At 40.8% G+C, this 288,358-nt stretch overlaps 4 protein-coding genes across 13 annotated transcripts; 2 read left to right on the top strand and 2 right to left on the bottom strand.

Annotated features, from left to right (window-relative positions):
* Nucleotides 1-25,614: 25,614 nt before the first annotated feature.
* On the bottom strand, nucleotides 25,615-43,000 carry ube2j2 (ubiquitin-conjugating enzyme E2, J2 (UBC6 homolog, yeast)). The gene is made up of 7 exons (XM_088616857.1): nucleotides 42,829-43,000; nucleotides 37,878-38,017; nucleotides 37,081-37,121; nucleotides 31,931-32,033; nucleotides 31,033-31,171; nucleotides 30,600-30,680; nucleotides 25,615-29,424 (listed from the first exon to the last, which is right to left on the bottom strand). The coding sequence occupies exons 2-7, from the start codon at nucleotides 38,015-38,017 to the stop codon at nucleotides 29,140-29,142; spliced, it is 789 nt and encodes a 262-aa protein (XP_088472983.1). The 5' UTR covers nucleotides 42,829-43,000; the 3' UTR covers nucleotides 25,615-29,139.
* A 5,177-nt stretch (nucleotides 43,001-48,177) lies between these two features.
* LOC148641970 (arf-GAP with coiled-coil, ANK repeat and PH domain-containing protein 3-like) lies at nucleotides 48,178-225,525 on the bottom strand. Of its 8 annotated transcripts, none has more exons than XM_088616932.1 (26): nucleotides 225,299-225,525; nucleotides 161,267-161,324; nucleotides 153,057-153,176; nucleotides 150,639-150,692; nucleotides 131,579-131,637; nucleotides 127,305-127,488; nucleotides 115,006-115,050; nucleotides 114,795-114,890; nucleotides 111,614-111,688; nucleotides 104,545-104,556; nucleotides 80,585-80,697; nucleotides 79,053-79,104; nucleotides 77,649-77,749; nucleotides 77,288-77,399; nucleotides 75,929-76,137; nucleotides 73,225-73,294; nucleotides 72,583-72,677; nucleotides 71,936-72,153; nucleotides 69,922-70,023; nucleotides 67,774-67,866; nucleotides 66,972-67,192; nucleotides 65,577-65,686; nucleotides 64,417-64,527; nucleotides 63,491-63,552; nucleotides 54,366-54,421; nucleotides 48,178-51,650 (listed from the first exon to the last, which is right to left on the bottom strand). In XM_088616932.1, the coding sequence occupies exons 1-26, from the start codon at nucleotides 225,343-225,345 to the stop codon at nucleotides 51,582-51,584; spliced, it is 2,544 nt and encodes an 847-aa protein (XP_088473058.1). In that variant the 5' UTR covers nucleotides 225,346-225,525; the 3' UTR covers nucleotides 48,178-51,581. The 8 variants fall into 8 exon arrangements, with proteins under 8 accessions (XP_088473058.1, XP_088473057.1, XP_088473059.1 ...); XM_088616931.1 differs by having other exon boundaries at nucleotides 67,774-67,875; nucleotides 69,922-70,020; XM_088616933.1 differs by having other exon boundaries at nucleotides 69,922-70,020.
* On the top strand, nucleotides 223,210-279,765 carry pusl1 (pseudouridine synthase like 1). Of its 3 annotated transcripts, none has more exons than XM_088616947.1 (8): nucleotides 223,210-223,306; nucleotides 229,497-229,554; nucleotides 242,535-242,722; nucleotides 257,656-257,805; nucleotides 261,931-262,104; nucleotides 275,890-275,944; nucleotides 278,819-278,981; nucleotides 279,522-279,765. In XM_088616947.1, the coding sequence occupies exons 2-8, from the start codon at nucleotides 229,504-229,506 to the stop codon at nucleotides 279,560-279,562; spliced, it is 822 nt and encodes a 273-aa protein (XP_088473073.1). In that variant the 5' UTR covers nucleotides 223,210-223,306; nucleotides 229,497-229,503; the 3' UTR covers nucleotides 279,563-279,765. The 3 variants fall into 3 exon arrangements, with proteins under 3 accessions (XP_088473073.1, XP_088473072.1, XP_088473070.1); XM_088616946.1 differs by lacking the exon at nucleotides 223,210-223,306 and adding an exon at nucleotides 227,319-227,518 and having other exon boundaries at nucleotides 261,931-262,071; XM_088616944.1 differs by lacking the exon at nucleotides 223,210-223,306 and adding an exon at nucleotides 227,320-227,518.
* Nucleotides 279,766-280,957: 1,192 nt separating this feature from the next.
* On the top strand, nucleotides 280,958-286,976 carry LOC148641968 (lysophosphatidic acid receptor 6). Its single transcript, XM_088616943.1, has 2 exons — nucleotides 280,958-283,328; nucleotides 285,266-286,976. Exon 2 carries the CDS (start codon nucleotides 285,426-285,428, stop codon nucleotides 286,374-286,376), a length of 951 nt encoding a protein of 316 aa, XP_088473069.1. The 5' UTR covers nucleotides 280,958-283,328; nucleotides 285,266-285,425; the 3' UTR covers nucleotides 286,377-286,976.
* Nucleotides 286,977-288,358: the final 1,382 nt, after the last annotated feature.

The raw sequence follows: 288,358 nt of genomic DNA, 5'->3' as shown, positions 1-288,358 counted from the left end.
AAATAGGTTGAGAGTCAGGAATACCCAATAAATCTTAGCTGTTTCTATTAAAATGCCTGTCCGTGCATTGCAACATGCAAGAGCTAGAACATATAACCAGTTTCTATCAACATCTTGCTTTTGGGGCAATTTAGACAACATTCCCCTTTAGGGCAATACAGTGCATTCAGCCATACAGTATATGCAAGAAAAAAAAATGTGAAGATAAAATTGAAATACCACCTCTCCTAAATTTCATTTCTGTCTTAAATCACAGCCATGCCATCAAACATCCTCTATGTTTTCTAATTATCCTAACCCTAACCCTAGCTAAGGGTTTGGGGAGGTTAGGGTTAGGGTCCAGATTTTCGTCACAGAATTAAATACAACCTTCCACTCATTTAAGCGGAAAATATAATTAAGAGAATCAAAAGATATGTCTGAAAAGACTAAGCAACCTTGCCAAACCAAAGAAAATGTATCAACTATGGTACAATTGTATTTTTTGACAACTGTCCTGTGTTTGGAAATTCAGTGCTGAATGGTGTTCTCAATGAGCACAATTTCAAGGTTAAATAGGTTGAGAGTCAGGAATACCCAATAAATCTTAGCTGTTTCTATGAAAATGCCTGTCCGTGCATTGCAACATGCAAGAGCTAGAACATATAACCAGTTTCTATCAACGTTTTGCTTTTGGGGCAATATAGACAACATTCCCTTTTAGGGCAATACAGTGCATACAGCCATACAGTATATGCAAGAAAAAAAATGTGAAGATAACATTGAAATACCACCTCTCCTAAATTTCATTTCTGTCCTTAATCACAGCCATGCCATCAAACATGCTCTATGTTTTCTAATTATCCTAACCCTAACCCTAGCTAAGGGTTTGGAGAGGTTAGGGTTAGGGTTCAGATTTTCTTCATAGAACTAAATACAACCTTCCACTCATTTAAGCGGAAAATATAATTCAGAGAATAAAAAGATATGTCTGAAAAGACTAAGCAACCTTGCCAAACCAAAGAAAATGTATCAACTATGGTACAATTGTATTTCTTGACAACTGTCCTGTATTTGGAAATGCAGTGCTGAATGGTGTTCTCAAAGAGTAAAATTTCAAGGTTAAATAGGTTGAGAGTCAGGAATACCCAATAAATCTTAGCTGTTTCTATTAAAATGCCTGTCCGTGCATTGCAACATGCAAGAGCTAGAACATATAACCAGTTTCTATCAACATCTTGCTTTTGGGGCAATTTAGACAACATTCCCCTTTAGGGCAATACAGTGCATTCAGCCATACAGTATATGCAAGAAAAAAAATGTGAAGATAAAATTGAAATACCACCTCTCCTAAATTTCATTTCTGTCTTAAATCACAGCCATGCCATCAAACATCCTCTATGTTTTCTAGTTATCCTAACCCTAACCCTAGCTAAGGGTTTGGGGAGGTTAGGGTTAGGGTTCAGATTATCTTAACAGAACTAAATACGACCTTCCACTCATTTAAGCGGAAAATATAATTAAGAGAATCAAAAGATATGTCTGAAAAGGCTAAGCAACCTTGCCAAACCAAAGAAAATGTATCAACTATGGTACAATTGTATTTTTTGACAACTGTCCTGTGTTTGGAAATTCAGTGCTGAATGGTGTTCTCAATGAGCACAATTTCAAGGTTTAATAGCTTGAGAGTCAGGAATACCCAATAAATCTTAGCTGTATCTATTAAAATGCCTGTCCGTGCATTGCAACATGCAAGAGCTAGAACATATAACCAGTTTCTATCAACGTCTTGCTTTTGGGGCAATTTAGACAACATTCCCTTTTAGGGCAATGCAGTGCATTCAGCCATACAGTATATGCAAGAAAAAAAAATGTGAAGATAACATTGAAATACCACCTCTCCTAAATTTCATTTCTGTCCTAAATCACAGCCATGCCATCAAACATCCTCTATGTTTTCTACTTATCCTAACCCTAACCCTAGCTAAGGGTTTGGAGAGGTTAGGGTTAGGGTTCAGATTTTCTTCACAGAATTAAATACAACCTTCCACTCATTTGAGCAGAAAATATAAGTCAGAGTATCAAAATATATGTCTAAAAAGACTAAGCAACCTTGCCAAACCAAACAAAATGTATGAACTATAGTACAATTGTATTTTTTTCAACTCTCCTGTGTTTGGAAATTCAGTGCTGAATGGTGTTCTCAAAGAGCACAATTTCAAGGTTAAATAGGTTGAGAGTCAGGAATACCCAATAAATCTTAGCTGTATCTATTAAAATGCCTGTCCGTGCATTGCAACATGCAAGAGCTAGAACATATAACCAGTTTCTATCAACGTCTTGCTTTTGGGGCAATTTAGACAACATTCCCTTTTAGGGCAATGCAGTCCATACAGCCATACAGTATATGCAAGAAAAAAATGTGAACATAAAATTGAAATACCACCTCTCCTAAATTTCATTTCTGTCCTAAATCACAGCCATGCCATCAAACATCCTCTATGTTTTCTAATTATCCTAACCCTAACCCTAGCTAAGGGTTTGGAGAGGTTAGGGTTAGGGTTCAGATTTTCTTCATAGAACTAAATACAACCTTCCACTCATTTGAGCAGAAAATATAAGTCAGAGTATCAAAATATATGTCTAAAAAGACTAAGCAACCTTGCCAAACCAAACAAATTGTATGAACTATAGTACAATTGTATTTTTTTCAACTCTCCTGTGTTTGGAAATTCAGTGCTGAATGGTGTTCTCAAAGAGCACAATTTTAAGGTTAAATAGGTTGAGAGTCAGGAATACCCAATAAATCTTAGCTGTTTCTATTAAAATGCCTGTCCGTGCATTGCAACATGCAAGAGCTAGAACATATAACCAGTTTCTATCAACATCTTGCTTTTGGGGCAATTTAGACAACATTCCCCTTTAGGGCAATACAGTGCATTCAGCCATACAGTATATGCAAGAAAAAAAAATGTGAAGATAAAATTGAAATACCACCTCTCCTAAATTTCATTTCTGTCTTAAATCACAGCCATGCCATCAAACATCCTCTATGTTTTCTAATTATCCTAACCCTAACCCTAGCTAAGGGTTTGGGGAGGTTAGGGTTAGGGTCCAGATTTTCGTCACAGAATTAAATACAACCTTCCACTCATTTAAGCGGAAAATATAATTAAGAGAATCAAAAGATATGTCTGAAAAGACTAAGCAACCTTGCCAAACCAAAGAAAATGTATCAACTATGGTACAATTGTATTTTTTGACAACTGTCCTGTGTTTGGAAATTCAGTGCTGAATGGTGTTCTCAATGAGCACAATTTCAAGGTTAAATAGGTTGAGAGTCAGGAATACCCAATAAATCTTAGCTGTTTCTATGAAAATGCCTGTCCGTGCATTGCAACATGCAAGAGCTAGAACATATAACCAGTTTCTATCAACGTTTTGCTTTTGGGGCAATATAGACAACATTCCCTTTTAGGGCAATACAGTGCATACAGCCATACAGTATATGCAAGAAAAAAAATGTGAAGATAACATTGAAATACCACCTCTCCTAAATTTCATTTCTGTCCTTAATCACAGCCATGCCATCAAACATGCTCTATGTTTTCTAATTATCCTAACCCTAACCCTAGCTAAGGGTTTGGAGAGGTTAGGGTTAGGGTTCAGATTTTCTTCATAGAACTAAATACAACCTTCCACTCATTTAAGCGGAAAATATAATTCAGAGAATAAAAAGATATGTCTGAAAAGACTAAGCAACCTTGCCAAACCAAAGAAAATGTATCAACTATGGTACAATTGTATTTCTTGACAACTGTCCTGTATTTGGAAATGCAGTGCTGAATGGTGTTCTCAAAGAGTAAAATTTCAAGGTTAAATAGGTTGAGAGTCAGGAATACCCAATAAATCTTAGCTGTTTCTATTAAAATGCCTGTCCGTGCATTGCAACATGCAAGAGCTAGAACATATAACCAGTTTCTATCAACATCTTGCTTTTGGGGCAATTTAGACAACATTCCCCTTTAGGGCAATACAGTGCATTCAGCCATACAGTATATGCAAGAAAAAAAATGTGAAGATAAAATTGAAATACCACCTCTCCTAAATTTCATTTCTGTCTTAAATCACAGCCATGCCATCAAACATCCTCTATGTTTTCTAGTTATCCTAACCCTAACCCTAGCTAAGGGTTTGGGGAGGTTAGGGTTAGGGTTCAGATTATCTTAACAGAACTAAATACGACCTTCCACTCATTTAAGCGGAAAATATAATTAAGAGAATCAAAAGATATGTCTGAAAAGGCTAAGCAACCTTGCCAAACCAAAGAAAATGTATCAACTATGGTACAATTGTATTTTTTGACAACTGTCCTGTGTTTGGAAATTCAGTGCTGAATGGTGTTCTCAATGAGCACAATTTCAAGGTTTAATAGCTTGAGAGTCAGGAATACCCAATAAATCTTAGCTGTATCTATTAAAATGCCTGTCCGTGCATTGCAACATGCAAGAGCTAGAACATATAACCAGTTTCTATCAACGTCTTGCTTTTGGGGCAATTTAGACAACATTCCCTTTTAGGGCAATGCAGTGCATTCAGCCATACAGTATATGCAAGAAAAAAAAATGTGAAGATAACATTGAAATACCACCTCTCCTAAATTTCATTTCTGTCCTAAATCACAGCCATGCCATCAAACATCCTCTATGTTTTCTACTTATCCTAACCCTAACCCTAGCTAAGGGTTTGGAGAGGTTAGGGTTAGGGTTCAGATTTTCTTCACAGAATTAAATACAACCTTCCACTCATTTGAGCAGAAAATATAAGTCAGAGTATCAAAATATATGTCTAAAAAGACTAAGCAACCTTGCCAAACCAAACAAAATGTATGAACTATAGTACAATTGTATTTTTTTCAACTCTCCTGTGTTTGGAAATTCAGTGCTGAATGGTGTTCTCAAAGAGCACAATTTCAAGGTTAAATAGGTTGAGAGTCAGGAATACCCAATAAATCTTAGCTGTATCTATTAAAATGCCTGTCCGTGCATTGCAACATGCAAGAGCTAGAACATATAACCAGTTTCTATCAACGTCTTGCTTTTGGGGCAATTTAGACAACATTCCCTTTTAGGGCAATGCAGTCCATACAGCCATACAGTATATGCAAGAAAAAAATGTGAACATAAAATTGAAATACCACCTCTCCTAAATTTCATTTCTGTCCTAAATCACAGCCATGCCATCAAACATCCTCTATGTTTTCTAATTATCCTAACCCTAACCCTAGCTAAGGGTTTGGGGAGGTTAGGGTTAGGGTCCAGATTTTCTTCACAGAACAAAATACAACCTTCCACTCATTTAAGCGGAAAATATAATTCAGAGAATCAAAAGATATGTCTGAAAAGACTAAGCAACCTTGCCAAACCAAAGAAAATGTATCAACTATGGTACACTTGTATTTTTTGACAACTGTCCTATATTTGGAAATTCAGTGCTGAATGGTGTTCTCAAGAACAAAATTTCAAGGTTAAATAGGTTGAGAGTCAGGAATACCCAATAATTCTTAGCTGTATCTATTAAAATGCCTGTCCGTGCATTGCAACATGCAAGAGCTAGAACATATAACCAGTTTCTATCAACATCTTGCTTTTGGGGCAATTTAGACAACATTCCCCTTTAAGGCAATACAGTGCATTCAGCCATACAGTATATGCAAGAAAAAAAAATGTGAAGATAAAATTGAAATACCACCTCTCCTAAATTTCATTTCTGTCTTAAATCACAGCCATGCCATCAAACATCCTCTATGTTTTCTAGTTATCCTAACCCTAACCCTAGCTAAGGGTTTGGGGAGGTTAGGGTTAGGGTCCAGATTTTCTTCACAGAACTAAATACAACCTTCCACTCATTTAAGCGGAAAATATAATTAAGAGAATCAAAAGATATGTCTGAAAAGGCTAAGCAACCTTGCCAAACCAAAGAAAATGTATCAACTATGGTACAATTGTATTTTTTGACAACTGTCCTGTGTTTGGAAATTCAGTGCTGAATGGTGTTCTCAATGAGCACAATTTCAAGGTTAAATAGGTTGAGAGTCAGGAATACCCAATAAATCTTAGCTGTATCTATTAAAATGCCTGTCCGTGCATTGCAGAATGCAAGAGCTAGAACATATAACCAGTTTCTATCAACGTCTTGCTTTTGGGGCAATTTAGACAACATTCCCTTTTAGGGCAATGCAGTCCATACAGCCATACAGTATATGCAAGAAAAAAATGTGAAGATAACATTGAAATACCACCTCTCCTAAATTTCATTTCTGTCCTAAATCACAGCCATGCCATCAGACATCCTCTATGTTTTCTAATTATCCTAACCCTAACCCTAGCTAAGGGTTTGGGGAGGTTAGGGTTAGGGTCCAGATTTTCTTCACAGAACTAAATACAACCTTCCACTCATTTAAGCGGAAAATATAATTCAGAGAATCAAAAGATATGTCTGAAAAGACTAAGCAACCTTGCCAAACCAAAGAAAATGTATCAACTATGGTACAATTGTATTTTTTGACAACTCTCCTGTGTTTGGAAATTCAGTGCTGAATGCTGTTCTCAAAGAGCACAATTTCAAGGTTAAATAGGTTGAGAGTCAGGAAAACCCAATAAATCTTAGCTGTATCTATTAAAATGCCTGTCCGTGCATTGCAACAAGCAAGAGCCAGAAAATATAACCAGTTTCTATCAACGTTTTGCTTTTGGGGCAATATAGACAACATTCCCTTTTAGGGCAATGCAGTGCATACAGCCATACAGTATATGCAAGAAAAAAAATGTGAAGATAACATTGAAATACCACCTCTCCTAAATTTCATTTCTGTCCTAAATCACAGCCATGCCATCAAACAACCTCTATGTTTTCTAATTATCCTAACCCTAACCCTAGCTAAGGGTTTGGAGAGGTTAGGGTTAGGGTTCAGATTTTCATCACAGAATTAAATACAACCTTCCACTCATTTGAGCAGAAAATATAAGTCAGAGTATCAAAATATATGTCTAAAAAGACTAAGCAACCTTGCCAAACCAAAGAAAATGTATCAACTATGGTACAATTGTATTTTTTGACAACTGTCCTGTATTTGGATATGCAGTGCTGAATGATGTTCTCAAGAACAAAATTTCAAGGTTAAATAGGTTGAGAGTGAGGAATACCCAATAATTCTTATCTGTATCTATTAAAATACCTGTCCGTGCATTGCAACATGCAAGAGCTAGAACATATAACCAGTTTCTATTAACGTTTTGCTTTTAGGGCAATGCAGAGCATACAGCCATACAGTATATGGAAGAAAAAAAATGTGAAGATAACATTGAAATACCACCTCTCCTAAATTTCATTTCTGTCCTAAATCACAGCCATGCAATCAGACATCCTCTATTTTTTCTAATTATCCTAACCCTAACCCTAGCTAAGGGTTTGGGGAGGTTAGGGTTAGGGTCCAGATTTTCTTCACAGAACTAAATACAACCTTCCACTCATTTAAGCGGAAAATATAAGTCAGAGAATCAAAAGATATGTCTGAAAAGACTAAACAACCCTGCCAAACCAAAGAAAATGTATCAACTATGGTACAATTGTATTTTTTGACAACTCTCCTGTGTTTGGAAATTCAGTGCTGAATGGTGTTCTCAAAGAGCACAATTTCAAGGTTAAATAGGTTGAGAGTCAGGAATACCCAATAAATCATAGCTGTATCTATTAAAATGCCTGTCCGTGCATTGCAACAAGCAAGAGCCAGAAAATATAACCAGTTTCTATCATCGTTTTGATTTTGGGGCAATATAGACAACATTCCCTTTTAGGGCAATGCAGTGCATACAGCCATACAGTATATGCAAGAAAAAAAATGTGAAGATAACATTGAAATACCACCTCTCCTAAATTTCATTTCTGTCCTAAATCACAGCCATGCCATCAAACAACCTCTATGTTTTCTAATTATCCTAACCCTAACCCTAGCTAAGGGTTTGGAGAGGTTAGGGTTAGGGTTCAGATTTTCATCACAGAATTAAATACAACCTTCCACTCATTTGAGCAGAAAATATAAGTCAGAGTATCAAAATATATGTCTAAAAAGACTAAGCAACCTTGCCAAACCAAAGAAAATGTATCAACTATGGTACAATTGTATTTTTTGACAACTGTCCTGTATTTGGATATGCAGTGCTGAATGATGTTCTCAAGAACAAAATTTCAAGGTTAAATAGGTTGAGAGTGAGGAATACCCAATAATTCTTATCTGTATCTATTAAAATACCTGTCCGTGCATTGCAACATGCAAGAGCTAGAACATATAACCAGTTTCTATCAACGTTTTGCTTTTAGGGCAATGCAGAGCATACAGCCATACAGTATATGGAAGAAAAAAAATGTGAAGATAACATTGAAATACCACCTCTCCTAAATTTCATTTCTGTCCTAAATCACAGCCATGCAATCAGACATCCTCTATTTTTTCTAATTATCCTAACCCTAACCCTAGCTAAGGGTTTGGGGAGGTTAGGGTTAGGGTCCAGATTTTCTTCACAGAACTAAATACAACCTTCCACTCATTTAAGCGGAAAATATAAGTCAGAGAATCAAAAGATATGTCTGAAAAGACTAAACAACCCTGCCAAACCAAAGAAAATGTATCAACTATGGTACAATTGTATTTTTTGACAACTCTCCTGTGTTTGGAAATTCAGTGCTGAATGGTGTTCTCAAAGAGCACAATTTCAAGGTTAAATAGGTTGAGAGTCAGGAATACCCAATAAATCATAGCTGTATCTATTAAAATGCCTGTCCGTGCATTGCAACAAGCAAGAGCCAGAAAATATAACCAGTTTCTATCATCGTTTTGATTTTGGGGCAATATAGACAACATTCCCTTTTAGGGCAATGCAGTGCATACAGCCATACAGTATATGCAAGAAAAAAAATGTGAAGATAACATTGAAATACCACCTCTCCTAAATTTCATTTCTGTCCTAAATCACAGCCATGCCATCAAACATCCTCTATGTTTTCTAATTATCCTAACCCTAACCCTAGCTAAGGGTTTGGAGAGGTTAGGGTTAGGGTTCAGATTTTCTTCACAGAATTAAATACAACCTTCCACTCATTTGAGCAGAAAATATAAGTCAGAGTATCAAAATATATGTCTAAAAAGACTAAGCAACCTTGCCAAACCAAAGAAAATGTATCAACTATGGTACAATTGTATTTTTTGACAACTGTCCTGTATTTGGATATGCAGTGCTGAATGATGTTCTCAAGAACAAAATTTCAAGGTTAAATAGGTTGAGAGTGAGGAATACCCAATAATTCTTATCTGTATCTATTAAAATACCTGTCCGTGCATTGCAACATGCAAGAGCTAGAACATATAACCAGTTTCTATCAACGTTTTGCTTTTAGGGCAATGCAGAGCATACAGCCATACAGTATATGGAAGAAAAAAAATGTGAAGATAACATTGAAATACCACCTCTCCTAAATTTCATTTCTGTCCTAAATCACAGCCATGCAATCAGACATCCTCTATTTTTTCTAATTATCCTAACCCTAACCCTAGCTAAGGGTTTGGGGAGGTTAGGGTTAGGGTCCAGATTTTCTTCACAGAACTAAATACAACCTTCCACTCATTTAAGCGGAAAATATAAGTCAGAGAATCAAAAGATATGTCTGAAAAGACTAAACAACCCTGCCAAACCAAAGAAAATGTATCAACTATGGTACAATTGTATTTTTTGACAACTCTCCTGTGTTTGGAAATTCAGTGCTGAATGGTGTTCTCAAAGAGCACAATTTCAAGGTTAAATAGGTTGAGAGTCAGGAATACCCAATAAATCATAGCTGTATCTATTAAAATGCCTGTCCGTGCATTGCAACAAGCAAGAGCCAGAAAATATAACCAGTTTCTATCATCGTTTTGATTTTGGGGCAATATAGACAACATTCCCTTTTAGGGCAATGCAGTGCATACAGCCATACAGTATATGCAAGAAAAAAAATGTGAAGATAACATTGAAATACCACCTCTCCTAAATTTCATTTCTGTCCTAAATCACAGCCATGCCATCAAACATCCTCTATGTTTTCTAATTATCCTAACCCTAACCCTAGCTAAGGGTTTGGAGAGGTTAGGGTTAGGGTTCAGATTTTCTTCACAGAATTAAATACAACCTTCCACTCATTTGAGCAGAAAATATAAGTCAGAGTATCAAAATATATGTCTAAAAAGACTAAGCAACCTTGCCAAACCAAACAAAATGTATGAACTATAGTACAATTGTATTTTTTTCAACTCTCCTGTGTTTGGAAATTCAGTGCTGAATGGTGTTCTCAAAGAGCACAATTTCAAGGTTAAATAGGTTGAGAGTCAGGAATACCCAATAAATCTTAGCTGTATCTATTAAAATGCCTGTCCGTGCATTGCAACATGCAAGAGCTAGAACATATAACCAGTTTCTATCAACGTCTTGCTTTTGGGGCAATTTAGACAACATTCCCTTTTAGGGCAATGCAGTCCATACAGCCATACAGTATATGCAAGAAAAAAATGTGAAGATAAAATTGAAATACCACCTCTCCTAAATTTCATTTCTGTCCTAAATCACAGCCATGCCGTCAAACATCCTCTATGTTTTCTAATTATCCTAGCCCTAACCCTAGCTAAGGGTTTGGGGAGGTTAGGGTTAGGGTCCAGATTTTCTTCACAGAACTAAATACAACCTTCCACTCATTTAAGCGGAAAATATAATTCAGAGAATCAAAAGATATGTCTGAAAAGACTAAGCAACCTTGCCAAACCAAAGAAAATATATCAACTATGGTACAATTGTATTTTTTGACAACTGTCCTGTATTTGGAAATGCAGTGCTGAATGGTGTTCTCAAAGAGCAATATTTCAAGGTTAAATAGGTTGAGAGTCAGGAATACCCAATAAATCTTAGCTGTTTCTATTAAAACGCCTGTCCGTGCATTGCAACATGCAAGAGCTAGAACATATAACCAGTTTCCATCAACGTTTTGCTTTTAGGGCAATGCAGAGCATACAGCCATACAGTATATGGAAGAAAAAAAATGTGAAGATAACATTGAAATACCACCTCTCCTAAATTTCATTTCTGTCCTATATCACAGCCATGCCATCAAACATCCTCTATGTTTTCTAATTATCCTAACCCTAACCCTAGCTAAGGGTTTGGGGAGGTTAGGGTTAGGGTCCAGATTTTCTTCACAGAACTAAATACAACCTTCCACTCATTTGAGCAGAAAATATAAGTCAGAGTATCAAAATATATGTCTAAAAAGACTAAGCAACCTTGCCAAACCAAACAAAATGTATGAACTATAGTACAATTGTATTTTTTTCAACTCTCCTGTGTTTGGAAATTCAGTGCTGAATGGTGTTCTCAAAGAGCACAATTTCAAGGTTAAATAGGTTGAGAGTCAGGAATACCCAATAAATCTTAGCTGTATCTATTAAAATGCCTGTCCGTGCATTGCAACATGCAAGAGCTAGAACATATAACCAGTTTCTATCAACGTCTTGCTTTTGGGGCAATTTAGACAACATTCCCTTTTAGGGCAATGCAGTCCATACAGCCATACAGTATATGCAAGAAAAAAATGTGAAGATAACATTGAAATACCACCTCTCCTAAATTTCATTTCTGTCCTAAATCACAGCCATGCCGTCAAACATCCTCTATGTTTTCTAATTATCCTAGCCCTAACCCTAGCTAAGGGTTTGGGGAGGTTAGGGTTAGGGTTCAGATTTTCTTCACAGAACTAAATACAACCTTCCACTCATTTAAGCGGAAAATATAATTCAGAGAATCAAAAGATATGTCTGAAAAGACTAAGCAACCTTGCCAAACCAAAGAAAATATATCAACTATGGTACAATTGTATTTTTTGACAACTGTCCTGTATTTGGAAATGCAGTGCTGAATGGTGTTCTCAAAGAGCAATATTTCAAGGTTAAATAGGTTGAGAGTCAGGAATACCCAATAAATCTTAGCTGTTTCTATTAAAACGCCTGTCCGTCCATTGCAACATGCAAGAGCTAGAACATATAACCAGTTTCCATCAACGTTTTGCTTTTAGGGCAATGCAGAGCATACAGCCATACAGTATATGGAAGAAAAAAAATGTGAAGATAACATTGAAATACCACCTCTCCTAAATTTCATTTCTGTCCTATATCACAGCCATGCCATCAAACATCCTCTATGTTTTCTAATTATCCTAACCCTAACCCTAGCTAAGGGTTTGGGGAGGTTAGGGTTAGGGTCCAGATTTTCTTCACAGAACTAAATACAACCTTCCACTCATTTAAGCGGAAAATATAATTCAGAGAATCAAAAGATATGTCAGAAAAGACTAAGCAACCAAGCCAAACCAAAGAAAAAGTATCAACTATGGTACAATTGTATTTTTTTCAACTCTCCTGTGTTTGGAAATTCAGTGTTGAATGGTGTTATCAAAGAGCAAAATTTCAAGGTTAAATAGGTTGAGAGTCAGGAATACCCAATAATTCTTAGCTGTATCTATTAAAATGCCTGTCCGTGCATTACAACATGCAAGAGCTAGAACATATAACCAGTTTCTATCAACGTCTTGCTTTTGGGGCAATTTAGACAACATTCCCTTTTAGGGCAATGCAGTGCATACAGCCATACAGTATATGCAAGAAAAAAAAATGTGAAGATAACATTGAAATACCACCTCTCCTAAATTTCATTTCTGTCCTAAATCACAGCCATGCCATCAAACATCCTCTATGTTTTCTAATTATCCTAACCCTAACCCTAGCTAAGGGTTTGGGGAGGTTAGGGTTAGGGTCCAGATTCTCTTCACAGAACTTAATACAACCTTCCACTCATTTAAGCGGAAAATATAATTCAGAGAATCAAAAGATATGTCTGAAAAGACTAAGCAACCTTGCCAAACCAAAGAAAATGTATCAACTATGGTACAATTGTATTTTTTGACAACTGTCCTGTATTTGGAAATGCTGTTCTGAATGGTGTTCTCAAGAACAAAATTTCAAGGTTAAATAGGTTGAGAGTCAGGAATACCCAATAATTCTTAGCTGTATCTATTAAAATGCCTGTCCGTGCATTGCAACATGCAATAGCTAGAACATATAACCAGTTTCTATCAACGTCTTGCTTTTGGGGCAATTTAGACAACATTCCCTTTTAGGGCAATGCAGTGCATACAGCCATACAGTATATGCAAGAAAAAAATGTGAAGATAACATTGAAATACCACCTCTCCTAAATTTCATTTCTGTCCTAAAACATAGCCATGCCATCAAACATCCTCTATGTTTTCTAATTATCCTAACTCTAACCCTAGCTAAGGGATTGGGGAGGTTAGGGTTAGGGTCCAGATTTTCTTCACAGAACTAAAAACAACCTTACACTCATTTAAGCGGAAAATATAATTCAGAGAATCAAAAGATATGTCTGAAAAGACTAAGCAACCTTGCCAAACCAAAGAAAATGTATCAACTATGGTACAATTGTATTTTTTTCAACTCTCCTGTGTTTGGAAATTCAGTGCTGAATGGTGTTCTCAAAGAGCACAATTTCAAGGTTAAATAGGTTTAGAGTCAGGAATACCCAATAAATCTTAGCTGTATCTATTAAAATGCCTGTCCGTGCATTGCAACATGCAAGAGCTGGAACATATAACCAGTTTCTATCAACGTCTTGCTTTTCGGGCAATTTTGACAACATTCCCTTTTAGGGCAATGCAGTGCATACAGTTATACAGTATATGCAAGAAAAAAAAATGTGAAGATAACGTTGAAATACCACCTCTCCTAAATTTCATTTCTGTCCTAAATCACAGCCATGCCATCAAACATCCTCTATGTTTTCTAATTATCCTAACCCTAACCCTAGCTAAGGGTTTGGGGAGGTTAGGGTTAGGGTCCAGATTTTCTTCACAGAACTAAATACAACCTTCCACTCATTTAAGCGGAAAATATAATTCAGAGAATCAAAAGATATGTCTGAAAAGACTAAGCAACCTTGCCAAACCAAAGAAAATGTATCAACCATAGTACAATTGTATTTTTGACAACTGTCCTGTATTTGGAATTTCAGTGCTGAATGGTGTTCTCAATGAGCACAATTTCAAGGTTAAATAGGTTGAGAGTCAGGAATACCCAATACATCTTAGCTGTATCTATTAAAATGCCTGTCCGTGCATTGCAACATGCAAGAGCAAGAAAATATAACCAGTTTCTATCAACGTTTTGCTTTTGGGGCAATTTAGAAAACATTCCCTTTTAGGGCAATGCAGTGCTTACAGCCATACAGTATATGCAAGAAAAAAAAATGTGTAGATAACATTGACATACCACCTCTCCTAAATTTCATTTCTGTCCTAAAACACAGCCATGCCATCAAATATCCTCTATATTTTCTAATTATCCTAACCCTTACCCTAGCTAAGGGTTTGGGGAGGTTAGGGTTAGGGTCCAGATTTTCTTCACAGAACTAAATACAACCTTCCACTCATTTGAGCAGAAAATATAGGACAGAGTATCAAAATATATGTCTAAAACGACTAAGCAACCTTGCCAAACCAAAGAAAATGTATCAACTATGGTACAATTGTATTTTTTTCAACTGTCCTGTATTTGGAAATTAAGTGCTGAATGGTGTTCTCAATGAGCACAATTTCAAGGTTAAATAGGTTGAGAGTCAGGAATACCCAATAAATCTTAGCTGTATCTATTAAAATGCCTGTCTGTGCATTGCAACATGCAAGAGCAAGAAAATATAACCAGTTTCTATCAACGTTTTGCTTTTGGGGCAATTTAGAAAACATTCCCTTTTAGGGCAATGCAGTGCTTACAGCCAAACAGTATATGAAAGAAAAAAAAAATGTGAAGATAACATTGAAATACCACCTCTCCTAAATTTCATTTCTGTCCTAAATCACAGCCAAGCCATCAAACATCCTCTATGTTTTATAATTATCCTAACCCTAACCCTAGCTAAGGGTTTGGGGAGGTTAGGGTTAGGGTCCAGATTTTCTTCACAGAACTAAATACAACCTTCCACTCATTTAATGGGAAAATATAATTCAGAGAATCAAAAGATGAGTCTGAAAAGACTAAGCAACCTTGCTAAACCAAAGAAAATGTATCAACTATAGTACAATTGTATTTTTTGACAACTGTCCTGTATTTGGAAATTCAGTGCTGAATGGTGTTCTCAATGAGCACAACTTCAAGGTTAAATAAGTTGAGAGTCAGGAATACCCAATACATCTTAGCTGTATCTGTTAAAATGCCTGTCCATGCATTGCAACATGCAAGAGCTAGAAAATATAACCAGTTTCTATCAACGTTTTGCTTTTGGGGCAATTAAGAAAACATTCCCTTTTAGGGCAATGCAGTGCTTACAGCCATACAGTATATGCAAGAAAAAAATGTGAAGATAACATTGAAATACCACCTCTCCTAAATTTCATTTCTGTCCTAAATCACAGCCATGCCATCAAACATCCTCTATGTTTTCTAATTATCCTAACCCTAACCCTAGCTAAGGGTTTGGGGAGGTTAGGGTTAGGTTCCAGATTTTCTTCACAGAACTAAATACAACCTTCCACTCATTTAAGCGGAAAATATAATTCAGAGAATCAAAAGATATGTCTGAAAAGACTAAGCAACCTTGCCAAACAAAAGAAAATGTATCAACTATGGTACAATTGTATTTTTTTCAACTCTCCTGTGTTTGGAAATTCAGTGCTGAATGGTGTTCTCAAAGAGCACAATTTCAAGGTTAAATAGGTTGGGAGTCAGGAATACCCAATAAATCTTAGCTGTATCTATTAAAATGCCTGTCCGTGCATTGCAACATGCAAGAGCTAGAACATATAACCAGTTTCTATCAACATTTTGCTTTTGGGGCTATTTAGACAACATTCCCTTTTAGGGCAATGCAGTGCATACAGCCATACAGTATATGGAAGAAAAAAAATGTGAAGATAACATTGAAATACCACCTCTCCTAAATTTCATTTCTGTCCTAAATCACAGCCATGCCATCAAACATCCTCTATGTTTTCTAGTTATCCTAACCCTAACCCTAGCTAAGGGTTTGGGGAGGTTAGGGTTAGGGTCCAGATTTTCTTCACAGAACTAAGTACAACCTTCCACTCATTTAAGCGGAAAATATAATTCAGAGAATCAAAAGATATGTCTGAAAAGACTAAGCAACCTTGCCAAACCAAAGAAAATGTATCAACTATGGTACAATTGTATTTTTTGACAACTCTCCTGTGTTTGGAAATTCAGTGCTGAATGGAGTTCTCAAAGAGCACAATTTCAAGGTTAAATAGGTTGGGAGTCAGGAATACCCAATAAATCTTAGCTGTATCTATTAAAATGCCTGTCCGTGCATTGCAACATGCAAGAGCTAGAACATAAAACCAGTTTCTATCAACGTCTTGCTTTTGGGGCAATATAGACAACATTCCCTTTTAGGGCAATGCAGTGCATACAGACATACAGTATATGCAAGAAAAAAAATGTGAAGATAACATTGAAATACCACCTCTCCTAAATTTCATTTCTGTCCTAAATCACAGCCATGCCATCAAACATCCTCTATGTTTTCTAATTATCCTAACCCTAACCCTAGCTAAGGGTTTGGAGAGGTTAGGGTTAGGGTTCAGATTTTCTTCACAGAACTAAATACAACCTTCCACTCATTTGAGCAGAAAATATAAGTCAGAGTATCAAAATATATATCTAAAAAGACTAAGCAACCTTGCCAAACCAAAGAAAATGTATCAACTATAGTACAATTGTATTTTTTTCAACTGTCCTGTATTTGGAAATACAGTGCTGAATGGTGTTCTCAATGAGCCCAATTTCAAGGTTAAATAGGTTGAGAGTCAGGAATACCCAATAAATCTTAGCTGTATCTATTAAAATGCCTGTCCGTGCATTGGAAAATGCAAGAGCTAGAACATATAACCAGTTTCTATCAACGTTTTGCTTTTAGGGCAATGCAGAGCATACAGCCATACAGCATATGGAAGAAAAAAAATGTGAAGATAACATTGAAATACCACCTCTCCTAAATTTCATTTCTGTCCTAAATCACAGCCATGCCATCAAACATCCTCTATGTTTTCTAATTATCCTAACCCTAACCCTAGCTAAGGGTTTGGAGAGGTTAGGGTTAGGGTTCAGATTTTCTTCACAGAATTAAATACAACCTTCCACTCATTTGAGCAGAAAATATAAGTCAGAGTATCAAAATATATGTCTAAAAAGACTAAGCAACCTTGCCAAACCAAACAAAATGTATGAACTATAGTACAATTGTATTTTTTTCAACTCTCCTGTGTTTGGAAATTCAGTGCTGAATGGTGTTCTCAAAGAGCACAATTTCAAGGTTAAATAGGTTGAGAGTCAGGAATACCCAATAAATCTTAGCTGTTTCTATTAAAATGCCTGTCCGTGCATTGCAACATGCAAGAGCTAGAACATATAACCAGTTTCTATCAACGTCTTGCTTTTGGGGCAATTTAGACAACATTCCCTTTTAGGGCAATGCAGTGCATTCAGCCATACAGTATATGCAAGAAAAAAAAATGTGAAAATAACATTGAAATACCACCTCTCCTAAATTTCATTTCTGTCCTAAATCACAGCCATGCCATCAAACATCCTCTATGTTTTCAAATTATCCTAACCCTAACCCTAGCTAAGGGTTTGGGGAGGTTAGGGTTAGGGTCCAGATTTTCTTCACAGAACTAAATACAACCTTCCACTCATTTAAGCGGAAAATATAATTAAGAGAATCAAAAGATATGTCTGAAAAGGCTAAGCAACCTTGCCAAACCAAAGAAAATGTATCAACTATGGTACAATTGTATTTTTTGACAACTGTCCTGTGTTTGGAAATTCAGTGCTGAATGGTGTTCTCAATGAGCACAATTTCAAGGTTAAATAGGTTGAGAGTCAGGAATACCCAATAAATCTTAGCTGTATCTATTAAAATGCCTGTCCGTGCATTGCAACATGCAAGAGCTAGAACATATAACCAGTTTCTATCAACGTCTTGCTTTTGGGGCAATTTAGACAACATTCCCTTTTAGGGCAATGCAGTGCATTCAGCCATACAGTATATGCAAGAAAAAAAAATGTGAAGATAACATTGAAATACCACCTCTCCTAAATTTCATTTCTGTCCTAAATCACAGACATGCCATCAAACATCCTCTATGTTTTCTAATTATCCTAACCCTAACCCTAGCTAAGGGTTTGGAGAGGTTAGGGTTAGGGTTCAGATTTTCTTCACAGAATTAAATACAACCTTCCACTCATTTGAGCAGAAAATATAAGTCAGAGTATCAAAATATATGTCTAAAAAGACTAAGCAACCTTGCCAAACCAAAGAAAATGTATCAACTATGGTACAATTGTATTTTTTTCAACTCTCCTGTGTTTGGAAATTCAGTGCTGAATGCTGTTCTCAAAGAGCACAATTTCAAGGTTAAATAGGTTGAGAGTCAGGAATACCCAATAAATCTTAGCTGTATCTATTAAAATGCCTGTCCGTGCATTGGAAAATGCAAGAGCTAGAACATATAACCAGTTTCTATCAACGTCTTGCTTTTGGGGCAATTTAGACAACATTTCCTTTTAGGGCAATGCAGTGCATTCAGCCATACAGTATATGCAAGAAAAAAAAATGTGAAGATAACATTGAAATACCACCTCTCCTAAATTTCATTTCTGTCCTAAATCACAGCCATGCCATCAAACATCCTCTATGTTTTCTAATTATCCTAACCCTAACCCTAGCTAAGGGTTTGGGGAGGTTAGGGTTAGGGTCCAGATTTTCTTCACAGAACTAAATACAACCTTCCACTCATTTAAGCGGAAAATATAATTAAGAGAATCAAAAGATATGTCTGAAAAGACTAAGCAACCTTGCCAAACCAAAGAAAATGTATCAACTATGGTACAATTGTATTTTTTGACAACTGTCCTGTATTTGGAAATGCAGTGCTGAATGGTGTTCTCAAGAACAAAATTTCAAGGTTAAATAGGTTGAGAGTCAGGAATACCCAATAATTCTTAGCTGTATCTATTAAAATGCCTGTCCGTGCATTGCAACATGCAAGAACTAGAACATATAACCAGTTTCTATCAACGTCTTGCTTTTGGGGCAATTTAGACGACATTCCCTTTTAGGGCAATGCAGTGCATACAGCCATACAGTATATGCAAGAAAAAAAATGTGAAGATAACATTGAAATACCAACTCTCCTAAATTTCATTTCTGTCCTAAATCACAGCCATGCCATCAAACATCCTCTATGTTTTCTAATTATCCTAACCCTAACCCTAGCTAAGGGTTTGGGGAGGTTAGGGTTAGGGTTCAGATTTTCTTCACAGAATTAAATACAACCTTACACTCATTTGAGCAGAAAATATAAGTCAGAGTATCAAAATATATGTCTAAAAAGACTAAGCAACCTTGCCAAACCAAACAAAATGTATGAACTATAGTACAATTGTATTTTTTTCAACTCTCCTGTGTTTGGAAATTCAGTGCTGAATGGTGTTCTCAAAGAGCACAATTTCAAGGTTAAATAGGTTGAGAGTCAGGAATACCCAATAAATCTTAGCTGTATCTATTAAAATGCCTGTCCGTGCATTGCAACATGCAAGAGCTAGAACATATAACCAGTTTCTATCAACGTCTTGCTTTTGGGGCAATTTAGACAACATTCCCTTTTAGGGCAATGCAGTGCATACAGCCATACAGTATATGCAAGAAAAAAAATGTGAAGATAACATTGAAATACCACCTCTCCTAAATTTCATTTCTGTCCTAAATCACAGCCATGCCATCAAACATCCTCTATGTTTTCTAATTATCCTAACCCTAACCCTAGCTAAGGGTTTGGGGAGGTTAGGGTTAGGGTCCAGATTTTCTTCACAGAACTAAATACAACCTTCCACTCATTTAAGCGGAAAATATAATTAAGAGAATCAAAAGATATGTCTGAAAAGGCTAAGCAACCTTGCCAAACCAAAGAAAATGTATCAACTATGGTACAATTGTATTTTTTGACAACTGTCCTGTGTTTGGAAATTCAGTGCTGAATGGTGTTCTCAATGAGCACAATTTCAAGGTTAAATAGGTTGAGAGTCAGGAATACCCAATAAATCTTAGCTGTATCTATTAAAATGCCTGTCCGTGCATTGCAACATGCAAGAGCTAGAACATATAACCAGTTTCTATCAACGTCTTGCTTTTGGGGCAATTTAGACAACATTCCCTTTTAGGGCAATGCAGTGCATTCAGCCATACAGTATATGCAAGAAAAAAAAATGTGAAGATAACATTGAAATACCACCTCTCCTAAATTTCATTTCTGTCCTAAATCACAGACATGCCATCAAACATCCTCTATGTTTTCTAATTATCCTAACCCTAACCCTAGCTAAGGGTTTGGAGAGGTTAGGGTTAGGGTTCAGATTTTCTTCACAGAATTAAATACAACCTTCCACTCATTTGAGCAGAAAATATAAGTCAGAGTATCAAAATATATGTCTAAAAAGACTAAGCAACCTTGCCAAACCAAAGAAAATGTATCAACTATGGTACAATTGTATTTTTTTCAACTCTCCTGTGTTTGGAAATTCAGTGCTGAATGCTGTTCTCAAAGAGCACAATTTCAAGGTTAAATAGGTTGAGAGTCAGGAATACCCAATAAATCTTAGCTGTATCTATTAAAATGCCTGTCCGTGCATTGGAAAATGCAAGAGCTAGAACATATAACCAGTTTCTATCAACGTTTTGCTTTTAGGGCAATGCAGAGCATACAGCCATACAGTATATGGAAGAAAAAAAATGTGAAGATAACATTGAAATACCACCACTCCTAAATTTCATTTCTGTCCTAAATCACAGCCATGCCATCAGACATCCTCTATGTTTTCTAATTATCCTAACCCTAACCCTAGCTAAGGGTTTGGAGAGGTTAGGGTTAGGGTTCAGATTTTCTTCACAGAATTAAATACAACCTTCCACTCATTTGAGCAGAAAATATAAGTCAGAGTATCAAAATATATGTCTAAAAAGACTAAGCAACCTTGCCAAACCAAACAAAATGTATGAACTATAGTACAATTGTATTTTTTTCAACTCTCCTGTGTTTGGAAATTCAGTGCTGAATGGTGTTCTCAAAGAGCACAATTTCAAGGTTAAATAGGTTGAGAGTCAGGAATACCCAATAAATCTTAGCTGTATCTATTAAAATGCCTGTCCGTGCATTGCAACATGCAAGAGCTAGAACATATAACCAGTTTCTATCAACGTCTTGCTTTTGGGGCAATTTAGACAACATTCCCTTTTAGGGCAATGCAGTCCATACAGCCATACAGTATATGCAAGAAAAAAATGTGAAGATAACATTGAAATACCACCTCTCCTAAATTTCATTTCTGTCCTAAATCACAGCCATGCCATCAAACATCCTCTATGTTTTCTAGTTATCCTAACCCTAACCCTAGCTAAGGGTTTGGGGAGGTTAGGGTTAGGGTCCAGATTTTCTTCACAGAACTAAATACAACCTTCCACTCATTTAAGCGGAAAATATAATTCAGAGAATCAAAAGATATGTCTGAAAAGACTAAGCAACCTTGCCAAACCAAAGAAAATGTATCAACTATGGTACAATTGTATTTTTTGACAACTGTCCTGTATTTGGAAATTCAGTGCTGAATGGTGTTCTCAAGAACAAAATTTCAAGGTTAAATAGGTTGAGAGTCAGGAATACCCAATAATTCTTAGCTGTATCTATTAAAATGCCTGTCCGTGCATTGCAACATGCAATAGCTAGAACATATAACCAGTTTCTATCAACGTCTTGCTTTTGGGGCAATTTAGACAACATTCCCTTTTAGGGCAATGCAGTCCATACAGCCATACAGTATATGCAAGAAAAAAATGTGAAGATAACATTGAAATACCACCTCTCCTAAATTTCATTTCTGTCCTAAATCACAGCCATGCCATCAAACATCCTCTATGTTTTCTAATTATCCTAACCCTAGCTAAGGGTTTGGGGAGGTTAGGGTTAGGGTCCAGATTTTCTTCACAGAACTAAATACAACCTTCCACTCATTTAAGCGGAAAATATAATTCAGAGAATCAAAAGATATGTCTGAAAAGACCAAGCAACCTTGCCAAACCAAAGAAAATGTATCAACTATGGTACAATTGTATTTTTTTCAACTCTCCTGTGTTTGGAAATTCAGTGCTGAATGCTGTTCTCAAAGAGCACAATTTCAAGGTTAAATAGGTTGAGAGTCAGGAATACCCAATAAATCTTAGCTGTATCTATTAAAATGCCTGTCCGTGCATTGCAACATGCAAGAGCTAGAACATATAACCAGTTTCTATCAACGTTTTGCTTTTAGGGCAATGCAGAGCATACAGCCATACAGTATATGGAAGAAAAAAAATGTGAAGATAACATTGAAATACCACCTCTCCTAAATTTCATTTCTGTCCTAAATCACAGCCATGCCATCAAACATCCTCTATGTTTTCTAATTATCCTAACCCTAACCCTAGCTAAGGGTTTGGGGAGGTTAGGGTTAGGGTCCAGATTTTCTTCACAGAACTAAATACAACCTTCCACTCATTTAAGCGGAAAATATAATTCAGAGAATCAAAAGATATGTCTGAAAAGACCAAGCAACCTTGCCAAACCAAAGAAAATGTATCAAGTATGGTACAATTGTATTTTTTTCAACTCTCCTGTGTTTGGAAATTCAGTGCTGAATGCTGTTCTCAAAGAGCACAATTTCAAGGTTAAATAGGTTGAGAGTCAGGAATACCCAATAAATCTTAGCTGTATCTATTAAAATGCCTGTCCGTGCATTGCAACATGCAAGAGCTAGAACATATAACCAGTTTCTATCAACGTCTTGCTTTAGGGGCAATTTAGACAACATTCCCTTTTAGGGCAATGCAGTGCATACAGCCATACAGTATATACAAGAAAAAAAATGTGAAGATAACATTGAAATACCACCTCTCCTAAATTTCATTTCTGTCCTAAATCACAGCCATGCCATCAGACATCCTCTATGTTTTCTAATTATCCTAACCCTAACCCTAGCTAAGGGTTTGGGGACGTTAGGGTTTAGGGTCCAGATTTTCTTCACAGAACTAAATACAACCTTCCACTCATTTAAGCGGAAAATATAATTCAGAGAATCAAAATAATCCTCTATGTTTTCTAATATTCCTACCCCTTTTGTTTTTAGATTTTATTTGTCTTTTCAGACACCTCTCATCTACAAGCTACAAGACCACTGCCGGAATACAGCATTTAGTCTTTGTGTTTGTACTAAATCTATTTTTCCCTGGAGTCCTGGATAGTGTCTTTTTGCTTTGGTTTCCCTATTTTATATCTACACCACTTCTGCATCAGGACTGTTGAAAGACCTGACAACTATATAAAACTACAAACTACTATCTACCATGGAAAAACACTGCCACACTTTGGTCATTTTAGTCACTGCTAGACTGTTATTTTGCTGAGATAATGCAGGCAGCCCCCAAGTGTTTCTTGAAGATAACTGGCTGAGTATGCTACAAGGAAGGATGTATAGATATACAGAAAGGCACAACTGATCGGATTAGTTCTCTATCTTCCTGTATTGAAACACAGAAACAGAAACGGCAATTAGAGAATATTATTTTTAAAACCTCAAAGATTGTATTGTAAAGCTAATTAATCCCGACAACCAAATAAAGATAATATTGGAGAGCACCTCATCCATCCTATAGTCCAGTGAACTAGTAACAGACAAAACATTACTGTGACCTAATATGACAAATATAAATTAAACACACTGATAGAATATTTTGCTTTCTGCATGTTACAGTTCAGAGTATCTTGGAAGTCTTCCTCACATTCTAAAGGTGGAATGGAATAATTCCATTGCGATTCAATTAAACGGCTGGTTTGTAAAATTAAGCAATATCCAGATCATTTAAAATAAAATTTAAAAACTCTTCAGCCCACTCTGGTTAGAATTCTCTTCTGAACTCGCCTTATTTGGACATGAAGGTGGGGAACAGATTAAAGTCCAGTCCCTGGCTCTTCTGCAAACTGGGTCAAGCTTATCTACAGAAGCCAAACAGTTAATAAATTATTCAATCTAGTTGAATTTGCGGTTGCCGTAGCTATCGAAACCATCTGAAACCATTTTGCAACCAAAAAGTCGTTCTAAATTAGTTCCAACGAGTCTATTTGCAGTCTATTAAAATTGAGGTATTAAGCTCATTTTTGTTCATGCTTATTAAAAAGTTGAACTAAAGAAAAAAACTCTACTTGCTCTCTTCCAAAAGTTTCTTAAATCAATGCTTACAGTAAGATGTGGAGAGCTTTGCTTCTCTAAACATATCTAGGACTGTCAGATTCACACACAAAAAAATCAGACAATTGCTGCTTATTTTTTTTTTAAATTGGACTGATTTTTCTAAGTACTTTTCAATCTTGGCAACTTAATAAGAGTTTGTTCTCAGTTGACTGACAGATGTCCAGTCCCAGGTCCTGGTTAGTCACTGTCACTATAGGTTTTCATTCCAACTCATCCCTAAATAACTTACATCAGTTACTGGCTTACTGGTACCAAGGTAACTACAGCAGCTTGAGCTTTTCAAGTGCTGCTGATTTAAAGAGAAAACCTGGAGACAGACCATCCACCAGGTCCAGGACTGGATAGCCTTGACTTGTCTAGCTAAACAAGACTAAATAATAAAAATAGAACCGTGCATTAGTCGACTGTAATACTTTGTCATTTCATAACCATATCAGGGTGCAATTCACTGAATACCTGCTTTACAAGAGACAAGCTTTGCAAAATCGCTTTCCTGAAGTCATCTACAGCAGTGCTGCCCATCCCTGGCTCAGAGGAAATGCTTTCTTTTGCCTTCTGCTCCAGCTGAGGTTTCAGTTTCATTTCAGCTCTTCAGATGACGAATTTGATTTGCGACACCAAGTTTCAGAACTCTACTGATTCAGATGTGCTGCTCCAAGTGTAACTAACTGAACCCTGCAGAGGGGACGAAGAGACTCACGAGATTGGCTAAATGTCTAATCTGATACACTCTCATTCCTACCTGTCTGTTCACCATAAACTGATCACCGACTAATTGCAGATGAAAAATGAAGAGAAAGCCAGCTGAAGAGACAGGGCTTTAAGTTCTGGATGCTGGAAATCATATGCTGAAGCAGGTTACTTTTGAACCTTGGGGATGAGGGTAGAAAAAAAGTAAGGGGATCAATTAAAAAACGTAATTAGCTCACAAATCCACACTGGCGATTCAGAGCTCCGTTGGGATGGAAAACAGCAGAATCTGTGATACGAATGGACCAGGAGGACCCTACTAGTCAGTAAACCGTTTGCTTGTGGTGTGAAAGCACCTTCAAAAACCTTTACTTTAGCCAGAATCCTGTCTTGACCTTCTCAATGCTTTTGTGTAGTGGTGTTGCTTGAATAACACAAAAAATAAGTTGTTGGGTTTTTTTTTAAAGAAAAGACTTTACAGTACAACAGCATATTTTCGGCATATACAAGACATGGCAAATTAGGAGCAATTATAAATAAAATTGAGAGCAAATCTCAAAATTAAACAAAAAAGGAAAAAGAAAAATTATAAATACAATTAATGTTATTCTCCAAATGTTGCCTTTTTAAAACCTATGAAGTACAGAGATATACTGGTTAGTCAGGCTAATCCATATTAATTGGAGATACAATTGGTCACCATTTTCCTACTTGAGAGGAATTTTGCTTCACAGCTTGGCTCATGGGTACAGCAAAAAGGCTCTTTAAAACAGTCTGAACAACTAAACAACAATACACAAACAATTGCATATTAAATGTCCATTGCGCAGTTGTTTTCGAAGTACACTCACCTTACCTTGGGCCAGGAAGAAATCAGAACTTTGACCCTCTAGCTGAATGTCAATGTCACACCTCTGCTGGTAACAGCTTTCCATTGGATAGTTGCAAGATGACACGGGGAAATTATTTAAGTGACACGTCTGGAATTTGGGTTTGCTGGGTCAATGTTTTGATCACATTATGAGCCCTGTGTAATCCAGTCATCCACATGTTAAACACATGGAAGTATAAAACGTACTTCACCGAACTAACAATCAGTCAGAGCATTTCAGCAGAGCAATCCAGAAATTAAAATGATTTTTATACCAAGGTTTTTAAAAGGGGTAAAAAATAGAATATGCAATTTCAATTGGCTTTTAAAGCAGGGACAGAAATGTTAAAATAACCATTTTGCTTCCAGTGTCTGGAGTACACTCACTTGCGCAGACTATGGTCTTACACTCATTTATAGATTGCGTTCAGTCTAGCTACTAAAGCAGAAAGGTGTTCATGCAACCCCTAACTGCAGCGCACAGAGCCAGATTATATCAAAGGATTTAGGCTGAAGCTTTAGTGAGGCAAAATACATTTAACTTATGAAATACTTTTGACTGCAATTGACACAAATATTGCTCTTTTTAGGCAAACGCATTGTGTAAAATTCTCAATGCACAGATCCTGAAAACATCATGTGGGATAATCTGCTTTCCTATATCCCCAATATTGTAACTATTCAAAGCTCCATAATGCTAAATGTGATGGAACCCATTCACTTATTCATTTATAAAGGTCTTACCTGCCAAGTGGATGACGTACTGTGTCACATTTTGAAACCCACTGCAAAATTTACTGCCATCACTCAAAATGGTTCAAGATCACTAAATACCACAGTGCAGGACTTTTAGCACTCATAATCACCAATTTCCACTGTATTTGCCTTTTGTACCCTGGGTTAAAGACTCGGTGGCAATTTCAGTGTCTCTCTGGCCTGAACCTGGGAAAACTGCAGCCTCCAGAAACCAGTGCTGGCAGGTCAGCTGATTTTTGGATCCCGCATCTGGAAAAGAAACCAAGGTATCATCCCTGTGCCCAAAACCTTGTGCTCCCCTGAGTACTGCCCAGTTTTGGTCCAGGTCACCATCTGGACCTTTAAAAATGTTCCCTCTCGAGGATCTGTGAAGCCGGGAGGATTTAAGAAGCTGCTGTCACTCAGCTGGAAAGGAGAGAAACCCCACTCCCACAAACCTAGTGATGCCACTGGGCCCTACTGACTGGTTGCAGAGGATCCTAATTCGGTTATGTCCTTCCTACACTCTTTCATTAGGCAGATGCCGTAAATTGAAATATTTGCTTGACCTGGCCTTTTTAAAAATTGATTTGAGGCTCTTAAACAGCAGAACAGGTCCAAATGTAATTAAACCTGTACAAATACGAAAGGCTGCGTTTGTTAACTTTCCTGACCGTTACATAAGAAAATTAACAATGTTTCAGATTAGAGGCTTCTGGAACTAGACAATCAGGATCTATGCTCAACTAGGAATACTCTGATAAGGAGTGTTGATACTGTGCATCAGTCGTTGATCATTTAAAGTCTATTATATACGAGCAAGAATGTGATCAAGAGAAAAGGACAGGATGATTAGTTCCATCTGCTTTCGTGCCAACAAACCTAAAACAATAGAACTGAGTGTACAGACAGACACTGTGCCAGTAACGTACACTGACTAGTTTTCTGCTATTGTGGCACACCCTTGATTCAAATGTACCAATTCCAGGGTTATACGACTCTAAGGTGGGGGAGAACATTTTAACGGATGACAATTTCTCAGTCCACAAAAAACACACATTTCTTTCCATGTTTATTTGAAACTGCTGTGGAATATTGCACAGAACCTTTCATTTAAAAAAATGAAACTTAAAAAAATGTGTACCTAAATATGAAGAGATGTGATGTTTTAAACAAAATGGAAAAAAAAATCATTGAAGAATCACTCAATGCATCTAGAATTATCCCTTTCCGTTATGTTATGTAAATTATTATGATATGCAATTTAAGTGGCATCGTCTGTCCATATTTTCTCACAATTAATAGGAGCAGCAGTGACACTGCGTTTTCACAACCTGGAAGAGCCTTTAAGATGTGCTTGTACATAGGTCTTTCAAAATATTATATAACTATTTTTCTGAAGCTTTTATCTTGTACAGAAGTTACTCTAGTACATATCCTACCAGACACAATACACATGAAAAACAGCAAACTGCTTTAAGGGAACAAAAAACACTCACAGCTCACACTACATTACAGTACAAAGGGTCTTTTTTAACATTTAGGGTGGCCCCAAAATGGCTGAAATAACAATTAAACGTTGCAACCACTACCACTGGTAGTTTGTCACATTAAACACGAAAGAAAACCTGTATGGTAAGTTCTATATATAGTGCTGTACAGGGGAAAGAGCACAGGAATGAATTCCTTTGTCTTCAACCTGCTCATGACTTATTAAAGAGCTGATTCGCCCTCGTAAACAGACGCAGAATTTAAACCCTGGGCCTTTTCAGACGCAAGGTAAATGAGTTCTAAACAGAAAGGGGGAATACTTAAGTGTGGGGGGAAAAGAAAAAAGGAAAACCCTGGAAAAAAACCTTTCCTCAAATTATTCATATTCAATTGGTCCAATCATCTTTCCTGTCACATAAAACTGTAGGTCTCTGGGTCGCCCTGTAATGCACTGAAGTCAGGGACACAGCAGTAAAAGAAAAGCCACCTTCCTGTGCGACTAAAAGCAAATCTGCGGTTCTCTCCAAAAAGAGCACATCGCACAACCCAACATGTTTCGCTCACTTATTTAATAGTTTAGCGCTCGAATGCATTTGAGCTGTGGCATTACAAAACACGTGACCGTTTCACCCGCAGTTTTCTATAGGAAACGTCTGCTGGATTGCTTCCACCAACACATTATTAGGCCTTGCTAAAACCCATGAGCCAATCTGCTGCTGTTTCACATCACTGCAGCACTTAAAGTCACAAAAGTACCCCCCTCCCTCGTTTCAAACGCACATCCCCTCCAGTCCTGGGCTCTTCCTTCTCCTCCTTTGCTTTTTTGCAACCAGACCCTCTGGATTGGGTCTTGAACGCCCACTGTTTTTTCTCCTCATTCTTGCGCTATGCTTCTCAGTACGTACTTCACTGTGTAGGCAAAGGCTGCAAATCCGACTATAACGAACAAGTTTGCCAAGGCTCCTCCCAGAAGTCCATGGTTGCGATTGGCCTGCTGGAGGCCGGGCGGGTTTGCGCCAGCCAGCGCCACGTGGCCGTTCAGGAGCGGGAGGCCGTTGTGGGCGTTGTGAGCCTCCCCGTCAGGCACCACATCGGGCAAAGGCAGCACCTGGGGTCTGTTGCTCAACTCCTCCTGCACCTTCTGCTTCTGCTTGATTTCCTACAGCGAGACAGAGGAACAGGAACATGACATGACCACGGCCCTGCAACTGCTTGAGGACACTTTCCATTTGAACAGCTGTGGAGGACTCCTTTAGTTTCTTTCATTTTATAATAGGTGCCTGTTAACTGATCTGACTCTCTGCAACAAACCTTGGAGGAGATAAATACAATGTGTGTGTGTGTGTCCACTGTAGGGCGGTCAGACAAAAAAAAACCCTGTTGCAGTCTTGCAGAAGATTATCATATCGCGCAGAAAAACAATGATAAATATTACTCCCCTTATTACTTTATCAAAGAAGCAATGTAATTTTTTACAACTTTTACTGACCATGAGTTAAAACTGCAGCACACATTTTATTACTGCAATAAGTGCACTGACAAACTGCGGTAAAACTGCCAGGAATAAAATCTACAACTGTCTACAATCAAATCTACAATCTTAGGACTGTCAAGTCACATCACTTGGCAATAATTTCAGTCTGATCAAGTCAAATTTGTGATATGAGTAAAGACGATGATTCATAAAAGATACCCAAATCTGAAGTTTAGTGGAATTAACCAAATGTTTTAAACAGATTCAACAAAGAAAAGAGTGTTTCTTGGCATTCCTAACTACATTATTTTGTAATACTAAGCTGGATACGCTGCTTTGATTTATCTCTGGGCCTGCCCTAGCAAACAGAGCCCTCGTTTCTGATTGAGGAGAATGAACTGCAGTAGCAGTGACTTTATTACCCCTGTGGGATGCCCAGAATAACAAAACACTGATGCTGTAACCACAGAAAACAACACACATTGTGGTTCACCAGACAGATGTAAACCCTGTAGCACATTGATAAATGAAAGCCATGTGAGACAACACCTCAAGTGGTATGCAAGCTTTAACCTTAACTTCAGGTTAGCCATCTGGATACAACTTACACCTGGACTCTCTAAGGAGGCAAAACTACTGTGGTGCTAAAGTAGTGCAGCTTTCAGAGTGGAGAGGAGAGCTGCCCAGTAACACTTCCAGAAGAATCTGATAAGCAACAAAACCTGTTCAGAGTTTAATCGAATTCACTCTGAACATTGTCATGTTCACCTCAGATGGACCCGAGAAAAAAACACAGGGTACAAACAACTTTCTACCTACCAAAGGAGATTTTTAAAGAGTCACATGAAGTTTGTACTTACATCTACAACGTCTGGAAACAGCTCACAGAAAACTTTATCCTTTAGGTTGAACGTCAAGCTCTGAGCAGCAAGTTGTCTTTTCTTGAAAGGAAAATATATTACCGACTTAATTTTGCAATATGTTTTCCGAACTTCAACCAAAAAAGGTGCGATACTATTTGCATACTTGCACTTATTAACATACAGTGCTCAGCATCAGTGCAAACTCTATGAAAGCTTGATGCAAAATTCTTTTCACGGCTTGAATGGCCTTTATGTGTAATGAAACGTTTCACAAAATGATACTTCCTTTTAAAAATTCAATTAAAAGTAAAACCAACCGTCATTCACTTGCTAAGTAACAGACTACAAATATCCAACAAGCGCACTGGTGTGCATGCAATCAGAGAATAAAGAACACGGTATTTTTTAAAGAGAATATGAAGACACTCACAGTGAAGTCTGAGGTTTCAATACTACCCAGCGTGGGGCCTTTTTCTACCATGAAGCTCAAGAGACCAGTCAGGATGGTCGAAACTGACCAAGCTGGGTTCCACGTATCAGGGTGGAAGTCGGTAATTGACAGACACAACCTGTAAAGGAAAACCCATGAAAGTACAAAGACTTTAACGTTTTGCTCCCTGTATAATACTAGAGGGGAGATTAAACCCAACACGTTCTGTGCATGCTCTGGGTTCAATTCCAGACCTGGGGTGCTGTCTGTGTGGAGTTTGTATGTTCTCCCCGTATCTGTGTGGGTGCTCTGGTTTCCTTTCCCAGTCCAAAGACATGCTGGCAGGTTAACTGGCCCTGACGTGAGTGTATCTGTCTGTGCGCGTGCCCTCTGTTGGACTGGCATCAGGTCCAGGATATGTCCTGCCTTGCACTGTTCCTTGCTGGGATAGGCCCAGTCTTGTGGCCTGGCAGAGCTATCTACTGTCTAAGACACAATGTGGTGCTCAGCTCAGGAGCGACAGGGATTAAATCCTGTTAGGGGCTGGGAAAGCCAGGCTTGTGCGACTATTTGGTGCAAGTTAAAAAACGCAATGTACAAGGCAAACCAATAAGCTGTCTTTTAGCCTGGAATATATCAGAATGGCCCGCATGTTTTTCCTTTATAAAAACAGCGACAGTAGTTTCTCATTGTTTAGTTTCTTCCGAGTGGAACAACTTGTGAGAAAGCCAGTTATTCCTGCTAAGGGTCATAGTAATCGAGAACTGGATTTGAGCCTCTTATCAAAATGTATTCATACAAATCGTTATCACACAAAATTCTTTCCCTGCATATTGAAGAGGGCTTGAAATATCACTGTTCATTCTCTTTGGAGGAGAGCAGAAAATTCTGTTCTTACCTTGTGTTGCATTTAAATCTGCCGTTAGGGGTTATCATATAGATGCTAGGAGGTTTGAAAGGAAATTCGCGAGGGAAGATCAGTTTACCGTGATAATAGCCACCTAAGAAAGACAAGGAATAAAAATATCAGCACATACAGTATAAACAGGAAGGTCAACTCTACATACATAAGATAAGATAAAAACAAGCCTCACCAAATCCCTCTACTATTTAATTCCACCTTTTTTAATACAATAATGCACAAAACACTTAAAACACTTTTAAGAATAAATTCACTTTGGAGCTTACAAAGTGTCTTTCTTGAGCATTACCATTCATACCAGTAAACCCCAGCTGCCATCCTATTCATCCTATTCAATGCAGGACCTGCTGCTACCCAAGCGTGCAAAACGTCTGAAGATATAAAGAAATATATCTTTATAACACAGCAGCAAGACTGGCCATCTTGAGGACTTGGCGGCTGTTGGCCTGTGGATCCAAGAACCTCACCCAGTCCTGACTTTGAGGATCTCGGGGAGACAGTTTCAAATGGCTGGTCTTTGTGTTGCAGGTCCCTGTAATACAAGTCCCAGATGTTATCTATCCTAAAACTGAGCTATGCTCAACTTCATCTTGTGTCATCTGGTCACGGTTTCACTATTTCAGCCTAAATACACCTATAAGCTGTCAACACCTTTGAGGACACTGAATTTTGACTTACATTTCCATGACTAAAGAGTTGCATTTTCTATTTACGACACCTAAATAGCAGGAATTAATGGCTGATCATCTTGGAACCCTTTTTACTAAACCAATATCCATTTTGCAATGTTATAGCCAAAAGAACAAAAGGTGGAGCTAGCTGCAACACAAGGACAAAATATGCAATGAACACTTGGAGTGACTCACCTGAGGGAATGGCAGTCTAAAGATCCCCCTGAAATTGTATCGACTATTACCTATAGGATATTACTCTTTTTTTACATAAAAATAACTTCTTTACAAAAGATCACCCCAGAAAGGAAATATCTACTGATAAAACATAAAATACACTTTAAACCGCAACCTCATACACACATTAATGAAACTACTCCAGACTACACCTGCTTAAACGCAATAGTCTAAAAGCTGTCTTTAAATTCCACTGTAATGTCCTAATGTCACTTCATGTCATTAAGAATATTGTGTACATATTGCTGCACAGGAATCAGTTCAGAGAAAAGCTACCAGACACAGTCCAGGGCTTAGGGGACTGTCCTACACTGACAGGCTGGAGAAACTGAACCTATTTAGTCTCAGGGAAAACTACAACATGACTGAACACAAGAATTCAAAATCCTGGAAGGCACTGAAAGCTCACCTGGTGGATTATTACATAATGAAGAGTGAAACTCAACTTAGAGGACAGGTGGGAACTAACTGGAAGTGCTTTTAAAACCAAGAACATCTTTATCCAAAGAGTGTGGAACAAGCTACCCAGCCGTTTTGTTGAGGCCAGTACACTTTCAATTAATGGATAAATAATTAAGATAAGATCAGATCCTTGGAACAATTAGCTACTAAATACTAAATGAGCAAAACATGCCAAATGATCTTCTCTTGTTTATAACCATTTTGATGCAATAATGGACTTATGAGCAAGTCACTCACTAATAAATTAATCCTTTCACCCTAAGTTTACAACAGATTCCCTGCTGTACAATACCAATTAACTCCGATTATTGTGGTTCACCAAGTAACAAAAAGTAACAAAACACTGGCAGCTTAGATCGCCTCTGCCCCTTACTGCACATCCACAACACAAAACACACAGTCAGGAAGATATACGTAAGAACATAATGGTTACAATAGAGAGGAGGCCATCAAGACCTAATTACAAAATTACTCATAATATTTCCGCCCTTATTACAGACACCCTGAAAATGCAAAGACTTTAAAAACTCAGAGACATAGCTTCTCTTTGGCATTCTTTTCATTTTTTTTCTGAACTTTTCACATAGGACATTTTCCAGATAATAACCAGAACGTGGAACAATGTCAAGCACAGTCATCTTTAGCTTTGCCTCTCAGTAACAGCGCTTTAATCAACTGGTGTGATATACAATATCTTTTTAACTCGAGCATTCGACACTGATCGGAGCATTCCTGTTAACAGCCTGTGCTTTACTCTGAGCACTGCAATTTGTTTTTCACATACCGAAAGCACTGCAACCTACTGAGGGCTTTGCACACAGGGGATGTGGCTCTGGGAAGCATGTGTACCCTCTGCCACATTCCCGTCCCACCCTCATGGAGGCCTCCAGAAACGTTTGGCACAAACCATCTCTCTCGAGAAGACCTGCTGACCAAGTCTGCAAGTTCATAATATCTTACGGAGTTCTTTCAACAGGTTTAAACAGAGCAAAATAACTTTTCAGTGGGGCAATAATTCAAGTGCATAAGTGCCTGGGACTTTTTTTTTTAATTCAATTTCGAGCACGGGGACAAACAGCTCATGTGGTAGAGTAACTGGACAGATTAGTCTTTCAGCGCAGACGTTGCCAATTTACAAAAAAGCCGTCAAAAGCACACGGCTGAAAACTTCTGGGCACAGGATGGGGGGGTATGAGAATTACTTCCTCAAATGCTCGTCTTATGCAAACATTTTCATTCGGCCTTCAGGCACCATTGCATGTTACATCTGAGACTTTTAACACTTGAGTCACATTCTCTGTACAAAACACAGCATTAATCTTTAGACTTATTTCACATGCACGTCTGCACAACTTAAGGAAAGAATTATCTGTGTATTTAAAATGAATCATTCTCTTCATCATAAAATGGGGAGAACCTTATACAAGACTCTTAAACCTAAAAAAAGAAACCTCAGTGCTCCAATTCTATTCAAAACAGGAGACACACAAAGCCCTGTTTTCAGCTCTGCAATTTTAGACAGAAACACAGAAAAAGCCACAGGGAGAGTGAATACTGCCAGATATTATTGCCAGATCCCTACAAAAGTGTTCACAGTGATGTAACGATTTCCTGTCATCTGTGTTTGCCAACAAGATAAGTTGACCTTTGGCATAGTAAATGTAATACGCACAGATACAGTACGACAACACTCAGCACCCGCCTTGTTGCAGCACTCTTTGAAATTTCAAGAAGTTCACTGACTTGATTAACATTGCCTAAGGTCCTGTGATTGCTAACTTCCTAAAACATCCCTCCTTTATAAACAGTCACAACAGCTGTGATACCTGTCATCTGAATCAATTTTACGCAGTAATCCATTCAACATACATTAAACTATTTATATGTGGTATCCTTACAAAATGTACATTCGTAAATCTAATGTAAATGAAAGCTGCTGGCATTCTTGCTATATGTATGTATTTTAACTGGGCACACCAGCATACTCACTGGGTACAATCCAGTGCAGATCTTCAAAGAAAAGCCCATGATCTTGTAAAGAAATACTATAATGTTAAGCGTATTATCTTTCTTTATTTTTTCTACTTATCTGTATTTACCTTATGCTTTTTATCTGCATTTAGAAGTACTGTTTTAGATTGTTTAAGCCAAATCTACTCCACAAAACTGACTTGCAATTCTCTTCAGTACAAAAGCATATTACACAGAACATTCACAGACCAAAACTTAACTAATCACATGTGCTTAAATCTAAGCTAGCAATGGACTTGAGATGTGAAACTATTCTGATACAGTTTGAGTGAGGAGCTGTGTCAGGCTGCCTTGGCTGAAAAGGAGTAATTCCACACTGAGAAGCAGAAAAGAAACACTTTTGTTCAGAGGCAAAGCTCTTCCTACGTCTGCAACTTAATAAACGGCATTATCAAAGCAAGTAACTCTGTAAAAACAAAACAAAACAAAACAAAACAAAACAAAACAAAACTACTCTTCCATGCATCCATTTTCTAACAGCTTTACCCAGTAAAGGGTCATGGGGTAGCTGGAGCCTATCACAGCAAGCAACACGTGTAAGGCAGGGTACACCCTGGATGGGACACCAGTCTGTCTCAGGGCAGACACAGTCACAAACACGCACACATTGTCCCAGAAGCCAACTGAACTACCAGTATGTGTGTGGACTGTGGGAGGAAACTGTAGCAGCCGGAGGAAACCCATAGAACATGGGAAGAACATACAGACGCCACACAGATAGTATCCCAGATGCAGAACTGTACCCAGAGCTCCAGTGCTGTGAGGCAGCAGCGCAAACCACTGTGCCAACCCCCTTCTGGTTTCTTGTTCAATGCAATCAAGTCGTAACAAAACCTGCAGCCTTCTGAAAACTGCATCCCTGATGTCTTCTACTTTACAATTGTGAATTATTTCAAGAAAAGGAGAGTGGTTCAAACAGTGAAGGCTTCTGGCTGGCCAGAAAGATTGTACTGCTGCAGGCGAGACCCGCATGGCTTCTCCTAACACCCTAAACTCTGCAGCTATGTGTGGGATTGCAAACTAAAGACGAACACTGCAAGACCGCATGTTTCACTCTAGTTCAAGGGATGTTGCACAGAGCCAGACAAAGTGCTAGGAAGGGGGTATGGAACCAAACACTTAGGAACCAAGTAATAAGTTATGTATTTGAATTGATACAGCATTTTAGACTTCAGAGGATCCCAATGTGCTTTACATATCAAGGGGGAACCCCTTTATTCACTCCTAAAGTTCTGTACCTATTTGGGTGAAACTACGTGACCATTGTGTCCAGCAGCCACCCTAAACAGCTGATCAGGTGTGGAAAGTTACTGAGCTAAAGTACAAATTTACAGATGCCAGATGACACAAGAGCAAAGTAGAATTGATCGAGGACACCAAGCTTTTGACCCATACTCTTACAAACAATGTCATAGGATGTTTAATGACCCAGTTTCAGGTCCTCTGTTTAATGTCCTATCTGAAGAACAGCATCTCCAACAACAAGTGTCCCCAGTCACCCTACTGGGTGACTGGACTGAAGATGTTGTTGGTCCACAGACACCACTTAAAGCAGACAACTAGTTTGCCTCAGAGGCTGACCATTTCTGTAGTGACCACATCCAGCCATGCTTAACTTCCCACATCTGGGAGGATCAGGCTAAAAAGAAGTAACTGTGCTCAGAGTTGAATGAAGTAAAAGAAACAACTTTTAAAAAGGCATGTTAGTTGCATAAATTAACTCACCTTCATAAGGGGTTTTCTCAGGTCCTCGTACAACATAATGCCTGAAATACAACAAAAAGAAAAATGTTTCTTCAACAAGATAATGAAAGTTACAAATAGCTGTAAGGTGGATCTGTGCAATGTTTTAACCTGTTATTTGAAACTTTCCCATTTTAATGGAAAAACCTTCACAACGGATTTTTTAAAACACCAAAGAAAACTTTCACAAATATGCATCTTCTCAATCCTTTTTGATTAGTTCTACAGTTGCCCTTCATTTAAACAAGACCTCTCCATTTTACTTCCAACCTCAAATTCTGCTGCTTGCTTCGCTACAATATGTATAGCAAAAACAGACTGAGCAACAATACACTTGTAAGCCAAGGAGCTGCACAATCAGTATTCAGTATGACCTATTACCTGCCAATTAACCATTGAAAGAAATTACTTTGGTTTTAATTTCACTTGAATTAACTTCACAGTTACTATTCAAGTCAAATCAAATTCATTATTGGTGGTTTAACTCAAGTTATAAACTTTTTTCCATTTTTAAGTACTACAGACTTAACTTTTCTATTCCTTTCTGGGGACTTTATTCGGGCATTTAATAGTAGTTGGTCTACTTTTGCAGCACCTTCATGGTCATCACATCTATGATCCTTAGAGCTTTTCCCAGGATCTCAGGTTACACAATCTTGATGATGTCAATTTAATCTCGTTACCGCAATCTTTTTGTAATAACACAATAGGAAGATGAGTTGTATATAAAATTGGTTGACTTGGGACTGACTTGGAAGTACTGACCACTCGGAACTCACCATTCAAGAATGTTAGATGGAAGAGGTTCTGCACAAATGTAAGGCACAGGATCTTTCTTAATTCGAAGATAGTCTTGTTTTAATCGCTGTGTCGCTGTAGTTGGTGCCCTGTTGGTGCCCCTATTACTGTTGCTACTCATCTGCAATTGTAACAAAAGATTATGCCATTAATTCCAACTGTATGATTGCCATTATCCTGATGCTCAAATAAAAACATTGCTTGTGGTTAATAACGGAGCAATATAATGCAGATCACATTTCAAAATCCAAAAAGGTTTCCAAGGAACACCTGATTCTTCTTTGACTTGGTCAAAACCCTTTAGGAAAAGGAAAAATCAAAATCTACATTACAGAGGAAAACAGGCTTTGTATAGCAACTTCTACATGTCCTAAATAATGAAATTATACACAAAATGTTTTGTACATTTTTAAACATACTTGGACAGTATATGTACCGAATCACGCAATGTTCCTTTTAAAAAAAGTAAACATTCATCTACAGGAAGGTCTCTGCAGTCACTGCAGATGAAACAATAAGATTAATTTGCTCTTCATTCACAAAATCAAACTGTTAATGTGTAACACCTAATTCGGTGATCATTAAAACATTTTTTAACAGGAGCTCCTTAATACCAGTGATAACAAGTGGGTTGTGGGTTCAAGTGTCTGCCGCAGAGACTGCTTTGAATGAGGTACTCCAGTCCACCCAGTTGTATAAGTGGGGTCCAGCACTGCAGGGGTATAACCCTGCGATAACCCAGGATCCCATCCTGGAAGGGATTAACCTGCCCTCAGTCTGCCTGCTGCTACAGCAAATGGGGTGGGCTCTTGCCCGATGAACCACTATGCTCTGGTATGGACCTTACTGCTTGAATTGTTTTTTATTTTTCATTTTCAAAAAGGAACTACAATGAGAACAACATTCTCCCAGTGCTGTTAATTTTACCCCTTCATGTTCTTACTCAAAGGATGCCCACACTCACACCTAGTATGAGGTTATATTTCCATGCAGACTGATTAAAGGGACAGAACCCCAGTTTCTCACATTCTGCTTTCAGTTTTGTGATCTTCTGATGCCAAGAGTTTCCTAAAGGAGGCAGGAACAAGCCCAGCCATGTCAAGACTATGTATTCAGGGCATATTTCACTTGAGCACAAACCAATAACTGAATTCACAGAATACAATCACCACATCTTTTCAGATTTCACAGAAACATTAAAAGGTTTAATACCTAAAGACACCAAAATCTACTTACAACTACGTTTAATTTAAGTGCCTAATTTTGCACACCTGTGCACTGATTTACCAACTAAGACCTTTAGACAGATTAATAAATAGTAAAAACCCATACACTGCAAATAAATCACAATGTACACCGAACACTGACTTTAAAGTGCCTCATGAGTCTGATGGTTATTGAGATCATGGAGGGCAACAGTACCTTCTACGCCACCCTGAAAGCACACGGAATTAAATTTTCCTAATGAACTGAAACGGTTTAATGGTGGCTATATCCTGAATCATTTCAAAAGAACCACATTGAAAGACCTTGTAAGAAAACTTCCAATACCCCTTGCAATAACCTATTTGGGCTGCCAAAATTTGTAGCAGTTAATTGAAAATGAAAAAAATGAATACAACAAACAATGCCATTTTCTTGGACGTTAACATAATCCAACGAGGTCCTATACGCTCCATTCTGAAACATTTCAATAGCTTGACAATTACGAGTCGCAACCATCATCTCTTCATCGTGGAAGGATGTAAACTTCACTGCACGTGAATGCAGCACACTTCAAGAGAAGAGAGAAGATGTGCCTTTCAGCTGCTGTCATACACTTGGTCTCGCACACAGCCTTCACTGGAAGAAAACCAGATGGTCATGCACACTCCGGCAGCTGGGTCTGACACTTCTGCCTTCTAGCCTATTCTGAATCATGCTCATCCACCCATTTTCTGACAGCCTCAACTGAAGCACCCAGAGAAAACCCCACACATACACAGGGACAACAAAGCATACTAGGAACTGAACTCAGGGTACCAGTGCTATGAGGCAGTAATACTAGCAACAGTGCTACCGTGCCACCCTGAATCACGCTCATACTTTACAAAATCAAATACTTAAAACCTGAATATGATCTATAGATCAAATAGATTGAATTCATTACAAGTCAGAATAGGAACAGCAAGATCATAATCTTTGAATCTGACCCTCTGCTCTAACCTATAGAACATAAGAGAATCAAAACAGACCACACTGACTCATTCTGTACTATTTTACATTCAAATAGGACACTGGGGACTAAAACACCATAAAGGTTCTTAAGGCTGAAATTCTGTCTGCTACATCCTGCAGTACAAAGTGGAACAATGGGGAAGCCTGGTACACAATGGGTTCTGACTTTGTTACCTTGTATGCTTTTGCAGCATATCAGATATAATTTATCACGTAGATTGCAATTAAGAACAGTAATAGTTCCTGTTATACACACGCTCCTTTTTGCAGTAATGCACTTCATCGTGATTCAAATTTCCACAATGCATATGTAAAAATGTTTTTAAAGTTTTTACACGTAGAGGACAGCAGAAAACATCAAAACAATTCTTGAAATTCAGGGGAGCTGGAGCCTATCCTGGCAAGCAAGGTAAGGAACATCAAAACAGCTTTGCTAAATTTGATTGAAATTAATCATTAGCCTTCACCTGACTTCAGTACAGTAAGTCTGGCAAAAATGCAAGTTCTTGTTTTCATTTAGTTTATAAATGTAACAGACAAGTGCGTATAATCAGATTTTGTTTGTATGATAAAGTATCAGTGTTAATCTTTGTTTTAAAGAAATGTCTGCCTTATGAGAGAGAAAAAAACAGTTCCAACATAAAATTCAGAGCCCATATTACACACACCCGAACAAAACCAGAGATTCAATACAAGGGGCTTGCAGAATACTATATTCAAACTATTATAGTCACATCTCAATTTTGTTGGTGTGAAAAGACAAAAAATTGTTTAATATCTAATTACTGCAGGGGACTATCATAATAATGAACAAATGCACCTTCCACAACCATGTTGGATCCTATTACATTGACTATTTGCAAAACTGTGCTTCACAACTGGCTCAGACAAGGAAAGGCAGTAACAGGTTTAACTACTCTTATGAACATGCAGAGACTACAAATACTCTACTAGTGAAAAGTATTTACCCAAGATACTAGCAGTACGTAGTACCTATAGTGTCTTATTATTACAAATTTATTCTGCTGATATTATGAAGACAGCTTACCATAAATGCAATGGAAAGTATTAATAATGCAGGACTGCATAGTGTAAAGTGGTATTAACAAACTAGTGAAGGCGCTAATATCACATAAAACACTGATCAACGTGATAATATATGGAATTATGAAGTGATAATATGACATGTTGGTAAAATTCAACTTATATCCACTCTCTTTCCTGCACAGGAAATGAGGTGTAAGGTGCATTAGGCACTCAAAATCTGGGGGAATAACCAAATTTGTCAAACCAATTCACTTTTTTTTACATACTGCAATACTCTTTCAGTCTGAAGTTTTACTAGAAACAATTCACAATTAATAACGACTGATTTAACTTTTACCATTGGCCTTTACCAGTCATGGCCTCCTAATAATCCCCATCTCTACACTGGCTTCATCACTCTGCTCTCCTCTCCTCTCCACTGAGAGCAGGTGTGTGGCGAGTGTACTGCCATCGCATCATCCAGGTGGGGCTGCACACTGGTGGTGGTGGGATTCCCCATTACCTGTAAAGCGCTTTGAGTGGAGTGTCCAGAAAAGCGCTATATAAGTGTAAGCAATTATTATTATCATCTGTTGTGTGGACTTGCATCGTACTCATGTCTTGACAATGTTGACATCTTCCTAAAAGGGACCTTGTTAAGGTTTGTGCAAAATACACCTTACTCAACCAAAATGTGCAATATGAGCTCTGTACCAAGAAAAAACCCAGTTGAATTTTCTTCAGCATAATCTAGATAAACATTTCAAACAGCATGCCTTGGGCTACAATGTGGAGGATATTTATTATAGCACAATCCCTTACAGGAACTTACACAAAGTAGAGGAACTGTAATTTTCTTTACTCGAACATTTAGTTGTACCAGTGGGTGAAATAGATACAATATGACATGCCTTTACACACGATGTTTTATTTTAATTATACCAAAAACAAACAAGCTCATGCAGGTGTAAAATAAATCGTCCCATTACACTGTCTTTTCTGCCCCCATTGTAGAAGAGAAATAGTCACCAATGACCACAATTTCTGACGACCAGTATCCTCAGCCTAAAGTTAGTATTTGACCTGTGAAAACTTGCATAATTATCAAGAAAGGCGGGGCTAATGAAAGAACGCGTTAATATGATTACTTCTTCCAACATACTAATTAATATTCAAAGTCAACATCAAATAAGATAATTTACTTTGGAAATCTCGCTGTACGTCAGTGTACAGTCATTATTTACATTCTCAACTGCACAAACGGCAACTCGGTGCTTTTCGGAAACCTAGCGAAAAAAAACCAAACAAAAACTAATGCTTGACAAAAGAAGCAGAAGGAATGGTTTTATTACATATCCTCAATCGCCTGTTTCCTAACACGAGTGTCTACTGACCTCGGCAAGTGCGTAAAACCCCGCTTGTACTTAAATTAAGGAAATACGCACGAAAACATCACAAGGCCTCGAAAACTGAATATATTTTGTGTCACACGAGAAGTACGTTTCCGATTTAACAAGACAACTGTACAAGAGACGTAGGTCATTTCGGTCTTCTGTTGACACGGAAAACTATGAACTACAGTCAGGCCTGGACTTTAAAATCGCAGTAGGCCACCGACAACAACTCCCCCATTTGATCAGAAACACAGCCACATCGCAAACACAGGGAACCAGGAATAAACGCCCATACCTCTTTAGAAAGCCCGAGTGAAAAGACTGGTTTGGCAGTTTTACAACGCGCTGGTGTACCCTCTGTAATGTGGGAGTCGTATACGTACGCTAGTTAATTTCACAACAGTAGGATAGCACATCAAAGCCTGTCTATCCCCCTTTACAGTTTCAATATGGCTGCCCTGGAGCTGGGAGGAGTTTGCGGCCTTAACCATTTCCCGTTTACGATTCGGGTGGCGGTGGGCTGGAACTCCTTCACTTCATTTTCACCAACTTCGGGGTTGGTTTCACAGACCAAGATCAGCGATACTAACAGCCTTATTTATATGAAATAGCATTAGGTAGTTCAAGATCAATTCTAATCTGGGTCTGCGAAACCACCTGTTAGTCCGCGTTTCTGTGAACGGCTTTATTATTTACCCGCTTTTTCTGCATTTCGCAGACATTTTTGGGGCGTTTCTGGGTGATGTGGCTTAAGTATATAGCCGCAACGAGAAAGTTTTTTTAGAAAATAAACACGTTTGACTGTTATGATATCGGCTTTTACACGTCATGACGGCTCAGGACACGAAGCAAGATAGCGAGGGAGTCCTTCTCTCAGACTGGGATGTGATAAATGCTTGTTTTACTATAAAGTAACTTACTATGATAGCGATGATCAGATATCAAATATACATACTGTACCAGCAAGTGTTTAAATTACTCTATGCGCCTTCATGTCCTATTTCAATGGCTATGATTCAATGATGTATAAAGTTGGGCAGGTACTGTAAATGTTTATGTTCACATTGTGGTATAGCTCATGCCTGCATAATAATGACTTGTATTTCACGTTGATTTAATGTTGGTGCTGTTGTCTCCTTGTTGTCCTATAAGGAATTCTCTTCACCTACTCTGAGCTTTGGAGAAATGCCAAACCTGATGAGCTATACTGTATATACAGTAAGCAGATCAAGTATGAGTTTCACAATGTACAAGGTCTTCAAGAAAACACCATTTTACAACACAATATTGCAACCAGGTGGTTTTTTTCAGTGTGACAATGGATGTTTTATTTTTCCGATTTTGCAGGTTCACAATGCAATGGACTTGATCCAGAGAATAACGAGGCAGCAAAGACCTCCTGTGACCAGGAGCAATAATGTCAAATCATCCAATCCCGAAAACTCAAAATTGACAGTGAAGAAGGGGGAGGAGTGGTCAGAGCCCTGGGTTCAGTTCCAGACCTGGACTGCTATCTGTGTGGAGTTTGCATGTTCTCCACATGTTCACATGGTTTTCCTCCCCTGTTCCAAAGACATACTGGTAGGGTAATTGGCTTCTGCGAAAATTGGCTCTGGTGTGAGTGTGTGCCCTGTGATGGACTGGCATCATGTGAAGGATGTACCCTGGCTTGTGCCCGTTGTTTGCTGTCATAGGCTCTGGCTCCCTCATGACCCTCATTACTGAAGTAAGTAGTGGTTAGAAAATGGGTGGATTGATGGATGTGTGAAGAAAAACACAGGTTTACCCATCCAGTGGAAGAACTCCAAACTTATCGGAGATATTCTGTGAATACCATAAAGCGGGTGTGTCCATTTGCCCTTCGCAAGGGCTCCTGTCCAGCATTTTTATAGATCTGTCTAAATCTTTTATTAAGTTTATGAAGAACAAGGGAATGCTTCAACAGGTCCAATTAGGCAAATAATAGATAGATAAGATTTTATTGTCCCCTGAGGGAAATTTTTCCCTCAAATTGAAATGACTTCAATTACGTAGTTAAGGGCTAAGGGAACCCAACTTCCTGTGAAACCCAACTGACCTGTGTTTCCAGGAGTGGAAGCAGGGTGGGAGACACTGTTGTGGATATCTTACTCTGGAACAGTTAGTAGAAAAAACCTGAAGGGAGATGGCAAGGAAGCATAAGGTGCAAGCTACTCGAGTTTCACAAAATTGAAACGATCAGAATTAATTAAGGCATAATACTTTTAACCAAGATTCAGATACAAACGTGTCCTGTAACCCTGTATTGGATAAAGTGGTTAGAAAATTAAACGATGAATGATATGCTTACTGTAGATATCTTAATTAGGCAGGATGTTATGCAATAAAGCAAAAACAAAATTGCAAGATGATAGATATTATGTATATTATACATGTAATATATTATACATAGAGATTATTAATTAGAAAATACTGTGAGTTTATCATGTCAATGCGTTGTGTATTGATCGAGACAGAAACACATTTAGGAGATTGCAATATTAAGAGAAGTAACTAGATGGCAATGTTGTCCTTGTTCAATCACTGTGCTCATTTTGTAGAATAAATCTTTGGACAACTTTAGAAAATGGTCTATTGTGTGAGAATGAATACTGTCTTCTACTGTAGCATAAGAAACACCAGGGTAGTTTAAGCATCCAGGATGTGTTTAATTTAGTGACTGTGTTAGGAATGTTATGGGCGTTAGCAATATTCAATATTAAGGTCAATATTGGACCTCAGTGTAATACATGTATGAAAGGAAATCTGTACAAACCAAGGGATAGATTTCCTTATCCCAGACCAAGACCAAGCACCTAACTAAAGTATATACTGTATTAATAAATACTTTCCACTAGGTGTGACTTAAAATCAACAGCTTTACTGACATCAAAAGTTTCAATGTATTCTGAATCGTGTAGGAAAGATTTTGCAAATGCTTTTGTTACATAAAATGTCCAAGTATGTTTACACTTCATCTTTAATAATTATCATCATCATACAATACTTTACATTTGGGTAAACGCAGGGCTTATGTTACTCAAATCATCAGAAAAGTGAATTTCATCTTCTTCTCCTCATCCTTTTTCCAGGCCAATACAGTAATTCACATAATCAATCCAGACCACGAGAATGTGTGTTAATGAAGCCATTTCTCCTTAACAAGCATTTCCCAAAAAATTAGACAATAACGAACCTCAGACAGCTGGAAATGGTATGATTCTATGATTTGGTTTATTACTTTTCATAACAGGAAAGGAAAGAATGTAAAATATCACAACAAAACTGTACAGAGTGCAACTCTGTCCTATTGAATATTACTCCCTCCTAATCTTCTATTGAAGAAAAAGGAGCAGGCTGAGAGTGGGCGTAGGAGTGGGCCAGGAGCTGTTACTCAGCATCCTGCCACATAAACCTTAAAGGCAGGGATACCATCACTCTCCAAAACTTAAAAGTTCCAACATCTTGTTTGGAACTACATTCAGAAACCAGTTTGGCCGAACAAGATGGTTCTGGCTGTTGCAGAATTGCATTTCCTAAAAGAAAAGGAACCATTCAAATTCCCCAGCATCAAGGTGGTGTTTTCTAGTGATTTGGTACACAGAAGCCATTGTTAGCCGTGATTATAACTCTTAATAAAATAGCCCATTTAATAAGGTTTTGATACTGTCTATTCACCACCTCATGAAGGCATGCATCAGAGAACCAATTTCCAATACCTTTACAACCTGATATATTTATTTATGAAGCTGTTTTACATTCATATTCTGAATATGCATTTAACACGTTAATTCAAAGTCAGCAATAGCACCTAATTGTAATCCTATGAATATAGTCAAGACCATCACCATTAATGGGGTTTATGGAAATCTGTATTATTGCATCCATCCATTTTCTATCTGCTTCTTCTAACTCAGGGTCGCTGGCAGCATCTCTGCTCTCAGGACACAACCTGGATGGGACGCTGACCCATCCCATTACACATACTGTAGACACAGACGCATACCCTCACACCAGAGCCAATTTTCCCAGAAGGCTATTAACCTACCGGTATTTGTTTGGTTTGTGGGACAAAACCAAAGCCCCCAGAGGAAACCCACACAGACAGCACCCCAGGTCCGGAATTGAACCCAGGGCCCCAGCGCTTTGAGGCGCCAATGCTAACCACTGCACCACCATGTCTCACTTATCTGTATTCTTTTCTTACAATGTTTAATAAGCCTGGAGGATCTAGTGGCTGATGGAAGAATAAAACAATTCTTTCGAAACTTCTAAAATGGTGGAGGGAAAAGTGTGGCAGTACAAAGGTATCATGCCTGTGCCTTCACAGGATGGGGCAGAAACAGCTGGAACAGGAGCTACAGTAATAGGCCAGCCTTTCTTGACTGATTCAATCCGCTGAAGCCATGCAGTTCAATCACAGTTTTGGGCCCAATTAAATAAACCATTAATTGGCTTTAGTATGAACTTAAATGGAAAAGCACTGCTAACTTAACTGTTTCTAAAATTACAGTTTTCTAAATAATGTTATTTGCTGACTGTTGTGCTTAACTGTCTTCAAGTGGTCTGTCGGCAATGGTAACTCAGTCAAGACCCACTTCCTCTGCTCCTAGGTGAGGTCCACAGTGGGTTTGTGCTCTGCCTACATTATGACAGCTGTCCTAGGGCTTCTATCCATTGTTCCTGTGTGCACTAAGGGCAGCATCCAGGTTAGGTGTGAAAAGGAAATTTTCCTCAGGGACTGAATAAACAATGAACAACACTGTGAAACCTGGGCAATGCCATTCCCAATCCAAAAACCCAGAGGGATTTCCAATTTTAAGGCTTTTGAATCAACCCCTCCAATGATATGGAGGGATGTACTGTAAATGTAACTTTAGAGTTCATTATCACCAGCCAGATCGACACATGGGCTGAAACGATAGTTTAGAAAGAAGGGAATACAAAGGAACTAACAGGTCGGTTGTGCATACCATCAGTGAAAAGGGAGCTCTTTGTTCGGCATTGTAAAGAAGTTGAAACCCCAGAGTAGAAGGTGCAGTGAAACAAAAGTACTAGTAAAAAAATATAAAAGGGAGAGAGAAGAATATTTCACCGAGAGCTGGTTTTCTTTTGCTCTGAAAGACGAACATTGATCTTGGGCATTTCAGATTCCTCTCTGTGCTGTAAAAAATAGCCTTGAGGTGGCATCTAAATATAGAGTCCGGGGAGCAAGAGGGAAACAGAAATTGTGCTTTTCATTAGATGAGCCTTTCCATGCCTGTTCTGTGAGCTCTAGTTATGATAGTAGTTGGTGCAGCACGGCCTTTGGCTTTTATTCAGTGCATTTTAAACTTAAACCATAAATTCTATTCAGTACAGCTTGAGCCTAAATCTTTTACCGCTAATGAGCAACAAATCTGCAAACTCATCACATTCATGTGTAAAGAGTTCCCTGTGTTTCTTTCACACTAGTACTTTTAAACAGTAATAAACATTGTAGCACTCTGAATCACGGTTTCAGCTGTAACAGTCAGTTTCCGGTACCAGTGGCCCAGGAATAGTAACCTTGATATCTTGAAAGTATCAATAAGGGAAAAGTGGTCTGTAGGAAAATAACACAGCATGTACTGTATAACTCATGAGCCATGATAAAAGTTGTTTTATTTCAACATCAGTTTACAAAATCAAAGGTCTTCACATTTGTATTACAAAATACCATTAAATTTGTGATATATTAGCATTTTGTGTCTAAATAACTGATTCTTATTTAATTTCATAATATAAAATGATAACATATAAATGCGTGAGACTACTCCAGCATAGTCCATCATATTTTTTCTCTCTTACATGATTAGAAGATTAACATTCAACAAAACATGCAAATAACACACATGCCTGCGCACCCTGGGAGACCTGTCTTTATCTACTTCAAGTCCAACATTTAAAAAATGGTTTAGATGAGAAAGTAGGTGTCCAAAATTCCAATTGTCCAAGAGCTGGACCCACCGATCCATTTCAATGAATGTGAAATAAGGCAGATGACGTCATCGTGTCGAGGACTGAATCTAAACTGTGACCCACTCACTCAAGTAAACCCAAAACTTGTTGCTTTCCATAGGGTCGAAGGAAGACCACTTACTGTACAAACACAAAGACTGCATTAAATGACATCCTGAAATTGTTTTGATTGGAGTCACCCAAGGCTCTTAACTCAATATACTGCTATCAATAAATCACATAAACAAAGCTGAAGCTCCTGGAATGCGGTTCGTTTTCGATTCTGGGTTGGATTACAGAGAAAAAGCTGACAATGTTATGTGTGTAAGATACTCTACAAAAAATTAAAGTCAAGGCTATACACTCTGAATGATATTCTGTTGGGCTGATACACATTGGTGTGGTGGCTATGTCTTTTGCCTCACAACTCCTGGGTTCAGATCCAGCTAACCCCTGTCTGAGTTGTAATGCATTGGATCACACTAGGTGCTCTGTGCTTCCTGTACTGTGCAGTCCTGATGCCTGAAACATTGCTTCTTATCTTCCACAAAAAAGATGGTAAGTGCTTTTTAATGAACTAGTGGTTAGAAATTAAATGTTAATTACTACGCTCTCCCAAGTAGTTTGCTTTCTGGTTTGTGTGCTACCTGAACACTACGTTACATAATTCATCTTTTTATCCAATGAATAAAACAAATATAACCTTTCTCCCCAGGAATGTTTTTCAGATAGCCTGCATAAGTCACAGATCAACATGACTTGCCTGCAACTCAATCCCCTATTGGCACCAGACAGGGGGAACTTTAACGTGTGGATCTCATGTCACTGTTTCGTCAGAGTTAATGTAAACATAGCTGCTAAATAAATATGTGCTGAAAACCGTTTTGTCTGTTGAGCGTTTAAGTGAGTTTGCTGTACTGTACTCCAGCTTTTCCATGTAATGCATCAGTTGTAGGACAGCTGTTATCTATTCATAAGAGTAGATTTGGATGGACAAAGTTCTGGACCAAGATTGTAAAAAGCAAGACTGAAATTGCTCTAATTCAATGAAACATTTAATTTCTGCAAGAGCCTGGTACTTGACCTCAAATCAAATACTCTTTCAAAGTCATTAACAGTAAAACCGTTGAGAAAAGCTTAAATATTTCAGATTGAACAAAATGAGCAAAATAACGGAAAACACGAGGACAAAATCTCACGAGAATCAAAAATATAGCACTAAAAAGACGTTTAGGAGCAAGATTGGAGGAAAAGTCCTGCAAATCCTCACATAACCTGCACTAATACATATCCATACTGTAAAAGAAATCCACAATGAAGAAAAACATAAAAAATGCTAATTAAGATAATAAATGTGTTGTCCATAATAACTGCAGCATTTTCAGCAAGATATTCAACTGGAACATGAGTAACATGAGAGGTTGCATATTTCCATTATTCTTTTGATTTAGAATTGCAAATTGCTTTAATTTTATATCACCTCAGCCTGGAATTTACCACTATGATCTCTGTATGGTCCTTAACCGTCTGCTGTTTGAAATGCAGTAAGTCCCACACTAGGCAGTGTTGACTGGAGGGGAGATACGGCGCTTACTATCAACGCTACAGGCTCACACGTGTCTGGCAAGTCTGCAGGGTTACAGCACTGTGGCCATCTGAGGGTGTCCTGAGCAGCCAGTGTTAAACCCGGCCAGTTGCATGTCTTCACTTTGGGACCTCTGGTTACGGCTGGCAGATGACTCCAACCAGCAATGTCTAGAGTGTACTGTACACTGAACAGCTGAACCACTAAAGCTCCATTAATCAGGTCATTTTGCATTGGATTAAAACTGCTACACAAATCACTTTAATGCATTAATTTTTGTAACGCTGAATGTCAACTTGACCTTGATCGCATTTAATCAAACACAATTATTTAGTAGGAATATCCTGCAATTCCAAACCACTCGAATGGTAATCTAGTAGTTCCCCATCCTGGTCTAAAAAGGGTTACACACCTGCTAGTCTTTGTTCCAGCTCTTTAAAGCCCTTCATTGACTTGATGGTAGGGTTCATATTTGACTGTTTTCAGCTATTGGACATGGTGGGGTTCGCCTTATAACGAATGCATTTCATAAGCAAAATCCCCAACTTTCAAGAAAAAAAACATTGCAAGAATTCCAATCAAGCCATTTGTTAGTTTGGTGAAGGCTGTGAATTAGGTAAGTAAGCACAGCTGGAGTGAAACCAGCAGCTGTAGACTCCTTCAGCACCAAGACTCAGAACCCCTGTTCTGATGCACTGGAAGAAGTCAGATGAGCTGATGAATCGCAGGAACATCATCTGTCAGTGGTCAAATAACAATACAGACCTGAAGAACAACAGCTTTATGTGCCCCTTGCTTGAATTTTACAAGTGTACTTACAAAGACCAGAAATGTTTTCCATCTTTAATCTCAAAGAAAGTCTGAATATTGGCCTTATCCGATAAATACTAAATAGGATTATTTTTCAAATCCTCCCTCCAAAACGATAAGGCTACAATAAGAATGGATATTTTTGTTAATCTCTCTACATACAGGTATGTACCTCAACGTTTTACCTAAAAACCTTTGTAAGGAATTGTTACTAGGGTTTTCTTTTGAACCTAATCAGATTTCGGCCTGAAACAAAAACTGTTGAACAATCCTGGCAGTGGCATTTGTATCATATGTAAAAATGAACATAAAATTGAAACAAAGTAACTATCAATTAAGAATCGCCGGGTATCTATTTACATTAAAGGATAAGCTCCAATCTTCCAATTTCTTTAAGCCTGTTATCATTATTTGTTGGTTCTTAGTAGTTTACTGAGATTTGGAAATCATCATTAGCAACCCCTGTGTTATCAACAACAACAACAAAGAAATCAATAATAATAATCAATCACAAACTGCAAGATGTAAACAGAAAACAAATTTCCACATTAGCAAGGTGACAGCTGGACTCTTGACACTCAGAGGCTCACTGGCAGGACTGAGGCGCCTCAGTCAGAGCTACCTGAAGGAGTGCTGAAAGAGCACACTTCTGCGATTCAACTTCTCGGGGTTGTGTGACGCCATGTGAGAAAACTCCCTAAAGATGTCAAGGTATGTGGCATCACCTGGAACACAAAGAACAAGGCACGTTAGAGACCCCGGCATGGCGAAAGAGGAGTGGAATCAGGTTAGAACGGCTCAGCGTTGTTCGGCAAGCCAGTGAGGGGATGCTGGGTATTTTCAGTCACCTGAATACAGTAAGCAAAAAAGTTACGATCTCTAACTTGCTAAAGACTGGAAACGAAAAAAAAAAAGTTTAATTTAATAGATTATTAGTTTGATTAAGGTTTTAATGAAGCAATTAAGAGCTCAGATGAACCCAAAGCAAGAAGACAATGTGTCTCAAACACTGAGTTTGTGAAACATTGATTTATATTGACTAAGGTCCGATTTCTGTAGCGTTTGATAAAGGGCACTGCATGGCGTGCTTCAGTTTTATTCTTTTGAGAATCAGACAGATACAGGTACATCTGTTTCAGGTGATCAAGGAAGTTCAGACAGCCTGGGGGCATTGCTATGTAGCCTTTTCGCAATGCAGTGCTGCTCCTTATGAGAGATGAGACAAGATGCATCATTTGTAGATGCAGGGAAAAACGGAGGGTTTTATCTGAACACCGTTTGCCATTACAAAACACGACTCCCTGGAAAGTCTGGTACTGAAAGTCAGTGAATACATTCCCAGATCTGAATTTAATTGTGAGGAGTCTATGAGCAGACTGTCCTATACACTGCCTTGAGGTGAAAAAAAGATCCCTATTCACTCTGTATTGGAATAAATCAGGACATGTCATATTCTGCTTTTCCAACCCTTTCTAAGGAATTGTTCTGTATTAATATATTGGAGATATCAATGCATCTGGACTTAACAAGTACCAGTCTATGGCAATATTATAACTACTGCATTTACCAGATGGCTTCATCCAAAGTGACCTATTGTATAGTTAGTACAGTGGTATTTACTGTATAACACATAGTCAATAGTACATGTTGTATAATACAGAAAACACTCCACAAAAACAGAAGAACAACAAGGTTAATATAATGAATTTTGAAATATCTGAAGTACAGCACAAGATGCAGCACTAGTTCCAGGTGGTTTGCTTGCTAAAAATGCTCACTTTATGAGTGCAAGTTACGTCCTGTATCTGACTGTGCTGGCACACAGTTAACTGATTGCTGCTATGATTGGCTCATCTTCTTTGATCCACCACAGCTTCATCAGTGATTCTCAGTGTTCACTCCCCTGCAAAGCACTGAGGAACTCATAATGTATCAAACGACGAACAGGTGTAACAGCCAGGCATGTGAGAGGTCTGTGATCTCCAGCCTTTATTCTTACTGTGCAGTTGCTGAAGTGAAAAAAACAACAACTGGTTATTCAAAATTGAGTGTAAAATTGAAAATAATTTACTCAAGTCGAGCTTTTTGCCCAGGCTGTTGCTAGTCTGAGTATTAGTGTACAATGTGACCTGCATTGCTCTAACAGTGGAAGATAATGGTCTTGAAATTTGCCAATCATCAATAAGAACTATAACTCCTCCTCCACAGAAACTAATATTCGTGCTTGTCCAATCAGAAGCCAACAGTCCTGCTCCTTCTCCCTCCCTACAGTCCTCTAAGTCCTCTGAATGGACTAGGAGTCTTCTAAAGCACTTACTGAAATGGCAGACATTTGTACAAAATTTTGATGTTAAAATTTGTTTTGCATATTCAAGTTTGATGCATCATTTGAAAATTACGGGGGTTTGTTAGCAAAATTATTAACAGGCAAATGTTAATCTACTAATGCCTCACAGTGCTGGGACCCCAGGTGCAATTCTGGACCTGAGGTGTTGTCTGTGTGGAGTTTGTATGTTCTCCCCGTGTTTGTGGGGGTTTCTTCTCACTGTCCAAAGACATACTGGTGCGTTAACTGGCTTTTGGGAAAAGTGACAATAGTGTGCCCCTGCAATGGACTGGCATCCCATCCAGGGTGTATCCTGCCTTGCACCCCTTGTTTGCCAGTATAGGCTCCAGCAACTCTGAAGTGGACAAGGTGGTCAGGAAATGCACGGATCTACTCGGCAATGGTGAACATGAGAACATCAATAATAATAATAATAATATATGGTCTATTTAAAAAAGGTTAATCCATCCAGAAAAGAGTGGTATGTGAATTAATTTCCAACAAAAATAATGTCTTTTAAGTTACCTTGAATAAAGATATCTGCCGAAAAGAAATATTTTTTTCATTGCTAACTGCTAACTCATTTACACCACGACAATAAACCAAGTGAGTTGTGTATCCCTGCACCCGATAACATTTTAAAAGCGTCATTCAGGTTACAGAGGGGGGAGCACCAGACAGAGCCCTTGGAATAGCAAATCACAAACCAGAAGAGACGCTCCCTGATGATTCATCCATGTGGTCTACAGCAGCCTCATGTCACAAACTCCGTGCAAACAGAGAGTCCTGTAGACAGGCAAACTCACAAACTGAGGAAGGTGACGGAGTGGAATGAGATCTAGTCTGGATCTCTTAACTCCACAGGCAGACTTTGGAAGTTAACTTCAGCATAATGAAAGTGCTCGTCACATTTCATTCATATGATCAATGGGAAATGGAAATGCTGTAATCAAGTCACAATACAATATTTATTTTTTTGTCTATGTGTACTTTCCTACTGTAGAGGGAGGACTGACCATCAGGGAAATTTGTGTGAGAAAAGAAAAACACCTCCTCAGATGAAAACATCAAACCAACAGAACCCCTCCAAAATGCACCATGAAGCTTCACTCACTCTATCCCACAATTCCTTCTGCCTTATCCTCCTGGTGGCCATGGCAACCCCCGTATCTAGGGAGGCAATAAGAGTTAGTTCAATTCCAGATTTGCCACTGTGAATGTCTTTTTTTAACTTCAATACCCCCAAATAATTCATTTGGCTGTAGAAATTTCCTCAGTGGGAAGAGCACTGAAGAGCTGTGTGATATGGTCTGAAATGATTACAAAGTTTTCAAGCCTTCATCCACATTCAGCAATAGCTACCAGCAGCATCACTCTCTGAAGGTAACAAAAAACATTGAATATTGACAAAACCTTGAGAGAAAATCTGAGAAGCTTAATTGCTTTTTGCTGTTTTGTTTGTCATACAACACTTAGTTTCTTTTCACACAACAGAGCACAATTTCCACACTTAAGAACACAGCCTGAAAATGTAATACATTCAACTTAAAGTAAATGAAGAAACTTTGTTAGCCCACACATAGGATGCTGTGTAGAAGGCTGGAAAGGGAGAGAAACATTATTTTTTTCTCACCTCCTCACTGTTAACAATTTAAATGATACAGTTTCTTTACAGAAACCAGTTTCACCTCCCACTTGTTCTCTTTTTTTCCAAATTCACTCACTTCCACGAACTGTGTGGGGGCGCACAATGATAAATACAGTAAATACCCCGTTAGCCCTTTTGTTGCGCCTTTTTTGTCTTTAAACCATTTCCCCGTACAGCCACCATCTTCACAATGTCGGGACCAGATCTCGTCAAATGTCAGAATCCGGGCTGGCTGGGCCGGGTCTGAATTAAAATAAGAAACATCAAAAGAAAACCAGGCTGCTGCTGGAGATGGTGGTAATGAAACCTCAGCTAGGACTGTCCTTTCTGAATCAAAACTGGAAACGTTTCAGTACGGTGCATACTTGTTTCGGAATACATATGATCAATACTGATACCATAGGAAACAAGTCTGCAAACAAGAGGAGGCCGATACACCTATTTTGCTTGTTCCAGATGAAATTTTAAGCACAGACTTTGGCTGCCAGACTAACAGCTCGTTGAGCAGACAAGCAGTTTCATCAGGCTCCATTATCTGTCCCACATGAATTTCCTTTTCAGTTCTTCTGTTGTGCCCCTGTGATCTTGTTTTGTTCGTTTTTGTCAACTAGACCCGTGTCTTGACCCCAATTACAGTATAACCTGTCAGACTTCCCTGATCAATGTTCTTTGTTCTTTAAGACCTCTCAGACCAGGAATCGTTCTAGTGGCTCTTTGAACTTTTTCTAAGCTTAAACTCCTTTTGTGTTACAGTGATCAAACCCGCGCACAATACCGTCAATGAGGTATTGCAAACACATTGAAAATTGTGAGCGTCATTTCCATTTATTTAAATTATGTGTAGCATTTAGTTTACTTTTTTATTGCTCTTCCACATTGCCATTAATAGGAAATAGAGGACTCTATGTGTACACCCAGATCTCTACATCACTCCTGCAGCTTAGAATTACTCACTTATAGTATTATGTATAGTGCAGGTTCCTTCCTGATTGTATAGATCCATTTGTGAACGTGAATTTGAATTTGCCAAACATGTGCCCCAACTGCAGCATCTTGGCAAAGTGGGTAGCATTACTGTCTCACAGCTCAGGTGCCCTGGGTACAATTCCAGGTGACCTGTCTGCGTGGAGTTTGTATGTTCTCCCTGTGTTCTCCTGGGTTTCCTACAGATGCTCTGGTATTCTCCCACAGTCCAAAGACACGCTGGTATGTTAATTGGCTTCTGGAAAAACTGACCCTGGGGTGAGTGGGTGTCTGAGAGACCCTGGGTATCCTCCCTTGTGACGCTGAATTGGATGAAGTGGTTAGAAAAGTGATTTAAGATACACCAGCAGTACTGGAGGATTTTAGCATAAAACAAATCTTTAGCACTTGATATTATTTTTCCTCCTAGGTCTGAGCCCAAAGTGGCAGTTCTAACTACTGCGCCACTGTGCCACCAGCTCTCATAAAAATGTGACGTTAGCAGCAGTTTCATGTTTCAATCTGATATTATATTGTAAACTTTAGCTTTTACAGTATTCTTTCTGCTGGTGGACTGAAAAAAACTCTGACGCTTTGCATCACTTTTCTATATTCTTTTAAGCCTTTAGGGAATCCTCATATCTTTTTCCTGCTGTGCCTCTAGCTCTTTGCTGGTCTTTAAATCCTAAGCTCTTCTCCACCAGTCAGCACCATTCCTTCCATTTATTCCCAATTTCTCCTTTTCCTAATTTCCAAAGGTTACACTTAAAACATGTTTTACGGATTGAAATGTCAGCATTATGCTTTAGAAGTGTAACTTTGCTTCTTCAATCGACGATCGGTTTCCAGTTCACTGTCTTATTATTTCTTTGTCTGCTGTTGGAATGATATGAAACCTTTGGAGGTTTCAATTCAACGCCAAATGGATAAACGACTCCAGTGATTTTACCTCATCTATTCTCTCTATCAAGATGCTTTTATCAACTCTAAGAAGGTAATCATTCATCCAGCAATAACCCGAGGGCCTGTCTGCAGTGTGGAGATTAAAATCCCACGGTATTTTTGGAAAGTGAACAGGTGTTAACTTCAGTGTTGTAGCAAAATGCAAAAACAATTCTATTAGACATTGTTACACCCTAGATGCTTCATTTTGGATGGTGATCAAAACAGTGTTTTCTGCTTTAAGCAAGATTACAATCAATAAACATCTTATCATCCGTGTATTGTACTCCAGTGCTACTGTATTTTCAAAGCTACATCAGCTGTCAACAGTTTCATCCAGAACATGTGGAAAGGTATCAGAAGCACAGGCGGTCTCATTACTTTAACAAAATTATCATGCTGTCATCTGCTTTAGTTCCAGAGTGGCTTCGCATCTGTTAAAAATAGATAAGTGCTTAATGTCCTGCTGAAACTAATCAGCAGAATGAAAACTGTGGAGTATGAAGTGACAAAAGTTGCACAGCTATACAGGTAGAATTTGACAAATGCAGTTTATTCCTACATTTTCCATTACACTTGAGCTTTGACAATTCAAAACAATCTTCAGCTGTAAGATAGTTGAGATGGTTGTCTGTTCAATACCGGAAAACCAACGTGGTAAGGCACTACTCTCTGAAAACCATGGCAAAGACATGCAGCTGGTGTTCAAATTTTTGAGCTATGCAAACTTCATCCCAGAAGTCCATCTGGACAGCTCCATGTATCCAAACAGATCTAAACACTACTATTTTAACCATATTCTAGAAACACAAGTACAGTATTTCGGCTCTTTCAAAGGAAAGAACCCAGGATCAGGCCTTGAAAAGTCTGGAAAGTACTGTACACATACACACACACACGTCATGCCAATGCACTTCTTTCACAGAGGAGAATGATTGTTGCAGGGAAGACATGATTGGGGAAAACAGTTGAGAAATCTGCTGCTGTTACAAAACAAATGAACATTTCCTGAGTACAGTACAGTACTTCACCACAGAGGTGCATGGCTAAGGCCTGTCTACTGAATAGGCCCTTATATTAACAAATCCTTTTTGTTGAGAGGCACTGATACTCCTTAGCACCGTGTAATGTCCTAGCACTTAATTAATTAATGATTAATTAATGCCGTTTCCTAGTTTGCTTTATGCGACTGTTATTATTTGCATGCTTTCACCTGACCAGGTGAAGTTTAAATCAACAGAAATGCAGCGGTCTTGAAACAGCTCACGTATGTTGAGAACTGTGCCCAGATGAGGCTCTCTTGTGCATTTGACATGTTACTCTACAGACGGGGTGGGCTGCAAAGATTAAGATGGTGAGGCATGTGGGCCAGCGTCACGCTATGCCCCTCATTTCTGTTGTGAGTATGACTGTGCCACTCACTGCTGCCACATCTCCATGGTTTTAAAAATAACTTCTGTGTGGTGCATCTGAAAACACTGCTGTATAAACTGGTGGAAAAATGAAAAGTTTCAGGGAGGATTCTGGGAAATTACTGAATGACAATATATGGGATAATTGTTGATATCCAATTACATTTCTCCTTTTCCTTTAACTGGTGTGGATCTGCCTAACCTTGAAGATAGAATCATTCTAATAAACGATATAACGTATGTGGAAATTATATACTAGTAGAATTCAAAACGGGGAAACGACATTTACCGAAACTAGAAAACACTCGGGATTTGGCACCAACATCCTACACTGTGATGATCTGGATGGCTTTATATCTTTTGCAACCTCCCTCATTTTATGTAAACCACACCAACCTGTCATTATTTTACCTGGATTATAAATAGACTTTTGCCAGGAAAAAATGGCAACAATAAAGATACAGACCCTGACCAATTCACACTGAGAACAGCAGCTGCTGTAAACAAGAGAACTGTGGTCCATCCGTGGTGAAGAGCCCTCACTGCACAGTCTCATCCCAAAAAGCCAGGTCCTTCAGAAGTGCTTGAGTGCTGTTCTTGCCCACCACCACCTCCACAGTACACCACCACCATTGAGAGATTAATGATGTTAGGCTCACTGACAGCAGAAATGTTAACCCACAAAGGTGTTACGGACACAGATTATCAGGGAGGAAAAAAGAACAAGCGAAAGGGTGTTAAGTTCATCCACATTTTTTCTTTTATTATTGTTCAGTGTTTCAAAGACAACGGGAAAAGAAAGAAACCAAACCCAAGACAGAGCAGCTGTGTAAATTATACAAGGATATTCCAAGACAGACCACAGAGTTCTCCAACAATACTCCAAGATACTGTACAGATCGTATAGCGAAAAGGAATAAAAAACAAACAGGAAAAGCTCACAGATGTATGTCAAAAGCAGGCAAAGAGTTAAATGCTTTAAGCTTATTTACAGCACAGTTGTTTAAAGAAGTGTCTTCTACACCCACATTAAAACACACACCCAAAGATACAACACTAAACACTTCTGCTTGTGTGGTACACCTTACAGTTTTGGTCACTTTTTTATTTTAGTTTTTTTTTTTAAGTTTACCTCGATATATTTTACGGTCCTTCCATCTGTACTGCGGGAAAGATACACTGTCATCTCACTTGCTAAAAAGTACGTCTTAAAAAAAAAGCAAAAACGACAACTTTCACCTCTTTCTCTTTCATGACATTCATATGAATTGTTGGGAGTCAAGTGAAAAGTGCATTTATTGGTTGCTGTCGGGGGGGGTGGGACAGCAGTAAAAGGACATGATCTTGTATCCTCACAAGTGTCTGCAAAAGAACAATGTGTTGTAATTTAAGCTAATAATGAATGGTTCTTGCCCTGTATTTACATTAAATACATGCTGTCCAAAGATGGTTTTCATGGTAAAATAGTGTCTTTAAACAAACACACAAAGTGAAACGTAAGATTCAAGCTTCGACCTTCCCAAGAAAGGTGTTTTTATTACAATAATTTACTTCAGGTTTTACGTTTCATACTTTAATTGATCAATTCTTCCCTCCCCCCACACAACTGAGTCACCCTCATCGTATTTGTAGGCCTTTGTCCTAACTTTTTAAATAAGTCAAAACATTGAAACATGTTGTTACTTCACCAAGGGCTGTACAGTACTTCACATGCTGCAGTACAGCTGGAGCACTTGGATATTGTATCATATTTTAATGTCTATCCATTAGTAGGATACATGTGAGGCCTGAGCAGGGGAGGGGGGTTGCAGACACCATATTTGTGTCATCTGGTTAATCCAAGAAATCTCACATATAACTGGGCATCTCCTCACCTCCTAAGGATGTGCTGCCACTTTTCTAAGACCTAAAAACCGGTGATTTATTAGTGAAATAAAACAATTCAGATTGAAGGTGAAACCCCAGGGCCACCCTGGAATGTCAGGAACGGATTGTCCAACCCCAAAGAAAAACAAAAATCCTACATAAGTCCTGTAGGACTCTTGTATTTAGGAAAAAATCACAGATGAAAGATGTGGAAGAGTTTAAATTGCTCCACAGTTACTTTACTCTGTACTGCTAATCTGGGCAGGACTGTTCCTGATGGGGAACACAGGATAGATTCTTTTGTCCATCTGGAAATCATTTTTCTGGGCCCACATTATGTTAGCATCTTATTCTGCTGGGGGTGAAATTTGGACTTTTCTTCTTTTGAATTACAGTAGAACCCCAGCAGAAGATGTCTAAGGAAGTACCTTAACTCTCCAACTGGCAGAACCAACTCAACAGCACTGTGGGTTCTTTTGGACCAAAGACGATGTCACTTAGCCTCTGATGCTTAATGCTATGCACAGTTTTCAAACTCAACATTTGGTATCACATGATCAATTTAAAAAAAGAAAAAAATAAGCTGGCATTAGTGCTTCTATAATATAGGGACAAAGTTAACCTATGCAATAAATGCTTTGATAATGGTCAACATGATAACATCTCATATTACTGGAAAGCACTTTAATTTTTTTAAAAGTGGACCAAAAAATTTGTAAACGGTAAGTATCAAGTCTTGTTTTCAAAAATCTATAGTTTTGTAGTAATGTTTTTTTTATAAAACCCAGTAGCTTCGTGTTGTTAAATACTTTCGCCCTACAATATTTTCTATGAACTGTAGAATTTGAAGAACCAGTTTGTACTCGTAACCCAAAAATGTCTGTAAAAGAGACATTGCGAGTGGGTCCCCATTAAAAAAGGACAAATATTACCTCCAGTTTAAAAAAATACCATCTATGGTGTTTAAAGAAAAGTTCAAGAAATACAGTTTTCCTGTATTAAAATAAGACATTGCACTAGTCCTCTGGGTATATCAACATAAATAAGAAACACGCAAAAAAAACACTACTATTCATTAAAATACCCCACGCAGTAAAAATAAAACATTAAAATATCAAAACAAAAAATACTGTAGGTTGGAAAAGTGCACAAAGTTGATTTATACATAAAATCTAAATAATGTACTAATACTTTGTTTTAAATAAATAGTCTTGTCCAAGACTTAATATCAGAATATATACACACTTTTAAAAGAATGACCCTCAGATGCTTCAGGACGTCTTTAAATCTTCTACATCTCGCTCAGTGGCCTAGCTCACCTTGTTGGCTGATTCTATTTCCTTTTAGTCTTCCAAACAATGTTCATGATGTATATCATTTTTGTTAAACACAAAATAAATCACCTCATGCCACTACAACACAGTTTTGAACATATGCAGGATTTAAAACGTTGCATGTATATATGTAATTTAAGCAATAAGATGTTAAAGAGTCATTTCAAGTGGATTTATCGCACACACATTTTTCCCCAAAAAGCTGCTCTGCAAAAGTCTTAGAGATCTGAGACATGATTAGGAGTACCATTATATGTACTGTGTCAACAACTTATTCCACTTGCGTTTCAACGATTACAGCAAAATGCACTGTTTTTACTACAGCGAAACACTGGATGAGAAGAAACTAAGCTGGTCATTTAGCAATCTTCAAAAACCTGATCATGTCCACTCTGTCATCTATACAGGACAAGTATGAGCCGAAGTAGCTGCGAGGTCACATTTACCAATCAGATCTAACTGACTCGCTGTCAGGTTTTCCTTTTCATTAACATTTTTGTTCCCCTCTATATACTGTACATTCATAAAAGCTGAAAGGCTCGGTTTTGTACATGCAGATAATACAGATCTATGTGTATTAACTACTAGCTGAAACAAATGACTACCATTCCAGTAGAAGATCGCCATAGGATCGTATTTTTCGCTAAAAAATAAAAAAAAAACAAAGACAACAGATACAACAGTCAAAAATGTGTAAGACTTTTGCACAGCAGCGTAACTGAAGTGAGATTCCCATCTAAAATAAGACGTCTGAAGTCAGCAGCATATTACAGTGCACATATTCCTTTTGAAACCACAGTTTGCTGATTTAAGGGGGCAGAATACTTGCTGTCTTTTGTCTGCTCAGCAGTGACAGGAAAGGGGAACTACTGTGGCCACAGTACAGCTGTGGCCACATCACTAAACTGCTCGTTTGCAAAGCAGCAGTGATTCAGATAAATGATCGATAGCAGGCTTTGAGACCACAAAGTCTTGCATTTGCCATCCTCAAAAATGAATTTGCCATGATGGTGTAAAACATGGCCACAAACCTGGGTGCTTAAACAGATGAGCTGAAAGTGAAGTATTTGGAATATTGGTCCCTTTTGAGTTTACAGAACAGGTGTCCTATAGGCTCCACACTCAGGTAGTTTAAAATGCGTTTTACACATGGCCACAATAAAAAATCCTCTGTTTGGCAGTTATTTGGCCATAAAGAAAGACCGGGTGATCTTCAACACTAGTTTGGAGGACAGGTACTGTATGTCATCCTAAAAGGCTGTAGGCAGACGTGATGGCAATATAATTTTTCGCACAGTGGATCCTCCTTACACAGCGTGTAAGAATGTATCATTGACCCATGTGTTTACACCACAGAAGAAGAAGGAAGAATGACTTGGTAGAACTAAATTGTTTTTCTTAATTCAGATATTTCCTTGTTATATCTGGACATAGAATTAGCGGTTGTTGATCAGCTCTCCTCACACCACTACAACCTTCATAGAGAAGAAAGTAGCATAGTGCAAGTTTAAGAGGATTCACGTGAAATATACCGCCACTGCTTAGCTCAGTACAATCCCACAGTACCAGCAGCAGAGTTAAAGGACATTGGTACAGTACTTATGGATGTCATTGTAGGCCTACAGTTATCTGGCCAGCCCTAGGGACAGCAGCGGTGTGATGAAGACTCTTTATGTTGGGTTTTTTTTTGTGTTCTTGTCCCCATCTTTGTAGTCTCAAAGCCTGGTTTCGGGGGGGGGGTCAGTTTCAACAAAGTGGTGTCCTAATACGGAATTGGAGAAGGAATATTGCAAAGAATAAGCCTTTAAAAGAAACAAAACAATGTCGGCGAAGTCTTCCTAGACTCCTATCAGGAACACCATCTGCTAGAAGTTAGAACGGGGTCGGCTGTCTAGCAGGAGTGAAGTTTGTCACTAGATCCCAGACAGCACCGGCAAGTTTCTCAGCTATCTGCTCCCCCACTCCAGTGTGGACAGGGCTCAGGCTGTCTAACACTCATCTATGTTGAGGCAGATAAACTCCTGAATGCACTTCCTATACTGCTGCTCAGTGGGGCTGCTGCTGGGGTATTGACCTGGCTGTCCGAAGGGACCCTCCGACTCCCGCATCTCCTCGTTCATCCGAGCCAGACGCAGCCTGCAGAGGAAGGCAGGAGAGGGAGAGGGAGAATCGGCACTTAGTTCAGGCACTGAGCATAACGCGGGCACTAAAATACTTCTCCAAGGTTATCTTTTTTGATTTCTTAATGCCAAAACAAGTACTTGTGTACACACGTTTGGTCGTGTTCACACTTTACACACATTTATCCTGAAAGCCAAACAGCAAATGTGTAGAATTCAGATGGAAATGGTGACAACGGACAGACAGACTACATGTGTAAGCAACAAATGGATAAATAGCATCTTTACGATAATCATAACACTTCTGATCCATTTGTTCACATATTAAATTAAGGAAAATAATATCCATAGAGGAGACATACACATGCAGATGCATAAAAAAGCAGGGATTAGTTGGTAAACCTCTATAGCCCTAGCTAGAAGGTGTGTGTTTCAGATTCCAAGAAGAAATGCTGCTGTAGCCTTGTATGCAAGGCACTAAACTCTGATTGTTTGAGTAAAACACCAGCTGTGGCCAGGAAATGGGTACAATTGTAAGTCGTTCTGGATAAAAGTGTCAGCCAAAAGAGCCATAGCTTGAGGTAATCCAGGGACGTCTTGAACACTGCAAACAACTGACTAAGACCGCTCTCAAAACCTTGGCTGCACATACTGTACCTAGGTATGTTTCCCTGGTGACTTGCATGTGACAATGACCAGAAACAGCTCTGCACCACGTCATTTTAAAACATGTGGCATGGTGTCAACAATAACAGCTCTTGTGCTTGCTCTTTAAAGTGCTAGAATGTGCGAAATTGGACACTACTGTATAAAAACGATTAATTATAGGGACTAAGAAGAGGACATCTCGGAGCACAGCCAGACGATCTAGCCTACTCACAAGGTGACGATGTCTGCGTTGGCAGCTTGCACAGCAATGCTCAGTGGGTCCTGGCCATCTTCATCACCGTCGTTCTGAGTGGCTCCCCTTTTCAAGAACAAGCACACCTGTCTGCAAACCGATGGAGACCAAATGAGTTAAATCTGCTCTATCACAGCACTGCTCTATCACGCCACTGTTGGAGAGGCAGAACTGATTAAAGATCAAACATTGGCTTTACAATCTTCAGAAACTCATGAATACAATGCAGAAGAGGTGACTTATTCCTGCACGGAAGTAAACACCAAGTCAGTATGATGAAAACACACTTACTGTATGCATCATCTGAAAGTTACCAGTTATAACACAAGATTCCAAATGTGAGAAGGCTCTTCAGGCTGCCTACAGTAGATCACTGGGTTGCCAGCAACTAACTGATCCCATGATCTCGTCCTGCTGTCTCTTGAAAGAGGCCAGAGCATCAGCTTTAACACACGGCTGGGAAGGCTGTTCCAAGCTTCCACAAGCCATTGGGAAAATTGTTTTATTGACCAAAACAATTCTCTTTTTTCTCAGGGCTTTGGTGAAACTACAGCAGCAGCCATATCACCCTGCAACTCACAACTGGCAGCCCCACTGAAGCTCAGCAGGTGTGGGGGACCTCCAGGGAAAAACGAAGGTTGCTGCTGGAAGAGGTGTTAGCGGGGCCAGTAGGGGGTGCTCACCCTGCGGTCTATATGGGTCCTAATGCCCCTGTCCAAACTTCCCATTGGCCTTTACCAATCATGGCCTCATAATAATCCCCATCTCTGAACTGGCTTCATCACTCTGTTCTCCTCCCCACTGAGAGGTACTGTGTGGTGAGTGCACTGGTGCACTATGGCTGCCGTCGCATCATCCAGGTGAGGCTGCACACTGGTAGTGGTGGAGGGGATCCCCATTACCTGTGCTTTGAGTGGGGTGACCAGAAAAGCGCTATATAAGTGTAAGCAACCATTATTATTATAGCACTTTGTCCCCAGGTGATAAAATGAAGAGAGGAGACGGACTTCTGGTATAGCCTTTTTTACAGAATGTGCTGCATTTGGCTTGTCCTGGGCTGAGACAGATGCTAGCTTGCACTGAGCCCGTGAGGTCAGGATTAGACAGGCTCAGCAGTCTGGGCACCTGGCATCACTCACCCTGTGTGCCCCAGGTACGTGGCGTGGTGCAGAGGGCCCCTGCCTCGCAGGTCTCTTTGGTTGACGTCTGCGCTGTTTTGAAGCAGAAACTCGCAGGCTATCAAGGAGCCCTGGAGGAAAAGCAAAATAAAAGAGCATTAATCCCCACTCGCCAAAGCTTCACTCGAACGGCTTGGAAGCCCTGCAGAGTTAATTTCAACCACATACGCCCGCCTGACGCAAGACAGAGATTTTCTACTCTATTTTAACGCAGACGCTTTTGTAACCACAGCTCTCTCCTATCAGGTTTGTTACTTAATCCTGTAAATGTAGACGGCGTCTTTACTCCGAAAGACAATCTGCCCCAAATGCTTCTTCTTTATAACTCCCAGAAAGCTGTGATAAAAATCACATTATCATACAGGAAGCTACCACATTAAACAAATGTGCCTGATGTTACAACTTTAAAACCCGCTTTATAATTTCTCATTTTTCACCAACTATGTGTACGGTGCAGTATATTGTTGAATCCCAGCCCTTAAAGGACAAAGGACTTTATCTCTTTCTTCCTTATGTTTACATAAATCTAAGAACATAAAGGTTACAAATGAGAGGGCATTTGGCCCATTTAGCCTGATGGGTGAATATATTTGATTCAGAGGAAGGCATTAGAAGCCTAAAAGAAATCTCTTCATGTTAAAGGACAAAAACTCCATTCGCCAACAACAGCTGGACTGGACTGATGCTGTTGAGCTGCAGAGAAATATTGATATCCAGGTTAGCAATATAGTCATTATTTAGTACACATTTGGAATTGCAAATTCGCTTTCCATCCATCTTCTCAACGTTTAATCTAATTCAGGGTCACGGAGAGCCTATCCCAACAATGCAAGATACATCCTGGATTGGACAATAGTCCTTTGCAGGGCAGAGATACCAATACACACACATGGACCAATTTTCCTAGAACACAATTAACCTACCAGCATGTCTTTGGACTGTGGGAAAACGTGAGGACCTGGAGGAAAACGTGAGGAGAACACACAAACTCCACACAGACAGCACTCCAGGTCTGGGGGTCAATGCTGACCACTGCACCACAGTGCCGCCCAAATTCTCTTTCCTTTTTTTCCTCAATTTAAGTTTTGAAATATCACATTTCTAGACCCGGGGTGCTGTCTGTGCAGAGTTTGTATGTTCTCCCCATGTTTGCATGGGTTTCCTCCCACAGTGCTAAGACATACCAGTAGGTTAACCGGCTCATTGGAAAGTCGTCTCTGATGCGTGTGTCTGTGTGTGCCCTACAATGGACGGGCGTCCCCTCCAGTGTGTAGCCTGCCTTGTGCCCGCTGCTTGCTAGGATAAGCCCCAGCTCTCCAGAAGCGGTGAGAAAACGAGTTGCCAGGGGGCACTCACCCCGATGACAGCCTGTATCAGTGGGCTCTTCCCCTCGTCTTCTTCGTTGACCCAGTTGACGTCGGCACCGTGCGCCAGGGCCTCCGCCATAACAGGCAGGTTCCGAGCCCGAGCCGCCTTGTAAATCAGCGCCCCGGGGTGCAGGTCCCGCGGGTCCTCGGGGTCCGACGCCTCCTGCTCGATCTCCGCCTCCCCGCTGGACTCCTCTGAGACCTCGCACTCTGTACGGAACAGTGGGTGGGCCGGGCGTCAGGAATGCAGCACCGGGGAGAAAATACCTGTTCCCAGCTTGGGAGGTCCGGGCGGGACCAGAATCCATTGGCGAAATGGAACTGTACCTTTAATGGGGTTTGGGTTCTGCCCCACATGAGGGGTACATTGAAATTTCATTTTGTTTTTATAACCTCCAATCTGGGATTGCCAATGGCCCACTGCTACAACTCCTGGACTGGGACCAGAGCCAAGAAGTGGACATACAATCATCCTGTGTGCTTGCACCCTCAGACCCATCGACTGTACTTGAGCTGCAGCCCCACAGCACTGCGTTTTCCACAGGTAGCCTGGCCATCCACAAGGGGGTGCTGTTGTGCACGGGGAAAAACTGGCCAACATCAACCTAGCCTGCGTGACAGGCCTCTGGCTCTTGGGTGCTCCAAGCCGCAGTCCGGACTAAAACACTAAATCTCTGGACCAAACTGCAACCCGTGTCTTCAATGACTTCCGAGACAAAGCAGCGCAAGTGGGCGGCCCACAAACCAAAGCATTTCTCTCTCTCTCTCTCTCTCAGCGCAAGCAAACCTACCTTCCTCGGTGACGCTATCCACCACTGATCCAAACACCAGGATGTCCGTGCTGCCGTCTGTGCTGCCTCCCAGCCCACTGTCACTGCTCAGACCTGCAGGGCCAACAAGCGCCAAGCCAAGGTGACGTTAATGGTCATCCAGCCAATCGGAACAGGACTTGGGGGCTCATCAGTGTGGCCACGGGGGCCTGGATGAAACCTATCTGAAAAATTATGTCCTTGGTTCACCTGGACTAAACAAATCGAAACCTTTACACTGACAATGTACTGTAAGAGTGCACGTTCCTGTAATGATTTAACTATCTTCTTGGCACCTTGGAAGATAGCTTTGCTTACACACTTTCTTTGGCCCAACTGTCAGCGTGTACTGGGAGAAACCATGCAGGCCGAGTGGACAGACACAAATAGAAAGACACAAGCTTCGGTTTTACCAAGTCAGTTTAAGTTCATTTTCCAAGGAAGAAAATGAATGGATGCAATGGTGCTGTAATAAAAACGATGCTCGTTTTGTTGCTCAGTTGCGGTCTTACGTACACTAGTGTCAACTTGTCTGAACTAAGGTTTCTCCCACCCCCAATATCAGACATCACAGATCTAACAAAATGTTTGCAAGAGCAAAAGCACAGGATCACTACAGTACATACTGTAGACACCCAGTGAACATCCTGCAGGCAGCCACAGAAAAAAGTCAGCAATGATATGGAGTTTGGGCTGGAGGGGAGGTGAGAGGGCAGTGAGCCCAGACAAGATGGCACATTGACCAATTGTCAGCTGGGATTCTGGGGAACGTGGTCCAGACCAGAGGCGGTCTGCACCATGTTTGGAGATCAGAAAGTATTGTAGAATGTGCTCTTCAAAATGGTTGGGAACTAGGGATTTGTGAGAGGTGGCTGTTGGAGCTAATTGAATCTTCTCAGACTAGCTTTGCTCTGCTACCAGCCACATTACGACATCCTCCAGGGCCAAGGAAAGACTGACTTCAATTAACCATCAGGCCGACATACAGTACAGCTCGATTATTGAAGTAACATTAAATCACACTACATTGTGCTATTATGATTCCACAATCTGGAATGGCTTCAGGAGGTAGGATACATTAAATTGAGATGTGAAAGATTTCAACGCTAAGCAAATGTTAAAATATCCGTCGGGGGAAGTTTGTTTTAGCACACAGAAAGCCAAACCAAACAGTTCTTCCACAGGAATCTGTAGAGGTGAGGAACGCTCTTCTGTTCCTCAGTGATAGACCCGTGTAGCTCCTGGTTTATTCACAGACACTGACCAATACACAACACCGGTTTCCCTAAGTATGCACCACGTTTTCCTGGGCTAACCATAAAAAATCTGCTTATTTAACAGAATTTAAGGAGAACTTCTTCAAACATGAGACGCTGTTCTACAACCAGACTTGGTCTTAAACTTAAATTTGTAATTATCCGACTTCATATGGCCGCATCTTCTAAACTGAGCGCCTTTAGAGGATTAACCCCTTCACCAATAGTAATTCCTTACACTTATATAGCTCTTTCCTGGACGCTCCACTCAAAGGGCTTTACAGGTAATGGGGACTCCCCTCCACCACCACCAATGTGTAGCCCCACCTGGATGATGCGACGGCAGCCATAGTGCGCCAGAACGCTCACCACACACCATCTAGTAGTGGGGGGGAGAACAGAGTGATGAAGCCAATTCATAGATGGGGATTATTAGGAGGCCATGATTGGTAAAGGCCAATGGGAAGTTTGGCCAGGACGCCGGGGTTACACCCCTACTCTTTTCGGGAAACGCCCCGGGATTTTTAATGACCACAGAGAGTCAGGACTTCAGTTTTACGTCTCACCCGAAGGATGGCACCTTTTTACAGTCTAGTGTCCCCGTCACTATACTGGGGCTTTAGGACCCATACAGACCGCAGGGTGAGCACCCCCTACTGGCCTCACTAACACCTCTTCCAGCAGCAACCTTCCTTCCCAGGAGGTCTCCCATCCAGGTACTGACCAGGCTCACACCTGCTGAGCTGCAGTGGGGCTGCCAGCTGTGAGCTGCAGGGTGATACAGCTGCTAGTGCTTGTGAAAACAGTGTCACAGAGAGGACAAGGGTCACGCAGAGCAGAAGGCGGAGACAGTGATGGGGCAGAGAGCACTTACTGCGAGGCCCAGAGCCGGTGTCGAAGTAGGAGAAGAGAGAGTCCAGTTCGTCAGGACAGAACAGCGAGTCCCTGCGGAACTTCCTCTCCAGAGCAGCGGCTGCTGAGAGGCACAAGTGCAGACGAGTAAAAAACCATCAGCGGTTTGCCAATATTGAGACCAGGGGAAAATAAAAAAAGGTTTCTTGTAGAAAAGGATAACCGTGCAATAAGAAATTAAAGTAAGCGGTGCAGGACACGACAAAACAAATATCAATCCACACTGCATGTTGATGCATGAGGGTGCTTCTGGAAGTTTCCTTTCCTGGAGAGTTTTAGACCAAGCCTTGTAATGAGTAACAGGGAGAAGCAGTGGTTAGTGCCCCTGACCCTTGTGCAGGTGGTCACGGGTTCGAATTTACACTTATTGTAGGTAACTGCTAGGACACTCAGTACTTCAGTCCTCACAAGTGGCATCACTGTGTGGTACAGCAGTACTACCACGCCTGACAGAGACGCACTACAAAGGGTTGTGGCAACAGCTCAGAGGATCATAGGATGTGATTCACCATCAATTGGTGAGATCCACACCCTCTGCTGTCGCAATAAAGCCCAATCAATCATTCAGGATCTCAGCCATCCTGCCCACAAACTGTTCACCCCCTTACGCTCTGGCAAACTATATCGTTCTATTAAAGCACAGACCACTAGACTCAAGAACAGCTTCTATCCCACTGCAGTGCGCATCCTCAACAGCTCACTGCAGGGCCTCAGACTCAACACACATCTGCACTCCACACTTTTTACATAGTTACCCTTTTCTCTCTCAGTCTCACTACTACATATTTCTTTATTTTTCCACAATATATTGATTGTTCCTGTCGTCCACATTCTGTGGTGTTGTCCGTTGTACTGTGTGTGTCCCGAGTGATCAGCGCAATTAAGAATTCCAATGCAAGTGTAGATATGGCAATGAACTCCTCTACTCTTTACAGACTGCTCAAACCCTGCTGTGCCTTGAAAATGCTCTGCACTGAAAGCCGCTATGGGAGACTAGAAGAGATTGATTCCCGATACCCCTGCAGGTAAAAACAAAGGGAACTGGAATGTCAGTAAGTTGCTTTGGATAACAGCATCAGCAAAACAAACCAATAGAAGACGCCAGCAAATGCATGCCCACGATGGGCTGGAGGGTCTAATACAACAGGAGAATCAAGTAAGCTTAAGTAATGACTTATCACAAACAACACTGTAGCTTTTGGGTGGTGATCACAATAAGTACCCATTGTGCATCCTCTGGAGCTGCCAGCGTGGCTGGTGGGAATCTGAGAAATTAATGAAGCATGGCTTCCCAATTAGAAGACATAAAAGTCGGAATTTCTTAGCACAGCCTTTGGGCTCCCCTCAGAGGAACCACTTATAGAAGTGGGACTGAAGGCTGTTAACCCAGTGCTGCTTTATTTCCGCTCTCGTAGGCACCATTAATAAGGCTTTGCTCTACCCAATTCAAGCCGATACAACACTGCTGGAAACGGTAAGGAAACAAAACCACTTATTAGTTTTGTTATGAGGGAGCCAGATCCTATCCCTGTCCATCGCAGGGGATCAAACACAAACAGGCACACACTCACACCAGGGCCAATTAACCAGGCTGTCTTTGGATTGTGGGGGAGGGACCCCATGCAAACGTGGGGGGAGGGGGGGACATGCAAACCCCACCCAGCCAGGACCCCAGATCTGGAACTGGACCCAGGAGGCAGTAATGTTGACCACTGTACCACAGAGCTGCCCACCTTCCACCCAACCCAAATTAGAGTTTAGAGTTTTAAAGAGCATTATTATTTTATGTCACATATTTCAACAAAGAACAAGCTCTTGCATTTTGAATGAAGTTGCTTGCTCGAAGGCATGGCGGCTGTGTCTCGCCCAGGATTTGAACCCGCGACCCTTGGGCTGGGCGTCCGGGGTCCTAACCACTACGCTCCACACGCCGGTGCCGCAGTCATTCCGCGGCCCGCGCTGGGAAAAGGCCGTACCTGAAGACAAGGTGGCCGGGGAAGCGCTTCCCGCGTCCTGGCGGTATTTCCGCCGGGTCTTCGGCGCCTTCGTGGAGCTGTTGCGCCTCTGGCACTTCTTCGCGTGCCACTGGCGCCCCTTGCGCTCGCCGTCCGCCAGGGCCTCCCCGCCGCTCGCCAGCTTCTTCAGGAACTTCTTCTCCACGTACTTGGCCTTGATCCAGGCCTCCTTCTCCTGCCTGGGAACCCAAATCGGGGAAAAAAGGAAGAGCGAATGAGGACCGATTCGGGTCAGCCGGGCCCTGTTCTGCCACCAGCACGCCGATCCATACTTGACAGACGGGAAACAGATCGCGAAAAAAGGTGGTTATGAAAGGAGGCAAAAACACTTGTCATAGGAACACCTTAAAAAGCTGTAGAACTTCAAGGACCGCCTGGCGATGTGAAACCAAGAACCTGAAACAGATTTGACCTCTACCGGGATAGAATACTTACAGCCAGATCCTCCCCAGGGATATACAGTACATTTTTTTTTACACCTTTTAGACACCAGGTCAAAATGAACAACCTTTCACTACTCCTGTTCCCTGTTTTCCCAGCTGCCAACGAACTCGTTTCATCGGTTAGCAGAGCCGCGTCCGAACCCCTGTCCTGCTGTTCAAGCTCACCTTGAGCTTGAGGGTCCAGGCTTTTTCACGCCAAGCTCTTCACACGCGCCTTCGTAGATCTGGTTGACGGTGCTGTTGCCCAGCTCACACATTAACTGCAAGGGGGGAGAAAGATCGACTTCAAAACAGAAGGCCAGCCAGTTCTACACCAAAAGCCTTTCCCCTCCTGTGCATATTCAAGAGTCACTGTAGCCGGAAACTCCACAGTCTAAAAGATGCATTTACCAAAAAAAGCTCAGTTTTGTCCTATAGTAAATAATTTCAACACACCCAGTGTGGATTATATCTGCAGCTGTTACTATGGATGACAATTTACTTTTAATACTGTTTACTTTATTGACAGCATTCATTGCTGCTTCCACTGAGACATCAGTACAAACAAAAACTAACCATCCACTAAATTTCCTCAACATGTTTTAGTGGTTAAAGGTTACCTATTCTTGGCACGAATAACCACAGAGAAGATTATCAGTTCACCACAAAGTACTGCAGAAACCTAAACACACTGCCCATTGCAGAAAGGAACTGCTCAGTCCAGATTGGAATAAGAGTGGACAGAGAGGAAGAGTTGGAAGCAAATGCAAAGTCTGTTCAGCCATCTGAGAACAGAAAATGAAACCAGAAATTAGGGGGAACACCTACCTTCAATAACTCCGGTTCCCAGGAGTCCAGAGTCAGAGACCGGACCTTGGAGCAATGAACCCCCAAACTCCTGAATAACAAGACAGAAGAAGATAGAATAGAGACAGAAGTGTCACAGAAATGATTCTTAAATAGGCACCTTTGTCAGACTCAGAATGTAAAGCAGATTTCAGATGTGGTAGGCTAACTGTATAAACTGGATTAATGAAGTATTAACAAAAGTACATGGAGATCCAATTAATTCCACCTCTCTTTACGGAAAGGTGTTGAGATAAGGTAGGGAGCACGAAAGGTCCTGCACCTGGTGCCATCTGATACACAAGAGCCCGTGGCTTAGAAAACACCCAATGAGTCAAACATCTATGAAATTAGAACTATAATACCCAATCCCGAGACACAAGCATAGCAGCACACAACAAAGTGCTTGGGCACTGTCAGCATTAGCTGTCACATAAGGAGGAGGAGGAACAAAACCACAAAGATGTTTCATTTGCTTGAGTGTGAAGGAACGTAAAGATCTAAAAAATGCAATCAACTACCGAGTCACATTTTGGAACCTCTGCCAAAATAATAGAATCCCGTAGCCTACAGAGAAATAGCATAATATCTGCTTCTTTCAACAGCTTAGTCATAAAACTGTACCTTAAACTACTTTAAATATTTTTAAGGAAAAAAATCAATTAGACTCTTACACACCAAAGGTCTCAGTCTTTTGAATTGGACTGATTGGTGCCACCGTCATGTAAATTGAAATATTATGCATGAAACCCATGTCCATGTTCAATATCCTGACAATGACAGAACCCGCCCCCCAAAAATATGCAACCATCAAAATATATTCTTTCTGAAAACCCATTCTGAAACCCAGTGTGAGAAGGCTGTGGTGAGGGAAGTCATGAATATTCATCAGGCTGTTTAGGCTGCTAAAGTTGTGATTACATAAGCGATGATAATTGCTTAGTGCAGATGATGCATGCTTCTCTGAGAGCTCTAACTGGGACTACTTTTAAATAGCTACCCTTCCAATAACAAAGTGTGCATCTGAATTATAGCCCACAGTATGTTAGCATAGGTTAAATGGATGGGTTTGCTGCTTCTGCCAGTCAATTATCTTGTTCCTCTGATCTTTAAGCCCACAAAGTATTTTTAATCCTTTCAAAACACTGCTGAAGTCTCAAACAGTCTCTGCCTCTCTCGGATGTCACTATCCCATAGACTTGTAACCCCTGGGCTGATGAGTAAGTGATGGCATCTCTCTCCCTTTGAAGAACTGCATTGAATGTGACCCAATCTGACTAAATGTCTTTCAGAGTTTAATCAGAACACAGATGAGCAGCCTTTAAAAAATATTCTCGGACATCTATCGGCCACACTATAATGGGCACTGAAATATACTACTTCCTTTTAGAAAACCAAATCTTTTCAAGGGTTCCCCAGGTGACGGGCAGGAAAGACACTGAATGCAGATTGAAACCTGCTGTGCCAATCCCAGAAGTCACTGGTGTGATGTTGGGATTGGTCAAACTGCCCCACTGGCAGCAGCTGCTAGGGTATACTCAGCTTCACACAGAGCAGTTACCCCTGCAACTTCCTGAGCATCTGTTAATGTTATCGGTGAGAGAAACGTTACTACTCAAAACCAATGAAATGGCAGTAGGCACCTTGGGACTCCAAATTCAAAATTCCTTCCAAACGTTCAGATAGCTCCGACAAGCATGCACCTCACAGAGCAAAGTATTTGAGCCCCTTTCCACTCCACAACTCACTAAAGCTTTCCTGACTATTTCAGCACTAGGGGATGACGTATAAAACAAGACGTTCGATTCTAAACATCTCCTACAAAAATGAATCATTACGCGCAAGCAGCAATCTTCAACAAATGTAAGGAATCACTTAAATGTTTTGGGGTTTTCCGGGGTCTGTTCTTCAATCTGGTGTGGACTTTGTTCAAACATTCCTAACAAAACTAAATAAAGCACCAATAACAAACGATTCTGGTACTGACTGTGCACATGGGAGACTGCTGTACTGGAAGAAAAGCCAGAACGACAACTGAGTAAAAGGTAAATCACACTCAGATTCTAAAATAACCATTTCTTGCACGGAGGACAGGTACCTCTGTTAATTTCCTGGAATTGATCTACATGACCCAAAGGGCTAGTCTTGTTTCTTTGCATAAAACAGGGAGGGAATTCTTTACACAATCAGCTGTAGGTGATTGAGCCAAACCACCCGGCAATGTTGTGTGAGCTGATTCACTGGGTTATGAAGCATTTCAATAAGACTCCTGGAGCAATAAACTACTAACCAACAGACAAAGAAGATGGACCTCCTCTTCCCTGAAGCGTCTTGCATTTTTAATAACCTAAGAAATAACAGCCCTCTGCAACAATGGCTAAATAATTAAACACTCAGACCACTAAAACCTCCAGAGGTGCTTTTGGCATGACAAGACAATTTAAGAGCAAGCTCCATTATCCTGAGTCAGCGCAAGCTTGAAAGGGCTGGAGGGAGGGCTACGCACTTGAGCGGGGGGGCTACCTTTCAATCGGAGAACTGCCTGGCAGGATTTCACCGTTCCTAACGGACCGCGGGCGATGATTCAGCTGCACGCGCTGGAGCTGGACAGGCAGCTATTTAACAGGGGCTCCAGCTGGCGCGCTCAGAGCAGCGGGTGATCAGCACGAGCCGGGGTGCAGCCTACCTGTGGATGCCCGAGCACTCGATGCACAGCAGGATGCCGAGGTTGATGCTGGCCCAGCGGGGGTCCGCCTGGCCGCAGTCACAGCACAGCTCGTTGCCGGGGATGGTCTGCACGCGCTGGAGGATGCTCTCCCCCTTGACGCTGCGCTCCCGCGACTCGCTGGCCGAGTCTATGCTGCTGGTAGAGGGGGAGGCAGTGCGGTCCAGCCTCTGAGGACAAGAGCAGGGTCACAGGGGGTGCGGTTAAGCGGCTATAGGAGCTCTGGGAAAGCGTCTACGAACTGGCTCCATCACTCTCTGCACGGAGAGCTGATGTGTGTGGAGCGTACTGGCGCACTTTGACTGCCGTCGCATCATCTAGGTGAGGGCTGCACACTGGTGGTGGTGGAGAGTCCCCAGTACCCGCAAACCTGATACTGACAATTTCCCCCTGGCCTTTACCAATCATGGCCTCCTAATAATCCCCATCTCTGGCTTCATCACTCTGCTCTCCTCCCCACTGAGAGTTGTGTGGCGAGTGTACTGGTGCACTCTGGCTGCCATTGCATCATCTAGGTGGTGCTGCACACTGGTGGTGGTGGAGGAGAGTCCCCATTACCTGCAAAGCGCTTTGAGTGGAGTGTCCAGAAAACTGCTATATAAGTAAGTGTGAGGAATTATGTTGTTGTTGTTGGTGGTGGTGGTGGTGTTGGTGTTAAGACAGCTCAGGATATAGATGGCACCTAGATATGCTGCCACAAGGTATTGGGCATTTTTTCCTGGTCCTGTTGAACAGTTGTCCCGTGATACTATCTAGCAGGTGATAGTACCTAACACTAGCCTTTCTACCCTTCAGTTCAACAAGCTGATTAATTCCACTGTTGGTCTAAATGTTGAAATGTTTACAGTCATACTGGTAAAATGAGGCCAGTCTGAGACAACCATAGAGTTCACAACAGCGTGAGTGTTTTAGGCCAAAGGAATAACCACACAAGGTGATGACAATGCTTTAAAACAATCTGCATGCCAAGTGGACAATTTCACACTTCTCCAGACTGATATTTCCAAGGGTACGTGCAGTGACAAAGTGCAGATTCGAGTCTCATAACTGACTTTCTAACAGCTCAGTGTTGCTCCTGTTTTTCTCAGGGCCTATACAAGCCTTAACCCACATCTGCAGATTATGTAGATAATTGAAGGACAGTGTCCATGGTCATGTTAAACTATTTGACCTCTCCACAGTATGACTCCCTTTCAGCAGGAAAAACATTTAAAGCATAAGATCTTATCTTAAAGTAGAAGCTGAATTTTTCGCCATTGGTGTGCATGAAATGACAGTGTAGTGGTCTAAAGTACCGCGAGTGCCTTCACAGTAAATCACCTCCACATAGTAGTTATCTGGGCTCTCTCTGTAGGCGGACGCGATGCTGGCCTGCACCGCCTGAATCCAAGCTTGGCGCAGCTTCTCGGACTCCGCTTGAAGAACGCAGCTCCTGTGTGTGAACAGCAATCAAGAGCAATTAGATTTTGCATAGCAGTAGCTATGTTATCCTTAACAGAAAAGCTTTGCTCAATAGAAAAAGTGTAAACATGACTATCTGCATGACAATTTTCATGTCCTGCATGAGAACAAATGTCTCTGCCTTACAATCAACAGTCTATTTCCTTATGTCCTAAAGGTTTTCTGATAGACCATTTTATGGAAGCTTCTTCCACATTGTGTCTGAAGGATCTGGCCTTACTTTGTTGGGGAGACGACCTCGAAGCAGAACCTCCTCTCGATATCCTCACAAGGCTTGACTGAGCACAGTCTCAAGTCTTCAACCACCACTGTAAGGGCATCCTGTTCCAAACAAATCACAGGGTCGTCACTCCAACAGGCAGCCAGAACAGTCGCAGAGCTCAAGATACATGAATATTTGGCATGAGTGACCTCATATAGGATCCCCAAGTCCAGCCCTGAAAAGCCACAAAATATGCTGGATTTTGTTTCCACTCACTTCCCAGTTGCTGAACTTCATTCTCTATTGACAAATCCCAGCTTTTTTTAATAAACGATTTTCAGATCTCATATGTTTATTAAGATCAATTGCAGACCCCAGTTGTGAGAGCTCGTAACAACTTTCTAGCAGCTAGAAACGTATGGCATAAAATAATTAGCCTACTTATACACGAGATATACGCAATAGAGGGTTAATTGGAAAGATGAAAAACTTAAAAAACAACCCAAGGCAGCCTGTAGATAAGATCAGGAGCAAAGGTCATCATCTTTGCAACAAAAGCTTTGTCTTTTTACTGGCACTTAACTGTGATTGTTTGGAATTTCTAGCCTTCACAAAAATCACCAATTTAGATTTCAGCTCATGATGTGAAAAGAGGAAACATTAAATCATTCCAGACAAAAGACCCATTAACTTGCATGGGAGAGGCTGCAGTCAGCTCTCCAGCTGGCTGCCACTGGCTGGTGGACCACTGACAATCCCCGTTTCCACATAGGTCATCAGGAGACCTACCCAGATTCAACAACAAGCCAGTTCTTCTCTCCTTAAGGTTGGAGCCACAATTCCAACTGGATACGTCTTCAGCTGCAGTTATCTAAAATGTCCTAATAACCAAATTTAGGAACTATGGTTTACGAAGTTCTGACAACCATTTGGAATGGATGTGAATTCCACATTGTTCACACCTAGACAAGTTCAGAAACCAATACGTTTTAAACTTGGGAGCAGTAACTTTCAGAACAACCTACAAGAGTGTGTGTTCCTGAGGCTGCTGTCTAATGTCACTCACAGGGTCAGATTAACTTTGATGCAGTGCGGTCTCCAGCAGCTCCTGTTGATTTTCTCCAGGAGCTGTGAGCATTGTCAGATGAAGAACATTCCTGATGGAACTCTATCTGTCACTATACATCTGTCTGTGCAATCCATGAGCTTGAAAGTGAGTGCGGTGAACTTGTAATTTATGATTTTAAGAAACAAAATGTCAAAATTGAAAAAATATGGGATGCTAATGCTCAATTTGAAAAGCTCCAACATGTGCTTTAAAGATCAAGCTCCTTTCAAGATCCTGTAGAAGAAGAGTCTACTGGACCAATACTTATAAACTGCCTGGAAATGTATAGCAGAACACAATAACAATGCACTTGCCTTCAGCTTCTTCTGGTATACCAGTTGACTGTTTTGTATTGAGAACCACCTCCTACAAAAGAAAAAAAGGACCAGATATCATTTTCAAGACAGAGGTGTGCCCCATGCCCATGTGGCACTCTCAAGGGAAGGCAGCTCTAAAATTCTTTTCTGTGGAGACATTTCTGATGATTCATTTAACACAAGAAGGGTTCACATCCATCACTGTCAAGGTTTCTTTCACTAGGAATGGAAGATAGGCAATAATGATGTTCAGATCTGATCTTTGACAGCCCAAATCAATGCTGCAGACACACACTTTCCACTAGTAGCTGAAAAAAGCCACTTACGTGATAATGAATCATATTCAGACTCAAAAACAATATCCAAGGCGTAAATGGGCCACAAAAAACACAATCTGCACACTGGTTCATCAACTAAAATACTGCAATGCAGTTCTAGAACAAAACAAAAGTGTTTTTGTTTGCTTTTTCCCCCTGAAACATTCTTCCAGAACTATATACCAAATGCTTGGGCACCTAGTTTTTAAGAGCCCAATTGATCAATTCAGTTCAACTAATAGAGCTAAGGCACAAATCAAAGCCAATAAGCTGTGTTTAGGAGAATCAGAGGTACTCATCCTTGTAAAGCACTTCGACCCATTTTACCCAACAGAAGCAACTGAATTATAAACAAATAAATAAGGAGTTCCTGACTAACTAAACATGTGAAGGCACAGAGCCCTATTTGTTCATACAGTATAGTCTACATACTGCCCATAGATCACTGGTTTGTGAGTAGCCACCCTAGGATCCCAACCTGTGTGTTTGCTCTTTTATTTACCGAGATCTGGGTTGGGTTAAAAAACGGTATACCCAGTCAGCTGAAAAATCTTTCTTTTACTATTTCATGGTCAGGCCACACCTTGCTAGGCAATTCCTTAAATGCAGATGGCCAGTGGAATCATATTTCCAAACAATCCCAAGAAAGAAAACTCCTATGACCTTCTAGTTTTGTTTTACTTAAATGTAGCTCATTCTATATTGCTGCAAAAGCCAACATACTGTATGCACTCCTACATTTCAACATAATTGTGCAATTAGCACCCTGGGTTTGCAATGTGAAGAGAAGCACTGCCTAGCAGTGGATGGGCAAGTCAGAAGACTCCTGTATGTTGTTCTGCATGTGATTTGGAGCAGTGAGCCAAGCTGACTACAAATGGAATTTCAGAAAATCTGGGGGCAGAAAAAAAAACAATCACAGAGTGGTCACGCTGTAAAATTGTCATCATCTGATAAAATCCAATTGAAAATGAGCAGGTATCTTTATAATTGGGCATTTGCACACTGTGCAAAGCACAACATTGGAAAATGTTTACAGCCATCAGGCTGATGCTAAACATCTAGAATCACATTTTGACATTTAAAAAATACCTTATTTCCTATTGGGGCACATCAGGACAATGAGCACAAGACCCGTCTTCTATAAAATACTCGGAGTGAGCATTTCAGAGAAATCAGCTCTCAGCAGGACAAAGGAGCAAGACTAATTACCTGTTCCATGTCTTGAAGGCATTGCTGGCCCTCTTAAAGAGATACCCTTCCATGACTACACCATTCGGGGCATCCACATTGAACTCCACTTTAGAGTCATCATAGGAGAAGTCCTGCAAAACATGACAAACACAAATTGGTCATATGAAGCAGTATAGCTACTGTATACTATAACTTAATCAAGAAAGTTCTGAGCTCAAGCATTTGAAGACGGAGATGTGAATTCATAAAAATGCCAAGTGCACAGTGTTTGGTATTCGGGTTAAAAGTGCCAAAAAGAATTGAGTAAGAGTACGTATAAACCTATTTGAAAAGTAGTATTTTAACTGATGCAAGAACAAAGATGGATATGACTCAGAGTAACGAGGATCGTTCTGTGACAGGTCCATCAGTGAGAGAAATTCCCTGGAGAATGAGACATGTGGTTTTAACAATCGGATCAGTCCAAAGAAACTAGCAAACTGTCTTGATGTGGAACAGGTCACATTATAGAAGGCAGATCATCAGGTACCCTGGCTCTTCCATCATCATCATCACTGCCATCACCTTCCTGAGATCCATCTGTGAAATCGTTTTCAGATGGCAGTAGCTACTGTACAGTACAAAACATCGCAGGCAGAAAGATTCAGCACAGCATTAGAACGCTTGGAGCTCTGCATCTGCATGGAGCAGGGGGCTCCTTGAGTCTTTTTTCACAGCGATTACGTTGATGTCCTTCACATCCAGACGATGTGGAGAAACAGTGAAAATGGCGAACAATGTTAAGATCTGAAGATTACATTTGAAGCAAGCGATGTTACTGGATGTTAAAAACGTACAATGTGCTAGTAAGGTTTCGTTTACAATATTGTGTTCAATTTTGGTCACCATGTTTTAAAGAATTCTATACATCCCAGGGCTTATGGAATGCCCTACACTTAGCAGGATGAAGGACCTGAATCTTTTTAAGCTTGAATAAAGAAAACTATGAGGGGACCCGATACAAGCCCTCAAGTCGTTAAGAGGCACTGACGTCAACCCAGAAGATTTGTTTTTCAATGAACAATGAAATGGAGTTCAAAGGGCACAAGTGGAGACTACTGTATGTGGAAGTGCTTTTAAAACCCAGCGCAGGAGGCACTTCTTTACTAAAAGGGTTGTGGGAGCAGGGAACAAGCTATCCCAGCCATGCTGTTGAAAATAATACCCTAGTTCCTGTTGAGAAATGGATGAATGAGGTCGTTGGGTCAATTTAACCAACTAGAAAATGAGAGGAGACCATTGGACCCATCTCACCCATTTGGAACCTGATGATCTTCATGCTTGGGTGTTGTTCATGGGTACAGTGACACTGCTAACTGCTGAAAGAGGAGACTGCTATCTTCTGTGACCTGTGGGATACTCCACCACTCCGCCTGTCTGGAAGCTGATCAGGTTCATACTGTACATCAATGCTACGGGATTGTTACTGATCAGTAATGCTCCTCATGCCAACTCTGTGATGTTTTTAAGTTGATAGTGTGTCAAGTTCATACTGATTCTTCAAAATGAATGTGCACATTTTCTGTGATTTAGTTTTGTAGCTCTGATTTCACTAAATCCACTGGGTCTGAATGCTCTGTTAGCGAATTAGATGTTAAATATGCAAACTGATTTTACTATTGTACAGAAATGCATACTTCTGGGATTATTTAAAAACCCAAGGTAATGTAAGAAATAGCAATGTTTCTTTATAAATACGAACAGTACATAGTATTTCACCAATTACCCTAATACTTTTTTTTTACATTTTATCACAATGCTACCTCCTGATAGTCCTCATTTGACAAGACATCATGAACCATCCATTAGGCTTGTTCACTTATGCAATGTTGGCTATCTGTGGGGTTTTTTCATTGGGAAGCGTCATCCCCTTTCACAAGCCTTTCAGACAGATCTTGGTGGAAAGCTTGGTGTTTGCCTGTCATTTCCCCATGCCAAGACTGTAGAGGCAATGTGATTCATGGATTCAAACAGTACACTAAAACTGTACTCCTAAACAAGACACATAAGCCTAGAAAATTTGGTCAATTCTTGATTACCATCCAGTTTTTATTCAAAGGAAGCTTGTTCAAGTTTGAAAGCAGTTTCGAAGAAGAAATTTAGCAGAAGAGATGCATGTTTTTGCAGAAAAACCAACTTTTGGATGTACTCACAAAGCATATTTAATCATAGAGGATGTGTGGGAGGGTGGCTTCTGTTCATGCCTTCTGTTAAATTGCTAGGGCTGAGAAGCGAAAACAGGCATTCAGCTGGGACACAGTGACACTGCCTCTTTACAAAACCTGCCCACACACTTCACATTGTGTCTCTGGGTGGAGGAAAAAACAATGATGCTGCGAATGCAGTGTCTGCAGCCATGTTTTTAACTAACGATTAGGGGGAAAAAAGTTTTTTGGAATAGGATATGAATTTGAGGTAGAATCTCCATTTTAAAATTCAAAACTAAGTGTTTAACAGGAGGCTAATGAGTAGAATGTTTTGTGCACTAACAGTATTTGTACACTGTCTTCTATACCCCTATGTATAAACCAGGCAGAGTATCATAATAAAGTAAGAAAGCTTACAGGCAGGAAATACGTTTAAAAAATGGAATGAAATTAATGTTTACAAGAACAGTGGCCAATTTGATCTCGCCACATCATATGAATAGTCCCGAGTACATTAATACTCAAAGCAATAATATATATAGAGGCCAGCATGTTTTAGCACATTACAGTAGGATGCAATGAAGAATTCACTTGCACAGACGCACTGAAAGAAGACTTACTCCATACACGTTTGTTTTGTGGCATTTGAGACAGCTGCAGTACTTTCTCTACCATAGCTGTAAGGTAAAAGCTGTTCTATGCACTACAGATCAAGTGAAATTGTGTCATATGCAGTAGCATACACTTAAGATCAGATCACTTTATTGGCCATATACAATTTCTTGCATTAGGAACTTGTCTTTTCACATACCCCAACTGGCTCTCCATGAGACACACAGACAGGGAGAGAAGCTTGGAGTCAGAACACAGGGTCAGCCACTTATACGGCGCCCCTGGAGCAGCTGGGGTTAGGGGCCTTGCTCAGGGGCCCAACAGAGTAGGATTCCTCTGCCGGCCACAGGATACGAACCGGCAACCTTCCAGCCACAGGCACAAATCCTGAGCCACAGAGCCACCGTATCACCCTGAAGCAGTGGAAGATCACTGGAAAGGTTAAATTTGAGAGGAGGTCATCTGGCCGATTTTGTTTGTTCGTTTGCTAGTAATTTACTGATGTGGGGTTCACTTCCAGACTTTTTGCTGGAGAGTCTCTGGGAACCTTTGGCACTGAGGGTGGGTGTGCGACTCCAGAGAAGTTTAAAGAGTACCCTCAAAGTGGCTTGAAGAAACAAGGCATCAACAAGGAACAAGATAGTCACTACACCCAAATAAATAACTGATCGTTTATGGCAAATGGTCTAATTTAGTTTATTAATGCGGCAAGCTCACATTAACAGTGTAGCTATAACATTCTTACAAGAATTTTGCCTAAATTAAGAAACCTCTATGTTTTTTTAGCAAGTGAAAGCTGATCTTTACCTATAATGCGCTGAAAATGGGAAAAACCTATTCTAACGACTAAGCAAAATTACACATCTTGCCTAGGAAGATAAGGCCAAAATGCAAAACTGAATCTCTCCCCCAAAAAACAAGGACACCTACTGTGCCATCTAGCTTTTAAAGACTTGCAGCTGGGTTCCATTATAAGCACTAGTGTGTCAAATGTATTCAAAAGACACTTTCTGCGTGATTCATCCAAGCAACCTTTTAGACGTCCCAGCAGACACGTCTGCTTGTCTGACGCAGGCTGTTGCATAACCAGCCCTCAGCAGAAACCGTGGCATCAGCTCCTGCACAAAAAACGCCAACACTACAGCTGCGTGGGCTCACTGTGGCCAGAATTTTCCATACTTCCCTTCCTAGATCAATACCAGACACGAAGAACCATTCACCAGGGATATGCACAGCAATTTTAACAAGGGACATAAAATTTCAAAATATACAGAACAGACACTAATTTCAAGGTAAATATATTTTAGGTACAAACTGAAATCTCTTCAAAATATGTCAGCACATCAATTTAGACATACACGGTGAAAATGCATATCATCCTATATTTGATCACCAAAAATATAGTGTCTGGTCAATTTGTATAGCAGTAATACATCATTTGCTTTATAAATACTATATTTATTTTTTGTTTTACACATCTAAATAAACATGTGAAATCCAGTTTAAAAGCACAAGCATGACAACACCATCAATGTAGGGGTTATGCACACTTTTGTGGGGAAAAGATTCCTGTTTTAGTGGGGTCTCATAGCTGTCCGCCGAAAGCAACACACTCCAGATATTAGCCAATATAAATGGAACGGAATAAAACTGAAATATTCTGTCCTGAAGAGCCCACATTACACAACGCACGTTCTTAGATTGACATCAATTTGCTTTGGACCTTGACTTTGTGTGGATATGTGGATTTTAGAATTCTCTAATGGGATGCTCAGGTTTTAGATGATCATACTAACCATTTTAATGAAATACACAAAATGAACTACAGAAATGACAGACTCCCATAGCATCACTAACAAAAAAAAGAACGAAAACTCCATGTATAATAACCACAAATGTATATCTCCCACTGAAAGGCATTGTATTTAAGTGGTAGGAAAATCTGCACAGATGAAGTATTTACTGTATTCCCATATGCCTAAAGTTAAACATGATCAACCATTATATTTTAAACAAAGTGCACCACCTCACAGAATATCTGAAGGCTTGGGTTCGATGTAACATCCGTACTGTACATATCCAAAATACTGCCAGGCAGTACCAAAGCAGTTAGGCCTCATAATCTTGACACCAGCTGGACAACTTTAAACCTTAATGAGAGCCTGCAAGGCCAGGAGAATGTGGTTTTATAAATTACAAATGAGAACATGTTTGATGTAATAGGACAGGAATAGGTCAGACGTTGTGAGAGGATGCCCCATATCGCTTATGACAGTGCTCTGTTTCAGCCAGAACACCTCGTGGCATCACAAACAGCTGAACACATGTTAAAATGCCCAGGGAAAGAAGGGGTGACTAAGTTACAGTATCCTAATAAGAGCTTGTGGGAACAGCACTGAAAAACAGGCCATGGAATAGGGGATACAAGATCCTTATGCATCGGTTTCATGTCTCTTTTACAACCTGGCCAAAAGAGAATCATGTTACATCTATCGTTTTGATGCAGCTTCCTGAATTTTCATTTGAACTCAAGCAGAATTCAGAATGCTTCTCCAACATGTTAGTGATTAAGATTAAGTTTCTTTTAGGATCATGCTTTGAAAAACATCCCACATAATGCACATGCTATTGTGTATTATACTTATTTAAATAGTGTCGGATGTCTATTGCACTCTTAGTAATACTTTTTCATAAATTACATGGATGCCCTTGTTCCACTGGCGGACAACAGCAATGTGTGCCTATATATTTTATTACGATGTTCGCTTAAGCTATTCCATAAATTAAATGGATTAAATTGTGCCATTCTGAGAAATGTCAGATGACATCAAATGACAGTAAGACAGCTTTGGAGCCCTCAAGACTTAGCAGAGCTTTCTAGTTAAACTGTCAAATGATACTTCATCCATTTAATGATGGGATGTTCAGTACTTTGCCAGTTTTGGATTTTTTAAGTTTCTTTAAAGCAAACTGATAATTGTATATACAATAATTATATTTATAAACTGGCTCAACACATTCTGATAAAACCAGCTTTTTTGTTGATAAACAAACTAGCACCGTACAAAACATTTATAAATGTTGATGGCTATTTAAATAATGAAACACAGATACTCATACCCTGCTTTTTTTCCAGTAAATATCCACATGAGCTCATCTTATCAAATAACTACCAGCCAAACAATTATAACCTTTTCTTATGTTTTTGTGGCTAGATCCCACAAAAGCACAAACTAAAATGGATCTGTTATTAAAGGTACAAATGTCACAATTAGTAACAGACTCGACCTGAAACAATCATTAGTTTACCTGCAACATGCTCCATGACATGAAAGGAAATATATACAAAACTGTGGGCTTCCATCACAAAAACACATCATATCCATGGAACCAGGAACAAAACATAAGTGTTAGTATTGTCCCCATTTTAAAATTCACATGTAACTCTTTAGCCTCAGCACATTCTAACAACGATCTGGCGCTATCCATGGTGCTTAAATATTTTCCTCTCTGCCCTTCACTATACAGCCAAATAGGAACAGGGGAAAAAAAAGCACATCGGGTCAGTCATGCATTCAACATCATGAAGATGAAAATCACCTGGAACTTAAAATTTATCGTCTCTCCTCATTTACAACAGATAATGAAAAATGTTAAATCGGCAATGCTTTTACTTGTTTTACTTGTCCTAGCTTGCAGCAGCAGTTCTCCTGGTTAACAGTGGAGTTGCAGACATGTGTACTGGCTCACCCTGTATGAAGTTAGTTCATTCATCTGCAAATGATGGCCACTGCGAGCTTAAATAAATTATTTAAATTAAAAAAACTGATTCAAATGATGAGGCACAGCAGGGATGGCAGCTATTACTGGTGCTTCATACTGTAGCTCTGAGGTCTTGGGTTAGGGTAGATTCTGAATTGGTCCGAGTCTCTCCCTGGGCTCATGTGGATTTCTTAATTGGTGTCCTTTTCTGTCCGTGTGTGGGCGCTCTACAGTTGCGGGGAAAACGTCCAGGATGCCACAATCCTTACCAGGAATATCCATCCATTCAGCCATTTTCAAAGCCCTTCATACAAAACAGGGTTGTGAGGGGAGCTGAGCCTATCCCAGCCACAGGCACAATGCACAATTGAAAGGATGCCAGCCCATCACAGAGCACACACAGACACAGGCGTGTACACCAACATGTCTTTGGACTGTGGGAGGAAACCAGAGAACCCAGGGAGAACATACAAACTCCACAGAGACAGCCCACCAACAATTAAATCCAGGGCCTCAGTGTTGACCACAACAACAAGGCTGACCACTGTGCCACGAAGGAATATACAGCACACATACATGTCAAATGAAAGGTTCTACCATTTCAGTGTCTGGACACCCAGAAGACTGAAGAGTAGAGCAGAAAATGACAATCACCAAATCTTACGCATGTGCATACAGTTCCATGACAGCAGTATTTGCTCCCATTCAGAATTTCTGAATTTTTGCCTGTTTACACTACTGAGAGTCATGTATGTCCTAGTGATATACAGTACTGTATAAAGGCAGCTGTGTGTTTTGCTTACTTCATAACCCATATCCAGCGTCCCTGTGTGAACATGCTAGCGTCTCCCTGGACTCAGTAACTGGTTGCACCAGATTTAGCTGCAATAACTGCAGCCAAACATTTCCCTTCAATGCTGATCAGTGTCTCATATCGCCGTGTAGGATTCCGGCACATTCCTCTATGACAAACTGCATCAACTCGATAACATTTGAGGGTTTTCCAGCATGAACGGCTCACTTCAGCCTCTGCCACCACATTATCCCGGGGTTTAATTCTACACTTCGAACTGGGAATTCCAAAACACTCAATCTCTGTTTCTTCATCCACTCTCTTGTACACATGCTTGTATGGTTCCGGTCCAAGTGTGCTCCAGCCTCAACTGAGAATGACCCGATATTCTCCTCTAGAATTCTCCGATACAAGACATAATGCCATTCCTTCAACGATGGCAGGTCATCCGGGTCCTGAGGCAGCAAAGCATCCCCAGACCATGACACTACCACCACCATGCTTGACGCTGGTATGAGGTTCTTACTGTGGGATGCAGTGTTTGGTTTTCTGCCAGGTATAACAGCTCCTACTGTATGTAGCCTGGAAAGTGACACTTTTGACCCCCTGTTTCCACATAACATTCCCCAAGAGGACTGGGGAATCATCAAGGAGCCTTTTGGCAAAATTCAGGTGAGCAAAGTTCTTCTTCGTGAGCCATGCTTTCTGCTCCCATGAATCCCATTCTCTACCCAGTGCTTTTCTGCTGGTGGGGTCATGAACACTGACTTGAACCAAGGACAGAGAGAGACATGCAGGTCCCTGGATGTTGCTCTGGGATACTCCGTGACCTCTTGGATGGTTTTATGGTGTGACCCTAGAGTGATTTTGGCAGGATGGCCACTCTTAGGAAGATCTGTTATGGTCCAAAATCTTTGTCATTTCAAGACTCTGACTGTGCACTGGTGGAGCCCCAGATCTTAAGAAATGTTTCTGTAGCCTGTTCTAGACTAATAGACATCAATGAATTTTTCAACGGTCTTCAGGTAGATCTCTTCAGTGGGACATGACATTCGATGCTGAATGTCAAGTGAAACAAGCACCAAAAACCCCTATTTTATTCACTCGGGCTCTTTCTACATCGATAGAAACCACATGAAGCTCTGTTGAACTTCGGTGGCGCAAACATACAAATCTGAAAGGGGTAAAATACTTTTTCACCGAACTGTGTAGAGCATGCAGTATCAACAGACTAAACACACACAAAAATCTGTACAGTACCTTACGTTACAAAGGAATAGGGAAAAAACATCCAATACGCGAGTACGCAAAAGAACTTCCAACTAGTTTGTAAAAGAATGAAGTAATAATTAGGTGGATACTAGCGCTGCACGGATGGTCTGTAAAACTATTAATTGGGGGCACACGATCTCAAGGTTTTAATGTGAAAACAGTACAGTATAGTTTAACGTATTATTATAAACCTCAAAACGCTTCCTAAGTCATGCAAATGTACAAGAAGCAGTCGAAAACCTCGCAACGGACAACAAAACTAAATTTGATTAGACTACTAGCTGCTTAATGAAAATGCATTCACCTTCTGAATACTTACGGAACCTAACATTTTGTTTCTTCTACATGTTGCTTTGAAAGCAGCAGCGACAAAGTCCATCTATCCACGCAAACTCGTTTGTATTTTGGAATCAAACGGGAAAAACAATCCAATACGAAAAAACAAACACACAACGGCAGACACACCAACAAAGCAGTGGGAAAACATTTAACTCACCAGCGTGTAATCCAACCTGCCGAAAATCTTCATCTTCCCTATATTTGTACAATCCAAAAACATGGGACGCTAAACCACGAAAGAAGAGCGAGAAGAGGCGAAACAAAAAATAAAAACCTAGTTCTTTTCAGAAGCGCATCGTTCCCCGTGTTACAAGCGCTGCCTGCTCTCGGAAACACTGACCAAACAAACCCACGCGAGTCGCGCCGCGCACGGAGTGACACGGTTCGCCGCAGCTCTGTAATGCCTGAGCCGAAAAGCCACCTGTCGCCTCCTTGCGCCTCGACGCGTGTTCAGAGCGGCTTAGAATGAAGCTAATTATCATACAGCTGTCACTTTTTACGTGCGGCGCTCACAAACAATAAGCCCCCAGCCCCCACTGTCACTCCCCTGACCTCTGCGAGTCAGCAGACTGCAGGAATTTCGCAGACACCGCCAGACCGCGGCTGGGTTGATGGTGCACCACCCTCCGCGCACTGTGGAGCTCCTCTCAGCGGGGGTATATCACTTTTAGGAATTACGAGGCTCCATCTGGTTCGCACCAGCCCGTAACGCCGTCCTTGCTTCATCGAGCAAACATCGCCGCTGCCTGCCAGCCTCTGCGCAGGACCGTACATCTTTGACGCAAATGGTTGCGTTTACATTTAGAGAACCAACATCGGGGATTAAAATTAAAAACTTGAAAGCTCCACCATGGAAACTGCGCGCAAGATTATTATTTTAAAAGCCCCGTTTCAAGTACGAGATGCGCAAAACATGTAGTCCCTAGCAAACGAATTTGCTAATCGCTGAACAAGACGAAAGAATAAGTTGAAGACACTCTTATCGGTGATTCGTGTATTAAAAGCTAGGTTATGGTTTCCAACTCAGTGAAAGCATGAAAAGCCTTATGTTTTTCAAGAACAGCAGGCATATGGAAGCACAAGACTCGGAAAATAAAGGGCAATGCGATTTTTTTTCCTTCTCGGAACAGGAGCCTGAGAAACCGAGACTCCAGAATGCAACTTTGATCAGAACAGATAGTTGAAGAACTGTTGAAGTAAACTTGACTTCGTAAAACGAAAAAAAAAACAGGTTTATCTGTCAATGACTTAAAAGTGTACATGAATATATATGACACCTTTTATTCTTCTTTAAATGGGAAAAAAACATTTAGTTTTTGCAAGTGCACTTGAAAAACCTCGTCAACATGAAACAAGACACGGCTTAGACGTGTATAGAGGGATAATGTACTCTACACAAAAGCATGGGAAATATAGCAGATGTTGCCCCCAGAGAATAGATTAAGGCTTCCTTAGATCAGGCAGGAGAAAGTTTCAGTGATAAAAAGAGAAAGACGGCAGAAATATTTTAGAGAACTCTGGTAGGAGTCACAATGTTAAGATTGCTGATGCACTCATCCAGTCGTCATTTAACCGGTACAATTGAATTAGAGACGGTAAAGACGCATCTGAAGCTATCAGGCTTTAAAAGGAGGAATACACATTACGATGCAAACATAATAATTGAATAAAACGCTCAGTTTTCTGTACATTTTGACAGCATTTGTATTAAATAATGCCCTCCTTGCCATTTCGTTTTTCATTTGCCCAGTGCCAAACTGCACAACAAACTACATAAAAAACCTTACCAACTTTTACCGAAAACGCATTATGAACGACCGCAGCAGAATTATGTAAAAGAATTTCAAGGCAATGAACTTCAAGAGCGACAGTTTTATTGCATGTCAGTGCGGATAAAATCAAGCCTGGCTAATGTGTCAGTTCAGACAGCCTCAAGGCTGGAAACACAATTTAGGCTTCTGGAAACTTCTGAATCAGTGTTGTCCTCATCCATGCAAGCCTGTATCATTTCTGACCGAGTAGTTTCATATTTCCATGGACCTCTGTGGGTATTTCCTGGAATACTGTAATGTTTTGCTCTGTAATTGTTACTGGAAGCAGATCAGCCTACAAAATGGGGTATTATCTCTATACGTTTTATCAAAATATAACTAAAAATCTAATTTCGCGTCAGCCAGCTCTTTCGGATCAAGATCACCTCTTAAAGAAAATGCTCCCCAACCTAAACTCTACAGATTGTATTTAAAACAGAAGCTTCTAAGTTTTTATAATAGTCCTTGAAGATAAGAAATACTATGCTATTAAATTATAAAGGACACCATCAAAAACAACAAAACGAGAACGTTCTACTTCTCAGAAAGAGATAAGAGTGATGCAGAAAAGGAGATTATATAATCTGCTCCTCTGAGTGATGAAAATATCTGGTCTTGCATCTATAAAATGAAAGGTCTGTCAGCAGGTAATCAATGTGATGTAGGGTATCGATTTTCTTTTTCTTCTATCAGGATGGCACGTGTACATTTTTCTTTTCATTAGGGTTGAAGATGTTAGCGAGAGCAAAAATCCCCTTTTCTACAAGGTACGGTACGGTTCAATAGGAACACTGACCTTAAAGGCCACAGACAACATTGGAGTTTGCAATATTCAGACCAATGTGCGCTTTAGAAGTGCGCAGAGCGAAGGGAGCTCACATTCAAGCAGTCTGACATATTGCACTGGGCCAAGTTCATTAATCATTTATCCAGATGTTCCCTTCACCAACTTCAACAGCACTGAAAGCACAGGGGCTTTACTTAAAATGGCGGAATGGAAATCTGTAGAGATCCATGGGGGAGATGAAGTCTATTTTACCCCTCTCCTCAAAACACTCCTGGCATGGGGCACAAAAAATGAGTCAGTTCCAACAAACACATTGGCACTGTATCTCTCAGGTCGGGAGTTTGTGCTTTTTTACATACAGTATGAGCCATGGGAAAAAATACATAATGCCACAGTTGGAAGATCATAAAATCATAATTGTCTTAAAAAATGAAAATTTCTGATAAATGACATACATGTAAAGACCTTCCATCACACCCACTATGGTAACAAAAAGCAAATGTATCATAAAAAATTAAAACATCTAAAAAACAAACATACCATAATGTATCCCCAGGAAATGATTAACTACAGTGGCCAGCAGCACCCTGTAACTCACAACTGGCAACCCACTGAAGCTCAGCAGGTGTGAGCCTGGTCAGTACCTGGATGGGAGACCTCCTGGGGAAAACTAAGGTTGCTGCTGGAAGAGGTGTCAGTGGGGCCAGTAGGGGGTGCTCACCCTGTGGTCCATGTGGGTCCTAATGCCCCAGTATAGTGACGGGGACACTATACTGTAAACAGGTCCCGTCCTTCGGATGAGATGCAAAACCGAGGTCCTGACTCTCTGTGGTCATTAAAAATCCCAGGGTGTTTCTCAAAAAGAGTAGGGTTATAACCCCGGCGTCCTGGACAAATTTCCCATTGGCCCTTACCAATCATGGCCTCCTAATAATCCCCCCATCTATGAATTGGCTTCATTACTCTGCTCTCCTCCCCACTGATACCTGATGTGTGGTGAGCGTTCTGGTGCACTATGGCATCCAGGTGAGGCTGCACACTGGTGGTGGTGGAGGGGAGTCCCCATTACCTGTGAAGTGCTTTGAGTGGAGTGTCCAGAAAAGTGCTATATAAGTGTAAGCAATTATTATTACAGCATGTGATGATTTGGACCACATTAAGACCTTATTATTATTATTAAGACTGAAGACCTTATTTGTACAGCATGGGGCTTCTATGGATGGTTTTAAGGCAAATCAAAGCTAATGAATTGATTAAGGACTACTTTCCTAGTGTAATACACCACCACACAGACATGGTTACTAAGCTGTAGCATGGGTTAACAACATTAGATTCTGCATCTCTTGAGTACAGGAGAATTGTTATTCTTCCTTTAAGTTATCTGATCTTGCTATGCTGTTTTTATTCTTACAGAAAACTCCAGTACTGGTATGCCAACAAGTAATTTTTACTTTTTCAAACTCCACTTACTATCCATTGTCTTTTAGCACCCCCCAAACACCTTGCTGGGAAGATCCCTTCAGTTAAGGACTCTATAAACCAAAATTAAAATTAAAATTAAATACATTCTTGAGAAGAAACGCGTCACCTGCAGACTGTCATACTGTACATCCACACTCTCCTTAGTGCTGTTAAGCCATAAAAATGGATTTCTTTCTGTCTCCAGCATCAATTATTCATATGGATGGGCTATTATTGCTCTTGTCTCAGTCAAACACAGGAGATTGCAAATGGTGGTGATCATTAGAGACAGAGAGCCTCACTGCCATCCAGTAACTTTCAGACAGCGTGTGTTTGATGCCATGTGACCAGCAAAGGTGTCTTGGTCTCTGGAAAGAGAAACAATATGTGTCACTGAACCCCAATACATGTAAAAACGTAGGTTCCAGGGCCTCAGAACACTAATGAAACCACGTGGAAGCCATTCCACAGCTGAACAGATCAGCCGAGCTGATTCCAGAGCCCTGTCAGAATTAGATGGAGAGCATGTATTGAACAGTCTCTAAAATGCAGGTTCAGACAGCGTGCGAGTACTTCAGCTTGTTCCTCAAAGCATTATGGCCGATGGATACAAGACTGAAAAGCAATGTGAAATGTTTGTTTCAGTATTAAGGGGTTTCTAACCCCCGAAATAATCAAAGAATTCATCAGAACCAGCTGCACTGAAGTCCTAACACACACCTATCCAACAGAAACCTTTCCATATTGCTTTCAAGACATTATGCTCCCTATCTGCAGGGGTTACCTCGGATACTACTTGCAAAATAGCATTAAAACAGTGCTGTCCTAGCAAGGCTTCTTAATGTGAAACAATGTTTTTTTTTTGCATTACATTTATCAAACATTAAGTATTGGTATATCCTGCTTGGTGCTCTATAAGAAGAATACAAGAGTGGCGTTTTCAAGTTCAAATAAAAATAAACCACTGAACTCTCATACTGTTTCTAACTTTTGAGAGTCTTGAGACCTTCTTCATAGTTATTACAGTGTTTGTGAATGTTTTCAAATTTGCCGTGTGATTAAACTGAGGGGCACGGTTGCATAGTGGTCACAGCATGACTGGCTCGCAGCGCTGAAGTTCCAGACCTGGGGTGCTGTCTGTGTGGAGTTTGTATGTTCCCCCTGGGTTTCCTTCAGGTGCTCTGGTTTCCTCCCACAATTCAAAGACCTTCTGGTAGGTTAAATGGTTTCTGTCCCTGTTATGGACTGGTGTCCTGTCCGGGGTGTACCCTGCCTTGTGCCTGCTGCTTGCTGGGATAGACTCTGGCCTCCCTGCTACCCTGACTGGGATGAAGTGGTGAGAAAACGGGTGTACAGATGTGAATAAACCTGATTTGAATTGCATATACATTGGTGAGTGAATATATTGAAAAACACAGCTCAAAATATGATTCTAATTTATACAGTATGAACAATCTCACCTATGTGATTCTCACTGCATGGGGCGGAGCGGTGGCTCTGTGGCTCAGGATCTGCGCCTGTGGCTGGAAGGTTGCTGGTTCAATTCCTGCGGCCAGCAGAGGAATCCTACTCTGTTGGGCCCCTGAGCAAGGACCTTAACCCCAACTGCTCCAGGGGTGCCGTATAAATGGCCAACCCCAAGCTTCTCTCTCCCTGTCTGTGTGTCTCATGGAGAGCAAGCTGGGGTGTGTGAAAGGACAAATTCCTAACACAAAAAAATTGTATATGGCCAATAAAGTGATCTCATCTTATGAAAAACACTTAGGAGCACACATTGACACTACATTTTCTACATGTTGGAAAAAAATATAAAAGTTAAGGGAAGCTGTGTTAAAATAGTGCACTGGTTTAGTATGACCTAATTTAGAATAAAATGTATAATTTTGATCACCACCTAATAAAAACAAGATACTGCTGCTGCTCTGGAATCCGTCCAAAGAACAACAATTTTTTAGGCTTACAAAAATCTCCTGGTCTTACAGGCTAAAAAAAAAACGAACCCTTTTAGCCTCGAAACAGACAAGACTATGGAGGGTCCTGATCTAGGCATTCACATTGTGAACAACAGTAGCTGATTCCAAAGAAGGACATGAGTGAAAACTACAGAGAAAAACATTTTAACTTCTGAACAAGTGACTATTCCGTCTGGAACAACCCAGCCATGTTGTTGAAGAGCAGAACAATAAAGATGTTGAGCACTTTTACCCAGCAGTGTACACTCTCACATCTGTATGACCTCTCAGCTAAATACTGTACATTTGTTTAGTCTATGTTTGTAACAGGTTCCTACATACAGTACATTATTAAACGGAAATCACTACGTAAGGAGCTATTAATAAAAAAAAGAATGAGAAAGACAGAAAAGGTTGATTTAGTTCAGTTTAAAAACTCCTCAAAAACCTGCCATCAGTTTAGAATGTTTGAGAGAGGAGTTAAATAGGAGCAGGTATAGGTTAATTCCATGCTGAAAAACTAGAAAGAAGCAACAATGTTTCAGCTGTTGAGCATTCTTCAGGTAATTCTGTCATCCAACAATGATATTTTTTAAATGGTAACTTTTTGATGTACATTTTCCTAATGTGGTCGGTACAGGCCTGCTCCCCCATCCTGACAGAATCAAAACATCCCCGAAACATCAGCCCTCACAGACTTCATAAGGGAATAATGAAAGGCTCAGCCACATTAATCTGGGTTCTGAGGGAAAAAAAATGCAAAAAGAAGATTAATCCATTCACTGAAAATCAAAACGCTGGTTTCCTACAGCGATCGCACAGACAGAGGGGGTCATGGTACTGTATATCCGCTTAAGTCAAGGGCAAATAGCAGAGGCATTACTCTACATGACCTGAGCTTTGGGTCCCTGGTAATCTGTCGAAATGCACCATTAAATCAATGCAATTAATCTGAAAAATAATGTTAGAAGTACAAAGTCGGTGCTCTGCTCTGGGCACTTCAATGAGAAAGGGAAATAAATGAGTGTTAATGAGCTGGTTTTGGTTTTGTGCTCCAACACATGTGCTGTCTGCAGGGTGTTTGATCATGGAGGAAAGGCTGAAACAGCACTGTCTTCACTAAAGATTTTAAGCGGTCCCCTGATTGGGGTAAAGGCCTGATTATTAAAACACTGCTGACTCAATTCCTGCCTCTAACTTTTAATTGCTAAAAAGTACTCTAAACATGCAAACCTTTAGGTTCTCTGTCTCTTGGATGAGAGAAAAATACTGCCCAAGTCCTTGCTGATACACAGTGCATGTCAAAAAATGTTTTGTTTTCTGGGGGGTAGGGTCTAATATACTGTAATACAGACTGTTCGAGAACCAATTTATTTTCATACAGATGGTGAGCTACAGAGCACATTTTACTGACATCGGAATGTCTTGCACTGATTACTCTGATGGCTTGGATGGATGCTATGGATTTGAACTCTGTCTTCCAGGATGCGGAATGTGTCATAGACTCTTTTTTTCTGTTTTTTTTTTCTGCTGAGCGACAGAAACAGAACACTCGTTCTCTGTGCAAGACATTTCGAACGCCAATTTATAGAGATTCTTTATCAACTCGGTTCGTATCCCGTGGCCGGCAGAGGACTCCTACTCCGATGGGCCCCTGAGCAAGGCCCTTAACCTTGCTTTTGAGAAGTTGGTCCACCCATTTGACTGGGATTTGAATTTGAGGCAAACCCGCATGCTACCGATGAAATCTACTGAAAAATGTATTTGTAATTTTATGTTTAATTTACATATGTTTTGCCTGGGGGCCACATCATGTCTCCCTGGGGACATCCAAAATAAACAATCCCTTTCCTAATGTTAGAGATGTTCTTCAAAAAGGTTACCCGTTAAAATATGCTTCAATGCCTTAAGAATGTCAGTGTTTCTGCAATTTCTTGTTATCTCTGTGCTTGGGGGTGTGCTGAGGTCTTTGAGATTGCCTGAATGCTGTGAACATCTTGAACTTTCAATGCACAAGAAAGATCTTCATAAGAATTCCATACACTTTAGATTATTAAAACATTTGCCCGCAGTCATTTCACCCTGAATTTTATAACTGGAAGCTCACTGAAGCCCAGCAGGTGTGAGCCTGGTCAGTACCTGGATGGGAGACCTCCTGGGAAAAGCTAAGGTTGCTGCTGGAAGAGGTGTTAGTGGGGCCAGCAGGGGGTGCTCACCCTGCTGTCTGTGTGGGTCCTAATGTCCCAGTATAGTGACATTGACACTATACCGTACAAAGGCGGTGTCTTTCGGATGAGACGTAAAACCGAGGTCTCATCATTAAAAATCCCAGGGCATTTCTTGAAAAGATTTTGGCGTCCTGGCCAAATTCCCCATTGGTCCTTACCAATCATGGCCTCCTAATAATCCCCATCTCTGAACTGGCTTCATCACTCTGTTCTCCTCCCCACTGATGTGTGGAGAATGTACTGGATATTTCATCCAGGTGGGGCTGCATAATGGTGGGGGTGGAGGGGAGTCCCCATTACCTGTAAAGCGCTTTTAATGGAGTGTCAAGAAAAGTGCTATGTTAGGGCAAGGAATTATTATTACTGTATTTATTCTGCATCAAATGGTAAGAAAATAAAACAATTACCCTCAGTATAGCCTCAAGCATGTTCTCAGAATGTATTCCTTCCTTAGGAAACACTCTGTACATCTGCTCAGAAAGAGGATAAGAATACGCTGACTTGCAACTTTAATACAGAATGTCAGGACCAGTTACAGCTACATGTCTTAACTATGGTTTGCTTTTCTGTTGGTCCCTCACTCCTTCGGTGATCTGCCATCTGGTGGCTTTTCTAAGACTTAGTAAGCTTGGCTCAACCCCTGCACAAACCCCCTCATCACCCTCTACTAATCCAATGTTCACCTGGACCATATAGAGCTCAATAATTAGCCAACTTCAATGCGCCGGAGTTCATGTTATTTTTTTTTTTCATCTGAAATATTGAACATTTTATATTATACTGTACACCCACCTGATTCAGAATTAAAATGGAAAATTTGGAACATTTCTGCTGCACAACCAGTACTTAAGGGATCAGGGATTTGCAACAACACGCCGAGTACTTTCACAAAGTTCAGGATTTTGTGCTTAATTCAAAATGTGTCAAAGTTTTCTATACTGTTAATTAATTTATTTTGTTACCGAGATTTATGAACCAGTCGGAGAAATTGGGACTGCAGTTCCCCCTATAACTGGAGGACTGATGCACCCCTTCTTGACAGTACTGCTGGCTCACATACTGTACACATGGCAGATCTCCATGGGTCACTGTTACACAACCTGGAGGCTAGCTGTGCACCACGACCAGGGGGAATCCTGATCAAGGTCAGTGCTGGAGTTCAAACCATGTTCTAGGGGATGCAATTTGGCTTTCGGCCCAGCTCAAACATGTTGGATGTCCATTCCTGGCCCACTGACGCACAGTTCCGGCACCTTGTGGACATCCGTAGAGTCTGCTGGTAACATTCTGTCCAATGCCAAAACCATTAGGAACTTCAATGTGCTCTCTTCCTGTCTCTAGTCAGGCAACATTCTCCCATCTGTAAGACATCCTCATTGATCTTTGGCAATCAAATGGCATCCTGAATGCTCCAAACTCTTCTGACAGGCATGCACAGCCCCTTGCCAGTTGGGAGCATTCAAATTAAGAGTAATGACACCACTTCTTAAGTTCAGGTGCTGACCCCTCATTGACTTCTTGTGAGCGCAGAATAAGACATTGATCCAACTATCAGCTATCCACATTGACAGCTGCACAGTCTGTTAGGTAATAAGTCAATTTGTGCACCACATACGCCGTTCCACAAATGTTTCATAACCAAGCATTCCTAACCTTTTCTGAGTAGGGCATTGTCCTTCTATGCAACAATGTTTTAAAAAAGAGTCTATTTTTGCAAAGGAAGAGAGTAACTTCAGTTGAGCCATTTATCCAGCTCAACCCTATTTGATCAGATGCTTTGAGTCACGGGTTGATTCCAAGAATCTGAGGTGGAGAAACATTCAATTTAGGAAGGATTGGCTGCAGGTTTTCTATCTGACCAAAACATTGCCACCCCCTGCTGAACAATCACACTGCTGCAGCAGATAAGGCCAAACAAAAGATTTCCATCACTGTCACCTTTTATCTGGCATTTCTTTCTTGGTATTACTGTTCTGCCAGCTTCCCAGCCTACATCGCTGTACTAAACCTCACCCACATTCCCTATCTAACACAGCAATGTGCTTTAAGAACAAAAGACTGTATATTCTTGGCATTTAGCGTTAACAAGATCCCCGTTTCTCTTTGTGTACCAGCCCAGCTGTTAGATAAACCAGAGAATTTATGTGGACATCCTGTGGTTAATCAAGAAATACAAATTAACAACACAAAAATTTAAAAATGGATATCTGGTCATGTTTAGGTAAAAAATCAACTAGCGTTGTCTGAAACTGGTATATACTCTCACAATTCAGATTTAAAATGCATTTTGTTTCTTATGCATTATACAAGTACCATCACTAATAAAACTAATAATTTCTCAAAAACAACTGAGCTCCAGCTTGACTAACAGCTTCCTCTTTTGAGTTATAAACTGCACTCTCAAAAAACACATAAAGCACCGTTAAAATGAAAGATCTTACACTGTAGCTGAAGTCATTTTCCAGGAAAGATTTCATAGAAAAAATATCAAGTTTCTGAAGGATCGATGTACAACTGTACTGTATGGAAGTACTTCCCATATGAGTGTGTAAAGACATACTGTATAAGCTCAAAGTGTAGGCCTTCAAATCCAAAACGTTGCAGAATTCTGCTCCAGTGATGTTTACTGGAGCATTGGACTTCACGACAAACTTTTTGTGAGGAATTCATGAACTTACAGATACGTTCAGGTATATTTATTCAGAAATAAAGTGAACATCTATTATCTTTTACTGCATACAGAGGTACAGTAACTCAACTTATTATGTGGCTCTTTAAGTTAATTTTGTATACCCATATTAATTTACATTTGCTACAGCAAATGGTGTGAATACTATAGGGTTTGAATGTAATCAAGTTATCTATTCTATTTACTTCTTTATTTGTTTTTTTCTTGCTTTGAATGTGTGGTGTACATCGTGTTTATAACAAAAACAAATTGCGACTAAAGAAAAATAAATGTGAGCGCAGGTTTGTTTCGTTACAATATTGTGCTCAAAACTACCTGTTTATACCCCAGTGCCTCACAAAAGTTAGAAAAACACTGCAACTCTCAATTTACATTGTGTTACTTAGAAATACTGTATTAAGACTGCCGGTTTGAAAGAAAATTAACTTCAGATTTTTTTTTTAGCCTTCAACTTCATTTTGCAAGCTGTGTTCAGTCCTGAACGTGAGATGTTATGCCTCCACTGAAATAGGTGGGGTGTTGAAAGAGACTGCACGGCCTGTCATGTCATACTGTAAAGGGCTCCAAAGAAAAGTAAGGTTCTCATTGGATTATTAACGCTAAAAAGCTTCCCAGAAGAGAAGATGTGAGTTCTGAAACATTAGCCAAAGTTGACGCATTTTTCCCTCCTTTCAGATGTTTGAATGTTATAATCCAGTGAGTTTTTAAAGCCTTAGGCAAGTTATAGAAGAGGCACAGTCTTGCGAGACACTGATTTGCAAGTGACAGACCGTTTCTGAACTGGTGTTGTCAACTCAGCACATTTCTGTATAGAATAATGTATGGAAATGAATGAGTTTCAGTAAAGAAAGTTATATTTGATAGGTTATACTGTAATTTAAAAAGTGTTGCTATACCAAGCCAATGCATAGATTTGCCCAGGCATGATGTTTAAAGAGACTGCATAATGATGTTTAGGTGTTAGACAGCAATACCTTACAGGATGCCCTTTTCTGTTGTGTACATTTATAGCTCAGATTTATTCTGTATCATATCTAAACTAGAGAAAAGTGATAGGTCTAAGCACCAAAGACTTCACTATGACTGGAACATGGATTCCAGATGGATCTGTGCTCTTGGTATTTAAAAGCATGCCTTATTATCAATGCTGATCTTAATATGGACTTTTTAATTTAGTGCTTTGGCATTTATGTCAATCCACTTTTTTTTGCATTCAAATAGATGGCAAAGAATTATTCTGCTTTGATAACTTTGATTTGGACTCAATATTATGGTATGATTTTTAGAATTGACAGTTCTCTTCCATATGATGCTGAATCAAAACTCTACAAAGTTGTGGTACATTAAATGGACTGTAATCTGTTTGTGAAGTCAGCTGTGCTGCTTTAATGTTCGAGACAAACTCAAAGCCAGCAACTAAAGTTATGCTGTCAGATAGAGCGAGTGAGGTACTTTTGAAGTGACTCAGAGAGACCAAAGGGTGGACTGAAACTTGGATACTATTGGGTAATGAATCTATGCTACTGATGACTTTCGGTCTGTTTTCCTCTCTTCTAAAAGCCACACATTGTGCAATGCAATGACTGACCTTCTATTAATGGGAATTCTGCACTTGACTGTGACCAGGCTTCAATTCCCCTGCGGGTGCTCAGAACTAATCAGGCAGTTAAAATCATTGAGTGCCTGTTTTGAACACAGAGGAGATCTGTTTTGTTTATCCAGTCCACAACAGATCAGCACTTTCCAGGCTGTAACACAGCCGAATCTGTGACATTTAGTAAAAAGAAGTGCTGCTTGCATAGGTCTGTGCCAAAGGAGCACAGATATGGGTGCGACCTCTAAAGACGTACTGGTACTGAAACAATCTAGAAAGGGAAACATCAGAGGTGCAACCACTTTTACAACATCTACAATCACATTGATATCTGTCTTTTAGAGTGGCATCTACACTGTTAAAATAGGTACATAATCTCATTTTCATAGCAGCTGCTCTGTGCACTAGAAACATACAAAAAGAGGATTATGAGTTGGAAACAATGGTCTTCAACAGACCAGCTACTAGATCTGCTTTTTCAGCAACTCAACTGCCTCCTCGTTTACATTATACAGCAGGTTAGGCAAGCAAACAATGGCACGTATTGCTATATGTAACATATCTATGTGCTTAAAGAGTATTTAGATATTCACATATTTTCAAAATTTTAAAATTTAAATAATTTTAAACTTTGTTATCTGTACCTCGAACACATCTTGATTATTTCACTACAGGAAAGAGTTAGCAGGGCCAGACAAAACATTGAGCATGTTAGTCCAGAATACAGTTCCTATCATACTGGTGTAGTTCATAACCAATCAGACACACAGACACATTTCAACACAGAATTTAAGACTCGTTATTTTAGTTTGCATGCAATCAGACAGACGGACACATTTACACAGCCACTTTTGATCAGGATTAAAATGCTTCAGTAGCATTTAATCCTGCTCCAAAATGGCAGAGTAAACTCTACACGATTGGATCACATGCTCCTCTCCAGGAGGTGGTGTTAACGATCAGGATAAAAAAAAAAAACACCACTGCCTCTGATCCTGGCATGTATACACAGATAGGACACCTGACATATGTTGTGACACACTGATGTCTTTTGACTGGCGGCAAAAATTAAAAACATTCCAGACAGCAGCACCATCACAGCAAGTACTTTACATGTTTTGGTATTTACCCTTGATACTGTAGCTGAAAAATATATTTGCAACTTCTAACAAAAAAACGCTATGTACTACCTCCTTGATGTTGAATTCTGCAATCGCGTGCCATTGTACATAAACCGCATGAGATTCTGTCTTTCTGAGGCAATGTTGATCTAGCTTGAAGGGCATATAAATGCTACACCTCACTCCAGGATCACATGTTCTGGATCACATGTCATGTGACTCTACAGACAGGATGGAGGGGCTAGGAGCGGTGTAACATCCATACTGCACTTCCGTTCAATTTGCAACAATGAAAAAATGTCTCAAACTAGGCTGAGTGGTGTCCTCCGACTTTGTAATGTTATGTAGGAAAGCCCTGAAGCAAACATTTCTCAAGTTGCTGAAACCACAGAAGCAGGAAGAAAATCATGTCACATTCCTATACTGACATTAACAGCAGGATGCTGCCATTTTAACATTCTTGCTATATTTTGTGCGGTTAATTTAACACTCAGCCTCTTCAAAGGACTAAACTATACGATTTCCTTTTTTGTTCTGCAGCACTTGTTATCATCAATACTGATGAACAGAGCCAAACAGACAGGAAAATAAGCAGCATGATTCAGAATCTAGAATCTCTTCTTATTGATTAATAGGCCTATGTCCAGCAGCAATGTTTGCCATCTGTTATATAACTGAGGTTAAAGCTTGACGCTGTTTGAATGAGGCTAAAATCAATCACTTTGAAACTGTAAACAAACTGTTTTCATTTGACTAGGTCACAGTTTAATAAAACAAGATTTATGTAGTTGTTACTGAAATACGTTGCACACTGAAATAAGCTCTACTGTAAAATTCATTCAAGAAAAAGCTGTTAAGGATTGTCAGTTCCACTAGTAGTGTCAAGAAAGGGATTACAAGAGACAATCTTTTGCAATAGCGAGATTGTGTTTCATGTTGATTGACAGAAATTAAGCCTCTGTGTCCTACTCATTACTTAATTATGTCACTCCTAACTATCATTAAAGAACAGGTAAACATAAAGATCAGATTCAGAACTGAATTGCTACTGAAGGAACATTACATAACTTCAAGACAGAAACTAATTTGAGTTGACCAAACTTCTGACCCTATTTTACAAGTCTGTAGCTCAACAATCCAAGACCAAATGATCTTCATTGGGAATATGAAACGCAGCAGGCGGACCCAATATGGTCCCACTCCTAACCGACCATCTCTACTTTTACAATGCGTGCAGAATTAGAAAGAATAAGTCACAGAATGTGATTTCAAGAAGCAACTTACACAAAACCCAGAAAAAAACACCAGAAAAGCCTCTTTGTGTAAATCTGTGTTAAAATATACAAAGCAAAAATCTTTAAAATGACTCACCTGCATGAGAGTCTGAAGGGGATTCAGAGCAGCAGACCATATGAGGGAAGAAAGAGAAAAGCAACAGGATTAATAATAATAATAATAATAATAATAATAATAATAATAATAATAATAATAGTGTAGTACAGTTCATGAAACTTAAAAAAAATAATTAATATTAATAACATGTATGTAAAAAAATCAAGTACAGACAATGAAAAGATAATCACTTTCCAAGGAATAATTAAAGGCTTCTGCTGCGGTTCAAAATGTGTTTTGAATTTTTGTACTCCAAATAAACTCCAGCCAATTTCTAAGAGGAAAAGCAACCAACCCGACATTTTCACCTTGCAGTGTTTCCTGCTGGATCTGTCCCCTTGAAAGTTTACAATTGGAAACTTCAGAACCTTTCTGAAAAACCACGGAAGACGCGACTGAACCTTTTGCAAAATCACAAAACTGTACATTGAGAACAGACCCAGGCCTGACAAAAAACCTACTCACATCAGAAAGCAATGGGTTTGGAAGTCCACACCGAGTGGAAACTGTTCCGCTTCAGGAACCTTGCTAGAATTCCTGGGGATCACTGGGATCAGATTTGAGCCTGTGGGTCGATCTTTGTGGGTTCTATCCCTGTTCACCCCCATGTGCCCAGAAGTCAGCTGGGTGAGACACTTCAGTAACCCCCTGAGATCCAAAGGACAATGATGATACAACACATATGGACTGTTCTCTGGCCCAAAGAAAGGAACTGAACTAAAGGAATTGAATTGTCTGAACCTCAGCCCCCAGTCATTTACCATTTAATTAAATTAAGGCCAAAGGCAATTTATCTTAAGATCATAAGAAAAGGTTACGAACAAGAGGAGACTGTGTAGTCTGGATATTGACTTTCTTATCGCTATGAAGATAAGAAACTGAAAAGATTTTGAGAGAAGTACCACCCTCATAAACAAGAAGAGCAAGGGACCAGATTGCAACTGACTGTGCAGAGAACACAGAATTACAGGCATTTGAAATAATAACAGAATAGTTACTGTACTGTATTTCTGAACGTCTTTTTGCTTTCTTTGTATTACAGAAAAGCTGTTTTGCACAGCATCGTGAATTGATTATGAAAAAAGGTGTAGTGTGCATTTCTTTGTGGGACAATAATGATGACTCATACAAGATCAGGCATCCAAATTTAATTTAAAGGCCATGATGGTAAGTAATGCTGTAGGTCTGGGTGGTGATTTTTAATGCTGTAATGATCCTGAAGAAGGATAAAAATAGGCACATTAATTCAAAGGCTAGTAGAGTAGATCTTTCTTGACTGATCGTCTGCTTTTGCTATTTTTGTTTCGTCGTAACAAACAAGTGCAAAACTCGTTAAATATATTGGTTCAGTAAAATAAATCATTTACCCATCTTTTATAACCACTTCATGCTGTCATTTACTTTCCCTAGATCTCAATTATCAAAGAAGACCAGATGCAAAGGGATTCATTGCCCACAAATACAGAGGTAAAAAAACCTGAACGTTCTATTCTAGGAGAGCCTTTGAATAATGAAATGCTTCAGTACAGCAGAAACAGTTGTCTAAAGAAAGAGGTAATTGCACTGATGCAAAACCCTGATGCTCATCCCAGTAGGATATATTTGTGCTGACAACTGAAGATTTAAATACTATAGTCTGTCAAGAGCTGGCATATAGTGAAAATAAAGTTTCAGTATTGTCTTATTATACAGTAAATGGGCCAGACCTGCACTGAGCTGATAAAGTTAGAAGAGAGAAACTGAAACTGCTGAAACTCTGATTTGCAATTTAGTTCTAAAATGAACTGACAATGACCCTGAGGCACAGACTTGAGAAGAAAATATTTCATCTCGGTTCTGGTTCAAGGTGGCATTTCAGTGTTTCCCTGTTGTTAACTGTTGTTAAAGTTTTCTCTTTAGATTTTTTGCCGATCGGACACATTCCCTTTTCACTTTTTCACCGTTAATGTTTTTTGTCTTTCCCGAAGAAAGCTGCTGCCAAATGCAGAGGGGGAAAAAAAAATTGTTAACAAGGCTTAAGCATGTACTGTACATGCAAGGCTCTCTACTGCATATGCATTTCTGAAAATAAATGTTACTTCTCTTTAATTAAATCAACGGACATAATGAAATCCATCCACTTGAATTTAACCTAACCTTTCTAACTGGACCACTCTTCTAAAAATACTGGAGTAGCACGGTCCTACTCCAGCATTTTAGAAAATTTTTTATTTTTATTTTTAGATGATTTTATTTCAACAAATAAAGTCACCCACAAGGGGGGATAATGCAGTCACTGCAGGGCGTGCCAGTCAGGAGAAGTGGTTTTGGGGATGGAGATATCGTCCTCTTTAATGATAGTTGATCACCTTGATGCAATACTGCCTGGTCATAAGGTGATGTGCATTACCGGATTAGGGACACCAGACTGCATTCTCTGCACAGAGATGGCTTGCAAACCAGGAGCAATTTGGAGCAAACCTTCAGACTACTGAGAGAGAACAAGCTAGGTAACTATTGGCCGTGACTATCCTTGTGACACTGGAGCATCACCATTGTGGTGTCCAGTGAGCAGAACTGTAGCAAGAGGCCATTCTAGACGTTGACAAGTCACAGTGAAATCACTCACAGCTCCAGACATAACCAGTCCTGTACTCCCCAGTGACGTTGAAAGGAAATCAGAATTGATGGAGGATTCAGAAATAATAATAATACTAAAAACTTTATTTAATATAGCGCCTTTAAAGGTGGCTTCTCAAAGCACTTTATGGAATGACAACAACAATAAATAAAAAGAGTACACAACAGAAAACACAATTAAATTATACAGAGGAGACCGTGGATGGTGGTACTGTAGGATGAAAAGCAGAGGGGTGAAAAATGGAACTCGTTAAGTAAAGGCTCTTCTAAAGAAGGTTTTGAGTCTGGAAATCACAGCAGCTGACACTTCCCAGGACACAAGGAGCAGCGATTTATTGCCTGTCCAGTGTTCCAGGTTGGAAACCACTCTGGGTGACTGGGCACAACTGGAAGAGCATGCAAGAAGACCCAGTTGTCATTGTTCGGAACCGGTCACAAACTATAGGTCAGGGCAGGTTTCCAGGCTCGGCAGGACAAATGAAAAGATCCAGCAAAGATGTTTGGAAGCAGATATTCTACACAGATGCATGGACTTTCTCCAAAATCCACTGGCAAGTCCAGAGAAGGGATCTGATCTAATCTGAGGATGTGGGGAAGGAAGAGGGGCTTTAAATGTATAAGGCAACAGGAATTCTTTTGGATGCAGGAATGTGCACTTGAACCAGAGAGGATACATAAGATAGATGCAGACACATGCCTAGATGAGTGGAGCAGTAATTAAACTATGGAAACAGTGGCAGAGGAATATTAATAGAGCTGTAGAAATTAAACAAAAGCAGAGTAGTAATTAAAAGCTAGGACTAACGCACAAAAATGGCTATAAAGCAATAGCTCCCATATAAGAACAAGAACAACAGGAAACTTAAAAATCAAAAATAAGTCTTGATGTGCCGTGCTTAAATGCCAGATTGCCATAACTGCAGGCTTATTTAAATGCTGAAGGTCACAGTATCATCAGTATTAAAAAAGTGCTAATTCCAAACTACGGCTGCATAGAACACATTTCAGAGACAATTTGTGGAGAGTGGAAAGCTGAAACATATAAAATTCATCTCGAGTGGGCAGCTGCATCAGTGCCAAGGCACAGTTCAATCCAGGCTGAAAAGCAGAAAGGAGGAAGGCAGCAATTCGGCTGTGGAGCTGATCGAGATGACAGCCCCTCTCACGCCTAACTTAGGCCTCAACAGCAAAATCCCTGCGTTTCCTCTTTCTGCTTCCCAGCAAGGACTCAAGCTTGACTTCAGCTTACTGTGTTGAAAGAATCACTTGGTGTGCAGGAATATGGTGAGCTCCTATCTAGGATTATCTGTTTCCCGAATTGTTCTTTTTCCAGTTTAAACTCTGCTGACTCTATGACTGAACACCAGGGTGCTGGCCATGAGCTGTAGCTGAGAGCGTCTCAGAGGGGGTAAGACGTGGAATTGTAATGCACAGCACATTACATGAGAATCACACTGTCAATGCCTTGAAAAACAAACTCAACAATTACAAATTCCCAGATCCCTTGTTTTAAAATCTGCTTAATCTCAACGGTGGTGAAATGTCCCAGTCTGCTCCTCATGGACAAAGTTAATTGCAGAAGTGAGCAAGGTGCCTATGACTGCCTATTTTCCAACAGATGGTCACCAATCCCCCCCTTTAAACTACTCAGGCCCTAGTTAAATGCAAAGGCCATTTCTTTTGATCAGCAGAACCTATTCATATGGAGATGGGCCTGACTGGATCAGGGCTCAGAACAATGAGGTGTGATCCTAAAGATTCATTTGACAAAAGCTGTAATTACAGCATAAATTGGCACAAACTGGCACCTCATTCTTTTCTCAGTAATCCTCATATCTTTGCGAATTTTCAGTTGTTATGACTAATATTATATCGGTGCTGAGTCACTGATACAAAAACATTATCATAAGAAAATCTACAGTATGAATCAACTATCTTTAACAAGCTCAGAAAGGATTCATTAATAGAAAATGCCTCCTTGTGGTCAAAAACAGTATATAATTCAGGATTTGAAATACAAAAAATAAAAATAATCTATTATATACATCTGAAACTAAAACAATTAAAAACAAACAATTAGTATACTTAGGATTTGCATTGAAAAATTAAACATGTAGGGGAACTTCTACAAAAACATTGTAAAAATACAAGTTTAAAGACATTTTCACATATACAATATATTAACAAACAGTTTCCTCTCAAATATTTGTCATCATGTGTTAAGTCTTGTTGACCTGTTGTGAATACATGATAGGGAGTAGGTGCTGCCTTTAAACTCTTTCTCAGTGTGATATATTAATTTTGATCTGGGAGATAGTGCTCAGTAAAACGTGAACAAAGCCTAGTGCTTTTCTATGTATCTGACAGCCATCGTGCTAATTTCCAGGAACCTTGTCATCTCCAAGCGTTAGCAGAGATGACGGAGTCATTTGAATCAAAAGTCCTCTGTATCCCGTCTACAGTATATTCGGTCACTTCTATTTTTTCTTCCTCTGTAGTTAAAATGAATATCCTGTCAGCCAGAATTATCATGCCAAATGGCACTGTGAGTAATGTTACTGCAGAAACAGCTTGTCTTTATACTGTATACCCATTATTGTGAGATAGTGTCAGAAATAAAATAATACATTGAATAAGCACACTGATATACTGTACTGTATATGCATGTCTCACTATTTAATACCTTAAATTATATAGGCTATTTCAATAAGACATTGTCTTTATTTTCTCATATTCCACTGGTTATTCTATAAAATAACCATATTTATGTAGAAATTCCAATTTTTCTTTGTAATGATTGGAAGCATTAATGAATGCTAAACAGTTTTCTATAGCTCATCTGTAAGAACAATAGCTTTAAAAGGGTTCTATGGCTTACTAGATAGTATGACTGGAGAATACAGTATGTTCATTGATTACATATTTTAAGGCTATACTTGAATGGAGTTTAGCTTTCTTTAAGCACTTGGAAAGATAGAAAATGCATTAGATGCTAGACACATATCTTGGAAGTTGGAAAGTGCATCTCAGGTTTTTTGATTGGAACAACTGCTCTGCTCATATTCAATCCTTAATTTCTACCAATTATACCATTTAGTTCAACACCAAGGATGCTTTTAGTTTATTTGAGAATAAAATGGAAAAATGAAAAAATAAAATTGCTCTTTATTTTCAATCCAAGTCATCCGAGTTAAAAAAATAGACAGTCTGGGACCTTAACCTAGTGCAACACTATATTTTAAAATAGAAAGCTGGAGGTTTATCCTGAATCCCTAGTTTCTGCCATGCAAAATTACTTTTCTGTAACTGAAAATAAAACTTTTAGTTGATATCCCCCATCCCCCCAAATGTAGCTTTACTATTAATAATTTCAAACCTATTTCATTTAAGCCAGCTTTTAAATAAAGTCACTTCCTCTTCTCATATATTATTTAGAATTAGACCACCACAGGCAGCAAAATATTTTGAGCAGAGCATTTGAGTGTATAATCTGTATCAGCAGGCATGGGATAAAATTTCTAAGTATAGCAAATAAAAAAATAATTTGACATGTTCATGACGTTAAATATTTCAGGAGAAGTGGCATTTGATTAATCGTGAGATTGAAATTATGTCGCATTGATGTGAAAAAGAGAACTTTAAAAATTAATGGAAATACCTGAAAAAGTATCTAAGTCTGTGTCATGGCTTTGCTTAGCACTGTACTGCTTCTTTCATCTCCTTCCTCTTTTTCAGATGGTTTGTCCTAACAGGACAGGACTTTTAACTGAAAAGTATTTATCATCTGAACTAGTTTATTAAATAATTACCATTATTCAATGAAAATTACATGTACAATATTAAAATATTTGTATTCCTGCTGAGGTACTGAATTCTTTCAAGAAGAGCTATAGAGAAAAGGTACGTGAAATACTTAAATACAAGAAGTACCAAATCATTTCAAATGTCTGATACAGAAGGCGTTAGAAATTTCGGAGCTCAAGAAGGTAAATGTTTTCAGCAATAAAACAAGATGAATGACTTCTGAAAACATTACAGACCTTTAGTGCACTTCTGTCTATAGAGATATCTATTGTCAATTTATCTTTTGATAAAACAGTTTCTTCCTTCTGATTTTTTACTCTTTTCCGAAAATTTGGATGTTAACCAGTCATCAGGAGAACGTAAAATGTAACTAGACAAAACCTGGCGATACTGGGTAGAGTTCACACATGCAGTTTTTCACCTGAAAGTCTGAATTATCACTATTATTAGGTTTGCTAGAGAAGAACCACAGAACAGCAGTCTCAGTGAATCACACTGGGCCTCAGTGCTTTTCACAGAGATTGGATTCTGTGTGCTGTCCCAAAGTTAAGGTATCAGAGCTGATCCGTCACCGCTAACCCACCCCTGAGCAGAAGAAGGAAGAAAGAGCAAGGTCCGATCTTACCCTCTGCTGGATGATGGCGTGTTTGTGCTCCATGTCTCTCTTCTCCACGGCTGAATCTATCACCAGCTGATCCAGCTACACAGGAGATTAGAAACATGACAGAATGTATGACTGAAAAGGCTGCAGTGCAGAAAAATGCTAAAAAAAAACAGACAAAGGCTTTATTTCAAGTGGTTTGTGCATACCCTGAGCTCTCCGTTTGTGGCTGTTGTGAAAGACGTTATTAAGCCTCACGATTTAAACTCGCAAGCAATTAAAATTTAGCAGCTACAGTGAGAATTGGGGCTGGCGGGTGACCTAGGACTTCTTGGCATCAGTGAACATTTTCCCTAGCTAAAGTACCCTTCTGTTTATTTTCTGGTCATGTATATTGAATGCCGCACGAGTGATCATTCCAAAAATCTTGGGTTCCCTTTGTATCAGCGCCACATTTCGGTATATCATGCAGCCTTTTTTTAAATGACTCTCTGTTTGATTCTATCTATTTTGCACCAATCAAATGTAAATGCTAAAGATGTCACCTTCCAAGTAAGACTTTTTTTTTTGCAAAAAAACAAAGCCCAGGACAGCAATGGGAAAGGTTGTGGAGAGAATATTACGGACCACACATTATACATTATCGTGACTGTATGAGGAAGAGCTTGAACACGTCATTGTACTAGCCTTGTAGGTTACGATAATATGTGATCCCGAGTCTTTCGATATCATGAATCATAAGTTGCCTAGGCTACTAGTTATGCTGTGCAATTCAGCTCCCTTTCATGAAGCCAGTCCAGACAGATCTTAGATTTACAGTAGCTACAAGGCTAATGATTTCAAACAAACAGATCTCTGATTATACAGTAACTGTTAAACATTTCTGCATTTGTTTTTCATTTGCGATACCATTTGTTGACCTTGAAGTACCTTGAAGATAACTGTATGTATATCCTTGATATCGTACAAAGCTTTGAGGATATTGATTACATGAATTAACCCTGCTCGTAGTGTTCAGTGGACAAGATGAGGGAAATTCATTTAGACTAGTAATTTATTTAATTCCAGGAATTATTCTTTTTTTTTTTTTACTGTGAACGCTAAAGAGCAGTATTCCTTTATGCTATGTTCTGACCAGGGATCTTATTAATGTATTGTGTAATTGTAACCTTACTTCCCTTAATTACTTCATTTTCCAGAATATTTCACTTTGTCAAATTGTTTAGCTGCGGACATCTATCTAAATATCGAATCTTGTTTTACAAGTTGGTTTATAAGGCTCACCGAGTTTGCATTTACAGCATCTTGCTTTGTGTTTTCCATCATACAGACATGGTACATTGTCACTCTTGAATAGTTCAATAGACTCAAAGTCAATTGTACCCATCAGAGTAGCCAGAAACTCCAGTTAAATCAAACACTGATCAATATAATGCATCGTAAACAAAAGAAACAGAACCATTCATCCCTTATTGATAGTTAAAAAAATAATTCCAAACATGGCCTCTTCCATACAAACACATTTCTGATCAAAGATGCAGAGTACTTTTCAAACAATTACATCTGAGCAAATTCAATATCCTCAAGACAACTCTTACCAAAAACCAAAAAAAGATAATTAGTGCAACAATTAGATCAAAATTGGAAGATTTCAAATGTGACTATTCCTTCTCGGAAACAGCCCCTTGGCCATCTCATGTTCCCCTTAATCAATAATGAATTAACTTGTTTAATGAAGCATCAATCCCATATGACTCCATAATTCTTCCAACAGAATGTTGCCAGTTGATCTACTTGGACAATGTATTTGAAAAGTTTCTCAAATGTTCTCACATGGAGAAGAGAACAAATGATGTGGTAGCTGTGTTACTCTGAGTACTGTTCTTGGCCAGTTGGTTTTCATTTTTTGCCTACAAGATAAGTTTTAAGTCCTGCCCTGTTGAATCATTTAATACCAAAGACAAAATCCTGATGAGCCTGGAAAACACTTTACTCTGTGATTAGTTCGGTCATAATCCATTCTCCGTGTTTTGCTAGGGTTCCTTAAGGTCAGGAAACTCCAGGAGGCAAATTTTCACAAGCATTAAGCCTTAAGCCTTAACAAGGGAGAGGACTGGGTTATTACTTTGAGAAGTATTCCCCAAAAAATAAAAACAGACAAGGGGAAAAACAAATAAAAACCCATACACTGTAACTATTAACATGAAGAGAGAACACCAATGTTAAATCTGGGTATTGACAAAATTCGAGGGTAGTAACTTGTGCCAAACACACTCCTGGAAAAGTGGTTTTAGAGAAGAAAATGACATATCAAGTACAGTAGGTGACCAGAAAGAGCACTAGACAGGCAGGCCTGTACCAGTGGACAGAGGAGGTAGCATGAGGCAATGATACAGATCTGCCAGTAAGTTTCTCTTCAATCACACATCGCCTCCACTGTGTCCTGTATGATAAACTGAATGTAGGAATTAGCATCACAGTAAAAATGCTGGGGGGAAGCACAGAGAACAGTCAGACCTGAGCCTTATGGTCCCCTCAGTGTTGGCTTTTCCTATTGTCCTAATGAATCAGATCTCAGTGCCCTAGCAGGGACACAGGACCTGACAGTGGTCTGGAGGTATGCTGGTGCTGTACTCTTCAGACCCGGTAGGCCAGGGCCAAGGTGCATTTGGTAGTGATGGTTCATTATCTGCACCATCATTCTTGGAGGCACCTACTACCTACTAACATTTCTCAGGATCTGATTGTGGAGAGTCCGATAGTACGACTTTTCCCTCAGATGCACTGTACCAACACCATAATATCCATATTACAACATCCATATGTGTTTGTGGAGTTCTAATCTTGTCTAGCCAATGGAAAGCATTAGTGTTGCCACAACCCATTAGTGAGAGAGCAGTACACAGACTGCCAGGCACTGATGCACACCTGCATAGCTTATTTCTCATACCACACTTTGATTGTCCAAGTGTCAAAACCTCTGAGTGAAGTACTCCAAGTGACTGATTTTCTAGGTGTCTTTGTTAAAACTGATTAGCTTCCTCACAGAACATCCATATACTACACTGCCTTGATCGTGTGTGACTTCCAAGATGGATATGAGGCCAACTTACAAGGAAGATTCTAAGGACATTCATTCTAATGGGCTCTGCTGCTTAAGTTATTCTGCTAATCAAAGTGAGAAGCAGCTCTGCAATTCTCTTACCTCTGCAGCCAACTTTTTCATGTAGGGGTCAATTTCATCAAGGAGATGGTAGCCCTGCTGGAACAAAGTGTACTGGGCGTTCATGTAGGACAGCATCTGTAAGGACACGACAGGCAGCCCACAGTTTAAAAGGCAGCACCATTTCAGGAGAGCTGCAAACAAAAAAAAAAAGCAGTCGCACACACACTGAGATGATACAGAAGCCACTTACCGCATCCAAAATTTCAAATTTTTTCTTTGCCTGGAGAACATTGATCTAAAACAAAGAAACAAAACATATTCAGAATGCCAACTAGCTCCATTACACCATTTCATATTTTGCTCCTTAAGAATTCTCTGGTTTCACTTCATTTTACAGAAATGAGGTCATTACTTTTTCAATTATTTGCACTGGTGTGATGCTTCTCCCATATCTTGTTGTAAAATAGGCTATAACCCCTGACCTATAACCTTGGAGAAAAAGAGAGAAAAAGAACCTGAGTAGAAAGGTGATTTAATTTGGGTTCATTGTGTAAAATCAAGTTAGAGGACCATACTAATGAAACCAAATTTCATTTCTGTGACCAAGCTAAATTCATCAGTCATTAAAAACAGGAAGTACTTCATCATTGTAAAAGGTGTGCCAACCCAACCCAATAAGATGGAAAATGACCAAGGAGGATCCTACCCCCACGCACCCAGAAAGAGGAAAATGAGAGGGAAGTGTCTAACAGATCATCTAACAAAAGGTGCATGGGACCCCTGTTCTCTCACTCAGCAAACCAACCAGGCACCGAAGTCAGGCTACAGTTTACATTGCAACCTATAGCCATCTAGTGGATATTTGTTATACTGCATCATGATGGGCTCTGATGATGGGTGTCTTAGATACCCATTTCATATCTGACTTGCAATGCGGGGAAAAAAGCATTTTACCACCTTAACTGAGATCCTAGTAATTTCTGGTAAAATGAAGTACCCCCGACAATACGCTCTGACCTTGGCATTTTTGACCGGGAAGTTGATTATAAGGTTAATTAGAAGGTTCAGCTTGGTTTTGAAGACATTTTGGGTTGAGATCATTATGGAGGTACCAAAGAATGTCACATTTTACTTTCCCATTTATTGTTATAGCTACTTCAATAATAAGTGAAAAGTTAATTTCTTTTGGTCATTTGTTTAATATTCCATATCTGGAATATACCATATACCGACCTATTGTGGAACTGTTAAACAAGTGAACAAGAGATCCAGACTCCTCTGACACACACACTGGCAACAGTCATTTGTCAGTTGACATGCTATGAGATCGATGATTAATAATAATAATAATAATAATAATAATAATAATAATAATAATAATAATAATAATAATATGGCAGCACCAGCACACTACATGTCAGCTATCAGTGGGGAGGAGAACAGAATAATGAAGCCAATTCATAGATAGGGATCATTAGGAGGTCATGTCTCCTTAGAGAGACACCACTGCACAGCAATCATGTCACGAATCGCACACGGGCGTGTAAGCGCTCCCACATTTCCACGAGCTCTTCTCTCCCTTAATGTCCACGCACCAATCTTCTCAGCACTATTTAAACCCTCACTAGTCTTCCCTTCCTCGCTCACGATTGAGGTCTCCTCCCTGAGCTGTGTATTTGTATGTTTCCTACCCTGCTTTTCTTGTTGTTAGACCACCGGTATTCCGACTCAACGCCTCCCTTTGACTACGTCTTCGCCTCCCGATTTGGTACTTACGAACTCTCGATTCCTTCCCGGATTTTGGTCTAGTACTTGACCACGCCTTCGCCTACCGACTCAACGCCCAACCTTTGCCATCGGAAGCGCCTCGCATAGGATCCCTATCTACCGAAGCCCTGACAAATCAGTGAAGATCTTGACCAGCTCAACCTCTCCTGACTCTACATGTAGTCAGACTCAGCCTTCTGCCTCCAAGCCCTGAGGAATTCTCCACTTGAAGAGTCCTGGTCACAGTCAGCTAGTAACCTGGCTCTGGCTTGAAAGGCTCAATCTGTTTGTGTTGATCAACCACCTGTTGTTTCTTTTTCTTTGACGTTTACAGTCATTTCCACGAGGGCAGCTTTCTCAGTTCCAGTCAGGCACATGGGCAAGTCCACAAGGCTGCTGTCTGAGAACACAAACAGCAGCAGCTCCATGCCAGATGGCGTAAGAACTTAAAAAAGTAAGGTAGACGAGAAGGGGGCTTTCAGCCCGTCGAGCCTGTTTGGTAGTTTCCATTTAGTTGGTACGAGGATAAAAAAAAAAGACCAAACAATCACTTTTTATAAGAAATGACTGTATTCATTTCTAAAACATGGCTCAGTAAGGAAGTAGATTTCCATACTTCCACAATCTTTTGGGTTAAGAACTGTGTAAAGAAAGAGGTCACTTTCACAGGGCTTCCATTGGCAATTTTGTAAAATTGGGATGAGCACACAGTTATTATGCAATGTCATGGTATGTTGGAAACTGCAGTTTTAGTTGGTCTATGTTTAATGTTTGGACACAATTTGCCGTTTAAAGTTTAAGTATAACAGAACTTTATAAAGCTCTTAACTTACAGATAGGGCATAGCAGAACTGAATGTTTTCATTTGTATAAGGACATACTGTACAAAGCTTTCTTTCGGCCTAAGACTTTTGTTGATGTCTTTTTGATAAGCTAAGAAATAATAAAATAAAAAAAAAAAACTAAGAAGTTTGTTGCACTGAATTATAGAGGTCATGCGCATGCGCTACTCAAAGTGCTTACGATCTTTCTTGCCTGAAGACACTCTTAATATAAAAAAAGGAAGCAAACTAATTATGATTACTGCCAACAGGCATAATGAATTATGTACAGAGATGAGCAATCAGACTGAATTTGTCACACTCTTTCCAAAGGCTAAATATTATACCGTATGTAGGCTAAGTGCAACACATTTCTTAGTTACAACAAAAAATACACAACAGAAAGGCAGGCACTTTTGGGCTTGAAAATTACATTAGAAATGTGTGTCATACCTAAAGCACTTTGTGATGGAAAATGATTGCTGTGGCTTTTCTACAAGCTCTGAGTTTGTGATGATTTACAGTGAGGATAATGATAGCAGCCTAGCATTATGCTATGCAATGTTGAAAAGGACAGATGAGACACTGGATTATGTCCTAGTCCTTTCCGACGTATTCTGCTAATTTAATTTAATTTGATCTATTTTTATTTTTGACGTCAAAGTACACGGACACAATCTGTCAGTGTCAGATTTTGCACAGGGAACAAAAAAAAAACAACGGAAACTTTTAACCTGTAGTTCTAAAGATGTATTTGATTGCCTTAAAACAACTACATTCACATGTTAAAAATATGTTTAGAATAAACAGATAAACCATTTTAATGTTCCAGAATTAATCTCAAATGATTTATTTTCTGGAGAGTACACAAATTCTGGGCGTCTAGTGTTGGTTGTTGCCTAAATGTATGTTTTGCTTGCTACTTTCATAAAATATACAATCATTTTCAAACGTTTCACGAACAGGTCTAGAGAGTGCGTCTTGAAACGCAGTGCGCTGACACCCGGAGGCTGTGGCAGGGATTACAGTCAATCACAGGCTACAAGGGCTGCAGCCAGGAGATTGACACGAACAACGCATCCCTGCCTGACGAGCTGAACCACTTCTATGCCCGCTTTGATGCTCTGAACACGGGCAATGCTGAGAAGACCCCAAGTGTGCAGGGCGAGTTTGTTCTGAAACTCTCAGAGCAGGACGTGCAGAAGACTCTGAGTAGGGCGAATATCCATAAAGCTGCATGGCCTGATGAGATACCACCCCGCGTCCTCAGGATATGAACGATTACCGCCCAGTAGCATTAACATCTGTGGTGACGAAATGCCTGGAGAAGCTGGTGTTGTCACACATCAACTCCTCCATCACAGAGTCCCTGGACCCCTTGCAGTTCGCCTACCAGAACAACAGATCAGTGGATGATGTTGTCTCCCTGGCTCTACATACAGCCTTGGAACACCTGGACACTAAGGACTCATATGTGAGAATGCTCTTTGTGGAATACAGTTCAGCATTCAATTCCATCATACCCAGTCAACTGGTGACAAAGCTCAGGGGATTAGGACTGTGCAACTCTGTCTGCAACTGGATGCTGGACTTCCTAATCGAGAGACCACAGGTGGTGTGGATAGGTAATAAAACATCAACACCACTCACCCTGAGGACTGGCACCCCACAAGGCTGCTGTCTGAGACCAAGGTTGTACTCCCTATTCACTCACAACTGTACAGCAAGACACAGCAACAACCGCATCAGTAAATTTGTGGATGAGATAGTAGGCCTTATCAGCGATGATGACAAGTCCACTTACAGGGATGAAGGCCGCACACTCACAGCCCACTCAGTATTGATGGAACAGAAGTGGAAACAGTCACCAGCTTTAGGTTTTGGGGAATTCACATTTCTAATGACCTAACCTGGACATTATCTTGAAGAAGGCTCAGCAGCGCCTCTATTTCCTGAGGTGCCTCAAGCAATGGGGGATGCCAGTACCTGTGTTGCTGAACTTCTACCGCTGCACCATCGAGAGCGTCCTCACCAACGGGATCACCGTGCGGTACGGCAACACCTCTTCTCGAGAGAGAGAAAGGCACTACGGAGTATGGTGAATATGGCCCAGAAGATCATCAGCTGTGGTCTCACAGAGATTAAACAGCTCTATGTGGACCACTGCCATGGTAGATTTCTGGCCATCACAGAGGACAGTCACCACCCCGGGCATCACCCCACTGCCCTCAGGCAAGAGATACAAGAGCACACAGACACTTACCACTAGATTCTTCAATAGCTTCTACCCACAAGAAGTGCGATTGACAAACACATTTGGCCATGCCCCTTGGACCACATCTACACCATCTACGTCATTGTAATTTGATTTATTGTACATCTGCAGTCATTGTTTACATGTCTGCATTGTTTACATTCGAACTGTTTACTTGTACATTGTCTACTGTTTGTTTGTATATTGCCTTGATGCACTGTCTGTGTTTTAACAATCGAGAGACTTTTGAAAGTAAGAATTCCATTGTACCAGTACATGTACCAGTTACACATGGCAATAAAGTTCAAGTTCAAGATGGGATTGTGGGACTGAATTTCAGAACGTTGTACATCACACAATAACTGCAGACTGCACTGATTCACTGATCAGCATACCCCTTTATCTCTTCCCTGGACAAAACTAGTACTGTAGCAATAAAGGGATTCCTGCATCTTACTCCAGCACGATTGTCTAGTCCAAAAAAAGTATACCAAATGTTCTTAATGGGTGTTTTTGTGTAAAAGTAATTTAAACAGTGTGCAAAGAAAAAAATCTAATAAAGTGTACAGCTATGTGTATAGTTTTTACCACAGCAGATGGTAAGAATGCAATATGAACTACTATAACTACTCTTGATCATCCCGGTGGATGCTGCACACTGGTGGTGGTGGAGGGGAGTCCCCATTACCTGTAAAGCGCTTTGAGTGGAGTGTCCAGAAAAGCGCTATATAAGCGTAAGCAATTATTATTATAATTATAAATTATTATTGATGCTGCTGTATGTATTTGAATATTTCTTATAGTTAATTATATGTCACTCCATGGTAAACACCACACTAGTATGGTGCTTTTCATTCTTGTTTTTTCCTGGGAGAAAGAGCAGTTCCCTTCAGGCCACAGGGCTGACGAGTGCTGGCAAACAGTGAGAACAGAAGGTCAGAAGCAGACAGGTATTGCGTACGTACAGTATGCCTGCCGTTTGCACAGCCAGAGAAAATCATTTTCCAGCACTCTCTGACCTTCAGAAAGTCTGAAAAAATGGAATCCCATTATTGAAAACTGTATCTTAAGGGATTCTTGATGTTAGCAAATTATTCTCTTCCATTACCACCCAGCACCACGATCCCTGAAGTTTTTTTCATAACCAGTCACCGAATCCTGCAGCAAACCACTTTATTTATTAATTTATAAGTGAACCTGATTGCAGTTTACTGCTCGAGCTTTTCTCTGTGCTGCCAGACCCACTAAAACGCAGACCAGTCCAATCATGTCATGATCTGAAGTGCGGAGGAGAGTGTGAGTTTGGGATGAGTATGAATTAAGACGAATTAATTCCACAAGAAAGATAATACGCGCCATTTCACAGCAAGGTGATATTTTGATGGGTGGTACATTAGTCAGCATTGCTGCTTTGCAGTTCTCGGGCGCTGGTTCAATTCTAGACCTGGGGTGCTGTCTGTGTGGAGCTTGTATGTTCTCCTCAGGTTTGTGTGGGTTTTGGCCATGTGCTCTGGTTTCCTCCCACAGTCCAACGACTAACTGGAAGGTTAATTGGCTTCTGAGAAAATTAGTCACTATGCGTGTGTCTGTCTGCCCTGCGATGGACTGGTAATCTCTTCTAGGGTGTATTCTGCCTTGCGTCTGTTGCTGGCTGCGATCCTGTACTGGATAAAGCTGTTAGAAAAAGGAAGGGTGGAGATATTTTGGAACAAATGTCTTTGTATTGAAGAGTATCCAGCCATTATCAGAAAGCTGTGGCAACACAAAGCCTTATTTGGAAGCAGACGTGGAACATGCTACATAAAGAACGACAGTTTAGACACATCAATTAACCCAGACAGCATGTCTTCAGGACGTGGGGAAAAAAAAGGGGCGCACCCAGTGAAAAGAAACTACAGGTAATAAAGGTAACAATAGGTAATAAGAGGACCATGCAAACTCCACAATGAAGGTTCCCCACTCTCAGCCCAGGACTGGACATCATCCTCCTTGCTATCTGTCGGTCCATGTATTCAGGACTAAATTTTTAATACTTTATAAAAAACTGCCTGCAGTTACAGTAAGTAACTATCAATGCCAAGTTAATTGTTCATTCTGTTCATTTCCTTCCACTTAGTACATGCTTCAAGCCAGCCATTATGCAGTATAGTTCAGATTGACAAGTCGGCGCTCTATAATTTCAACCAAAACAGGGCTAAATTTAAGTGTCATTCACATTTCCAGTACTGATGTTGCACTGGAGGTACAGTATACTGTACACCAAGGGGCCTCTTCCAAGGCTCAGCCTGTTGCCTCTTTGTTTCCAAATTCATCCTGTTGTACCACTGTGCCTTCTGGTTTCTTCTCTGGTGGAGTGCTGCATCACGGGCTAACTGATTTCCATTTCATTTTTGAGATGTTTTTTGAAATCGCTTTGAGCTCCCCAAGTGGATTGTGACTTGTCACTATGGAAACCTGGTGTCAATTCCTGAGGTCAGGAAAAACCTCATTTACTGTAGGTATGTGGCCTGACATGTAACTAACCTCCCGGTTCATCATATACAGATCACCTCTTAACCTGTTTACCTCTTCATAGAGAAATAAATGACCAATAATTATTCTTACATCACTTACGGAAACATGCATTAAAAAGATGTGCTTTACCACTTGCTGTTCCCTACGTATTTTTAGTCTAACAGAAAATTCATCCCAGATTTTTTGCCTGTTTATTTAAGTCTGTCAAGTTATAAAACCATGTCAAGCCCTTGGATACGACCAATTTTTTTGGCTACTAAAATAAATTGCATGACGGTCAAAGCTCAGGTTTTCCAATTCATCTTCTCAGTTTTTGTCCTATTTAATCCTCTAGATTTAGCCTAGATTTAGCTTTAGTGAAAATCCCTCTGTTAAATAACTGTAATATTTTAGAAGCACACAAAATGGAAATCTCCATACCAGCATGTTGTAACAACATCTTCAATTATAATGTTTTATTTTACGCAACAGTGTAATTCACAGAAATGCAAATACACTTGCCCCATCTACCCCACTAATACCTTCACAGCAGAGCAAAAGTCTGCAGACCCCATTGATCTTGATGCCTAACATGGACTGACTTGTGATCCACACTGTATATCAGAAACAAAGCTCTACAGGAAAAAAAAAACATACAGGAGACACTATCTTACAAAGCTAAACAAGAGCAAGAGATGCTTACTGCTCATATTTGTCGAGGGAATGTCTCCTCATCATCCATGCTCAATAGCCAAAATATCAGGAATCAGCCAAATTAAAAGACTCTGTGTCAGGCAGTGCCTGGTCAGTCTAAGAAACATGATTATAATAATGTTTCTTTATTAGCCCTATACAATTTCTTGCATTAGGAATTCATCTTTTCGCATACCCCAGCTTTTCTCCAAGGAGACACAGACAAGGAGAGAAGCTTGGGGTCAGAGCGCAGGGTCAGCCATTGTACAGCACCCCTGGAGCAGCTGGGGTTAAGGGCCTTGCTCAGGGGCCCAACGGAGTAGGATTCCTCTACCGGCCGCGGGATTTGAACCAGCAACCTTCCAGTCACAGACGCAGATCCTTAGCCACAGAGCCACCGCTAGAGATATCAGTCACTGTTCCTGGCCAGAGGAAAGCTCAGATCTCAGTCCTACTGAAAACTGGTGGAACTGGAAGAAAGTGCAGTTCGAACCCTCATCACAGTTGCTGCTTTAGGTGATTCTGGGAGAATTAGGAATATAGACTAAGCTGCGAATTTCTTAAACTCAAGTGGAATACATGTCACACTATTCAAACATATTATTCAATTCAATTTATTTTTATAGTGCCTTTCACAACAAGGTTGCCCCAAGGCACTTAAATTACGAGGTGAAGTGGGACATTTTAGCTCCCGAGTGTACTTTTCACACAAATATTGACAACATTCTTTTGCCACAATGTAGTTTTTGAAGTGTGCCCATGTTTTTAACCTGATGCTTTTTGACAGTACAATGAGCGAATAACAAAAAAAAAACACAAATGTTTTGTCATTTATTGTGGTTCATATTTAGCTAGGGAAAATAAAACACCTGCCAATCAACCCTTAACTACAAGGGGAAGGAACCATCATGTTTTTTCTTGGTCAACCTTTGCCCAACTTTGCACTGCCGGATCAATAGAGGCATCATTTAATCAAATTTCTCAGTTCCAAAAAGTGATGTAATCCCACAGCTCAGCTTCAGACTGCTGAAAAGTTTGAAAGAGTGCACTTTAAAATGACATTATGAAACATTATTACAAACTGGGGTAATGATAATCAACTGAATAATAAACTGAACAATAAAACTGAGGTCCTGACTCTCATCATTAAAAATCCCAGGGCGTTTCTCGAAAAGAGTAGGGGTGTTACCCCGGCATCCTGGCCAAATTTCCCATTAGCCCTTACCAATCATGGCCTCCTAATAATCCCCATCTATGAACTGGCTTCATTACTCTGCTCTCCTCCCCACTGATAGCTGATGTGTGGTGAGTGTTCTGGCGCACCATGGCTGCATTTGCATCATCCAGGTGGGGCTGCACACTGGTGGTGGTGGAGGGGATCCCCATTACCTGTAAAGTGCTTTGAGTGGAGTGTCCAGAAAAGTGCTATTTAAGTGTAAGCAATTATTATTATTAATAATAATAATAATAATAATAATAATAATAATTATTATTATTATTATTATTACAATATATAAAGGATGGCATACTGAACATACAGTATAACACACACCCATCTGGGGTAGAATCAAAATTGTGCTCATTATGCCCTCACTCTGTGGGTGACACAGTAACAGTGGTTAGCATTGCAGCCTCAAAGCACTGGGTTCAATTTCTGGGGTGCTACAGTATTCGGGTGAGTTTCCTCTGGGTGCTCCAGTTTCCTCCCACAGTCCGAAGACATGCTGGTACTGTACGTTAGGTGGCTTCTAGGAAAATTGGCAATGTGGTACAGTAAGTGTGTGTCTGTGTTTGTGTCTGTCTGCCCTGCACAAGAAAGACAACTGATGGATGGATGAAGAGGATCCCACCATTATCATGCTAGTATTAACACACTATTGGAGGACTCATGGTCCTTTTCAGACACAGTCAGAGCATGTTTGTCAATTTTGTCTTTTACTGTCCAACGCATGGTTTTATAAAGAGAGCTAAGAGGGCTTATACGTCACTTACTCTCAAGGATTTGGAGTACCTGCAGTATCCGCAGTTGGTTAGGCAAATTTTAATATTGCAGCATTTCACAGAGCTGGATTTGAAACAATGCCCGTGGCAATACTGTTGCCATGGCAAGACATTGATGTGTTTAATCTCTCACTATTTACTAATGCAAAACAGGGAACATTTTGCTTGCTGCCCTGAGCTCTGCTGCTGTGGTATACAAGAAAGGTGAACATTTTGGAAGAAACTTGGTTTATTCTGGGGCGGAACCTCTCCCACCGCTTCGGGGAGAAAGACACTGAAAAAATAATGTGAGTGGGACCTTAAAGCAGGCGGCAGGAGAGATTATACATTGTATGACCAGTGTCATCTGGTCTGCGCTATTGGGGAGCTTTCCTGGGTAATGTGCATGAGAGTGCCTGAAAAAAGCAGCGACTGACACATAAGCTCATACCAGTTCAGGCCACGGGCAGTGAAAATCTGTGACTGCCTCTTGTGAGTGTGCCAGACCAGCAACCAAGCAGCAAAACACCGCACTGAGAATTGCCGAGCCCTGAAACAATGATTACATTTTTATAATTTTCCCAACCGTCAGCGCTCCTGTAACATTTCATTGACCTTCAGCCAGCACGGAAATTTGAACATTTCAGAATTCCATTCATGCAAAATATTCTGGTAGCTATTTCCGAACAGAGCAGAGAAGAAATGACACTATTTATTAGGATCAGAGACAGAAGAAGAGAGATACAGACCGCTGAGCTCCTTAGAGGAAGTACAATGTGCCAAACAGCCACCCACACAAATGGTTTAGACCCTGGAACACACTGACCCAGGGGAACTTAGCTAGAGGAATATTCCACAGCATAACATGAGGTGGCGTCAGTAGATATGAAGTAAAAGAGAACTGCGCGTGAAGTCTTTATGATTTGAAATTGCTGTAATGTCAAAATCCAAGCACATGTACAGTATGCTGTATTAATTCCCTCCAAATCATAAAACATCTAACCGAGGGTCTTGGGTTATCTGACAGATAATTGGGTTTTGCGTCACAAGCACCATCACAAAGGAGTGAAGAATAAAACAGCATTCACTGAATAGGCAGGGAACCTTTAAGCAATAAGAAAGTCAAAATCCATTTCTGAGAAAATCTTGTGTGCTTTTGAGAGAACGGTCTCAACACTGTGAACCCAGAAAAAGAATGGCTTATACTATATCGTCATCAAAAAACAAACTACAGCTTAAAATGTTTAGTGCTTTTATGCATTATCCATTATAGTGTGTTTTCGTGCATTACCAGCTTTGATTTTCCTGATTATTGATCACTCTTCACATAGTGAGAGCACAGTTCTCATTCTCATATCTTCATGATCTTGCATACTCCTTTCCCTACAATTATCAAGAATTTCATAACCTGCGTATTTATCATCAGATTCTCTGCCCTCCCACAGGTCACTTTGAACTTTCTCTTCTCTTAGAGGTGAGGTCTGGGTCACTATTTCACCAATGAGGCTCCTTCCTGAGTAAACTACTGTACAATCACATTAGTCAAGTCAAGAGGAACAAAACACAGGGAACTAAGGCACCTCTGGAACAAACCCAGGCTTCATCAAACTTGTGAACAGTGCGGGCTGATGGTAAATATGAAAAAAAAACAGCCAGCTTTCTCACACCTTACACACAGCAGCGCGAGCCTAACTGTTAAAGCACCGAGTCCTCACGGAGTTTAAAACACAGGACACAGTGTTGAGAGTTCTTCAATGTCAACATCCTCCTCCTTGGTTCAACTGGATCCTTAAGAAAGAAATATGAACTGGAGCCAGTGATGTAGTTTTACTGTGCTTTTGCTCGAACTACTGTTTGTGTATGAACTAGAGGGTTTACAGTCCTCTTGGTATGAACTCAGTGGAAACAACCAGTCAGTGATGAAAGGGTAATCTTACCCCCACCTGGACAAAACTGCTGCTGCAGCTAATGGCTGAGGTTGGAGGGATAGGAAGAGAGGAATGCTGGGAAAAAGAATTAAACCCAAATGTATGTACAGTACAGCGGATATCAAAAGTCTACACACCCTTGATGAAGTTTCAGCTTTTTTCACCTTGAACAAGATCTTGTAATCCATGATATTTAAGTGAAAAACAAACGGATCATTTTTAGGAAAAATAGTGGCAAATAAAATCACACGAAGCATTAGTTAAAGGGTGTGAACACTTATGCAAACAGGGCAAGGAAAGTTTTTTCCCAGGCATTTTATTTCCTATAAATGATCCACGTGTTTTTCACTTCAAAATTGTTGGCTTCAAGATCTGATTTCAAGGTGAAAAAAGGTCTGACACGCTGTCTCGATTTCAGCTTTTACGTCAACAGAAGCTGAAAGTTCAGTAAGGGTGTGTAGACTTTTGATATCCGCTGTACGGAGGGGTTGGAAATGACACCAGCACACTGAGTTTGGAGCAGTCTTCACTCCAGAGGTCTCATTTCTCAGGCCCTTCTAACACATTGCCTTTTGCGCCTCAGCCAGTTCCAGAGTAGCGGACGGAGGCTCACCTGAAGCACGTAGTCCAGGGCCAGCTGGCGGAAGCACCTACGGGTGATGTTGAGGGTGCCGCTGGCCTCCTCCACCTCGTGGGGCTTGTTCCGGGGGGCCTGGGCGTGTTTCACCTGCGCGATCTCCATGTCCTCGCGCACCTTGTCAAACTGCTTCTTGGTCTCCTTGAACTTCCTCACGTCCCTGAGAACACAAGGGATCAGCCGCGTCACCTTCGTCTCACCCGCTGTTCGGAAATCACAACGCAACTAGAAAGAAACGGCCTTAAGCCTGAAAGCACCTTTAAGCAAGTTAACTCTACTAAAGGCAATTCCACCTTTCTACTGGGACTTTCCCACTCCATTCTAGCCCAATTTATCCTGTTTTTAACTCGTTTTCCAGTCTCACCACTGAGGTTTTTCAGACGCTGCTCAGCAATAGACAATCTGAACTTGTTTAATTAATTTTTAACAGCAGGGTAGGCTAGGTTTAATGAAGAATGATAATGGGACCTGTTTAATCATCTTGTTCTAAGGTGGTTTCACGGGAATATGAATGTAATTGTTACTCCACAGGCTGCTCTGCATTCATTTTAGGAAAGGAAACCCAAGATAAGCTATAAATGGAAGTGAATAAATAAATTGCTTTAACTCTCATAGCATGTATATGTTATATAATTGTCACATTGCAAGGCAGTGATCAGTAGCCTGAGGGAAGCAGACACTTATTTCTCTGTATAGGAATGGATCTTTGCAAGAATCCAAACACCTATCCTGCAAAATCACAAAAACACAGATTTCATGTTGGCCTACAATGGCAATAGATAAGTGGAAACATGGGATTTTCCAACATTTGCCTCTCGGATACAAGAAACATTTGCAATGAATTCTTTAGCCTTCCTAGCTGTGTGCTCTACACTGCCTGATCAGGGCACAGATTCCTCAAACAATAGACAATAATGATACAAAGCTGTTAATCAATTTGATCCAATATTACAACCACTGTACCAGCTGGGGAGAAAGGAGCAGTGCAAATCCAATTCATTTTGACCGGTACAGTACGCTGGCAGGTTATTTTGATACATTGCTAGCAGACAACACTAAACAGCTGAGCAGAAGTGTTAAATGGAAGCCTGACACAGGTCTGAGTGATGGTACAGTACAATTGCAGCACTGCTGTCTGGACAAGTTTAGAAAAGCTTGACTGGGCTAGTGCAACTTAACTAACTGTGCTCCATCCCTTAATTTGAATCAGGCATTTCAAGGCTACAGGGCTATGCTGTGCTGCAGAGGCAATATTTGTCACTATGTTACAAAATATACTTATTATAGCCCTGCCTTAAGGAATGTACTGACAGGCTAAAAGAACAGAGTCTTCTTAATTTTGAACATAAGGGAGTACATGTACAGTACGAGGGAACCAGACTCAATATCCTCAGAGGCACTGAGAAAGTCAAAGCGATGGGACAGAATCGACTACAGGGAAACGTTGGGGAAGTACATTTAAAACTAAGAACAGGAGGTGCTTTCGGTTGTGGTAGTGTGGAACAAGCTGCCCAGGTTTGGCTGCTGATGTTCTCAAAACCTGGCCTCTTTCAAGAGACATCTGGATGAGACCAGTGAGGTTCGTTACTAGCAATGAAATGATCTCAATTTGAGTTGACTGGTCTCGCCTTGTTTGTAACCTTTCTCATGCTTTTGTCTTTCAAAGCAACTGAGACCGTGTCGGACATCATAAAGTTTCAGACATCCAACCAGCTCACTGTAAAATAATTATACAGTTGCGTTTGTTTTTTTCATATGCTGGGAAATAAGTACAAATTTTCATTTTGGCATTTTCACTCAACTTACAGCTCCCGACCCCTGCAGAATGCAGGCCACTCTGAGGCCATGCCATAACCAAAGGACTGAGTAATTCAATGCCTCAAACAGTGAAGTAATTCTAGCCCATATGTTACATACTATGAATTGTCCAGCTGAGTGAAAAGAAGGCATGAATGAAAATCACAATCTCTTGGGATGCTCCCCCCACACAGAAGGTCAGATTTAATGGACGGTGCCTAAAAATTGGATGCTTCGTTCCTACATTATTCATTCTTCTCCATTCGGATAAGAAAACTCCCCCCATCTGAGAGGCACTCGCAGAAGGAAAACCTTTTTATTCTGTGTAAAGGCACATTGCTAGACATCCCCACTGACTCCTTGTTTGTCTTTTTAAAGAGCAATCAAGCACCGTAGCAATCTGTCATAACCGGGCAAAGCTCAATGGCTCACAGGAGAGGGGCAAGGCTGCTATTGGTTTTCTGCGTTGTCGGGTTCATATCGTATGAATGAACCCATTCAAATCTTTTTTTTTCATAACAGAAAGGAAACAGTGGAGTTCAAGTGCCCACTTTTGTTCAATCATCCTTCTTCATCCTCTCATGCCTTATATAGCACCATCACTTCTTCTAAAACAATGTCAGCCCATTATCTTCAGCTCATCCTGTTGACTGCTGTTTTATCACAGTGGATTGGTAATATAAGGCTACAGAATGCAACAGTCTCAGTTTTACCTCCATAGCTCACCGAGTACTTACTGAATAAACCCATTTGTCTAACGTTGCCTTTAAACAAAAGCCCTCTAATTTCCACAGTGACGCATTTCCACTTTGTAATAAAAAGGGAGGCAGGGTGGTCGATGAGGATTAATGTTTTATTTTCTTCATTCAGTGACTACGAAAGGAAAAGTGGATGGGGGGCTGTTGCTCTTAGTGTTCATCTGCGTTTCCCTCATGTAGCCAGACAGCACTTTTCCAGATTAAAAGGTGTTCATCTGACGGGACTTTATCAGGAAGGGAGGACTCAAAGGGGTCAGCAGCTCCTCCCCCTCCAGCTGCTGACAGATCTGAACTCAATTCTGGTCTCTATAGCAACACGTTCTTTCTGTGAGAAGCGGGCTTCACTGACCCTTTCAGCTCGGTCCCCTAAGTGATGCTGGCTTTATTTTAAATATCACCCTCACTGCTTAGGGCATTATGCTGCTCAGACTCACTCTTTAAAAAGGCGTCTGTTCACAGTAGCAAAAGACAAGGAACCTTCTATGGTGACTCCTCAGTTAATACCAAGCATCCACAACTCCAGGTAAGATATACTGTCTGAAGCACAACTCATAAGTACTTTTCATTCAGGTCTTTCATTTAATTTGAAATACAACAGCAGATAACGTAGGAAAACTGAATAACAACAGCAGATACTGTATGCACCTTAAGATACACACAGGCCTCAGTCACCTGAAACCATAAGAAAACACAAAAGTTTTATTCAGAGGTGAGGCCATTCATCTCATTTTATTTAAATGATTCTATTAACTTTAAGATGTTTTTTTTTTAAAGGATCGCCACAGATTTCCCATAAAAACAAAACATACGATACAGCCTCCTTAAGTGGGGATGTAGGCAGTCAGAAAAACAGTACCTACTAGTCTCCCCTATCTGCATCCCCAGATATCTACTGATGTAAGAAGCTGTGCTGGCAAACAAAACTCATTTCCTGTCACACTACACAGCAAATAAAAGCACAAAGACACACTCTCTTCTAGAGGCTGGACTGGGTAACCACAAGGATGAAAATGCAAGAAAAACTAAAGAAACCAGAGAATCAGTCATCCGTAAACAAGATTCTGAAGGCAGACAAGGAGAAATGTGTTATTAGCAGTTTTGCATAGCTTAATAGAAAACAGAATTAACTTTTATTTTAAATTATAATTACTCCATTTTCCTAGTGTTTAATAAGGACCAGAAAATGTCTCTTGAACTACATGCGAGGAGTTGTATCTCTCTGTAGGCAATACAACAGTACACCTGTACTCCATGTGGCTGTGCCATTCGGCTTTTAGCTTTTTTATCTGTAAGCAGGTGTATTACAATGGTGGCATAATGTGGATAAAGATTTTTTTTATTGCAGTGCACACCATGACAAACTCCTGAAAACATGGCAGACATGTTTCTGCTCCCAGCTCCGTTTCATCAGTCATAATTAACAGGAAAGGTCTGGTTATGTTTTATTTTGTGCTTGGTATCAATTTTGTTGTGAAAAATGCCCCGAGGTCGTCGGTTTCCAATAGAGAACTTTAAAACTGCTGCAAACCTACAGTAAGGATTATGGCCCCTGCAAGGCCCACCTGTCCCTTGTCAGAAATGGCAGAGTATACTGTATATCCGTCTGCCTTCAGAAAGCAAAAGAAACAAAGTCTGCAGCAAAAAAAACAGCATTTATTATCTGCTAGTACCTGTTTTCCACAAGGGAGTACTTACTCTTTGACAAAGTTGTGTAGCTGCTGCTTGACGGATCTCTGCGCTTGATCGAACAGTATCTGTGAAAGAAAGAGACATTAAGCCTTCATCAAATAAACAACTGGACGTCTACAGACTGAAAAATGAGCAGATGCTCTAAAATGCTAAAGGTATTTTTGATCCCTACAGTCTGTCTTAAGGGAAAGGAATATATACAATAAATATAGCCATAATTTTCAGTTTCATATTGCCATTCTAGCATGTCCCAGCCTTAAATACATTAAACTTGGCTTAAAAACACATTTCTTTCCTATATTTTAAAGCATACTGTAAATATAGCAACTTGTGTTTGTGTGTAGTGTAGCATTTGTATTACCATCGTTAATAAATATTTGTTTAACCAAGTGTGCCTGAATTTTTACTCTTTTAATTTTTTGCTGAGCCAGATAATAAAGAATTCCTATGCTTCTAATGATACCAACCACTCAGGTATGTTCTATTGAAATCACTTACAAGTTGGGGGTTAGGAATAATTATTTACTTATTGACTCAACCGCTCGGTCACTTCCTGAAATTCACCAATTTCATAACACTCCATTTGTAACAATATTTACAATTTGATGGGTTTTTTTTATACATGAAGCTTTAAATTCTCAGTTACATCCAAGAAACACGTCCAGACTGGAGATCATGTCCTGTAGAATGAGGTTAGTAATGAATTCTCCTGAGAGCTGGAGGGGTTTCCTGACTCTCTGATTGAATTATACAGTATGATTAACTTGAAATGTTCCTATTTAGCTTCAGGGAATCTATTTTTTCCCAATTACCGTACGGTGCATCAAGTGTCTATTTAAACAATGTTCCATTAATTAAATCATTAAATATGTAATTAAATATGAGCTTCAGATAAATCGCTAACCTACAGTAGAAGCAGATGTTGACTCGTTTCAAAATATTTACAATATACATAATATATGAACAATTATATGAAAGCATACAAAACAGTGAATACTAAAATGAGATATTTACTAAAAAAGCTATTCTCACATTTGTTTAAACATCCCCTGTGTGAAACTGGAGGACCGTTAAGTGTTAAACTACAGGATTGAAAGGGCAAATTTCAAGTCAAGATGGTGGAAGTCAAGCTCTGGACATTCTGTCGGTGCTGCTGCTATATTATATTTTATCCAGCAGAGGGCCCTATAGTCTTGGCTTGGATAACAGGGTAGCCTTGTGCGAGCCTGGCTGAAGAGAAATTCTTTACAATTCAGAAAATGTAAAAACACGGACAACTGACAATGTTACCCGGCCATGGCTGATTTTGACAAGAAATTCACAATCCTGAAGGCAGGCCTTGGTAAATCTCGGAAGCTGACCAAGGCTTTGAAAGTGAGACATCGAAGGCCAATCGCAACAGTCATGCTTCAGGTTTCTATATGGCAGATGGGGTTTCATTCTAAGGGATCCTGTCATAATGTACAGAGAGGAATGACCTCCATCTATTACTGAAGAAGCTTAGTAGCCTTCCCCCCTTCTCTGCTCACTACCAGACCAGATAAGAACTGGAAAAGTGAGACTGAGATGGCCTGAACTGGACTTTATGTGGATCACAGAGGTTTCGCACCCCTGCTCTTTAATTAACACCACAGGAGTTAAGTGGCGAAGAAATCCTTCAGTATATAAAACTCCTGCGATGAGACAGTAACTCACAGTGCTGCCATACAGCTTCCAGAAATTTCTGGAAATGTCTCTTAAGCAACAACCAGGACTCGATTGCTAAGCTTCTGAGATCTGACAAGTCCAGGCTTCTCAGTGGTGTAACTGGGACTAACAGTCCTCAAGGGCATCGAAATAATGTGCACTTGCAATGGCACAAAACACCATGTTTTCCCTGGCTAACCATCAAGATAAACTACACTTACAGTTTCCCCTTACTCTGCACACTGTATGCAATGCTGTAGTACATTTCTTGCCAAGAGCCTTCCTGAAGTACATACGCTGCTCTGTTCACATGCTTAATTAACTGCACGCACGCCTTAGAAAGTAAAATGTAAAATGACTAATGAAAAATTACTAGGAAAATCTGTTATAATTTCCAAATGAGGTGTGCTCACTATGTGTGTCAAAATTACTCGTATCCATAGCGATGTGAATGTATTACTAGGACAGACACATTTTCCTTTTTGAGGGTATTGACTTTATTGAAGAATTTTTTGCATCTGACAGTGAAGATTCTCCTGAGATACCTCAAACACATTTATCCTATTTAAATATTACGTTAAGCTAAATGCATTTACATTTTGGGGATGATTGATAGCACTTACAACCAAGAGGTTTTCATAAGATGGAGTTTATTGCTGTATAAACTACAGCGAGTCCCAAATAAGGAAACATCTTGGAATTGAGCACAATTTTGAACAACAGTCAAGCCTCACGTTTGCCAGCCATTGTATGTTTTTTTGTCAACTGTGTTGTTGATTAAAGAACAGTGGGATTTCTTGTCTAGACTTAATATCAGCATAATTTAATGAAGCCAAAAAAGAGGAATTATAATGGAAGTGTCAATAATGGAAATAGCAAATAGCATCTGTTCTGTATACTTTGCAGGAGACATTTGCTTTCCAAGGGTGATGAGGTGCCGCAGTGTTTAGCATTGCTGCCTCAAAGCACTGGGACCCTGCGAGTCACCCTGGGTTCAATTGAGGACCTGGGGTGCTATCTGTGTGGAGTTTGCATGTTCTTCCTGCGTTTGTGTGGGTTCTCTGGCTTCTACTCACAGTCCAGACATACTGGACTAAATACATATAACAATCATCCCTGGAGCAAGTGTCTGTGTCTGTCTGCCTTACGATGGACTGGTGTCCTGTCCAGGGTGTATAGTGCTTTGCGCTTGTTGCTTGCAAGAGTGATGTTATGTAAATGGGTGGATGCACTTTGGGCCTCTTGTCATGAGATGATATGTTAGTTATTGCCTTCTTGCAAAGTACTCCTTAGCCAAAACACAGTGACATCATCGTTACATAAACACATACAGGATGAGTCTCATATGCCTGGATTAAAGACAAGTCTGGCCAAGAAAAAAAACACTCATATCACTACTTACTCTATTACCATACATTACATGACAAATGCAAATACTGCTGTAATAACAGACAGCACTAAGTGTAGCTATGATGGCCTAAATCTTTTGACATGGATGAAAGCAAAGGGTAAAATTGAAGCAGAATCCTCTGATACCATGTGGATCACAGAAAATCAAACCTGCCAAAATGCACCCCAAGTAGAAAAAACTAAAAAAATGTCTTGTCTCTTACAAGTTAAAACCACAATAACAAACAACCAAGTCTAAATTCTTAAACATGTAAATATCCTTCCTGGATCACACACTGTTTGGAACATAGTTTTCATCTGACACCTTGTTCAGTGCAGTTACGCTACACTGAACCACAACTGCAAGTCTGCTTCACAAAGGAAACTATGCACTACAAAACATAGTAGTGGGAGACAATGCATGAAAGAAGCTTTGGGATCTCCTGAAATTCTCTCTCCTGGCTTCTTGTGTTCTTATAAATGCTGTTCAGCCAGCATTTTCCAAAAAATAATCATTTTCAGTCTATGCAGGTTTTGTAAAGTTGACCTTGTAAGAATGCATGTCTCCATGTGGGGTCCTATACCCGGCTTACTGCCAGCAGAGAAGGAGCAGCTACAACTCAGGAAGGTTTGAAATCACTCTGGTCTGCAACAAAACGGATTTGTGTTCTCTGTAGTCATCGCTACAGCGGACAGATACCAATCTACGAGCGCAGAGCTCTGTAGCGCAGAATAAAAAATTAAACGGAATATTAAAAATATTAGCTGCATTAAAATAAAAAAGAGACAGTTCTTAATTTATTTTGTAGAGATCAAAGAAAACATTTGAAAGCCTTCTTGCAAATTGCAGGTTTTTTTATTGTATAGGTCTCTAAGAAAAAAGGGTCACAAGAACAATTCTGAATTTAATCGTACTGTATATCAGAGGGAGGCAGCTAGAAGTTACAAATCCGGGAAATCAAGTTAACATTTTTGTAAAGTAAATTTATATCATACTGTACATTGTGGAAGTCAGATTTATTTGACTGAAGCTTACATGAATCTGTCTTTAAATCAATAAGCTTCATCCCTCCCCTGAGTTCACATACGCTTCAGATTGGCACAGGACAGAGCTGTGTCTGGGCCATCACTGCTTCCAAAACAGCTTCTACAGGTGTGCAGCACAGTACAAGGGGGCTTTGCACTGTGGGCTGATTTCCACTGGGAGCTATTGTGCTCTTGCCAAACTCCCCCCTGGTTTTGTCAAACATGAGCCAAATCCTCCAGATGTGAGACACTAACTGTCAGATAAATCCCACAGTGTGTTAAAGAGCAGGAAGTGTGGGATTCTGAAAACAAAATTCAGCGTTTTAGTTTCGCACACACTGCCACGGCTGTTTAAGTGGCATACAAACTCATGTCTCTTGCTGCCATCGACCAAGCCATGACTATATTTCACAGGAAAGAGCCACAGTCTTCCTGGTTCAGCTCTGCTATGGCCTTTGACCCTTTTCAGAAAATCAGAGACTTTTCTGTTCCCCGTGAGATCTTGGAATATCGTATTGCTGCAAGGCCAGCCTCTTTCCTCCAGGACAATCTCTGGCTCAGCCCACCTCAGGATGATGATGGTCAAGTTTGTAGCACATTCTCTAAAGCTGCCACATGGCACGTTCTTCACCAGATCTTTAAATGTTAATTACAAGCAGAAGAATGAGCAAAGAAATAAACTGCTCATTCAAGTCCACTAAAAAGGAGCAGAATTCACCAACGGACTAATGCAAAAATACAAAGAGCTTATATATTGTGTAAAACACAATAAGTTCGTTACAAATCTGTGCAATTAACCTAGGGCTTCTTGGTAATAAGGTCTTCATCCAGATAATGAGAGTCTTCAGTAAGTTGGGAGCAGTTTATTGTTCCAAAATTTTAATACTGTTTGTCATGACGGCATCATTCGGCTAGTAGTTGCCCTGGAAAACCTTCACATTCTCACAAGTGCTCACAGTTTTCCAGGATTTTGCTGCTCTGACTGGATCATTCGTGATCCATGTTAATTATCTTATTATTCAATTTCCACTTTCCTTCCTCCCCATTACTGACCAGCCTGGGCTGATTAAAACTGCCGGCCAGTAATTCGTTATCTCATTTTCACCTTTCGCTGTCCGCTCTCTGGTCTCCTGCACTTGGGTTCTGACAAATCACCACCCACGTTCATTACAGTTACTCTATTCCTTAGCTTCCAAATCTTATCGTAAGCAGCCTTGCTTTTAAAAAAGTTGTAATCCTCAACATATCAGAATAATGCAAACTGCACTCAAAAGCAACCAAGCTAGCTTGCAATACCAATCAAACTAATTGTTTGAGTCTCTTTCACAGTGCAAGACAGAGCAAAAGTAGCACTATTTCTCCATACTGGTCATTTTTAACACCACTGTGATCCACCCTAGGGATGTTGAAACATTACCATCCAACTGATGCCAACCTAAATCCAAGCAGGTAAAATGTAGCTAACCAGCTAACCTAAAGATGTCACACACTCAAATATAAGTGTTATTAACACTGTTGCAATTCCAGAGCTTAAAGGAATGTCCTTCATTTACAGTCTAAAGGAACTGAAGCTTTTTAGTCCTTAAACAGACAAGACAATGAGGAACCTGATTCAGCTTTCAGAATTGACAGAGTCAATGTAGTGCAGTGTGTGTGCTGTACAGGTGTAGTAGGAGTGCGGTTGTATGATGTGATTATACATCTCACACACACTGCACTCCTACTGCACCTGTACAGCACACACACTGCACTCCTACTGCACCTGTACAGCACACACACTGCACTCCTACTGCAGCTGTACAGCACACACACTGCACTCCTACTGCACCTGTACAGCACACACACTGCACTCCTACTGCATCTGTACAGCACACACACTGCACTCCTACTGCATCTGTACAGCACACACACTGCACTCCTACTGCACCTGTACAGCACACACACTGCACTCCTACTGCACCTGTACAGCACACACACTGCACTCCTACTGCATCTGTACAGCACACACACTGCACTCCTACTGCACCTGTACAGCACACACACTGCACTCCTACTGCACCTGTACAGCACACACACTGCACTCCTACTGCACCTGTACAGCACACACACTGCACTCCTACTGCACCTGTACAGCACACACACTGCGCTCCTACTGCATCTGTACAGCACACACACTGCACTCCTACTGCACCTGTACAGCACACACACTGCACTCCTACTGCATCTGTACAGCACACACACTGCACTCCTACTGCATCTGTACAGCACACACACTGCACTCCTACTGCACCTGTACAGCACACACACTGCACTCCTACTGCACCTGTACAGCACACACACTGCACTCCTACTGCACCTGTACAGCACACACACTGCACTCCTACTGCACCTGTACAGCACACACACTGCACTCCTACTGCACCTGTACAGCACACACACTGCACTCCTACTGCATCTGTACAGCACACACACTGCACTCCTACTGCACCTGTACAGCACACACACTGCACTCCTACTGCACCTGTACAGCACACACACTGCACTCCTACTGCACCTGTACAGCACACACACTGCACTCCTACTGCACCTGTACAGCACACACACTGCACTCCTACTGCACCTGTACAGCACACACACTGCACTCCTACTGCACCTGTACAGCACACACACTGCACTCCTACTGCACCTGTACAGCACACACACTGCACTCCTACTGCAGCTGTACAGCACACACACTGCACTCCTACTGCACCTGTACAGCACACACACTGCACTCCTACTGCACCTGTACAGCACACACACTGCACTCCTACTGCACCTGTACAGCACACACACTGCACTCCTACTGCAGCTGTACAGCACACACACTGCACTCCTACTGCACCTGTACAGCACACACACTGCACTCCTACTGCATCTGTACAGCACACACACTGCACTCCTACTGCACCTGTACAGCACACACACTGCACTCCTACTGCATCTGTACAGCACACACACTGCACTCCTACTGCATCTGTACAGCACACACACTGCACTCCTACTGCAGCTGTACAGCACACACACTGCACTCCTACTGCACCTGTACAGCACACACACTGCACTCCTACTGCACCTGTACAGCACACACACTGCACTCCTACTGCATCTGTACAGCACACACACTGCACTCCTACTGCACCTGTACAGCACACACACTGCACTCCTACTGCACCTGTACAGCACACACACTGCACTCCTACTGCACCTGTACAGCACACACACTGCACTCCTACTGCATCTGTACAGCACACACACTGCACTCCTACTGCATCTGTACAGCACACACACTGCACTCCTACTGCAGCTGTACAGCACACACACTGCACTCCTACTGCACCTGTACAGCACACACACTGCACTCCTACTGCATCTGTACAGCACACACACTGCACTCCTACTGCACCTGTACAGCACACACACTGCACTCCTACTGCATCTGTACAGCACACACACTGCACTCCTACTGCACCTGTACAGCACACACACTGCACTCCTACTGCACCTGTACAGCACACACACTGCACTCCTACTGCACCTGTACAGCACACACACTGCACTCCTACTGCATCTGTACAGCACACACACTGCACTCCTACTGCACCTGTACAGCACACACACTGCACTCCTACTGCACCTGTACAGCACACACACTGCACTCCTACTGCACCTGTACAGCACACACACTGCGCTCCTACTGCACCTGTACAGCACACACACTGCACTCCTACTGCATCTGTACAGCACACACACTGCACTCCTACTGCACCTGTACAGCACACACACTGCACTCCTACTGCATCTGTACAGCACACACACTGCACTCCTACTGCACCTGTACAGCACACACACTGCACTCCTACTGCAGCTGTACAGCACACACACTGCACTCCTACTGCATCTGTACAGCACACACACTGCACTCCTACTGCACCTGTACAGCACACACACTGCACTCCTACTGCACCTGTACAGCACACACACTGCACTCCTACTGCACCTGTACAGCACACACACTGCACTCCTACTGCACCTGTACAGCACACACACTGCACTCCTACTGCACCTGTACAGCACACACACTGCACTCCTACTGCAGCTGTACAGCACACACACTGCACTCCTACTGCAGCTGTACAGCACACACACTGCACTCCTACTGCATCTGTACAGCACACACACTGCACTCCTACTGCATCTGTACAGCACACACACTGCACTCCTACTGCACCTGTACAGCACACACACTGCACTCCTACTGCATCTGTACAGCACACACACTGCACTCCTACTGCATCTGTACAGCACACACACTGCACTCCTACTGCACCTGTACAGCACACACACTGCACTCCTACTGCATCTGTACAGCACACACACTGCACTCCTACTGCATCTGTACAGCACACACACTGCACTCCTACTGCACCTGTACAGCACACACACTGCACTCCTATTGCACCTGTACAGCACACACACTGCACTCCTACTGCACCTGTACAGCACACACACTGCACTCCTACTGCACCTGTACAGCACACACACTGCGCTCCTACTGCATCTGTACAGCACACACACTGCACTCCTACTGCACCTGTACAGCACACACACTGCACTCCTACTGCACCTGTACAGCACACACACTGCACTCCTACTGCACCTGTACAGCACACACACTGGACTCCTACTGCACCTGTACAGCACACACACTGCACTCCTACTGCACCTGTACAGCACACACACTGCACTCCTACTGCACCTGTACAGCACACACACTGCACTCCTACTGCACCTGTACAGCACACACAATGGACTTCTACTACACCCGTTCAGCACACACACACTGCGCTCCTACTGCATTCATACAGCACACACACTGCACAGAGCTATAGTTTTTGGAGCCTACCTGCTTGCTCTTCAGGTGTGGCAGTTAAGCAATACCATTGGCCACAAAAGCTTACCATCACAGTGCATTTGTTATGCATTCATAAGTAGAAACCTTGGGCCTCTTCCAGGCTGGAGCCGGGCAGAAATCACACAGAATTCCACTTGGAGCAAAAGCCCCCCAAAAGAGAAAATCTGTAGTCCCTGCATCAGGATGGATCTTCAACCCCAATTTACCACACTAGTTGTATGTGCTTCAAAAATTTTGTTCTTAGCAGATGGTCCAGAGGATTCTATGGAAAAGGCCATTTGGAATAGCTTTCTTTACATACACTTGCTTGTTGAAGATATCCTTTATAACCCTCGTTTTAGTACTCCTACCAGAGATTAAGAGGAAGAATTTACCCAGAACACTGTACAAACGGCACCCTCCTATATAGTTTCTTAATTGCTCCAGGGATTTAGTGAGCATGGCGTGGACCCTCACAAGGCACAGTCGGTCTCTTTAATCTGTGCAATGAAGTCTTTATCCTCTGCTTTCTAACATTACAAATACAATCCCTCCACCGCTGCCAGCAAGATGGTTAGCCCATGTGTAGAGAAGTGTACAGGAATTATTAGTTATTAATAAGATGCATGAACTAAAGTGAACAACAATTTAGCCTAGATGCAGAGAGGTCTATATAATTCTGTGAAGCCTAGGCCCTGAGCCTGTTTGATGTTAGAGGTTCCTATTTAGCATAATTTGTCTTCATGCACAATGCATCCTGATTGCACAGCGTCTTCACAAGCATTCAATATAATCCTCAGGAAATCATACCGAAAAACTAAGCACCTAAATCCTATCTATGAAGAAATCTGAGCGCTGATGTTTCAGCAGAGATTTTGGGGAGGAGGCAACTCATCTTTCCCAAATCCATATGGTGTTCTGACGTGAATGACGAAGCTGCTGCAAGTGTTTCTTTAAACGTCGGCAGTTTGCACTGATTACCAAGGGTCGTTTGCTAGATTCATTCTATCCTGGCAACAAAAGGCCGAATTGACAAGCAGTAGATGTCTGAAGTGGACAACGCTCTTCCCGGTGGCCAGGAACCCTGGGCATTTCGCCTGAGCAGCAGGGAGAATGGAAGACACTGCTCGTCTGTTGGGGCTTTGGCAGCCCTGCCTCGCACTGAATTGCTCCTTTTATGTGGGAGAGTCTCTGGCTCTTCCAGAAATCTTCTGGAGGCCCTGTGGTTTCTTTTCTCTGCTGCAGCTCACAGCTCGGAGAGGACTCCACCTTTTGTGCCTGACTTGAAGCACTCACATTTTTCAGAGCCTGACCTTGGAGACCTAAACAATTGAGGTGAGCAGGAAGACACCCCACATGCCTGTGGGTCAAAGGTTAACTGCTGCTGTTAAAGTGTTGAAGCAGTGTGTTTTGTTTGTACACCTAGCACAGTTTCATGCAAAACACAGGACAAAATATTTGCCCCTCCCTTTTATCAAAAATAAATCTTATTACTTAATACTGAAACCTGCTGTAGTTTTTAATGTCAACCACCTTTACCACCTAAAAATGTAAAGAACTCTCTTTGTACAGTTTATTGTGCATAAATACAGTTGTAACTACACCATTTAGGACAAAACTATCGTCTGAATTTAAAATAAGTGCTACAATTTTGTAGCTCAGGCTGCTGTTATAACTAGATATGATTCTAGTTATTTACTGAACGGTACTGCTGGAATGCCATGAAATGTACAGTATATGTTAAGGGTAGGTTGTATTTATGGTTACTGGTTTCCCATGTAATATGACATACTGTAGCCTAACCCTAACTTTATCCCAGTGGTTTTCATTGGTTAAGTAAAATAATGTGATGCTAAACAGAGTACAATCGTGTCCAGAAGTTTCAGGAGCAGCGGAAAATTGCATTGGGTTTTAGGCAGAGCTGCCTCTACGCTGCACAGCACTCCATAAAATATCACAAAAGTATTTTTTAGATTTTTTTGCGGTAGCAGAAGTCACAAGTTTCTCGTTTATCCTCTGCTGCCAATACACAGCAGGGTTCCACAAGGAGGGCAGCATGAAAGGCAGAAGAAATGGAATACCAGAAGAGAAGGTGACCAGCCCTGGTATAAAAAGAAACGTTTGGCTGAAGTCAACCTTCTGGTGCGCAGGAGATCAGGCTGCAGGAGTCTTTTCAAATGAGTGGATTGGAAAATGGTGACACGAAACCAAAAAAAATCTGTTCTCCTCCATGGTGGCAAGGAAAACTCAGAATCACCACAGGCTTGCAAACCCAGTGGAAAGACTTTCAGAGAACCACCGGAGGCACTGAGTGGAATTTAAGTTGTCAAGGTTGAACGACACGACAGAGAAACGCAATTTAGGGCCAGGAACCAGATTACAGAAACTGCCTGGAAACTACAAATTGGGACAGTTTCTAGAAGAAGAGACTTTGAGTGATTTTGGTTTTGTATGTTCAGTAAAATGTCCATTCTTTGCTTTGTCGCTTGAAGCGCGCACAAGTGATTCAAAGCAGCAGACTGCATTTGAACCGACACGGTCACTTGAACCCAAAGGCAATTTCTAGCAAAGTGCTGTAGAAAAGACGATACCAAAACCAACGTCAAAATCACGGACCAAAAAAGTGTACGTCACAGGGATCATTAGCTGCACATGGGAGAACATGTGAGAACATCACATGAGCCCAATGGGAACAACAGAAGGACACTGATGGACTCCATAGCTGTGGAAACCCAGTAGCTTGAAATTGCTTTACTGATTCCGTTAAGGAGGAACTTTAGGGAGGCCAGCAAGTGAAAGCACAGAGTGGAAGAAAAGGAAACTAGAGATTCATGACAATCTAAGTGTTAGGAACATGGGAGTCACACTGTATAATTTATGTGAGAGTAAGAATAAATGATGCACTAGGATACAGTAGATAAATACAGAGGCTGATAAAAGGGCAGAAAGACACCAGCAAGATACAATGTCTCCTTTGGTAAAGAGCCAGAATCAAATTTTCCAGGAACTTTTTCAGGTACTTGAATGGATTTGTATAAAAAATATCCCAAAGAGACTTTAGAATTGCTGGCTTGTGAAAACATCTCTTTTATTCCAATAGAAAAATTGCTCTGGATTTAGAGACGGTTTTGCCAACAACTCTGCATCCAGATCACGTTGGAACATTTCTGAGGTGAAATGTCTGCAGTACAACCTGTACTCATTTGCTCATACATCACAGTACATTAGTCATTACAGTGACTAGTGAGCAGGAAGGGTCGCATCACGTCACACAGTGGGAAGTCAAATGCAAGTTTGCAATAACAAACAGACTTACTTTCACACAGTTCACGATTTTGTGCTCAGTTCAAACTTTGTAATTTCTTTCAATACCGTCAAGGAATGTATTTTGTGACTGAGATTTAATAACGGTATGAGAAACTGGGACTAGAGCTCCCATTTAATGTAAGGTGGAGTTGGGTGAACAGTGCTGGGTAGAAATTGGATGCAGGCTGGTTTTGCATAAATTGAGTGGCAAAGTTTGATGGTACTGCAATAATATGGACCCAGTGTCATGATCGTAATCCCTCCTCTTAAGGGCGCTCCAGCTCTTCTGTGCACCTGCCCTCAATCCTGCCCCGCTGATCTGGGCTGATCTACTGGGCCTGCTGCAACCGAGACCCTCACCAGGAAAAGTGGAGTGAAAATGGATGGATTCAATAATACGAGCAGGATTACAAAATCTCAGTACAATTTGTCCTTGATGAGTAGTTGATTCCACAAACTACAGGATTTATTTTCCACAATTATCTGGAGGTACCACATTTACAGGACTAAGACTGGTCTACTGCAAACTCATCAGTGGTTGGAGCTAAAGGAAGGTAGAAAACCCTACCTCACAAATTGAACAAAGAGTCAATAAGCAGTATCCAATGATATAAAACGTACTGAAGCAGCCTTGCTTACGTTGCTTGCTTACGTTACACAGAATGCCAACAGACTTAGAAACTGATGCACTGTGGTATTGCTGGTCCTTTGAACATACTCCACTGCAAGTAATAAAGGATGTGCTTCACAAAACGGAGTGCCCAAAAATAAACCTGCCCTTGGCACATGATTAGGAATCATTAGGAGTGGTTAAACTGGCAACTCTGCTAAAGAAGGGAGACAGAATGGCCTGCCACATGTGCCGCTGTGGCGGCTAACAGGAAGCGAATATTTAAAGACACAAGCTTCTATCTCTTAGGTGTTCAATGAGTGGCCGAGAAGTATTCCCGCTCTGTATAGAAATCAGTGGAATAGAAGGTTATGTCTACCTGATAGTGCCAGATCCTTAGTTTTTGCACTGTTACCCACACAGGAGGAAATAGCAGTGTGACACACTATCGCAGTCTGTCACATGTGCACTAACACATCGCAAACAAACACAAAAACTCTATCCATGACCAATTCTCTATTCTAAACAGGTTTAACCTCACTCACAATTAAGTAATCTGTTGCTTGCAAGTGGGCTTTCTGTCTCAAACACTTAGGTAGAAATCAGGAGTGAAAAAGCTTCCTTCCAAAACAGAATTTATGAAGCGGCAAAATGCTGAAAAGCCTTTTTATTTCCCAATGGGAATCCAAAACTCTCGTTCTCATTTACACTTAGACCTGAAGACCATATTTAAAGACATTTTTCTTGTTAATCAGTTTTTTTCTTGCTGTCTTATTTATGCCTGTATGCGTTTGATTTAGCTTCAGTAGTTAGGCACTGTTGTGCAACAGCCCCCACAAAGAAAATCCACCCATTTTCTAACCACTTCTTCCAATTCAGGGCCAGAGCTTATCCAGGTAAACGATGGGCAAAAGGCCGGATATATTCTGGATGGGACGCTCACACCAGGGCCAATTTACCTACTGCACCAGTATGGTTTTAGACTGTGGGAGGAAACTGGAGCCCACAGGAATCGAACCCAGGGCCCCAAAGATGTGAGGCAGTAATGCTAACCATTAGCATTCTGTACTGTCCCACACAGAAAACAAAATCTCAAGATAAATTCAAAACAATCCAGCATTTTCAGCCTTCACAGTTTGCTAAGGAGAACAGCACACTAAATTTAGAATACAAAAGCCAAAGTGTTTTTTTTTTTGCCAAATAATTACCTTTACTTTTGTGTGCACATTGAACTGTAAGCTGCAACTTGTTTCAGTCACCTGACCACTGAATTTCTCCTTTCTCACCAGTGGGGAGTTCCTCTCAAATATGAGGGGCTTTTTATACAGGTGCGTGCAAACCACACCGAAGACAGAGCACACTGTTTCACTGAGGTCATATGAAACTAAAATTTCTATGGAATGAAAACGAATGAGTTCAAATTCATTGAGGAAGCAACTGCAGAACACATCTTTGTAATACACGCCAAGCATTATTTTGGATGTTGGCTGAACTGGTTTTCGTCATGAAAGACCTCCACACAGGAATCGTTTTCACACTTTTGCATTTTTCATGTTCCTAAATTATTACGAGAAGGATCACAGCATCCATGAGCTCTGCATGCACGATGCTACTGTGTTTTTTTACTGCACTTTTCAGCAGCCTTCATGACTGCGCTTAAAAATCTGAATGATAAAATCATTGCTAAATCCTTTTATTAGGATTACACAGTGCCTATATTATTCTGAAATGAATGCTGATTTATTATGGTGGTTTTGTTTGGTTCTATCATAGTTTCATTCCCATTTGATGCATTTTGTATATATCTACTTGGAGGAGTAGTTCACTACAAAATGCTTCCACAATTCCAGACGGTGCAACACAATACATTCATTATTTGCACTACTGTATATCTGTGTCAAATCCATTTACAAATCAAACATGTTCTGTTTACTATCTGGGCTATGCTTTTTAAAGATTTTAAAGATTTTTTATGACATACAATTTTATTTTCTAATATAACTTCAAACACTTAAACAGAAAATCCATTAATATCCAAGACAAAGGCATGCCAAACCAAGATCTCCTTTTTTTCTTTCTTCCAAACAAAAGCCAAGGAATCCTTCTTAGCTCTCCGACACTGGATCAAAACCTTGTGCCAGTGAAATCTGCTGAAATAACCTTCAGTGGTGCAATCCTGAGAAACAAAAGTGAAAAATATGTCCTACGGTTCTTCCCAACCCTGTCTGCCAGACACACTCAATTACAGTAATGACACCCTGCAGGTTATGGGAGGTGTGCAGGTCACTGAAGTAGGTGTTAATTCATTTCCCCTTGTCATCTCCTCTCATTGAGCTGCAGAGGGTGTGATGGCCACATTTATCACATTTTATAGTGCCATATGCTAGGTGATTACTTCTATTCAGATTGACCTACAGTACACCACTACAACTAAAACAGTCCGGTATCTATTGCAAGGTCCAGAGAACCCCAACGTTGCCGTCACACAGAATCACCAACGATAAGAAATGGAGCAAGGAAGAAAACAGGATCTTAAGGGACAAACTGACCAGGAATTTAATAGACCTTATGGTTACATTGAAACAAATGAATAAAAATCATTTTTCAGGTCAGGCCGTGCACTTTTAAACAATCTAAGTACAATTCACGTCTTTGCAGAGTCTAAGTGGCAGCTTTGAATAATTTAGAAATGTGCACATTAATAGACTTGGATCTCTTGGATGGATCGACAGATGTGAAAGTTTCGCTTCCAAAGGGGACAGCAATGTGACTTTGATTTTTTTGGACACTAAGACCATGGAGCAAATTTAATCAGCCAAGATAAGAGGCAATTCCAGGCTCTTCCAAGAACTCTTTCTCTTAAACCGAGCAAGACGTGTAACCTGTGTCGGGCAAATGACACATGAAACATGGGCTTGTAGCTAGTCTCTCTGCGTGACATTGTCTGAGCAGCTGGACTGGTTAATGTCTCTGTAGTGCTCCACAAGGTCAAAGGTTTTTTCACCATTAGACTGCTACCAAGGTCGAGCAGGGCTCATGCTCTACAGCCTAGAAAAATCCCGATGCAGCCATACTGAATTGCTAAATAAATCACTGGTACTGTATGTGATGTGGCTTCAAAAATACATTACGTCACTGGGATAGTAGCTCCTGCCTGCCTTTCTGCTCATCTTAAATCAGTTTACGCAGGGCACAGAGTGGATTCACACGCAACTGAGCATGTAGCCCTTCAGGAGAAGCCTTAAATAACGCGCAGCTGCTTCCCAGCACAATTACCACACTAGAGCACAAGGTTAGGGAAGAGAGTGCACTATTGCACTATCAATTAGGAGCCCACTCAATCTACCGGCTAATTCAATATAAATCTTTGGTTAGACAGTGTGTCCAAGGTGACAGAGTGATCCCACTCAGGCCTGAAATGCAAAATCCCACCGTTTAAATGCTTTACTCTTGGTATTTCAGTTTTAATACAGTTTTCAGAAACCATGCAGCTGTTCTTTAAGCTGTGAAATTGTGTTATGTTTGCTTATTATTATTGACTTAGATGGAACCTAGACATGAGTGTCATTTCAAGCTGCAGACAACTGAAGCAAGCAGGGCATCCAAAGTAGAGTATTTTACAGGTAGCACCACAGAAACGCACAGAGTGTAACAATGCACTACTGTAGGTATGCATACCCCCTGCAAACCAAAAGGTAAAGACAGCATCTTTCTGGTTAATGCACCCCTGTAAATAAAGCACCTGTCCTTTAAATGTGTTCAAAATCACAGGATAAAGAAAAGCCGATGGTTTCGAAAGGGAGTCAGCTGTTTTAATGCTTCTTGTCCAAGCAAGACAGGAGTAGCAGCACTTTGTTCAAGAATGAAAATAAAAAACAAGTCCTTTGCTCCACAACCCAGGAATTTCCTCTCTTGTGGCAGACAAAGGAGACACTGCTACTCCAATTTTCCATGTGCCTCTGCTCATCACACTCCAGAAATTAGAAAGCTTAGCTCTTCCTACCAAATGTCACGTAGTTCAGAATTAAAATCTCTTAAGGACCACTAAGGTATTCCGAAGTCACAAAACTGCAGTGCAATAAATTAAGTAGTACAAGTATTAATAATATATTAATTTAGTGCATTCAATTATGGCTAGATTATACATTTTCAATATCTAATGCAGATTACAAATGACTAATTTATAATCTTCTTGACTCATGCTCTACTAATCATAAGAAAGCATAAATGTTATGACAAGCAAAGAATACTCATCAAGAACCTCCAAGGTAATTCTCTATTGATATCAGACTGAATTTTGAATGGTCCCATTGCATTTGCCTTTACAGCTTGGCTCTAAGATTTGTTTCATGATTCCACCACCATTTGATTTTGTTTTCCATTTAGGTGCTCGTCTTCTGCTTTTTAAAAGCAAGTTTCAAAACAAGTGAGGCTAAACTTATTTCTGCTCTTTATAAATTTAACTCACGTCTCTGGTGAGCCAACATTTACTATGATTTTTCATATTCTCAATTTATGGCATTGGGCTTTTTCATAATTATTCTAAGTAAGTAATGTTTTTTAATTGAATAATTTAGTTCATTAATACAGGCCTAAAGTCCTTTGGATCCTTGTTGAATCACACACCGCACCTCATTCTGGGGCGGCAGGGAAGACATTCTGCATTAGTCGTTCATGACACAGTGGAGAACAGAAGACTTTTTTCTCAGCTGTATCATGAACAAACTAGAGTGCAGTTCACGTGCCCAATAGCATAGATCTTGAGGACTGAATTAGGAAGGACCCACCTTATATAAAGGTCAGAAACACTGTAAGTTTGGCCTTCACCATCCAGGTGTGTGAAAACAAGTCATGCCATGATCTAAGGAAATCTCGGAGGACCTCCAAAAAAGTGTTATTGATGCTCAACAGTCTGGAAAGGGTTACAGAACAATTTCTAGGGCTTCACTGATCCACTGTCAGATAGTACATACTGTATATGAAGAAAGGTCAAGACTACAGTCACTCTACCCAGGAACTGCTGTCCTGCCAAAATCTCTCCAAAAGCACACCAGAAGGTCATCAAGTAAGTTACAAAGAACCCCAGAGCAACATCCAAGGAACTGTAGGCCACTCTCACCTTGCCTAATGTAACTATGCAAGCTTCTGCTATCAGAAAATGACTGACAAAGAAGGGTGTTCATGGAAGGATAGCAAGGAGAAAACTAACACTCTTAAAAACATTGCTGCCCATCTGAAATTCACCAAAGAGCACCTAAATGATCCACAAGGCTTCGGGAACAACATTCTCTGTGCAGATGAGTCAAGGTAGAACCCTTTGTCCTCAGTGAGAATCATTATGTTTGGCAAAACCCAAACTACGCTTTCAAACAGGAGGAACTCAGCCCAGCCATCAAGCATGGTGATGTTTTGGGGCTGCTTTGCTGCCTCAGGACCTGGGTGGCTTGCCATCACTGACACAACCAGGAATCCTGCACTGTTTCAAAAGACTCTACAGGAGAATCTCAGGCAATCTGTCCACAAACAGCAGCAAAAAATGGGTCTTACAGTCATTGTTGCTCAAGGCGATTACCACCAGTTACTGAATATAAAGGGTCATGTGAGCAGAAACAAATGTTGAAAGAATATCATTTTTTGTGTCAGTTGATTCATGAGGTTAACTATCTTTTATTAGGACTTTGATCAAGAGGTTTCAAAAATGTAAAATATGTGAAAACCTTAAGGGGTTCATAAACCTTTTCTGAGCACTGTAGACCAGCAGGGTGCAATTTTAAATATGTATGCTGGCCAAGGTAATCAAACCTTTATTATAAGATGGTTTAATACTTGAGAGTTTTGCCGATTTATTTGTGGATGTGGAAAATATCTTAACAGACTCACTGAGAAACCCTGGAAGACTACTCTTAAGACTGTTAGTATTACAAGGCATTGCAGTGCTGTGTAGCTTTCTGGTTTCTGAGTGCCTTCTGTTCACATACTGCCAAGGCTGAGGCTTCATTATCTTCTAAGACTGAAGAGATCAAGTCTTTCGTCTATGCAAAAGACTACAACCATTTAGCTTGGCTATACTAAGATGGATGGTAGCTGATAACGAGTACCAGAAAGTGGCATCTTACCATGTGATAATTGATCATTTCCTGCAGGCTCTCTCCACACTTTTCCAGGCACTCCTACAATGAAAACAGAGCATGGTGTAAGTTAATAGCACCTTTCACTACAGGGAGCTAAGAAGAAGAAAACCTGTGGTCACAAACACTAGTAAACGATGGAAAGCCAGGGTCCTGATCAAATCAAAACATGGACATACAACTTTCAGGTGAAAGGATCCTCAAAGGCAGCTTTTAATGGATTGACAGGAGAGGCCTGTAGAAACCATGCCAAATGAGATGTGAGGAGTATGGAAGTGTGGAAGCATTTGGATTTTAAAAGCAACAGAGACTCACGTCAAGCACACATCCTGGTGTCGCAAACTCAAGACTGAATGGACTGGTGGATGGGTATGATGGTGGAGACTTGTCTGCACCTCCCTGTCCCCAAATCTGGAAACAGGGAGTCACACTGGGTCCAAAAACCAGTGCGAGTCAATTCTTATTTGAAAGAAAAACAGAAAGAAAAACTGCCAAAAACTTCACACTTATTTTAGAACAAGGAAAATGTTATGCCGCCATCACAACTATCTTAATAGAATCAATAATTGTGGATAGTAATTAAAAATGTGTGGATAATCAATTTCTGCTTTACAGCACATTTTGCAAGGAGGAAAAGACTTGCGTTTAGAGGAGAAGGAGGAGTTACTTGCTTTTGAAATATCCACAGAAAATACACAGACTATGATATGAAATTAATTTGAAACTGCTGCTACACTTTTTGGACAGAATGGGCCAAATAGCCCCCTCTCATTGGTAACCTTTCTTGTGCTCAGAGCACTACACATTAACCATGTGCTAATTACTCTGAATATGTGTACGTGTTAATTTTATGGTGAAAAGTAAAAAAAAGAAAAACAGTTTGGCTATGAAGCCCTTTAAGGTTATAAATATCAGAAGATGTGGTCTCTTTTTTAGAAACTTAAACTTTTTACTAAAAAATGTGTAATACGAGATTCCTGACAGTGTGATGCATTTCCTGAAGAACATTTTTTTATTGGTAACATGAAGGTTTTTTAGTATTGTTAAGCAATTCACAGTGAATGCTAAATCCAGCCATTTAGTTTGAAGCATAAAAACACTGTAATATCCCAAACCTGATTCTTGCTGACTAAGTGTGTAGTACTCAGGATTAACAATTGACTAAATGTATAAAGTGGAAAAATGGAAATGAAAAAGTGAAAAAAGAAATACTATTAGATTCCTAAGCAATCTTGCAGTCACTGTTGAAGAAACATACTGTAACAGTTGTTGAAAACCCTAAACCCCGGGCGGAGTGGTGGGTCTGTGGCTAAGGATCTGCACCAGTGGCTGAAAAGTTGCTGGTTTGTATCCTGCGGCCGGCAGAGGAATCCTACTCCGTTGGGCCCTTAACCCCAACTGCTCCAGGGGCGCCGTATAAATGGCCGACCCTGCGCTCTGACCCCAAGCTTCTCTCCCTGTCTGTGTGTCTCATGGAGAGCAAGCTGGGGTCTGCGAAAAGAAACATTCCTAATAAAAGAAATTGTATATGGCCAATTAAGTGATCTCTCTCTCTAATCCCAGAGGGATACAGTCCTGCAGGTGTAGTAAGTCTCCTGCAACTGTTTTCATTCATTGTAAGAGAATGATGATGGAATGTTTGGACTCCAGCAGTTTCTGATATAAATTCTTTATTCCATCAAACTGAATTCACTTAGATACCATAATATCTACTGCTTCTCTAGTGCAAAAATTAGATTATGATCATCCCTACTGTAAAAAATATGTCCTACACAGAAAGGACCTGAATCACTTTAGCTTGGAAAACTCTGGGGCATTTGATTCAACTATGCAACGTCAATTGTAGCATCTACCAGGATTTTCAAAAGTTTTACAAATCTGCAATGTATGTCTTCCGTATAAAATCAGTCTTCAGTATAAGCTTTATCAGCTTTGTGCAAAGATATTGGATCTGTGTTTTGTAGTCCAAAAATATATATTTTTAACATTCTTAGATATTTCTATATCAGATGCTTGGTTTCTTCTCACTCATGCTAGGTGTAGTTTTAAAGTTTTTACATCAGCAGAAAACCCTGGATGAAGCCTTGAATTAATTCTTGTTGTCCTTAACATACATTTATTGTAACCAATTTAAGTAAATTTGAACTTATTTTTAGTTCACTTAGTGGTGGATTCCTCTTTCTTAGGATTTCTTTTTGGATTCATGCTGCATCAAAAAAAAACATTCACTTTTCATCAATAAGCTCTTCAAAAGCTGCCAAGAGCGTGACAGTTATTGAAAACTAGCTAAACCTCCACTTTACTTTTAATCAAGGAGGCCAAAATAATTCCCAAGAGCAGAGTTAAATCAAAATAATAAAACAGTAGCCCTATTAACTCTTACGACAATCTGAAACCACAGCTTACCGTAATCATTTCGTCTCTCTTGCATTGCTGAGACAGGTCCTTTACTCCATTGACGAAGAGCTTGTTGGCATTGATGTAGGACCTTCCTGCTTCGATCATCCCACTGCATAGCTTCACCAGCTTTAAACAAAAAAAGGAGAAAAACGTACAGTACTGCATTAGTCACTTGTCACCAAGACATACTGTATAGCCATCACCACCATGAATGAAAATGAATGGGCATTTTCAGGCGACTAGGTTCATCCAAGACTGTCTCTCAGAAAGATGTCGGTCATCGGTCACACTCACAGATGGAAATAAAACCTGAGATCGAAAAGTTTATCCTTACCTGGGTAAAGACCAACCTAGAACCCAATCCAATCAAATTTCCTATTTCTGTGTAATTTTTTTAAGTTAAAACAAAGCCTGTCAGCAAAATGCTCTAGAGAACGTGATACATTTGTGTGAACATATCGACCTCAGTCAACCTGAAATTCATTAAAAATATTTAACAGTGCACAGAGATTGGGTATGGCTCACAACAGTTATTTTCCACACAAAAAAAACATTTAGGCAAGAACCCATTTTGCAGGATGTTCCGTACTTTTGGATATAGCCCTTCAACTCAAATAAAGTCCACAAGAGTTTCAGTAAGAACACATATCTGTCAAGAGATGAAAAATGTCTAAAGCCTCTTTGTTATGTATGCCCATGACATCAGCTCTCAACTGCTTTGCAGTGAGAGTCAGCATTTTCCACCAAGATATCGGGTTGATCTTGATTTCCTTGAAAAACGCTTTCAGAAGGACAGACTTGTATTGCCAGCATTAGCCTGGGAATGAGAGAGGATTTTTTACTTTCAGGGGAATACGCCAACCAGGAAAGTCCTACAGGCCTCTTTCAAACAGCAAAACAAATCACCTTTGGAGGTCATTACAATATTACAGCTGACAGTAGGAAGGTAAATGAATGGAAAAACCCCATGCAGGAATAAAGTAGATAGGAATCATTCATATTTAATAAGATAAATCCTTTTAAACTGACACATAAAGAATATAAGAAGAATTATGGCCAGAAATAACCACTCAGCTCATGAGAACACCAAATCTTCCAGTACACCATGGATTTTCTGTCCAAAACCATTGTATTATTACAAACCTAAAATACTTAATAATCAGTGAGGAGCTATATTGGATAGGGATGAATGTGTTGACCTCTGTTGATGAGATTTTACTAAATTTTTGATTTGGCACCACAACATGCTTTACTCACTGTAAGGACACCTAAATGAGATACTTATACTTACCTGAGATCAGGTTTATACACAAAAAGAGATACCCAGAAGAGAACAGCAATACATTTTTTGTGTTCATTCCAAACCAAAGACATTTCTACTTGACTTCCAGATTTATTCCGACAATCAACCAAAGGAGAATGAAGAAGTCACGTTAGTGCCTGGTCTCAATGGAATGTCATTGCATCTGTCCATTTTCATCCACTCGCTTTATCCGACTCAGGGCAGAATACCAAGACAGGTCACCAGTCCGTCACAAAGCACACACACTCATACTGTACGTGGGCCAAATTCCCCAGAAGCGAATTGACTTCCCGCATGTCTTTGGACTGTGGGAGGAAACCGGACCACATGGAGGAAACCCACACAAACACAGGGAGAACGTACAAATTCTATGCAGATTGCAGCCCGGGAATTTAACCTAGGGCCCCAGCATGGTTAGGCAGCAATGCTGACCACTACAGCACCAGGCCTCCTGAAATGTCACCCACAGACTTGATTTTACATGGAAGCATCAGCTTGACGAGATCACTTTGGCTACTAGCAACCAAACTGCTTCCTCTTTCTTATCCCACTTAAGGTATTGCAAAATACAAACTGATCTATACAGCTAAACTCAAAGTTTAATTCACTGCTTTTGAAAAATCTATTCAACTGCCTGCTCTGTCCACCCCAGATCCACGGTGCACAGTTGCAATAACACAGCTCCCGGCAGTGACTGAAATAACCTTGAAAGAAGGGTTTTTTGGGAGGTGAGGCTGGCAGTATTTCATGACAGAATTAATTAGCACCCCAACAGTGATTGGTGTGCTGCTGACCTTGTCTGGCACCGTACCCTCACATGCCCTCCGTCTCGCACTGAATTTGGTCTGACTTCAGCAGTTCCACTGACAGCTCCTTTCCACACAGCTGCCGGGCCAAGCACTGGCGGGGCTCCCTCTGCAGCTAACCCCCGAAATCAGTGAAATTCCAGAGAATCCAGAGACCTCCCCTGGAAGGGAGCAGATGAAGTGAGATGGGGGAGGGAGGTCGGGGGAAAAAATCAACCTCCAGCTGTGACTATTGATGGGAAGAGGCCAGCAGGAGATGGCAACAACAAAAATATGGTTTACGTGATCAGTTATGAACACGATCCTTTGTCTGCAGCGGCTGCTCACAGCCGCTGGGCACATTAAGCTCTGGGCCTGGATAACCGACAATTGCTGGACCAATACAAGCAGGCAGTCCAGCTGTCGGAAGGATCTTAGTGTCATGGCAAGGGAAGTCAGACAAGAGCCACGGTCATTCATGAAGAAAGCGTCTAGAAAAGGTCAAGTGTCTGGATCAATGGGAAATCCCAGGAGATACACAAGTATCAAACCCCGAAATACTACAAGGAGGGATCTTCAACCCAACCACAAGACTGGCAGTAGGGAAGTGGTCCAAAATAGAATACTTGTGGTGGACAAATCACAGCATTCAGCAGCTATTTCAGCTAATCATTGATGTCTTCAGTGATGTGACCAACCTGAACAGACAATTTATCACAGTGTCTAGATGTTGACAAGATCACATTTTCAAGATGTGCTGCCAAGAACATCAAGACCTGATCTTTCTACTTGCACTCTGTGCTGTATGGGTTTGAATCCATTCACAGTCAGCTTTTCTCTGTCACCTTCAGTCTCGTTAGAAAAAATCTAGTGCAGTGTGTTCTGAAGTAGGTTTTGAAATTGTACAGGTTCCCAAATGCTCAGATCAAAATTTGACAATTTCCAGAAAGACAACTTTGAAGGAATGAGAGAGGGTGGGAGAGATCACAAATGAGCTACTAGAAAACAGAGGAGAACAGAAGGCAGCCCCAGAGTTAGCAAATCAGAAGCTAAAAAAAGATCCTAAATGGAAATTTGTATTTCACTCATACAAATCAATTAGGTCATATTTAGGGGGAAATAAAACACTTTATAAAATAATTAAAAACAACAGAATCCATTTAATGAAAAGGAGTGCAATGAATTGCAAGCACAGCTAAACAAGTAAATTCGAAAAGCCTAGGGAGACATAGAAAGGGATATCGCAATAGAGGCTAAAATGGATAGTAAAGCACTATTACTGTACTGTACTTCAGCCACACAAGAACTATTAAAGATAACCTAGGGTACTGTAAATCCACAACAATAATGGACATCTATACAGACAGTGTAAGAGATATCTATTAAATTCACAAGCCAGCAGCCATATCACCTTGCAAGCCCACTGGCAGCCCACTGAGGCTCAGCAGGTGCGAGCCTGGCCAGTACCTGGATGGGAGACCTCCTGGGAAAAGACCTGACAGATGACATTTACTGCAGAAAACTGCAGTGCGAGGTTGTGCTCGCAGAAAGTAAAAAATTGGACATTTAAAATGGGGAAATACTGAAAGTGAAAAGATGACTCACTTGAAAAGCGAACAGACTTAGGAGTCTGTGTTGTCACATCGTTCACATCATCCCCAGATGTGGGAAAGTAATAATAATCCCAAAAAATATTAAGATGTGGAATTAAAAGCGTGTCATTTCAATCAAGAATTGATCAAATTGTAAAGTCTCATTTAGAATTCTCTGAATTGGCTTCATTACTCTGCTCTCCTCCCAACTAAGAGCTGATGTGCGGTGAGCTTTCTGGCGTTGTTGCATCATCCAGGTGGGGCTGCACGCTGGTGGTGGTGGAGGGGAGTCCCCATTACCTGTAAAGCGCTTTGAGTGGAGTGTCCAGAAAAGCGCTATATAAGTGTAAGCAATTATTATAATTATTAGAATACTGTGTTTAATTTTGGTCACTCCATTGTGGAGAATATTACTGCAATGGCTGTGGCATGTTTTCACAAAACCTCAAAGGCAATAAAGTCAGCCCAGAGGGATTGTTCTGAATGAACAGTGAAACACGAACCAGCGGAAACTATGTGGAAGTGTAAAGCACTTCTTTACCCAAAGGGTTTTGGGAGTATGGAACAAGCTACCCAGCCATGCTGATGAAGCTGAACGGCTTTCACAAAACCGTAAAAAGATATTCTTGGATCAATTAATCTTGCTAGATGAGCAACATGGCCTCGTCTTACTTATAGGTAACTCTTATGTGGCCTTCACAGCTCTTGGCTATAATTTAATAATCTACTGTATTTTTCTGAAATCCCATTACATGCTGCCTGACATGAAAGGGTATCACTCTGAGAGAATTTCACTGAGGTAAACCGCAGGCATAGCGAGCAAGCTTGAGAAAGACTGAAAATCCACTGCAGCTTCCAGAAATTGAATTGTCATGCAAACTTTGTGAACAGCAGTTCCGCCCCTTGAAAAAGTTGAAACGTTGTGAGCAGACTGGAACTGACGAGTCGAGCCCAGAAGACTGCCAATGATAACCCGTATCGCAACTGACTGCCGAGAGTATTGTACACGCTCGCCAAACCCTGCAAATCATTTTCAGACTTGAATTCGAATCGGCTATGGGTCAAACTGTTTCTTTTTTTTCACTAGTTCTGCAGCTTAGATTTACTGGAACTTGCTGAAAAGTAGGAGCAAATAGTTCTGGAACAGGCAGCACAGCAGTGCAGCGGTCAGCGTTGCTGCCTTGTGGGTGCTGTCTGTGTGGAGTTTGTATGTTCTCCCTGTATTCACATGTGTTTCATCCAAGTGCTCTGGTCTTAACAAAGCATACTGTTAATTATCCACCAGATATATTTAACAGTGGATAGCAATCCTTGCATATTCTTATATTCATCGGCATTTAGTACGTAGATACAAGGACAGACAAGTCAAAAAGCAAAGCATTTTGTTAATTATCCACCAAATATATTTAACAGTGGATAGCAATCCTGGCAGCAACAGGGCCCTGGGTTCAGTTTCAGACCTGTGTGTGGAGTTTGCATGTTCTCCCCACATCTGCGGTTTCCTCAGGGTGCTCCAGTTTCGTAACACAGCCCAAGAACAAACTGGTAGGTTAATTGTCTTCTGGGAAAATTGGCCCTGGTGAGAGTGTGCGTCTGTGTGCACTGTGACGGACTGGCATCTGATCCAGGTGTACCCCACCTTGTGCCTGCTGCTTGCCCATATAGACTCTGGCTCCCCCAAAACCTTGAACAGAAGTGCTCAGACAATGGGAGGAGAGTTCTGGAGTGAAAAAAGCTTGGGCAACCACTATGATGATGTAGGTGTCTGAGATATCTAGGGCATATTGAGTGGTGACCCATTCAATCCAGACTGAAAGACTTTCTTTGAGGAGAGACTTAATTCAAGGGCACAGGAACAGATGGACAAGTGACATCATGAGCATTACAGTGAAGCAGCTGGCTGTCTCATTACACTAAAAAGGAAGACAATATTGCTACTAGTAAATTATTCAGTTTCCAGGGGGTCTTGAAAGATAGAAGCTTTGTAAAAGGCTGTTAGTCAAAATCAATACAGTATATCTCCACCCAACTGGGAGAGTAGTCGGGTACACATCTCAAAGTGCGTTTCTCCTCTATGCTGTTTTTAATGTGCTGTCATGAAAAAAGCACTTATCTGTTGGGACAAACCAACAAAATTGACAAAGGCAGTACTTTATAGTACTGAAAATCTTCAAATTAACTGTAAAGTCTTTGTGGACAAACAAATCATCAGGCTGCTATTACTGTACCTGCTACATATCTTACTTACAAGATACGAGTGTTGGAAACCTGTGACACACAATTCTAGTCTGTATATAATTGTGTTGTTTTTGTCTAATTTATTTTCCAGAGTATATTTACTTACATGGGTCTTTTCAAATTTGGAACAAATGACCCCAGGGTCTGATTTTCTTAATTAGTGAAAGGCATGCTCAGTTGATTGATTAAACCTTTAATTGAGCTGATGATATGATTATCATCTTTATTTTGTGCCCCGAAAATTATACCTTCAAGTTGTCCACGGAAAACAAGAGATTTGAAAATGTTAGGCAAATGGAAATCTCTTGACTGTTACAGAACTGAAAACAACTTGTAAAGGCCTAATTATTAGAATAATTAGTTAAAATTGGGGTTCAATTAAACTATCAAGAGCTCAGCTGGAACACAAACAAGCAGACACTGGAAATCACAAAAACTCGGCAGGGAAACCCAGCTCTAAATAACAATTAGTGTAGCTCAAAAAAATAAAGAATTGCACTTCTCAACAAAAGAAGTACACCTTGGTCAGTAAGTGCCTGTACCCTTTCACTGTTCAAATTATGACAAGTTTACAAATTTGAAGGCCACCCCACTCATTTGAAAAACAAACTAATTCTCCTGGTGATAAAGTTCAGTTTGAGAGTGTATCCTCAAGGCCCGGGGTTACTCGAGGTGTTAGAAAAACACCTTTTCCCTAACCATGATGTAATGGGAGGAAAAGTCATTGCTGGGTGCCTGGGCAGGGACATATTGTATGTAGGAAAGTTGTTTAAGCAGACACAAGCCTACAAAATGCACCCCTGCACCCACATACAGATATATGATGTCTTGGCTGTGATCTCTTATGTTAAAAACTCGTCAGAATAATTAAAAAATCCAAAGATGACTCTTAACTGCAGCAACATGTGTGATCTATAATGCCAAAGGCTGTCTGGAAGGCTGCTACTTTTTTACTGGAGATGTTAAGACTACGCCTAGTCCTCATGATATTAAGCAAGTAATCCCACAGGCTTGAGGGGAGACTATAATTTGACATTAGCTAATACCATGCCAGTTACATCAATCTTACACTGTGCTAACAATGGGCTTTGCTATGAATCACATCGAAGCAGCTACTCCCTAATTTTATATCCCAACTGAGACACTCCAAGCAGCCATAAAGTAAATCGACTTCATTAAAAAGAAATTAGTTCTTCGTTGGCACATGCCTAGCTGCTTTCCACCAATTAAACAGATTGTATTAGTGTAAATTATCATCACCATGAGGTTTGTAACTTTCATTTGTGTGAAAGGGTCTGAGCATTGAATGAAAACTGCATATTCACAAATACTTGATATTTTTATATTCATCGGCATTTAGTATGTAGATACAAGGACAGACAAGTCAAAAAGCAAAGCATATTGTTAATTATCCACCAAATATATTTAACAGTGGATAGCAATCCTTGCAGCACTGGGGCCCTGGGTTCAGTTCCAGACCTGTGTGAGGAGTTTGCATGTTCTCCCCAAGTTTGCGTAGGTTTCCTGCAGGTGCTCCAGTTTCCTAACACAGTCCAAAGACATACTGGTAGGTTAATTGGCTTCTGGGAAAACAGGCCCTAGTGTGAGTGTGTGTTTGGTGTCCTCTGTGTCTAGGGTGTACTCTGCCTTGTGCCCGTTGCTTGCTGGGATAGGCTCTGACACACACGTGACCCCGAATTTGGAGAAGCAGTCAGAAAATGGACGGATGTGATCATTTCTGTTTCGAAGTAGTTCTGCAGACTTCTACCACTGTTTCACAGGGTTACTTATGCCTTTGTAATCACATGATTTTGGTTTGTGCCTGGGTCTTTTCTGGACTGCCACATGAACCTTGCTGTCATCACTGAATATAGGAACAAGTAAAGGTTTATTCCCTGCTGAAAAGAGAAGAAAGGAAACACATGTTTCCTTTCTTCTCTTTTCAGCAGGGAATAAACCTATTACATGTTCATTTTCAGCCTAAGCATGCTTATGCAGCTACCCACCTGAATACATGCATGTTTTAAACACCCTATGGTTCACACAAGCTAATTTTCTGGCGATATGTGCTCACAAGCAAATTTGGTAACAGGCAACAGTTTGCTCTTATTTCAAGAAGTCACACCAGCTCAAAACCTGTTCGAACGCAGGTACAGAACACAGAAAATGGAAATTGAAACCTAAGATCAAGGTGTTTAGCCTCAGACTGCAATGCATTGGAAAGTTCTGCAAGCTTTTAGGTGATTTTGCAAAGTCCAAAGCAGAGTTGCGGAGATTGACTCATTGAAAACACTTTACCTTGTCTAGTTTTGCTTCAATCTCCACCACCTCAGTTTCCACTTCATCTATCGAAGCCCTGAGGAAAGAGAAACAAAGACATTTTAACCAGCACAGACACAAATAATTCAAATATGCAACATTCCTTTGCTATGGACTAGACTCACAGACCCATTTGTTAAACGTTGAACAAATAAATACTGAAAAAATAAAATCAAGATCCTACCTTTTATTTTTTTTTAATATACACGCTCCAATGCCTTTGTGATTACTTACATAATGCAGAGCTGATATGCTTTTGCTTATATGTAGCCATGTATAAAGTTTTTTTAGTCATGGTTCTCTGCTCATGTTCTGATTCTCTGTGGAATGTTTCATGTGGTTTGTTTCGTCTGGTTAATCTACCACAACAGATTTTGACACTTTCCAAGGTGAATTTCACAGAATTATAAAACCCTTAGACACGTTCACACCAATAGCAGGCTCATGCAAATTGGACAGCAGGATTAAACCTGGACAGCTGGACAGCTAAGATTCTTTGTTACCTTTGATTGGAATGTAAATGAACAATTCAGACTGAAAATGAAGAAAATGGACAGATATTCTCTTATTGCACGATTCTAAAGCTCCTATCAAATGCCGAAAGAGAAATCAAAAAGCTTTTGACACTTTCCAAGGGTCTTGTAAAATATGACTGTAAATTCAGCCATTGATAGGAAGATTAAGTAAGCTTCCAAATACTATTATTTTCTGAATCATGTTTGAACATAACAAATATGTTTGAAATAAAAATATGGCTTGGAGCTGTCTAACTGAACAATACCTTTAATTTTACATTTTAATGGTTTGACAATATTTTTTTAAATTGAAATGATGATCTGCCTCATTTTCAGAGGAACAACTGGCACAGATTAAAATTTGGAGCAAGGCTCTGCAATTTGACCAGGCTTGACAAGAATACTGTGAATAAGATCTGTCCCGCGTGGGTGTCGCAAGTGACACAGAGGTGAGAAACGAGCATGACAGCTGGTATTGATTGTTTTTAGACATAACACAGTTCAAGAACGGTCCCACTGGCAGGGTGTTCTGAATGTCTTTAATTTGATGTCACCACACCCACAGGATACACATTACCACAATCCCTGGTTTCAAGAAAATGATGGTGAGATTTGCTCTCCATTCTTGTGTCATATTTGGCAGCGTTACTGGGCTGTCAGAACACCCAGCCATGTTTTTAATCTAGTTGGATGACAGTGTTACAGTTTTGTTCATCACAGTTTGATCCAGAGTCCCACTGATGTTATTTTCAGATGATGACCAAGCATACAGTAGGTGTGTCTTTTTTCCTGCTGTGGTCAGAACCATGTCCTGTCAATATTCTTGCGATATGTGAGGGGAACATGTCCCAGTCATGGTTTAGTAATGACAGGCTGCGTTCTGGCATAAGTCCTGCTATACAAAAAAGTAAGAAAACTGACACTATAAGTTTAGTAACATTGATTTTGCATCTTGATCAACAGGTTCTCATGTTTACTCTACATATTGGTCTTGAATGGGAACAGCATGGGTATTTTTTTCCCCATTTTGGAACAGCAGGAAGACAGGACACTAACCATGTGGTAGTTCCTACCACGTACAAGGGCATTGTCCCATCTTTCACTGGACTAATAGTCATGGAAAATATATCAAGAAATTCCTTGGGACAAGATCTATATCATGATTGACCTATTAAGGGCAACTTGGAGAATCTATTATTTACACAAATTAATTACAAGTGAAAATTACATATTTACAACAATAAATTCATTAGCTAGCTGGAACTGCAATACCAGTGCTGCTGTAGGCATAATAGAATTTAATCAGTATGGAGAGTGGATTCCATGAAAACAGGCTGATAGCACATAGTCTATTTTCACAGTGATTACAATCACAGGTGCTCTTCATTTTCAATTACATGCTTGAGTTATTCTTATACTGTATTGTCATTTTTCTATGGTAGTTTAATGCTCATTTTCAGATTGTCTTACTGTGTTTTCCTATGATTTCTGCTTGGGAAGACTATATACCATAATAAAATGCTTGTATGACACGTTTACTATAGTACTCCATGATACTGTCGTGATCTAGTCCACTTGCGTGTTGGACTAACTACAGTTATTCAAGCTGGTGAAGTACAAAGTGAACAAGGTCAAATGTAGTTCAGACAACACTCAAGAGCCCAGCATTTTTAATCTACTCTGTGCAGAAAATCTGCAGTCACTGTAGCTGGCAGCCAACAGAGTCACAGTCTCGGAAAATCCAGAACTGTAGCAAATTCACTGTAACCGACTTTGCAGTGGCAGAATACGACTGCCTGCCTGCCCCTCTCTCCCTTCCTCTTCATCCCTGGGCGCTGAGCTCCTGCTAGTTAGATTAACTCGGCTGATTGGCTTCAGCAGGAACAGGCTAATGCAGGGGGAAAGGAAGAAGCCATGTGCTGCTCCCGACTGCTGGCAGACAGACCTCGTCACCTAGGACGGTTTTAATTAATGTGTTAAAATTATATCATTCGCTTGGGCAGTCAGAAAAAAGGAAACAGTACCTTCCTCTTTGGGCCCAGTGTTATTGCAGCCATCAGTGCAATACAGTTACGGTTACACCACAAAAAGTAGAAAGATATACAGTATTGCATCTGGTGAATCTACTGTATTTGCACAACGTGGGAGATATTACACCACCAGTCAAACCACTAAAACAACAACATGCAATATTTAAGCCTTCTGTACATTATAATAATAATAATAATAATTGCTTACACTTATATAGCGCTTTTCTGGACACTCCACTCAAAGCGCTTTTACAGGTAATGGGGACTCCCCTCCACCACCACCAATGTGCAGCCCCACCTGGATGATGCGACGGCAGCCATAGTGCGCCAGTGCGCTCCCCACACACCTGCTATCAGTGGAGAGGAGAGCAGAGTGATGAAGCCAATTCATAGTTGGGGATTATTAGGAGGCCATGATTAGTAAGGGCCAATTGGAAATTTGGCCAGGACACCGGGGTTACACCCCTACTCTTTTCGAGAAGCACCCTGGGATTTTTAATGACCACAGAGAGTCATGACCTCGGTTTTACGTCTCATCCGAAGGACGGCGCCTGTTTACAGTATAGTGTCCCCGTCACTATACTGGGGCATTAGGACCCACATGGACTGCAGGGTGAGCGCCCCCCGCTGGCCCCACTAACACCTCTTCCAGCAGCAACCTTAGTTTTTCCCAGGAGGTCTCCATCCAGGTACTGACCAGGCTCACACCTGCTTAGCTTCAGTGGGTTGCCAGTTGTGAGTTGCAGGGTGATATGGCTGCTGGCTTTATATGTTATATGTTATATTATATGTTACAATCATTACACCTGAAAAGTTATCTATACACCTTCATATCAGAGATTTTACACTAATACTATACTGCTATGTTAGCAATAAAAAAGATCACATAGTACATCTAGAATTCTTCACAATACAAAGCACCATCAGCAATAAGACTGTAGAAAGGGCATTGTTATTTCAGGGGCTTTTAAGAGTGATTGATATAATATATAATATATAAAATAATGATTCTAAATCTGGGTACTTGAAGAGTTTCTTCCTTCTTTTCTTTCTGTCAACGCTTAAATTCTTCATACGGGATTCTTTATCAACCTCCAGCTCCAAAAAACAATAACTAACAGTGTTAATAAATGAAATAAAATATTTACCAGCCAAGATATTTTGGCACTCTTTTACTTTGAGGGAGGATTTTCTTTCCTGTGCGATTCCTCAAGCTCCGACAGCGAATGTCTCCTGACAGTCAACACTCTGGAACGGGTCGGTCACTAGGGTGGTGTCGAAGCTCGTCTCTCAGAAGCCACACTGCCCTTATTAGATGTTTATGACATGGCAGCAGCGATGAGTCACATCGGGCTCTCGGAGGTCGCGCTAAAGCCACCCTGCTTGTCACGAATCGACTGCGCTCAGCTTTCATGAAATGCCATCTCCCTTTTGAATCAAACATGGATGTGCGCAATCAGAATGACGTGCTTCAAAACACGCTGGCTCAGACACTGCAGCTCCGAAGCTGCCAGGTGCACTGAGGATCCCGCTGAGCGATCCATGAGGCCTCCTAAGTGTGTAAGGATGAGGAATCTGAGAAGGTTCCCTTTCCACAGATAGTTCAGGTTTTACATGAGCCAAAGTGCTGAATGGGCCAAGTTTGATATTTGACTTTGAATAAATCTGCAGGGCGGTTTGAAGTTAAAGTAGTGTCAAAACATGTTTAGCTTCATTGGTACAATAAACATCTTTACAACCCAGCTACTGGGAAAACTAAGCAATCGGAAGTCCTGAGTTTTCCAAGTCAAGTGACCTTTGATGGTGAGTAGCCTGTTGACAAAACACAAGCCAGATACCTTGCAAGAGGTTTACAGGGTACGGGCTTCTACGATGTGTTCCACACACACAGCTCTGTATGTAAAGAAGATTTCCCTTCTCTTTTTTTCGGTCCTAAATGCTCCTGGACTTAATGTTTTCTTCGGTTCCTCTTTAACCATCCTTGAACACTCTCCTAATTCAGTTCCTCTCTTTTGTTTTCAGATGGAGCCCTTTTCTATCCATGTGCTCGTGCAAGGTGGGAAAGGGAGCTTCTCAAAGAAGAACAAAACATACTGTGGCATCGTTAGCTGCCTTCCTCATTTACCCTAGCTGCATGAAGGTCTCGCCAGGGCTGCTAGATTTGCTATGGTCTATCACTCCTCTTTTCCAGATCACTCCAGCACAGCTTGTGATCTGGTCAGCAAAGCATAGCTAAATCAGACCAGCGAAACAAGCATTTATACTGTATGTGACTGCTTGCTGTTGAACTATAACTATAACCCTGAAACCCTGAAAGGTGTTTCCTGAAAGACACATGCAGTATATACACACATTTCAGCAGTTCCAGTAAGGCATGCCCTGCTGGTGAGCCCTAATAAAGGCAGAGCAGCTGTCTGTGGCTGCTAACTTTGAGGTTATATATGCGAGACGGAACTGACAGTTTCCTTCCACCAGTGAATTCATTGTCACTCACCGCCCACAAATCTCAGTTGCAAATATTCCTTCAGGTTGGGGCCTTATTCTAGGCTTTTTGCATATTCACACCATGAAAGTCCGCAGTGAAGTTAACCCACCCAGCCCCTCACCATCTCAAAACCGAGATGGAAAGAAAAACCAGAATCACAGGCAGAATGCGTCAGGGAAATAAACCATGTGCCAAAAATACAGGCTATCACCTTGCATTCCGACAGTTGCCCAGCAACATAGGACATAGAACGCGCACGACACAGGCTTCAGCCTGTGTAGCTTTAAAAAGGAGACTGCCAGGCAAAAAACGGCATGATTTGGCTTACAGTATGTGCTGGTAGGGAGGGTGATTACAAGCCCTCGGAACGAAACTGAAAAAACAAACTCAACCCTCCCTGAGCTACTGGCGTGATTTGCCTGAACTGGAAAGCTCTTAAAAACAGGATAATTAAAAGGACGCTGCTCGTTAGTGTGTTCTACCTGGGTCGTTGCTTTTGTTTCCTTTCTCTTACGTCACTCGTAATTAACCAGCAAGCTAGACTGAAGGGACCCAATCTTCTCATACGCAGGAGTAAAAGGCCCTTCATGTTTCTGGAGGTTTCCTCACATGGTTTGTCAAGTTAATGCTGACTGATTGCCCCTGGGCTAGAAAACAAGTTTTATCTGTCCAGCTCATTCTGGGAAGAGAAGTGACTGACGCAGGGGTGGAAGAGAGACAAAAATCTCATTTAGACTGTCTTTTCGAAGGCCCCGTGGAGAGTATCCAGTCTGCAAAGTTTTCAAGCGGGCTTGGAAGGAGGAGAAAACCTTTAAACATAGAACTGCAAGCAAAAAAAAAAACCCCAGAAAATAACTCCTTAAAAAAAGTGACTGGAAGCATCACCTTTTATATTCATGCGACTTACAGTAAATAAGGAAAAGATTTCCACAGATTAAAAAAAAAACAAACAATTAAGAGATCCTTCAGACTGTTTAGGTCCCTATATTTTCATACCGTAAATCTTACAAAACTTACAAAGTGCTTATTTTATCCATCCATTTTCTAACTGCTTTATCCAATATAAGGTAGTGGGGGAGCTGGAGTCTATCAGAGCAAGCAACGGACTACCAAGAAAGGTAGGGTGCGCCCTGGACAGGGTGCCAGTCCATTGGAGGGCACACACAAACACAAACAAAGGTACACTCACACGTGGGGACAATTTTCCCAGAAGCCAATACCAGGATGTTTTTGGACTGTAGTAGGAAACTCACTCAAACACAGGGTGCACCCAGGGCCCCCACCCTGTGAGGAAGCAGTACTAACCACTGCGCCACTATGCCACCCTTATCTTGCTCCGCAGTTACATTTCACTAACTAAATTTCACAAGTTTATGTAATATACACGTTGATAACTACTGTGAAAGTGAACAGTTTGTTTTTTTCCTGACAACACTCTTAACCATTTGCCACAGCACTGCTGCAGCCAACTGAAGTCACATTTAAGGCAAACAGCTACATAAACAGTCAACCTTTGGTGTTCAGAGAACTATTTCAGGAATGTGAATGTACGTCTGAGAACTGTTTGATTTAATAAATATAGCTGACACTTAAGATGTCACCGGGACACAGGCAGCCATGATCACCTGCCTGGTGAAGTACCTCCTGTAGGAATCAGCTGAAATTACACTTTTATTAGAAACCTTGCAGTTTAGAAAAGGATTTACGATACAAACGAGTACTAACATTAAACACATAGAGAAAGCTTGCTGCATAACTGGTCATAGGATGGGAAGGCAAGGAAAATAAATTTTAAAAATACTGCATGTATCCTGCATTTTGCCTTAATTCCCACAATCAAACCACCTAAATATATTATCGCACTTCCCTTACATCAATCTGTCCTTGTCACTTTTGTATCCGATTACAAATTAAATTGATTTTAATAGCAATCTGAAATGCATTATCATTTAGGAATTGTTTTGCTTTAGTACAATAGGTGCCAAACCACTTGAGTTGAGATGTTGTCCAACATCTGGTAATAATATTTAGATCTGCTAATCACTTTAATAAAACATGTTGCCAGATTTTTTTTCTCAGTTATTACATTTAGATGAAAATCAAACCTTGATCATTCAGTAGTCTTTATAAACCCAGTATAAAAGGTTTTAGCTTAAACAACCTCTAATGTTTTATTGACATTTTTGTGTCCTTAAAGAATTGGCACTCAAAATATGCAAATTATAAAAAATAATATATTAAACATATCACACGATGGGAATTTTACTACACTATACCTTACACTTTATTGGCTATTCATCCAGGTACACTGGTATTGTAAAATACTTATGAAATATCTATATATATTTATTTTAGAAAACATATAAAACCATTTTAAGTAAAAATTACATTATATGTCCATCCCTTTAAAATACACATTTGCAAATATACATCAAACATGAGAAGTTTTGTCTATTCTTATCTGTTCCCTTTAAGAAATAATTTCTAATATGATAAAAAAGAATATTGATTTTAAAGATAAACCCTTTAACATGCTCAAATATTTCCAGTTCTCATTTCAAAAGCCACATTCTCATCTTGCATTTTTAAAAACATATTGCAAAAGCTTCAGAAGCATACAGTAAGCCCTCTTTAAAACTGCATATGCATAACATTTATTTGTAGAGGCAAACTCATCAGAGCAAAGCGGTTTAAAACAAACAAGCACGTGACCCATATACTGTAGCTGAAAGGAAAGTCTTTCTCACTAGCTTATAGACATAAGGATTGTCTTTAATATAGTGAATTCTGAGCCCTGTGATTGCTCTGTTCCACTGCCCTAATGTCCTAAATCCAGACTCCTTAATAGTAGAGGCAAATACTTCTCCATGTAGATGAAAACAGCATATTCAGCAGATGCTGAGGCATTAGCATTGAAGGTATGAAGGATGACAGGAAGAGTTTATGGTGATGTGTAGTGATCTCACAATGGAGCAGCTCAATACAGCAGGGGGGATGGGCACCCCTGCTATCCCTTTAGCTCCGGACTCACATCCTCCTGCCTGCTATTCTTAGCATCTTTCTGACGGCTCTCTCCGGAGACCGGAGGGGTTCCAACATCCTGTATGGAGCCCTGGCAATGTGCAAGGTCACCTGGGTGCTTTCGGCAGCAATGGCAGAAATAAAATTCTCTGTGGGTTGGATTTTCGGAACCTTGAGCCCGAAAATAGACTTATACATACAGCTTATATACTGTATAATGTTAGCCACAAAAACAGGCTTACTTCATGACATTTACAGAAAACAGAAATGACTCACAACTAACTGCAAATCACCAGATAATCACCAAAAAAATCACACACCGCAGTTTTACGGCTTCAACCTGAGAAATGAATACTTGTGAAAGGAAGGAAACGTCGGGCACACTTCCATTCACCTTTCTGTACAAATAACTGCACCAGTTTTCACACGAGAGTCAGGCACTCTGCCACAGATTCCTCCCAGCTTCCATCAACATGAAGGGCTGGAATAAAAGAGGATCAGTGAGAGCTGTCAGAGGAGCTCTGTGCAGCCTTTGTGCACCACTGCCTTCTGTGCTTTTACAGGATTTCTGCTTTTCCGCATAGAATTAACCTCTACCTGTTGGTGCACAGCCTCCACACTGACGCAGTTCCCCATCTCCAACATCATTGTGTGAATAATAAAAAAAATGTCCTCATGTTCACACGAATGTATGACATCCTACGTCCATTCACGGTGAACAGATAAACATCCAACTTCACTGCCTTGGAAGAAATTGCAGGATATTTGAAAGGAAATAGCTCCACTGCGCCCAACCTCCCTGGGTTAAAGCTCGAGAATGACTGCAGAAAAAAGACTATGCCTGGTAGCAAAGCGTGGTGCGTAATGCTAAAACGGCACAGCTCTGGGGTCCTGGGCTCAATTCCAGCTCAGGACAGCGGTCGCCGTGGAATTCGGAAGCTCTTGCTGAGATCGTATGGGCTTTCGCCAGGTGATCCAGTTTCCTCCAGCCTGGGTTTGTTACTCTCAATAACTCCATGTTAGGCTTTGTTCCCCCCTACAACCACTACTGGCTATCGAACCAAACGAGCTTGATGGGCAAAACGGGCCTCCAGTCATCTTTGACCGTTCTGGGGCTCCAATCACTCCTCCATCGAACGTCAACACCCCTTCACGAGCTGTGAGGCCAGCAGTGCGCAACTTAACGGACACCTCTAGCCTCCCACCGCCCTTTAGAGTGAACGTCATCTTATTTTGCCAAACTGGGTAAAAACGGGGTGACTTAAAAATGAAGGGGGCATGAAAAATAGCTCCCCTTCACGGTTACAAATGAACACCATCAGCTTGCCAATCAACTGGCTGATCACTGACTAAGCCTTGTGCGTTAAATTACGTAATGTTTTGGACAGAACAGCGTCACCTCCACGGTGTTGCATCTTTGCCATACATTTAAAAACCTGACACGCACTATTGTGTGGGCCGTGACAGGATGTGACTATACTGTGGGAGGCGGATGGCACCTGCCCGAACCTCATGGCACACAACCCTTGCTGGAAGTGGCTCTTATTACCCACTGAAACACTCGCCCTGCCTGCTTACTGGGTATCTAAAATCCCACACAGATATGCAGATGTAGCAGTTGCTTTAGCTGTACTTTGCGATGCTCAGAGAGACACCAAAATCCGTTAACTACCTACGCCAAAAGCAGAAGAAAAGAGACACAACATTTCGGCTGTGGGGCCTTCTTCACTCCTGAAACGTTGCGTTTCTTTACTTTTTATTTCAGTAGGGAATGAACCTTTATAAGCAGCTCCCTGCATTAACCTCTCCTACCCATGAGGATGGCTTGCCAGCAACCAAACCAGAACAACCCCAGAAATATTCCCTCAGGACAGATACAGAGATCGCGAGTGCTGCTTTTTCTGTTCTGGTAGTGAAAAAGTGAAATCGGTTAAAGAACATCTTCATCCACCATAGAGGTTTTTAGCCCTGAGTGAAGAGGTTTGGTTGCTTAAACCTCTGTTTTTCTCTAATTCAAGAGCAGCAGTATTCATTTTTGTTTCAGCAAATTGACCAAAACGAGTCTAATTTGTGGTTTTTTTCCGCTATAGACTGTAGTAAGGCATGATGCAAGGATATGAAAGGCAGCACAGATATACAGCAAGATGCATCGCGCGTTCTGATGCCTTTTCTGGGAAAGCTGTAGCTCCTCTTGGTTTCACAGTGCCACGGGATTGTGGAAATGACTGGCTGATGTCATGAGGAAGGCCTGTTTTCTACTGAATGTGTGCCACAGAGCATGTAATCGATGGTAATCAAAGCTCTTTTGTCTTGACGCAGACTTGGGGTCTGAAAAGACCAAGCCACAGGTCCGCATGAAGACCAGCTGACAATTCTCCCAGGAAAGGTTTCCAAGGTCATAATGCGTCCTGCATTTGTGGCCCAAACCACGTCTCTTTGCTCAATCCTGTCCAATGGCCTGTCACAATACGCTTTTGCCTATTGTCTAGATCAGGGGTACTCAACCTGGACAATTCCATCCCACTGCAAGTCTTTGCTCTAGCTAATTCTTATTTGTCACAAGGGATCTGCAACACCTGGCCTGATTAAGCAATACAGGAAGGTTCAAAGATTCGGACCCCTGGAATGGAGGACAATACACCTGGCCGTTCAAAGGCTGCTTTAACCCCTTTCCAATGAAATTGCTATCAGACATGAGGGAGCACTGGGTATTGATATTTTCCACTTCTTGACACAAGACATTCTGTTAAAAACATACAATGTGTTTTAAAAATTCGCACAGCACCTTGTCTGAAACAAAAATGAGTAGTCTTTGAAAGTCAGGTGCACATGCTTCTAAGCTTATTTTACATGTCGGTGATCAAAGTGATGCAATACTTTCATTACTATTAAGCAAACAATGCTTTGCATCAAACAGAATTAGAATTTCTTACAGTACAAAATAAAAAGCAAGTTCTCGGTCATGGACGTGTTAAGATGAATGATTTTCTAGCCAAGAAAGGCTTTCAGTTGAATTAATTAGCCTTTTTCTCATGCATCCTAAAACCTTGTTTTAAATTCCTCAAATCAATATATAACATTTGGGTAAAAAAAGTCATTTTTAAAGAAAGTTGTGTACTCGACCGCTAATCAGTTTTTCTAAGAAAGAAAATATCAAAAACTAAAATCTACAATATTCTTAGTCTTACGTGACATTTTGATAAAGATGACTCAAAGTACTAATAAATTTGCCTTACAAACCAGCAAAAAACAAAGAATAATACTGAAAAAAAAAGAATGATATTGCTCTCAAAGCCCGGCTTCTTATAAAGGGAAATGAATGCACAACTTTCTTAAAAGGACTAATTGATACTGGTATAAATGACCTACACAGTATTCACAGCAGCCACATCTATACACAGCTAGATGGGTTTGGTTTACAATTTTTTGTACTTAGCCTATTTTCTCATGTCTGGCTTGGCTAGTGTTTGCTAGGGTTGCTCAGATGGGGTTGCTATAGTGATTTCTGTAGCACCGCCCACCCGGCGCACACTTTCCTGAATCCCAAGTAGGCAACTTCATTGCAACAATTCATTGACCTCTGTTACCATAGTTACTGGGAATGGAGATTGCCACGGGTTGGTTTTTTTTCTCTTTTCCAACCACTAATCATATTGTCTGCTTCCAAATTTCCTCATGGAAGCAGTAATTCAGCCCATTACACACTCATCAACAGCCAGCATCAGGCATCATAATGGGAGCACTGAGGCTCAAATGGACCCCACGTCTCTGTGATTTTGCTCGGAGCACGTCGGCAACAGCGCGTTTGTCAACTAGATTTCGAGGAAAGAGCTGAACCGCCTTGCACATGAACGTGTTTCGGTTACAGTTGGGACCTGCTAATTAAAACTTGGAAGGGAGACCAAAGACAGATTGTAGTAATTAAGGCAAGAGTGCAGTAAGAGCGATATTCACCAATTAGTCAGTGTTCTTTAATAAATCACGACACTTGACACTGTTTGGCATATCGTTACTGTACTACTATGCATAACAGCATAATAAAGCTCCAAGTCCTTAGACTAATATGTGTATATACATGGAAATACTAAGATGTTACAGTGTTCATGCCGCTCCTGGGAAACTTGATTGTATCAAGACCAAACCATGTTTTGACAAGAATATCCTTAAAATGGTACAAGGGTCTCCTTGTTTCCAAATAGAAGTGAATATTCTGAAATTCAGAGCATTTTTTGTGTATTTCAAAAGAAGGATTCGAGATGCACTGAACACTTTTGCATCATTATGGTTTAAACTGATCTTATTCATATATCCGAAACTCCATGGGCGCTCCTGGCCACAGTCCAGCCCTGAGGGGCCCCCTTTTCCATGCGAGTCAGAGGGGAGCCCCTCGTGCTGCATAAGCCAGCAGACCGCGAGCAGCAGACAGAGCCTCATTTACTGTGCTGTCCGTTCGGGAGGAAAGTTACAGCTCTGCTGCTTGCCCCCGCCAGATGAATCTGCAGACAGCCCAGCCAGAAGGAGCCTGCTGTCACCAAGGGAGTGTGCCAGGCCAGAGGAAGCAGAGGTTGGCACGGAGTCAGGGATCTGAATGGCGCTGCGCTGAGCGGTCTGACCCTGCAGCCAGCTACTCACATAGACACACAGTGGTCAGTGATGCGGTGGCAAACCTCTCTCTGGGAGAAAGTGGTACAGCCCAACTGATCAGGTCCGTTTGTTCCCAATACCAGAGCAGCTGAAAAGAACAGGGAACACCTAGGAGCTAAAAAACAATACTGAGAAAACAGAGTATCTTTGCTATGTGCTGGTGTTCTGAAGCTTTGTGTAATTGTTATAAAGCGCCTTAAATACTCTAGATACAATGGGTAACACCTGCTTAGTGTCAACATTTCCAGCTTTAAAGCAAGGGGGTGGGAGTGGGGGGTTTCCTGAAATGTAGAGGTCTCATTTTCGGTGATCAAAGTACAGTTTACCTGGTTTTACCTCAGTTAATTAAGTTCTAGGTAAATGATTAAGTGTCAATCAACAATCCAGGAACACAAAATAAAACAGGCAGACAGAGGGGAAAGGCAGACAGCGAAGAAAAGAGACACAAGACTGGAAGAAAGAAGGAGGGAGCCTCTTGTACTGATCATCCACACAGACCAGATTGGAGTTCAGTATGTGAAACTGGCCCAGAGAGTACAAATGTGCTATGCCATGAAAATATAGAGTGCTTCTCTACCTCCATCTGCAATGAGGCCAGAGAAAGAAGACGAAAGTGAAGAACACAGCGAAAGGGTGTGCCTGCCACTACCAATGAGCTCGACACGGACATGAGTGGAAACGAGAACTTGAAAACAGAGGGCGCTTCCTTACACAAAGAGTTGTGGGTGTCTGGAACCAACCACTCAGCCCCGGTTTCCCGGTACATTTCAGAATAGGCTGGATGGCATGCTTGGCTCAGTAAATAATTAGCAAACCAAAGAGCAAGACAAAGCAAATAAGATAAGATAACAGCCCAAACTGTGGTGTTTTCTTTCTTCTCTTTCCAGCATGTAAATCTATTACTTGCTCCTAAGATAAGATCAGATCACTTTTTTGGCATTTCTTGTATTAGGAATTTGCCTTTTCACATACCCCAACTTGCTCTCCATGAGACACACAGACAGGGAGAGAAGCTTGTGGTCAGAGCGCAGGGTCAGCCATTTATACAGCACCCCTGGAGCAGCTGGGGTGAAGGGCCTTGTTCAGGGGCCCAATGGAGTAGGATTACTCTGCCGGCCGCGGGATACAAACCGGCAACCTTCCAGCCACAGGCGCAGATCCTTAGCCACAGAGCCACCACACTGCCCCACAAAAATGGCCTGTTGTTTGTGCTTTTTTGTGTGGTCTCACTGACATTACCAAAGCCGATGCATTTCTGAAGATACTGGAAGCACCGCCCAAGAGGTCACACCCATATGAGCCGACTATCCCCATCTGCAGCAGATCTGTTGCCTGTGTGCTCTGCATTTCCTCTCCTTTCACCATCTGCTCGTGTCTGCAGATTAGGCTGGCCTTTATCCAGCTCATACCCTCAGAGCACGGCTTTTGGACACATCAGCGACCTTTTCTTATGCTACCACTCCACACTTCAAAAATGCTGAACAGTTCAAAGACTTCCTGATTGCGCTAGGAGTCCAGGATGGCAACTGACAAATTACTTTGGTTTCTAGTCATTCACACAAATTACATCTGGAATTTCCAGAACTCTTAATATGGCTTTTTTTTAAAAAAAAGTCATCGGTGGTTACTGTTCCACTACTGCAAAAACATTGAATGTGAGCTGTGAAGTATTTAAACCAAACCCATTAAACATGACAGTGCGCCGTAGGTATGAATTCCTCTGTTTAAACAAATCTAAAAAGAAGGAATACTGCCAGAAAGCACTCAGCAAAACAAATAAAAGGAACTCTGGCTGCAATTCACTTGAGAAGAAGTCTTGGCTTTAAAATGATGACTTCCTCTTTAAAAACATGCTGATCCTAAGCTACATCAGCTTTATGTTTCGCTTGTTGATTTCTTCAATAACACAGACATGTTTGTGTCAGATGGAGACTTTTGCTTTTCACATCGGCCCCTGATCTCAGTAAAGCACATGTTATACGGGTATCTTAATCCACTCTCACAGCAAAGCTCTTAAATCTGAGAATACGGGACTTATCTTTCCCAGCCAGACTTTCAGACATTTGGGGCTAGAAATAAAACGTTCATTAACTGTCCCACATGCATCCTCTCCAAAAAGCCAAAAAAAAAAAGTGAACTGAGAGTGCTAGTCTTGAGGTCCACATCAGCGATCTGGTTTATATTAAAAGTTGCTGAAAAACATTTTTGTGGCGGACTGGAGATATCTCTATTATATATCTCGTTGTCCTGGAGTGTTGGAAACGACTGGCTGAAGACACGCACGAGCAAATCACAGGGCGAAGTGAAGGCAGGCAGCAGAAGAAAGAAAACTGTTGTTAAAAACAAGGTGCAATTTTGTTCTACAAAAGAGCGGGCTTCTCTCTCTAGCCCGAGTTGAGGAGTGTTCAGAGTATGACTCGGCAAAAGTCAAGAGGACCTGAGGCTCCAGTGTTCTCATATGTATGTGTAGGTGAGACAGCTGTTTGAAGGGTCGGTATATGCAGAATAATTCATCGTATATTTTACACTTGGCAAGTCTGGTAAAAAGCAAGGTAATAGTAAGGATCTCCAGAGACTTAATACCAGTCTAATGTTACCATATGTCAGGCATTAACCCAAGTAAATATTTATATGAATTCACAGCAAATCCAGGCTCTGTATTTGGAGTCATTTTCATACCGTACGTAGGGAAGTGGACATCAAAGCCTTTTTCGATGGTAGCCCTTGGGTTCCAACCTATTTTGAGCTGAGAGCTCCCAACAGCATGACCGAGAAACTTCCGAATTTGTACAGCTCAGCAGCCACAGAGCACCACTGTAGCAGGCAAGGCCTGAGTCCCCCGGCACTCGCATGACAGGCCTGCTATTCCCCAGCTGTTAGGCATCTGGAAGTGGAAAGATAAACCCCAGATGGAAGCAATAGGGAGTCTGAATGACTTTTATTTTCTATTGTTGCCCAATGCCTGGAATTTCATATAAGAGCTTCCAGCTCATGGAGAAGGATGTGGCATGTGTGCACTTCTGCTGCATCAGCAGCCCTTGGGTGAGAGACATGGCATCTTTCCGGACTCTTCTGGAGCCAGCAGCTACAGGGCATGATCCCATATCTCAGGATCAGGGTTTCTAGGGAGGACTGATGCCGAATCAATTGATTCAGCAGTTCGGAGTGGAGCGTTTGTAGCAACGTAATGCCCATTAAAAGAAAACAATTCCCCTCATCCAAAGAGGTGAGCATTTCTGTAGGGGGAAAATTACTTTTTTTTTTCCAAATTGTCCTGAGGAAAGGCACAAAGAGTGACCACAGAAGAAATGAAGGCAAAACCACTGTCTGCTGTGCTATACTTTTGAGAGTGTTAAAAAATGCATTTTTTCCTCTATTACTGTAAGTCAAACTAGAGAACTGCTTTCAGCTCTGAAGGCTTCCGAACAAGTTCATGAAATCCTACAGTAATGTAAGTTATAGGTTTATATTATTGTCAAATGCTAATTAACAGGTCCCAGGTTGATACAGTATCTAACCAATTTTAAGATAACACAACATTCAAATGCAAGCAGTTTGAATTTACAGAGTAATGTAAATGACAAAGGTAGTCAAGTGCTCTAAATAGTACATTTTCACAGGAGCACCATTATAAAGTATAATAATAAAGCTGTATTTATTTTAAGGGTGATACTTATTCATTTTGGAGTAAATCTGGCTAAGCAATATTTGAACAGCAACTCTTTGATGTTTATGCTATATTTTGATCGGTTTGAAGAAGAGCAGCTTGTGGTAGAGCTTCAACAAGAAGCTCAACGAGAAGGTGACTGCAGGAGTTTGTAAGGTGTAAATCCTAATCAGGTTAGAGGGTGCTGATAATATACGGTATGCCCCGTTCCAGTTCAACAGGCAAAATGGTTCCCAAAACAAGATGCAGTTTAAATTTCAAAGATCATGATCTGGTGACCACCTTGTTTCTCTGGAATCATATTTTATCAGTCTTTATGGTCACTAGAACGATATGTCCCACGCCTGGTGTTAATTTTACAAATAGGTTTTGAACGGGAGAGACTTATGGAGTGCCTCACTGTAATGGAGCAACTGTTCCTCTAAGCTGCCTGCGTGAGTTTATGCAGGGGGTTGCAGCTTAGAGAGTCCGAGAGAGAAAAATTGCAGACATTTGCACCAGACAGTGAGATTAAGATCTGCTGCAGCTGTGATCAATCTTTTTCTCTCCATAAAAAGGTTCACGACACAGATCCAAGAATCTAATGGGCCAGTCGTAAAATTCGACTCATTGTGGGGATTCCATTAGACCAAGGAAAACATTCTATTTCCCAAAGGGGTTAAAGGAAGAAATGAGTTTACTCTCCCACTGGTTAAAAAGGAAGGTGGTGTGAAGCATGGGTCACTTTTTTATACAGGTTAGGGCAAAATGGAAAAGCACAGAGCTTTACAGTCAGGACAGATTTACAATCAGTGCTGGATTTCCCATTAGGCACTGTAGGCACAATATAAGATTATTAGGGCCTAAAATGGAGGGAAACACTAGTAGCTAACGAAAAACGAGCTGCAACAACATGCTTGCAATCGACTCTAGGTGCTCCAGATCAATAATCAGACGTTATCTGTTCTAGAAACTAGACGTATCGAAGTGATGGCCGCTTGACTCGCTCCATCAATCACGTGGCTTAGCATTAGAAGACTTTAAAGTGCATCATGTCAATCAACGGAATTCAATTGGCGTTTACCCATCTTTTTGCACATTTCGGAGTGAAAGCGCCCAGAGCCTACAAACACCGAAATCCGCCCCCGTTTACAATGAAGGTTTTTACATCAGGGTTGGTCCAACCTCACCGAAGTCTCACAAGTCCTGACTGTTTATAGTCAAGTTACAGCAGATAGGTTGCAGGCAGCCTATAACAGGGTTCGTATGTGTAGGATCATCCACACCACATTACCAGGTAAAGGGGGGATCTTTCACAGTCAAGAAAACAAAATGCCAGTGTACAGTCACCCAGGTTCATGCCAGAATCCAGTGTTGCCAAATTGTATGATTAGACTGATGTCAGGTTTGGTGTTAATTATTGTTAAACAAGATTTTTTGAATGGGAACAGTCTAGTGTTAGGGGCTGCATTTCCGTTTATTCTTGATAAGGGTCATGGTAACCTTGTATCCCGGTACTTCCAGAGAATCAAGGCAGCGTAAACTCAATAAACAGAATGCCAGTCCATCCCAGGGATGCAGTGTAACCTACTGCACAATGTGGCTATACTGTACATGATATTTTGGCAGTAACGGTAATAATTGCATCCAACAGTGCGTTTGTCTTTATAGATGGCACAATGCAGAGCCCCTGAAATAATGAAATCATTCAAATTCTTCTGTAGCACGGTAGCATAGCTCCAGAATAAACAAGGGTTTCAAAAAGGTTATCTTCTTAATTATGGCGATTCGGTGCATACTTGGCAGTCATTTTAGAACCTTAATATTCTACGAGTACATCAGAGATTTAAAAAATGCATATAATATGACAAGCAACAAGAAATAAAAGAAAAACTGTCAGCCAGTACTGTAGTTTTGGTAACAGAAACAGACCTAAACTAGTTATTTAATTCGACTTTCCACACACTGTGGTTCTAGATAGAGGCAAATACAGCTGGATGTTCTAGGAAATTGTCAAGACAGGCACATAAGCACCATGGAAGTGAACACTAACACTTGTAAAATACATGCCACTTTCTAGAGCTTTTAGCCATGTCTAGAGGCAACGATAGAATCACATTAACAAGAGACGTGTCAGGAGAGCACCCCTGCTGAGAAGATGCCAAGCTGTTTCTGAACCTAAACTAAACAACATTAAAAAAAATATACATGGCCAAAAACTGGGTACAGGTGTAGCTTTGGCTATACTATATTGTCATTCTGGTTACAGCTGTTTTTACAGGATATTCTACAATACAAACTACTGGCAAAAGCATTTTCCTCTTTAGTTTAGTACTTACAGGTTTATAAATACATTGCAACAATTTGTGCTATCGAATCATAAAATAAGGCGACCTCGGTACATTACTACAGTATATCTGGAGAAATTAGTTTTGATACCATGGAAACCATTGTTTCAATAGTTTCAATGTAATAAACACTGTATTTTCTCCCAAAGCACTCGCACAAACATTCAGAACCTGTGTTTGCTTTTAAAGAGAACTCTGAACTGACAACTCCAACCCATCATTCCATTTTCTAACCACTTTGTCAAATGCAGGGTTGTATTCAGAGTTTATATTCATTTTCTGTGCACTGCACTTGCCTTCAAACAGGTTTTGAGCTGTTGTGACTTCTTGTTCTAAGCAAAAATCATGTTAGTACAAGAGCATAAGTAACATAATAATAATATTAATTATAATTGCTTACATTTATATAGAGCTTTTCTGGACACTCCACTCAAAGCGCTTTACAGGTAATGGGGATCCCCTCCACCACCACCAATGTGCAGCATCCAGCTGGATATGTCATAACCTTGTGACACAGTGGCAGAAGTGTGCAGACCTATTTTGAAAAAAAATTCTCTCAACCATCCATCTATATTCTAACTACTTCTTCCAATACAGAGTTGCAGGGGAGCTGAAGTCTATCCCAGCAAGCAATGGGTGCAGGGCAGGACACAACTGGACAGGATACCAGTCCATCACAGAGCAGACACACACACTCACACCAGGGTCAACTCTCCCAGAAGCCATTTAACCTACCAGCATGTTTTTGGACTGTGGGAGGAAACCAGAGCACCTGGACCAACCCACACAAACACGAGGAGAGCGTGCAAACTCCACACAGACGGCCCCCCAGGTCCTGAACTGAACCCAGGGCCCCAGCACTGCGAGATAGCAATGCTAACCAGTGCACCACCATGCTGCCTACTGAAAATCTCAAAAATACAAAAAGGCAAAAACCAGGCCTGATAAGATAGTTTTAGGTCATCCTCATCTTTCTAAATGTTGTCATTCAGTGAAATGAGGCACTGAATGAGATCGGCAAGTTCTGACTGGTGTACACAAGACGAACTGTGCCTCAAAGAGTGGCCGAGCTGTGAGGGGCACTGCAGCAGCCTTTTCAGTCACACATACTTCATGTGTCCAGCTAGCTGTAGATCAAGGCTGAACTGTCACTGGAACTCAAGAGACTTCTCACTTCTGACTGCCTGTGCCCTCTTAAGATAACATGCCTCCCCACATGTTGGTGAGCACAGACGTGACGGGCTGAGGCAGAAATCAAAGCACATGGTCCTGCTCCTCTAGCCCATGCAACAGCTTACACTGTTTATTTTTACAGCCTGTAATAAGCTTGGGGAAGGACGTCAGCTCAGATCCTTTTCGGTCTCTGAGCCCAGAGAGGTCACTGCTTAGCTTGGCTGCATAACGTATCACAGCAGCACAGACAAATCCAAGCAGATTCCCCAGTAACTCCCACCTCTTTTGCTCTCCCAAACAGCAGTTCAACCGTTCCAATTAGTCAGAGCTAACAATGAAATCCCCTGATCGTGACCAAAGAATGGGCTGCCCTTAGATTATACCAACAGAAGCACAGATCAATGCACAGAGCTAGATTTTTATATAAACCATGGTGCCTTTTTTTAAAACAATGATAACCTCACACACAAGAAACCACTTTAAATCTTCACCATTGCAAAACACATGCAGTAGTTGCTCAAGAGCGTGTAGCATTTCCAACACCAGTATTTTAAATGTCTTTTTCTGGTCACATCTTTTCCTTCTATTGTGCAGGGAAAAGCCTAGCTCTTGTTAACACACTGGTGTATTTCCAATACGCTCTCCTTGCTTGACTTTGGCAGTGCTTTTATTTTTGCACTTTTATCCCGAATCTGTGCCTGTTTCAAGCTGGCGTAAAAGTTTACCTGAAGCGCTTGACATGGGAAATGACAAACAAGAAAGCAAAAGCCAGGCAATTATTAGAAAACGGTATTTCACAGTAGACCATACAAGTATACACAAGCCAGCATAGTTCAGCTTTTATAACTGAACCATAAATAAGAAATCAAAAAGACACAATTTCCCCGAGGCACCATGATTTCTTGGCCAAACTTTGTTTCAATGGTTCCCAAATACATCCACATTCTTAAAGCCTGCAACACTGCCAAGAAGCAAATATAGAAATAATTCCAGATGTCTCTGTGAAAGATAACCCTCATTCAGTACGCTTGAACCCTAAACACTGAAAAACAGTCTCCCACTGCAGGAATCACCATTTTGTCCTGCATCTCATCACTGCGTCTTGAAAACGAGGGCCACTCACAAACAGCAAGGTGGCTGCTGATGTCGTTTTAGATTGATTCTAGTTTGTAACTTTGTGAGTGGGATCGTTCTAGGTTTCTCTTCATGCATCAATGTCCTGTCCTTGCCTTGTGCAGATCTGGTCTGGGGACGCAGAAACCAACATCCAATGTGTCAAACGCATACCAAATGAAGTGTGCGAGATGCTGTGAAGGCTGCTGTATCTGAGCTAGCGTCGCTGTGCAGAACAGGGGGGGGCAAGTCAGCCTTAAAGTATTCATGCAGTGCAAATGTCAGCATAGTAATATAGAAGAAATAATAGGTTTACTCCATGCTGAAAAAAAGGGAGAAAGAAAACACAACGTTTCGGCCGTGAAGCCTTCTTCAGGTGTGCTCATCATTTTTTCAGCATGGAATAAACCTACTTGTTCCTTTGCAGCCTACGCATGCTGACGCAGCTATCCACCTGGACTAGTAATATAGAAGACAACCAGTGTTAGATATCGGACATGTGAACAATATAGCTACAGATACTATGCCAGCACATCAGCTAATTATTTAGGCAAAGAAAAACACTCATTTTGAATAGCATGTCGTATTGGCAAATGCAACATTTAGAAGGTTCATCCTGTATTTTTTTTGTCTTCATGGAAGAAACCTGGGTGACATTTTTACCACACCCTGAATTACACTGAAACTGGTATTTTTGTCGGCTCTTCCCATTTATCCAGGATCCTCAGAAAACAGAGGAGGCATTTTAATATTTTAATTTGTTTGTTGGATGACAGGGTGATGCATGAACAGAATTGTGTTTTGCAGTGCTGTTCCCAGATTGATAAGGGGAGCTTTCACTGGAAAGTGACAATGTGAAATCCCCAGCTGGCTTGTCCAGCCATAATAACCTCCAGTGACTCAATTCCATGCTGTGCCCCACAGTTAATCAAGGAAATCAAATCTTCAACCCTCCTGCTAACTGGAAATTACAAACCAGTGGGTTTTCACTGAGTAGAGGCAAGAAAGGAGCCTCTGATATACAAAACACTGAGTCTATCACTCGGGATTAATGGGTAGGTCAGGGGGTCAGAATGGACACTCACTAAGATATCTAGGGCAGCTGTTTCCTAAATCCTGGATCAGCCATCCACATGGGATCACTGGGAGGTCACTGGTAGTTTACCATTGCGTTGCCAGATGCAACAAACGTCTCATTTTACACAACCTTTTTGAAAATGAGCAAAGTTCAATACTTGCCAAAGACAAACTTGATTGTATTGATTTAATTTGATTGATTTAATCTGATGTTTGCCCTTTTAAAGTCCAAAGGCTCTCCTTTTGCAATCACTAGAACCAGTATCAAACACCACAGTGGCACAGCGGTTAGGCATTGCTCCATTTCTGGAGTACTCCAGCTCCCCTGCAACGCTGAATTGGAAGAAAAATGGATGGATGAACCATTCATTATTTTATAGTGTTTATTTCTCAATAGGTAATTTGCTTCTAATAGTGTATCCCTTCATCGCCCAGCTTTCTGAGTTACTCAAAGCACAAGTATGGAAAAAACATCAGTGATGTGGGTGTACATCTTATCTGACACATTGGAAAGCTGGAAAGTGAACAAGATATACACTTTCTTCATCTGTGTTCCCCTTCTGCATATATTTCCTAAACCGTAGTAAATACTCCAGTACACTCCACACAGGAAACGATATGCACTATATGAACTGCAAATATACACAATTAGAAAAAAAGGCTTTGGAACCAGAAAATTTCCATATGTCTGAGATGCTGGAAATTTCAGCCTGGGGCTGTGGGATTTTTATGCTTAATGGAAACTCTTTGTCGTTCACTGAAAGTGCCAATCATTTTTAGCAAATTATGCTAAAACGTTAACCTCCAGAGCGTTTATCATAATCGCAATGAAAATCGTGGCTTTCTCCGAAAATGTGGCATTCATGTTGTGTTGCAGTGAACCATGAGAAAAGCAATATTTTACTGGATTAGAACACAAAAATGTCTTCAAATGCCTAGCTCTAAATTAATTATTCATTTACAGTTATAAGCAGTTTATTTTAAAAATGTGAGCTAATTATTATAGTAAATCAATTTTGTGAATACGTAGGGTACCCTAAACTGTTGGACAGCCTTGCCTATGGTCATAGAAAGGCATTTATTTATTCAATATAAGCTCACTTATATTTTTTAAACTGTGCTGAAAATGCACTCGACCTTCTGAACTCTTCTACCAATTTTCCTAGGGCCTACCTGACAAGACTGGGGCCAAAATAAACTAACAAATGCAGTTGGTTCCCAGTCCAATTTCCTGATTTATGACATTCCTAGTACATTCTTAGTACAGGAATAAAGGTTGTAAACTCAACGAGTTTTAGAGGTCTTTCTGGTCTTCAAATTCATAGGCATCAGTCCTGATTTGAAACAATGTTCACAGGGTATTTTAAAATTCAGAATTTCCATCATGAGTTGTGTGTTTTTTGAAGTATCTCAGTGCAAGAAAAGGGAAAGTTCTCTTCCCATGAACAGATCCCTGCCCAAGATTCAATATTCACAGATATTCACAGAGTGTCCAAAGAGACCTTAACTGTATTTTGTACTTGAAAACCTGACCTGCTCTTCACTTTTACATGCATCTTAAAGCAAAGAAATTAATCAACTTAGGACATTTCTAACAGATGTGCAGTAACTAATTAAACTTCACACATACTGTAAATGGACTTATTCCTTCCAGATTTCATTAAACTTTCAGAGCTAAATAACAAAGCTATCTTAAAAGAAAGATCATTCTGTTCATCCTCTAGTGACTCTTAACTGTGGTTCTACTGACTATCTTGGCACTATTTAACATGTTCATGGTAAAACTATATGTTCAGAAATGTGTTTTAAGGGAAATCTTCAATGTATTCATTTCATTATTTCACCACCTTTACAGGTATATCACACATTGACTTTGCTTTGCTATAACGTGTCATTGTTTGCATGTTAGAACATATATCTCTATGCTTTTCCATCAATTATCGTTACAATAATATCTCTATGCTTTACTTTACTGTGCACACTCGACTTTTATTGTAGCACATTAAACAAACCTGCACTGTGTTTTCCAAAATACCCAGAAAGCTGTAGCAAATTTCTACCAACTCATACCAATAACAAAATTCCAAACCTTCAGTACTAAATTTTACCCAATCTAAGAAACTCAAACAACCTTAGGCCCGCCAAGCTGCTAAACAGAAAATGTTATAATTTTGCAGAGATGATATGTGGCAATCTGTACTTTCAGGACATAAATATGAAGATAATGATAACCTTCCTTTTCAAGACACACGCTTCAATAAATCTTTAAAAAAATACTCTTTCTGGCAAAAGACCACTGATGTTCCTTTACCATAACTCAGTGTATTATGCTAAATACACAGTGAACATAAATTCTAACAAGTAAGCAGGGAAATTTACAATGCATTTTTATCAAACCATGTTCATTCCTAATTTCCAATAAACTATCTGTTCTCTTACTGTTTCAGTCTTACTTTTTAAGTCAGTGAAACATGGTGAACCGCATAAGATTTTTTTTTTTCCAGTTACCATAAATAAAAAATCTTTCACAGGCTTTATCAAGTGGTTTCGAAATCTTTCCGGATCTTGCCTGCTTCTTTCTGATATAAATCTGAAGAAAGAGGCTGAGAACCATCTGCTTTTCATTACATGCTTTTTAGTTTTCTTCAAATTGTAGGACTGTGTGATTGAAGCTATGAATGCTGGCCTGTTTAGTGTATGTTTGTTAAGAGCTTTAGAAACCACAACTGAAGCCTGTTGAACAGTCGTGTTTTAACCAGGATGAGAAAGCAAATATGATCCAGCCATTTCTACACTGGCAACCTCACAGAACTATGTAGTTAACGAACTAGAACTATACAAAGAGAGACGCCCGTTAAAAACGAACAATCTAAAAAGCGATCTAAAACGCGGGGAATCACTAAGACATCGTTGACGACAGGATTGTGAATCAAGGCCAATGTGTCTTCACATCAAATGGGAATAAGAGGGGATGGCTTTGTGTAGGCCATTCTGCATTCACACATCTCAGCAGGGCTTAATTTGCCTTGACTGGAAATCCAGTACTGCACCTTCTTCAAGCTGAAAGTCTAAACACTTCAAAGTTTGCATTAACAGCATTACCATCTAACGCCATCCCAGATAAAACCTATTGGCTCATCATTACTCAGCTGCCACTGCTGTAGCACATCCATGACAAGCAGGCTGGCACAGGGCCCAGGGCATCAGCCTGGTCTTCCTCCCAAGAACTCTTACAAGTGCAGCCCGGTCTTGCTAACCTGGACACTGTAGAGTCACGTTCTGCTGGGGAATCAGTAGCTCTTCGGGGGCGGAGCAGAGCGAATAGGCTGGCAGGGAGTGGGATAGCATTGCAGCTGCCATTAGCACCTTTGCATCTGAAGCTCTGACCAGACTGTGCGTCTCTTACCACCCTCCAGCAAGCCACCTGTCCGGCTTTTGTGTCCAAGCGCTCGTTCCTGTGTCGCCGCGAAGAGCAGGAGAGGGGCGTGGGATGGAATTGGTGCTGATTGCTCCCTGCAGTGTAAAACCTCTGGATGTGTAACACGTAACCGGAAGGCTTCGCCTGTTTATAAGGGGACATACACCTGAGTCCACTGTATCCAGCATGACCCATGCAAGAATCCAAAGCAGAAGAAGCCATGTTCAGATGGATTAAACATAACATCAGACTGGAATAAAACTGGTTCAACCTTCAATCAATCAAAATTTATTTATCAAATGCACAACAATACAGCGCGCAGCAGTAGTTTCTGGTAATAAAATGTACAGTGCCTTGCGAAAGTATTCGGCCCCCTTGAACTTTTCAGCCTTTTGCCACATTTCAGGCTTCAAACATAAAGATATAAATTTTTTATTTTATGTGAAGAATCACCAACAAGTGGGACACAATTGTGAAGTGGAACGAAATCTATTGGATTTTTGAAACTTTTTTAACTAATAAAAAAATGAAAAGTGGGGCGTGCAAAATTATTCGGCCCCTTTACTTTCAGTGCAGCAAACTCACTCCAGAAGTTCAGCGAGGATCTCTGAATGATCCAATGTTGTCCTAAATGACTGATGGTGATAAATAGAATCCACCTGTGTGTAATCAAGTCTCTTTATAAATGCACCTGCTCTGTGATAGTCTCAAGGTTCTGTTGAAAGCGCAGAGAGCATCATGAAGACCAAGGAACACACCAGGCAGGTCCGTAATACTGTTGTGGAGAAGTTTAAAGCCGGATTTGGATACAAAAAGATTTCCCAAGCTTCAAACATCCCAAGGAGCACTGTGCAAGCGATCATCTTGAAATGGAAGGAGTATCAGACCACTGCAAATCTACCAAGACCTGGCCGTCCCTCTAAACTTTCAGCTCAGACAAGGAGAAGACTGATCAGAGATGCAGCCAAGAGGCCCATGATCACTCTGGATGAACTGCAGAGAACTACAGCTGAGGTGGGAGAGTCTGTCCATAGGACAACAATCAGTCTTACACTGCACAAATCTGGCCTTTATGGAAGAGTGGCAAGAAGAAAGCCATTTCTCAAAGATATCCATAAAAAGTCTCGTCTAAAGTTTGCCACAAGCCACCTGGGAGACACCCCAAACATGTGGAAGAAGGTGCTCTGGTCAGATGAAACCAAAATCGAACTTTTTGCCCACAATGCAAAACGATATCTTTGGCGTAAAAGCAACACAGCTCATCACCCTCAACACACCATCCCCACTGTCAAACATGGTGGTGGCAGCATCATGGTTTGGGCCTGCTTTTCTTCAGCAGGGACAGGGAAGATGGTTAAAATTGAGGGGAAGATGGATGCAGCCAAATACAGGACCATTCTGGATGAAAACCTGTTGGAGTCTGCAAAAGACCTGAAACTGGGACGGAGATTTATCTTCCAACAAGACAATGATCCCAAACATACAGCAAAATCTACAAAGGAATGGTTCACAAATAAACGTATCCAGGTGTTTGAATGGCCAAGTCAAAGTCCAGACCTGAATCCAATCGAGAATCTGTGGAAAGAGCTGAAAACTGCTGTTCACAAACGCTCTCCATCCAACCTCACTGAGCTCGAGCTGTTTTGCAAGGAAGAATGGGCAAGAACTTCAGTCTCTCGATGTGCAAAACTGATAGAGACATACCCCAAGCGACTTGCAGCTGTAATCGCAGCAAAAGGTGGCTCTACAAAGTATTAACGCAAGGGGGCCGAATAATTTTGCACGCCCCACTTTTCATTTTTTTATTAGTTAAAAAAGTTTCAAAAATCCAATAGATTTCGTTCCACTTCACAATTGTGTCCCACTTGTTGGTGATTCTTCACATAAAATAAAAAATTTATATCTTTATGTTTGAAGCCTGAAATGTGGCAAAAGGTTGAAAAGTTCAAGGGGGCCGAATACTTTCGCAAGGCACTGTATTTTCTATGAGCTCACTGGGTAGGGGGAGGGTAATAATCACAAAATTAAGGTTACAAAATAAGGATACATGATAATAGATAATAATGCAATAGAAATTGAATACAATAAACACAGACAAAACTCAATATAAACAGAGCTGCTATGTGTCCAGGGTGTATGCAATATATTATGTCCAAGGAGTGCAGTTATGCTGAATACAGTGAAAACTGTGTGTCAGTCCATGTAGCCATTACAGGTGATCTGCTGAAGGAGCTGCAGGTTGGCTATTTAGCAGTCTTATTGCCTGGAGGTAGAAGCTGTTCCGTAGTCTGTTGGACTTTAACCGGATGCTTCGGTACCGAGAGAAAACAGTTTGTGACTGGGATTTGTTTATGATTTTGTTTTATTCAAAGTAGAGCTTATGCATGCACAATACATTTAAATAAAAATACAGACACTATTCTTACAATACTAGAGGTACTCTATGATTGCTACAAAGTGCACCAATGGAATTTGGCAGTAAAAGTGAAGGAGAGGAAGACCCACACGTGAGCAGCACCCACTCTAAACACAGATGGGAAACTCGTGTTCCCCCCAACGTTCATCACACTGCATCTCTGCTCGTACACCTGCTGCTGGTCTGTTCCTCCTCTCCCCGGCATTTGCCTAAACCATGTCAATACCAGAGCACAATGCACTATCATTCCTGCTCGGGGAATTTCAGAAGCTTCTGCAAAGACTGCCGCTGAAGTGTTCAGTTGATCTGTACAGTTCTGTATCTTTCCAGCAGACCGAGAAGACAATCGCTTTGTCTTTGTTTTCCTTGGCACGGGTTTCTGAGACAGATACGCACAGCGCGTAACTCCAACAAAGAACAGGAACTCTGCCACGCTGCAGCTTTAACTGCCTTGCTTGTGCTGTTGATATCAGTCCACACGATCTCAGCAGGGGCTTGTAGACTCAAACCGGCCGCTGCACGTTGGCCGACATCTCACACACAGGTGATTTGAATTAAAACGCCTTCATGCAAACAGTGCCAACCGGGCCGGGCTTGTTTTCATGCGCTCTCCCTCTGTCGAAAGACCCGTTTCCTAGAATGTTTCTCTCAAAAAGGGAAAGAACGCTTGACTGCTGCGGGATTTTATTCATGAATTGAGAAGAGCAAACCAAAATAGCTCTTCGAAGGCCAAACCCGAGCAAGGAACACCTACCCGGGCTGTTAAGATATAATTCACCCTTCTCAGCACGGATTTACAAACTCTTGAGCAGCTGTTGAAGTGAAATGCGAAACGTTCTACTGTGAAGACCAGAGAAATAAACGCAACCGCTCTCCATCACACATTATGATTAATAACAACTGCTCTTTGCTTTTATTTAGGACTTTTCAAACCGAAGGATCTCAAAGTGCTTCACATAAGGAGGGGATCCCACTTCATCCAGTACTAAATTACAACACCCACCTGGGTGACGCACAGTAGTGATTCTGTACCAGCAGTCCTACTGCTCTGCTCAGGCACAGAAGTAACAAATTGCTTTAGAAATGGAAATGAAAGGAGAATTTAGGGAGACCACACTTAATACATACAAGGAGTGGAATTTAGCCAGGAGACTGGGGTTAACACCCCTAATCTTTAACAGTTAAAGACCTCGGTTAAAAAAATCAAAAACTACCAAGAGACAATGACAGCGGTTTGAGCAGTTCAAAACCAGAAGGCCTGGATTATTTGTCAGAGAGAGAAAGTCAATGGCAGAATTGTGAAGGAAACAATGAAATCAAACAAAATCCGTGTGTGCTACTCTCGGCCAGTGAAGACTGGGGTCTATTTTAACTCGACAGATGCCCAATTAGCATAGATAATTTGCTTCATTAGCCCAGCTAGTATCAGTGAATAATTACTTGATAATGGATTTGTATCCTGTCTGGCAAAAGACTACCAAAAACAAGCAGATGCCATCATTGTGTCTTAAAGAAAAAGCTTGCTCAGATAGTGCTTTGAAGCAAGACAGGCCACTTATTTGTGACTTTTATGTTCATACAGTAAATTAGAAAGAAAATTCATTTAAAAAATGAACAGAAATGTTCATATCTATGCTCTGCAATTGTCGAGTGCGTGCTGAAACAGCTCTCTGAGTAAGTTGCACGACAAACTAAATAATGACCAGCACACTTAATGCTGAAATTTAGTTAAAAGTGTTTTTTAATGACAAATCAGCAGGGTGCCTGTTTCATCGTCCTTGCTCATTTAAAAATCACATCAGTCCAGTGTGCTGAAGGGACTGCCACTTTAGAAACAGAGCAGTGCTTTACAGCAAAAGCAAGTGCTGCCTAAGAGGAAGATATACTGTAGTTAGATTTAACCCTGGAGAGGTTAAAAATCTTTACTGCCAAATTTCAATTTCCAGAAAGCTCCAAACATAGTGATTGTCATACAATTTTTGGTAAAATTGTAATATTGCCCATGTACAGTATGCATAGCACAGGCAACTTCCTGTCATGTCATGTCATTTGCCAAACTGCTTTATATCATAAGGTGTCGCTGGAGCCTACCTGGCCAGCAACGAGCACAAAGCAGGGTACACCCTGGACGGGGCCAGTCCATCGCAGGGCAAGAACAAGTTGATCTTACATGGGGACAATTTGGAGGCCATGGTAAAGGTCGAGGTGGGAAATTTGGCCCGGACACCGGGATAACCCTCCTACTTTTATCGAGAAATGCCCGGGGATCTTTAATGACCACTGAGAGTCAGGACCTCGGTTTAACGTCTCATCCGAAAGAGGGGGCAACTTCCTAATGTTATTTGACATTTTTACTCACTACACCCTTTAGCTCCTTGGTTTTAAGATAAAGTTTGCAGCATTCATACAAGTTCCCTTCTGCTTTAACAGCTTCTGTGAAACTTCAAATATGATTACAAATGTGAGAGTTTCGCATGAATAAGATTAAAGATATTTAAAATACTATTGCTTTCTCTCCAAGATTCCAGACAACGAGATAGATAAACATTTCCATTTATTTCTCCATTTCAGAATGAATCTTCTTCGTTGCATACAGCAGGACTGGCTGTACTCTGTTAATAAGCACGGATGAAACACTAATAAATGTTTGATTCTGTGTGGTGCCCGCACACAGAGTGAGGTTCTTATTTCAGTGTCAGGGAGGTACAAAGGAAAAAAAAAAGCATGGAAGCTTCCTTTTCTGAATTCTTTAGAGAGAAAAAAAACGTAGATTCACTTCAGAAGAAGGAAAGCAATTCATCAGGATGTAGTGTCTGGAATAGCGTGGCTGGTTTACGTTACCACAGGGTGGTCTTATATGACTCAAATGTGCAAAAATGTCAAGTAAGAAATAAAGAGGGAGAAAACAGCAATGAACTGACAAGGCAAGACCTGACAGTCCAATAACAAAACGTGTGGATCCATCAGCTGGTTGGCTCTGGTCAGACAAGGCTAGATTGTTGCATGAGACACACAGCATTGCACAAGGCCTAGACTGCCCCTGACCTTGCGACCTCTCAGCTTGGCAATACATTTCAGCAGGGGTCAGGAAGGTTAAGCATTTGGTGTTCATCATATAAATTGAGTTTGGACAGTTCGGCTCAAATCTTGCGTCACTCCCTGTGTTATTTTTCCTACAGTTTTAGCTCCTTGAGCAGTTCACATTGTGCACTGTCTTCGCCACAACATCAAATGTACTGTATCTGGACAGCCTATTCTCCTGGTTCACAAGCATGAGAAAACATACTGGAACCGAAAACCGAACACTTTTTAAAAGTATGGGAATTTTAATGTGATATCATTATATTGAGCTCAGGTGGTCTGATGACGTACTGTACAAGCCAGACTTATTTCACTTTCACCGGGAAAGAAATTAATCTACAACACTGGGAATGTGAAAAAGGAACCCTGACCTTTAAAAATGGAAATACCAGAAACAGATGCCAAGAAATATTAGAAACAGTTGGGGATACACCTTGCCCGCAAGCAGCAAGCCACTAAATGAAACACAAAAAGAATTACGCTTTTTGTCTTCCAGGCAGCAATTGTGCTACATTGACAGTTCTTACTTCAGCATCTGAAGCAGGCATCATGACACAAGCCCACCTCTGGCCTGCTGCTGCTGCCTTTTTCCATGACAGCTAGTCAGTGATGGCAAAATGCCAGTTATTTGCTATACTGACCCCTCCATGAATTCCTCTTGTGGCAACCGGAATGACTACAAAACCCCTATCTGACCAGAGAACACAGGCATGACGCAGAGCTGTCCATCAGAAGAGACCTAACACAAAGTCTCTTGAAGAAAACAACACAAAAAGAGGGAAAGCAGTGTGCAACAGGAAGAGAAAAGATACTGTAAAAACAAGGACATGACAGCAGGATGCTGCTATAGCACACAGGGGGGAAATGAAATGTTTTTGCACAGAATATACCCATATTATTGAGTTAAGGTTTTGTGCTTAATCTGGTTTCCAACAAATCAACATTTTTTATTGTCACATCCTCAGAACATTGAACGATCTTAATGAGCGATTCGAGTTTACGTTCCAGCAGATCCCTAAGGATGCAGAAACACCAGAGCCAAATACCAGTGCACAATGGGAACTTGGGAAAAATGATAACTAAGCAACCTGGGACGCTCTTTATTGGGCCTCTGTGTAATGTGGAAGAGACGTGCGAATAACACATTTCTCAGGAAACTGGCAAAGGTCAGAGGCCAAGTTCATTTCGTTGGCTTTGTGGGTTTGCGACAGTAGTGTGAAACAGATTGTACTGCATACAGTACATCAACCAAGACCTGTGATAAAAAGGCAATAAACACATTCTGAAAGACTTAAAGAACTAGAAAATTGATCAATGGGGCAGAGTCCTTCTTAACTAAGATGTTTAAATGCACTAAAAAAATCACAAAAGCTGTTTGCTGTTGAGCTAAAGTTACTGAATAAGTAACTTAACAGCATAGTGCACTATTACCAAGAGATATCTACTACAGTATATCAGGGTTAGCAATATTGCTTTGACGCATTACTAAAAAACTTAAGTTACTCGCATGCCTGAAGACAAGGCAAATGCAAACAACATTAACAGTGGGATGACTATTTTACTATTATCTTAGATCAACTGCACAATGCATTCAACAGTTTTTAATGTAGTTCTTGCAGTGATTCATTCACAACACACGTAGCTGTGGCAAAACAGCATGTTTTGCTACCTCATCATTTTTTTTTCCAGCCAGCAGCGAAAATGACACACGGAAACAGGAGTTTTTAAGGGGCACCATAATATTTTCACTACCTGCAGTAAAATGGTGTCTCAGGGTATCAGAATGAAACAATACACACCTAGGAACTCAGCAGACAAAAAGGATGTGCTTGTTTACCTAGAATTTAGCATGACCTGTTTATTTGCTAGATGCTTTCACCCAAACTGATTCACATCTGCACCCGGTAGGATATTTGACTGGAGCTGATCTGCTGAAGTACAGTACCCGACTAAAGGGTACAACAGCAGTCTCACCTGGGATTGGAGCCCACAACCAGAACCCTGACCATCGCTGCCCCAGTTTGCACAACTTGTTTAATTAGTAAGAAATGTCAAAGACCATGCAACGACGGATTGTAAAATTGACCATTTTTTAACATTTACATGCACATTACATAAGCATATCAGTATTATGTGTCTTCCTTATATACTGACTCATACTGCATATTCCCTGGAAATAAAAATAAATATACAGTACTTCATATAATTTTTAGTATACAAAAATAGCCCTGTATTATACTGAAGTGGTTCTGCATTGCTGTTTTAGAGCTTATATAACAAGCTGCTACAGTATATATATATAACTCTGCCTTCACTGAGAACTTCGGGATTTAAAAGATGTTTTTCACAAAAATGTAAAACGAGATGTCTACGCTTGAAGCGAGAGACTGCATTCTGATTTATGAGGTTATGCTTTTAGTGTCGTATGCATAATTTCAATTGTGGTCTCTTAAATCTCTTAAACGAGACCCACTAGGTCTGGAAGCTGGTGGCACTCAATCATTTGCTAGGAAGCAATACATCCTGAAAAGAATGCCAAGACAGCCTTTGCATTTACTGTATGTAAAACCGAATGGTTGTTCAGCTCCTGCACGTATGGCTTCAATAGTTCAATAGTTCAATAGTACGCATTGCGTACCCTGGAATATCATGGAATTTTCCAGGTATGACCAGAGATATGATTCAGGCAAGATAGTGCCCGCAAATGGAAGTCAAACACATTATTCATTATAATGAATGTCATACAGAAGTGTCCATTTTACTTCACGAGACATCATATATGACGGAGCAAACTTTCCAAAGAGAGAAGCAGGGAAGTAAATAGGAATATTTTTTCCTCCAGGTAGTAACATGAAAAATGAGACCTTAATTGCAAAACATAAACTGAAAACGGGAAACAAGGAACTGCGATTCCTGTCTACTCAACATGAGGATTTGAACTAGTACATCTGCCCTCACAGATTTCCCAAAATAACGGACCACGAATAAATATTATTGTGTGACTGGCCACAAGATTCTGGAATTATCTGGAGGTAGAAAGCAGTATTATATAAAGACTATATTAACTGCAAAAGCTCAAGAGGTATGACGTGTTTTCTACTGTACGTCTTCAGTTTAAATTTGGGGTTCCGTATAGTTCCACACAACTTCATTCCGTACGTAGTGCAGTCCAGCCCATCCAACATGACTAAACAGAAATCCTGACTGTCTCTTTTACAGTAACCACTCAGCGTTTATGTGGCTGTCATCCCCTAGCATGATGAAGAAGGAACAGCCGCCACCGTCTTGAGATCCAGAAGGTTATATTCTGTGAACAATTATTAATATTTCAGAGGCCTGATGCATTTCCTGCTTAGTCTGTTGGATGAGCATGAACATGACTCTCTGATGACTGCCTGGCGCGCAGGAAGGTGGGAGCGAAGCTAAGGGGTGTTCCAAATCGAAACCAGATGCTGGGCTGTGCGGCAGATGTGAAAAAAAAGCACACAGACCCAGTTTCCAAGCTTTCAAGCACCACAGCCATGCGGACAGAGCACAGACGCTGACATGCACAACAAAGACAGAGACACAGTCAGGAATAAGCCGACGCTCTGAACCCAAATTAGCTGGTGGAAAACGCTGTTGCACAAATGCTGCCGATGCTTAACTCCTAGTCAGGAGAGAGCAGTGTGAGGAATTCTGCGTGTCAGATTACTAACAATCGGATTCGGACATGAAGCATCAGTCTCAACGAAATGAGCCAAATTCTGATGCAGCAGCCCTCTTTTGACAAGCACCTCCAATGTGGACAAACAAGAAAACAAAATTAAATCATTCTACCTACAAGGCTCATAAGTAGACTATGTCCATACAGATGGGGAAATAAAAGGATATTTACTGGTACACTGGGGCAGTATTGTGGTATAGCAATTAGTACTGCTGCCTCATAGATTCTGAGTCCTGGGTTCAGTTCTGTGGACACACCTTCCTATGTGGAAGTTCTCTCTATTGTAAGAGGGCAGTAGGTACAGACAATATGGAGAATCGCGCCTGAACTACATTCCCCACAATGCCTTGGGGGAATGACATATTGCTCTTGATCACCTGACCAGTTCTGAGAAGACAATTGGCCAGGCAATAATTTAAAAGCCAGGAAGAAGAGCCTGCCAGGGTTGGATTTATCTGCTGCTTGGGGACTGAAGGCAGGTCCTCTTAAGTGCAATCTCACTGGAGGGAGCAGGATGTGACTGCCGATGGGATGAGAAACTGTGACTTCTTGAAGAAGTTCTGGAGAGACACTTGGTTATTTGGGAAGAGTGTGAGAAACTTTGGAGGAGTCTCACAAAATGACTTTGTGTCTGTTAAAGAGATACTTGGATTTGAGAGCTGTTTGTAGAAGCTGGTAAGCAGCTTAGCTGCCTGGTTATGTCACTTAAAAGCTCAAAGCGCTGTTTGGCGTTTCCCCTTACTATAAATCAAATCCATACTATAAATAAAAAGCACTTGTTTTGTATCTTACGATGGTGTCCATTTTCCTGGGATCCACTCATAGATAGATACTTTATTGATCCCATAAGGGAAAATTGCAGATTGATTGCGACGACTCCTTAACCCCTAGGTTCATCACACTGTGTTCACACAGGTTTTTGCCAGGTGCTCCAGTTTCCATCCAACGGTTGATCAAGATCTCTAAACCGTCACCGTTTGCTTGTCTGTCAGTGTTGTGGACTTCCACTCAATCCAGGGTGCCGTCCTGCCTTGTCCCATTGGCTTCCAGAAGAGACTTCTGGAAGCCCCCACTCCCTCCCATCATACTATGATCTCTCCTAACTTCTTCCTGTACCCACAAGGACTGTACTCCAACACCACTACACACACGACAACCGAATGTAAACCGAAATTGTACTATCCCTTCGATAGCTCGGTAAAACTGTATTCGTTGTAATATTTATTAATCAACGCACTATTTATGCACTGTTCCCCAAATTACGTTGCGCTGTTTTTGTCCTGTTGTATTCTTTTCTCTGTGGATTTTGCACAGTTTTGATTACATGTTATGTTATTACACGTTACTGTTCTTGTTATTGTGTTACTGTCTATTGTCCTAGCTTCTGTTCTATTTATATACTGCACCTGAGTGACTGATGAGAAACACTTTTCACTATACGATGCACCTGTGTAAGTATAATGACAATAAAGTTTAATTGAATTGAGGCTGCGAGCTGCTGTAACCGTTACAAGGAATAGGCAGCTTTCCGATAATGAATGGATAGCTGTCAACAGGCAAGTGTCACATCTATCCTTTTGTGTGCGCTACCACACCCACAACACCCTTTTAACACGTGCAGCCACGAAATCTTTAGAATCACACCCCGGGTAGCTAGATAGGGAAGAAGATAAACAGGTTAAAAACACATGGAGACAGATGGGAATGGCGGAATGCCTCACAGAAACTAACAGCAAGAGATCGGATGGGAGTTGCTGCCAAACGATGGGAAAGGCTACATCTGGCTCCAACCCCAGCTGTCATCCGTACTCCACTCAAGCTGGAGTCAACGATTTCCTGATCCTACAAACTCGTGGCGATAAATTCAGAGGAATTAAAAAAACATCTTCGGTAAGCACCTGCAGATTTACAGCTTTCTTAGAAGGAAATGGTATTAAAATGAGTCAGTCATCGTGCAGGGGGAAACGCAGGAGTTTTCCACTCTTCAAAAATACATGTGGTTACACTGAGGCAAGCTTCAAGGCACTAACCAGGAGGACCGGCTGTGCCTGGTACTGGTCATTTGTGCCAGGCAATGGGATCAGAGTTATTCCCAGCACTGACCCAAGCCAATAGTTCCCATTAAAAGCCATTGCTCTATTGGAAACAACTGGTCGCACCCACCTTCACTGTGATGTACTTTCTCCACCTTGAAAAAATTAGGTTTTTCCTCTTTTTAAACTTCTTTAAGAGCTGGCAGCCCCACCCAGACATACTATATGAAAGACCTCGAAGACTCCAGCTTCCCTCTTGTGTTCTTTCACTACCTTTCTTTCTTTTCTCTTTTTCCCTCGCTTATCTCTTCCAAATCTCTAGTTTCCTTAATTCCACTCCTTTATTCCTGTTTTTATATTATTGTTGGATTTCCACAGACTGTTTAAGTGCCATGTCTTTCATGCCATGATGGTTGTTTGCAGTTGTTCATTATTGCATATGGTAGCATGTGATATTCTTTTTCCTGACAAATGAATAAACAAATTGAAAGCCATTAAGAAAAGGGCTGTTGTGGGTGACTGAAATTTTACTACACAAATCTGTGTGCTTTGCCTCGATCTTTCAGCGGTAGCTGCTATCTCTAAGTTAAACCATGGAAAAGAGGGTCATCTAGTCTATGAAAAGCAATGTGAAAAAACTACTGAAGGCACTCAGAGAAGAGCTGTGTTCTTCTGATTATAAATGAATGTGGAAAACCCAACCTACCACACCCTGCCACAGGACATTAGTATACTCGGAAGGCTCTGCAAGGTTAATAGGGGACAATAAGAAGGAATGGCGGCTGATCTATAAGATGACCATTTGACTATTTGACCAGCGCACACTGCTCTGGGAGGTACAGTACCTGAATCAGACAAAGGCAACCGCAACATCTAGCATGTTCTGTAAGACAAGTTCTTTACATTGAATAAATGGATCAAGAGTTTGCAGGCACAGAGAGAGTAGTCCTGAAATGACATTACTGAGCCCTTTAACTAATAATTTGTCTACAGTCATATTCTTCAAGTGTTTTTCAGGTTTAATAAGGCCCAGTCATTTAAAAGCCTGTGTGAAAATTATTTTAATGGCCAACTTTTTGTTTTTTGGAAACAAAATTAAATTATGCTTTATCAACCAGCTTTATCAATCGTTCACAGCTCAGTTTTACTAAAGGATCATAAGGTTCACAACAGTGGTGTCTGCCTTATTGGCGCAAAGGGAAATGTCTGATGCAGACAACGCAGTATAGACATGCATGTAGGCAACACTAGGTCACTGAAGCAAATGTGATTGCTGCCAAAGAGCCTTCCTGTTGAAATTCACAAATTGGATTTGTTTCTGTATTACAGTTTAATGGTCTGGGAGTAATGGAAGCACTTAGTTCCACAGCTTCAGATTTAATTCTCATTGAATTTTCTTTGCAATGTTCCACAGACAGAAAAGGCTAATGTTAACAGCTTCTGTCAGAGAGAGGCGGACGGACATTTTGATGAAGGCAACGCATTCTGTAACAGTGATGGCTTTTGCGGAGACCAGTTTTCAGAGGCAGCGTTAAAAATGTTCTGGAATTACAGAGCCCAATTATTCCATACTGTACAACTCACTTCAATAAGGGACTTGCCATCAAGTAACACGTCACATTTCTGTGAGCAAGCAAAGAAAAGGATATGTGGATTTTACAAAATGGTTCCTGCAGAATTCAACTGGCTCTGATGAGTGGCAGTGGTGTGTGGTCTCTGTCTCCCAGTTCCACGGGTTTCCAGTAGGATTGAGACCTGACAATTGCTCAGCCAGAAATGGTGACTGAAATATACAGTACCTCATGTTTCTCAAGCTGGCCATGCGCTGCCTTACACAAAGCATAGGAAGAAAGATAGAGTTCCTATCATTCATTTATTAAAGACAAGTTTAGAACCTGCTCAATTTCAAGGGCCCAGTTATGTGCCCAGTTGGAAGCCCTCGTGTACGACTCTAGTTAGGTGAAACGCCAAAAAGTATTTAAGGGCTTCATCTCACAGCTAGGCTGACAAGCTGATGTCAGCCCTGAGCACAAAGCCAAGTGTTCTTACTTCTGAGTTTGTCCCAGAGTTGTTTGAAAATTCTCTTGCTTTTAATCCAACTTCAGCTGGAACATCCTTTATTGAAACCTGTAACAGTCCACAATGCCCACTACAGCAAGCCTTGAAATTAATGCTGAACAAAAATTAAAAAATGAAAAAGGCCTAGAAATGACGTTTTTAAAAACACTGCTGTCATGCTTCAATATTTTTTGTTTTTCAAAAAAGACAAATATTTCACTATTGTAACAAGTGCTGTAGACCTCCCATTCTGGTTACTGAAATGAATCACACAAAACTGTTTGCTACCGGAATTCCATGTTTTTACTGATTTTATTTGTCCTGGGTTTATTACCAGGAATTTTCCTACTTTCAGAAAAAAAAGTGCCCTTATTACATTGGAGGGAGACGGTGCGTGAGAAATTAACACTGCGTGCACGCAGGCTGACAGAAACACGAAAAATGAATTTGCCGGAGAGTTCAGCCGCAGTGCTGTAAGGCAGCATAATGAGGCTAAACCCCTGCACTCTGAGCAGAAGTCCCTCTTCCGTCCTGAAAACCTCCGGTTGTTGTAAATAATTTAGTTTTATGTTTAATCCACCCAGGGCATAAGACTATTTATATTAACGCAGAGAATTACTGGCATTTCCAAAAGCAAGACCAGATGTACTGTGGTATCCACACTTCAACTGAGTCACGTTGCAGTGATCTGTTAAGTCTCCCCTCTCGGGTCATACATTTGTTAACGTTCACCGTGCAGATAGGCAGAACCGCAGCGCACTATAAATCTTGGCTGTTATTTTTGCTCTTTATGAATACAATATTCATCAGTTTTGACCTATGGAAGTGATAAAACAGCATCCTTTCTTGAAACCTGAAACAGTCTACAATACACAGTGCAGTAAATCAACCACTGGAAAAAAGAATAATGCATAGAAATTATTATTTTAAAAATACTGCCGTCACCTCTAGATTTTCCATTTAATCTATTCCATTTCTTTCCATTTCTAATTCAACAGCTAAAATGAAATGATCAGGTCCCACCTGAGCCCTGTTTTGAATGGTTTTTTTTTAAAACCTGTTGTTCATGTTACAGTTTTGCTTGCCTTTCTCTCTCCTGGCTTGTAGAAATCTCCCTTCCCTGTTGCTAGTGCTTTCCGTGGGACTTTCACACACTACATCAGGGCTGATCAGTCCTCCCAGGATCACGCTATTGATTACCAAGGCTATTGATTACCAACTTAAATCCTTGCTTTTATTAGACTACTCCAAGGGTAGAGACTGAAAGGCACACGCAGTAAGTAGCCCTGCCCTAAAGCACACCATTATTTGCAATCGTAAAAGTTTTTAAGGAGAACATTAAGCCAGAATACATATTGCTGAATCATGGTTTTGTCATATTCTTGCCTGGTAATGGGTAGGAAATTTGGTCCAATTTTGAGCATAATCACAGAAAATGGGACTGCTTTAATCACACAGTGGGCTCCAGTGACAAACAATGAAAAACTATTAAATGCCTCAGTTATACAACTTATTGCATTTCCTGTCAGTAATGCTGGGATTTCATGTAATTGTTTCAGATTTAAAAAAAAAAAACATTTTAAAACGGGATTTACCGCCTGATGCAGTGTCGATTAACACAGAGCTGACTTTGCTCCTGTCCCAGCAGGCCAGGCCAGCGCGGCAGCCTGCTCAAACCCAGGGCAGGAAGCCCCTGCTCCTGGCTGGCTCATGATCGTCAATGGCCTCACCAGCACAGTGTCGGCCTCCCCAGCCCTCTCCCACACCTGGAACACGCTTGCTCAGCCTGCTGCCTGCAATCCTCCGCGTTTACTCGAAGAGGCTAAGCCAAGGTCGTTCAGTTCCAGCTGGCTCCTCGGGGGAGCTTGGTCTGTACGAGAAGAACCCCACTCACTCGCCTTCCTCCTCTCCTAGATGCAGGGCTTGGTGCAGCATTGAAACCTGCCGAATAAAGCCAGCCGAAGCCCTCAGCAATCTGACCAGATTGTGCGTCAGTGCTGCACTCACAAGTGAGCTTCAACACTGCACGTAGACCCAGTCCTCAATTTTCTTTTCTGGGTTTCCATTTTGGGTGACTGATTTAATGGGAACTATTTTTATATTTCGGGGGTCAGAAAGAATCGGCAGTGACAAGTGCATTTCAAACCGCAGTACAACTAAAATGTGCACAGTAACTTGTAAAACTTCCAATTAACATCACAAAATATCCAAAATGTCCAGGGATGCACGGCGCCATGTTCTGCGATTCAGAACGACGCAACAAGACTTCCAGTGAGGTGTTGCAGCCCTATGACATTGTAAACAAGCAGGCTTGTGAATACATCTCTTTCAATCCAACAGAAATATTGCTCTCGACTTCAAGACGGTTTTGCTGACTAAGTTGTTAACTCTGCTTGCAGAACACATTGGAACATTTCTGTGGTGAAATGTCTGCTGCACAACCTGTACTGTGATGTACAAGTGAATTAGTACATTAGTCATGATGGGGACTAGTGAGCAGGAAGGGCCGCTTCATGTCACAATTCATGGGAACTCAAATGTGAGTTTGTGACAACATGATGGACTTACACTACTGCATCTTAATTTGAAATCTGTAATTCTTTCTATAACAACGATGAACTCATTTTGTTACCAAGATTTAATAACCATTCTGAGAAATTGGGACTGCAGTGAAGTAAGATTCTTTAAGTAAGAATCTTCATTATTTTAGGCTTTTTTAGTTACACATTCTAAAGGATTTATTTTGATAAAAGTAAAAAAGAAGTCATGGTCAGTAGCATGTATGGTTATTGGTGGCTCAAAGTATATTACTGTACAAGGGTAAAGGTGATGTAAATGTAGGGGTAAAAGCTGTTATGTATACACTTGGTGTCTGACTATAATAACTGTTGAAACCAAAACAACCACTACACCCACACACATTGAAACTCACACAGAAAGGGCAGAGAAACATTTAGACTGCCTCTTAAAACAAGACAGCGCTGTAATTATAGAGGACTACTAAAAAGGTTAAAGACGAAAGTCAAGGAGATTGAACGTATACAGTAAATCACATTTTTGATCATTCTATTTGACTAAGTTTGTCAGATACAGCTAATTTAAAATGAACTGTAGCCTTGGACCTGTTTTCTGTTAAGAGGAAAGGGTGTGATATGACACGTCTCCAGAAATGATCTTTGCTCTGCAGGCTTGTCTGTCCTGGCTTCACTTTACTTATTCTCTCTGCCTTATTATGCATAATTTGCAATCCCATATTAGATTACTTCTATTCTGTTTTACGTACATTAAAAATACAATTTTGGAGTTTATAGTCATAATAACACTGTGGATCTCTACCTAAAAACACACCAAGGACTTAGTGAAATGAAAATGCCCTTCTGTTTAAAATTCCTCTTCAAAAGTGGGTTAAAGATGTTATACAACTGACAGGAATCTTACTTCAAACGGAAAAAAATGTCCGTACTTTACAGGTGTTCAATCTATACTATATGTTCTTGCACAGTTTATTTTCTTGTTTCTCTTTCATGCTGGATCGTGTGTTTTCACTGACCATTTGACTTGCCACATTTTGACCGAATATAACGCGTACAGGAATCAGTCAAATCCATAACCTGGTGTACAGCAACAACAAAAAAAAATCTACAGCTGTTTCAAATGAAATACTTTCACTGGGAACTGGCTTTTTCTTGCCTTGAGCAATGATGTTTGAAAAGCGGATGCAAAGCTGTTCATGAAATCACACGGTAAGACCATCAATCTATTCAGACCATTTTGTTAGTCTTGGATTCCATTGGCTCTTTGACTTTTATCACACATTGTAGTATAACAGATACCACATGGGAAAGAGGGATCTGCAATATGCCTGTTTCATGAGCTGAACACTGCCCTTGATGCGGCAATGCTTATTGAACTCCTGCCTGCAGCAGATCAGTGGTCTCTGCAGCAGATCAGTGGTCTCTGCAGCAGATCGGTACACAGGTCAAGTGTCCTGAGCCATTCACCATGAGCACTGTTCTCTGTTAGTCATGGATGCAAATCAGGTATTGCTGACAACTCATTCTAACCTTTGAGACCATAACCTGGCTTTAGGTATGATTTCAGAAACACTGGGAATTGTAGTAAGAATAAATTGGTAACCAATCAGCATGTTTATTTTTGATTGCTGAATGTGGTTGGAAAAAAAATACTTTTAGACCATGTCTCAGTTTTTTTATGATTGATCTCTGCCTAGGAAGATTCTGCTGTGGTCTCATTTCAGGATCTGCTTAAAGACTTAAAAAACTGGATAAACTGTAAACCTTGCAGAACCTCATTGCATTATACTCTTCTTTTAATTCGTATTTTTAGTTACATAACGCCGTAATTACATTCATTTAGTACCTACAGATTTTATGATTGTACAATCATGTGTAGACATGCTGTACTGTTAAAGGAAATGGAATATGCAAAATAAAAATGACAAACGTTCATGACTTTAATTGATGTTTAACATCTGTCCTTAGTGCTCTACATGAGATGAGACATCACAAAAATGGTAAAAAAAAAAAAAGATGATCTATCACTGTCTCCTTCAGGACAGGACAATACCTTGAGGGTCATTAAGTTAAATCAAGCTTTTAAGAAGCTAGACAGCTCCTGTTCAACTATTAAAACTTTTTCTGACGTATACAAGGACAGAAAGGACAAAAGGTAGAATTAACTAACAGCAAGCAGTAACACGGTTTGGCAATAAATGCACCGAAACTAAACAGAAGCTTTTCACATTCCATGCGGAGTACAAGGATAAGGCAGCAGCTTTCTGTTTATGCTGGAATTGTTCCCAGCTGTCTTTTGTAATGTCTCAGAATGTTGTATAGAACTAGATTTCCATACCATAAGGCTTTGTCCAGGAATGTACAAACCTTCATTGATTTCTCTGAGAGAGAAATATGTGCAGCTCCTTCCTATCTCCATTTACAGAACAATCAGACATCCAGACTATACCACTGTGACATGTACACTACAGGGAAAAATGAATCACCCCACCCTAACACTGAATTAGCCTTCAGGATGGGCTGTCCAGGCTTTATTACGAGTTTAGAGGTGCTATTTATGATCATGTTTAAAACCACGGTTTTGTTCACAGCTCACAAGCCTTTGACATGGTCAAGTTAAAAAACAAAAACACTCTACACATTCAAAGAGATTCCATACAGTACTTCTGTTTAATTTCAGGTATTTGTTTCTATGTAACGTCTAACAATCATATTTTGTTTTCTCAGAGTACATCAGATTTCAGGCTCTCATTACAAGCCCTCAGCAGTTTCAGTCTACAAACACTCTATTAGCAATAAAGAGTGAGAATCACAGCTCTTTATCAACATCAGTCATTTTTCTTTGCAGTGCAACTTTGCTTGGCAGAGGAGAATTTCAGAACTGTGCTTTCGTTTTTTTTTGCTGAACAAAGTCATAAGCAGACAAACAGATGCGATATTAAAACCTTTTAATTTGGTGGTGAAAAGCAGTATTAGGAGCTGCATGTTTTTTAGACAAATTCTTGGAGGGAAAGGCATGGATACAGTTACTTGTCTGGCTATGGAACAGAATCCACAATCCAGCACTGCCGTAATACAGACTGCACACAAAACTCGACTACAGAACAGCATTCTTCAGCCAGATGTTTCTAGGAGTCGAATTATTTAAGTCAGTAAACAGAAGAAACTCCTTCAGAAGGTCCCAGAAAAAAAAAACGGGAAGCTGCAAGCTTCTCACATTCCTTTCGGCAAACCATTTGTTCCAAAATTACTCCTCGATGGAATTTTCAGAATAGCACAACACTGCACTAGAGGTAACATAGCAGTTCCTCAAGCTGCCTAGGATTGCTGTGTAGCCTGCACACCACAGCCTGGAAAGGTCAATACTGGCAAAGCCACACAAAGCCCATGTACAGTGATTAAGTTAATAATAATTCTTACACTTATATAGCGCTTTTCTGGACAGTCCACTCAAAGTGCTATACAGGTAATGGGGACTCCCCTCCACCACCACCAGTGTGTAGCCCCCACCTGGATAATGTGACGGCAGCCATAGTGCACCAGAACGCTCACCACACACTAGCTATTAGTGGGGAGGAGAGTAGAGTGATGAAGCCAGTTCAGAGATGGGGATTATTAGGAGGCCATGACTGGTAAAGGCCAGGGGAAATTCGGCCAAAATAACATTGAAATCTCTATGAATCAAAAGCACACTCCATGCATTCATAAAATTATAACCGGCGCAGAGGAATCTGTAATATTTACAGATCAGTTTGTTTTTACTAATGTGATCCCACATAAGATCTTGAAGGATTCACTAGAATTCTAATATTGGACCATGCATGGGAATCAACACAATTTTGTAGGAGCAAGATCACATAGGATCACTGACAGTATAATTACGCTGTAAAGTTCTACACATGGCCCCCTACAAGATCTTGATATGTCCTAGAAAAAGGTCTCAATGGATCCTACCAAAATCCTGAAAGAATCTTTCTAGGATCATGCAGGAACCTGGCAGGATACCTGTATATTTCCAGAAGATGCTGGTAGAACCCTGGCAAGACCCCTATTGGTGTCATTCATAATATTCCTTGATTACATTTTTATATAGAATAATTTACAAATACTTGTTTTTTCTACAAAGTTTGGCAGCCTTGAAGATAATTGGGTTTCCTGGACCACACGAGTAAAGTACAGCCGCAGTGATCTATCTGATTTCTGATCGGATTCTTCTATAACCTTTTCGCGATATTGTAGGTTGTGGCGTTTGCATAAAATCGACCTGCTCAGGAATCCCTACATTCTACACCCTCCTACTGAAAATTGTACGGATTAAGAATTCCAATCATTTGATTCAGAAATTATACATTATGCCTCTAACATAAAGTACTCCTCAAACACAGGTTATATCTAAAGGGCAGTGACAGTTTCAGTTACCATAGCAAACATCTGTTTGAGTGAACTTACTTGTAAGTCATCTACAATTTGCAATACTCTTATCTCCAGCAAAATACCTTTTGAATATGAATATATCATACAGCACTGCACTCATGTGTAAAATGAATCCAGCTTATTGCAGGCTTACATTGGCACCTCTGATCAAACATCTGTACAGAAAAACAGTTTCCAGGCGTGTGGTTGCTGAGCAACATCTACACCTCTTCTACTTACAATCCATTAACTGAAGCACAGCACCTGGTTGATTCTAAATCCCTCCCCCACAAAAACAAAACAAAAACAAAACAAAACTTCCAGGCCTGAAAGATTGAGTGGACGGAAAACAAACGTCCATATGAAAATGGAATAAACAAAAATCTACAGTATTTTCTTAGGAAGAATCCCTTTCATAGGTACCACCCAGTGCTGGAGGCAAAATGAATGGGAATCTAGATGTCAATGATATGAAAGATACTCTTCTGATACATAAAACTCAGCTGTTCCATGTTAAGAGTGCCTGCTAAACAAATAGCACACCAAGAGACAGAAAATATAAGTTTTCAATGTTTCTCATCTTGATCCTTGAGTATTGTATATAGTTATGTTGTTCCTGCTCCTGTCAAATCCATTTCAAGCCGAGATAAAGACACTGGGTTACTTTACGAGATGCAGACTAGGGGCAGTCTTTTTTTCCCATTTTAGTAGGAATAACAACACCCAAGAATTAAGTGTTTTCATCTCAATAAATCTGGCTTCACCCACTTGGCTGAGGGCTGACCTCCTGGCCAGAGGAAGAGGAGACCTCCCTCCAAGAGTGAGGGGTTATTAAGGAGCCGCTGCAGAGGTAGAGATGGGCTGGAGGGTGAAAACAAGAGATGCACACAAGGAGACAATTGTGAGCTGTTTTTGATGGAAACTGGCCTACAAAGCTAAGATCTCACATCCTGCACAGCTACACTGATATTGTTTTGTTATTTGGCTAGTATACTGTACGTTAGATAAGATAAGATCACTTTATTGGCCATATACAAGTTCTTGTATTAGGAATTTGTCTTTTCGCATACCCCAAATTGCTCTCCATGAGACACACAGACAGGGAGAGAAGCTTGGGGTCAGAGCACAGGGTCAGACATTTATACGGCACCCCTGGAGCAGCTGGGGTTAAGGGCCTTGCTCAGGGGCCCAACAGAGTAGGATTCCTCTGCCAGCCGCAGGATATGAACCGGCAACCTTCCAGCCACAGGCACAGATCCTGAGCCACAGAGCCACCACGCTCCGTGTTCACCTGCACCCATCACTAACTGTCACATGTGCCCACCAGCTACGACTCCTGTTTCCTATTCAATTCTATTAAGCTTCTTCAATCCCCCTATATGGTTTGTTAAATTGGTCCTCCAAATCAGGGGCACCTTCTGTGGTGATGTGACTTGACACAAGTGGCGGTCTGCTGGCGAGACAGACTGGGGAACACCCCTCTTCTGTCGTGCATCCTGTTCTTTAAACAATGCTTTCTGCACACACGGCAGAGTCCTTTCACAGGGACACACACGCAAATAACTTGGAAGGAGCAGAGCAGAAGCAATCAGACCGTGCATGGCATGAATGCAGCTCTTGGAAGATGTAATTGAAGCCTTTTGAGAAGGAACAAGAGAAAACTTCAACAGAAGCATCAAAGACCAGTGATCAAAGAAAAAAAAAGGCGGGAAATTTTCACTTTTTCACAAATTTGTATTCAAACTACACCAGGGCAGACTTCACGTGAACCACAAGTACTTTGTTCCTGTGCCTGTTCCATTTCTGATCTGCTTCACGTTCTCTTAACCCAAATGTTAAGAGCAGAATCTTTCCCACTGGAGAATAAAATAATATTTTTTTGTCAGTAGTATACTATACTTTAGCTGAAGATGCTAGAAACTGGAGTCCTGAGAAACCATGTATGAAGCATCTGTGGTTCGCTGAAGAGAATTGAGATACTGACAGCTGAGGATAATTTTTTTACATTTTGAATGTGGATCCTCATGTTGAATAATGTAAATTGTTAAAACTCAAAATAATAATAATAAAGGACAACATAGTAATAAGTTACAGTTATCAAGGAAATGTGTACAGTTTCTATGTAAAAAAAAGTACCCCTTAATAGCAATTTCCACCCCAACGTCTTATTGAATTAAAAATTAAAAATCCCTAACATGGCTTAACTTGAAATGATAATCAACTACCTCTTAAAAGTAATTTTCCCCAACAAGTCCAATACCTGCAGTAAATATGATCCTATTTATAATATAAATGTTTTATGGATAAAGAAGATTTACTGCTTCAATGGACATCAAAGCCTCTTTATTCAAGGTTTTTGTCACTACATGTGTTAAGACATTCTCCAACGAGCTTCTGCATTGAGACACCTGAACAGGTCGGCTCCTTCTCGAATTTTGCTGAGTCTATGCCAGTAGTCATGGCTGTAATAAAGTAAAGGAGTGCATTTGTAACACGAGACACTAATAGCTGGCCATGCATTATAAAAGAAACGTATTGCTTGAAAACCTCATCTGCCCTTGTTTTTTTTATCAATTCAGAGGAATAAATTAACTATCTGTACAGCACTTCATGTAAATTTACGAATCACATTACAGCTGGTCAAGATTTATAATGTGGCGTCAGATGAAATCATTGTAATAAGAATTTCTATAAGACTATGAAAACATTACAGAACAACATTCTAGATAATCCATGCAGATGCATTTATAGTTTCTATTAGCTGCTGTTACTCGGCTAGGGTCTGAGGCTAGCCTGAACACGAGATGAGATTTGCCCACAGCAGAAAGGAAAGCATCTTATTAAGCAGCCACTCTGATGGAATTAGAAAAGAAAATTCAATAAAAAAAATAGAACAATTCCCTCTGGAATTAAATTGTACTAAATACACAAATCTTTTAGGCATGGGTTGTCAACGGATTAATTTTCTTTGCAAGATGTATAGTCTTTCTGGGAATTTAATGTCATTGATAAAGAGCTCTGAACTAAAAACAGAAATAAACCATGTTTGCAATTTTCTAAATTCCAGTTCTTTTAAAAAAAGAGGGGAAAATATGAATCCTGTAAGAATTAACATTCTGGATTTTGTAAGGCCCTAACACACATCTCATTTTTTTACATTGACTTTAAAAAGTCCCCTTTTCTAAATGTATTTGCTAGTAGAGATACTGTGGTGCAGTGGTCAGCATTGCTGTCTTGCAGCTCTGGGGCCCTGGGTTCAATTCTGAGGGTGCTCTGTCTGTGTGGAGTTTGTATGTTCTGCCCCATTTACTTGGGATTCTTGCAGGTGCTACAGTTTTCTCCCACTGTCCAAAAATGTGATGTGGCAGATAAACTGACTTCTGAAAACACTGGCCCTGGTCTGAGAGTGTGTGCATGTCTGTATGTGCCCTGTGATGGACTGGTGTCCCATCCTCGGTGTATCCTGCCTTGTGCCCATTGCTTGCTGGGATAGGCTGCGGCTCTCCCATGACCCTGAATTTGATAAATCTGTAAGAAAATGGATGGATGGACATACAATCCATGTAACAGGGCTCAGAGGCACTAAGCCTGAAACAGAAGTGACCTCACTCCATTGAATCCTACTGTAATGGTAGAAGATCTGCTCTTTTGGTGTAGCAGAGTAACTCCGTGTCTGCTGTGAGCCCACAAGCAAGTGTGGAAAAACTCCAGCAGGGGCAGAGCAGAGCTGTGTCAGTCACAAGTTTATCCATGAGAAAATGACAAGCCTTAGGTTTTAACATTGCAGTGTTTTTTTCCCAGTCAAATGAGTAGCTTGTAAGTAATCCACAGTGTTCACTACTCAGCTTACATAATTAACGTCACGAGCTTAGCCCCCTACTGTCAGATGCACGTCACTTGACCTGTTTGCATGCTGCAGGGGGTGATGGGTTTGAACTGAAGGATCTGGCAAGACAGCAGCCCTCCTGTGTGTGTTTCATCATGGCGGTGCAGACTTCCCAGACAAGGAGCCTTTAGGAAATAAGCCACTCATGCTCTTTTCTCTGCAGGGTCTACTGCAGCAGTGATGTCTGACCAGAGGAACCCCAAAGAGGCTAAGATCATTTGACAAGATTTTGGATGTCACAGGAGCTGGGATGTAAAGCATTTTCTTAATTGCAACACCTGATTGAAACACAGATCTCAGTCAGTTCCTTCTTACATGATGTCTCCATAAGGCGATGAGTGTTTCCTATCCCTGGGACAAAGTTGAACTGCCAAGTTCCCAATCTTGACCCTGGAAACCCACCTGCTGTTCTTTTTTAAAGAATCATTCAAAGAAAAGATGGAATACATACCACTAGATACAAATAAATGATGGTGTAAGACTAGGAGCTACAAACAGAAGCAGCAAACAAAGGACTTCCAAACAGACTCGACTTGCCTGAGTGCAGGGAGAGCTCAATGATCACGTGTCCAAGCCAGGGTCATGCCACAAGCCAACTGTGACTGGGATTCTCATGCAGGGAGAGACACTCTCCCCACAATTACCCAGACTGCTTTACCTGTGATGCATAAAAGCTGAGTGATGTACACAGGTCACCTGTACTGAGTGAGCCAGCACACCTGTACTGTGTGAGCCAGCACACCTGTACTGAGTGAGCCAGGTCACCTGTACTGAGTGAGCCAGCACACCTGTACTGTGTGAGCCAGCACACCTGTACTGAGTGAGCCAGCACACCTGTACTGAGTGAACCAGCACACCTGTACTGAGTGAGCCAGGTCACCTGTACTGAGTGAGCCAGGTCACCTGTACTGAGTGAGCCAGGTCACCTGTACTGAGTGAGCCAGCACACCTGTACTGTGTGAGCCAGCACACCTGTACTGAGTGAGCCAGCACACCTGTACTGAGTGAGCCAGGTCACCTGTACTGAGTGAGCCAGGTCACCTGTACTGAGGGAGCCAGCACACCTGTACTGTGTGAGCCAGCACACCTGTACTGAGTGAGCCAGCACACCTGTACTGAGTGAGCCAGGTCACCTGTACAGGAAACAAAAAACACTCAACTGGACATTCTAAAAACATTCAAAAAATAGTAATAGTAGCAAACTATTAACTCCCAGTTGGTTAGAGCTCCCAGTTCACAATTTGGTGAAGTCATTAATTTTAAAAAATGGCAGCTATGCACAGTGTATCTGTTTAATTGAAGAATTCTTGTTAATTCATACTGGGCTCCTAAATAGCATGCAAAAACAGGCTAATAACAAAAAATAATGGGAGCCTACGTCAGAACTGAAGTATACACCACTGAACCAATGTCCACCATTACAAGCATGATATAGAAAGGTCCAAGGTCATGAAACAGCCCCTCCACAGTCTGACACAGCATTGCAGGGGAGACCTCAGCATCGTTAAGAAATCTGTCAACTTTAAAAACAATTAAGAATGGGTGTGAAAAAGGTGTGAGCTGTGGGTGGGAGAGGTACAATGACCCATCCAATATGTATTCTGTGAGTAACCTCCAGAAAGGAACTATACAGTATATATGGCATACTGTATATATATGGAATATATTTAATCCTGGGCTCATCGTATACACACCTATGGCAGATCTTTAGGCATCTGCATACAGCAGCTCTGAGGTCAGCTATAGATACTAGAGGCTCTGGTATGCAGTATCTCTCCTAGGACTGAATGACCTTTTCACTCCTGGCTACATCTCAGGCATTTTCAGAGCCATCAAAGCTCAGTAAATCAGAACTATTCAAAATAAACTTCTTCTTTCATGACTGGTGTGATTAATCCCCAGCTTGACTGCCTTCCCCGCTCACAGTTCGCCTGCGCTAGCGAGAGACGAGCGGCGAGTGGGAGCGTCTGCCATCGCCCCCCCCCCCCCCACTGGCACAACAGAGCAAATTGTTAGCAGGCGCAGGACGGGCGACCAGGAGCCAAGCAGAGACTCCGCCCCCAGATTATCTGACCTTTGCTGTTGCTGGACAGAGAAACGCAAGAATATTTGTGCAGCGAGAGATCTGAGGAGATACGTTCTTGAGAACCAAAAGACTCCTTGACACACCAGGCATGTTTTTTTTTTTAATGAACCCTACCATTCTGACGGATTGTGGGAAACAAGCCTGGCTCTCAGGTGTTTGCAATGCAATGAAGAAGGCAAAAAGGGGGTATCCAGCTCCCTAACTACACAGGAAAATAGCAAATCCAGCAGGCTGTGTAATTTTATATGCTTAAACATCTTCTGTATCCGATAGGATCACTCATTACCATAATTCACTCATCACACTGCTACTTCTGATTTGTATAAAACAGATCAGACTCTGGCCTCGGGACACAATGGAATACTGTGCACTGCCAGTTTAACTACGGTTTATTAAATTCTTTTATTTTTATTTTGTGTATAAATAAAAACATGTGGGGAAGGTTTATTGTGCATTTGCATAGTCATTTTGTACTTTCACTAAGATGTTTACCTGCTTTTTTGTCATGTTGCTTTTCATCACACTTTCGCTATGCTTTACTGCCCTGGTTTATGATGGCAGAGACTCTGACCACCACTATAGTATAGAACAGCCCTTATAATGCTCTACTGAAATAAAGGAAATGCCATGGCCTGCAGTGGTAAAAGCACAGTTTTAAAAGAAATTAGGTGGCATAAAGCAAAGCCACATTTACTGAATTGCACAGTTCAAACGTTTTGCAACTGTGACTGAAATACTGTATGAGGACGCTTTAAACAGAGAGACCACAGAAATCAGAGGAGAAACACCAGAAAGAAAAAGCGCTCTTAACAGCAAACAGCTTCTCTAAATGCATACAGAACCCAGAAACAGAATCAATTCTCCATCCTTGCCCCTCAGTGGTGGAATCACCTGCCCACCGAAAAGCTCTGTCCATTGTGTCCTCCAGTAACTCTTCCAATGCACTGCAGCAATGTAATTCATTCTCAAAGTGCAAATCTGTTGCAGAGCAAACATGGAACAATGTCACAATTTAACAAAAAATACTTTTCTATCTACAGGCTTGATGTTTTAGTTTTTATGAAATTTTATCATTTTTTGTGCTGTACATGTGCACAACATTGTACTTGCCTTATTGCAAACGTATTTACTTATATTGTAATTGCTGCCAGTATATACGCTACCATACCTAAATATCAGAAAGTTCAATGTTGCAAAAGAGTGACCCATCCTGTCCAAAGCACCACACATGGCAGGTATTTAGAACTGTTAAGAAAAGCAGCCAAAATACTGACATAAGCTACTCCTTTACACCCAGTTTGTCTAACATCACAAACTGTCAAGACAACTTGAAGAAGCACTAACACTCAACTTCTTGATATTCTGAAGGAGTAAATGAATCAATTTACAATACAGGTCATTTCCAGCCACATTTTGATATAAACACCTTTTATTTTCAAAAACATGTTAAGGAAAGGTTGACAAAATTAAATTCCGAAAGTAACTGCAAACAAACCTGAAAAATAAAAACCGACGTTTTATTACACAATCTGCTCTGCAGAAGTACACTCTTTGCTCAACTCTAGCTGGGAACGATGCAGCACCAGGCTGAAAGACTGTTCTCACAGCTCATGTGCTCCGTCTTGGAGCTCAGAACATGGAGTAATAGTGTGAAGCTGTCAGACTCACAGACTTAACCCTGGAGACTGCTGGTGTGGGTTCAGATGGGAACCTTTTTACTCTTCATTCAGCTTCACTCGCACTGATGTCAGAAATGAGCCGCTGTACAAATCGGCACAAGTCTTCAGTCTAAATGGGAGTCCATGTTTCATCAATATCTATGCTACATAGGTGCTCACTCTGTAGAGGACTGCGTTGATCTTAAGCCTAGCCTAGCAGACATGGAGCGCAAGACAACCTGGACGGGATATCCACCCATCGGAGGTTACTGCACCTCCTCAGCCAGGAACGCTATTTCTTAAGGAATTTGCATGTGAGGACACACAAATTCCATGCAGAAGGTTTGACCAGAATCAAACCTGTTGACTGTTTGCCTCATCATCAATGTCTGGTCACTTGAATAATACAAGTGTGGGTAAGTAAAAGCTGACATGACAGTGGGGATTATTCTTAAGTAATGGATTTATGGTCTTGGGTCTTGGACATCTTCCTAATCAAACTCTAAACCCCCCATTTGTCTCAATTGAATGAGGCCAGTACAGCGGTGTGGGAAGCCAGAGAAAGGATATCTTTGGCAGCTAAACAGGAAGCGCACAGTCTTGCTTTATTGTAAAGATTACACAATGTTCACCAGTGGTGTGTACACGTGCAAAAACGAGCTTTTCTGCCCCTGCAGCAGAGAGAGCTTGTTACTGCAGGCACCTGAGGTGAGGCTTACAGGAATTTCTGTTGGAGACACCTCCCTGCTCCCGACTGTTTTTCTGCTATGCACGTTACATTCCCTTACACAGAAAACCAGAAAACACTTTGTGAAGGAGTACATCATTGAAACGTGGCAAAGGAAAATGAAATACATTTGGAAACAATGTGAAACAAATATCAAGTGTGTGAATTGTATGTCAATACACACGCGTTTTAGTTTGAAACATACTTCACCTTTTTTGTTCACGTCAGAGTTCTGCTTTAAATCCAAATTATGTTTCCAGGACACCTTTTTGGTTTCTTTTTATGTTAATAAAAGGATCAGCTACACAGGCTACTGAAGAGGACTGCCATACAAGATTAATATGCTTAGAGAGAGAAAGGAAATCACCCTATTTACCCATGTCTCAAGAAAAGGGCCTATTTCCTTCATCACACACTCCTGGCTGCCAGCTCTCTCGAATTTACTCAGCTGAGTCCCTAATGTTTGACATTTATTTTCTCTCATTTTCCAAAGTTAAATTGTTAAAAAGGTAATTGCTCTCACTGTGCTATTGGTGACAGCAGCAATTGCAGTACTTAATCATGACATGCCCTTCACTTGCTGGTGAAACAGCAGAGATGTCTGTGAGCTATCCCCTGGATTTTAACAGCCAGCTGTTGACACAACTGCTGGGTCAGAGAGGCATGTGAGAAGGCCCTAAAATGTGCAAGAGCTACCCAGCAGTGCAACAGCACAGCAAGCTGAAGCATCCTTATCAGAGGAGACTTGAAGCGTTGATGTGTATTGCATATGCACAAACAATGTGTCTGTGCACTGCCATCGACCTTTGAGGCAGATTCAATTTATTTTTACATGCTACATGTTCAGGAGAGAACTAACTGGAGCAGCATCACTTCACATGTGTATTCAAAATGGCAGCGCACTGCTCCTGCTCATTTCTGAATCGGAACTGTTGGGCAACACTGGTTCTTACATTAAGGGTTGGCTACAAAGAAAAAAACAATGATGTGTGCTCCTACATTTTCAATATTATGCATGAAATTTCCATAATTAAAAGACATTTTATGGACACTGAAAGAGAAACCATAACATCAGATTGGTAATTTGTAAGTTTCAAATATGATTCGTTTTTTAGACGTACGATGTTTTATGTAACTGCGTACTCAATTTTTTACCTCAGTTCAGCAGTCTAATGTCATTGTTCACTGAAAAACGTCCTCCCTTCCTCCTCCCTGAAGCTCAGATTCAGAGATTATAGACGTTTTCTCCTGAAGGAACATTCAAGTGTCTACATACCGTGAAGGGTTAACCTGGCAATTTAGTGAAGCCTCCGAAATCGAAATGAATAAAATGTTTAGGAGACCATGAAAACGGATTTGTCAGTAATGGCAATCCCTGGGCTGCCATCTGTGTGAAGTTTGTATGTTCACCCTCTATAAGTGTGGGTTTTCTCTGCATGTTCTGTTTACTGGTAAATTGGCCCTGGTATGAGTGTGTGTGTGTCAGGGAGTAACCTGCATTGCACCTGTTGCTGGTCAGGATAGACTCCTGGTCCCCTGAAACCTTGAACTGCATAAAGTTGCTAGACAATGATGGGATGGCTGGTAGACAGTCTGGAATCCCTACAATTTCATCATCTTCATTGGAATATTGGGGATCCCTGAAAATACATCTCTTTGCAAAGTAGAAAAACAACACAAAAAAAAACAAAGGCCACACTATTCAGTCTGCCTGTCTCCGTCGGAACCCAACATTCACACATAAAGGTTTAAGGAACTTGAAATTGTCTTCATCTACGAGAAGCATGAGAAAGGGAAACCACGCACTTGCCCACAGTATATGATGAATGGTTGAGAACTCAAATCATAGAAATATTATTAATTTTATCATTTTAAAGAAACAATGTTAATGGTCCAAAGCATTAGTAATCTATCATTTGGAATATCATTCTTGTTCGCAGTCTTTCCTAAGTTTAGTTTTCGTGGCCAGACAACGAAAAGGACACAGCTACAGTACTTTCTAAAGACTTCGAAACAGAAACTGAACAACATGCTGAGAGAACTGATCCATCTCTCTCTTGCATATACAGTAGAAGGAGGGAATTCAATTATTCAGAAACATAAAAACAATGCCCACCGCAAGGACTACTTCAAACTCAATGATTAAATGAGGACGTACTGTAGGAAACTAACGTTAACTAAGTGTATGTGTTTCAATACTTAAAACTGCAGCAATTCTTTAATCAGACCGTGGAAACCATGGAAACCAGGAAACGCATTACCCAGCCACGACACTGAAGCCGATTCTTGGAATGATGAGCTGCTAAGAAAAAAATGACCCTTCTGCTTGGCTGGGTGAATTGAAAGTCCGCTGTACTGGTGAGAGGGTGAAAATAATACTGTGGCTTATTTTCTGTCTATAGGAAAAGGAAATTATCTGCGTGACATTTTCCTGACCTCTCTACCCCTATCACAAGCCCTTCTACAGTAGCTTCTTTTTTGTCATGCTTCACACAGTAGAGACCAGTCTCCCAGTGCTGTAGCATGCCAGACCAGTCCGAGGGCATTCGACTGACTGAAAAACCTCATACCACCCCTGTGATCGCCAGCGAAGAGCAGATGTCAAAGACCTAGAGATTAAGAAAGCAACATTCTCAGACAGGACTTTTGGCATCAGTTGGGTTAACATGAAAGCACAGAGCCTATCGGCCTCATCATTTTAGTTCTTTGACACAAACACCAGAGAATGTTCCTGTAAATAAGGATTCTTTGAGTACTTCCTGTGGTCTGACTCACAGACCCAGATGGCAGTCATTAAGGTAACTCTGCCAAGTGTGGATTTGGAGGAAAAGACTGAGCCGGAGTGCCTTACTGTGCTTACAATATACACACGTGCAAAAGGCAGGCACACACACATATGCTCTTCCTTGTGAACCTGGGAGACTCCTGAATTTTCAAAGGCTGAGGAAAATGAGCAGGGGAGCTGCAAAAGGGAAATGACATACGGAATGCATGCGGTATTTATTTAACCTCTGCCGTTGTGAGAGCTGTGGGCTAACCACAACCCATTACACAGCACAATACGATTCTTCAGATGGCACGCATTTAATGATGTTTTGAGGCTAAATCGGTATGCCTTCAACTGATGTGGAGGGATTTATTCAGAAGTGACTAATGTTCTCTGTCACAGAGCTGTACACAGCTCCAGTACACTTCTATACATACTTCCTGCTCAGAGAAGAGTAACAGGCACTTCAGCATCGTTCAAAATCATCAGAACCATCCATTAAAGTGGGCTGCAACATTCTATGGGAGAAATGCACAGATGCCATGGAAATACTCCGTATTAATATAAATGTTTGCAGGGTCCTGTCATGCATAACCATTCCTCAGGTCTTATGGTGGTTCTAAACTATTTGTCTTGGCTGCCTTATATATCCATAGCAGAATAATGCACAAGCCTGCAAGACAGAGCAGAACAGCACTGGAGAAGAAAAGTGACCCGTTTTTGAGCGTGGTACTGTATAATAATAATAATAATAATAATAATAATTCTTACACGTATATAGCGCTTTTCTGGACACTCCACTCAAAGCGCTTTACAGGTAATGGGAATCCACTCCACCCCCACCAGTGTGCAGCCCCACCTGGATGATGCGACAGCACCCATAGTGCACCAGAATGCTCACCACACATCAGTGGGGAGGAAAACAGAGTGATGAAGCCAGTTCAGAGATGGGGATTATTAGGAGATTATTAGGAGGCCATGATTGTTTAAGGGCCAATGGGAAATTTGGCCACGACGCCGGGGTTACACCTCTACTCTTTTCGAGAAACACCCTGGGATTTTTAATGACCACAGAGAGTCAGGACCTCGGTTTTACGTCTCATCCGAAAGACAGATACAAGACGCAAAACCACAAGCCTTCGTGATAAATGAAACCGTGCCGACAAGTGGCATTCACTTAAGACAGCAAGCAGGGGTTAAGCTCAATACAAGGGAAGTTAAACACTTCAAAGATCAGCTGCAGAATGCTTTCTGTGCTGTTTTAACAACTGCTCCACTGGGTTCTGGGCTTGGGGCAGCAGATGGTAAGGCTGACGTGTAGGAAGAAACACACCAAAAAGGCTCTGGCATCAAGAAAACCAAACCCCCAGCCCAATTCGTTCATACGTCTGACACAGGATCTGACACTAGTGTGACTGCAGAGGAACACAATAAAAAAAACAACCATGGCAGCAGTTATCTGCTCAGTCCATGCAAGTGTGTCACCCTCCCGCACCTCTGAGTGATTCTGAGAATCAGAGAATCAGCATGCCCAGTCTGTATTGGAAATTGAATTCTCAACGATTAGCTGTGCTAAGACCCACAGTTGTACAGCAATGACAGGCACGTTCAAGAGGCCAATAGCTGCCTGCTTGTCATTTCTCAGAAAGGGATTTAACAGTGTAGCCTTGCTTCACCAAATTAAACCAACATGAATCCAATGAAATCAGCTCAAAATTAGCACCCACCCTGCAATCCGGATATATAAAACATACCAAATGATATGGCAGAAAAAAAGAAGTCTGCGTTTAGAATGTTTTTCTTGTACAGCATATTTTTTAGAGATGTCTTCTAAGTAAAATTATTTACTGCATAAAAATAACAGATTGCCTAGGTTCTGCTGTTTAAATGGTGTTCATTCTTTTTGGCTTTTCCAGTTTTTTTCATGCGTTCAGTGAGAAATTATTTGGTTTATTTTATTCCTGCCAAAGGAAGGGTTTCCTGCGCTCTGGCAGGATGTGACCTTTGAACCTCTCTAACCTAGCCCCTGTCCTTCACACTTGTCTTACAGCAAAAATAACACTGGGGGGTTTTTCCATTATTTTGAGTCCACTCTATTTCTTTTTTTTAATCTAACCTTAAAAAGGGTAAAGCTACTATTATTTCAAAGTGATCACAAAACTAGTCAAAAGTAAACAGGGTACTAGTAATTGTGTGGCCTTTTAAAAAAGGAACAAAATACAGAAAAATAAATTTCCTGCATTGATAAACACTTTGTCCACAGCCTTTTCTTCTCATTTCTGCCCTGAATTCAAACTAGTGTCTTGAGCGCTTTCTGACTATACTAGTATTGAGGCTTTAACAAAATGAAAATCAGCCTTCAGTACATATGAACAAGTAATAGGTTTATTCCATGACACCTGAAGAAGGCTCCACGGCCGAAACGTTGTGTTTTCTTTCTTCTTTTTTTCAGCATGGAATAAACCTATTACTTGTTCCTTTGCAGCCTACGCATCCTGACACAGCTCCCCACCTGAACTACTTCAGTACATACGGCTGAGAATGCCAATATTGTGTTTTATTCCGAATCCAAAATATTGTAGCAGCAAGTATACAAATTTCCTTCAATGCTGTGAACGAATTTTATATAGGCACCTTTGCGAATCTTGAGAAGATGTTGGGCAAGATGCAGCAGACTCGTCTTTTCAAGGGCTGTACTGTAACTGTGCAACAAAACCAGGGTTTGCTTTCCAATCACATTAGCTACTTTTCTTTGTGATGGATTGGACCTCTGCCTGGAAAATAAATACACTGCACTAGAGAGTTCCCTCTTTGCTGTGCATGCTCTCCTGAAACACATCTGTACTTGAAAACAGTGCCCCAGTCACTAGGCATGAGCAAAAGCACCCTGACAATAGAACTTGGAACAGCCATCTAACCCAGGAGGTCTTGACTTGAACTGAGTGGACGAAGGCAGATGTTGATCTACAGTATGTATGGTGAGATCTGGAATAGAAACTGAACAACTCAACCTTCTCAACAAATTAGCCTGTTTAAGGCATCAGGCAGAGGTTTTATGACGATTTCATGAAGGCTGATCTTCTCACATTTCACAGTCGAGCAAGGCCAGTTAAAAATTCAGAAGAGAGCTTTCTAAAGAAAACCGGTTTTGTGCTAGAAGTGGCGGTGCTAATCTTTCCTCTGTTCTAGAAATTCCAATGCAAGTATACGATGAGGGTTACAGGAGTCACTATGTCAAAGATCATTTTCCTAGATTGTCTATAAAAAAAGATGCACGGACACTTTCGACAAAAAAAACAAAACTAAACTTGCTGACAAGGTCAAACTAAAAAAAACAGGTTACACATCTACTTCATATAAAGTCCTGCATATTTACTGGATCAAAGTGGGTTTTTTCATCTGAAAAAATATCTTAATTTCACTAGCATTCATTGGTAATATAAAGGGGTTACAATATAATAAGATCCTCCGAATGCCCAATGGTAAATGCTGTGCACGTCTGCCCAGGTAAACTGGTAAACAGATGTTTGGCCACAAGGAAGAGAGTGGTTATCACATCAGCCTATTCTCGAACATACTGCCTTAATGTGACAGGATTTCATTTCTGCACTGATGAAGAAAACAGGGGAAAATCAGGTTTGTCAGTCTCTGCTTAGCCTTCTGTAGACAGCGTAGGCTCAATGAGAGCATCTGTCACAGCAGGGGCCAAGGGCACATTTTGAAGGACATTTTGTGTGCAGTCTTTACTTTCCAGTACCGGTAAAAGAGTAGCAGCAATAAAGTGAGCTGATCAACAGCTCAAATCTCCCAAACTGGATTGGTGAAAAAAAAAAAACACACTGCTACACTGACATGTAAATCTTGAACAAGGGGCTCCTGCAAAATCAAGGTTAAAGGGGATATGCCACTAACACGTTCTCTTTTTCACCCATCACCCATTCTAAGTGCTTCATCCAATTCAGGGTCGTGGGGAAGATCTGGCCCAGCAAGCAATGGGTGCAAGGCAGGGTACACCCTGGACAGGACGTCCATCCATGGAATGACAGACACACACACTCACACCTGGGCCAGTTTTCCCAGAAGACAATCAACCCACCAGTACGTCTTTGGAGTGTGGGAGGAAACTGGAGCACCCATAGGAAACCCACATGAACATGAGGAGAACATGCAAACTCCACACAGACAGAACCCCAGGTCTGGAACTGAACCCGGAGCCCCAGCACTGTGAGGGAGCAATGTTAACCACTGAGATGCCCCAAATTCTCTTTTACCTAAAGTTCCTGGTAAACCGAGGATAGATGCCAGCCCTAGCACTCCAACATCCCAAAACTAAAAAACAACATCTTATTTCATACTGTGACTTTACACAGTGCAGCCAGCCAAGCTATAGGCTGACAAGAGACCCAGAGGAACAAGTATGAAATCTTGCACGTGTCAGAATGAGATCATCGGACCTTCAGTTCTTGAGCTAAAAAACAAAACAAGCAATACACTGAATGGAGAAAAATTGAAAACAGACGAGGGTGGGATATTGTGTGACGTCAAGGTGACTTTGGTAGCACAGAGCCACAGTTTATTGGTGAAAACCTGGGCAATATCCCTGTTCTCAGCTCCTCTGCCATAAGCAGGTTTTCGAATCCACTGCCTTGCAGGATTTTGGAACAACTAGCATCTTAATTTTAGTAATTGACGTAATTAGCCAAACAAAGACCTTGCTCTTCCACACATCTTGAAGTGGAACCAACTGGAATCTTCAGTTATTGACATTCCTTGCCTTAGGCTACTGTAACCCTGCTTTAAACAACCACAGCGTAGGTAGCCAGTATGCGTGTCAGAAGAGATTTGTTACAGACATAACAGCATCAAGGAAGGTGTTGGTTTCAGTCAATTCAACCACTGACGAATTTCCCTGTAAATCCTTTTGTAATTTTGTGCCCAACATCACCTATGTGTTGAAAAACCCCAGGCAGAAAAAGAAGCATCTTTCTTTCTCTTTTCAGCCTGAAAATGCTGACACAGTCCAAAAACTATTTTCGACAGTGAATTACGACTATTCCATCTCTCAGGTCCCTACCTGCACAAGACACGTGAGAGGATTACAGTATGTTGTTCTGACAATTATTAAGAGCCTGACCTGAAAACAAAGCAAAAGGGGAGTGTTGAATGTCGACTGCAATCAAACAGGTGGTAGATTTATTTTAGTTTTTAGAATTATTTTACTATAATTGCTCAATAAGAAGGAATGTAACCCTCTACTGCGTTTTTGTATTGTGTATTCGCGTTCAACTCAATTCCACTCATCTGCGTTGAGGGAAAAAAAAGTATAATTAAATTATTCCGTCCCGTAGAAAAACAATTTTGAAAGACAGGACACAAGTATCCACCGGGTCCCTTTCCAACCAATTTGGAAGTTTTCAAACTGCATTTCTGTGCTTAAATATGCTGCCGTTGAAAGAGGGCGCTGGCCAGACTCGTTTTTTTGCGTCATCAAGCGCTTACATTACTCGCTCATTTCTAACTCCAAATAAAAGCAGCCAAATTGACATAACTCACTAAAGGGGACCTACAGTTCAGGCTACTGGTGGTACACGTCTCTGCAAATAGGAAAATTCAGGCAGGGGTCGATATAAAAGCAGCCATCGGCAAACAAAAACCCTCTCTATAGACCGGAGACCATACAGTTGTCTGACAGCAGGGAAGAAACAGATTTGCTGCTGTTTCTCCTAATTTCTTTTGGCGCATGTAATAACTTCTTCGGTGGATTACTGACCTATATTTGTAGCCTACTTTTGTGAACTTGATACGCAAGGCTGGACGATATCCTTTCGCTTTTACGTCAGAGAGCGTTAATAGAAATCCCCTAATATGGATCAAAGCCACACATTTTCAAAGATTTCTCGTGTAGTGGCGAGACTGAACTGAAAAAGCCTGATCACTGTCCGTCGGGATGTAAGATAGGCGCAGCCATCAACAATAAGGGTGACGTTCGTTTTCTCTTAATCTGTTGGACACAACGAGCGTCTTTTGCGTTTCTTTCTGCCTTTCCCCACGAAGTTCACCGATATTTGCGCGAACAACAAAAAAAAAAACAGTACAGTGAATGACGGCAACTCATGCGTGCACAGCTCTCGGCTCACAGCACAGATCTCAAGACCACACAGCAGCGCCCAGCAAGCAAACAGCCCTGTCAAAAAAACAACTGTCAATCCAAACGACATGCACAGGGCTATCGACCAGGTTTCCCCTCGCATCGCATTATTTTCAGCTGATGTACCGTGCTCGTTTTCGTCTGATAACATCTGGAAGCGATCGGTTAATTGATGCGCTATGCGATTGTTTAATTGTACCTTTTAGAATAAGCAGCGCAAAACCTTTCCATGAGCGCTTTACAGCACATATCATGTGGAACACCAAAATGGACTAGATATCGAATGCCCCTCGGTGTTTAATGGCTCATGTAGTAAAAAAAAAAATGTAACTAAACCGTGAACCGACACTTATTGCGATCAGACACCTACATTTCCAAAGGAAATGAGCATGTTCCCTAAAATGTCTTGGGGGGGAAAAACGCTGGATAGGTGCAGAGAGCGAGATCCGAACACACCGCGACCACCCCAGTTTTCTCCCCCAGAATTAATTTTCCTTTGTGCCTGCCAGACACCGACACGCCGAGCCCGGAGGGACGAGTCCACACCCCCCTTCATTCATTCAGCCGGGACAGCGGTTGGGAAGACAGGGCTGATTAAGAAAGTCCAGATCGAAACGCAATCCGACTTCTCGGCGCAAGATTTCAAATCTGACAGGCTAAAGCCATTTGACGGCCGTCTAACGAGATGAGTGTACAGTACCATCAGTTTTGTGTGTGTGTGTGTGACAGATTTCTACTTGGGACACCCGAACAGATGGTGACCGAAATGAAGGGTAAATCTCCCTTTTTATGCAATCCCTCGGCCAAAATAAGGTTCAATTTAAAATATGAAAACAAAATAGCAAAAATGTTTACAGCCCACCCCCTGCAACCCTTAATTTCAAATAAGCGTAATTGAGTAGAACGAAAGGATATTCTGATGTACTTTAGCATCTCGGAACAAGAAATTCAACAAGCAAATCCACGTCAATCTAGTGGCAAGAGAGCTCCTTTTCGCACAGACAAGCGATATAAACCCCTTATCGTACCTGAATCTGGGTGAATCTTTAATACATTCTTCAAAATCCACCGTCATTTTCGATTTTAGTCCTTCTTCAGTCAGTTTCAGTGTATACAGTTCATTGCCTGGGATTTGTAGGCGAGTAAAAATGTTCTGTGAAATGCGTATTCCCCTTGCTCACAGCGCTAAGTCCACCGTACCCTGCTGTTGCACAGAAACAAGATCCACTGAGCTTGGATGGATCTGTCGAAAACCGAGCTAAGGGACCGTCGCTAAAGATGCACACAGGATTCACAAACAGCGCTCCTGCGATGCCCCCGGACAACAGCGCAACATTGTGTACAGTTGTAGCAAAACAATTACATACTAACGTTAACGCTATGTGCACCGAGAAAAATCGAAGCAGACATTTAACCCAAAACGAAAACTGGAGAAAAGTATTTCTACGTATGGTTTTTAGTGTGCTAAAGTACAACTTTGCTCTGGGTTTTTGAAAATAGAAGAAACACCACATGTTACGTATATATACAGTACATATTATATTATTGTATATATAAATAACATGAGGGGACATGAATTTACCGTTGGGACGGAACCCTAACAATTTCGCTTAGCATCGTTACATCATTATGTCATCCAGAAATACGAGTTAAAATCGAATTCCCTGGCAAAATGTGGTTCGAATACATCATAATTACACAATCCCGCATGTGTTTCAGTGTAATTAGATGTTGTAATCTGCAATACATCCGCACTTCTCCCAGAACTTCTCAGTAGTTATATAGAGTATACAACAGTGTGACTAGTCTATTAAATGGAGCGATGCTATCAGGCTGTATTTAGTGTGCTGTATTTATATGACTGGATAACTTCATGGAGTTAAAGAAATGATATAGGGCAATGTTCTGCGATGTGATTTTGAGAAATATTTGCAGCCCAGAACCCCACTTTCGTGTGCCACGCATTTGCGGGATTGTGAATAATCCAAAAAGCGATATTATCGAGATGGTAAAAACTGCGATACGTGTTATGACAATATTGTGAAATGATACGGCGAACGGCCCTCAATGATACGAGTAGTATCATCTGTAGTCATAATTGCTTTTACAAGGTTTATTCCAAGGGTGCGGGCTGGGATTGCTAAGTGTTTAGGGTAATACGAGTGTTAACTGCCAAATAGCAGCATTATCGCAAATGTTTTATTTCTTAAAAGGCCTCAACACCCACCTTTGTATCTTGAGTTGAAGCAGAACTTTCTCAAAGTTAAAAACTGTGCTCATATTCCCACGGATGAACATTTCATACGGCATTAGTTTTTTTTAACTAAGGTACTGAATCCATTGTGATACATCCAGAATAAAACATGACCACCCTTCAGATTCAACTGTAATATATGGTTTCCACCAAAATTGTGACTATCCTCCATGTATATGGAAAGATATCTTGACAAGTAAAAATCCCTATAAACAAAATTAATATCTAGATGTTTACGAAAAAAATAAAGCTTTAACATGGGACTTTGATGTTAATTTTAAATTTTTCGCGTTGTCTTTCCTTAAATTTTAGTTTAACCTTTAATAAAACACACAGAACGCAACACTAATTTTTAAAATGCGTCATGCCAATTCCATCTAGGGGTTGCCTTAATTTTTAACACAAAATTCTGCAGCCGTGGGGTGAGGAAATTCAGTGTCCCGTTGTTCAAAGTTTTGACCATTACCCTAACTTGTTTAAATCGAGACGTCTCACTCTCCTGGCAATCGATGTCGTCATCAAACGTGCAGCCGAAAGTGACTGACGAAGGGCCCTGAAACCGCTCTATATTATAACAGTAGTATGTTGTGGTGGCTGTCAATAATGCCTGTTGCCAAATGGCTAAAGAAAATCTCATAACGTAATTATTCATTATTACATGGCTATAGTCAAAATATGTCTATCATATTCTGATATAATAATGCTTAATAATGTCGGTTATAACTACACCAAAATTAAAAGTGTCTAGTTATGCTCAGGCAGTGTGTTTAACAACCTTTAGGTCTTTTAGCGGACTGTCGTTTTTCATTCAGTTTTTTGTGAAGTGAACATGATGGAACGGGTATCTTAATAAATGCCCAACTTTTTCTCGCATTTTTTCCCACTGTTTTGGGAACAGTTACAATACCTGTTCGCTAAGGCTACGGGAACGTAAAATGATGTCTTGCAAAGTTCGGTATCTGATATTTTTCCAGTATTTCGGTTCTAAATATAGGTAGGTTAAGAACTTAGATTTGGTCAGGTTTCTTTATGTACCCTTAAACCTTTAAATCACGGTTGTTTTGTGCGGGAATCTTTCATTAACAGGTGAAACGTATGTTATTGCATAATCCAGCTTCTCCCTTCTTGCAAACAGTCTCTATTATATAACATACCGAATACACTATGACTAAATGAGAGGATATTATCCAATTCGTTTCCATTCACAGATTACTGCAGATCTTTACTATATTTAAAATGACATTGTAATCCATAAGGGCACCGCGGAAAGAGGTAGCTCTCCTGGATGCTTCTGTAGGACCCTTGAGTCGGGCAATGCTGTCAGACTGGTTCAGTAATCTCCTCCAATACCCCAATGACCTGGCAATTTAACATAATCGGCAGCCTGGGGCGCTGTCTGTGTGGAGTTTGTATGTTCTCCCTGGGTTCATGTGGTTTTCCTCCCACAGTCCGAAGACATACTGGTAGGTTAATTGACTGCTGAGAAATGTGGGCATGGTGTGTGTGTGTGTGTGTGTGTGTGTGTGTGTGTGTGAGTGAGTGTGTGAGTGAGTGTGTGAGTGAGTGAGTGAGTGAGTGAATCTGCTCTGTGATGGACTGGCGTCCCTTCCAGTACCCTGCCTCGTGCCTGTTGCTTGCCAGGATAGGCTCTCCTGCAGTCTTGAATTGAAAGAAGCAGACAGTGGATGGTTGGACTTGTCTAGTTAAAGGTATAAAAAAGTTACCATCGAAGTGCTTCAGAAATGTAATTCATTGACACCTATATTAACCATTACAGCTGTTCAAGCCTTATGGAGCACCAGATGCTGCGATATGCCAGCTGAAATATCTTGAGTATGAAATGATGGAATGTGCCAGACATGAGCGCTCTAAATGCACAAAGCCACACAGGTTCACCAGCTGCATCCCCTGACATGGCTAACACCCAGTCTGGTATTGTATAGTAAAGGGTATATATACTATCAGGGTGCTTCCAGCACTGCACTCCAGCAGTGTTGTCAAATGATTGAGGAGGTCCCTGCGATGTTTCCAGCATTATAAAGACAATACATGAGGTTGACCCTGGCTATGTTTTAATACACACTGCTGCAGGCATAATTATTGTTACCCTCCAACTCCCACAACTTTATCTTCTAATCAATTAAATATCATATCTTGCTGTTAAAGCAACACCTGCTAGCCGCGCTATTTCAAACCACGTCAAGCGAGCAAAACATGAAGAGTTCAATCAGGCATCCAGTTTCAAACTAATACTAGAAAAGGTAATTTCAGGGAGGATGACAAGTTCTTGGAGCACATTGCCAAGCCATTTAATGGAATTGGAGGTACTTTCATGACAAAATTTGACTTGGTAACAGTCTGCAAGGAGATGTGATCTCAGATAAACTGAATGGGCTGTTCTTGTCGTAAAGATTTCCTGTGTTCTTACAACTAGAATTGCTCATCTGAGAACAATAGATCACCTGCTACTACTCATCCATGTAGCCATTGCCTCTATTTAATGTAATGTGTTCCAGGTGATGTAATAGAAAGAAATGGGACATATTTGGTCTGTTAGTATTGTATTGACATAATATTAGTTTTTACTAGTCCTGTCTCCAATCATACCATATCTGTAATAACATACTATGCTGAAGGCAAGCAAATAGAGCGAATGCATATACCCCAGGAATGTAATAATTCCAGTGATTTAGATAAGTGCACCACTCCAATGTCTCCACTGACGTTATTTAGTGCAGGATATTGTGTTAACAAAGTACAATGAATTGAACAACAAGAACTCGAAGTCCATTTTACAGTACATAAAACGTATACACAGATGCCATTAAGTTGCAAGAGCAAAATAAAGTGTCTGTTTAAAGTCTTATTATTTCTCAGGTACCTCATGGTGAAGTATGTTTGTTGGCAATTTTCAGTTCAGCTAGAGTGGCTTATATGGATTTACAGTCCTTTGTTATTTTTTTCCCCTTTAGTGGTGTGATGAGGAGTCCTGCCCACCAAGCAGTCCTAGGTGTTCAGAACTATTTGGAGGTAAGACAAGCAGAAATGGGACACTTTATCAATGAAACAAAATTGCAAAGCACAGCTCACCCAGGCCAATCCTGAATGGAGTGACCCAAAGAATAAGGTTAACTTTTTTTCTGGAGAAAGAGTGGATGTTGGAGTGTTGTATTATTGTAGGAAAAACAGCAGTGGAATAATAGAGGAATAATAGTGTTGTATTATTTGAATTTTTATGAAAGTGTTATTTTGGGACTTGAATGATAAAGAATATCCAAACACCATCTAGAAAAGTACAAGTGACATTGTGTGACTCATGTTGAAACTCATAAAAGGGCTTTATAAAAGCTTCTAATGCTCAATTTTACCCTTAGGGTTACACTTCTTTAATTTCCTAGCCCTACTGTAGAAGCCCAAACCCGATTTCCTTCAAGAAACGACTGGATGAGTTCTTTGGAACAATGAGCTATGAGCCGTCATTTGTGATTTGGTATGACTCCTGCCTTTGTAGAGCTCTGATGTGGAGCTTCTTCCTTGCCTTCAATCCTGGCCAATCTTTTTGGAAACTCTTGGTCAAAGTCATGCTGGATTCGAACTGGTGGAAATGAATAGTGAACGGTTCTTGAACAAGGTGTTTACATCAGTCCAGTCATACTCCAGCTCCATCACGTTTTAGAGTTAACTCTCAGGCCTTATTGTGTTAAGACTGGTAATATAGACTAATAAAGTAAAGTACAGATTCAAATAAAGTCATTAGTAGTCCAGGATGGATTAAAAACCAGAAGACTCAGTGACCCTTTAGGACCAGCAGTGTATTTTACACTCTCTGTAGTTTAGGAACAGTTCAGTTCTTTGTGTAGAGAACCTGATAACTTACTGTTGATCTTTGTATGGAAAATAAAATTCTTTGGAGTTTGTTTTTGAGGTATCTTGCGATCATCACATCATAACTGTAAAATTAAAATCCAGTTGTAGGCTAGCTGCTAAAGCTAATAACTTCTCTAGTGTTCCAAGTATCACTGATGAATCTAAATATTACCAAAGACACTTGTGCATGTATTTCAGGCTAATAATCCTGTACATAAAAAGTATGGTGCTCACTTTACTCCAAGTTGTGTAATTAATCCCTTTGCCATAAAAGGTTTACTGAAAGTTCAGCTCCACCAGTTCCTTGATGAGTCAGTCGACAGATACAATCACTTTGGTGCTCCACACCACACTGTTAAGACTAGATGAGTCCCAGCTAAACTGAATTCTCCTTAGATTCACCTCCATTGGTCACACCCAACAGAAGAAAAGAGTATCTATTGAAGTACAATAATTCTATAAAATCAGCAAGACGTGCTTATGTTCCCAAACTCGTTGAGGAAAAACTAACTCTAGGATCACATAAAAAAATACAAATAAAATCTTCATTTTGTTTTTCATAATTTGTGTGGCCGTTTTCTAGAATATATGGTATAATTGATATATACCACTTTAGAATCTAGTCTAAAATAGCTGTGCAGTGTTAAAAAGCAGATGATAATTATTATTATCATTATTACTATTATATTAACAAGACATTAATGAAGTACAAGGAAACCTTTACACGATGCAACTAATTCTGTTGTTTGAAAATAACTTGTATGTTTTTCACACCTTAAGGTTAGAGACTGGCCATGTGGTTGCTTTGTGGCTACAATCTGAAATTGCTCCTTTCTGAGGTCTTTAACATTTCTAATTATGTGAAGCTGTTGGACTAATTCATCACCATTTGCACTTTTCCTCGGGTGCACTAGGTTTACAGAGGATTAAACTGGAGCCTTCTTGGGGTGGTGGGAATGATCAAGCTAGTGTATTTCCAATCAGGATGGGAAGGGAAAAGCAGTCCAGAAATACTGAATAAATAACTTCGGCATCTCGTTGTGTTTTGAACAGCAATCACACATTTATTGTGAAGCATCTGTGTATACCACAGTGCTACTGGCATATATCAGGAGTAGTGGATATATCTGGGGCCTTTGAATATGTAGTGTCTTGGGTTATCAACACTTCAAACAACAAGTACAGGTGTATGGATGAGTTATCAGAGAAGGTTAACCCACATAGAATCTCAAAATAAATGAGAAGGAAAGAAAAAACTACCTAAAACAAAATACTGGGGATACTTCTTCTGACAGGGCTTTTACACACTCAGCAAAACAACTCACCTTCTTCAGAAAGCAGAATCCATAACACAGTGGCCCAAATGACATTGCAAAAGGAAAAATAAATCAAAGTTCTTTTCCAAAAGAATCCTCCTTTAAAAAAAAAAACAAACCCAGTCAAAACAAACCTCAGGTCACTTGTTCAGTACAGCAACATTCCTGTTTTTTTTTTTACCCGTATTTATACCTTCCCATTAGGTCCCTTAATGATGATGACATCACTGGGATTTCTGGGAAATGTAGTGTTTTGGGTTCTGGTCTCCTCCAAGCATCCACAAAACACTGGGTATTTGAATTGATATACTGTCTGGTCAAAACCCTGCCCATTATAGATCTACACTATTTATTTTAAATATTTAAATACATATATTGATCATCTATACATTTTGAACACTGGAGATGTTTAAAAGGCTTTTTGCTCTCTGAATAAAAGGTGAATGTTCACTTAATTGGCTGAGTCTGCTCTTGGGGTTTTCATTCCACAGTAAAGTACTTTAAAACAAAAAATGTTTTATATTAATGTTAAGCTTGTTATTTTTAAAAATCCTTTTGCACCAAGCAGTACCATGCACTCTAGATTCCAGTAATAATATTCCAATAATTTGTATAATACATGTACGTCTGCTTGATAACAGGGGATACCACAGTGGTGTGATAGTCAGCAGTGCTGTTGTCTTCCATCTCTAGGTTCCAGGCATTGACTATGGGATGGGCCCCTTCTGTGTGGAGTTTGAATGATCTCCCCATTTTCAAATAGTACTCTCCTACCTAGACAAGACAGGCTAGTAGGATTATGGGCTCTGCTAAATTGCCTTCTCCAAAAAGAGCATAAGTAGGGCTCAGCTTCCACGAAATGACCATGCAAACCCCAGTGTGACTGAAATACGAATCAGGTGAAGAAGAGTCCGTTTGATAGCAGAAACACATTACAATTTCATCCATTAGTATAAGCAATGTATCATTAAAGTTTGTAGGGGACTTTAAAAACTGAGAGGGTAGAAACTTTATGTATGATCAACTGCAAGTTTTGCCTCTCGGAACATTTATCAATGAACACAAAGAGCTGTGTATTTGAAGGCCTACACTGCATCTTTGTTCTTGAAACGAGCGGCTTCCTTTGTAACAGAAGTCTCTGGGAGCCCAGCTTGCGAACAGGGCTTCTGTCCATGAAATGACAGCCACGTATCTACTGAAGCCCGCTTCCAGTCTCAACAGTTTGGATAAAGTGTCACTATGGCCATTTACAGAACATCTTCGGTCTTCTCCCGGATCGTGAGCAATAAATTACCCTTTTGTTGAATTGCAAGGAAATTGGAAGGATAAGATCACTTTATTGGCCTTATACAATTTCTTGTATTAGGAATTTGCCTTTTCACCTACCCCAGCTTGCTCTCCATGAGACACACAGACTGGGAGAGAAGCTTGGGGTCAGAGCGCAGGGTCAACCATTGTACAGTGCCCTGGGGTGAAGGGCCTTGCTCAGGGGCCCAACAGAGTAGGATTCCTCTGCCAGCCGCGGGATTTGAACCAGCAACATTCCAGCCACAGGAGCAGATCCTTAGCCACAGTGCCACCACTCTGCCCAAAAGGCACTGCTGGGATTCGAACCCAGGATCTTCTGTTTACTAGGCAGGTGCTTTGACCAACTAAGCCACAGCGCTGCTATGCAAATCTCTGCAAATGATGAATGCAAATCTCTTTACATTCATCATTAATGTGCTGACATCCACCTGTCCTTAGAAACCAAGAGACTTTTTGTTTACACATGCTATTTAGTACGACCTCCTCTAATTCTGCAGCAATGGCGATATAAACATAGAGCTTAATAACATGGATAATTACAGTGCATACTGAATTCTGTACACAACTGAAAAATGTGTATGTAAGCTTTTTTATTTCATTTTATAAATGTGATCACTTGATGTTTATGTGTGGACAAATGGGTTTTGTCAGTATAATGAGCAAGTATGGGTTTATTCCATGCTGAAAGGAGAAGAAAAGAAACACAACGTTTAGGCTGTGGAGCCTTCTTCAGGTGTGAAGTTTGGGTGTGGGGTATACCTACTGTATACCCCGGCATTTGCAAAGTATGTAGGCTCCTGGAGTTTGGATACTGGATAATTTGGGATTGATGCCCATTCATTGCCTCAGTACAAAAGCTAAGGGAAGCTTTGCTCCTTCTTTGAGATTTCTTACGCTGGGATCTCACAGTTCTTTCAGACTCGTCTGGAGAGAAGATGAAATGGTCTGTTGTTGTGCCACAGAGCTGCGGTTTGATCTTCAGATGTACAGCTGATTACTCAGTAGAAATGTCCTACTTTTCATGTGGCTGGGCCTGAGGCAGACTGCTGGGCTGTGTTGCCTACCACATGGAGGGTCTCAAAGCAAACCAAGTGTCTGGAGGGCACATGGAATCGGCTCAACTTCCGTACCTTAGGAATGGTTCAGTGTCTTTGTTGACTCTGAAGAAAATGGAATGAAGGCAAGAGGAGTTTTTGTGTTCTGGGGAAGACAAATGGAACAAAAGAGTTGACCTCGGCAGTTCAACCTTTGTTTTGGCCTGCTATTTGTCCAAAAATGGACAATTCTCACTAGACGGAAAGAAAACCTGTTTTTTGTGCCTTTTGCCTCCCTCGAGTCTTCTATAATCAAATCTTATGTGACAACTTGGGATGTGCTGAGATGTTCTGATTTAAGTGTGAGGATAAATTCTCTTTCACTTGAATTGTGAAAGGAAGAATCGTCAAAGGACTGCCCCATTAGTAACCTAGTTCATTATTTTGATAGCTCCTGAGACTTAATTCCAGTTACGTTTTCTGTATTTTTGATTTGTTTTCTGTACCTTTCGATTGTACTCACAAAGAGAACTAAAGAAATGAATACGCAATCTGTCGATTTCCCTTTCGTTTAAAAAATGTTACTCATGTTCAATTACTAGTTCATGTAGTACTGTAAATGAGTCAGTATTGAGTTGAATCTTAAAGGAGACAGACATGGTTTTCCAGGTGGCTGAACCAGGAAAGGCCTCCAGTGTGCACTCAAAGGGACTCTCCAGACAGTGACTGAATGCTGCTGGGATTGCTGGGTTCAAAGCTGGTCTGTTTGCGGCACAACGTGGACCACTAAGGTTTTGTGCAGTGGCTTAGCCATGTTATCAGCGAGAGCTGCATCTCTGCTCCAGCTGACATTAACTAGGCTGTCTGCTGTATGGGCCTGTAGCACTGAAAAGAGGTGGATGAGCACTGTGCACCTACTGTAGGTTTCATCTCTGGAGAGAAGCAGGAATGGGTTGTAGTAGTGATCTGAGATTGTAAAAAAAAATCAATTGATTTCCCTTCTGCCTGGTTTGTTTTAGCTGGTGAATAAGTCTGGTTAAATGGCAACTGTTAAGACTTACACTATCAACAGGTCAGATCTAAAAAGTGTGCTTGATTTCTAAGAATACTGTCTTTTCCTGGGGGAAATGTTATCCCGATGATTCTGCAGTCCCAGAATTCAATACATTGGTGATTTTCAAAGCTTTTTGCCTCAGAGTTTCATGATTTTCTTAAAGTATTTTGTAAAACTACCTTTTGTAGATTCTGTACCAGACAATCTTAATGTGGAAAACAGTGATGATGTGCAAATATTTTTCACTGGGTTTTGTTTGGAATTGTTTTGAGAAAAATCTCTCAAGCTTTAAAATTCTACTTTGTAATTTTATGTGTTACACTTACAGTATTGAATTAAACACAAAACTGTTAAATTAAACTTATCTTATTCTTTTAATGAGAAAATTAATGGCAGCACCATACTGGCTTAACCACCTTCAGGCTCAGTATTTTCTTTGGGAAAATATGTCTTTTGTCACTAGATTTCCTGAATGATGTGTCCATTATTACAAATCTAGTTTAGCATTCTGTAATTGAAGAATAGAACACTTTCAACTGTTAAATGTTTGTTTCATGGTCAGAACTATTTAGCCTTTGTATTTCCTTGCCTGCCACAAGACATTCTTTTTCTATCAAAGCCAGATACTCTGTCACTTGAAAGAAAGCTTCTTTCTAAATTCCTTGGCTGGCAAACACAGAAACGGCCTGATACGTAAAAAACAATTCATATCCTTCTAGAGCGGCGTTTTTATTTGATGAATTAAATCTGTCACAAAATAGGATATAAGATTGCTAGGGCTTTTAGGAAAACAAGCCCGAGTCAAGGGAGTCTTGTAGCTGGTTAAACTCGGAATTACTCACTTCCTAACGGTCTCTGTATGGAGGCTTGCATTTTGTTTCCTGCATTCTGCCTACATAGGCCTTCTGGGTCAGTTCAAGCCATAAGAGTCAGTGTTTCAGCTGTAGAGAATGTCAAAACTCTCAACTTAACCATATTTAGCAAATTCAGTAACATTTTAGTTCTTGTATAAGTAGAGATCGACAACAGTGGTCAGCATTGCTGCCTTGCAGAACTGGGGCCCTGGATTCAAATCCGGACCCGGGGTGCTGTCTGTGTGGAGTTTGCATGTTCTCTCCAGGTTTGTGTGGGTTTCCACAGTCCAAACAAAGGCTGGTAGGTTAATTGGCTTCTGGGAAAATTACCCCAGGTGTGAGTTGTGCATGTTTGTGCGTGCCCTGTGATCCACCCCTGTCCCATCCAGGATGTGCCCTCCCTTGCACTACTGCTTGTCGAGAGCTGGAGTTTGGCCCTCCAATCGACCCTAAATTTGATGAAGTTAACAGAAAATGGATGGTTAGGCCAAAATAAATATATACAGTGTAATATATAATATATAATATGTTGTATTTTTATTATATAATAATGATCCTAATGATGAATGTACTAGGTCTGTTGTTTTGATTTATTGACTGGAATTAAATGGTTAATATTTCAGTGCTACAAGTGTTTTTCCTATTATCTTGGAAAGAATGTAAAATTAATGGCCTCTTGGGTTATACAAGTTTTTGTGTTGTTAATACCTGGAGTAATGTTAATTAAGGTAAGAAATGTATTATGTGGATTACTGCATACTGTATATCAATAACGTAACTTTAAAAGTAATATTATTACTTTCTAAAAACGCTAGGTTCATGTCATTCAAAAACTTTAGAAACTAATGGATTCAAATTAGTTTCTCATTGATTGTGTACACATTTGATCTTATTCCTTGGCCATACATTGGAATATGGGATAAATGATTTGACCTGATGAAGACCAAAAGCTTGACACATCATGACCATGTGTCCTGTTGCAGAAGTCAAGATGATGAATTACTTCTAAGCATGAGATCAGCTCTTTCCAGGCAATATGAGAAGAAGACTGAATAACTGCCAGTCCTGTTCTTTATAAATAGCTCATGAAACTGGATCATGTGCAAAGCAAATGTATTTCTTTAGCTGACAATGATTATGACCTGGAACACACATTTTAGATCAATCATGAGCGATTGCACAAGAGTCCAGGCTCTCCGTGGGGCTTTACAAACTTTCCAGAAGACAAAAGCCCATTATCTTCCCTGCAGATGCTTTGGATCATGAAAAGACAACAGAGGTTTCACGAGGAATTATTTATGAATCACACTCCAAACTTGGGAACAAAATCCTTTTCAGTGCAGTTTTGGCTTCTCATGCTTTCTCTCTGTGTAATATTTCTAAAAAGAGCACAGAAGACGCACGTGTTCTTGGAGCAATTTTACAGGTATCCTTTAGTCTAGAATGACCACCCACAACTGTTTTTCATGCCCTGCCCAGCATCTCCCATCTCTAAATTTGGAAAACCAGTTTCTGTTTACACCATTACCCAGCTTGGGCTAGTCCCGTGTTAATCCAGTTCCCTGTGACTGACTGACGTCCTGTCCATGGTGTAACCTGTCTTGCTCCCATTTCCTGCTTTGACGGGCTCCAGCGGCCCTGCGCCCCCGTACTGGATGAATTTCAGTAAAAAAAGACAATATTTCTTTGCAATGTAAACAGGGAAAACAATACTTTTTCATGCTCGTTCTAACATTCAGGCCACTGAATACAGTTGTATAAAAACTATAGGAAATAACAAGCAATTGAGATGGTACCAATAAGCAGAGTTTAGAAAAACTCATGGATGTCAAGATTGGATATCTTCAATATAGTTCTTCATCCAGTACGGGGGCACAGGGCCGCTGGAGCCTATCCCAGCAGGCAATGGGAGCGAGACAGGTTACACTGTGGACAGGACGTCAGTCCATCACAGGGAACTGGATGGAGGAATGATGGATGAAGGGTGTACAAGCACAAGCGCATCCTCCAGAATGTGCCCTGTCAGGCCACCCACACCACACTGCAAAGAGAGAGCATGATGGGAGCATCAGACAGGGAACACGACACCACTTTCTCGCTATTCTTTTAAGCTGGGAGCCCCCTCAGTGACTGGGTTGGTGAAGACACTCAGCTGAGCTCAGCTGGAGTTCTGTGATCACAGGTCTCAGCCTTGGTCTGTGTTTTATTTCAGTAAAAAAAGACAATATTACTTTGCAACGTAAACAGGGAAAACAATACTTTTTCATACTCGTTCTAACATTCAGGCCACTGGATACAGTTGTATAAAAACTATAGGAAGTAACAAGCAATTGAGATGGTACCAATAAATAGAGTTTAGAAAAAAAACTCATGGATGTCAAGATTGGATATCTTCAATATAGTTCTACAGTGGCAGTCTTATTTCAATTCTTGTTGATTTTTGATGCAGGTAGTTGTTTTCCTAAAGGCTATATCTGGCCTAGGAGATTCAACAGGTTAAAAAGTAATTCCAACTATAATAAATTAGACCAATATTGGCACATTGAGGAGTTTCTCTCTGTTAGAATTCACAGTCGTCCGGATCTACATCAAAAGAAGAAATGTTCAGAAACTGTGACACATCTAATTCAGAGCTCAGTGTAACATGTACAGGTATATCCCGGTGTTTGGAGCTCAGAAAGGCTTACATTTTATCACAGAACCAACAGAAGTGCACATAAAATCATGGTTTCTCAAAATGTTTGATTTGCTTCTGTGTTTCTTGAAGTATTTAGGCCTGCACTGTTTTATTTTTATTTTTTTGTTTTAATTCATATAAAATTCACAGCTTTGAACACTTCAAAGGTTTAGAAGTTTTAAAATGTGAGGTGGCTCGTTGAGAAGACCGGTCAAGGGGTTCAGTGTGCAGTTATAGACATCTGCGGTCAGTCCTAGACCCCTAGAATCCTTGTGAAATTTGGGGATGTTTAAATTCATATACACAGTACATTTTCAGTAACCGTCTTATCCTCAGACTGATTGTTGGACTTGGTCTGAAGAGCAGCTGAAATGTGCGTGACTTTTTAATTCTCTCATTGATCACCCAGCCAAAATGAAATGAGAAGGAAAGGAAAAGGAAATCCAGACCCTTTAAGCCCCTCTTCCCTGGGTGTAACTGGTAATGTTCAGAAATCCCGGTAAACTCAGCTGAGGTCATAGCTGAGGAGGAAAGTCAGTCAAGTCTGGTCCATAGGACCCAACCCATGATCCCGATACAGGCCCTTACAGGTTGAGTCTATGTTTGTTTGGCACTGAGCCTGTTACAGTAGGTGACTTCACCCTTTTGGAAGCTGGGCATTCACTTCTCCGGCAGCAGAAGGGTGAGGCTTCTTTGTAGGCGTAGTGGTGCTTTGTAAATAGTTGTGTTCAGAGCCCGAAGGGGGGGCAGAGTTGGACTTGCCACATGGGGCGTTCTTGGCTCACCGGTCAACAGCGACCCCCTGTGGCTGACCCAGGCACCTGTCAGACTGCACTCCTGTCTGGGAGGCCCTCACCAACCCTTGCCCTGATGCCTCAGCTCTGCCGTTTGCACTGCGGGTGAGCAGAGAGAGGAAGAGTGGACAGCACGACTACACATTTTCGAGGACACAAGCTTGTGATCTTCATCACACCTCTACTGAAATGTGTGTTCTAGCGGTGATGGAAGATGACTAACAGCTAGCGGAGTTAAAGTTAGGCCTATAAAGGAAATTCTAATTGTCTGTTGCGCACCGTAAGGTTTTGGTTTAAAACATAAGGACAACCTCTTTTAATGCAGAACTGCGGAAGAAAAACGTAATCAGATTTAATCATCTATGGATCTCTGGAATACCATGCTAGTGTCTTGTTTGAATTGCCTCTGGGATTTGAAAAATGAATATCAACAGAGAGACACTGAACTATCACTTGACACAATAACTTAAGGTAAAATAGGAAAGAAGGTCATACAGCTCAGCTTTCTCATTCCATTGCTACTACCTACAATAGTCCTCCTATCAAAAGCAAAATGCCTCCTCTGTTTAGACCTACAAACACAAACTCTGAATTCTTAGGCCTTTGTTTCCATGTTGAGCTTGAGGTAATTAGTTGGGTGGACTTTGTCAGTATGTTTGAGGTTTTCCAATGCGTGATCAAAGTGCCCTTGGATTAGCTTTTTTCAGGAGTATAAAAGATTCTTCAGCCTGCCTGTGTGAATAACTTTGAGGTCAGGCATTATTATGGACACTCTTTATTATTGAACACTTACCTGGACAGTTCTGCCCTCTTTCTAACATGGCTGCCAGTATTTTCAACAAAAATGCTCATAGCTAATTGAACCCAATATTCTACATTTTTAATGGTGGATTTCAGAAGTTTAACAATATATAGCACTATTCCGTGACTGTATTTTAACTAGAAACAAACATATTTATGTACATTTACTGCAGAAGGATGTAAAGCGTTTGTCTACAGACGTTTTCTATATACATTTCATGAAAGTACAGTTTATTTGCTAAAAATATTTTTTCCTTAATGGAAGAGAAAACCGCATTTTCTTCAGAGGTACTGAATGTGAAAGTGTTCTGTTCCGTTGCCCTCCTATCTTTGCCTTTGTCTGTCTCGGTTCCCAGATTGAATCTGCGGATTTTCAAACACAACTTGACAGCTAACAGCTGAAGGTGTGTTCGTTTTTTTCACACGGAGTGAATCATCTGTATATGGCAGATTCATATAAAAAAAAAACAAATTTGAGAAGCCTTTCATGTTTTGTAGAGCCATATTGCAGAATCTATAGTGTGTTTTGCAGTAATATATTGAAGAAGAATGAGGGTCTCTGTGTACTATTGTGCAATAAAGTGCCACGTCTTGTTATGCCCCAGGAGAGAATTTGAGAAATGTGTCACGAATATTATATTTTCCACCCCTGCCAAGTGTAGGTCTGAGCTCTGGCTCAGTGGCGAAAGCAACATTTATTAAAATCTCCGACAGTTTAGCCTGGTTTGGGAGGAACTAAATGTTTGAACCCTGACTAGCGTTTCATTTTGAAACCCTGGGCAACAGCTAGGTGTGTAGACTAGATGCTTGGCTGAGACCTGGTGAAAATGGATCAGAACAAGCTGTTTGATAGGCAGTAAGGCTGGATAACCCTGTTTTAGAAATGTATTCATTAAAATCACAAGACAGATAAGTGTATCCAATTTTGATACCTGCTAGTAATGATACAAAAATAAAGATGCTGTTGCTTGGAAACCCCTGTCTCTTCTGGGTTCTGTTCTAACCAAACTCTGATATGTTTAGATTAAACCCAGTTTAGCTATTTGCTTGACTGTAATTATTTTTGGCTTTGACCAAGCTGGATAGGGTTAGCATTTTCAATTACCCTTTCAGCAAGTGATGAGTTTCAGAGCTCCCTTTATTTCAGAGAACTCTAAAAGAATGCCAGATTTCAGGAATTTAAGTCTTTGGACCCATTCATAACTAGGAGTACTTGTTACCGCAGTGTTTAATATAGTGTAATTGTGATTCTGCGTTGCATCTTGGCTATGTGGTCATCTGTTTAGGTTTGTTTAAGACACAATGTATTGAACAAGTTAAAGACCACTGGAATAGATTTCTCATTGCGAAATATCTTGGTGGTGGTAGACCTAAATCAAGGTTTTTTTTTGGAAATAAAGAAATAAGTTCAGTAAACAGTCATAAAGATATAATTCAATTAAAGGCTTAATAAGTTTGTGTAACTAGGAGTCTGCTCAGAATGAGAACCGTAACCTCCAACCTGTCCCAAGGACCAAGATGGAGAAAGCCCAATGCCAAGGAAGCATTTTGGACCTGCTCCTGCATTCTAATCCTCTAATACTACAGACAGCCAGTGCTCAGAGACCAGACAGATGCTGTGCAAGCGCAGCTTGGTCTCTTGAGACCCTCTGCTTCAGCTTTGTTCATTTTCGGTGACTGAAGAGAGGAACAAGCTGATGAAGACAAGAAGTCACCTGTGGTTAGAGGAGGCCGCAGTGAGATTAAGCCTGATAAAGCTCGAGCTCTTTTGAGAAGAGAAACAAGGAGTAGCAGATTTGACACGCCAAATCCCAAGGGAATTATGGGAAACGGAGCAAGGTAACCACCAATGAGTTTGGTCATTCCCTCAGCTTTGGTGCTCCAAGTCTAATTAGCATCTTTTTAGCATCCCTGGGCAGCTGGTGTTACAAGAGGAAACAAAATCACAGTCTGGCAGCTCAAACGATCAAGGCACGAAATGTACACTGTCTTTCCTCCAGATGCTTTGGATTGCTTACAGAACACAGAGATTCTCTTTTGCAAATATCTCTGATTCTTCCGGAAGCCAGAAAAAGGTTGGAAAATGCCAGTCCTTTCTGTTTCAGGCAGTCCCCAGAGCGGTAGTCCAGCGGGCTAGTGGATTTGGGGTAAATGAGCTCAATAACTGAGATTCAGACTGTTCAGTAGGGGTTCTCGCGAATGAAAGGGTGTTTTACTTTAGTTTGATCTAGGAAGGTGGCGGCGATGTCTTCTTTAATCCTGTGATGGTGATGTGCTTGTGCCGCCTCTTCTGCTCTGATGCCAGGATGCAGTCCGGAAACTGAACCCAGTGAATGAGGTATCGGTGTACGTGTCCAGCCGGACTGACAGTGGTGTCCACGCCCTATGCAACACAGCCCACGTGGATATCCAGAGAAAAGAAAACAAGCCGCCTTTTTCAGAACAGATTCTGACTGAGGCCCTCAACTACCATCTGAAGCCAGAACCCATTAGGTGAGAAACTCTGTTTCTTTTCTGTAAAAATACTGGTTTCTAACAAGCCCGGTTTTTACTGTTACAAGTGTGAGGGGATAGCCAGCAAACATTCAGACGTTACTCCCTTAACATTACATATTCTAATATATTCTTATAATTACGCAAATATTGATTTCATTTAATTTTGTGATTTTAATGTTTTGTTAGTTTTTTTCCTCCCAAACAAATTTGGAATCTTGACTACTTTTCCTCTTTATAAGTCCCAGTGTAGAATGTCCAATTATTAATCTGTGTGGCTCTCTCCTACAATGTTTACGAATCTTCAATTCATACAGTTTTTTTCTTCTCTCAAATGCAATAGTTTGGGTAACTTGTGACTTTCCCATTAGTCCTCTTTGTAGATTCACAGGCTGCATGGAGCATTTAAACTGGATGGAACAGCTTCTTTGAAATAGCTGTAGCAAATGGGTTCCTGTGGGTTTTTCTGGAGTTTGCATGCTTTTTCTTTCCCGGCTTTCAACGCTTAAGGTCAGTTTCACTTAATGAAATCATCCACCATGAGCAGAAAAGAGGAAAATGACCGAGGTCTCTAAAGAAAAGGCTGTTTTCAGAAAGTATTTCTAACATTTGTTTATTTGCCCCTCAAAGTTTAATTACAAAGAAAACACATGGGACATGGGAACACAATGTAAGTTCTCTTACTTTCAGACTGGCTACATCTGCCTTATTGTTGCTGTTTTCATGACTTCCAACAACTTCTTTTCTTCATGTTTCCAATTAATAGCAAATGCCAGTCTGACTAGTATACAAAAGCTGGTTAGCTTATGAACTCCTCATGCATATTTTGCCAACCTTTTCCCTCAGAGTCTTTGTTCAAAGCTCATGTATTTAATTTATTTATGAAAATGCTTCCAAACGAGACCGCTAAAAGCTTTCAGGAGACGACAATGCCTGTTTTGGCAGAGCCAGCAGAGTCACAAATCAGCAAACTTGTCTCCGGGGAAACAAGTGGGGCAAAGAAATCTGAAGACCAGATTAATTAAAGATCAGACTTTTACGTCTTCTTTTAAAAACAGAACCTCAAAATAAAGCACACTTCCTCGGCTCGAGGAATGTAGACGCTCATGCTGTTCCAGTGAATGGGATTTTTGTGGCTTTGGCCCAGGGCAGGAAATACAGTAAATCCTGCATGGAAATGGACTGAATTTTGTAAGGAACAGTTCTATCCAGACCCTGTGCGGACGACACAATCCAGAATAGTGAGGAAGAAATAGGGAAAAGTCATGCAGGAACAGGGATGAACAGGGGGGGCGTGTCCATACGGCGCTGGTGATCGGGGGAGGTGTGGCCGAGGCGAACAGTCCAGAATAAATCCAAAAGGGGGAATCCAAAAACGAAAGCAAAAGGTCCAAGGCTAGGAAATCCATCCAAACAGGAGATTAAAATCAGGTGCCGGGTCGGGACCGGCGGGGGGGAACAAGGACAGGAGCAGGAAGTTAAAAACATAACGGAGCCAGGCGCAACCAGGTCCCGGGCTCGCACGATGCGGGGATCAGATGCAGAGCGCAGGGTGAAGTAAGCGCCTGGCTTTTAAAGGCGAACAGAAACAAGGAACAGGTGGCAGGAATGATACAAACGAGGAAGGGCTGAAGCGCCCTTAAGAGGAGGGTGGCGATCGTGACAAATTTGAATGTGTGCTTTCTTGTTTGTGACACATACACATGGAAGGATGCTACCACTGTCTTTTTATGGTGGCCTTTCTTTAAATCTGTAATTACTTTAAGCACAAAAATATGATGAATTAATGGAATAGGTCCTTTCAATCCCTTTTTTTCAAAAAAGAATAGTCATTTGGTCATTTTTTTGTTTCTGGCACCAACAGTTGTTTAGTCACATTAGCATAACACTACCTGTCTTGTGCCAAACACAACAGAGACACCCAGCCCATGCATCAGTTCTCTGAAATGACTGAGCTCTCATTAGTAATTTCTGCTCATGCTGCAGGCTCACAGTCAGACAGTGATGTTGTTCTTGCAAATGACGTCTAGACGTTATGTTCCCAGCCCTCCCAGCCTGCTTTTCAAGTTGAAGCCTTTATGGTTGGGAACTGGGAGGACCAGTACATCCATCCATCTGTTTTCTAGCTGCTTCTTGCAATTCGGGGTCATGGTGGGAGCCAGAGCCTATCTCTGCCAGCAATGGGCGCAAAGTACACCCAGGACAGGATGCCAGTCCATCGCAGTACACACAGACACACACACTCACACCAGGGCCAATTTTCCCAGAAGCCAAATAGCCTACCAGCATGTCTTTAGACTGTGGAAGGAAACCGGAGCACCCAGAGGAAACCCACATGAACAAGGGGGGAACATACAAACTGCACACAGACAGCACCCCAGGTCTGGAATAGAACCCAGGGTCCCCATGCTGACCACTGCTGCACCCCAGAACCATACAGTTTTTGTAAATGCTGTAGCACCACAGCACAGGTTTGTCAATATTAAATACATTATATCCATATAAAATGTCATCTAAGAGAATCAAGAAATGGGAGTGATGAGTAATGACCAGTATTAATAATTAATAATAATAATAATAATAATAATAATAATAATAATAATAATAATAATAATAATAATAATAATCCTCACACTTATATAGCTCTTTTCTGGACATTCCACTCAAAGCGCTTTACAGGTAATGGGGACTCCCCTCCACCACCACCAGTGTGCAGCCCCACCTGATGTATTGAGGTTATTTAAGTGTCGGTCATTATAGTTAAAAACACTCCTCCAAATGAGCAACTTTGCTGCTGAATAGAGTGCACTTTGCTGTAGATTAAAAAATAGCATCAAAATGACTGGGCAAAGTGGAATTATACTCTCCAAAGGAGCACTAACAGCTCTGTGGAAATCTATTTCTCCTGCATCTAATCTGGATTCATTTAAAAAAAAGTACTGACTGAAAACGTTATTGTGCGGCATTTACCCACCCCCCTCTCCACAGTGTCTACTATATCCATTTCCTCTTTAAAGCCTAAAATAGCATTTATTACTCTTCCTGCAGGAACTCTGTTGGCCAGGGCAGAGATGTTATTGAGGACTTGTCCAAGGCCTTGTTACTTTGGCATTGTTTGATGTTGTTATGATTTTGTGGTATTCATGTCAGTTGCTTTTATGACAACGATCTCATCTCTGGGTCTCCTGTCATAGGCCGTACTGCCACTTGTCAGTCAGTCAGAGGACGTTGAACAATTTTGTTTAAAAAACGGAAGAGGATATGACAGAATCAGGAATTCCTCCTCTTTGTGGGAATATTGCATTTTTTGGACAGTTTCTTCCTAGAGTTCCATAGACCAAACAATGGGACATTAATGGCATTTAGCCCACATTATTTCTTGGACATTTGGAGATGAAACAGGCTTTCACCTCTGATCTGAAAGGCCTTAATGCATAAACTGTACATTAGATCTTTGCTAATTTAGTATTCCTGTTGACCATGAGGCAGCAAAAATAAATCATTTAACTTATGATCCTAATTTACATAGACAGTCTCTCTTCAGATCAGTACAAATCTCATCAGATATCAGCTGTTCAACTCAGTGAATTTAGTCCCTTGAGTCCTGGTTTTGCTTCTGGCCTGGGGTGTTTTCTGTGTAAATCTGCATATTTTTCACCTGGTTTCAAGGTAATTTTCAAACACTTCAGTTTTCTTTTCCAAAGACATAATGGCTGATTTAACTGGGATCTTTAAATTATCCCCCATTTGCATGTGCCTTCTGCATGTGTAATTGTGTGTGTCCTGTAATGGACACAACATCCCCTCTCAGTTGTATCATGCCTTGTTTCCAGGTGAGGAAAGGCTTACTGACTTACTGTGGACAGAAATGGAGGACTGAGAATAACTAAAGGCATAACTAAAGAAATATGCAAAAGGAAAGCTATGCCAAACAATGCAGATGTTAAAATGCAGCAGGCTTAAAAGAAAATAGCAGGGCAATGCAAAAAGTCGCATTTGATATTTTCTGCAACTATTAAAATAAAATTGCTTACCGGATATGGTTTACATTTAATTACATTTTTTAAACAAAACATTAAAGACCGTTGGGGGGGCTTTCAAAGTGCTGTCTCATATAGAGCTTAGGTTCAGCAAGGAAATATCTCAAGACTGCTGTATGTCTGTTTACTTCCCATATGCTGGAAATATGCCTTTCCCCACTCTTGCACCGGAGACGCCTGGGGTTGCCGGCACCTTGGATAGGGCCTGTAAATGTATAGATCTGTTTCACCGAGTGCTGCCAGACAGCAGCCTGGAAGATATACCCCTCACAGAAGAGCTGCAGCGTGCAAGCTGCCACCCGGAAAATGACTGTGGTGGACTTCAGGCTATGATGTGACCCCATGAAAAGACAAGGCCAAGGCTGTCCCTTATGTAACGAACAGTTCTTTCCGGACCCTATGCGGACGACACAATCCGAAGAAGTGGGAAACACTAGGAAAAGGTCATGCAGGGATACGGGGCTGAAAACAGGAGGGCGTGTCCAAAGTGCGCTGGTGCACGGGGAAGGTGTGGCCGAGGCAAACAATCCAAAAGTAATCCATAGAGGAAATCCAAAAACACAAGAATAAGTCCATAGCCAGGTGATCCATCCAAACTAGGAATTAAAACCATGAACCGGGTCGGAACCGGCGGACAGGGAACGGGAACAGAGGTTAAAACCTTAACGGGACCAGGCGCTTCCAGGTCCCGGACTCGCACGGTGCGGAAACCAGATGCAGAGCCAGGATGAGCGTCAGCGCCTGGCTTTTAAGGTGGGCTGGGAAAAGGGGTCAGGTGCACAGAATTAAGTCTAAAGTGAAAGGGCTGGAGCACCCTTAAGGAGGGGGGACTATAGTCGTGACACCTTAAACCACTGTGCAATGTTTTATGTTGTGGAATCCTATTTCTTGCACTTCACGAGGAATGACAGCAGCCGAAAGTTTGGGAGAAGTCAGAATCGTTTATTGGGATGTGGAGATTTGGGGTAACCCGCTTGGCTGAGGGCCAACCTCCCGGCCGTTGGACGGGGAGGATAGGACTCCCATGCGACCAATGGGGCAGCTGCAAAGGTGGAGAGGGGGTGGAGGAGGGATGCAGAAAACGAACGAGGAAGAGGAGAGGGTGATGTTTGATATATATGGAGACCGGTGGCTTACGTCAGGATTAGTGGGAATCGCAGCTGCTGTGTCGAATGAGCTCGGCTGCCTTCATTCCTCCTGAACTTTCATTAAAAACTTTTAATTTTTTTACATTTTTTTTAAATTTTAAAAATTTTAAAGGAATGTGAGTAAGGTAAGAAAGGAGAGGAGGACATGGGGCACATCTAGTTTGTTATGTTGCTAGTATATCAATGATCTTAGACTTGCATCTATCCTTTCCTTGAGGAATGCACATACTGTACTGTAGTCAGCTGCAGCTTTGTCTAGGACGATGGTTTTTCACTCTCCTTTGAAAAGACGCCTCTCCTGTTTTCTGCCTTGAATGCTTCTAAATCTTGATTTCACTTTTGTCCCTGTGCTGCTGTAAGGAGGAGAGGTTTCAAGGAGCCAACATGGTCAGTACCTGAAGCTGAAAGCTTAACGGAGGCGATCCGGTCTCATGCACTGCGGTCTTTGCATGATCACAGAGAAATGAAGATTCACTGAACAGAGGTAGAAAGAAAATGTCAGCAGGAAATATTGATAGAGCCCGGCTTTAATTATACCCAGGACATGGAGATTGACGCTGCTGCTCTTTTAAAAAAACAAACAAAAACTAAAACTAAAACTAAAACAGCAGACTAACAGAAATGCCCAATCAATGGGTGAAAAGTCAGAATGCTGATTTCTCTAGACTTTCCCTCTATAACATTTTACAAAGAGTGAACTAGCAAAAAACCGAGGTTGACCTCTTGCTAACCTCAGCTGTCTCCCCTTCTCCCTTGATGGGCTAAAGCTGAGGTTTCCTACACAAACCTCATCTCCTTGGCTCCCCTCTCTGACTCCTCCCACGGCCCTGAACGAATGTCACTTGTCTCGCCCTTATCTTATCACTGATCAATATAGGTAGGACCTATTCCGATCACCGCTGAGATCCGACTTGGGATCCAGGTCTCTTCCATTCAAGTTCAAGTTTATTGTCAATATACATTATACTTATACATAAATGTCCTGTATAGATGGGAGGGCAACCCCAGTGATGGACTGGGCAGTTTTCACCACCCGCTGTAGGGCTTTGCGGTCAGCAGTACTGCAGTTGCCACACCACACTGTGATGCAGCCTGTCAGTGTGCTTTCTGTAGTGCATCTGTAAAAGGTAGTGAGGATCTTGGGACCCTCACTGCCTCACTGCACTGGCTTTAAAGAAAGTGTTGGAAACAAACTCCGAGTTGAGAAAAGAGCCCCAGGCATCTCTTCTGATGCTGTTCGCATGCCACTTTCTTCTGCAGATTCTCTGCTGCAAGGCCCCATGCACCTCTTACACAAGCGCTATTCCATCACGTTGGAGATGAAATTAGAATCCCCAGACCTAGACGAGCACCCCCCCCCCTCCACCACCACTGCTTACAACCCTAGCCCACCCTCATTTCTTCTTTTTCTTTCTTCTGAAGAGATCAAAGGCCTTTTTCCCCCCCCAAGAATAAAGAACGTTTTTGGAGGAGGTTGAGTCAGCAGTCAGAATTCCTAATAAGATAGACTGAGCAGTGAATCACGCTCCCAAAAGCTCTGAGCACTGAGTCCCCCAAAGATTCTGGAATGCACAGACTCATGCTAAGTAGAACGCTGCAGTAAATTTGGGAAATAAAGCCTCTCTTGCCACCTCTGCTGTCTTGCAAATGTTTACTTCAGAAAGTGAGATATGCACCTCATTCTGATTCGCCTCCTTCCCATTACACCACATTCTCATTCTGCTGCGTTAAGGTTAGTTAAACTGGAGTCTCAGCTTTTCCGGGATGGGTAGGTTTTACTGGTGATTCACAAGAGTTTATTTGAAAGCCAGAGCACATAATGTAGTAAAATGTTAAGTTCCGAGGGAGAAAAGTGACATTCACCTATCTTTCCAATTTGACTTATTTTTCCAGTTAGTTCATTCTCAGAAACCCACTCTTTCCTGGTAAGAGTGAGGCCTACCTTGTCTTAACTCTAACGCGAGCCACATCTCAACACAGGGGTGCCCTGGCACACAAGGACAATCGAGTGCCTTTATCAACTCTTTCAGAATAGAATTGCAGGTGCATTCACATATGTTTTTGATTTGATTTATTAACTCACTTATCAGGATTTCAAGTGATCAGGACTTGTCTGTGAAAAGCTCAGAGCTCCGAAAGTGCTCTTGTAGGCAAGTTTTGTCAATATACTGTATATCTTTATAGGATGATTTTAATGAGACATCCTCGACAGGTGTAGCTTTTTCATCTTTTATAATCTGACACCACCTATTATATAGCACAGTGGGCAAGAGGTTAGAGGTATTGGTTAGAGAGGGGACCAGCAACAGTATTTGAGCTCTAAAGGAACAAGTAAAGATCAATTTTACACCTGAGGATGCTATCCCTGGCCAAAACGTTCAATTTTGTATCCTTTTTTAACTTTTCAACATGGAAATGAGCTCGACTGGTTTGAACTATTGCAAATGTTGTTTCGTAGACCTGCAGACCTTCTTCCGAGTTGTTGAAAATGGCACAGAACCCCTTCCACCAAAAACAGCTAAAAGAAAGTTAGAAAAATAAATGAAAAATAGTTCAGACCTTTGTTCGTTTATTACGATCTTTAAGAACTTCAGAGTCTAATGGTTTTCATTTCATCTAAATTCTTAATTAATTAGGAACTTAATTGTTTAACTCTTGTTTGTTCTAAGGGGGTATTAACCCTTGTAGGTACTGTTCACAATGTTGCACTTGGTATTTATTGTGTACGGCACTCCACCAATATGTACATTCTCATCTCAGTTTTCACTGGAATTGCAGGAGTCTAGAGTCAAGGCAATGCTGTAACTGCCGAGGGTAGGACCGTCCTGAAACAACGTAATTAAAAAAAGCACTGTAGGTGTGCGTGAGGCCTGAGTGAGACTTGAGCTTTTCCTAAAGCAATAACTCCCCCCCAAAAATGAGCAGATGCAGTGCTTTGGACATTGGCAGAGAGCGAGACACGTCCAAGCTGGAAAACAAATCCGTCTGTTTAAATTTCCTTTCTGGATGTGATATCAGTGGACTTTTCTACGTGGCACCTTCTGAAAAGCCAGATGGGAACTTCACATCTTCAGAGACGCTGCGGCTGTGTAGCACGAGCTGCCAGCTCGGATTTCGACTCCAGCGAGTGCGTTTTCAGGGCAGAAGCCCCTCACCGCCATTGTGTCGCAGGGCCTGGGGAGGGTGACCTACATCTGCTTCCCACTGTCATCTGTTGAAGTGCCCTGATGAATTGCAGCATCAGTTTGAGCTAGTAGAAAAAGCTTACTCAGCTTGTGCGCAGGTGAAGGAACTGACTGAGATAAACTGCGCCATTGCAAAGGTTCTGGCAAGGTTTCACTAACCACACATTACCGTTCTACATGTGTTTATATAGTGCTCGCCTGAGCTTTAACTGAGCTCTGTCTGCTGAAGCCTTTGTTCATCCTGGAACTGTGGTGTAGGAGGTGGGGAAGTTATAGCTACCGTACCTGTTGATCCACCAGGTGGGTGTCATTAAGGTTTGGGGGCCAACAAACTGTTCACTAAAGTTTTGTGTAAAGAGCAAAGCCACCCAGCACAATGTGGCATAGATAGAAAACAGGAGTAGATTCATTATTTAACTCTGCCCTCTGAAAACCTACCCTCAGATTGAAATAGTTATAATATTAGTAAGTTACATGGTATTTGCTTTGTTGACCTTTTTTTGCGGGGCATTTTATAGAGAAATTAAAGTTGTCTTAATTCAGGGTTAGATTTTTATGACACATTATGGATGGAAAACAACTGATTTTGTTTACCAGAAAAGCCGCGCAGAAAACAGTTCTGAATATCCTGTTTTAAATGGTGGTGCTAATTGTTGACCTTGTCTTGCTGGATATCGGAGACATCGACAAGTGCATTTCGAGTATTTGATAAACAATACCCCATGAATAGTCTTGTGTTTCTTTTAAAGACAAGTGTGAATTATTTTTAAATCTGTGAAGGTGCCAGCTGAGTCACTGTTTGTATTAATAGCTTGAAAATGAGTTCATCTCCAGCTGTTAATCCCTCTTAAATAATCTTAAATAACTGTTTAAGAATACTAATGCAAGGACCCAGAGATTCCTGTGTTCCTTGACAATTGCATGGGAAATGGGGAAAAAATATATTTCTTTGCTCACAGGTAGAAATAGGTGCCACATGTACTTGGAAACATCTGTCTTGTTTATACCATTTTTGTGCTACAAGTGTATAGGCTCCATAATTACAGGGAACTGATAAAAGACTTTAATGTTGTTGTTCACATAAAGAGATCTGTTAATGTAAATTAATCTTTAAGCATGATAAGTTGATATTGTAACTTTTTTTTTGTTGTGAGTTTGCATGAGAGTGCCACAGTGTTTTTCAAATTCACAAAAAATTCACTACATTTTCTTTGTTGTTTCAGTTGCATGTGTTCGCAACTCATACTGAGCATACTGATCACAACTCCAGTACCGAAAGGACAAAACACATGAAACACGTGAATGATCAGTATGACAAATTTCAAGGAGAGTGTGTTCAGATTAGGATCGTTAACGTTCATTTTAAAAATGTGCAAAAAGGAGAACAAAATGTATAAAAATCTCCATTCATTTCCTAATTATTTTATCCAATACAGGGGGGCCAGAGTGTATCCTGGTAAGCAACAGCAAGACAGGATACACCCTGGACAGAATGCCAGTCCTTCGGAGGGCACACACAGACACAAAAACACACACACTCTCACGAGAGCCAGTTTTCCCAGAAGCCAAATTACCTACCAGTATGTATTTGGACTGTGAGAGGACATTGAACACAAACACAAGGAGAACATACAAACCCCACACAGACAGTACCCCAGGTCAGGGAATTGAACCCAGGACCCCAGCACTGTGAAACAGCAATGCTGACCACTGCATCATCTCGCCACTCCATTAAAACGTCAGAGCTGGTCTTTTAAATGTTAAAAAGGACTTGAAATGTCACAGTGCCAATTTGTGATGCAGCAAAATCAATTCAATATAACACATCAGTTCAGCATTGTTCATCAAACAAAGCTGCAGAGGTAATGCTGGAAGATGTGTCGTCATATCATACATTAGTTAAAATGACTTCAGACTGTCTGGGCTGCTATCAATTATGTCCTTTTTTAAAAAGCAGTATTGCATATTGCTGTATCTCAGTAAGAGATAAGTCGCTTTAAAGCTTGTGAATTTCAAATGAAGGGGAGCTTAATGTAATAAAAAGATGCTTAGACACCTTAATTAGCAACAATAGAGCTGTAAAATTTTGAACAAGACAGCTAAAGCACCTGCTAGACGTTCTTATTGTGCAAAAATTAATTAGGTAGTTTTAAGTTATAATTATGATGTGCATAATTATAACTGCAGTTATAGCTGTCAACACACAAAGGTGAAAAACATTCATTAATCTATTCTCGCTTAAGTAGACGTGTTGAACTCGTTGTCCTGGCTAAATTCCAGGACTTTATCTGACCTCAGTAAATTTCCCCTTTAATTTGGCTGGTGAAGTAAGTTCTTCAATTTCCACCTGAGCTGCCATGTTCTGGGGCCACTGACCTACAGGTATCATACCTGCTGATTTTTAAACTACATTATTATTGTAATTAATTTTCCTATCGTCATTAGCATTCAGATAAGTGCTACACCTGAGTGGTTGATGATCTGAATCCCCTCTTATCTGTAAAGAGCTTTTGCATCCTTTGAAATTAAGTACTTATACTGTAATAATATCTCATATTTGTACCCCATACTGTAGGAGGAGCTGTCCTTCAGGTGAGGTATTAAAATGAAATTGATTCACTATCTGAATCACCGAGAAGCATCAGGGAAGCCAGATATAAATCCAGAGTGGAATCTAGCCAGGACATGGGGGACAATACCTCTTTTGTCACAAACAGTGTCATGGGATCTTAAATGACCAAACAATGAGAGCTCACCCCATTTCCTGATCTGCTGTTTTGTGGGGCTGCTGGTTTGAAATTAAACAATAGTAAACAATATTCTCTGAATGAATGGCTTATTAACTCTTGATCTGAGCCAAGGTTAGGTACTGCATGTATATCATTGCCAAGGAAAAAGGTAATTAGTTTATGCAAATTATTCATATTTAAAGATAACAGATGGATGTATTCTTATTTTAGCAACTTTTAGAACAAAAACACCTAATGGTAGAAATACTTTCATGCTTTTAAATAAAGATGGAGCAGAACAAAATAATTAAATCTCTACTGACATCTTTTAAGGTGTTCTATTTATGTTGGTGTTACAGTAAGGTCATGATATTAACCCTTTCTAAAAAAAAACACCCAAGTGAATTCCTGAGTTTTAAGAATTAACACACAGAGGCAGATTAAAGAAATGGCCACTTTTAGTATTGAACAGAGGAGATTATAAAAAGACTGTAACGGAACAGTTCTTTCCAGACCCTATGAGGACGACACAATCCGGGATGGAGTGAGGAAACACTAGGAAAAAGTCATGCAGGAATACGGGGATGAAAACAGGGGGGAGTGTCCAAAGTGCGCAGCTGTCCAGGGGTCAAACAATCCAGTAGAAATCCAAAGGGGGAATCCAAACACGAGCAAAGTTCAAAGCCGGGGAGTCCATCCCCAGGAACAGGGGATAAAACCTTAACAGGACCAGGCGCTTCCAGGTCCCGGACTCGCACGATACGGAGTTCAGATGCAGAGCCCGGATTAACGTCAGCGCCTGGCTTTTAAGGTGGACTGGGAACAGGGGACAGGTGCACATAATCAGGTCTGAAGTGAAAGGGCCGGAGCACCCTTAAGGGGGAGGGACTACAGTCGTGACAAGGACACTCCATATGAATTCAAAATCATCAAAGGTATTGACAAACTCAAACCAATAGACTTAGAAAAGGCAGGCTGCATGAGACCTCTCATCAATAAGCAATCATGCTGGAGGGACTGACTTCTGTTGGTTTCATCCTGTCTTATCTGCATAAGATCTTCAAAAATTAAGGTGAAATTGATACTGTGTTAATCCTTCCTTCTGCACATCAGGAACTCTTAATAAAACATCTCTAAACACATTAGAATCTTATTAAAAAGCCATACCCTTGGATCTGCAGTGGTGCTAATCTTCTTAGCATAAGCCCAATTACTTAAGGTGCTTCATAAAGATATCTAAAGCTCTTTAATCCTAAAGACAGCTTAGAAATAGGGTAGAAGGTGCATTTAAAAGTTTTTTTTAGTGACTTTACAGTCACATGCATTTCAAGTGTAACATTATTGTGTTTCACAGAGGAGCTGTGAGACACGGGCGCTGAAAATCTTTTCCAAGTACTTGTATTTTATGAACAACAAGTTGGAAGTGGTATAATTTAAAACATGTTTGAAGAATGTTTTATCCTAGTACTAGAGCAAACAGGAAAACAAGCTAGAACTCGATCTGTCAGAGAAGTGACTTTTGAGTTGTTTTGTTTTTTGATGTCATTTTTGGGTCTCGGAAAATGTCAACTTTACATATCACATGGAGCGATTTATAATGGTTGTCATTTGAACAATTAAAGTTGTCAGTCTGCTGTATTTAGTCACACAATTATTTAAAACCCAAAACTTTTCATCAGAAGAATATATAAACATGTTTTAAACACTGTGGATGTCATGAACATCAACAATCTACTGAGATCCTTCACTTGGTTTTTACTATTATAACAACATTGTAATTTGTGTATCTTAGCATTAGTGAGTAGAACCTGTTTTTGTAATTTCTCTTAAAATCTTCAAACTCTTCACAACAGCTCCAGGTATACTCCACAAGATAGCCAGTATGACATACTGTCGTAGGTAATCTGTCATCCATCAGATCTAATTTGTCAGACAAATCCATTGTCAGGTATTCCTACTCATTAACATCATCATCTCTAGACCTCCATGATACTAGCTAAAAGGTCACTTTTTATATGACAAAATCAAAACTTTCAAGGTTAATTGCTGGCTTAGAAAAGTTAAAACCATTTGAGTAAACAGAATTGCATTTCTGCACGAATAAAGGAAAATGTGTAGATCTATGTTTGAGATCTTTGCACAGCAGTGGATGAATGTATGTGTATGTAAGGCACTGTGGCTCAGGATCTGTGCCTGTGGCCAAAAGTTTGCCAGTTCAAATCCGCAGCCGGCAGAGGAATCCTCCTCCGTTGGGCCCCTGAGCAAGGCCCTTCACCCCAGCTGCTCCAGGGGCGCTGTATAAATGGCTGATCCTGCGCTCTGACCCCAAGCTTTTCTCCCTGTCTGTGTGTCTCATGGAGAGCAAGCTGGCGTATGTGAAAAGACAAATTCCTTATGCAAGAAATTGTATAGGGCCAATAAAGTGATCTTACAGTGCCATTGTGCTTAACCGCAGGAAACTGTACCACTTTCCTAGTGGGTCTTATGTTACTCAATCAGGAAAGGCAGTGCTGGGTGAGCCTACAGTATAGTCCAGAGGTTTCTGTGTAGAATCAGGGCTGCTGGCAGGTTTTAACAGAGTTAAAATGGTTTGCCAGGATTTCCACAGCTCTCCACATCAATGAACTGGCTGAGCTACAAAAAGCATGTGGTCTGTCTGATCCGTGACAGGGCACACACAAAAGACACAGACACGCACGCACTCACACCAGCGCCAATTCTCCTAGAAGCCAGTTAACCTACCAGCATGTCTGCACTGTGGGAGGAAACCAGAGCACCCAGAGGAAACCCACACAAACACAGGGAGAACATAAAACTCCACACAGACAGCACCCCAGGTCCGGAATTGAACACCAGAGCCCCAGCACTGCTGTGAGCCAGAGCCGGACTGCTCTTATTTTTACCATGTGATGCAAAAATATGTGGTTTTCTAGCAGGGTTTGCACTGCAGAAATTACTGGATGACTTGACAATGCACATTGTGTAAGAGGCATATACATTGTCTGTATCAGAGAGCTCCAACCTTCTGGAGAGACCCAACCCAGTTATTCTTATAGGTCACCACATATTATCTGTTACATGCTTATAAAAAATGATCAATGTTTGAGTGAAGGGAACATTGCTCTTTGAGAATTTTTGTTCTAAATAATTTCTTAATGACATTAGAGACCACCACCTGTTTAATTGCTGATAGTTAATTTGTTTTGAGACTTTAGAAATTGATTATTTAAAAGCTACATATTAAATCTGGACTGGGGTTGGAGACCCTAACACCTGAAGAAGGCTCCATGGCCGAAACGTTGTGTTTTCTTTCTTCTTTTTTTCAGCATGGAATCAACCTATTTCTTGTTCCTTTGCAGCCTACGCATGCTGACGCAGCTACCCACCTGAATTCCTATATCAGTCTATATCAGTTCAGTAAAATATAAAGAACTATTAAAATGTTAATCTCTATTTAAGACCCTGCACTTGTTTCAATTTAAAATGAAGCTGCTGAATAACGCTGCTACTTTTATCGTTAATTAATTGAGCATTAAGCATTAATGACATTATAGAAAGGTGTTTCAGAATCCCATTCAAAAGCTACTTTCTCAAAGTTGAAAAGCTACCCCTAGATCTTACACTTCGGAAATAAAAGACGTGCAGTCAGGGTGGAATCTGTCTGAACAGGTGAGCTTGCAGTTGGTGCTCCAAAGCTGACAGAGAGAAACAAAAGGCTCAAGACTCAAACATTGATGATATATTCAAGATCCCATGCCCTCAGCTTCACTTTAGACTCTGTGTACATTTCAACGATGAGACAGAATTAAAACCTTTTTTCCTCTTTTCCAGCATTATCAAGTCCTCCATAGTACCTCCGCTGTTTCATGCCCGGTTCAATGCTAAGTCAAGGACGTACATCTACCGATTGGTGACGGGGCTCAGAAATTCCTCCCAGCTGCCCGTGTTTGAGAAAGACCTCGGCTGGCTGGTGCAAGAAGAGTAAGTTTGGCGATCGTCTCTCCTTCCAGTCTCCGTGCCCTGATATCGCTGTCAATATACACCCGCCTGGTGTGTGAAAACATCTGGACACCTTTTTCTCACCGCAGCTGGGGGTGGAATCTGAATATATTCTAATTAACATGACAAAACTGCAAAGAAGGTTCCTAAAAATATATAACTTTTTACAGTTTCCCACCGATTCCGAAGCAGACCACAGCACCACTGACCACAGCACCACCCTGAAATTCCGTGAGGTGAAACCTATGACGAATTATAAATGTTACATAACAATTAAGAATTAACTGTAATCTATTGCGCAACATAGTTTATTTTTGAACAATTAGGGGTAAGTATTGCACCTACTGATCAGTACAAAACTTTCCTGGATCTGGTCATGTAAATGAATCTGAGATTAATGAGAACTGAGACCTGTGGTGAGGGTAAAGTTCTATTGAAAATGCAATATAGCAGAGTAATGCTTCTTGTTCTTGGACAGTCAAATAACATTGAAAACACAAATGGAGTAATGATGTCAATTTCTTATGACTGGGACATGTGGATTCACTGGTGTGATGCCACATTTAAACAAGTAAAGAGAGATTTGCTTGCTGTTGTGTCTTAAAGTCTACAACAAGAACTATGAAAATATTAACATGCCATTCAGGTGACACATACAGTAACCATGTTCGTGGTCTAGATCTAGCAAGATAACATCTGTATGTGCGAGAATATCTGTGCAGTATTTCACTGCAATCCAATAAATTGATACGTTGAACTGTGAAACACAAACCCCAGAGCACAGGTGGAAACTATGTGGAAGTGCACTTAAAACTGAAAACAGGAGGCACCTCTTTACACAAATGGTAGTAGGGGTATGGATCAAGGTACCCAGCCATATTGTTGAAACTGATGCTCTGGCTTCATTCAAGTAGCAGCTGCATGAGATCCTGGGATCAATTAAGAACTAACTACCATATGGGCTGGTTGGGCCAAATAGCTTTCTCTTGTTTGCAGCCTCTCTTAAGTTCTTACAAACAAGTTTATGATGTGATACGATAGCACTTTACTGTCTGAGTTCTCAGACGTTTGTTGTGCGTCCAGCAAGTTTGAGTTATTAGAGAACAATCAGGTGCAAAGCAGCTCTTTTTTGTTAATCTTTTTGTGCCGATTTGAAAAATAAAATCCCATTGACAGGAGATCTGCAGATGTTAATCATTTTTTTATTCTCCTGCTTCATTTCTGGAAAAAGTAGGGCAGGAGAAGCTGCAGGCTTTTCCAGCTGCCTGGTGTCATCCACCCACTCCCTCCCTCTCCTGCTCCCCAGCAGGCCCTTGCTTAGCATTACTGCGCAGTATTACGTCTTTTTTCACAGTTGTGTAACTGTACTGAAAGTAGCCGATGCATATCAGGTGTAACCCTGATTTGTTTTGATAGAGTGGCGATAACACACCGCAGCAAGAAATTGTGATTAGAGAAGAATCCCGCAGCTATCCTGATCTATAGCTGCTTGTCAGACAGTACATAAGATCCAAGCTGAAAACTGTTCCAAAACTTTAAAACAGCAGGAAAGTGAAGGTTATGCCTATATGATTGCTTACTTGCAGCATATTCTTTCATAGAAAGACCAATTTACTCTCCTAAAAACTCCGCTTTTGCTGTTCAACAGTATTATTCTATAGCCTTATGTTTTAGTATTGCCCTGTGTGGTCTCTTTGCTTTTTATTTTCTCTACACTTTGTAACGTGGTTTGTGTTGTGTTTTGCTTTTTCTGGGCTGAAGTGATCAGTTAAAAGTCCTCTGCAAGTATCTTATTTACAGTTACAGGATGGGGTTAATGTAATACAAGAGCCTAAGAAAACGTAACAATGAAAAGAGGTCATTCGACCTTTCAGTGCTCATCATATTCCTATAAAAACCCAATATAAAGTCCCCCGCCTACACAATGTGTCCACAACGAAAGTATTAGGTTTGGTGCAAAATTGACTTTTAACAATGTTTCATTGATTTCTCAACATTGTAATTTGAAGTTAATTTGATACTACTGTTGCAATCAATCTTATTTCCTTTTAGATATTTTTTCTGATACTGAAAATATCACATTCCTTTATTCCATCCTCAAAGCCCATATCCATATGACCTGCAGTGGGTCTTGTTGCTCTTCAAAAATTTTGGTCTATGGCTTCATTCATTCATTCATTACACTGGAGACCAGAACTCTATGCCATACTCCTAAAGTGGTCTAAATAATGTATTGTACACTTTCTACCTTGATCTTTCACCTTGATCTACATTCTGTACTTCATACTATGCACCTAACCATTTTGTTTGTTTATGATTGTTACTGTGTGTTTCCTAAGTACTGGGAGCAGTTCTTGAATTCTGTTCCTCAAGTCGTTGTCCCACTGTGGACTTGCATATCTCATAAATTAACAGTGCCTTAGATAAAGGGATGAAGGTATAAGCCCCATGTGATAATTTTAACCAAGCAGGCTGGAAGTGAGCATAGTGAAAGCCCTTTGAGCCATGAAGACATTTTGACTTACTCCATTACTCCTTTGGGCTGTTCACTGTCTTAAAAGTCGTCGTATGTCGCTTCTAGGAAGTACATCAGCTCTTCAGTTGGAACTAACATGTTGACAACCAACATGTTGACAGGAAATGTTTTTCACCATCAGGGAGGAAATGTTTTGATGAAATATCACAAAATGGTGGCAAATTAAAAACACTTTACCTTTAAATATATCAATCTAAAAGAACTATTTCAGCAGTAAATATAGGGGCTTGTTGAGTATGTTTAAGATGATTGATTCCATAATCCTATTCAGCTCTGCTTCTAGGACAATCCCTGGGATTCACTGTCAACAACAGAGCTGGGTGGAACTGCACATGACTGTGCACGAGGAAGAGCCTCTTTTTTTAGTCCTGAATACGCCTCTTAATCTTCTCTTTATGACCTCTCTTCACTGTCCTTCCTGAATCACTCATTTAGGCTGACTTTGTAAATACCATTCGGGGTTTTGAATACCTGAATTCAAGTTCAATCTCCTCTGATTAGAATTGATCAGATTCAGCTGTTTTAATCTGTCTGTGTAATATCCCTTTCAGACCTCAAATCTGGATGCTCATATTTGAAACTCTTTCTAGGGCCATGTCCCTTTTTGTCACTTGGTGATCAAAATGAACAACAGAATGAAACGTGACAGAGGAAGACTTGAAGACCAACACATCAATGTCACTAGAGATTAATTACATTGATGTCCTTCACTGAAGTACTGCATCACCCCAGTCCCCACCATATCTCAAGCTCTAACAAGGCTCCCCACGTTACTCAAAAAGTGACCACCAGCAAGAAAAAAGACCACCTGCCTGGAATTAAGAGAACTTAAAAGTGGTGACATCTTTTATTCTGATTATCGTTATGATCATATATCTTTGTCCAAGGAGACTTACATCTGAGCCCAGTCTAAAACCTGAAACGTGAACAGTATGGACATGTATTCAAGTTCAGTGGCACATACAAATGAAATTCCCTCATACAATGGTTTAACCCTGTCATACCCAAGCTTAGATTTTCTTCATCGGTGATATGAAAAAGGGTCAACAGCCAAAATGTTGTGTTTCTTCTTTCTGCTCAGTGTGGAATTCACATGTACTTGTTCCTCCTTATTATCCATCCATACATTTCTTAACTGCTTTATCCAAAACAGTGTAGCGGGGGAGCCTGAGCTTATCCCAGTCAGCAATGGGGACAAGGCCGGATGCACCTCGGTTGTGATGCCAGTACATCTCAGGGTACACACACACAAACTCACACACGCACAGCAGGGCCAATTTGCCCAGAAGCCGATGAACCCACCAGCATGTCTGTGGACTGTGGGAGAAAACTGAGCGCCTGGAGGAAACCCATATGAGAAGAACATGCAAACTCCACACAGACAGCACCCCAGATCTGGAATTGAACCCAGGGCCCCAGCGCTGCAAGGCAGCAATTCTATACATGCCCCACCGTACCTCCCTTCTGTATTTTTATAAGTTGTTTATTTATTATTTTAAGGAAATCTTAGAATCTAACTGTAAGAATTCTGCTTGCTCTGATTCTCCATTATTGCGCTTCTCCTCTTACAGCCAACTGAATGTGGAGGCCATGCAGGAAGCTGCCAGGCTTTTCCTGGGGACACAGAACTTCAGCACGTTCCGGGCCCTCAACTCCGAGACGCCCTTCAAATCGCCCGTGAAGACAATGCTCCTGGCAGACATCACGCCTGGGTACAGTTTCTTTGCACAGCATCACTTAAACAGGTGGGCAGGGCGGCACTTGATAGTGGAAAGAAAACCTTCCGAAAGTCCAAAATATAGGGTCTCTCTTGTTTAAAAGCTGAGTGTTGTGGTCAGGGCTGCAGTTCGATTGGTATAAACATGTCTTCTTTAAAGGGAGACTTAATGCCAGCTGATTTTCTGAGCACGTCCAGACCGTTTGCCTGATGTATAAAGAAAGTCTGTGAGCTTTGGTGCCAAGGAATGAGATCTCCATAATAACACAATATATATTCCTTATACTTTTTAAAAAAAGGTAACATGCAGAATGCAGCAGCAAGTATAATTCAAGTTAGCTTGCAATACACAGTGTGGGGTGTGTAGTACTCAAGTTATCCGTAGATGGCTTCCTCTTTATCGGTGAACTGCTTGGAATACAAATCCTGGAAAAAGCAGGACATCTCATCTTTCATTCAGAAATGCAAGACCTGGTCAGGTGGTTTTCAGGTTTCACATGATTTGCAGTTTTAAGAAATATCTGACAGTTAAAAGACGTTTAAATGAGATGATGCAGATAAATCCCTTTATATAGCATATCGTTTCAAAGTTTAGAAAACACGGCTTAAGAAGGGGTTCTCCATTAAGCATTGACTACACACAGACTGACTGGGATGATGTTAAAGCTTTGATACCCAGTGGCTAGCAGGATAAAAATTAAATTCCTCCTTTTTTCCTTAAGATTTTCCTCCTTTGGATTTTCCTCCTGTTTCAATACTGTACGTTTCAGTTCACTCTTCTTTAATCTACCTTGTGAAGCACCGTATGTCACAGTTCTACAGCTATGCAAATGGGAAACGGTGTTCTTCTGACACCTGGTGGGAGTTTCTCTGGCTGACAGAGAGATTAGCACAGCGTGCGACGCTTTCACACGTACTGTAAGTAATACACAATGTCAGCATGCACACACTCAGGTTGGACAGCATTGATTTTGCTGAGATCTTTATCCAAGGCATCTTATATTCAGCACAGTAACTGGACTGAAACAAATTTACATACTGTAAATACATACATATTGTAACTACTACTGTAGCAGCTATATCACCCTGCAACTCACAACTGGCAGCCCCGCTGAAGCTCAGCAGGTGTGAGCCTGGCCAGTACCTGAATGGGAGACCGCCTGCGAAAAACTAAGGTTGCTGCTGGAAGAGATGTTAGTGGCACCAGTAAGAGGTGCTCACCCTGTGGTCTGTGTAAATTCTAATGCTCCAGTATAGTGACGGGATATTATCTGTAAAAAGGTGCTGTCCTTTGAATGCAATGTAAAACAGGTCCTGACTCTCTGTGGTCACTAAAAATCCCAGGGAGTTTCTTGAAAAAACAGTAAGGGTGTCAGCCTTAGTGTCCTGGCCTTTAATAAGCATGGCCTCCTAATAATCTTCATCTGTTCTCCTCCCAGCTGAGAGCTGGTGTGTGGGAAGTATACTAGTGCACTATGGCTGCCCTTGCATCATCCAGGTGGGGCTGCACACTGGTGGGGGAGGGGAGTCCCCATTACCTGTAAAGCGCTTTGAATGGAGTGTCCAGAAAAATGCTATAAAAGTGTTACATTTTTATTATTTAAAATAATGATTATTATTGTTATTAAGAATCATATAAAAGAACAAATAGCCGTCTGAAAAGGTGGTCCTTGAGGAGCTCTTTAAGCAGTGGTTAGAGGTCTTATAGTCCTGGTGTGCCCAGGTATCTGCCTCTTCTGCAGGTGCAGAAGTGAAGATTCAATGGTGGTGGAGCAGTTCTATAGCTTATTCTGCAGATCTGTCACCTGTTCTGCTTTTTCAGGATTGTGTTCACTGATTACACAAAGGATGATCCACCTAGTGCTGATTGCCAGGTTACAATCCTTCTATTGGGAGTTCAGATGGCACCATAATCCCTGAGCTCTTTCAAAAACAAATGATTAAACTAGATGTTCACTGGTGATGTGATAAACAGCGTCTCCCTTTGCACACAGGGACCTATAGTATGTTTTAAATTGACATTAGCAGCTCCTCCAGACCCACAAGGCTGAATGACTGAAATTCATTTACAAAGCTCTAAAGCCTACAAAATGAGTCAAACTAAAACAACAAAAACTGCTTCACGCCAGGAGAAAGCAGCCAATTGAAACCATTTTTGTTTGTTTCGGGAATAGTTTCTGTGGATAACCCAGGAAAGTAGAAGCGAATGATCATTTTTATTTTCAGAAATGTCACTATTTGACATTTGTGGCACCACTCCAAATGAAGCCACCTCAGGGATTAAACTCTACACCACACAAAACAAATTGTGCTGCTTTATGGTTGTTACAGCATCGAAGGAAGCTCCTGAATATGAACAGGTGAAAGTGGGTTAGAGGGAAGAGGGTTTTGTGTGTGATTGTGCTTAGCGTATGGAGGGCGTTCTGCTAATTCAATTGCCCACCTGGCTGTTTCTCAACGAGGGTCTTTGAAGTCTTTCGAAAACTGTCTTGCTGAAGTTGCTGGTTAGCAACATTAAACCGTAATTTTGCCAAACCTGCAAAGCAGGAGACGGGAGAATTCTGAAACTGAATAGAGGGGTGTTGCATGGTGTTCTTCATGAAGTGTTAAAAAGACCGTTGAAGTCAGAGGGTCCACCTATAAAATCATACTCTTGAAGTGTTTATACAGTGTGATCCACACCACACCCATTCCTTATGAGGATGTAATGGATATGTAAATTGTAAATGACTGTATTATAAATACCAGGGTTGTGCATACAATAGTTGCAGCAATTTTGGTATAGATATTGCAAAAACGGACAATAGTGTGATACCATTAGCTCTCTGCTTATGGCTGTCTGACTTTACAAATGTAGTGCTAGATAGTGTACCAAACTGGGACTGGTTGTGCTTAGTGGGTATCGCTGTATAAATAGTCTCATAAATTAGTAATCTCACGATATTGAAAAGTTATGGGGGTGGGTGTTGGAAACATGTCCTTTTCCATTTTCTGATGATCTTTATCTAGTCTGGATTTCCCCTTCAGCAAATCCCAAAACACATTTTTCAGCCAGTCAACAAAACAATCCTCTTCCTCAGTTCTTTCTGTACTCATCAACACACTCCTTGTCTGATGCTAAACCAGAAGAACATGAAGGTTACAAATGGCGAATTTGGAAAATGCTGTTCACTGAGTGCGCACTTCAGCCCCATCGAGCCCCGCCGTGCAGCCTCCTTGCCCATCACCTATTGTATGTTATTCCTGAATATGGTATTTACCACATCTTCTCATCTCATAGCTCATTGATTCCCCTACGTCTGTGACTGAGCCCAGTCCAATTCTAGAGACAACTGCAATCTCCAGAACACTTCCCTTCCAGACTGATCCCCTTTCTTCATGGGGAACTCCTCAACACAGAAGCTGCCTGTTGCCTGTTGCCTGTTGCCTGTTGCCTGTTGCCTGTTGCCTGTTGCCTGTTGCCTGTTGCCTGTTGCCTGTTGCCTGTTGCCTGTTGCCTGTTGCCTGTTGCCTGTTGCCTGTTGCCTGTTGCCTGTTGAGACACACAGTGACTCTCTGCCTCTGGACTGCTCTCTTTTATGAGCTTCTTGATTGAGTAGAGGTGTGGCTAATTCCACAGTGAGCCTGTCCACAGCACTCTTCCCTCATGTGGAATGCCTTCCTTTCATTCACAGCCCAGGTGTGTCTAATTCTGCAGCTTTTTCTAGTTGCTCAGTGGGCATCTTGGCCTGGATTTTGAGCCAAGATGGTGGTTTACTAAGTGGAGTACCTCTTTTATTGCAGCGTTTGCAAAGATAGAACTTTTAAAAGCTGAAAAGAAGAACATAACAACAACTATTATTATTATTATTATTGGCATTACAGTAGATGCTGTGCTCTGAAACTGGAATTAATATAATTAATGTTGATACGTTTATGTTTCTGCTGTGATCATTACCTCCAAACTTTGTAAAAGCCCCTGATGAACCTTGATTTTCTGTTTTGTTTAATCTTGCTTCTTTACAGTTGTTCATTATTCTGTCTCTTGGCATCCAGTCCAATATTTATTTTCCCCATAGACCTGTTCTTCTTGCTCCATATCTGGAGCATTGCCATTTTAGTCTTTTTTCTTGCTTGTACAGTGATGTCACACACGTTTTTACTGGTGTTCTAACTCATGCAAGATTATTTCTGTCTCGTTGTAGTCTAAACATATTAGTCCTATGCTTCTTTGGTTCATCTGTAATTCTTTTACAGATACAAATACCATTTTTGTTTTCATACTCTAATTTGCTCTTTCATATGTTAATACAGCCAACCCACATTAATTGAAATGTTACCTTTTGTGGCACAAAACCTCCTTTTCTTGTGGATAATGGCTAAATCTACTAACAAAATATTTGTACCTATTTTATGGAAAACTGGTTGCAAACAAGTCAGAATTCATGGGTGAAATATTTGTAAGCTTTTAAGAAATGTTGTGTTCTGAGTTTTTGGCAAATGAGGTTTCTTACGTATTAAAATGGGATAAACTAAAGTTTCTGGTAGTTTATAGTTTAAGAGATAATGTTCTAGGTAATGTATTTAAGAGAGACTTAAAATTACAAATAATTGTTAAATATACGTTCTTATCACAAATATTTGTCGCAATCTTCAAACCTTATGGTGAGACAAACACAAAAATTCCTCTATTCCCCTGCAGGTACAACTATGCCACTAAAACCTCATTTTAGTGTTCTAATTCTATCCGTGTGTACAGAAATAAGCAACACACGTTTTCCAAGAAAAAGTAGTAGTTCTTCAATGTACTGTAGAAGCAGTAAATGAAATTCAGAACCGTTTACAGGAACATTCCTGATGGGGCAAGCATCCAGCAGATTATGTTTTATGTAGTCTAGTGCAGGGATTTGCTTGCAGGCAATAGAAACATACGCTGTAAAACAAAATGGGGAAAACACTAAGCAAGAACAGGCTGCTTATGGAAAAGAGTTAGATGTTCATGCGGACACTTGCTTGCCTGTCCTAAATCTCAAATGAATCACATTTGAAAACACAATTCAATGCTTCTGAAAATTAAATGAAAAACCTGTGATTCACCAACAATGCTGTGAAACGGTTTCAAGAATTCATGGACATGCAGTATGTGTTTTTGTGAAATATGTCAATATTTGTCCGATAAATTTTAACATATAAATCATTATTGCAAATTCATGTACAGGAGTGTAGCTCCGTTCTGTACGTGGGTAACAGCTACAAGGACAATAGGAAGGATGACAGCAGGGGTCTAAATTGCAGAACTGATACCTCTACTGTTCGGCACTTGGGGTTGCTAGGCAACCGGCCAGTCATGCCAAGCTGCAGGGGGTTCTGGGTACAGGAAGCTCCCATGCAGCTAAGAGAAACAGCTCATGGCAGGGAGCCTTATTACTTTATCATTTGAAGAGTCTGTGCTGTACTGGTCAGAGAACACATGTTTTATTCCCCAGCACTACATCAATTCACTCTCTTGCCCTTGCAGCAAGGCATGTCTGTTAGTGTTAGCCTAAATGGTAAAAAGAAATGATTGAATATTTCCATTGGCTTGTGATATCTATCACACTAAACATTATCATCTGTAAAAGACGACCTTCAGCCAAGCTGACTGTCTTTTCAGAAATAGAGATCTAACCCCTGACTCTGTATGTGTAGATAACCAGGTCCAGTCAGGAGATTTTACAGTAATTCTGAGATGTTTTTAAGAAGCTAAATAGGCATAGTGTTCTGGAAAAGAAGAACAGTCAATTGAGATGACTGGGAAGAAATGGAAAGTGTTAGAGAGTTGCAGTGTTGCATTTTAATGCACCACCTGTTAAATAGAAACAAGGGCCTTTTGATGGTTGTAATACCAAATTGCATGAGATCTCAATTCCCAACTGAAAGCTCCAAAAGCAGTCTGACGGATAGTTGGTATATCACTAACAACTCTCTCAGATAGAGCAATAGACTTATTTCAAAACACTCTAATGGAAAACAAAACATCAAAAATAAACTGAAAATACAAATAGATTTCAATCAGGAATGTGAATAAAAACAATAATGTGCTGCTCATTTGAACTGAAATCTGTATTTAGGCTCATCTAATTATTTGTGAAAACCCTTTAACCTCTTTCCTCTCTTCCATGGGTTCCTCATCCTTCTTTTAATTCACACATTCTTAAAAACTTACCTGCATTTCCTCCTTCATTTGTTTTTCTTTCCCTCCACACTCCAACCCTATGTGAATTTCCTGTTCAATCACAGTTTTATCTCTCTCTTCCTTCTCTCGAAGACTCGTGGGTGTTGCAGACTCATTTATGTAGACTTTTTTGTGATTGTCTAACCGACAAATGTAGATCGGGCCAATTCTTTTATTAACACTCAGAATATCTGTCAATAAGAAGAAAATATCACAGATAAAAGTGTTTTTCTCTTTAAGGTGTTCGCAGTCTGGAGAAGCAATCATTTTGCTATTGCTTTGCTATCGATCTAATGCATGGTAAAACTTCTGTGTGGTTAAATGATTTTGGTCTTGGTAAAGATGGTGACAAGCTGCAGATTTCTGGCCATTTCTTAAACATAAAAGACAAGCTTATAACCTGATCATAGCATTGATTTACAGTACTCAGTTCCAGTAATCTTATTTTCTGTAATAATCTGATTTTCTCTAAACGGGAGCTGTAACTGGTTATTTCCTTTATGAAATACTTTGAGCTTTTGAAGTCCAAGCAGAGAGTGTTAAGATGAAAGATATCTTGGTTCTCACAACCTGTCATGCGCTGATGGCTTGAGTACAGCTGCTCTCGGAATGAATGGAGCACAGTAAAAGAGACATACCGTGTGAAGGCATGAGACTAATAGGAAATGAGATGACAAAGAGCGCAGGATTGAAATAATTTGCGGTCGAATTCCAAAGTGGCCATCAGACACTGCTTCAGTGTCTTTCAGTGAATACCACAGTACTGTAGCTCCCTATCAAAGAACTGGCTGCGAAACAGATCTCGCATTTTCATCAAGCCTCGATATGCCCGAGACAAAAGGTCAGGTCTCTGAGTGTGGTGTTTCTCCAAGGAGACGGGAAAGCGGGAAAAGCGCTCAGGCCCAAAGACAGGTGTTCCAGTACAAGAACCTGATAAAAGATGACCAGCCTGGAGGATTCATTGAGCGTCACTCCTGTTTCCATCTGGTTTATATTTTTGATAAAAGCACATTCCTAAGAATGGTGGAGAATTTGTGGACCTCGCGAACGAGCCAGAGTAAGACGGTCGGAGCTGGGAATACTTGAACAAGGTAGAAAGCTATTGTGAGAGGTGAGGTGGCTTGTAATCCCTGTTTTGTTTTACTACAATACAGCTGCACTCTATGTCCATTGCAGGTATCATACACTCTTCCCCTGTATTGCAATACCTACTGTATGCCATGACGCTACCCCCAGAAGTGCTCGGTTGTGATTTAAGACACATCAATAACATCTTTCCTCTCAAGAACCTTTGGGCTGTCATTCCTTGTCCTGCTGGAAGTTGTGAGCACCCACTCTGTGCAGATGCCCTAAGGAGCACACATGCATAAGGCTTCTGTGCTCAAGCAAGGGCTGTTCAGCTGCGTCTCTGAGTCCTACAGCACATGCAGAGCCAGCCCAGTCACCTGGATGGATGTTGCCCATGGGCTGCCACTGCCTCAGTAGAGCAACTTAGAGCTCTGTGGACCTAAAAGCTCTGTTCGTCTGTGTGACGTACCCTTCTGTGCATCTGAGCCCATCCAAACTCACAATGGAAACGCTGTGCAGTGGAGGGCACCTTCAGAGATTTTGAGAGAACAAAAATCTAATTTGAGAGTCCCAAGTAGATCACCGCGATCTTGTAGACAATACACCATAGAAATGTAGTAAAACTGCTAAAAAAAGTACGAATTCTTATGGTTTTGCACCAAATAAAAGGGCACAGCCTGGCATCCCAAAGTTACGACTGATGTGGCCAAACCCACTCCTCAGACCCATGTGACAATGTGTATTTTCAACCAATTAACAGTGCTGTAATTGATTAACTAATAAACACCTAAAACTCTGAACTCCCTGGGCCTTTAAATTGTGGTTCCCCCTTCATTCATACTGTAGAGTGCTCTCTTCATTCTATAATTTTCTCAACTTGTCCATTATACCATTTAGGTGAGAGTTTCCTAGACTTTAGCTTCAGACTTTAGGATTGAATCCATTTTGACCTTTTAACTTAGAGATTTTGCAGTACAACACGCCATCTGTTGCAGATTTGCCTGTTTGCAGTCTCATGGTCTGCTATTCTGTAGTTGTCAACTCTAATTAAAAACTTAACCTTCTGAAATTGACACTTATAATTACTGTATTGTGGCCACAATTCCCCAGTGGTTTTATCATATTTAATCCCTTTATTTCATCCTAGCTATTTGAAAATACTATTTATTAAGAACACTCCCCAAAGGAGGTACCTTAATAAACAGGATTAAAAAGTAATCATTCATATTTCAACCATATCCACTAGCATTTGTACTCCACCTTCACGATATCAGAATTTCCTAAAGATACATATTAAATTAAGAATTGTATGGTCAGCTAATTGCACCCGTATTTTAATTTTGTGATCTAAATCTTCCACAGCTTATTAAACCATTCATTATTTTCCTTCTAATTACCCCCCATAAATTCTAACGAAAAAGAAGCTTGTGGCTTACTACACCCCAGCAACACTATCTATCAAGCCTGCTTTTCAAAAATAAAACTTGTACCCATTAATGTTTCAGTTGTTCCTATAATGTTAGACTTTCCTGTTAATGCAGTGACCTTGAGTTCTTTCCTTTTATTCCTCATGGTAGCTTTCACAAGTGGGCTTGCGAGATATGTTATTTGTGTTTAGTGTTGCCCGGAGGATTCTTGATTCCTCCAAGTCTGATCTGTTGTGAGCTGTTGTGAGCTCCCTGCACCCTGGTTCCTTATTTTACATCCTTAGCTACTCTAAGAGTATGCTTCCGAGGTACAGCTCTTCCCTTCGGTTTCAGATGAAACCTGTTCCGCTTGTACAGGTCCCATTTGGTCCAGCAGGACACATATAGGACTCATAAACGCCTCTCTCCTGTAGCCAGGTGTTAAATCTCCATATTTCTCTTGCTTCCCTTGGCTTGCGCAGATCGCCACAGACATTCTGCCCCCGAGCTTATGGGCTAAATCCAGAAAGTTGTCTTGCAGAATCTCTGACTCAACGTTTTCTGTGTCATTTATTCCTACGTGGACCATAGCGATTAGATCCACCCACAGGCCCTGGCTAGCAGCCTGTCTGGGCACCAGGCAGGCTGCACAGTGTCCGAGACACCCTTGTGCACCCTGTGTTGATTGTGTTAGGCTGCGGTTCTTGAGGGTTTTTGGGGAATAACAAGCCGAGCACAAGCGCAGGTTCACAGAGGAGCCTCAGGTGTTTTGGGAAGGCCTGGTGGGAACGAGGCTTAACGAGAGACGATGAAGGAATAATGCAGGCTGATAGAGCATGGAGCTGTCTGAATTATTATGGAGCAGAAAAAAGGCCGCCTTGATGCAGCGGAGAGGCTGGCTTGATTACCACTGTACCGGGAAAAGGCTGCACGGCAGGGAAGCTGGCTGGAAAGAAGCTGTCTGAACAACGAGAAGGCTTCCAGCTTAATGGGACTGTCTGGAAATGGCAGCAGAGAAGGCTGGGGAGTCAGAGCTTTGGAGAGCCCAAAAGAAAAAGGGTAGAAAAACGAATGAGCCGAGAAAAAATGCGGCGAGGGCAGAATGACCCCGCGGATTCACTGCTCGTGATTCAAGGGAAAAAAGGTGTATGGTGGGAGAGCATTTCAGTCCTGCAAAGCTTAGCACTGAACACTTAGCTCAATGTTGGATAAGCAGGGGGAAAAGCCTTTTTGCCTGATTGAGGTTAGGGGGATTCGCCTGCTGAAAAAATGAGGGACCTTTGGGAGATGAATCCTGAGCGAGTTCTCCCGAGGTCGGAAGGAGGCTGAGGGTCTGCAAATGTACTGGTTGCCCAAGGCAACATCTGGGCACAGATTACACTCCTGGGTCTCCCACTATCACCACTTCACTGATATTTGTGGTCTCTGAGTGCCCGGGAGATTCGCTGTCCCAGTTCCCTACTTGAGGTCAGGCTGAAGCTGTCTCTGCCTCTGTGGTCTGAAGTCATCCCTAATGCTGCTCATGGAGTTAACACAGCCCTCTAAAGGGCTTTACTTCATGTATGTATTTATTATTCATTTTCACAGGGCACCTCCCACCCATGTAGTAATGTAGTCCTTCATTTCTGGGCTCTGACTTCAAAAAACTATAAATGCTGGGTTTTAGTCTTAAATATTTAGGAGAGCTATCATGCTTTTTCAATGGACTAGTGGGAAAAGTGGGTTAATCCTGTCCCCCCCCCCCCCACACACCCCACCCCCACCCTGGAGCACAAACATCTGCAACGCTTTTAATAAAATGATTCATCTATTCCCAAAGAACTGCAGTAAAGGGATTGTCCTCCATCCTGTGTTCTGGGATGCCCAGTAGGCACATGATTCTGTGGGCTGCAGTTTCAGCATGTGAAGAAACGGCCTGTTTAGACACTCTCCGTTTCAAATCCCCTGCTCTGATGAAAGAAAGGGAAACACACTTTTTAATTAGCCTCCGATGGCGTAGGCTTATCCTACTTGACTTTGAGCCTTTTCCTTGACAGACTGTAGGCTGGTAAGGGGAGTTAATTAAGGATTTTATACAGAAGTTTCTCCTTTTCTGTGAGATGGTGGGCAACACTGTAATCTTTCCAATGGTTGTTTGAAATTTTGCATCGATCTTGCTTTGGAGGTTTGTGGACAGACACTTTAGTAGTATTTAGTAATTAGTTGTATGCTATTTGTGATAGGGCATAGGGGTGGCACCCCCATTGGTTAGCATTGCTGTCTCACTGGGGACATGAATTCAATTCTGGATCTGGGGAACTATCTGTGTGGAGTTTGTATGTTCTCCCTGTGTTTCTGTGGGTTTCTTCCAGGCCCTCCGGTTTCCCCCCCCACAGTCCAAAGCCATACTGGAAGGCTGTGGCTTCTGGGAAAATTCTGGCCCTGTTGTGAGTGTGTGTGTGTGTCTGCGTCTGCCCTAGACCAGTAGACCCTGCCTTGTGCCTGTTGCTTACCAGGACAGACTCCTGCTCCTCCTCAGTGCTGAATTGCGATGAAGCTGTTAGAAAATGGATTGATGATTTAATTTGGGATGCTCCAGCGTGAATAGGCATAGTCAACTCACAGGTATGTGCTCTTTTTACACTCTTGATACACTCTGGACTGTTAAAATGAACAGAGGTATTCTGACAGCTTTTACAGTTCTCCAACCCATATAAAGACCTACAATGTTCTATTTTTCCACTAATGCCAGACCATTGTCTGGACATCTCAATAGGTTAAGCATTGTAATGGTAATCCACTTTCATCTCTGAATTGCACAAAAAATATTGGCTTTAGAGATGGAGGGGATTAATTAGTATTCAGTCCATAAGCTTTCTCTACAAAGCTGGAATTCACTAGAGGAATTAGAGTGTTTAATTTAATATCAAGATGTTATTTGATGAGAACTTTAATCGTGTGAAAAAGTACAGAATCCTTTTAAAACAATGACTGTTATGGCTCATATACGACCATTATGTATTACCATGATTGAGTTCAATCAAATTAATGTAGGTGTTTTTAATGTTTCATATATCTAGACAGCATTATGTAATGCCTTGTTTTTAATAATCTACAGTACTACTGAAGCTACGTAAAAACCAAAAAGCAGAGCGAGAACAACACTAAGATCATTAAGAATACAAACAGCTCGGACAATTTCACACGTTCCATCTTGATTGATTCATTTTTTGGCACATAGATATAATGGAATTGCATCATTTATCTTTTGAAATGTCCTTGAAAAATCAAAATTCAAAGCATGTTATGTCAATGTTTTCACATACCCCTAAATTCTTTATTGTACTCTCTTTTGCCAGTGATGTATTACAAAATATTTAATAAATAGGGAATTCCAAATGCCATCATAGTTAAGGAATAGTTAAGGAATTCTGATGAGATGGAAGTGGAGCTGTGCTTATCCTTTAGAGAGGCCTACATACATTTTCCCCCTTGTTTTAGTCCAAAATTAAGTGCTTAGTGAGGCATAGACTGGTTAGTACCTTAATGAAAGACCAATAAGGAAATGTGAATTGGCTCTAAAAATGTAACTGTAGGAATGAAAGTATTGCATTTCTCCACGAGAAACAGTATACTGTATAAGTGATCTAATGATGAAAAAGGGTCTACTGCTACAAAAAAAACTAGATCAAAATGCTCTCAGATACCGATATAAAACAACCGCATGAATATACTAAGCTCATTTTATACAATGATTAATGGTGATACCTATTGAGCCATTCCAGAACTCTGCTTTATAAGACACTTTGTGCTACTGTGATACCAAGCATTTCGGTGTGACATAATACTCTAAGCAAGACCTCAATACAATAGAACTAAACCCAGCACACAGGTTGTGATTCTGATTAAATTTCAGGGGATTTTATTTGAACTTGTTGACCTTCATTTAGAATTGCAGAGACTAGCCTTGTTGGCTGTAGGCTTGTAGGCTGATGTATTTCAGTAGGAAAACACGAGAGAAAATACAAAATGTATCTCTTTGGAAAGACCTGCAGTAATTGCCTTTTAAAATTAAGTGGAACTACTGTTTCTTCTGTTTTCTACAATACATAGCTGTGTTACTGGCAAATTTTTCAGGACATTTCTTTGGTTCAGCCATCAACAGAGTGCTGCATATCTGGGAGCCAGTGAAAATTGTAAAAATTCAATGAGTAGCAATGAATTATATCACAATGAGTAGTTGTGTACATAATTAGTTCTGTACTTTTTCTTTGGCTAAAAAAATTAGTCTATGCCTCACTAAGCACATGTGTTCGATTGGCGAACACATTTAGCAATGCCCCTCGGACAATGACATGTCATTGTTTACATGTCTGCATTGTTAACATTCAATCTGTTTACTTGTTTACTTGCACATTGTCTACTGTTTGTTTGTATATTGTCTTGGTGCACTGTCTGCACTTTGTGTTTTAACAATCGAGAGACTTTCTGTAAGTAAGAATTCCATTGTACCAGTACATGTACCAGTTACATATAGCAATAAAGCTCAAGTTCAAGTAAACTTTACAATTGAAAAAATGTGGGGAGATTAATTTTGGTAGAAGTAGTTCAGGTGGGGAGCTGCGTTAGCATGCATAGGCTGCAAAGAAACATGTGAACATGCTGAAAAGAGAAGAAGGAAACACCATGAAGAAGGCTCCAGAGCCGAAACATTGTGTTTCCTTTCTTCTCTTGTCAGCATGGAATAACTTGTTCCTTAATTTCGCTATGCCACAGGTTAAGCACACATAATCTTTTCAAATAACCAACGCTAATGATCACAGGTAAACTCCAGATTTAACGTCTCATCAGACTCCTGTTATTGCATTTAGCCCTGTAACCACTGCAGGGCAATGGTTTGGAATCTGTGGCTCAAGGGTGAAGAGCATCACCTGCTGGCCATCCAGTATAGCAACAACATGACGTGCCTTTGGGATCTCACAATTAGTTGCATGCAGACATGCAGTTTTGTTCATGAGATCTAACTGTATTTTAGTGTGCCTGCAGGAGACATGTTAAATGTATTCTCTTGTTCCCTAATATACAGAAAATGTCATATTTAAAATAAGAAAAAAGTCATATCTAGGCAAACAATAACTCTATTAAATAACGCATTTTTATTTTTTAGGAATATGCAGTACTGGGACCTCACTTTCAAAAGTAAATCATTCTTATATAAACAGGTAAGTCCTCTTATGTTTTCTTAATTGTGACAGTTATCGTAAACCTGCCTGGTTTTTCCACATAAACAGGTGTAGCGAGAGCCCTCTAGTGATTAGCTGAAAAAAGTACATCAGTGAAGAATGATGCCACGTGACTCATTTCATTTTTACATGTCTGAGCAAACGAAATGCTCAAAGACAGTGAGAACACTGGGGAAGTCTACTTACAAACCGAGTATGAGTCAGCTGAAACAGTACGTTACCTTCTTAAAAGAGAATTCTAGAGAATGCCCCTACCTAGGTTGTGTGTAGTACACTGCCCTAGCAAATGAAAAGGAGTACCTGTGTCTACTGTGCTCTATTACATTGAACGTATATTAGACATACAACTCATGCCTTTGTAGTAATACTTCATTGCATTTCGAGATACATTGAAAAGTTCTTGGGTTGTATGACATGACGTCGATGAGTTTACTGGATCGGCTGTGGATTGGTGGATGTCTTTTTGCTTTTTGGCTGTGGATTCGTATAGATGTCTTTTTGCTCTTTGTCTGAATGCCCTGAGACTTTACTGACTTATATTGGGGCTCAGTTTACTGCAAGGGTGTATGCATTTTTTGTGTGTGATGTCATCTTCCTAAAACATGTGTGAGTCTGTAAAGCACTTCAGTAGAAGACTGACAGGAAATGGCTCTGCAAAATAATAACTAGCAGCATTTAAAATAATAATGAAAACAAGCCCTGTTGCTTCACCCGCTTAGCTGTGCTCTGCACACAGGAGTTTTAGTTTTTCTATAGCATGAATGACTGAAACAGGGAAAGTAGCAAAAAAAAAGTCCCTTAGAACTCTACAAGGTGGTAACATCTGAGTAACCCAGGGAAACTGCCACCTTATAGGCATGATCATCAACAAATGCCTTTTTTCTAGGTACATACTTTTCAGTTGCCAAACTTATGAAGTAGAGACCAAGGTGGCTGAAACTGCAATATGAAAATATCCAGTAGGGGGAAGCATTTCCCCCAGGAAAAACACAGATTCCAGAATTGTAGATTCTAGGTGGAGTAATGCAAGTATTAATTAGATAAATATTTTTGTATCCTGGTCAAAGTACTTGAAAGGCAGCTCCTTTGAGCCATCATTGCTTACTGAGCACAAGTATCAGATTTGTTCTTTTAAGTATACACTGATGTGAACTGTAGACTGAGAGCAGAATTATTTTGTATTTTGTTGACTGCTCACCCATGTGCCAATACTAAAGCCAGGTAGCACTCAAGACTCAACCTGGATCATGTTGACTCTAATCTCTTTACAAGAGAGACCCTATTGAACTTGACTAGTGACCCAACAGCCATCTGTCCAGCACTTGTGAAGCAACTCATTACAGATCTAAGATTTCCCAACTATTCTATGCTCACTTAATCTCACAGGCCCATTAACAAGCTCACTTTAAAACCGAGAACTTCCACTTTACCACTCTCTCCCTCACATCCTCTCATTTCATACTAGCATATAGACACAGACTGCTACCTTTCTCTCCCAACTGCTCTTATAAACCTCACAGCAAGCCCAGAGGCGTGACCAATCTCGCACGAGTCAGGCTAGCTCTCTGCCCTCATGTGGAATGTCACTCCACCTGAGTGCTAATTACTCATAAAGAGCAGCTGTGATTAATTCAGCAGGTTCAGCCATGCTGACCCCCATCAGTGCCTGTTTGCAATCCTGTAGCATGAATGATGACAGCACCCTGTCCCGTGTCTTGCTAAATATCTTGAATGTCCCACATATGATCATGTGGCAGAATAAACTAATCTCAGTTAAATACCCCCACCTGTTATCTGTCTCAGTTCTGATTTTAGAAACCACTTAGTTGGGACGGCTGATCTGATCATCAGGTGGTTTCTGATTGTCTTCATTGTGTCTTTTCTAAATCTGCTTTTAGGAAGATCTAGAAAGTCTGGCAATACATTATTTGACAATTAAATGAGTCAGCACACTTGTAGGTTATATAAACTGAGTTTTTTTTCTTTAAAGGGTGTGCTGTTAAAATGCAGGCATGACCTTTGTATAAATACATTACCCTCAAACCTACAGTATAATCTCATATAGTTGGAAGTGGAATGTTTTTTTTAGTTTGTATGTTTAAACATTGAATGTTTAGATTTTTATTTTTAATCACTCGACTTTACTTTCTAAAAAAAAGATTCATTTATCACTTTGTTCTGGGCAGGTTGTAATGAAAGATTCTGAATATTTACCAAAATAATAATCTTAGTTTTTAGCGAGGTAGCATTAGTGCCTCACAGCGCTGGGGCTCTGGGTTCAATTCTGGACCTGGGGTGCTGTCTGTGTGGAGTTTGTATGTTCTCCCTGTGTTCACACGGGTTTCCTCTGGGTGCTCTGACTTCCTCCCACAGTCCAAAAATGAAGTGGTAGATTAATTGGGAGAATTGGCCCAAGGTGGGAGGGAGTGTATGTGTCTGGACTGTCATCCTATCCAGAGTGAACCCTTCAGCTTGTTGCTTGCTGGGATAACCTCTGGCTCTCCAGTGGCCCCAGTTACAAAATGGATGGATGGATGGTTTTAAGTAGTATGTTTAGACAAGCTGTCCTGCAAATTATCACTGTATCAATTTGGCATCTTGTTAAAATTTTAGCTGTGCTTATATGCAAAGCTGCAATTTAATGTGCTGTAGATATCAAATATAGAACAATTAACTCCATATAACAATTACAGTCATAAAACAAATAACCGATACAACCATGTATTTGTTGTTTGTTGGTATACATTTTCTGGATTTGAACTACAACAATTTGAAATGGTCAGGAGCTGCAAAGCCATCTTTAAAGGCTCGGATAACACTTCCTGCTGACACTATTCCCATGTTGTGTTGAAGGTACGGAGGATGACAGGAGCTTTGGTGGCAGTTGGCCAGGGTAGGCTCACTCTGCCTCGGCTACAGGAGCTACTAGAGGCCCAGGACTCTTTGGCCTTTCCACGGAATATGTCTGCACCTCCACGAGGTCTTTTCTTGAAGGAAGTGGAGTATGATGACTCAGGTACAGTAAATAAAGACAAGATTATAAAAGCATTCATCAAGAAGGGCGTGTCAAATCTGGTTGTTTAATGGCGGCAGCAGTATTTACAAGCAAATCCTTTCCCCAGAGGAAGTAGATATTGGTGTTGACATTTGGTTAATTAATTAAACATACTCTGCTTGGCAGGTCTTTTGACCTCTGAGGTGGATCCTGGTATTATATTACCTCTTGACTAATAAACCCACTGCCCCAAGTATGAGTGGAAGGCTGTGTGGTCTCACTGTTGATTCTATGATTATATCAGGGGAAAAAATCTCTATTTTCTTTCAGCTGAGAAAGGATAGATAGATACTTTATTGATCCCGTGAGGGAAATTGCAGATACAGAGATAGAAAGAATGAGAAGCACTACCCTGTGCATTTGCATCATGAGAAGAGGGTTAGGATTTACATGGGGCTGTAAATTCCAAAATCCACCCACATCTACACCAATTCTACCAAGGAAGAGTAATAAACCAAGTTCAAATGGGTGTGTAGCTGAGTGACTTTTTTTTCTTTGCAGAATTGCTGCCACGACCACTTGACCCAGACATTGAGGCCTGATTATTCCTTTTGAAAAGGGATGTGGTGTTGCTCTTTCTAGAGTTTCTGTTCTATAACATTGTATGAAAATAAAAAGTATAAGTTAATAAAGAACCTTCTTGTTTTTGTAAAACAAATTTCAGATGTACTTTTGTGCCTGCCTGTATATACTCGTATATACAGTACAATACATAACACGCATGAGTAAAGCACTATATTTCTTCCTTTTGTTTCAGTCCTGCTTTCTTGTCCACAGTGCAGTCCAGAATGGATAAATATCAGATGAGAAAAGACAGTGGAAAAAATGAAACGTAGATTGAAATAACAAAAATCTCAAAACAAATGAAAACCAGACTACAGTACATCTAGTTTACATAGAGGGGAAGTACAATATTTATAATTACACCCACAAACGTAGAGCCCATGATGTGTTATAAAGGTTCAGAATAATAGTGCACCGGATGACAACATGAGGTATTTCAAACCCACTATTGCACAAATGAGACTGATCACACGCGTATATATATACTATACTGAGAGGCTTTAAAAAAGTAACAAACAAGGATTGGATTGCATTTAATTGTATCTGTCACATTTTTTCATGTTTCTCAGTAAGTATATACTGTATACACACTGTACATACTGTATAAGAGCAATTATGTGCTTAAATGTGCTTTAGAGTTTAGAGAGAAATAAAACCTAGCCAGTAGATTGGTGGATGTCTTTTTGCTTTTTGGCTGTGGATTCATATAGATGTCTTTTTGCTCTTTGTCTGAATGCCCTGAGACTTTACTGACTTATATTGGAGAAATAAAAGCTAGCCAGTTGACAGTACAAATGAAAACTGAAAGTTCGGCACTCTGTAAGGATCTGAAACTGTTTTCCTCGTGATATGTGTCTGTGCTGAGAAGTAAACAAGTTCTGCACAAATCACAGGGCTGCTACTCGGTGGATGCAGTAATGAATGTTCTGATCCAATTTGCGCGTTCTGAAATGTTCAGAACCTTATCTGTGCGATTTGTAGCAGCCGCCAAAAAAAAGATAAGGTCTTGGCAATGCCTTTTTTACAGTTTCTTCATGGAGGGCCCCATTCTTTGTGCTGTTTCCCTACTGTATATGGAGTGGGAAATTACAGTACCTAATTAATGTGGTTTCCAGACAAACTTTGTCACCAGTTTATGCAGCTACTGTAGATAATGAAGTGGAAAAACTCATCATCTTAAAGGTTACAGCATACCTACCTGGCATTTCAGACCATCTTCATTTTATCAGGAGCACAGAGCACCAGCAGCTACTCCAGCTGTGCTATTGTGTTGCTAATTATGACAGGGCTGTAGTCCAGAACCTAAACCCAATCCCTGCTGTTGTCTCCACAGATTATTTCTGCTTGATGAGAAGATAGTCACTTCCATACAAGAGGTGCTGATGTAAAGTTTGTGGGGTTTAAGCCTCCGTTAAAAAGGGAGCTGAAAGGGTATTTTTATATTTAGGGGTTAGAAAGAATCAGCATTGATGAGTGCATTTCAAACCACAATGAAAGTAAAAAAATACACAGTAACTTGTAAAACCTCCAATTTACATCACACAACAGACTAAAGTTCCAAGTATTCTGCGATTCAGGCAACAAAACATCCGGTGAGGTGAAGTGGCCCTGTTACATTGTAAACAAGCAGGCTTGTGAAAACACCTCTTTTAATCCAATAGAAATATTGCTCTCGATATCGAGAGCAAAAAAACTTTGCTGACAAATACAACTCAGGTGAGTAGCTGCGTCAGGATGCGTGGCTGCAAAGGAACAACAACCGAAACGTTGCGTTTTCTTTCTTCTCTTTTCAGCATGGAATAAACCTGTTAACTTGTTATTTGTGAATTCTGCATGCAGATCACGTTGGAACATTTCTGTGGCGAAGTGTCTGTTGCACAGCCTGTACTTATTCGCTCGTATGTCACAGTACACTAGTCATCACAGGGACTAGTGAGCAGGAAGGGCCGTTTCCCGTCGCAATTCGCACGAACTCTCCCTCTTTCCCGTGCCGAGACCAGGGGATTCCAACAACACAGCGACCTACAGTACTTTCACGAAGTGCACGATTCCGTGCTTAATTTGAAATCTGTTCATTTTGTTTACCGCAGGAGAAAATGAACTTATCTTGTTACAGCGATTTAATAACCAGTCTGCGAAACTGGGACTGCAGTTCCTCTTTAAAACAGAAGTCGTCCCACTTTACAAAACCATCTATAAGGGAGTGAAACGTTTGATATTGAGGGTAAAATAGCAGATAGTTGGCCTTTGCTGGCACACCAGTGCTGTTAGCTGTAGGCCCACTCGAATGAAATGTCCCAAAATTAGAGTTAACTGTCAAAACAGCTCCTGAACAGCTGTTAGTAGCATACTCTTAGTATTGACAATGAACAAAATAAAATGGCAGTTAGATGATGATCTTAGGTTATAGAGGATCTGCATATTAATACATATTCTTCCTATATTGGCACTAGAACTACACTTCTATGAATTGGCTTCATTACTCTGCTCTCCTCCCCACTGAGAGCTGGTGTATGGTGAGCGTTCTGGCGCACTATGGCTGCCGTCGCATCATCCAGGTGGGGCTGCACACTGGTGGTGGTGGAGGGGAGACCCCATTACCTGTAAAGCGCTTTGAGTGGAGTGTCCAGAAAAGCACTATATAAATGTAAGCAATTATAATTATTATAATCACTTACAAGTTTTTGAGCAGGAGTAGTTTGTGGTACAGGCAAGATTTTGCAAACCCTATGATAACTCCAACATCAGCTGGTAGCAATCTTTTGGGTGCGAATCTGAAACTGGTTTTGTTAATGATTCATATCTGCCCAGTTTCAATTGGTAAAAAGCTTTTTTACGAAGAAGATCTCATTAAAAAAAAAATATATGTTTGTCAGGCTAACAGTGTGATTGACACAGGACCACAGTGTTGGTTGCAAGTTAAATGGCTTATCTGTCCAGTATGTAGCTGCCTATCCGGTTTTCATTCAAGGCCAGCTTCTAAAATGGAATCAAGCCAAAAATCGTTACAATCAATATCAATTTCCTTTAAATCCTTACAGTCACTTCCAAGCTTGGAGGCCTAAATCATAGTACTGTAGTATTAAATGAGAAAGTCTGTCTCATTAACAGCATCAAAGAACACTTCCATTTATTAATAACAAAGTACAGTACGCTTACTACAGTACATGACTGAGCCCATTGGTAAGGGTGGGTTGTTATTTAAGTAATTAAATCTGATTCTGATTGCACCAGATTCACCTCACAGTCGCACCCCCCTGCGGTGCTCTGTTAGCTCAGCGAGGTCTGCAAAGGTGAAGGTAGGAGTGATTGACTAAGACAGTTTCTTCCATTACAGTCAAAACGGTTTCCGAAGTGCAAAAGACACTTACGGTCGTCCGACTGTTCTTTGATTAAGTGTCAGTTTAGAGCGTGGGTGGCCTTTATGGTAAACGAAACACATGTACAAAAAAAGACCAAACAAAAGGCAGGTAGAGTAGGTGGATGTAAATATCCCACACTTCTCTGCTGGCTTCCTGTGGTTTCGCATGTCTGCACACAAGCAGCACGGCTTCAAGGCTGAGCTCTTTCCAGAGAGGCGGTAGCAACGGGGTCTGAATGGAAGGGGAAAGTGAGAAGAAGCCAGAAGAAACGTGACCTGAGGCATTCTGGCACGGCGTTTTGTCACCGAAGTCACAGCACGGGTCTTCATCCTGTGGTCGGCCGCTAGTCGCCACGAGCCTTCGTCGATGCCATTCATCCCCTGTAAGTACCAGCGTTTAAAGACCTTATCTACAGCGCGAACACTCGAATACCAGATACCAGTCTCGGGACAGTGGCTGCAGGAACCTCGCTGTCATGTTCAAAGTTTCAAGTGGAACAAGCCAAGAGGAGCGATTCGCTCCGGGAGCTGAAGGAATTTAAACTTACTTTCTAGGTGTTAATAACCCAGTAGGAGTAACTGGTTCATACTAATGAGTAATTACATTTCTTGACAAAACTCAGACTGTTTTTGTGCTTTATTAATTGGACATCCACGTTAATGCTGTAGCTTGTTTTATATACAAATTGTCATGTGCAAATTCTGAAATTAAACCAAAATGACACTAGTAATTTAATAACACAGCTCTCCATAGGAGTGCATACAGGTCATACTAAAAATACCCCCAGGTGTGACTAGAATAGTGCTTCAGGAGACGGATACATTTTGCTATTATATATTAATATATCTCAGAAACCTGGTCATTCTTATTGAGAAAATGTATGTCTATTCATTTGTAATGAAGAATTTAAACCCAGAAATACCTTCACTCTTGCAGGCAGTATTAGTCAAGCATTTACTGTATATGCACCCCCTTCCACAAAATGATGCACAAGTTTACCTTTACGGTTTTACACACTGTTTTCAATAAGAGTGGAAAAACATTAGGGTTCAAGATCTAGAAAACAAGCCTTGTCAGCTAAAACTATAATGAAACTATTGACCGTTGGTTCAGATATATCCATTTCTCAATTTATAAAGATCTTGTTAATTAATTTTAGGTAGTACTGTACAAAGCTGGGATTTTTATGCCTGTTTTTTGCAGTATGTTGCAGGGAATATCCTTCACAACTGATTGGAAAATGTCATTCTTATACCGTACTTCCTACAACACAGTCCAATGTGTCTGCATTCTTAGTATTTGAACACAGTTTGTTATTTCCATTTATCTAGTTTACTCCTGTACTAGGTGTTCCTACTTTGACAATGCGGTGCCCCGTTACGGTAAAAAAAAGTAATATATATCTATGTCTGAATCTTAAATGCCTTTGTCCGTTAATGTTAACTTAGACTACTGGCAAAGCAAGTCAAAAACTTTCTACCAAACAGGCTGCTCTCAAATCAGGTTGTAAAAATGAAATTCAGAACAGGTTTCAGAGTTCCAGTCAAAGTCTGAACGTTTTGACAGAAAAAGAGACTCAAAACACACGAGTGTGCTTCCTGCGGAACATATCCCAGGAACACTTTATATCAGTTGCGTACATTTTCTTTAATGGGTTTCAATATTTCTATCAGTCTTGTTAGGTTGCCATTTACCATGAAGGAATATTTTGTATTTCTGTTTTATGTATGTTTTTTACATTTCATTTTTTGTTCATAAGAAGTGAAACTTTACAAAAAATAAAAAGCAAAAAGCAAAATGTTTAAATAAGTTTCTGTTTAAAAGCATCTGGACCTGGATTCAGCATAGGTCGTTACAAAGCAGTTATTCTTATCTATATGTGTAATCCAATTACTATGTAATTATATATAGCTATTATACTGATTCAGGCATTCCCCTGTCAAAGGTTAATTACATTCAAGAAATGCCAAATACAATATATTTAAGAAAAAATGATTTGGGTCACTTTTTTGTTTCTTTGTTTTTAAATCATGGAATGTTTGCACCCCTTTCAGTCTTCCCACTGATGAACAATTAAAGGAAAATAATGAGCTGAATACCTACAAGAGAGGAGGAAATCCTATAACACTCTTCAAAGGAAAGAAGCCAATCTTTCAACCTCTCCACTGTATTAATCAAACAAATATTCAAGACTTGGAGAAGCAGCACAGTGGCCCTGTACAACTGTGATACTTCCGGCTTTAGTTGTAAAAACAAGTGAGCCAAACAATCAAAGTAAACTGAGGAAAACTAATTATTTTTGTCTCTGTTCTATCTCAGGCCATTGCTTTGGAAATCCAAGAAACCGCACCAAAATAGCATTCATCTTCAATAAAGAGGCTCGATTGCCGGCAGAACCTCATAGTGCTTCTACTCTGAAATTAGACGTAATCTTGAATTTCCCTTCACCCAAGAGCCTCGGAGCTGTGAAAGCAAAGCCATGCCTGAGCCCGGAAATGTGTCGTGCAACCCAACTGCGGATTTCCAGATCTACCTCTTCCCTGTCGTCTACTCCCTGGTATTTGTGTTCGGGCTGATGGCCAATCTGGTCGCTCTCTACATATTCGTCTTCAAAATCCGCAACCGCTCCTGCTCAGATGTTTACATCATCAATCTGGCGGCGGTGGACGCCATATTCGTGTGCATCCTGCCCTGCCGGATTCACTACCACCTGAACCAGAACCGCTGGGTCTTTGGGGAGCTGGCCTGCCGCATCACCGGGACCTTGTATTTTACCAACATCTACGTCAGCATCGCGTTCCTGACCTGCATCTGCGTCGACCGCTACGTTGCGACCGTTCACCCCCACACGTACCTGAGGCTCAGGAAGACGTGGTACACCCTGCTGGTCAGTTCTTTCGTCTGGGCAGCGGCCATCACCACGATGTCCTGCCTCGTGCTGAGCGGGCCGGGGGACGTCGGCATGGGGCACAACGGCAGCTGCTTCGAGAACTTCTCCGAGGACGCCTGGGAGACCCGCATGACCGCCTACAACGTCTGCGCCCTGGTTTTCGGGTCGGTGATCCCCTTCGCCGTCATCATGGTCTGCTACCCGCTGGTGGCCCGCCGCATCGCCCGGATCAGGACGGCCACCAGCCGCCGGGCCCTGCGGGTTATCTACGCCATCCTCGCCATCGCGCTCATCTGCTTCCTTCCCCACCACGTCACGCACCTCCTGCACCTGCTGGTGAGGAGGAACGTCATCCGGGACTGCGGCCTCTCGGACGCCATCTTCAAGATGCGCCGGGTGACCATGGCCATGCTGAGCTGCAACAGCTGCCTGGACCCCATTGTCTACTACTTTTCCACCCCCAAGTGCAAGTGGAGCTTCGTCAAGTGGTTCAGGCCTTCGAGAGCGCGGAGAGTCTACACCATCTACAGAGTAGACTGACGGCTGCCTCAGCACACAGACCGCACACAGGCTGGGACCAGCTCTCCTCCTGCTGCACGGCTGGATCCGGTATTGCACCCCGATGCATGGTTCACACAGAGATGGCACCATGGCCTGCAGCCACATCTGTGTGAGTCAGAGTAACAACAAAGCGCATTCTACAGTGAAGTAACTTACACAACCTGCCTTTCTTTGCAACAGTTATGCCAAATATACCAAGATCTTTCAGGAGATCTTCAGTTACATGCAGACTTCTGTCCATTTTTGTTGTGATTTTAGCTGTGCATCCAGAGCAAATGTTAGTAGAAGCACCGAAGGACACCTGAAAACACGGAACCATCCGCTCAAATGGCACAGAACTGAATTAAATACACTGAATGAGGCCTTGTATAGTTTTCTTGCACTTGGATGAAGATCTCGGAACACGCCATGAACTGGAGGTTTGCTCTACAGTAAAAAAGCTAAAAAAATTCAACCAAGACATATTGTTCTAACTTTTCCATCATAGTGATGGTTATTTTGTTAACTACTGCATGCGTGTTCTTAATGTAGTTATCATTTGGGGATCCCTTAAAAAAAATAAAAAAGCAGCAGGTAAAATTATTGTCAGAAATGTTCTATTATTTCCATACATCTGTATTAATAATATTATAATTTCCATACACTACACTGTTATAACCAGACAATTTTAAATTAAGAGGAGAGAACTATTGTAACAGTTACCCTCAACAGAATCCTCTAATTTGGTGCAGTTGAATTAAATGTTAAAATATTCTTAAATCCATATCGTCAGACATTTTATAGGTTTGTGTATACATAGATTTATTAACATTATTAATGTTTCATACATTAAATCTGAACAACAGCCTTTAATTTTCACTTTTTTATCTCCCTAAGTTTCTATATACAGTAGATTTGGACTATTTGGGTGTATAATATTAGATTTTAGATATTTTTATGATATATTGCCCTAAAACCAATAACGTGGTCTCTTTTTCAAAAAGAACTGTGTTATGGGTTTCTGTCCAAATTAATTCAAGCACACATCAAGATACAGGTAAGAACAGAGAACAGAACAGCAGGTTAAAGACAAATAAAGGACTGAGAAGCAGGATTTCTTTTTTGTTTGAAGTGGTGACAGCTTGTGAAAATTTGGGATAGTATTAAGAGGTTAAAAATCCAATGCATTTCTTACTTTACTATTGATAATATTATAATAAACATAAACACTATTTTATTATCTTAACATATTAACATATGCCAGGTCTAGTCAGGAGTAGCGAGTCTATTTTTAATAGTAAAACGTTATACATTGAAATGAATCCCTCCACTGGGCACCAAGACACTGAAGGCCAACCAGATCTTAAAGGTTCACTCCTGATATTGAATGTTTAAAATGTCAAACTTTTTATATAAAGAGCAGCTGAAAGCTTTTGGGAGCTGTAGGGTTGCAGAGCCAAACCTCAGACGCTATTTGTTTTGTTTTTATTTTTTTAATATTTTGCTGGAAGTGAAATCTATTTCATGTAAAGTAAGAAGCACATATAAGGAAGTGTGCCACTGGTTTCACATCACTACCCATCCAGACCCAACTCAATGCACAGCCTTCAGACAGTTATTAGTTTGGGTGAATTCTTCAACTTCACCTACAAAAGACATCCAAACATTTGGAAGCTTTGGATGACATGTATCTTATCCATGAACGAGTTCAGTGAGAGCATACCAACTGGGACATCGTTTGAATGAGTGAAATGAAAATATAATGACACTAACTGTTGGAATATGTACAATTTAATATAAACTAAAAGGAACTGAAACTGACCAGCTGAGGCTTGGTTAAGCTTTCACCACAAGGCTCTGGAATCTGTGAAAGTTTCCCAGAAGGAAAAGCCCCTCATTTTCTAGACACAACACCTAGACATTGCCCTCCCTCCCTCCCAGAGCACCACAGTACTTACTCACACTGCTTGTGAAGAAAGCAT

This window comes from Lepisosteus platostomus, chromosome 23 (assembly GCF_059453375.1).
Source record: "Lepisosteus platostomus isolate fLepPlt1 chromosome 23, fLepPlt1.hap1, whole genome shotgun sequence".
Lineage (NCBI taxonomy): Eukaryota > Metazoa > Chordata > Actinopteri > Semionotiformes > Lepisosteidae > Lepisosteus > Lepisosteus platostomus.
The sequence above is the reverse complement of the archived record's forward strand: the minus strand, read 5'-3'. Positions and strand labels throughout refer to the sequence as shown.

Coding starts and splice junctions, on each gene's coding strand:
- ube2j2 (XM_088616857.1), bottom strand. CDS start 38,017: ATGAGTAGCAACAGTAATAGGGGCACCAACAGGGCACCAACTACAGCG. Junction 31,172..31,930: donor AGATTTAAATGCAACACAAG/GTAAGAACAGAA, acceptor TTTCCTTTACAG/GTTGTGTCTGTCAATTACCG. Junction 29,425..30,599: donor TGTTTCCAGACGTTGTAGAT/GTAAGTACAAAC, acceptor GTCTCGCTGTAG/GAAATCAAGCAGAAGCAGAA.
- LOC148641970 (XM_088616930.1), bottom strand. CDS start 225,345: ATGACGGTGGATTTTGAAGAATGTATTAAAGATTCACCCAGATTCAG. Junction 153,177..161,266: donor TTGAAGCAAAACTAGACAAG/GTAAAGTGTTTT, acceptor TTTTGTTTAAAG/CTGGTGAAGCTATGCAGTGG. Junction 67,193..67,773: donor GGATAGCGTCACCGAGGAAG/GTAGGTTTGCTT, acceptor TGTTCCGTACAG/AGTGCGAGGTCTCAGAGGAG.
- pusl1 (XM_088616944.1), top strand. CDS start 227,460: ATGATGTCTTGCAAAGTTCGGTATCTGATATTTTTCCAGTATTTCGGT. Junction 229,555..242,534: donor GTGTTCAGAACTATTTGGAG/GTAAGACAAGCA, acceptor CTCTGATGCCAG/GATGCAGTCCGGAAACTGAA. Junction 275,945..278,818: donor AATCATTCTTATATAAACAG/GTAAGTCCTCTT, acceptor GTTGTGTTGAAG/GTACGGAGGATGACAGGAGC.
- LOC148641968 (XM_088616943.1), top strand. CDS start 285,426: ATGCCTGAGCCCGGAAATGTGTCGTGCAACCCAACTGCGGATTTCCAG.